We start from the raw sequence: 287,677 nt of genomic DNA, 5'->3' as shown, positions 1-287,677 counted from the left end.
AGTTTCCTACATTCGTGCGTCCACAAGAAATTGACGGTGAGAATCGAGGTTTCTTTTCATCCAGCCCGGACGATTTAATTGTTCTTATGAGCCAGTTCTTTAGTGAATCTAAAATATTCAGTGCGATTCACAAACGAATGACTCTTGTGAATCGGTTCTATAGGGAATTCAAAACTCAAAAGGACCATAGAAAAAAAAAAACTAATATTGAGTCAATACATATAAAAACACAAACCACCATATTCTCACATGTGAAAGGTCATCCCATTTCTTTGTGAATTTGATTTTCTGCGGTTTAACAAACATTTAACACTCATCAAGAATCATTATTCTTAATTTGAGCGACGACACGCTGACCGTTCCAAGATGGCGGGACAAATGACTCTTACGACTCGGTTCTTTAAACCTATCACTGACTGCTCATGTATGTTCATATGATAACGTGCATTTAAAGAAACGTATTTTGTATAAATACTGTGATAATAACTACTAATAATAGATAAACAAATAACAAAAAATACACATTCCCATTGATACTGCTAAAACGCATTTCTTTTTCATGTGTGTGCAGCCCGCTCAGTTTTGATAAGTTTACGTCAGACATTTATTTTGAAAAGCAACCGAATGCTTTTCAGAACTTTTATTTTGTCATTTTACATCATCACTTCCTTGTGTCGCGGCAGCCATATTGGCATGGGGGATAGATGACAATTTCACCTTAGCCGAAGAGCTACATTTTTGTTATTTTTGAAAGTTTACCAAGTGCGTATTCACTCTGAACTAAAGGGATATCAATATATCACCACAATTTGACCCTGGTCGATCCCGTGGAGGGCGTTGAAAGAGGTGAGACGAAACCGTTAAAAATCCCCTTACAGTGTCTAAGGCTGTGTTTTTAAAACTAGCGAACTACCTAACGTTACTTCTCTATTTACATCTGTCTGTCACTTTTATAGTCTTATGTTGTCTACATATGCTGACAATGAAGGTGTTAACCGCTCTATAAACATACGCTACCACGTTGTTCTAAAAAGCTCAACAGTTCTGTCATTTTTTTTTGCTTAACGTTATGTCTGTGGTTGTGTAGCTAACGTTATTTAGGCTAATTTTGTTAAGTTTAGTGTTTTGAGAAGACGATATAAGATAGTCCTTTCCGTGTGTGTCAAACTGCTTCCTTATTGACAATCGTAACATCATGGTTGCAGTTAATGTCAACAAATATGATCTGAATAGAATAGCGTTGATGCATTTCTGGCTTCATGGATTATTTCCAATATTAGTGTCTTTTTATAAAGAATGGGAAGTGTTCATTGTGTAACTGAGAGTACCATGTGATTTCCCAGATGAGCAACAACTTAAACAAGAGGGCCCCAACAACAGCAACACAGCGGTTAAAACAGGACTACCTCCGCATCAAGAAAGATCCAGTTCCGTATATCTGTGCTGAACCTCTGCCCTCCAACATCTTGGAATGGTACATTTGGTTTCATTTAAAACATTTAGATTAATAAACAACATACTTCCTGTTTTTTATTGCCTAGTGATTTTAGTCTGGAACTGTCAAGTTTGACTCTTAATTCTTAAAGTCCCCCCCCTTTTACACTTTTATAGCTGTTTGTGAATGTTGCAGACCTTTAAAGTTTGTGATAAATAAAGTTATTGTCTCCTAAAAGAAAGATCTGATTCTGAACTGCCTGAAACGAGTTGTCAGTAATTAGTCAAACCCGACCAATTATCCTGACTAATCACGGATTGGAAGGGTGTTAAGAGAAACTGAATCCTTTCTCGAACCGTGTCAGACATGAGATGCTGCAATGTATTATAAGAAAATTAAAGTGTTTTTTGGCCATGGATGCATGTAAACCTGTTGTATAAGACCTGAATGCAAAATTAGGAACCCTTAAAATAGCATAATTGGGACAACTTCCTTAAAACCAGTTTTATAATTTCGATTGTATTGAGCAGACGATTAAATTGAATGAAGATGGGTGCTTATGAGTAAAAAAACACCATGAAAAGTGGTCTATATGAATCTAAACAATACATTCCAGGTCTTATGAAGCGCCATGATAGCTTTATGTGAAATTTGAGTGCACTACCTATACTGGCTATTTTTATGGTGCTTATTTGTCCCTTTTGAAGCTTGACCGCTGAATATCTGTCACTGTGCTTTTGCTGCAAGTAAAAGAAAGCAATTGACTTATTCTAATCCATTATTTTGTCCCAAGATGCACATCAGTAATGTTTTTGTTTTATAAAAACTACTTAAATGGCCTAGCCTGTGAAATCAGGCCTTAATGTTTTAATGGTTGTAATCATATTACTCTAGATACTATCATGTTTCCTTCTCTTTCAGGCATTATCTAGTACGTGGCCCTGAGAAAACTCCATATGAAGGTGATTCCCTCTTTAAATTTCACATTAGTGCTTCCCTTTTAAACTTCCTTGTGCAATATGAGCTTCATTTTGACTTGTCTTTTGTTTTTCGTAGGTGGTTACTATCATGGCAAACTGATTTTCCCAAGGGAATTTCCCTTCAAACCACCTAGTATATACATGATCACACCCAACGGCAGATTTAAATGTAATACAAGGTAAAGAAAATGTTATTTTCTTTTCCTAAATGAAGGCCCTTACTAAGGGCATTACACAATCCTGAGTGCCTTATTGTTGCTATGAAATGTTTACAATATATATATATTTAAAAAAAAAAAAAGTATTTGAGCAAACTCTTGAGTTTATTTTAAATAGTGTTCATGTAGACCATTTTGCAAGATGTAAACAACACTGGTCCAGAAACACTTCCTGTTTCAGTTTGTAATTGTTTTCTTTATTTCACATGTAAAGAAAACATCTTAAAGATGTTTGTTTAACTTTTTGATTCAGTTTTAAATGTTCTGTTGGTTGTATTTTATCCCAGCTTTTATGTAGTGTTAAAAAACTGAAACAGGAAGTGCTTCTGGACCAGTGTTGTTTACATCTTGCAAAATGGTCTATAGGTAGTATGAATGAAATTTGGACGCACTACATCTGTCACGTGACCTACCAGTGTCAGTTGCATCGCTTCATTAATACATTTATTAATGCATCGCTTCCATTAATAAATCCTCTCCTGTGGCCTCATGGGATTGTAAAGTGTCAAGCGAATGTGCGCTTCAGAATTTCCCCAGAAGTTGTAGGTCATCCGAGCACCATCTAGTTGGAAAGTAAATGATTTCGGACACAGCGACGGATTTTATAAGTCTTTCTTGTACTCTCGAATCAGAAGAACAATACAATAACTGCATAATGACTAGCTTTCGCTTTCTCTTCCAGGTTGTGTCTTTCCATCACAGATTTTCACCCTGACACGTGGAACCCTGCGTGGTCTGTATCCACCATCTTAACTGGCCTCCTGAGCTTCATGGTTGAAAAAGGCCCGACTCTCGGCAGTATCGAAACCTCTGATTTCACAGTGAGTGTTACGCTGATTTAAAATCACAGTGAAATGCTTTAAAGGGTTAGTTCACCCAAAAATGAAAATTCTGTCAGTATTTACTCACCCTCATGTTGTTCCAAACCTCTGTGTTTATTTGTTCTGCTGAGCACAAAGGAAGATATTTGGAAGAATGTTTTAATCAAACAGATCTCATTGCATTTGTATGCATTTTTTCCTACTATGGTAGTCAATGGAGAATGAGATCTTTTTAGGAAACAAATTGTACCTTCTGCTGTCTCTGTGAATGGAAGTTTTTCCTTTGTGTTTTTTGTGTACATACAGACGACAATATTGTCAAAATGATCCCCTTTGGATCCGCAAAAACGACTAAATATGCTGTATTATGCTGCCAGGCCAGTAGTTGGCAATGTCACTTGGCTATGTAAAGAAACACTATGCGCTTAGACTAAACATGTATTATATAAATGCACATGACATCTCAAAAACTGAAAACTTTATATGGCATTTCGGGGGCCTGAAAAAATCTACTAGTCGTGTAAATGAACATTTTTAGTTGAGAGCAGTGTTGTTTAAACGGCCCCTTAATGTGAAAATCAGTCAAATCCCGTAACATGGCATTTGTTAAATGATATTAAAATCGTAAAAGAGGTCTTGCCGTTCCCTGGATGGCCACTTTAAGTGGGATTTTTGTAGGGCTGGAGTTGACAGAAATTGTTTGGATATACAAAATTGGGCATTGAATTCAGAATTTGTGAAATAATTCAAAATAGAGAGTTTGTAATTATATTTTACTTAGAAAATGTTCTTGAAATGTGCATGAACATAAGTTGGCAAGATCAGTTTTAATGGCGTGTTTGTTTGAATGTGTTCCCTGCAGAAAAGACAGTTGGCGTCCCAGAGTCTTGCATTCAACATCAAGGACAAAGTCTTCTGTGAGCTGTTTCCAGATGTTGTTGAAGTAAGTGCCAGACTTCCTCACTGATGTATGCATGAGCAATAAGCACGTTATTTCAACAAATGTGTTCATACTTGATCCCGTTCGTCCCCCATGAAACAGGAAATCAAGCAGAAGCAGCGAATGCAGGAAGAGCTCCGGTCTCGCTCACAGGCGCTGCCCCTCCCTGACGTGGTGCCGGATGGCGAAGCCCATCACGCTCAAAACGGCCACCTGCCCCTGAACGGGCACCTGCCCCCGGGTGCGGCACACCCGCCCGACCTCCAGCAGGTCAACCGTAACCATGGACTCCTGGGTGGAGCGCTCGCGAATTTGTTCGTCATTGTAGGCTTCGCCGCTTTCGCCTACACGGTCAAGTATGTTCTGCGGAGCATCGCGCAGGAATGAATCGCCCAATGAGAACCATCGATAGGACAGAGGAAAGGCTGGTGCTGTTCTCACGACCAAATAAAACGAAGCAGTGTCCTGTTAATAAAATTGAGAGCTTGGTGATTTCCTCCATAGTGGTGACGACCAGATCTCGTGTAACACGGCCACTTAAAGGTCAAGGTCACATGAACGGATGGCTTTATTGATATGTGAGGAAATAAAATAAAAAAAGTAAATTTTCTACCTTACAGTTCCCAAATGAAGCCAACTTCATGTGACCATGAAATTAACCAGAGTGGGCTTTTTTTAAGGCCTGAATCAGCATTTGTTGTTTTACATGTTTCTCATTGATCTGTAAGATTTTAAAATCTGCGCATTTAGTATGCTGGGTTTTTATGTGGAAGATTAAACGAGAAAAAAAAGTCAGAACATTCCTCAAAAACGAAAGGAAAAAAGCGTTCTGAAGCGTGTCGCACCACTTATTGCTGTGACGCAAATCCCAGAGTATTTTATGTAATGGAAATGGCTCGACTGTAAACACGCTTTACCGATGGAATCTTGTTCTTAAACGCATTTGTGCTCGCTTACGCTACGCCAACCGTAACAACAAGCCGGGAAAGAAGCGGTGTGAAATGAATTATTTGTCTTCTGTTTGTCTGTGATGCGGCGCTCCAAGTGTAAATTAACTTTCTTTCAGAGGGGAGTCACTGTCGGCTGAGAGAAAAGTATATGAATTCATTTTTTTTTTAGGCCGTGCAACACTATAAATTGTTTTTGTGCAATATGTAGGATTGTCAGCACTACTTGGCTTTCACGATACACAGCACTTCTTTTGTTTCCAAGGGTTGTGATTTTATGCAATAATTCTTAATAAATTGAAAAATCCATTTAATTCTTGTTATAAACATAGGTGAATATGCATTCAATTCTTACATTTCCTGTTATACTGTAAGATCTTTGGTGGTTTTTATTAGGAAAAGTACCTCGGGTTGCAGAAGTCATTCACAGTGGAGACTTGCTAGTCAAAGTCTAGATTGCGGAGACTTAGCTGCATGGCAAAACATCTCTTTCTGGGTCAGAACGGTCGTGTCGCTGCTCATTCTGATTCGGGAGGGAATTACTACTCATTATTGTACCAGTATGTTCTGGTCTCCCCTAATTCAAGTGTTCTGATGTCCCGATAGTAGCAGTAATACGTTTTTCAGCGCCTCCATGGACACTGTTGATCAATATCCTTTCCTTTAGAGGGGCGTGTAATCAGAGATAGTCATGTTGTGTTTACATTTTGAATAAATAATATTCTATTAAAGAAGGCAGTCGGACATTTGTGATTCAACAGTTCTTGCATTTGTCAAAATTTTGAAAACATAACTATTTTTTAATGTTTTATTGTCTCATCCAGCCTGTATTTATTTGATCAAAAATACTGAAAAAAAACCTAATGTGATATATTATTACAATTTAAAATAATAATGGTTTTCTTTTTTATTAAAATATAATCATTCCTGTGATCAAAGCTGAATTTTCATCATAATTTATTGATAAATCATTATAATATGCTGGTTTGCTGCTCTCTCGTTGTTACTTTCAATGTTGGAAACAGTTACGCTGTTTCTAAATGCTAAATCATTACTATTACTTTTTATCAATTTAACACATTCTTGCTGAATAAACGTTTTTTTAAAGATCTATCTATCTATTTATATCAAAAGATAACAGTTTAAATGCTTTTTGTTGTTGTTACGGGTGAGTTACAACGATTAGAGCTGAGTTACCGCAGCTCTGCGACTCAAAACAAGTCTGACCCACTGATTTACACATCACGTGACCCGCGTCCGGCCAATCAGTGCTCGAGTTCACATCCCGGAAATGGTGCCCGTTTGATGTCATACATACAGTCCTCTCCAGGTCTCAATCATATTTCTGTTCGCTGTCCTTGTGGAATATTAATGTGTAACGATGGTGTCGACGGTGCGTCGGACTGTGTGTAATGTTATTAGACACCTGGAAGATCGTCGGCTCTAATAAAGCGATGTTTTTACGGAGGAACTAATTGATAAGAAAAGAAAAAACAATGAGGCCTAATGGGAAAGATGAAGAACAAGTGTCAAGCTGAGGAATTCAACACACAACAAGTGAGCTGCAAAGATTCACGAAGACAGTAAATGTGAGGTTTTATGAATGCATGCAACACGTCAGGTTGTATTTACGCAGCCAGTGAAATCTTTGACACCGTCACGTTGGCTGGGAACTGTAGACATGTTTGACTCTCACAATGAAAGTTGAATAGTTTGTTTGTGCTACATTTGTCGCTACCACACCTCTTTTTTTTCTTTCTTTTTTCTTTTTATCAAACAGTTGCAACCATATCCATTACAACCCCTCCCTGGCCACAGCCGTTTCTATAGCAACCACCCTGGATCACCTAGCTAGAGCGGTTGCTATGGCAACGGACGTTGGAATTGTACTTGTTTTATCTGTGTAGTCAGACATACCTTAAAACTGCAGTCATACAGACAATGACTTGAAATCATCTCTTAAAGTGAAAAATTTAGGTGGCATGAATCACGTAACTGAAAATTGTAAATAAAAAGTTGAAATTCTTGGAAAAAGTTCTGACAAATGACATTTGGCATAATATTATTATTATTTTGTTATTTCTTAAGTGAAGCACTTATGTTTTAAAATAATAATAGATTAAAAACTTTAAACAACTAACTTGTTTTCAGTAAAATCGTTCAACTTTTTTTAAACTCAACGTTTTGTTCAAGTCAAATGGAGTCACCTTATGAAAACCTATTTAAATTTGTTAAAAAAGAATTTTTTTTCCATAAACTTCATAAATATTAAAATAACAAAATAATTATACAAATATAAGTGCATTTTAATTATTTTATGTAATTAAAAACTGAAGTTATTTAAAAAAAAGAAATTGCTACCATACAGAAAATTGGATTTTTCTTTATTTTTGAACATTTTGATATTTTGTGAAGAAATAAAGTGAAAAATATTTAGGAGGTATAAATGTCACTGAAAAAAAATCTCATTAATAAGAAGTTTAGCAGGGGAGCAGTTTTGTTTTAAATACTAATATTTAAAATCAATCACATCATTATCATAGCATAACCAACATACATAAGCCTTATTGTCGTTTTATTCGCATCAAATTAAGTAACCCTAAGAAAACATCTTTATATTTCTTTCTCAAACATTCATAATTTTAAAAGTTTTTGAAAATAATTAGGTTTTGCATGGTGCAAGGAAATTATTTTATAAACGTTCTTTTCTCTTAACTTTTCTAGGCATGTCCTCACAAATGCAAGCGTTTTCCTCTCCCTCCGTGTCCTCCAGTGGCCTGTCCCGCTCCAAAAAACTGAAGGTGGAAAACCATGTATGGAACGTGAGCAGCCAATCAGGCGAGAGCAGCTACTACCAGAACAGCCCGAACCAGACGAATGGCTCTTCCCCCTCCACGTCTGGATTCAACCCCAATTACAACTCCTCCAGCCTGGTGTTTCCTCCTGGAGGCTCGCGGGAACAGACAGTGGTACGTGCCGCGGATAGCACCGGCAGCGTCCCGGAGCCTTCATCCTCCTCATCATCATCGTCCACATCCAGTCAGCGTGGAAAAGAGGAGGGCTCCACCTCTCTGACAGGCGAGGGCTATCAGAAAGCAGGCAGTCGGAAGCGGAAGAGCGAGGAGGTGGACAGCAGCGACAGCGTGCAGATTTTGGAGGAGCTCTCGGCTCCTGTGCTCCCCAACCGCGTGGCCGGAGGTGGAGGCAACGCCACGGCCCAGTCCATCGCTCATTCCACGTCCACCACCAAGAGCAGCAACTCCCACAGTGAGGGCGACTACCAACTGGTTCAACACGAGATCCTCTGCTCCGTCTCCAACAGCTACGAGGTTCTGGAGTTCCTCGGCCGGGGGACATTCGGACAGGTGGCAAAATGCTGGAAGCGTGGAACCAATGAGATCATGGCCATTAAGATTCTCAAGAATCATCCGTCATATGCCCGCCAGGGTCAAATTGAGGTGAGCGGCTAACCGGAATTAAAACTTTTCCCAAATTATTGTATATTAGTGAGTAAAATGAAGTTCCTTTGTTCCTCTGAGTAAAAGTGAAAAGTCTCAACAAGAAATAAATAACCTGTCGCAATTGAGGGAGATATAAAGAAGAAAAGGTTCTATTTAGAACCTTAAAAGGTTCTATTAGCGCTACGTATTTGGAACCCCTAAAAGGTTCCTCTGGGTTCTATATAGAACCCTGGGGTTCCATACTTGGCCAATAGAACCTTTTACCAAAAAAATGGTACTATATAGAACCACTTTGGAGTTTGGAGTTATGTTCCATAATGGAACCATTTCTGGTTCTAAATAGAAGCATTTCTTCTAAGAGTGAATTGCAATATAAAGTGGAGAAATTCTTCTAATCGTGAGATATACAGTCGGAATATTAAGAAATAGTTGCAATCGTGAGATATACAGTCAAAATATCATGAAATAGTCAAAATTGTATAAGATATAAGGGGGAGTACGAGAAATAGTAGCAGTTTGAACAGACTTCCATGACAAAATCTGTCATATCTCTCAATCATGTGCTTGATGTTGATTTGCTTAAAGGGATCATCGAATGCCCATTTTCCACAAGTTGTTATGATTCTTAAGGGTCTTCTTGTAAAGTTTGTAACATACTTTATGTACTATTCCTCAACAGTTGTGTAAAACACCCTTTTTACCTCTTCAAAAACAGCGACTTGTTTTGGTGCATGTCTCTTTAAATGATAATGATTTAAAAATAAGTTTAATTTGAACTCAATCCTGTCTTTTTAAAGGTGAGCATCCTCAGCCGTCTTAGCACAGAGAACGCAGACGAGTTCAACTTTGTGCGCTCTTACGAGTGCTTCCAGCACAAGAACCACACGTGTCTGGTGTTTGAGATGCTGGAGCAGAACCTCTATGACTTCCTCAAGCACAGCAAGTTCAGCCCGCTGCTCCTCAAATGCATCCGGCCGGTCCTGCAGCAGGTTTCCACGGCTCTGATGAAGCTGAAGAGTTTGGGTCTCATCCACGCTGATCTGAAGCCTGAGAACATCATGCTTGTGGACCCCATTAGACAGCCCTACAGAGTCAAAGTCATCGACTTCGGTTCAGCCAGTCACGTCTCGAAGGCCGTGTGCTCAACCTACCTGCAGTCTAGATACTACCGGTGAGGGATACTTGATGTCAAAATTAACTGACAGTTGAAGTACATTTACATTTGTGCATTTAGAAGACGCCAGGAGTCCAGGTTGTGTGCAGTACATGTAAATTGTGACCAATAAAACATAATTATTTTAATGTTACAGACTACATAAAATTGCTAACGTTATAAATACTGTTCAAAAAATACAAATAAAATAAATAAAAAAATATTCATAAACCAAAATCTATTCGGCAGAAACTATTTTTCTGGTTTTATACGGTTTTACAAGCTTCCAAAGCCAGTCATTATTAATAATTTTAAGATATCATAATTTATTATGCATAAATAGCTGTTAATTTCTCATATTGTTGGCTACCGATATTGAACTCTATACGTCTATTGTTCCCAATAATTTGTAATGGTCAGCTGATATACATTTTTTCTGATGGCATTAATTCTAATATATGATATACAGTATAACAAGATATTTAGATAACATAGCTCAAATTAAATATACTAATATAATATATGAATAATTAATTTGAAATTCACTCAAATATTCACTGAAAAATCTCTTTGTGTAAATTACACAAATTGAACATTTGGAGGATAATCATAAAATGGCTAAACAGCAAGAAAATGTCAATATCAAAGATCGATATTATAATCTGTCAACCACCTTCCCTGTCATTCTCCCAATTGATTCATTAGTTTATTATAATTTAATGTTAGTTTCTCTGTTGTGCTGCAGAGCTCCTGAGATCATTCTGGGACTTCCCTTCTGTGAGGCCATTGACATGTGGTCACTGGGTTGTGTCATCGCTGAGCTGTTTCTGGGCTGGCCTTTGTATCCGGGAGCTTCAGAATATGATCAGGTCAGTAATAAGGTTTTGTTGCTTTGATTTAATCAGTTCTGTGCAAAATCAATTCGTTTTGTGCAAAATTGAAATGAGAAAGCTATCAGTAGATTTAGGAAGTGATACAAGGGGGCTCTAACACTTCTACTAAGGAGTCTCACAACGGTCATTACTGGCAGATATATCAGGCTACGATCAGACTGCAGGTAAATGTGTCCCAAATCCGATTTTTTGCTCATATGTGACTCAGATCTGTTTGTGTCATGACAGTGTAAACATCACAAACCACATGGAATCTGATCGTTCTGTTGTGGTCCTAAATCCGACACAGGTCTGATGTTTTGCTACGCGACCTCAGTCTGAACAGTCATATCAGAATTCATGCAAGTTTTACATCATCACTCTAGAGCAACATTCGTCACAATTCTGCACTCATGGGAAGTGGAATCTGATATTGGCCACATTTAAAACAACAATGTGAACAGATGTACAAAAAACCCCCGGATGAGCAATAAATCAGAATTGAGCATTAATAGTTGTGGGCCTTAAGCACAATTTTCCTATTAAAGTGCGCAATTTCCTATAAAATTTTAAGCGCAAAATCCTATAAAAGTGCCAAATTTGGCACAGATGTAGCTCACATCATACTGAAATGATTTAGCTAGGGCGCCGGAGCCAGTGACCCTCAGGGCCAAGATGGTGGCCAAATCCAATATGGCCGCTGCCCAGAAAAGGGTTCCTGCTATAACTTTTGAACCATATGAGTTATAAATACAAACTTGATATGTTTTTCAGTTTAATTGAGCATGGGAAACACATAGGAATGTTTATATTTATGACCCTGTATATCTGGACCCTTTGATCCTCCAATTCCAAGATGGCTGCTCCCCAAAAAAGCATTTTGAGCTGTAGTATGGGGCCTTACACCCCATTGTTGGGGTAATTGGAGGATCAAGGGGTCCAGATATACTGGGGTATAAGCTACATGTTATATATATATGCCTGGTTGTTTTTTCTACAGTTTCGGTACATTTCCCAGACTCACTTGTCATGGCACAAATAACAATTATGGACTAGTTATCTGTCACTGGATACACTACTTAGCTACAACAAACTGTTTACAGTGTGTCCATCTGTGAGGAATGGGTGTATAACTTACATGTAATATATATGCCTGGTGTTTTTTTTCTACAGATTCGGTACATTTCCCAGACTCAAGGTTTGCCAGCTGAGTATCTCCTGAGCGCTGGCACTAAAACCAGCCGTTTCTTCCACAGGGGTCCAGACTCCAGCTACCCTCTCTGGAGACTCAAGGCATGTCCCCCTTAAAGCACTGCTGTTTATCTTACTTTCTAAGACATCAGAGGTCAATAGATGATTAAACGCTTTCCTGAAGGATATGTTTCTGTTTTTAGACTACCGCAGAGCACGAGACAGAGTTTGGGATAAAGTCCAAAGAGGCTCGGAAATACATTTTTAACTGCCTTGATGACATGATGCAGGTAGTGCTGTGTCTACAGTAATGTGTGGAATAATCAGATACAAAGGTCTGATTATTATAAAGGGTCGGAGCCGATAGCCTTGTATACGACACTCCGACATTACAGTAATATTTCACATTATTGGGCATATTTTAGATCAGATAAATGCATCCTTTGTAAATACTTCCTTATGACACATAGTCCCTTGACTCCAGGTCAACATGACTAACCTGGAAGGCACGGACATTTTAGCGGAGAAGGCTGATCGGAGGGAGTTCATTGACCTGCTAAAGAAAATGCTAACACTAGACGCAGACAAGAGGATCACGCCCACGAAGACCCTCAACCACCCGTTTGTGACTATGGCTCACCTACTTCACTTCCCACACAGCTCTCAGTAAGCCCTGCTGATGAGTTGATTATCTACAAATAATGTATATAGAATAGCCACATCTTTGTCTGTACTCCGCTGAGGACACTAACCTCAGTGCCGCCCTCTCTTGTGCAGTGTGAAGTCCTGCTTCCAAAACATGGAGATCTGCAAGCGCAGGTGTACAGCTTTCGACAATAACAAGAACCTGTTCGCCAGCCACAACACACCCAGCGCGGCCGCCAACCTCACGGTCACCTTCAGCAGTCAACTCAATCAGCACAGTCAGGTGTGTGCTACTGCACGGATGCATTACATCACATTTCATTCGTTTGCAATGCATTTGGATTCAGTATGTTGTTTGTAGTGTAATAAGCTAAGAATATAGTAATCCATGTGTGTGTTAAAGCCATAGTTCACCTAAAAAGGACAGTTCTGTCATCACCCTCATGACGTTCCAAACCCGTACGCCGTTTTATTCTGTGAAAGACAATGATTTTTGATGGAGCTCTTTTCCATACAATGTCAGTTTATATTGGCCATGTCTGTTAAATCTCCAAAAATGACCAAAATGACCTCGCGCAAGTCTTCTGAAATGATATGACTGCTGACCATTTGTGAACCACTGCAACCGAATCAGTGAGTTGAGAATCTTTGAACCGATTGAAGCGAATATTGAATTGAACAAAAGCGTCCTTCACAAATCAGACTGATCTGGACCTCAAGTTCAACTCAATGACATTCAGTTCTCGAGTTAGCAGGTCAAAGGAGGGAAAGATTACTGGTGAATTAGAATAAAACTTTGCTCTGTTCCTCACACAAAGTTATCGTATTACTTCAGAAGACTTGAGATATAGCAGTGTTATTTTAGTATTTTTTATATACTATTGGATTAATATTTTGAATGAGCTTTTATTTGTAATATTTTCACTTTTCTGAGATTTCTGTTCTGTGCTTTAGTAATTTTTCTTATATTATTATCTTTAAAATCTTAGTTTTCTCTCTTTTTTATAAGTAATTCAACTTAAAAGGTGAAACTAATATATTATATAGACTCATTACATGCAAAGTGAGATATTTCAAGCTTTTATTTGTTATAATTTCGATGATTATGGCTTACAGCTTATGAAAACCCCAAATTCAAAATTAGAATATTATATCAAATAGAATATCAAAATTATAACAAAAAAAGGCTTGAAATATCTCACTTTGCATGTAATGAGTCTATATAATATATTAGTTTCACCTTTCAAGTTGAATTACTGAAATAAATGAACTTTTACACGATATTCTAATTTTTCAAATTTCACCTGTAGTGCACAAGTCATATGAAGTGATTTATATGTGGTTGATTTGGTCATTTTTGAAGTTTGGCAGACATGGTCACTATGAATTGTCTGAATAAAGAGGTTTGGATCAACGTGAGGGTGAGTGTATATTATAAGTGTAGTATGCATGCTATATTAAGGTCTTCAGTGCTATTTCTGTGCTTAGTCAGTGGTGTTAAGAATCTCCCTCTCTCTCTCCGTAACTGGCAGATGGCCTCCACGGGGGGCCAGTCCCTGTCTCTTAGCAGCAACGTTCCTTTACTCAACTACCAGCCTGGTCTGTACCAGCAGGCCACTATAAATATACCAGGCTTGGCTCAGCAGAGTGTGCCGTTGCAGGCTCGCCCTACTCAGCTGTGTGCCCAGACAGAGCCCTTCCAGCAAACCCTCATTGTGTGCCCTCCCACCATCCAGGGTGAGCCTGTACCCTACCCCGTTCACCCAATCCAGCTACAGCTTTGTCCAAACCCGCTTCTCCCTACATCCTACCCTCCATTCCTTTAGACTCATGCTGCTTCCAAATGCATTTGAACTGAATCACTCGTGTTTAATCCACCAGGACTGCAGACCTCCAATAAACACGCTGGATATCCAGTGAGAATGGACAACTCGGTACCCATAGTGCCCCAGAACCAATCCACCCAGCCCCTACACATTCAGCCCAGCATGCTCACGCAGGTAAGCACCGTGTTTGTGTGTCCACGAGCGAATAGTGCGTCACTATTCTTGTGATTCCCTCCCTTTTAATACGTTGGTTTATAGGATTAAGTGTTTTGGTTTTACTAAATCATTATATTCCTCTTTAATTTGAAGAATAACAGTGAAGACTAAAAACAAAAGGGACTGTTGTTTTGGGTCCTTTTCAGCATCTCAAACCATGTGTCCCGTGGACTGTAAACACAGTCTTTCCATAAAAATATGATCATCAGCTGGGATTTACATAAAATTTGATCAAACCAGGATCATCTCATATGAACGATGCATTTTTTCCATTTCAAATATTCTAGGGATGCACGAAATATCGGCCACCATATCGGTATTTAATGTTATCGTTATCGGCCCGATAAGAAAATGTGGTCGATATATTAAAGCCAATAATTAATGGATAATTTCCTTCAGCTGAGACACTCAAGATATGCACCGTTTGCCATGATGGATTTTAATTGCTTGAAATATGATTGGAATCACTTGCAAGAATGAAAATACAGTTAAGAGGCAAGGCAAGGCACGTTTATTTATATAGCACATTTCATACACAATGGCAATTCAAAGTGCTTTACATAGAAGAAATTAAAATAATCAAAAGAAATCAGAATAATTAAAACAGTTTAGAATAAAAAATAAGAAATAGTGAAAAATAAAAATTATGATAAAAATAAAATACAGTAAATTAAGCCCTTCCAGCAAGAGCAGCACATGGGCTACATAAACTGATAATGAGAACATTGTAATTGTGTGTTTGGGACATGGCTTTTAATGGTGAAACCTTTGTTTTAGTAATCAGGCTCTCAAAAATTATATGAAAATTTTGATTTAGATTTATCGGCCAAATGTAGCGGTTATCGACTTTCAAACATAAAGAATTATCGGTATCGGCCAAAATTTTCACATCGATGCATCCCTAAAATTGATCTGTTGTAGTTACAGTTTCTGTTCATATGCAGATTTTCTGCTCAAGAAACGTTCCTTATTATCATCAATATTGAAATCAGTTGTCCTGCTTAATATTTTTGTGGAAACCATCCTTAAAAAAATAGGGATTTTTTTTTAATGAAAACTCAGGCCAAAACAACATAATTTGTATGAAATTTTTGTAACATTACAAATGCTTTGTAAAAATAACACTATATTACACCAGAAATGTGTCTGTATTGATATATTAGTAGTTAAACTAATTTCAATACTGACTAAAACGTCTTGTGTATTTTAAACTTGCGGTTACCCTGTTGAAGTTAGTTGAATGTGCCCCAGCCTGTTTAACTGTCATTTTTGATCAATTTAATATGTCCTTGCTCAATATGAGTATCCATTTCTACTGCAGGGTTCCTCAAACACAACCCAGCCACAACATTTTAACGCTAGTGTATTTTCAGTGAGTTTGAAAGATCTCTGAATGGAAATGGAAAGGGTGGGACTTCTGCGACTAGTGATTTGCTGGCTTTACTGATCTGTTTTGTACTTGTTGTCAATATTTTCTTCATTTGGTGGAAAGTCTTTGGGCGAGTTAATTTCTCCCTCCGCTCAGCCGGCATGTTGTAACCGTTCCACCCTTTCCTCCATCCTCAGTTCCTCCACACATCCCTCTATCCCTTCCCCAACCAGAGCAGCAGCAACACCCCGCTGGCGCTGGCCTCCCTGCGCCTTCCAGTGGCGGGAATGACGCCGCTGGGCTCCCGGCGTCTGGAGCAGAGTGCCACCATGCTGGTAAACCTGCGCCCTGCCATGAGACACGCCTAGTTCCTCTTCTTTCTCACTATTTTTCTCTTACATTCTTTGCATTTTTAGGCTAAACTTGGGTTGCACACAAAAATATGTGACCACCAATCAGCAATCAACATGACTTTTATGAAGTGGTTCATCTAAAAGAACGGTAACCAGTTTGAATCAGCTGATTGAAATCTTCACTGAATCAGACAAAGAGGCTCCTGAATCATCTAACTCACTCAATTGAAAGTTATCATTACTTTTCAGTGATGTCTAAATTTAATTCAGTGTCAGTATTGACTAGTTGCTCTTGTAGATGCAGATTTGCAAGTTATTTTTTAATAAATGCTATTTTAATGACCCTGTGTGACCACAAAAGCAGTCTTGAAATTGAGATTCAGAATCACCTTTAAAGTTGTCCATTTATGTTTGCGTTTGTGCTGCATTCACTCACTAAAATAAATGTTTTATATATTTACGGTTGGAAATTTACAAAATATCTTCATGGAACATGATCTTTAACTAATATCCTAATGATTTTTGGCATAAAAGAAAAATCCTATTGCTATATTGCCACAAATATACCTATGACCTAAAGTGTCATAGGTATCTATTGACGTTATGAAAGGAAAATACTAAAAGAATTGATGTGATTTGCTATTTTGAGGTTTTTTTTGGGTGGAAAGTGGCTGTTTTAGTTTCGTTCTCTTCTTTCTTCACCTATCAATCATGATTTAACAAGGCGGCTTTTCTTTTGGACTGGAGCTGCATCTCTTGTGGGCCCCAGGGCTCTATCCAGTGAAGCATGGCTGCTTGACTCTGTGCAATCCGAATGATTTCTCTTTCCACAGACCCACTCCTGTGGCAACAAATGTCTCCCCATTGTCTCATTCTCCTTTTTCTTCCTCTGCTAACCAGTCACTTCCTTTCTATGCAGATAAATGGACTGGCAACCGTAACTCGTCACTTGTTTTGCTTTGGTGATCACTCGAGTTAAATTCCCTGCTCAATTGTTATAGTTTTCTTTCGTATCTTTCTGATCTGTTCAAATCATGATTTTTCTTTTTGACTCCCATGAAGGATTCACAATTATTCAAGCTACATAATTGAAACTGACTTTATTACTCTTTTGTTTTTTTTGTTTTGTGTTTTTAATGAAGTTCTTCTGCATGATTTTAAGAGCTTGCAGGACAAGATCCTTTTTTTTCACGTATGACAGGAAGAGATCGAACAAAGACAGACTGAGTGACGCCACGGTGCTCATTATTCATCTGTCAATCAAAGTGCATCAACATCTTAAGCCCTGTTTGCACAAAGAGTAAACAGTAAACAACACTTGCATAAAAGAGTAATATGAAAAGCAATTGTTGATGAAATAGGAATTATGTAATGCATATGTATACTATACCCACCAATCATCATTCTATTACAAAAGCCTTGCTATTATTGATAAAAGGCCACCTCTGTTGTAAATTCAGTTTATTGAATCACAGTTTGCATTAAAGGGATACTCCACCATTTTTTCATATAAAAATATGTTATTCCCTTAACTAAGACGAGTTGACACCTGGTCTCTCGTCTCTGTGCGAGCACTCAATCTGTTCGAACTCGTCCATAAAAATGAACAAATCTTTTTCCGAGTCATTTGGTTCATTTAAGAACGGAAACGAACGAATTGACTCGGAAAAAGATTAGTTCATTTTGATGAACGAGTTCGTAAAGGAGAGTCACGAACGTGCATCATAGAACAGAGCAAGGCGAGCATTTGTGCTTATAAAACGTAAACTTTTTTTTTTATATGAGCGATCGTTTCGCTTGATAAGACCCTTATTCATCGTCTGGAATTGTTTAAAGGTCTTTGAACAGTTTGCATTTTGTACTGAAAGTGTCTTTTGGACCTTGAACCGTTTGGTTCCCACTGAAGTGCATTATATTGAGAAAAATCCTGGAATGTTTTCATCAACAATAACATAATTTAATATGAAAAAATCGTGGAGTATACCTTTAAAGCTTTTGACAGGAGTGTTTTTGGAGCGTGAACAGGCCTTGTTGCTCCAAATGAATAGTTACTAAAAAGGTTGTTTTTGGATTTGTGACCCTGTGTGTGTGTGTTTGTTTAGCAGGGCTGGCCAGCAGGCACACAGCAGATCCTCATTCCCTCTTCATGGCAGCAGATGTCAGGCATGGCCATGCACAATTCCAGCCAGACTGTGCTGTCCGATTCCCCCATGGGCTCTCTGTTCTCAGACAACACCACCCAACAGAACAGTAGCTGGAGGTCAGAACTGCCCACACAGCTGTTTACACTCGCAGTTTTACATTCCAGGTTTTGTTGCAAGCCTGGATTCAATCAACCATCGAGTTTGATTTGTGTGAAAGACTTGCTATAGTGTTGCAGTCTAGTCTGAATGCATCTGGGGTTTGCTTTACAGGTGTTTCTAACAAAGCCTGTCAAAATATGTCTGTCAGATTTCCCCTGGGGTTATTATTTAGTGCGGTCAAATCGATTAATCGCAGCACTATTATTATAACTGAAACTAAAACTAAAACCTTAAGCTAAAGCTTAAGGTTTATTTTAATATTTTATTTTATTTCAGCCAGCAACATTACCCATTTTCCCATTTAGTTTTAACTTGATGTACTAAAAAAACTGAAACCAAAACTGAAATAAATATAAATAATAACTAAATAGACATAAAAAAACTAGGGCTGTGCAAAAGTTAATTGTGATTAATCGCATCCAAAATAAAAGTCTGTGTTTACATAATATATTTGTGTGTGCTGTATATAATTATTTTGTATATATAAATACACACACATGCATGTATATGTTTAAGAAAATGTGTTATTCCTATATAAAATATTTATATTTATATAATATAGATTATGTATTTATATATATATACAGAATTCAAGCGCAAATAATTCTTAAATATGTACATGCATGCATAGGTATTTATATATACAAAATAATTATATACAGCACACACAAATATATTATGTAAAACAGACTTTTATTTTGGATGCGATTAATCGCAATTAACTTTTGCACAGCCCTAAAAAAAAACGTAAAAAAATACTAAAACTTTGAAATTAACATGAATACAGAAAACATAAAAATGTATTATAACTGTAATATTATCTCAATGATACTAAAATAACACTGATTTCACTTCAAAATCAAAAGAAAATTATTATTAATAAAAATATACATCAATAATATATAGCAAGAAAAAAATATATAATTTATTATTTAATTGTTTTTGTTTGAGTTTTGAAGATTGTTTTACATTATTTGATAAGCACATTTCCCCAAATAATTTTCATAATGAAAAAAAAATCTCATTCTTATTACTGTAAATATAAAAATGAAGACCTATTATACAAGTTTATTTTTAATTTATAAATATTTAAATAAATAAAAAAATCTATTATTTAGTGCTTATCACGATTAATCTAATCAAACATAAAACTTTGTGTGTGTATGTGTATATAGATATATACAGTGTATATATAACAAACTTTATGGTAAAGAATTCAACAATTCATTTGAGGTGAAATATGACCTGGACATATTCTTGGCATTTTTTAATTGATTCACATGTGTGTTATTGCCTGATTACAGTGACAGCCCTTCCAGTGGTGCTCAGGATGGTGACAAAAAAAGCATTTTGCAAAAGTACTAGGTGTAAAAAAAAATGAACTGGAATAATACACCAAGCTGTTACCTGTGTTTCCAAATGTATTTCTTGTTACCCAAATGTGATTTTTGTTGCTGCTGATTGTAATGTAGAACAACATGCCTCTGCCGTGAAAACTGAATTCTATGAATCGCTAATAGCTAACACAACCAATTATAATCATTCTCAAAACGGCATGCATTTAACACACTCTGCCAGGGGTCGACATGGAGGTCAGTGTGATGGGATGCAGCAGGGGCGTAACGTGAGCGCTCAGCCCTCCCACGTGGGAGCAGCCGGCAGTCGTACACAGCAGAGCGGAGTCAAGAGGTCAAAGGGTCGACGTGCTGAGAGCAGAGCCAGGTAACGCTCTTAATGAGTCTCAATATGTGCAGCCATCTCTGAATAATGTTAAATAGATGGGAGGTGGGGGCGGAAAGTTTCTTATGCTAACATATTAAAAAATCTGCTGTTAATTTCAAGTCATTTTATGTCTTATTCAACATGACATCATGACTTTTGCGTAAACATACACTTTCAAGTCATACGCATTTTGAGCTATCCGCCTGTATGCTTGTATGTCTACGCTGTTAAATGTCCGAGTGATTCCACGTGTATGTTCACGCCGTTAAATGTCCGAGCAAAACGAAACAAAATGTAGCTCTACATCTGGGGGGGGGGGCGATATTTTTTTTCCTAGGATGGTAGGGGAAGACTCATAAATGCCATTAACCCCAGTGACGGGTAGGTTTAGGGATGGGGTTGGGGTACGTCATAAATTTATATATACAGTAATGTAACGTTCATAAACACGCTGAAAAGCGATTATGCGTGATGATACCACGCCAAAAATGGAAATACGAATTGGCGTGTCATACATACGGCATTTCATGAGATCCGTCTGTCTTATTTACCTCGCAGACCCACGTCCTCCCAGCAGCCGGCCTCTTTGGGAACGCACAACTGTGGTGAAGCGTCCCAGCCCATCGTCATCTCCGACACCCCCAGCCCTGCTGTCAGCATCATCACCATCCACAGCGACACTGAGGACGACGACGACAGGAAGTTTCCTCCTGAAAGGTGAGATCACTTTTACATCCCAACTAAAACTCTGTATTGTAGTTTGATATATATTATACTGGTATATGTGTCTCATGTATTTTTTTTCTTTGTAATGTCTACAGTTCACACACCTTAATATCTAAATTTGCAAAGAAAAGGTATGATAATCTTAATGTTGAAAAAAAAAAATTTAAATTTCTGTATCAAAAATGTACTATAATTTACAACAAAACAGATACAAAAATAAAAAATCACTCATCCCATCATAATCTCCTAATGCTGATTAAAACAATTCTCGCCGAACGGCTCTAAGAACAGCAAGGAACGATTATTTCAGTTATATTTCCTCTTGAGTTTAGATTCTGAACGACACTTGGCTGCTTAAACACAAGTTAATAAAATTAAAAGCATTATCGTATCATCCTCCATAATGCAGGCGCTATTTGCATCTTATACCATTGCGTTACCATTTTTGTTGCATTTTAAAGAGCTTCGTTATCAACCCCTCAGTGGAAAATTAAACCGCACGGAATGGAGCGATTAAGAAACGGGAATAGTTCGGCTTTGTCCCGACTGTGGAAAAGCGACTATACACTAGAATTTAAAGCTTTAAATTTAAAGGAATTTAAAGGGTCAGTAAGATTTTGGTCAGTAAAAAGAAAATGTATACTTTTATTCAGCAAGGGCGCATTCAATTGATCAAAAGTGACAGCAAATGCATTTATAATGTTACAGAAGATTTGTATTTCAAATAGATGATGTTCTTTCAAATTTAATATTCATCCAAAAACCGTTTCCACAAAAATATTAAGGAGCACAATGTTTTCAACATTCGCAATATTTCTTAAACACCAAATCAGCATATGGTTTTAGGATGATTTCTGAAGGATCATGTGACACTGAAGATTGTTCTTACATTAATAAATAAAAATTGTAAATATAAACGAATAGAACATTAAGTTATTTAAAATAGTAGTAATGATTCACAATAACATCTTTTAATGGACAAATGCAGCATTGGAGATCATAAAAGACTTCTTTCTTCTCTTGTGTGGCAGCTGTAGTGTGAACCAGCGTGCAAACGTCATCAGCTGTGTGACTCTCCATGACTCCCAGGACTCTGACTCCTCCACCAGCACCCCTCTCAGTCCCAAACGCCTTCCCAAGTCTCTAGCCATGGTCACACCCGCAGTGAAAACACAGCTCTGGGATGGAGCGTCAGGAGGTCTGAATATTAGGTTTTGATTCATTAACGGGGCCTTAATTCATTTCCCTTCTGTCCATTCATGATATGAGTGCTTCTTACACCAAAACCAATCATAATCAGTTTTAAATCTCCATTTTAGATTTAAACAGGCTTTTGTTATACTGTACCTTTTTATAAGTCAATGTGAAATGTGCATGTGATTAAGAACAAGTTGTCGAATATTGGATAGACATGGATATGCCGGTCATATGATAATGTTGTCATGCTTGTGACATCATAGCTGTGTAGATTTGATCCTTAAATATTATTTTCTTTGCTTCCAGAGAACAATGCTAATAGTTCTGGAAAATTAAAGAAAGGATCGGCCTCACAGTCCAGCGACCGGCATCAGAGAGCGGCATCAAACAGATCTCAGCCTCTCAACCTGAGCCAGGTACATCTGTACAGGTGCACTGCAAGACCACGTGACATGAGAATGGACGTTTTGTGGCTTCAAGTCTATATCTGTTAGCTTTGGTTTACTTTATCTACTACCAGTCAAACGCTTGGGGTCAGTAAGAAATCAAAACTTTTATTCAGGAAGGATGCATCAAATTGATGAAGTGACAGTAAAAGACATTTTTTAATGTTACACAAGATTACAATTTTAAATAAACATTCTGTTCATTAAAGAATCCTGAGAAAAATATAGCATGGTTTCCACAAAAATATTAAGCAGCACAGCAGTTTTCAATATTGATAATAACTAATACATGTTTCTTGTGCAGCAAATCAACATATTAGAATGATTTCTGAAGCATCATGTGACACCGAAGACTGGAGTAATGATGCTGAAAATTCGACTTTGCGTCTCAGGAATAAATTCCAAATTGTAATAATTATAAACTCACAATATTACTCTTTTTACTGTATTTCTGAAATGCAGCCTTGAGCAGAAGAAACTTGTTTCAAAAACGTAAAAAATATCGTACTGACCCCAAAATTTTGAATGGTGTTATAAATGAGAGCATACAGATAAATGCATGAAATGTGAAATATATTTGCCCCAACTTCCTGTTTTAATAGGAAACACACAAACACAAGACGAGAAACCAGGGTTTATTTGTAAGATCTATCATTAGGTTGTTTTTCCGCTTTTAATTCATTCAACAGGTGCAGCAATCAATGATGTCATCCCACGATCGTGCAGGGGGCGGATCCCTGAGACGCCAACCCACCTACCCTCCTACAGGCCCCTCCCACTCCTACAGGCTTCATGAAGCGTCACTCTTCGGCTCCGCCTCCAGCCTGTACGCGTACCCGGCATCTGCGGCCCTGGCCTCTGTGTCGCAGGCGGTGGACCAGATGCACAATTCAGCCGGTTCCTCCTGCTCCTCTTCCTCCGGGCGACACACACGCACCGCCGGGCCGTACTCGGCCTCTCTGAGCCTTCTGCAGAAGAACAGTGCCATGGGCGTCATGTGTCAGGCTTCGGCTCCGTACCAGCGGCCTGCGGCGTTTCCCCTCAGCCAGAGGAAACTCCACCAGTACCCGTACCTGTGAGGAGGACCATCTCAACGTGAGCTTTGATATGTGCTGGGGGGAAATGTCAGGATGGTGTCATGGATGTTCAAGTGGAAATGCCATTTTAAATTATTTTACTCATTTTAGTGTTTTTTTATACAGCATTTTTTGGTCGATTGGATCACAAGTAGACAAGGGAGACACATTCCTGTTTACACCTGGTGTTTTAATCCGTCTCTTTTGTCCACTTTCAACCACTTCTGTCTTGATTTCTTCAAGAGGAGGGTCTATGGGCAGGGAAAGATCTTTTGATCTAATGGACAAAATAAGCTCAGCAATTTACATATGAACGCGCCTGGAGACGACAGAAAAATATACAGACACCAGAATGAACGAGTTCACAGTAACGTTCATCAGGCAGTAATACAGTACGTTCAGTTCACGTTCGCCCAAAATATGAACAATGAACGCGTTCAGGCACAACACTGGTTACATAGTATATCTAATATATGTTGTTAGTGGTGAGAACTTTCACGTGTTTAAATACATCCGGCTATCATCCCCATGAACTTTAATGGTCCAGTGGCAGAACTTTTGCCAAGCGTGTCGGAGGTTCTGGGTTCTAATCCGTACTAGTTGTATAGTTTATTTTCCTCATCAAAACCGATTGTTTATTAGTGGTTGTATATCAACCACTTTCTCCGCAATGGATTGAAGCGCACGTCCGTGTGAAGAGCATTTTATCCGCGCCATTGAACGTTGGCAATGAGCACTTTAGTCACTTGATTTAAAAACAACACATTTCAGATCGCCACCATTCAACCCGAAAGCCGATAACCGTTTCAATAACTCAGAAGCTTTTCAGTTAAGCTAAAAAAACTGCATGTCCCTTTAAATCCTGTCTGACTAGCGCACTTCCTATAATGTTCACACATTAGACCAGTAGGCAGAGAGTTGGCGTCTTTAGTGGCTGTTCGAACACATTCATCCACATGAACATTTACACTACGAAAGCAATACTGTCGAATGTGTTTTTGACTACCGGAAGTGGTCAAAAGTGGACAACATCAAACCGGTTTAGACCCCGTTTACCTGTATTTAGCGTCATCCACTTAATACCAGGTGTAAACAAGGCCAAAATCTCCTCATGGCTGTGTTTGGAAGATCACGCTAGCACACTACTCGTGTGTACAGTGAGGAAATGACCTGCTAGATTTTATCCAAAGTGACTTATTTAATTGGACTGGCAAAAAGACAGTTTTAAAAATGCAATTTTCTTAGTGAAAAGATTAATATATGAATTGTATGTGATGAAAATATCACATTTCCCAACCTAATTCTTAATACCATGAAAATTTTGTTTTGCATACTATTAAAAGCGCAGTAGGCGGAATGCAGTAAGCTGTCCATATATAAAACTGTCTGAAAAAATGGTTATGATGTTTAAAAATAGGCAACATTTTTCAAAATAATGGAAATTTAGTTTATACTGTGATTCAGAGATTTATGTTTCTTAACAGTCTTTGGGACGTGTGTGTCAGCAGAAGCGACGTCTCCTAGAAAGATATTTATAAGGTTTCATTGACGTCTGCCCAATTATAATGTGTTGAAATGATACATGATAGTGATGTCACTCTGACAACACTAAAGCATTCTGTTGGCAGACCCAAATATTATATTTGGGATGGTTTCGTTTGCAACATATTTTTAAGTTGCAACAAGGCACAGGATGTCATCCTCACTGCTGTTTATTGGTGACGGGAACCTGAGTGTTAACCTGAACGGGACAAAACACCTGGAGAAATTTTATATATCTGAAATATATTCCTAGTTGAGGCTTGAAATAACCATAAGAACATGATTTAGTTTTTCTGCTTTCATATAATGTTTTTAACAAGTGAGATTTATTGCCATATCAAGTTGGTGACATGACCGCAGAGAGCTTTTAGTTACACACTACATAGTCAAGTTTTCAATGTAACTGTTGTCGTGCTTAATTTATTTATTCAATATGCGTGGATTATTAATGGATCTGTTTATATTTAACCTAATAATGATGCTCTTTCTTTTAAATCCTTGTAATTCTCTTCAACTTTGTATAATATAATGTATAATTTGTTGATTTTGAAAGTATCCTCTTAATCTACTAGCACTTATTTGATTCGTATTTTAAGTGTTTTATCCATAACATAAGACGACGTGAATTGTGACGACAGTTACTTGTTATTTGTTCTGTAATGTCTAAAAGATGAGGTTTGGGTGGAGTGTTGTCGTGTGGGAACTTGCCCTCGGCACACAGTGAAATAAGAGCGAGACCTCTCACAGATAACACTATTGAGATAGCGCTTAGACCGATGGGTAACATGTTAGCTGTTCATCTCAGTTGATCTTAGAGCACTTGATGTGTTGTGCTGAGCTCGTCTCGTGAATGTCGCCGGGGTTCTTGGCTTTGGTGCAATGATGGCTGTTTGTACTGTTTAATCACCATGTGAAGTGAAGTGCAGAGTAGATGAAATCACAATAAACTTTGATCCAGAATACAGCGTGGACCTGATGAATCTGAGGTACAGTGTGTGGGAGCGATGAATGAACCGCTCGAGCTGCTTACTACACTCATAGCTGCGGGTGTATTTTTATAATCTCTCTAAGGGGAATTTATTCTGGTGATGATCCATTGTCACTGCCATTTTTAGAGGCAGTTTAGCTTTTTGTCCCTCTGGCACTTTAGGAAATTATGCTTTACCGACAGGTTGGGACTTGGTCTGTCCTGTGTGAATAAAATAGCGTGTATACGTATATGCCTAATGTGTCTATATATGTATGTCAATATTTGTAGTTATTGGATACATTTTTTAAATCATTCAAATTCCTCGAATTTATTCTTTTAGACCAATTTGTGAATCAGTTTGGCCAATTTATCAACAACCAGCTATTTGCTGAATAAAACGTTTTAGTCTATTTAAGGCCAATATTTAGCCAATCATTACTTAAAAAATAAATATATTTACTGTATGTATTTTACGGAAGCGTATTGCATTCACTTGAGGAAACAAAATCTACTGTTTTTCTGAATTAATGAGTTAATTGTCTCAGAATTACGAGAATTTTTCATGGAAAAAAGTTTTTGCTCTGTTTTTCTGAATTAACAAGTTAATTATCTCAGAATTACGAGATAATTTTTCATGTAAAAAAAATGTTTGCTCTGTTTTTCTGAATTTACGATTTAATTATCTCAGAATTACAAGATAATTTTTCATGGAAATAAAGTTTTTGCTCTGTTTTTCTGAATTAACAAGTTAATTATCTCAGAATTACGAGATAATTTTTCATGTAAAAATTTTTTTGCTCTGTTTTTCTGAATTAACGATTTAATTATCTAAGAATTACTAGATAATTTTTCATGGAAAAAAGTTTTTGCTCTGTTTTTCTGAATTAACGAGTTAATTATCTCAGAATTACGAGATAATTTTTCATTCAGAAAAACTTTTTTCCATGAAAAACTATCTTGTAATTCTGAGATAATTAACTCGTTAATTCAGAAAAACAAGAGCAAAAACTTTTTTCCCAAACTCTTTAGACACTGGTGCTGCTGTCTTTGGATGTTTCAGTGGTGTGACATTGTGAGAGGACTCGCAGTGGGTTTCTGGCGTTGACACACATGTGCCAGGTGAACGCATGTAACAGATGCCCTCCCTGAAGCGCTGTGACCTCTGCAAGGGCCGCCCAATGATAGTGGCACCCAGGAGACCTCATGCTTGGAGCCTGGAGTGATAATCTATGAAGCACTAAAGCAAAGATGCGTCAGATCAAGGTCAAGACACAGTATGAGATTTGTTTGTTGGCTTCACAAGTGTTTTTACCCGAGAGGGTTGAAACTGCTAAACAGCTCAATATTGAGCCATGATCCATGAAAATATGTATAATAACAGAAAAATTGCACCTGTTGTACAACACTACCAGTGTTTGTTAGGTAAAGTTGGGCAGGTCATTCCACCAGTCAAGGTGAAGCTCAGTGAAAGTGATTTTATGCCTTTTTGGGATGGCACCACAAGGCAGGACCAGGCAGTTCTAGCAATGTGGTCTGAAGTTAAATCACAACTCCAATGTTTCTGGTTTTCCTGGATGGAGTTATGGTTGACCAGCCTAGATGAATAAAGAAGTTGTGAGGAAGTGTTGAGTTGGCTGAGACCACAAGTAGTTTTGTCTTTGCGAGGTTGAGTTAAAGATGGCAGTCCTTCATCCAGCAAGAAATGTCTGTCGGGCAGGCTGAGATGTGAACAGCTACCGACGAAACCTCTAGTTGGAATGAGAGGTAGAGTTGTGTGTTATCAGTATAGCAGTGGTAGGAAAAACCATGTTTCTGAATGACAGATCCTAGTGATGACATAGATGGAGAAGAGAAGTGGTCCAAGCACTGAGCCACCCCAATAGCTAGATGTTGCGACTTATGGCGCTTTTCCACTACACAGTACCAGTTTGACTCAGCTCGGCTCGCCTTTGTTTGGTTTTCCACAGTGTTGGGTAAGTTACTCTAAAAAGTAATTAATTTCTAGTTACTAATTACCTCTTCAACAATGTAATTACATTACTGTACTAATTACTCTCTTTAAAAAGTATTTACATACATTTAATTACTAATAACTTTCAAAATCCCATATCAATCTCAACCAGGCCAATAATACAAGGATAGACATGAATCTGTTAAAATTCATTTAAATAAATTCTATAAAATTGCATGAATTATCCTTAAACTGACCAAGGTGGCGAAGGTTACATTATAAAAACACTTTTTTAACATCAGACAATACATTGTGATGTTAAACCCACTATTGTTTTATGTCTGATCTCAAGACATTTCACACTTTTTTTTCATACATATTTTACAATAATTTATACGAATTTGTACGAGTGCGGTCGTACAATTTAGACACCTCATGAAATGCATACGAATCGCTGTGAGATCGGATTGATTTATTTACCTCAATTACATCAGAAGTAACTGTAATTAAATAACAGATAAATGAAGAGTAATCCCTTACTTTACATTTTCAAGGGAAAAGTAATTAAATTACAGTAACTAATTTACTTAGTAATTATTAGTTACACCCAACACTGGTTTTCCACTGTGTAAAAGTTTCGCTGACGAGGTTCTGAGCGAAACTAAAATGTCACGTGAAAACAATGCCGCCTGCTGATTGGTCAGAGAGAATCGTCACCATTCACTGCGTCCTCATTACACGAGCCAGATGGAGTATCCAGAATAACCCCGCTATTTTCAAATAGTTTGACCAGAGATAGTTACTAAACTAACTACTGCTATTATTATGGCAACTTGGAAGAATACGCCGGGGTCAAACGAGGAGGTGCAGACTTTCCTTTGTTTGGTGGCCGAAGAGAGGATCCAGCGAGAGCTTGATAGGGCAACGAGGAACGAAAGGCGTCGCTATGACAACTAGATATCTATGATGACAACCTATTTGTGGCGGTACTCTCTGCAATGGATGGAAAACTGAACAAAAAGCGAGCTGAGTCAAGCCGAGGCGAGTCGAGCTGGTACTGGTAATGGAAAAGCGCCATTAGACACCTCACCCTTCCACGGCACTCTGAAGGACCTACCTAAGAGGTAAGACTTCAACCACTGGAGTTGCTTTTTTCAGTCTCAGAGCTTCAATAACCGAGAGCAGGGTAGTCCCAGTTGAGTGGCGGCTTTTCAAACCAGACTGGTTGTTCTCCAGGTGGTTGTTTTGTGTAAGAAAGGAAGACGCTTGGTTGGTTGTGTGGATTCCTATTGAAATGACTTGATTTTACTTGAAAAATTCACAGAACAGTGTAAATGTGACCACCTTTACACTGAAAAAACAAAATTCCTTGTTAAAGGAAACTTCCGGGTTCAATATGTTAAGTCTATTTAATTGACGCAATGTTCTGCATAATGTTGATTTTTTGAAGATTTTTGTGGTAATCAACATAATGCAACACTTTAAAGTCAGCATGAAATAGGCTAGAAGTTGTGTTTTCTTCCCTATTATAATATTGTATATCCCAGTGAAAAGGCTTCTCTGAGCTTGATTTTGTCCATGGGGAATTGATTGGATGGTTGTGGTTTGCTATTGGTGGAACTCATGTGAGTGACAGGTTGCCCCGCCCTCACCCCAGTAAAGATTATGTGGGCACATTCATTTTTTTTAAATAATACAATAATCAACATTACGAAACACATTTTGTCTCCTGGAATTTCTTTTAAGAGGTAAGTTTTGAGTTTCTAACCGCGTTTTTAAATAAATCACACAATTATATTCTTTTGAATCCTCCAAAAAAGGTCTGCATTTACCTCCATTGTTGCTGTTTGTTATTCAGAAGTGGTAATTAACATGACAAATTGTGTTCGTGCTCAACTCATTGCATTTTGAAAACTAAGGCTAATCAAACGTCCTTTCAAATCAAAGTGCATTTAGCAGTGTTACTTGTGCGTTATGATAAAAATGATTGTAATTCACTGGTGTTCATATTCAAATGAAAGCTCTGTATGTGAACCTTGCAAACAAAAAAGTAGTGTACTGTAGGTGTGTGTCTGTAAGAGGAACCCACTTAAACAAACAAAAGCCTTTGTGTGATGATGCATTTCACAAACAGCAGATGAATAGTAGTGTTTATTCAAACGAGCACCATTCTGAATAAAACAAATTCATCATGTCCATGTGTCGAGGAGGCATAAAACTCTACCCTCATGCAAAGGTCACTGTAAAATGTACAGGTATCTTTATTGCAGAGAAGATCAAATTCTTTTAAATGTTTACGTCTTTTTATTCTCTGTATAATCTTATTATGTCTTATTGCACCCTCCCCTTTGATATATTTTAGTATGTAACAATTCGTATATCTCGTTTCCCTGGTTATTGTGTCGTGATCGTTTGGTTATGGTTGGCTTTCTTGCTGCGTCAGAAGCATCCGTAAACATCATTTACAATAGGTCCATATGAGTCGCCATATACATCACATGTCGGTGTCACTTCATGTACCATTCTCCCTTTAGAAAATCAAAAAGTTTTAAAAACCGCATCGGTAAAAAAACAACACCAGCGAGGAAATCGAACTAAAAATGCAGTAGTGTGCTAGATCATGAGAGTCTCGCCAATAGAAACTCCAGGAATTAATGGCGCCAATGTCTTACGCATTGTTCGTCGCGCTCCTGTCCGTTTAAAAAGTCGAAGTGAGGCGTAATGCAAGGAGAAATCCTGGCATCGCGAAACTGTCTTTTCCAGGAAAAGGCGCTTGGAGCCTGAAACGCGGTGGCATCTTTTTTTTTTCCGACCTCATACGGTCGTGACCCGCATGACCACCTCGCGGTTGGTGGCGGTGCCGAGCCGCGGGTCGCTGGGCCGCAGTTGACTGAGGATGTGGAGGATGGTGTATCCGCAGTGGTGGTTGAGGATAGTCCTTAACCTGCGCACTCGCTGGCCCCCCCTGCTGCCGCTGGCCAGGCCGTGCGTGTTGCTGCGGGAGCCGCGGTTGCCTGCCTTACTGCTGGAGCTCAGCGGGTCTCCCAAGTCCTTCGCCTTCTCATAGTTCAATACTTTCCACTGCTGGTTTACAGCTTGCCATCGCTTGAAGATTCTGTACACGGATGAGCCCTCGTGGATTATAAGGCCTGTTGGGAATTATAGATCAGGGGATGTTACTTATTGATTCACCAACACTTTTACAAAAAGGTTCAACTGTTTTGGCTACATGAGAAGATGCACTAGGTACCATGAACTAACAAAGAACAGGATTTCTAACAACATTTATTCATCTAGGACTAGGTTCATATTATTATTATTATTATATTATGTGTCACATAAATTAACCTGACTTATTGATAATATATTAATATTATTGTGGTATATATAAATTATAAAATAAAAAATTTTAATATTAAAAATACAAATTCAATTTATTTTATATGCATTGTATTTTACATAGTAACATTACATAACATAAATTATTTAAAAAAAATATTATTAAAATTATGTTTATAGAAATTAAAGATATATTACAATAATCTGTAAATTATCATTTATATTATTTATTTTGAAAATATTTAATTTAATTGTTTTCTATTGTTATTTAATTTAATTGTTTTGTGTTCATTCACAATATACTCAAACTTATTATTTTGTAATATTAACATATTAAAATGTAGCTATTAGTGTAAGTAGAAATTAGCACCAATCCAAGATGAATAAATGCTTAAAAGTTCAAGAACCTAATGCTTTGCTATATTAAAATTATAATAAATGATAAATACATATATAATTGTGCATATAAAATTATATGAACATAATCTTAAATAATATAAAAACAATTTTACATAATATATTGCATAAATTAACATAGGTATCATCAGTTCATGTATTGTTTATACAATATTATATTTATACTATTTATTGTTTACAAAATACATATTGTTTCATTGTAATGTTAAAATATACCAACATGTAGAAATTAACATAACCATCTAAACATGGTAACCAACTATCATTCATTTTTAGTATAAGATACCTAATGCATTAACTACTGTTAGCAAGCCTTATCGTAAAGAGTTCCCATAATTTTCCCAAAACAAATTTAGATTTAAACATATCCAATCATACGCATATGCAAATGTGTGTATATCAGTCTATAGTTAGTCTATATATAGCAAGTCAAAGAGAGGCCCTAAACGTTATAAAAACTAAAGTGTGTTTGCACTGATTTCTCCATGTGGTTGTATTCCTCACCTATGCACACGATGTCCATGAAGCCGTACATGCCGTAGCAGATCTGGAAGAGCAGGTCCTGGCGCTGCCACTTGGCGGACGGGCTGAGAGAAGACCACACCAGCCACGAGATACTGGCGATGAGGAAGAGTGAGCCCAGGATAATGGCGGCAATCTGCACCTTCTCGATCACCGTCAGGGAAATCGCCTGCCACTGAAACACACAACATAAAAAAAACCTCTATAAGATGGCATTTGCTTGCTTTGCTTGTAGAAGCCTATAAATAGAGGTGCTAGCCGGTGCTTAGCCCTGACCCAGATACGTCACAAACTTTACCTGCAGCGGGTTCTTGGTGCTGATGGCCAGGACTTGGTACTTGAAGTAGCAGAGCTCACAGCTCCAGGATCCTCTCTCACTGATCCAGCGGATGAGGCAGGGCTGGTGTGTGCAGCGCACGGAGCCGTCGCAGCGGCATGGGCTCAACAGCTCCCCCTGCAGGCACGAGAGAACACAGTCAAAACATGCTACTCTCTAGCCTGGGTGTCCCCATACTACTTTGCCGCAGCACGATTTTATTCACGCTGCTAGGTAGTCTGGCGACCCCATTGATTTGAAGCCCGTTTAAAGCTGATAGCCAGGCGTACACGTGAGCAACCTGTATGTCTTCTAGTAGTTGTGCCGAGTGAAATCTGAATAATTCCCGTCTGAATCTCACAGAGACGGAGAGAGTGAGTATTAGCTGTCCATGAGCTAGCAGCAGGATCGACTCTCTATGGGCTTCTCCCTCGACTTTATCGGACTTTATGCCTCCACGTCCCCCCGATTGCTCGCAAGCTTCTCCTCCTGTCTATACGGTAATTTCTCTATTGTGAGACAGAGAGTTGATTTGTTATGAAACCATCTTAAGCCTAATTATACATTAGCCTTTTATACACTTTCGTGTTTCTTTAGAAATAAATAATGTACAAATGGAGTCTTTGGACCCCTCAGATGTAAAGTTATTTGCTGTCAAAGTGACGCCAAAATGAATGGGAGTCAATGGGATGCTAACAGCTACAATGGCGGCTCCCGCGAGGCTTCAACATCCGGCTGATGGATTACCCCCTTGGTCTGGATACCATGGACCAAATTTTTGCCTCAGTGAGGGGACCAATCACAGAACGGGGAGGGAGCAGCAAGACCATGATGACGTCTATGTGACACACTGAAGCAGTTTGTTTATAGCTATGGATCAAACATGGCAGCAGATTGAAGTTACCTTTCAATGCAGCCTTAGTAGTTTAGAACTCAAATAAATCTCTGAACCATAGTCTTCTTCCTCGCCTAATTTCTTTCACTCTACATGTGCTATCTGGTATAATTGAAACGATTGGCTATGAGCTACGTACAGGCGCATTTGATAGACATTCGTAGCACCCGGGCATTCGTAAACACATCTGAAAGCCTCTATGAGTTTTACAGTCCTGACATCTGTTGCCTCCTAAAGCCGCAGAACCAACAATCCTCATGACTGGACTGCCCTCCAGGACAGTGCTGTGGTCCGGTTGATTTACGTAAATGAGATATTACTCATGAACCTGTCCGCCGTTACAAATGATAGATCGATCCCGGACACAGTGTGCATGCGGCTGCTGACGTGAGCTTTGGACTGCAGACTTATGAGCGTGTGGAGGATCTGAAGAGTGTGCAGTTAAAAGACGGGTGAGTTATTCTCTCCTCTACTGATCCAGACACTCAATCAATACACACCTCTGAAAGTCCTGCAGCTCCGGGATTGTCGGGGAAAAGCTTTTGAGAAATTTCATTGGGAAAGCTGCAGCTTTTGGAGACTGTCACTCTGGTGCATTCTGTGGTTGCTATGCGGTTGCTAGGCTGTTGTCAACAAAGGAAAAACTTGAAGCTTTCCCTGCAGTTTTCCGCCAATATAAAAGCTTGATGGTTTGAAAATGTATCAAATCCGCTATAAAAATGTTGTTATTATTAGTATTGTGTTTTCATTTGTATAATAAAAATTATTATTGTAATATTTCACTGTAAAATAAAATGGTGTATTTAGAGGGATAGTTCACCCTAAAACAAAAATTCTGTCATTAATTACTCGCCCTCATGTTGTTCCAACCCCATAAGACTTTTGTTCATCTTTAAATTAAGATCTTTTTGGTTAAATCTGAGAGCTGGATCACTTCTCCATAGGTTTCTTAAAGCAACACTAAGTACGATTTTTTTACCTTTCAAAATCGTTGCAGTGGTTCACCAAGTCGTGACATGGTGAAATGCACTTATGCCACCGCTTTGCTGTCCTTTATCTGATATATCCTCGCTACGTAAGATTGCCAGATCGGGTCACGTTTCTGTAGTCCGAATGAGACATAAGAAAACTACAAATTTGACTTGGTTTACGGCAAGCGTTACAATTGCCGATAGGTTGAGCGTACTCGACAGAAGACTACAACTACATGCAAGATAACTAGCAGCCGGGTAGCTTTTGAATTGACATCATGATTCCAAAGCCGGTGCTGGATAAACAGAGAGCATGTGCGTCCGTGCGCGTGCAACAGTAGGATGCGGCCGGTAGGCAAAATTATTTACGTCAGCGGTAATGGACAATTCCGCTTCCAACCTGTAGGGCGACCGCAGAGGAAAAGTTACTTGGTGTTGCTTGTTTAAGGGATCAAAACTGGCCAGCTCAGAAAAGTTAAAGACATCGTTAAAATAGTCCGAGTGACTACAGTGGCTCTATCTTAAGTTTATCAAGCCATGAGAATACTTTTTGTGTGCAAAAAACAAAATAAAGCGACTTTATTTAACTGTTCATTTACTTCTCTGTGGGCCTCGAGATTTCATGTAGAGTAACTGTGCAATATTAATAATTATATAATAATATATATAACTGCAATATAATAATAATTAATATTATTGTATTTTCATATTGATATATAATCACTTTTTTGGGGGGGGGGGGGGGGGGGGGGGGGGGGGGGGGGCACAGCAAACAAGCACAGCAAACCTGTAGCTTTTTAATTACATTTGTAATTTTTTTTTATCAGAAAAACTTTTTTTTACCCATACTTTGCAGCCCTAATGTGCAATTTGCAATGTTTTCTAGAATAATGATATCTAAGATTAGGGGTTTGTTCAAATCCTCAACCCAAAGTACGAGCAAGAACCACTAATAATACAGCATCCAGACTCTGTCAGGTATGTTTAGCAAGAAGAAACCACTACATTACAGATGTAAGAGCAGCATTAAGAGATCTGCCAAGAGAACATTCAATAGATCCAATGTGAATAACAAGTGGAGGATGAAGAACAGGATGTCCAACTGTGGGCCAGAGATAAAGGAGAATAAGAATGATATAATTTTTAGAGAAAGACTGAATGGCTTCTGAAGTACTCAGGTACTGCGGCATAAAAGAAGAAAAAGGGGGAAAGCAATCTGTGGTCATTAATTGCATCGATTCTTTGACTGTGGTACCAGCGTGTCTAAATGCAATTTTGAGGTGTGACTAGAATGAGAACCACTTCAAGCTTGATAATCACTATTGATTCTGAGAAGAAACACAGATTTATAATGTGTTCATCTCAATTTGTCTGATAAACACAGAAGCGGGCCAGTAAAGAGATCAGGCTTTTACTCGGCACTGTTGAGTTCAGTCCCGTACGTGAAAAACAAACCGTTGGATTTACTGTGTCCACAACCAAAATCTGTAAAAAATATATATTTCATTAAAAGTTTATTATTATGAGTCAATTAAAATGTGTGTGTAGATATATTTAAATTTCATTAATTTTATTGTGGAAATAAATATTACGTTTGAACATTTTAAAGTTCACATAAAATGAATGCGAAATATTTAATTTATTGGTTCTCTTGCTTCCATTAAAGGTAGATTGTTTCGCCACCAGGGGTCGCTAACAATAACAAAGGCATATTGATGACGTGTGTTCCGCATTAAGCGGAATTATGGATCTTGTCGTCAAGCTGATGGATCTTTTATGGATGAGTGATGTTTTTAGCATGACTGTAGTATGAAGCAGGGCGCGATAGCTTGACGTATACCAGCTCCACACGTAACGCGAGTCCCGCGAATATAAAAGAATAAGGACATTTAATTCTACCGAACTACATGCTGAATTACTCGCACAGGTCAGTTTATTAGAGGAATTAAACTTGAGGTAACGCAGCGCTGCTTCATTTGCTCTAACAGTTTCACTATCACACTAAACGGCATTTGTGTGTTGAATGTTGTTAGTTAGGTTGTTTGTTGGCTCTATGAGACTAAGCTAGATTAACATGCAGATCATATTTTAACTTTTCATCATGTTGAACTACATAACATTGATTAGTTTTATATACATTGATTTGCTCACCTGTTTGCTCTAGTAACATGCAACACTCGCGTCTCTGTCAAGTCGAAGTTAGTCACGGACGTGGAGCTCTCGGCATCTTGAAAGATGTTCTTCGCTTTAGTCCTCTTTTTGTCTCAAAGTCTGCTTGCCATGGTCCATAATGTTGAACAAAACCCTGCTAGGGACACTCACGCTGTTGAGCACGCATAACGGGCATAACCGACCCAGTTGTCCACGTCTGTCGCCATGGTTAATATTGCAGTACGATGTCAAACCTGGCGGAAACCGGGGGTAACGCGGATATGACGTCATTGACTGGCGACTCCTTGGTTAAAAATCGCAATTTTCTCACGATTTACAAATAGTTGGAACCATTTGGGATATTGTAAGTAATCAACTAAACAAAATATATAACATTGGCCTAGTGGTTTTTGGATATTTTACTGCAAAAATCCTGCATATTGTACCTTTAAGGCACAATCATGCTGGAGAAAATGTTTGGATTAACTTTGGCAATTCATATATTATTTTCTCAACCTTTCACTTATATTCGAATTCAAAATCTCCAGTTTTGCATCTAATTAAAGAATGCAAAAAGCATTTTCACCTACAGTATCTAGCAGTATCCCTCCTGCACATTTCCCGTCAAGTTCTCCAGTATGTCGCCATCACGAGTCTGTCCAGTCTGATCAATGTGAGCGTTGCGATAAATGGACCTAGTCCTAGATGAGTCATTCTGCTTTATAGTACAGCCTGTCCTCTTGTTGGTTCAGTGTGTATCTAGCTGTTATCAGAGATCCCAGGCCAGATTTGGTTCAGCCAAAATCAAGCAGAAGCTCTCAGAACAACCAGCCTAACGTCTCTACATCTGTAAGCAGATTCTCTCCACATAGTAATCGTGAACAAAAAGCTTTGTTTCATGTGTGAAAAGAGACGGCAGCATCACGATCAGTGAGATATTATTCAAAATCCCTCTCAGCTTCATCTGATTAGAGCTGGTATCAAGCACAAACACATCAAAACAAATCATTTTACATGTTCCAGAAGCTCTTAGTAATGAGGACTGATATCATACATCCCCCTTTCACGTTTAAAGTAAGGAGGTCTATCATTCCTGGAGCTGTATGTTTGCATTATCATCCATCTATATAGCAGTGTGGCCATTCGAAACGTGACATCATTATGCAGTCGGGTCGTGAGCCAATCACCTTAGCCGTAAATGCTGACTAATCACTAAATAGAGATGTGACTTCAAAGGAGCAAACAAGAAAAAAATATTGTCAAATTTTAGATATATACGAGTTCATTTAAAGGTTGTAAGAACCTCCGAAATAGATTTAGGCACTGGTAAAATATCTACAATAATATAATGAAGCATTTTCATTTTGTGCAATGTAAAATAATATTCAGTATTTAACATGATTATTATGATATTGTTGTCATATGGATATATAATCACACATTTTTGGCCAAATTGTGCAGCCCTATGAACAAGCACAGCAAACCGGGAGCTTTTTAGTGCAGCTTTAATCACAATTTTATCTGAAAAATTGCAATTACATTTTTCCCCTTGAATCTTAAAGCCCTTAAAAGCACGGGTAATTTTCTAGAAAATTATCTTGGGCTGTGATGTCAAAGGAAAAATATTATATAAATATTGTTTATAAATTCTTTAATAGTTCATTTAATTTGTTAAGAATCTCCAAAAACAGAATTAGGCATATCTACAATAATATAGTGAAATATTTTAACACAATTAAAAATTCTGAAAAAATACACAGCTAATTTTGACTGGAGACTAATGCAGAATTATACTTTTAATTGTTTTAAATTTATTTTTTAATGTTTTGGTTTTTTTTGCAATGGACGTCAATGGGGTCCAATGTTGTTTTAGAGTACAATGTTCCCTAAAAATATTTTCTTTTTTTGTCTTGCACAAAGTCAAGTAGGTTTGGAACGACGTAAGTGTAAGTAAAGTACAGAATTGCCATTTTTGGTTGAACTTTCGCTTTAATTCTGCCAAATGGTGCAGTTATGACCATCTAAACAACAACACTGAATGGCAGACTCAAACAGACCCTGAAATCCTGACAGCGAACTCATTATGTCTTTATTCTAGTGGCTGTTTTTCTTCTGTCTGTCCGGCACTCTTAACAGCTCACTAAACAATCTACCTGAGAGGCAGGCTCACACTCAAATGCATCTCGCATTGAAAACAGACACCGAGGCTGACATAATCAGATGGACTGCCAGATGGATTGTGTTGGTACATCACCAGCATCTCTCCATATTAGCTGATGTCTACGGCTAACTTGCGGCAGACGAGCTTTACAGGTTTCGCACATCTGTTGTTTCGCAGCTTGGCTGCTGACCAAACATCCATCCCGTGTTCCGCCTATACGATCCAAATACAAACGCACGCTGATTTATCCATGAGAATCTGATTACAGTCATACACACGTTCATCTCGTCGGATGACAAATCAAGCAGGGCATCCATCATGCGATATAAAACAGCGCTCATATAGGACCAACAGCTATTTTACTCCTAAACAACAAAAAAAAAAAAAGATTTTAAGATGTAATTATTATTGTTTTTCCAAACATTTCAGGCTTTCAGACCATGTGAATCATGTGAACAACTGTCTTTGCATTGCAAATGAATCAGCCTCAGGCATTAACATCCACACCAGGATCTATATTTCCACAAAGAGACGTCTATTGCTCATAAAAAAGCAATAGAGAGGTTAATTGTGTGGACATATTGAACCTGTAAATCGACACGCTCCAATGGTACCTGTATCCCTTCAAAAGAGAAATGCATTATTAGGTCACGTGTTTCGCCGGTGGTCTTTGTTCCGTGAGCTAAACATGTTGCCGATACTTCACCAACAATTTCTTGCAACTTTATATATGTTTGTATATTGTAAGCAAGCAATACTACAGAACAATAGTAAAATACACAATATTATGCATGATTTGTATTAATAAATGCATATTTGCATATATAGTTAAGCTGTGTTCCAGTTAAAGTTGTCTTGATAAAACTAATTATTTTTCAGTGTAGAATATTTTTTTTTTTAATTATTATTATTGTAACCAATCATATTAAAGTGTTATGTCACACTTCATTTTAAGGTGTCTTTGATAATTATACATTCAAGTACTGAGTAATATTAAGTAAAACGTACTTAATATAGGGTTTGGTTTGGTTTAGTTGCATGTAATTATGCATAATTTACAGATTTTACTATTGCAACTGCATATAACGAACAATGGCACTGTAAAATAAAGTGTTACCAAGTGTATTTACATTTAAAAAACTATATATTTTGGACAAGTGCATAATGCAAGGAGATATTTTAGAGTGCATACTTTGTTCTATTATAATAAAAATGAGGGTAACACTTAATTTTACAGTTGTTACACGCGTTACATGTAGTAAATACATGCAACTAACCCTAAACCAAATCCTAATCATGACCCTATATTAATGTAGTTATTTATTATCACACAGGAATGCACATGGACACCTTAATATGTATCCATGTTACATAAATCATGTATAATTTACATGCAACAAAAACAAAACAAAATCTTAATCCTATAGTAAGTACGCATATTTACTTATTATCAGACAGTGCTTAAATGCATAATTTCACTGTAATAAGGACGCCATCAAATAAAGTGTAACCACAATGAGCAATGCTGATGAACAACAACATACACTTGGATATGTGATATAGGCTAATTCAGAGTAACAATAACAAGCAGCATGTGCAATATGGTGTAGCAACCACACACATTTACATTTAAAATATCAAATATGGCCATTATAAACTAAAGCCCTTGTTATTGTGGGAATAAAGGTACCTGCTCGGGCCCTTGGAAGCAGATTCGACACTGGGGTGTCCTCATGCCGCTGGCCGTGCTGCTGGTGAGGCTGACCGCGTCCAGGCCCGCCTGCAGTTTCGGGTCTTTCTCCTCGAACGCCAGGCTCCTGGGCCTGGGGTCGCTCCCGTAGTATTCTTCCTCATCGTCGCGGCTGGAGCAGTCGACGAAGGGCGGCCATCCGCAGCCGCCCATCCCGAGCCCCCTCATTCTGTCCGAGCGTCTGTTCGGCTCTGCGTCACTGTCGGAGCGTCGAGAAGAACCGGATCGCATGAAAACCAGCACCTTCAGTTCGTTAAAAAACATGCGGATCCGGTTCTTGAACATGTTTGACTACATGTGTGTGTGTTATATGGCTGGAACGAAATGGTTTAATTGTTAACAGAAAAATAGTATTATATTATTGTTGTGTTCGTTATTTTTTATATATTGTTATTATTGTGCATTATTGTTTTTTATTAGTATTGTTGATGTTATTGATTCGTGTAGGCCGATTATTAATATTTTATTCGGCAGAAATGCAGTTGCTACCCTAAAGCCTCAGAGGAAAGTGTCCAAACCACAGGTAATTGGTCAGAAAAATCTCTGGGCTTGTTGTTTTCCGTCTGATGGCATGTATGTGCTTGTTGGGGCTTTTCTAAATGCCGTTACAATCATCACAGGTCGACAATAATAAGCCTATGGTATTGCCAGCAATGCATTGTTTCAGCTCTAGAGAGATGTAATTCTCATAAACTCCCAGCAACCCAAAGCCTGAATGCACGGATGAGAGACGAGGAAGATGCAAAATGGCATTTCAGAGCATCACTGCCACATACAGTCATCGTCGCGGATCTTTCAGCATAAAAGCATAATCCAAAAGAGCTGGAAGTTGGATTCATGTGCAATCCTACAGTTTTGTTTATTGTTCATCATGACGAAGCTTTCACATCATTTCCTTGTGCATCTCCCCATTGACATATTCCAACGCCTCCTGCTATCCCAAACACAGAGCTCAGAAGAATCCATTAGGTTGGTGTTTTAAAAAGAACTCTCATAATAATGGGAGTTTGGGCTGAGGAGCAGTGGGGAAATGCCAGCATCTCGTCTCCATTTGAAGTTCATCACCATCCCCCTCCTGGCCCGATGTGGTTCCTCGCCACGTCCACGTTCAAAGGAAGATGGAGCTTCCAGAAAGGGAAAAATAAAAGGCACCGTGCGCAGATTCGCCTATTTTCCTTCTTCGCAGGGTGTGATAGTCGCAGGTGGATCGTTATGTGATGGGGATGCTGATGCTGCTCCCCTCTGATTCATCCTCGAAATGGACGTTCTGCCGTGCGCATCAACACACGGCCCTTGTTTCCAAGGCGCGCTCTCGCCCAATCAAAATGATTCATTTACAAGCGTCTCGCTGCCGTGCGCGCTCCTGCTCGAGTCTCCCGTGGGAGAATCCAAGTGTGCTGATTTTTGACGGGCGCCGCTGTCCAAGGTCCTGATATCTAGCCGTGACGTTTCTCCTACGTGTCAAAGAGACGCGGGAACTATAATGAGCTTAGGCCTAATGGGTCATTCAATCCTGCTATGCAACACAAAGTGGAAGAATTTTTATTAGGATTAAACCATAATTGCTCCTATGTGCAACTTTATGGGAGATAAAAAAACTAACAAATATGACTTTTTTTATATATGAAAGGGTCATTAAAAATGCAGGATTGACCCATGACATAAAAATATGCTTTAGCTGAAGGGTCAGCACTCTAATGCAGTTTATTGATTGAGATTCTTGTCAATTTTTGCCTTACCAGGGCAGCCCTAAAAATTGATCTATCACACTCAGCCATTATATCTATTGCATACTGTGTTAAGCTATGACCTAGAAGAATGAAATGGCAATTGTTTCATTCATTACTGCTTACTTGATGTACTGATACAGATTTACAACTACTGTAATTCGTAAAGGGACATTTACAAATATCAAAATTAGTCCTCTAACATAAATGTTTGTTTAATACATGTTAGTGGTGTCGAATCGATTAATCGTGATAAATCGCATCTAACATGAACGTTTGCTTATATAATAGATTTATAATATGTGTGTGTGTTTATGTCTACACTCACCATCTAAAGAATTATTAGGAACACCATACTAATACTGGTTTTGACCTCCTTTCGGCTTCAGAACTGCCTTAATTGTATGTGGCATTGATTCAACAAGGTGCTGAAAGCATTCTTTAGAAATGTTGGCCCATATTGATAGGATAGCGTCTTGCAGTTGATGGAGATTTGTGGGATGCACATCCAGGGGACGAAACTCCCGTTCCACCACATCCCAAAGATGCTCTATTGAGTTGAGATCTGGTGACTGTGGGGGCCATTTTAGTACAGTCAACTCATTGTCATGTTCAAGAAACCAATTTGAAATGATTTGAGCTTTGTGATGTGGTGCATTATCTTGATGGAAGTAGCCATCAGAGGATGGGTACATGGTGGTCATAAAGGGATGGACATGGTCAGAAACAATGCTCAGGTAGGCCGTGGCATTTAAACGATGCCCAATTGGCACTAAGGGGCCTAAAGTGTGCCAAGAAAACATCCCCCATGCCATTACACCACCACCACCAGCCTGCACAGTGGTAACAAGGCATGATGGATCCATGTTCTCATTCTGTTTACACCAAATTCTGACTCTACCATCTGAATGTCTCAACAGAAATCAAGTCTCAAAATTGCTTAAATCACCTTTCTTTCTCATTCTGACATTCAATTTGGAGTTCAGGAGATTGTCTAGTCCAGGACCACACCCCTAAATGCATTGAAGCAACTGCTATGTGATTGGTTGATTAGATAATTGCATTAATGGGAAATTGAACAGGTGTTCCTAATTATCCTTTAGTTGAGTGTTTATACAAGAGATTGGTTTTATATATATTATATAGAACAAACTTTTATGTTAGACAGCCCTATCAAAATGTATTAAACTTTATTAAACAGCTAAATATCAAACCAAGTTGCATTTATTTTTAAAGACAATGTTAAAGCACATGAACACTTAAACTTTATAATTAGTTTTTTTAAATTCTTAAAAAGTTTAAAATAAAAGGTTTAACTATGGAACATTTGATAAAAAAAGAAACTGACTTTATCTACTAAAAACTTGTCATCATTTACTCACCTTCATGTCGTTCCAAATCTATATGACTTTCTTTTTTTTTCTTTGAAACATAAAATACTTGTGGGGCTATACTGTACATAAACATTACATAACTTTGATTAATCCTCAGTTATAATGGACAGTGAGTCAGACTGAGCTGTCAAAGCTGTCCTCTCTGGCAGTGCAGATCAATCTCAAACAAATCAGCACAGGCATTTTGTTGATTTATTGTTATGGCATGACTATGCTGCACAGAGGCATATAGGGTGTCCGTTTTGCACATCAATAATTTAACTGGAACCAAGTGAGTGTACACACACACACATTTTAAAACAGACAGACACGTCCTGGGAAATATTTATATGATAAAGTTTTAATACCCTGTTCTCACTCACCGGTGGAGACAAGAGACATTAAAGATGCAATGTGCAACTGATGGGCTTTCACAACTGAAATCATTTTATTTATATATATATATATATATGAATAGTTCAGATGCAAAAGCCTCTAAGTGCCATTTGAAATTTTCTTCTAGAATGATCATTTTTATCAAGCTTGTATATTTAAGTTCAGTAATTTCACTTTAATGGCAATGATGATTACCTATTAATTGTTATTTAAGTGAAATTACTGAACTTAAATATACAAGTTTGATAAAAATCATCATTCAAGAAGAAAATTTCAAATGGCATTTAGAGGCTTTTGCATCTGAACTCTTCATATATATATATGATTACTTTTGCCTAGTGATGGCAAAATGAGGCTTCCTGAACCACTGAGACCTCGCAGCCCAAAGGTTCATTACGCGAAGCTTCATTCAGCATTGCTCACTAGTGACACCTTGCTAGTGTACAAAGAAGTACACTAGCTCTGCAAAGGTGGTCAGACTGACAGGTGGTCAGACTGGTTTGTGCATATGGACACTCATGGAAAGGTGGGAGCACTGGCACTTGTCCCAACCTAGAGCCTGAGTGTGCTGACAAGATAGGGGTTCGCTTTGCTGAGCATGACCTAAGGCCTTTTGACCGGAACTCAAGGAAACCAGACACCTTACAGTGCACATTTGACTAACATAAGCACCCAGCAGCACAGAATGACCAAAAAATAAGCAGTTACATTACCATAAAATATCAGATCAGCTGCATAAATTGTACATTTTTGCATATAATTCGAACACAAAACTCCAACTCTAAAAAATGCCCCGTTCTTCCATTTTAAATCCAGCTGACGTGCTTATGGTTTCAGCTGTGAAGCGTTCGATCTGTTTGTTGTGGCCACTGGCAACAATTATTGATGTGCTAGATCTCATTAGTGCATATGAGGTGATAACTTGCAAATGATAAGATTCAAAGATTGAACAAGTACAGGAAGGCTTTGCATAGATGATACTGGAGACATTTATTTGACCTTTGTTTCTTCCCCCACCAGCGTTTTTGAAAGATTTTACATATTAGAGCAGTCTTTGCTTTTTTGATCATAATATATAAAGGGTGTGCTGCTTTAGCTTTATGTTCCAGTGGGCACCACATGAGGGCAGTGCATTTTAAGATACAAAGACTTATAAACAGCCTTATAATGACTTCACCCATGATGTAAAAACAGAGCATGGACACAATATAAATCAGCTGACACACAGCAGGACGTTTGTTGTTGACGCTGAGAGTTGAAGTGGAGTATTACACAAAGAAATCGTTTGTCTCCGAGAGATGTTGCAACAAGCAAATACCTTTACAGCAAACTAACAGTGTTTTGTCTCTCACCAGGGGAACATTTTGTAAGATAACAACATGAAATATTTTTTCAGGCCCTGTATGAATCATTTTACACACTCGTCCTACTCAAGTTGCATAATCTATATATAACAGCTTAGTGTAAGTTGTTTGCAATAAAATAAGCAGCTTAACATTGAAAACAAGTGAATGATCTCACAGACTGAGCTGGAGAAGAAAAAAAAAAGTATTTTTTTTGTCATAACGGATTATTAGTTGAGGAAATACAATGCTATAACTCTAATGCATATATGAACTTGATATGAACTGTAAACACCTGCTGTTTTTTCCCGCTCAAGTAAATGACAACAAATGGCAGTTTGCTTTGATATTCTAATCCAGTGGTTGTCAACTGATAGGTTGCAACCCATTTTTTGTTGGGGGGAGATAATACAAAATAATAACAAATAATTACAAATAATAAAATGTCACAATGCACATTAATCTTGTACAATTCAAATAAATGCAAAAGCATATCAATTTTTCAAATGGAGAAGAAACACGTCCCACGTTTTTTTGCAGTTGACATTAAAGGATGTGTCCCATCAAACTCAAATTCACTTTGTAGAAGACAAAAATACTTAAATTTCAGTCTTTAAACCATTATTAAAGAAAATCTATGAGTCAAACTGTAAAAAAATAATCCTGTAAAACAAAAACGGTAAACTACTGGCAGCTGTGGTTGATTCAACGCTTTAATATACTCACGGCAAAACTATTTTTCGCTTACAAGTAAAGGTTTGGTATTATGTTGGGTTGCCAATTGGTCAATGTAAAATCACGGATTTGGAAGCAAAACTAGTTGAGAAACAACTCATGATGAATGCATGAGAAAAAAAACAACTGCACAAGTTTTGATCTTAGAATATTTAATTGGAAAAGTCAGTTTCAAAAATACAAGGCAAATCCAGGGAAAAGGGTGCTTACAGCTCACTGAGTCGGGTACTGTGGCCTTCTCACAATGGCAATAAATAACTATTATAGCACAGACATTGATTTCACCTCTTCGAAATCCATCAGTGAAACACTCATAATACCATGACCAAGTGAAGCAGAACACATTTGAGCTGTACCGAGTGATGGTTCAGTGTTCCCATTTCTCGATCATGCGGGGTGGAAACCAAAGTGGTTAAGAGCATTAGCCAATATGTTCCTCTATTAATATGAGTAAGCAAATCAACACAAGAACATATTGGACATATGGAATTAACATATGCATGTGCGCATAAGCTATTACAAATGATCTATTTACTACAATAACAATGTTCAACATTGCAAAAAAACGCACACAGTGAATGGCAACTTAACACTTAGAGCTCAAAACAAGAAAAAATTAGAAACGCAACATAAACCGAGAGAGAGATTTGGCAAAACACAAAATAAGAAGGATTTGAATTGAAATGGCACATTATTCAGTGCTAAAATTACGGACCTAGTGCTGTTAGTACGTTTTTTAAAAATTGCAGAAAAGAAGCGATACATGATTGCAAATAAATGGCACGCTGAGTTTTCAACACAAACATCCACAAAACAATGCATTCGATTTTAAAACATTATATCCTTGAGTAATACTAAGCTTCAAAGGAAATGGAGAACTTAAAAAGTCCAGTGAGAATAGCAAGACCCGGCTGAGGCGGTAGGGTCTCTGTGTTTTAAATAAGGATGGAAAAGAAGCGGTAAATCGGTCGACCCTGTCACTATAAAGACTATGTACAACAGGAAGGCTGCAGTCCGTCGGCAGGGTAAATCCTCCTATTCGCATGGCTCAGTTACACAAGTTTTCATTTTTTTAAATATTCACGTTCTACGTCTAATTCCTAAACTAACACCCCATAGGCTGGACAGGTCACCTCACTGAGAAACATTGCACAAAACACCGGTGTTTATCAGGTCTGCACTCATTCAAGGCTGACCTGGATGTTGTTTTCCTGGGAGATACGCGACAGAATTTCACCCTAACTGAAACTAAACATTAATATAGTTTAAGGGATAACTTTCTGACACTATTTCAGCACTACACACCTGGTTATGTGTCCATAATTGAGCTGACCATGTCACAGGAAACGATTCTGAGGCTATGAACATGCAGACATCGATGGCTTTTACATTGCATACACAGAACAGGAAGAGCTTCTCACATCAAGGATGGAGGGAGTGCCAGAACGAGCATCCTATCATACATGATCCCTCCTCCTGCTGGTTTAAATTAGCCCTCTGCAGACCTTGTGTGGAAAATGGGTCAGACCTATCATCAAAATGGATGTGTTTGTATGTGGAGTGTGGTGCGTTATCGCGTGTGTCGGGGATCTGCGGTTGTGTTCTGTGTTTAATGCTTGAAATATCTCTTGGTGCGCTCCACTCTACCTGTGCAAACGGGAACTGGAATAGCTGGACTACACTAAACGTAGTTTAGGACAGACGGTCTGAGAGACTATAAGAAAGCACTGGGGTTCGCTCTCGGGTCCTTTTGGTTCCTGTAGCGCATGGCCAGCCAAACTCCTAAGATCTGAGAAAAAAAGGGGGAAAAAATATTATAAATGCAGTACTGGAGTATAATATATAGCTATTTATGAGAAAAGGTCAATGTGATAAAGTTATTTTATCATTACAGACAAATTAACACTAATGCATGACTGGAAGTGACTTACTTATAGGCTATATCAGAAACATTTTAAAGGAGATCAATGTTCAATAAATATACTGTATATATTTTCAGTAATAATATATATATTCTAACATTATTTAAATGTGTATATATACACACATACATACAGTAACATATTGTGTGTATGTTTGTGTCTTAGTATTGTTAACTTAAAACTTAAAGAAACAACTGTTAATTGTTTGTTAACTGTATAAAAATAAATATAAAGATAAAAAATAATATTTAATAATATTTTAGTTAAAATAAAGCTGAAATAAAAAAAATCTGATGAATATGAACTTAAACAAAACCTTGGCAACTTACTGAAATAAAGTTGAGATACAATTAAAATACTAGAAAAATTGCTAAAACTGAAATAAAAATAGAAAATAAACTAAAATGAAGAATGAAGGATGTGTAACTGATACTTTTAAATGTAGTTTACCCTTCTAATTCAGATGTAGTTTGTAAGTGTACAACTTATTTATGATCAATAACTATTTATTTTAAGGTTTATTCTCGAACTAACATGCCCAGACCTCGGAAAGACAGGACAAAAAGAAGTCCAGATCTCCAGCTTCCGACTTTTTTGTGGCATTCACATGCGGCCCACACAGCCTGTGATCTGAACTGACCTCTGTGAAGCTGAAAAAGAGGCCGACTCCTCCCAGAATCTTCAGCGCTTCTGATGAATGTTGGAGCATCTTTTCACCGCATGTGAGGCAGGATTTCTTTCCTACACACGGCTGCGGGAAAAGAAAGCAGGGTGTTACTCTCTCCTTTTTCACATTTGGTTAGCTCAACATCCGACATCCAGGCTACAGGTCCATTCACTGTTCATCTTAGAACAAATAAACAGTAGTTGGAGCCTTTACCTTATGGCTGTCTAATAGACACCAAAAGAGTCGACGCATGATAAAGAAAAGAAAGAAGCATGAAAGAAGGTATTCTTACAGATTCACAGAGGTTTAAGTCAGACACAAAATCTGTCTGGGGATGAGTGTTGTTGAACAGGCCACAGCAGTCCAGTTTTTTCTCAAGACTTATTCTTGTATCGTTACTCATTATTCTCCAGGACGAGGTCAGCAGCTTCTCCTGTTTTGGTAATGGGACATGACAAAAAACAGGAACAGGCACTCAGTTTCTCAACAAACAATTGTGCAACAACAACAAGTGTGCTTTAAAATGAATTCGGCCTACCTGCTGACCCTGGTTCATGGCCAGGCAAGAACAGGAAACTCCAAACTGGAAGAGGAAGACGATGAAGAGAATAACCATGTACTGTAAAAAAGCATTTGTTGTCAAGGACTTAACTTTCGGATGGGACAACTATTAAAATATTTACAATTATAACACCATTTTTTATGGGCATAAAACTGCAAAAGACACGCAGTACAAGGCTGTTAAAGGATACAAAGAAAAGCATGACTTGGTGATGGTGGACGGCTCCAATGAGCCCCACAATGGAGATCAGAAGCAGAAAGAAGCCCACGGCAATCACGCCGCCAATGATGTGGATGCTGGAGACGATGCCAAAGCCTTTCCCCCATGCTGCTACTACAATCAACAGAAGACCCACCAGCTGAGGATGAAACAAGAGACCAATCAGAAACATGTCACAACAGTACGAACCATTTACATCATGTCTAAAATAACACTATATTGCGCTTAAAGTCAACATGAAATGGCATTCACAACCCATTTTACTTCCATAATGTGACATGTTATCAAATTGAGGACTTATTTTCATCCATTAAGTTGATTAAAAAATAATAAAACAAATAGTACAATGGCAAGATATCTGAAACAAAGTCTGTTACAATTAACTTTTATTTTTTTTTTTTTAAATTGTATACATTTTTAATTTAACTTACAATTGTAGGTTAAAAGTTAAAAATAGTACACTGGCAAGACATCTAAAAGAAAATAGAATTACACCAGAACTGATGGCATCTTATGAATGGTCATAAATGGAAAATATGCTTTTTGTCCACAGATAGTGTACCAGTAGGGACTAACCATTATTATCATGTTAACCAAAAGCTATCTGGGTGTGGTCTCCATATGACAGGTAGTTGGAGAGAAGGATTAAAAAAAAAAAAAAAATGTTTCCTCTGTAATGCTCCGATAATGCTTTCACAATAAGACCAGTAAATATGGTCAAAGTTGATTTAATGTTGACTTGAAGCGATGTCTACAGTTGTTAAAAAAATATATATCAAGATGACTACTTAATATTGTGTTTCAATTCATTACAACTACTACGACAGCAACACGAAACAAGTCACGTCTACTTCACTTCCTTTCAATAACCTAAACTGTGACTAGTGTCAATCTGCAGTTCAAGGGTTTGTCTGGAATCTATATTACCCAAAGCAAAGGGCAGCAGGATAAAGATTGCAGGTATAGAGAGCAATATATTTACCAAACAGCAGCACATGGGCAGCATATCACGGGCCAAACCCAAAGCCGAACAATGTACACAGTGTACACACACAGTCCCTCCTTAAATGCCAGCACGAGGGGTACAATTATGACATTATGAAGAACATTGTAAACCAAAACAAGTCAAATCCACCATAAAATGGTCTGAGTGATGGATTCTGTGCAAACTACATATTTAATTTATGATTTAATGGTTTTACAGTGATTTAGTCAGTGACCCTTATTCATCGTCTGAAATCATTTAAAGCCCTTTGAACAGTTTGCACTGAAACTGTCTTTTGGACCTTGAACCGTTTGGTTCCCATTGAAGTCCATTATATGGAGAAAAATCCTGGGATGTTTTCATCAAAAACCTTAATTTCTTTTCGACTGAAGAAAGAATGACATGGATATGAAAAGTTTTCTTAAAAGTGAACTACTCCTTTAATCAGCACGATTTACTGCAATGCTTTTTCCCCCCTTAGTTGGCCAGAACAAAAGTCAATGTTACTTACTTGTTCAGATTATATTTTCCCGTGAAAATTTTTATGTTGTTCATACTTCCAAAAAGTAGAATCTGTGATAGTGAATACCAGTGGCCGGTGAATGATTGACAGCCACATGTTCTCCTCAAAACATTAGATTCATCCGCGCTGTGCTGTGTCGTGCCGAGGCACAACTCGCGTAAAGTTGATAATTCCGCGAATGTCTGCAATTGCAGATTTCAAACAGAGATGGCGACAAAGAGGAAAACGGACTGCAGCTTTAAAGAAAGAAATCTAAATGATCAAAAAGTACAGTACTATAGTGAATAGAAAAACAATGTGATAATAATACTTGTTACAAATAATATTTTACATATATTTATAATTTATAGTTTATATTTTTTCACAGTATAAATTGGTTGTTAATACGTGAAAATATATAGCTGTCTTTTAAAATTTAGAATGGGGGTCCCTAGCACAAGGATATCTAAAAGCCTAAAAACCCTGTGGAGTAACCTGCGGTTAAGTGTCTTTACCTTGAAGGGTTTTAACCTTTGGGTTACTAGCACATATCTTGAACCACTACACTACCCCACCCAGAGTCTTTTAGCACTTATCATTTACAGCTCTGACTGAATGCAAACTAAGTCCTTTATTTTTGGATGAGTGTGAGTGTGACTGTGATCTTAACCCAGTATTGTCATCACATGTGAGTCAGAGGCATTATAGATACGTGATGATCAGTGACTCAGTACGGTGTGCATCATATTCACAAAGCATGTTAGCTCGGCAACATCTGAAATCACATTTGAGTTTTGACAGATAACATTACATGCATGAAGCTGCCAGACCAAAGTCTTTCAGAGCAATCAGGCTAATCGGTCGTGAAATAGGCATAAATACACAAATATTTCAAATAACTTAAAATACACTTTATCCATAAAGTAAACAAAACTAGTTAATGAAAAACAGATTACACAAACATACATAAGGACGATTATGCAACACTGCATGGCGAAACATCATTAAGGAGATACTACGAAAAAGCAAACTACGAAAACATTCTTATTAACACATAAAACCGATGTTTTCTATAAATAAAACAGCAAAACAAGATTGTATTTAACTAGTACAGCCAATGACGATAAGTGACGTTAGCTAGCTGATTCATCTAACGTACTGTTAGCAATAAACAAAAGACCTCACCAACGACCAAGCAATAGAGACCAAGAGAGTAAATATTAAGGAAAAAACTCCATAACACGCCTTATATCCAGAATAAATGTAGAACTTAATGTTAAGTATTTTTTTTTACAGGATTAGCCGTTGCTAACAGGCTAGCTGAGCTATATTCATGTGTATGCGACTCACCATATAAACTACATTTAGGGAACAGAGGGCGTTTTTCGAGCACGTAAATCCTCCGCAAACCATGTTGAATCTTCAGGCATTTACCGTTGAGATGAAATGATGTGCTTCTGATGTTGTTTTCGCTGATGTGAGTATGCTATAAAACTGCTCTTCTTCTCTTGTGGTGAGCACTAGCGATGTCCGATTCGTTCATTTCAGTCTAATGTTTTTGATGAATCAATTAAACCGGTTCACAAGACCGACTGAACTGAATCATTCGGGGTAACGTTAACGTTACCAAACGCGAGTCAGCGGCTGAATGAATCTTGTTTAATGCCAATGCAAATTATTTTTTGGTTATAATAAATATCTTTATTTCTTGAGATGAATCACGGCTGCAACAAAATGAACTAATACACACGAATTCACAATAAATTGCATTGTTAATGAACCTCAAATAAAATTTTGAATGAATGTCTCTGACGTGATGATGACGAATTTGGGTCATGAAATACATGAATCACTGAATCGTTTTAATTGATTCTTTGAAATGACTTGTCAAAAGATCTGATTCGCGGAAATCGGTTCCTTTGGGCTGAGCTAGCCGGTGACGTCAACCGGAGCCGCAGACCCTCTAGCGGCAGAACTTTCACTCATGTGCTAGCTTTGTTTGTAGAAATTTCCTAAGGATACAATTAAAAATTTTTTTTTACTGAAATAAAACCCGCTATATTAATATTTTTACAAACAACAGCCAGAATGTAAAAAAACCTCAAAATCTTTCTTCCCTTTCTAATCTTAACATCGTTTTAAATCAAAGAAGTATCTAAAATGTCATTGTCAACAATGCAATAGCTATAGCAATAGCAAATAGCAATGTTTTATATCACAGATATTAATTAAAATATTAATTAAGTTATTATTTTAAAATTTTTAAGCACGAAATTATCATCCCACTAAATTATCATATTGATAGCAAATATCACGTGCATGTTTTCATACTGTAGTTCCAAGTTAATTAACCTAGAGGGGCCAACATACTCATTAAAATACATTTAATTGAAAACCTTGATATGATCAGGGACGATTTTTATACTACATTGCTCTCCTATCTATGCGTGCTTCATGAAAGGCAAGTATTTTCATGTATTTATACACAAAGTTATCATTTTCATGTTTAACGTTAATTTGTTGTTAACGCTTCTGAATATTACTGTTTCTGATGTAACAATTAGAGGGCGCTGATTTAATGATTATTATAGTAGGCCAAATACAGAACCTTGTGGACTGATATTTAAACCAGCGCTGTAGCGTCACGTGTGTGCTGCTTGAGCGTCATTGGCTGAGAAGAGTAGCAACAAACAACGTCACATTTCGCCCCGCCCTCTATCGTCACGGGCGTTCGAGACACAGGATGCTGCATTGAGGACTGATGATAAAGACAGGCCCTTTCTACATCAGACACTAAGAACTTGAAGGCCTGAAGACACTACGACATTTATGTTTATGTATGTATTCTCACCTCGAGCATCAAATTCCCGTAAATGCCAAATATCTTCATATTTTATGGAACTGTAATATCGGAAAGGCTGAGACTAATTGTCACACTTTTCAACTCAGCAAATATCTCTCAGGATAGGTTTATTTTTGAATGTCAATTTATGTTTGGCACATACATTAAATAATTTGTTGACACTTAATGAGAACCTTACATTAAAAAGCCTAATACGATAAAAAAAAAAATCTAAGCATTATTTGGATAACAACATTTATTCTATTTAGGCCTAATTAATTGTATGAAATTACCTTTTTATATATATAAAGAAACCTGTAAACACTTGCCCCCAGTATTAATGTCATAAAATGTGACATTTATGAAAAATTCACTTGTCTGTAAAACAGCATGTGACAACTAGCCCCAATTTCCTCATACTGTATTTATTTCTCATTATCAGTGCTGAGGTTTTACCATTCCAGCTCTAAATCTGATAATACATTTGAGGCTGCCTTTCTGAAACCCTATTTTTTTTAAATGGTTGTCTTGAATTTACCACAAAATCCTGTTTGTGAGAGAGCAGCCTATGAGATGGTGACACTTTTTAAAATCAGGAAGTGAATTGAACAGAGAGAGAGAGAGAGAGAGAGAGAGACAGAGGAAATTCATGCAAGCAGATCTACTTCTGCTCTGAGTTGCATGCTTTACAGTTTGAACAACTTTTTGCTGCTGTACGTGACATTGACATAAAAGAACGAGCAGGAAATGCTGATGGGTTACAGGAGAAACTCAATGCGTTCTAAGCAGTCACGTTGGTCTAAATATGAATAGCACAAATAAAGTTGTTAACTCGACTGCAATTAAAGCTGAGGTGAGAAGACATGAAAGCTTGCAGAAAACTCTAAACAAATTTCTCAAACAGCTGGAGAGGGTTGAGGACCAGCAGCTCAGGACAGGACTAAAGGTTTTCCTTCACAGCATACAAGGTGAGCCTGAGTTAATTGGAAAAGTCTCATAAATATCACGAGATTGTTTATTTTGTCCGCTAGAAAGCTTGCTGATAAGTTCCCGTATCATTTTGCAAAGTGTGATGTTTACTTCAGGTCCTTAGGGGTCCTTTCACTTACGGAGGAGACTGACTTGCACGTAAACAGCATGTTGTTAGAGTTGAAAATCTATGATAGAAAGGTATATCTAAATATTTCTCAGAAGAGAACAAGCTCACTAATCATTCTAGAAATGAGTTAATCAGGGCTTTTTTACATGTTTTTTTAAATGCATTATCTTGAGCTTTAAAATAATATCAAACTCTAAAATGTCCCAACTGTATATTTTAGAGAAGGCAGACATATAAAAAGGAATATAAATGCTTTAACTCGTGTTAAATTGAATTACATATCCAGCAGACGTCTGCAAATGCACATGCTCCACCATTAGACTGTGATGATGAACTGTTACTACAGTCCGGATGTTGAATCAGAATGGTGGATGTTAGTTTAAAGCGGCCCAGGTTGAAACATTAGCACCATCTTAGAGACGTCGTCAGGGTGGCAGGCTTCTGAACACGCGAAGTGCTGGTCCATTTCCTGTCTGACGCTCTCTTGCTGCCCACGGAAGCCACATCCTCTTCATGTCAGTCACTACCTGTCTACAGCGCTACTCTTAATCTCCATATGCGACACCATTATTTTTACTTTTCCATAAGATTCCAGTTTACTTTGTTTGACTTTAAATAATCTGGCAAGCTCCAAATGAGCCGGCTGTAAAGTTTAAGCATTTATTTTAAGATGCAACATTTATAAATCGTGTTAGTAAACATCCACGCAGTGCATATTTTTAGGTTTAAACTTATGTTAAGATAAACGAATGCATCTTTAATATAGTGTTTGTCGATGCTCTTCCTCCTCACACTTCCTCTTGAGCGTTAATGCATCTGTCACTCTAGATTTCAACTCAAAATGAAGACGCTCTCAGTCAGCATAATCTGACATTTTGTCTCTTTAAACCAAAATCTAAATTAAACAACATTTTTATGGTACCTACCCATGCAAAACTTGGCATAATGATGCTTGGGTTTTCTGGATGATTGCTTTGGCATTCTGGATGCTTATTATATGGATTTCTTGTTTCTATGATACTGCAGTCCTTAGATATTGCTCAGATTTTTTTTTTTTTACCCATTTGATCATTTTCCAGGAGAAAGTTGTTCACTTGCATTAACCTAATGATGTTCTATTAACAAAGTTGCATAACAGACAAGATGAAATAGTATGGATGATCTTTGAATATATTAATTTAGCCCACATAGTCATATGATGATTCAAATTATGCTTGATGGGAATAAAATAAAAGTGAAGGAAACTGTAAAGGGGAAGTCATTGCGGTTGGCTTCTGAGCATTGGGATTTGCGAATAGGACACATTTAAATGTTGATGACTGCAGGGAGCCAAGAGAGTGGGAGACAGGAGGAGTTACAGCGATTTAGGGAGAGAGAGAGAGAGAAAGGGGAAAATATATTTATGAGTGGGAGTTCTCCAAGAAAGAGTCCAAGGAATGTCTACCATGAAATTTTAGAATATATACTATATAAATAAACTAAAGCTTTGCATTTTCTGATAAAAATATGCGTGGAGCTTTGGTTGCCAAGGTGTTGCTATGTGGTTGCTAGGGTAATTTCTGTCATCATTTACTCATGCCATTCCAAACCTGTATGAATTTTGTTCTTCTGTGGAACACAAAATAACTATAATAGTGCCGTTTTTTTTTTTACATAAATGTTTGTGTGTGTACTGTGTATAATTATTTTGTATATATAAATACACACACATGCATGGATATATTTAAGAAAAATGTGTTATTTATATATAAAATATTCATTTGTGTATATATAATATAAATTATGTATAAATATTAGGGCTGTCAAATGATTAATCATGATTAATCGCATCCAAAATAAAAGTTTTTGTTTACATAATATATGTGGGTGCACTGTGTATAATTATTTTAAATACACACACATGCTTGTATATATTTAAGAAACATTTCATGTATATACTGTATATATATTTATATAATTTATAATATATATAAATATAAGTATTTTATATATAAATAATATTTTTTTCTTAAATATGCATGTGTGTGTATTTATATATATACAAAATAATTATACACAGTGCACCCACATATATCATGTAAACAAAAACTTTTATTTTGGATGCGATTAATCACGATTAATTATTGACAGCCCTAATAAATATATATTCAGTTCAGTATAATAAACAAGCTAATATTTCTGAAATATTTAGGCCTACGTGCATTTGTGTGTATTAATAAATATACAAAATAATACACAGTACACACACATATATTATGTAAACACAAACTTTTATTTTGAATGCGATTAATCTCGATTAATTGTTGCCCAGGCCAGCACTAATGCTGAAAGGGGTTCTATGTTAATGGTTCCAAATGTTCTTCAAAATGTATAATTTTGTGTTCCACAGAAGAAAGTAATGTTTGGAAGGACATGAAGGTGAGTAAATGATGACGGAATTAAAGATGTCTCTTGAACTTATCAATGAGCAATAGCCACTAAATTCTTCTTTATATGTAATAAAGTAGCAAATTAATAAAAAGAAGAACAAATGAGAGGCATTCACATACAAGTATTGAATTGTTGCTGTCTTCACGATTGATGGCAATCAACTTAACATATTATTGATTTGTGAGCTAATTAACATTTTAAAAATTAAACTCATCCCTTAACAAGATTTTTTTTTGTTAAAATACAAATATATATCTTGTGTTTTGTGTAGGAGACATTGATTTTTTTACTCTCATCCCAGTTATTGAATGAATTCGAGTGTAGTATTGACTCTAATCAAGCGCATTTGAACAGATCAATCAATAAATTGTCAATAATATTGCATGCATTCACTCAACCACCTACTCATTCATACACACCTTTGCAAGGACAGTTTGCGCACATAGCAGGGGGTTCGATATGGAGATAGCGAACGGGAGGCTAGATGGAATCAGTGCATGAAGGAGGAGGAGTTTAGCCTCGGAATACCTTGGTAACAAGCAAGCTCAGTGTCTAGGACAGGAAAGGTGGGGGGACACGGCGGCTCTTGAATCACTGTACTGACTGTGATATGTGGCACAACACTGGATCGAGTGCAAAATTTGCCTCATTGACGTGTCAGTCTTGATTAGCTTTGCACGTAACCACTCATATTTGTGTATTTCTTGTGCTGCGCTGGCCTCTTTTCCTTGTCAGAGCCTTGCTAGCTTTACAGTCTCTCTTTATTCCTCAACACATCACTGATTCTCGCTTTTTAAGCAGGAGAGAGCGTGCGAGCGAGAGAAAAGAGAGGGAGGGAGGGAGAACGAGAGGAGGGGGTAGTAGGCTGTGGAAAGCAGGGGCTGGGAGCTGTCTGGCTGGTGACAAGGGCAGAGAGAGAGAGAGAGAGAGAGAGAGAGAGAGAGAGAAGCAGGAGATGGAGAGAGAAGCAGGGTATTCCTGCACGGTGTCGTTCTGCGTGGGTTTGAAGAAGACCTTCCACTGGAGAGATCTTAGAGACCCTTGTTCATGATGCGTGACTCGTCGAAAGCTTTAGCGTGAGATGCGCCTTCTTCTCTAGAATGAAGCATGATTGTCTCACGCGTTTGCATTATTGACATCCCCGACTGCTTGACGCACCGATCACCGGAGGCATGATGGATAGACTCTGTTTGGGGACACTAGGATCTCTCTCTGTGGACTTGCTGTAAACGTTTCCACCGATCCATGTGGCATGTAGACTGACTCCTCAGTTCGACTCTTCAGTCTGTCAGCGTCTCCTGCACACACTGTGGAGCAGGTTGGTGAAACGATGTGCCTTGATCTGAGGTTAACAGCTCTGCGTGTCTCACAGATGTAATTTTACTCTTTGTCGTCCTTGAAGGAATTTTCGATCCCGTTTCCATCTTGTGCATTGTCATTTTTGCCTTTGCATCTGCCTCTTGTTGAATGTAGTCGGGAGAATGCTTTTCATGCAGGTGTGGAGAGCTGGGCACATGTTTGCATGCTTAAAATAGGTGTGAGAGGACCAGAGAACAGCAATACGAAGTCTGGGAAGAAACATGAAGGTGTGAAAGAGCACAAAGGACATTAGCTCATCTTTTTCCCCACTTTAGGGAACAAGGTCACGGTTTACTTCTTTTTGACACTCTCGTTTTTCTCTATGAATTCCGTGATATTTTTTTTTTCATGCTGTGTGGACGCCATTGAACAAGTCAATAACAAGATTATTTGATTCATTTTCTGTCCTTGATCTGCTGAGAAATTCTGGACCACATGAACCGAAGCGGGACATCACAGTCAAAAACCACCTACCTGATCTCCCTCACCTTGGTGAAGGTAGAAACCACTGAGGAAAATGAGTTGGACAAGTCCAGGCCAGCTGTGGAGGGAGCGGTGTACGACGCTGATGGAGCGAAACATCTCAAGCACCCTGGATCCAATAATGAAGGCCAGGGATGCCAGAAAATGGGTGAGGCTGTGGAGCTGGAAGCTGGAGAATCCGTCAAATTCTCAGTGGAAAAGGAAATACTCCAAAGCCCAGGGGACGACAAGGCACTTTTTGCTGATGGTGTTCACCCTGGTGATAGACAAAAATCAATGATCTCGCCCACTACAGAGAATGGAAGAGCCAGAGAATCCACCGGGATGTCCCAAACCTCGTTTCCCCGAGATATGGCCAGACATCTGGGTGACATACCTGTCCGTGCGACCCAGCGTCCCGTGTCTCTCCTTAAAGCTCATGGCGGTGGTCGTGAATTTAAGGAGTCTAGAGAGAGCATCCATGCCTCCTCCAAGAGCCTTGACCGTAAGGACAGTCGGACCAGGATTCAGTCCCCAACCAGCCCGAATCCTGGATCTTTCCGGGCATCGTGGGCTGTAAGCGAGGTGAAAACTTGCGATGAAGACCTCAAAGGGGGTATTGGGATGAAGAGGCCCACTGAAGGGGACATCATAGCCATGCGAACCCAAAGCCCTCGAGCCGAAAGATTAAAGGCAGGATCTACATCTCTTCCGACCCCTATCGCCTTGATTACCAAGCCTCAACGCAAAGGAAAGAGTCGCACCCTAGACAACAGCGACTTGAATTGTCTGTCTGAGGACCTCCTTAAGTGCAAAGGTGGTCAAATGGTATCTGACTTTAGAACAGCTCAGTCCCAGGGGGCTTCAGCACGTGACCGCAAGATGCTAAGATTTATTAGTGGCATTTTTACCAAGAGCACTCCAGTTGCAACCAGTGCAACCATTGTGACCCCTGTCTATAGCACCATTCAGAGGGAATCCAGTGAAGAGGAAGGTAGGAGTACATGGCTTACTCACCCATGCATACACAACTCTAACTCTTAGATAAGTAGAAGCAGGGTTGTTTCTGAAAATGGGAGGGGGACACACTGATAAAATGAAGGATTCTTTGCATAAATAATGTTTTCTAAATGTTAAGGATTGTTCCCCCTTCATGTAATTCCAAACCTGAATGACTTACGTTCTTCTTTTGAAAAATGTTTTAACCATCTTTTTTTGTCTAGGCAATGAAAGTCATCAGCGCACAAAACAACATTGGTCCCATTGACTTTTCTTGTCTGGACAATAAAAAAAAAGACATTTTTAAAAGCATATTTGTGTTCCACAGAAGATTGAAAGACATACATGTTTGGAACGAAATGAGTCTATTTGGTGAACAATCCTTTTAAAGTCAAGTATCTTGATGGTTTAGTTAAAATATTGACATGATGAAATCTGTGCACACATTTAAGGAATTCTGGTAATTAATTCTAATGCCTAGGGTTAGAGTTGGTCTTTTATTTACAACCACCCCCTACTGTTTCTGTTTCTGCAATGGAAAATTTGGAATGGTAAAATAAATTTGATAATACCCATGCCACAGGCAGCATAATTTTGCCCAACATCCTAATCCCATCTTTGATGTTCCGCCCACTTCCTGTATTCTGGTCTCATTCTTTCAGTCCTTTCATCAGCAGTCTCTTCATTTAAAGCCATATCCAGCACTCTAAACTGAAGGGAAAGCACTGATTTCTGTAGTGAAGAAGCATTTAAAATGACACAAAGCAGTATCTGAATCAACAGGCAATTGGATGGATGAGCTTAAAATGTGCCACATGCGTTTTAAATCCAACCCAAGCAAAGTCCTGTTTTTCTTCAAATGATCTATGATCTTGCAGAGATGCCTTCAAGTTTAACTCATTTACATGCAGAGCTTGTTTTCAAACGTCTGTACAATATAGATTTGATAATTAGGTTTCCTATTTTGTCGGATGCGATTAATAATTGCCCAAGTGGAACTCGATATAGGTGTGTGTGTGTGTGTGTGGTCAGTATGCTACGAGCAAAAGGTCTGATGTGTCTGCGCACACGACGCATGCGCACACACAAAATATTTACGTATGTGTTCTCCGAGTGAACAGAAGCAGCGGCTGGAGGTGGGGTTGTCATGGCAACAGGGAGGGCTGAGAGAGTTGCCTGTTGTGTGGCTGTGTTAGCCACACATGAAATGAATGGGAGTGAGGGTATGCGAGGAGGGGTCCTTTTGAAAAAAAAAGAGAGACCAGAATGTGTCACATAGAGCGTCCGTTTAGATGGAGGGGGTATATGCCACATAAGGATCACACTGTCTACCCGCACTGGCTCGACTCCTGATGTGCCCCGCCGTACAATGACCTCATAGAATTGCGCTGAATTCGGAGGGGGTTAAACCTCTTCCGTTTGTGTCGTGGGTGGCGTGTGAGAGAGGAAACTGCAAACGGCATGAGTGCCAACTCAGATCGTACGCCGATCTCTTGCGTCGTGAGCTGATTTAATCAGTCCACGCCGGTCACAAGGGTGTATCTCACCGATCCTCCCCCCTTAACAAAAGTATCTTTTGCCTCTCATCCGCCGCTTGATGCCCCCACAGCTGTGCAGCCACACAAAAAACAAGGTGGCATGTCCGTCTATCACTGGGTGCCGGCTCTGAGCCGCTGGTGAAAACGAGTGAGAGTGTGTGTTAAGACTTCCAATGTAAAGCGGAGAGGGGTGTGGGTGCTCCATGCTCTCTGCTGCTCGGATACACCTGCAGTCCTTCACGCCCTGTGAATTACCAGAGATTTATAACACCTCCAGATGAACTGTCATCTGAGGCGAAGGTGCAATCTAATTTCACTTCGATGCAGAATATAAATCTGTGTTTAAATGCTCACAGATTGGCGTTGGAAACCAACAGTATCATTGCGACTTAAAGGTTCTCTGAGCGATCCTGGGTGTTGTTGACGTTCGGAATATTTTCAAACAAATCGGAGGCTAGCTAGACCCTCCCTCCGCCGCATCTCATCTCCACCCCCTCCCTTCCGTCCTTCCTGAAATAATTGTGAACGTGCATAGTTCTAGCTAATTATATCCTTGTGCGGGTTTGGCGAACATAAAGCGTCAATTTAGAAGAAAACACAACAATTTAACGTTACCCACCTGTCCAGCAAAAACAGAGCAACCTGACGTCGGACTGGAAGCCCTTCTGCCGCCGGAGTTCTCGACATCGTTCAAAAGCTTTGCTACCGATGTAAATTCGGAACTTCGCACGTTCTTTATCCGACTCCTTCTTCTTTTTAATTTGTTCTTCAGAACGACGTCTATTTGGTCGTGTGTCGGCCATTTTTCAAACTTCCCTCTGATGCTTCTATCTCCTTCACACACACACACACCCTTCATGTGCACGCGCACTAACCCCCCAGACCCACCCTCAAATACTTCTTGCCAGTGATTGGCTGGAACACTGTTTGTTAGGTTTCGTGGTCCGGGTGAGACATGATTGTTTTTGTTGCCGTTTGTGGAGCCTGTGGTGTCTACAGAGACCGCGTTTTTTTTACAGTGTGTTTAGGGGACAGGCAGCTAGCCGATAGTGAGGAGACGTTTGATATATGTGACAAAAAATGTTTTGGCCCCACATCGCTTAGAGAACCTTTAAGATTACTGTATATGGCTTGATGTGAAGGGAGGTGATAATGTTATTAACTCTGCTGCTCAGTGCTTGGAGGTTCTGAATGGAGGTGTGATCACCGAATGATCATTCAGTCGTGTCAAACTGGCTCTTCCTGTAAGTGAGTCACGTCACTGCCATCAAGGGTCAGCACGAGAGGATTTAAGCTGTAGATCAATGTGAGAGGTCTTTTTTTAGCTGGCCCACCCCATTGTGAAAAAATAAATATACCACAATGTATTTGAAATGCATTTATTTTATGCTAAGTATACTGCAAATACATTCACACATGCATGTACTTATCGATATCCTGCAATTGTCTACTTAAAGTCAAGTCAAGTCACATTTATTTATATAGCGCTTTTCACAATATAGATTGTATCAAAGCAGCTTCACAGTGGGTTAAAGTCAACTAATTTTGTCCTTAATGCACTTTAGTTATCCAGAAATAGTGCAACTTGAGATATACTTCAGTATATTTGATTGTGCTAAAGTGGAACTATTGCAAGTATACTTTATGTAATATCTTGCATTTAAAGACTGATATTATAGAGAGATCGTACTATCCTTACTAATAGTGATATTAAAACTCATTTTTGGCTTAATATTAGGAAATGTGCATTGTTCAATAAAGTAGTACTCCATGTAAATTTTCAATATATTATTTATATTACTAAGTCTCAGTAAATATGTTAATGGATTTGTAGTGTACTTAGTATGAATAAATATATTTTAAATACATTTTTGCATACGTTTTTTTTGTCCCACTAGGATACCTAGACATAATATTAATAAATCAACACATATTCCATCTAATTTTTTTTTTGTTATATGATTTATTAATCTATTTTTCTGTTGTACTTTTATTAGTGGTGCTTGCTAAGATCAATGTGCCTCAATGTGATCTAAATTAGACAGTGATATAATAGAGATATAATACACTTCCTGTTTCCCTTTTTCTTCATTCATTTAATCCCACACCATGCATGGCAACTCTGTTTGAGGAAATATGTTTGTAATTCAGCATCTTTAATGTCATGTCTTGGCCTAATGTTGACAAAGTTTGATAATGATCACATGAATCCCCTTGGAGAAGTGTTAAAAAAAATCTCAATCCAAAAATATAGCTGCAAGCAGCCATTACCGGGGCCAAGCGCAATAAGTGGCAACATATGCCAAAATGGCAAGGAGTGGCAGACCAACTGCAGCAAGGAGCAATTAAGGGCATTTTGAGAGAACTTTGGGCAAATGGCTAAGAAAATCACATAAACATTAACTTATAAGATGATTTAATGGGTTATCACTTTCGAACAATAGGTGGCGCAGTTACGAAATAGATGTGATGTGGTCAGAGTGAGGTGACAATGACACATGCACAGTTTGGTGTCAAAATGTGAAGGCATTGCAGAGATAAAGCCTAAATAGTAATTTTGGCAGCATGCCTAAACTTTGATGTTGTGTTATACGAAAACGGTTTCGTCTATCATCGTGCAATTCATAACTTTTAGTCGGCACGGTCTGGAGATGATACCATTCAATTTTCGTGAAAATCGGACAAACGGTCTAGGAGGAGTTAGAAAAAGAAGGTTTTTCAAAGAAATAAAGATGGCGGACAGGAAATTTTGCTGATTATGCAAAACCTGATATCTATGTTTTCAGCATAACCCAAGGAATCTATTAAGATCAGTTTCATTGCAATAGGCAAATTTATTCAAAAGTTATTAGCGTTCTCAGAAATTAATTATAACTTTTGACCAACAGGTGGCGCTGTCTCAAAATCTTTTGAGTACCTTCAGGGCATGCTGCTTATGGCACACACTGAGTTTCGTAATGTTAGACCAAAGCATTTATTTAGAATAGCATTGTATTTCACAAAACTGTATTGAAGTCAATAGGAATTTCACGTTTTGTTCTATTATAGCGCCACCAAGAGGCTCAGTCCCACAATTTTTTGTATGTGTCCTCAGAGTGACCCCATACATATGTGTGTCAATTTTGGTGCAAATATCTCAATTTACTTCCGAGTTATAAACATTTATATGAAAAAACACGTAAAAAATGACTGACACATGACTTTGTTTGAATTTTACTACCCCTTACTATCAATATTTTCGCATTTGGGCATTAGCGTATAGTTAACAAGCTATGATTCCGTGTTTCTGACGGTGGTTTCGTCTCGATCGGAACAGCGGTTTTGAAGATATCGCCAAGTGTTTTTTTCGCGCTAAATCGCTACGCTACGCCATCCGTGAGACGAAACCCGACATATTTGGTATCGTTGGACTCGGCAACGATTCAGGACCTCAAAAATATAACTCCCGTGAAAATAAGTGTACCACACCCAAAGTTATAAGCGTTTGAATAAAACAATTCACCACTAGGTGGCGCTGTTTCGAAACTTCTCAGTCTCCTTCAGGGCATCGTACTGATGACCCATACCGAGTTTCGTAACAATTCGTTCATGCGTTCAAAAAATACAGCATTTTAGCACATAATTCAAAATGGCCGACAGCCAAAATGGCCGATCTGGGAAAATTGGATATCGGTCGACTCGGCATGACGCCCTGAATCTAACGAGACCAAGTTTTTGATTTTTGGAGAAACCGTTCAGAAGTTACGAGCAAAAATAGCCATTTTTCATATCTCCGGACCACTAGGTGGCGCTGCGCCGAAACGCAGCATGTAGCCTCAGGTCATGCTTGTGATGACACGTACCAAGTTTGGTCTGAAAACGAGTAAGCGTTGCGGAGATACCGCCTCACGTCTGTTTTCGCAAGCGCTACGTAAAATTTGTTTGCGCGTTTATCGAAAACGGTTATTCGAATCATCTTGAATTCCATAACTTTTTGTCAGCACTGGCTGGAGATGATCCGGTGCGATTTTGGTGAAAATCGGACAAACCGTCTAGGACGAGTTCGCAAAAGTAGGTTTTTTAGAAAATTCAAAATGGCGGCCGTTTTTTTATGACGGAAAATGACGTCATAGGGTGCGATCGAATCGCCATGAGCTCAGGAACAAGAGGAAAAAAGAATTTTGTTGATAGGCCTTACGGTTCAAAAGTTATTAGCATAATAAAAGTGAAACTTTGGACAGTTGGTGGCGCTAGAGGGAATGAGTTAGAGACACCAAAATTGGTGTATTTAAAGTTGGGACTGTCCTCTATCAGAATGTCAAACCAAAACAACTTTCCCGCAAACCGGTCTATGGGCTGCCATAGACGCCCAGTCGGAAGAAGAATAATAATAATAATAATAATTAAAGCTGCAAGCAGCATTTAGCGGGGTTCAAGCAGTTTAGGCCTTTAAGGCCTTTAAGCACAAAAGCATCAAAAGACATTAAGTTTTAAGTTTCAATAATGGCAATTTATTATAGGGTATACATTGTTTTTAACATTTTTAACAATTATAGCGCCACCTATAGTCCGATCTCCATGAAACTTTGCATGCTTGTTGAATACGTTATGACACATGTGCTCATCAATTTTTGTGAAGTTCTGACTTTTCCTTTAGGATTTATAGGCTTTTGGGTGCATTTTGTCATGCCCCCTTTTTTAAATGACCCTGTTATAGCAAAACAAATGACAAAGTTCAACTTTTTTTGATAATTATTGATCTAGAGAGTCCAAAGAATTGTCCCAGACTGGTCTGGTTCCGATCGGGCAAAAAACCAGGGACTAGTTTGCAAAAGTAGGTTTTTAACATATTCGTGAATATTTAACGAACGATTTGATTGACAGCAATGTTTCTTGAGGCAAAGTTGTTCAGCATGAGGAGATCTATCAATTGATATACATATTGTGGGGGTGTGTGCAACACCACGTGATAACAGAGCCATAAAACTCGTTAGCGCCAACTAGTGGCCGATTTCTTTCAAAATTCTTACAGACCTCTAGGGCCATGAGTCAAACATGCCCAACGAGTTTCGTTCCGATCGGCCTTCGTTAACCTTGTTTTATAGGTGCTCAAACTTCATTGGCCGATGGCGGCCATGTTTTTTGAGATACACCAATGTCCTCATACACATACATGGGGCCTTGGACAAAGACACTGCATACCAATTTTCAAGTCAATCGGACTAACGGTCAGCTGGTCAGAGCCCTTTTTTAGTTTTATTCGTTTTATAGCGCCACCTAGTGTTCCATCGTGGGGATTTTTTTACTGTGACCTCAAATTGAGCTTATACATATGTGTACCGAGTTTGTTGAGGATATCTCATTTACTTCTCGAGTTATAGCCATTTTAGTAAAATAGGCTCCTCCCACAACATTTATTTTGCGCCCCCTAGCGACCGCAAAGAGACTTTTTCAACATTTTTTTGATAATTATTGATCTTCAGACTCCAGAGAACATTCCTGCACTGGTTTGGTTCCGATCGGGCAAAAAACCAGGGACTAGTTCGCAAAAGTAGTTTTTCGACAAAATTCAAAATGGCGGAAAAATTTCCATACCGGAAATGAAATCGGAGATATACGTTTTTTTCGTCAGGTGACCAGCTTTCCAATGATATAAGACACTTGAGTGTACGACTTACGGTCTAGGAGTTATGAGCCGTTTCGCGCAATTGGTCGCTATAGCGCCACCTATGGGCCAATCGGGCTCATAATTTGATAACCTCTCCTCGATTTTTGTACTACCATCTGACAAAGTTTCAGAGCTCTAGCACTTACGGTTTGGGCTGCACGATGCGTTTTAGGGGAGAATAATAATAATAATAATAATAAAAATCAATACAATTACAATAGGGTTTCAGCACTTCGTGCTTGAACCCCTAATAATAATAAGAACCGGCACAGATACAATAGGTGCCTCCGCACCTTCGGTGCTTGGCCCCTAATAATTGACCTCCTGTTGGGCGGGAGCTAATGAATATAATTTTTAAAGTTTGTTGAGATCAGTATATGTACTAAATTTGGTAACACTAACCCCACCACTTCAGTCAAAGGGGGGAATCGTTTTTAATATAGAATATCGAAATTGTGGACGGGCTCTTTTAACTAGGGCAGCCACTTAAAAGACCCTAGCAACTGCATAGCAACACATCAAAAGCCATTCAAAACACCCTTCCAACTGGATAGCTAACTCATTAGCCACTCTAAACATATTGGCTACTGCATAGAAATGCTCTGGAAACCTACAAGGCAATAGAACACATAGGATGGCTTGTTTTATGCAAAAAATGTCTGCATTGTTTTGAAGTTAAGACTTAACTTTGACTTTTCTGTTTTCAGCATCATGTGCCAATAGCCAGGAATGGACCTTAACTCGCGCTATTCCAGAACTGCGATTGGTGAGAACACCTTAACAGTTTTTTTTTTATTCCTTAAGCATATGAGCAAAATATTTTAGGCATACATCTATAAAAACAGTATTTCATTTGGTTCAGTTTACTAAAAAGAATACGGTTGCACTTTATTTTAAGGTGTCCCTGTGACAGTGTAAATATACATTTAAGTACTGAGTAATATTAATATTAATGTATTTATATTAATTACATTACTATAGGGTTAGGATTAGGTTTGGTTTAGGGTTTGTTGCATGCAATTATGCATAATTTATAGTAATAACTACACTTTAAAAAAATTGTTGGTTTAACTTAAATAAGTAAAAAATAAGTAACCTTAAAATTTTAAGTTCTTGAAATGGAAAAAAATAGTTAATGGAATGAAGGAGATTAATTTAATCATCAGAAACTCAAAATATTATGTTATCTGAACTACATAAATTAAAGAAAAAATGTTGTGATTACAAATCATGAAAATATTTTTTTACAGTGCTAACTACATGTAACGTGTAACAACAAGGACACTGTAAAATAAAATGTTTTTTAAGAAGATTTTATTTTGCATTTTTGTCCAAAAAGGATACATATTTGACTGTAGGAAGAAAAAAAAGAAGAACATATCAGAATATCAACATTACCAAAATTAAAAGAGCACACATTTTGCTTAAATTTCGATTAGGTCTCAGATATGTCTCCTCAGGAGTTTGATGAGATCTCAACAATGTCAGATCATGATTAAAAGTGATGATTAAAAATATTATTCTTTCTGCCGTTTGCAGGGGGTTCTGGGTAGCCTTCGCAGTGGAAAATCAGCTCTGGTAAACAGATTCATCACAGGAAGTTACCTTCCACTTGAATCGCATGAGGGTGAGAACTTTGTTCTTTCTCGTCTTCTTTTCGAAGACTGTCATTTTAACCGTTTAGAGGTATTGTAATAGTTCTCTTATCTTTTGACTTTGTCCTCTTTTTCTTCTCTGGAAGGGGGAAGATATAAAAAAGAAGTGTTGGTGGAAGGTCAAAGTCAGTTATTGCTGATTCGAGAGGAATCTGGTCCACCGAGTGCACAGGTGTGTGAATGTTTCCCAATGAAATGTTTCCTGCTTTTATACTTAACATTAGTGTGGCAGTATTAAAACCTACAGCAAGTTGTCCATGCCATTAAACCGAGCTGTGTTTAATTTCGTTTTTAGACTTGTGAACTACCCAAACCATTTCCCCTTTAGGGGAATCCCCGCCTCTATTTTAAAGTGCGTCCGTTTTCGTCGAAAGTCGGGGGAAGTTTATTTGGACAAGACCCTCGACCCCTTTGCTTTTGACCGAGAAAGCGAGTCTACTCAATATGTACACTTCAGGCAGATCCATAGACCAAAATGCAAAATGATTGTGACGCCAAAGCAGATCACACTTAATAGTTTACCCCAAAATGAAAATTCTGTCATCATTTACTCACTCTCAAGTTGTTCGAAAAAACCCACAAGACAGTAAGTTCATCTTCTGAACATAAATAAAGGTCTTTTTGATGAAATCTCAGAGCTCTCTCCCTCCATTGATAGAGGTGCTTTAAAAACCGCTTTAAAAACTTCATAAAGAGATTGTACTAATCTATATGAATTGAGCGGTTTAGTCTGAAATTTGATGAACAGATTGAATTTAGGCACTTTTTCTCACATATAAACATGAAGGGAGCACGTTCAAGCATGTTCGCTTGACCTGCGAGAACCATAAAGGTTTATTCTGTTGTTACGCTACTGTTGTTTGTTTTCACATAGTTGATCATCTGTTTATGTTCACTGATCAATGTTTATATGTGAATAAAAGCCTAAATTAAATCTGTTCATCATATAAGGCGATCGAGTCTCTTCAGAAAATGTTAACTAAATCGCTCAACACATAGGGATTATTAGTTTTATGAACTTTTTGAAGCGTCAAAGTGTCATTTGCATAGCTGTCAATGAAGGGACCGAAAGCTCTCAGATTTCATCAAGAAGCTTTTACATGATTGGGATGACATGAGGGTGAGTAAATCATGACACAATTTTTTATACACAGTTATAGTTTATTGTATTGTTAGTATTTTCATTGTGTCATTTTTTTATATTTTCTCCAACAGCCCATTGGAGATAGCATACATACATACATACAGAGCTGGTCAGAATTATTTGCCCCCTTGATTAATATGATCAACGATGGCTGTAAAAAATAAATCTGCATTGTTTATCTTAGTGCTTATGGAAAAACAAATCAGCTTCATAGCGGATGCTAAGTGATCATGGCGCTCCATTTAAACACATTGCAAGGGTTCTGCCAGTAGTGGGCACTTGTGCAAGGAAGCAATGACGTACGCCCAAGTGAACGAGACAGTTAGTGAGGGAAGGGCATAAGAAATGGATTTAAATGCAACCACAGATGTCGTTAAGTAACTTTAACTAGAAACTGAAGAAGAAGACAGTTCATGCAATTACGCTATAGTGCCCCTTGTGGAAAGAGTGAGAATGCTACTTTCTCATGTTGTGTTATGAATTGCTTCTTACACATTTTGTAGTGATGTGTGAAATTGAGCTTGTGTTACAGGGAGCATACTTGTGTAGAGCACTGCCATTCAAATTGAAAGCAGCCATCAAGGCTGCATTCATGTGCTCAAAAATACAGTAAAAACAATAATACAATGAAATCTGATTAAAATCTAAGAGAACTGTTTGAATATATTTTAAAATGTCATTTATTCCTCCGATCAAAGCTGAATTTTCAGCATCAGTGTCACATGATCTTTCAGAAATCATTCTAATATGTAGATTTGCTATTACCAAAGTTGAAAAAAGTTAATATTTTTTGTAGAAATCATGGCTTCTTTGATTAATAGAATGTTCACAAGAACTACATTTATTTGAAATATTTTTTTGTGTTGTTGTAACATCATAAATATCTTTACTTTCACATTTGATCAATTCCAAAAGTATTAGTTTCTTTAAAAAAAAAAACCCTTCGAACACTAGTGTATTCTACATTATACCCTTCCGCCATGTTTTTCAATCCTAAATCTGTGATTGTAGATCTGCAACTGGCTCGATGGTGTCATCCTGGTTTTTAGTCTGGAAAACGAAGCAAGTTTCCAGGATGTGTACAAGAACTACAGTGAGCTAAGCGCAAATCGTAACATAGCAGAAATCCCCATTATAGCGGTCGGAACGCAAGGTAAGAGATACACTCTTCTTGGTTTCAGGGATGTTTAATTGAGCTATATGGTGTCGCGTACCAACTCTGAGTGTTTTTCTTCCTGCAGATAAGATCAGTAGCACTAACGCCCGTGTGATTGAGGACAAGAGGGTCCAGCAGCTGTGTATAGATGTGCGTCGCTGCACTTACTATGAGACCTGTGCCACCTATGGACTTAATGTGGACAGAGTGTTCAATGAAAGTGAGTTTCATCTCAAAATAGGGGCTAAAATATCATGTGACTTCCATACAGGATGACAGTTGTGATTGGACAAACTTGTTTCCCTCTTAGTGACTCACAAGATTGTTGCTGCCAAGAAGCAAGCCGCCCTTCTGGCATCCTGTAAATCTCTCCCAAACTCCCCGAGTCACTCAGGGGCCTCGACTCCTCTGTCAGGGCCCGGACAGGTATCTCAATGCTTATGAGATGCTTTCTCGTGAAAGCTGTCAAGACATGTCTGGGTCAATTCTGGGTCAAAGAAAATAAATTTTTCGTTACTATAATGCAAAAAAGTGCATTTGTGAAGTGCAGTTTTTTAAATATGTAAAGTATTTAAATATCTATAACACTTCACAATAAGAATCACATCACAAAATCAGTATTTCAATATTATTTACAACTGTAATCATTATAATAATACAATTAATAAAAGTTTATATTTATTTGTAGATGAATTATAAATGATACAATTCCATTTCAATACATGCATTTTAATTGTAGATTGATGCATTACACATTTGTATACCCCTGTTGTTGAGTATTTGACTGTTTTAGATGATTGTGAACTTCATCAATCTGTCTGCACCATTCACCATTCCACCAACCTCTGTGTCAGTCTTCTTAATGTCCCATCATCCTCTCTTAGGCCAGTAATGGGGGTCAAAGTAGTGATTACCCCTCCTCTTTGCCTTCTACCCCTGTGATAAGTCACAAAGACATACGGGGTGGGGCAAGTGGAGACGGGGGCTCGCAACGAAATCCGCCCCGACGACGGACCTCTTTATTTGCGGTTAGTTCTTTGAGCTCATTACTAAGAGTGTCAAATCTTGCCAGTTACATTATAGTGAAACTGGCTGTGGAAAATGTTGTATTAAAGTATAGTTGGCCTTATATCTACATGATTATAGTAATCCAAGGTGATGTGTGTAATGTTTTTACAGTAAAATAATTTCTTCCATTCAAATTTGAATATGTGAAGATAACTAATAATGGAGTAGTTCACTTTTGAGAAAACTTTTGCGGATAATTTACTCACCCTCATGTCATCCAAGATGTCCATGTCATTCTTTCTTCAGTCGAAAAGAAATTAAGGTTTTTGATGAAAACAGTCCAGGATTTTTCTCCATATAATGGACTTCAATGGGAACCAAACGGTTCAAGGTCCAAAAGACACTTTCAGTGCAAACCGCAAACTGTTCAAAGGGCTTTAAATGATTCCAGACGATGAATAAGGGTCTTGTTAAGTGAAACGATCGCTCATTTAATAAATAAATAACCAAGTTGAAGTTTTATAAGCTCAATGCTCACCTTGCTCTGTTCTGTGATGCACGTTTGTGGCTCTCCTGTTCAAACTCGTTCGTCAAAATGAACGAATCTTTTTCCGAGTCATTTGGTTCATTCAACGAACGAAACGAACGAAGTGACTCGGAAAAAGATTTGTTCATTTTGATGAATGATTTCGAACAGGAGAGTCACGAACACACAGAACAGAGCAAGGCGAGCATTTGAGCTTATAAAACTTAAACTTTGTTATTTATTTATTAAATGAGCGATCGTTTCGCTTGATAAGACCCTTATTCATCGTCTGGAATCGTTGCAGTTTGCACTGAAACTCTCAGTTGGACCTTGAACAGTTTGGTTCCCATTGAAGTCCATTATATGGCGAAAAATGCTGGAATGTTTTCATCAAAAACCTTAATTTCTTTTCGATTAAAGAAAGAAAGACGTGGACATCTTGGATGACATGGGGGTGAGGAAATTATCAGCAAAAGTTTTTTTTTCAAAAGTGAACTACTCCTTTAATTGTGGCAGATGGGGAAACCTTTTCGAAAAGGTTTTGGTGATACTAGTGAAATTACATATGTCACCTTCAAATGTTGTTACAAAAAGTATGACAGCATCTCCAGTCTGAGATTCTGTCTGTGAACTTTCTGTCACTCTTTAACACTCACTTCATCTCATGAGTCACATCTGTCTTCCTTCCTTTACGTGTTTTGCCTGTACTTTATCTAACATGTCTGTTATTTCAGAACCGTCGTGGGAGTGACTCTGAGAAAAGAGCTTCAGACAGTAGAAGTGACATGAGCAGTCGGTCGGTTCCTATCAAACAGGTGTGTGTGTGAGATCTCAGCTTTGCTGGTGTGTCTTGGGGCTTCTGTGAAATGCAGTGTTTGGACAGTTTTGGACATATAAAAGCTGCTGGAAAAATGCATGAATCTCATTGCATTAGAAGAATAATTAAATAAATCGCGATGTTGTTTTTCTTTGTTAGGGAACTTTGTGGAAACGGAGTGAACGCTCTTTAAATAAGGAGTGGAAGAAGAAGTATGTGACGCTGTCAAACAACGGGATGCTGATGTATCATTCAAATTTAAACGTGAGTAATGCTCTCTTGCAATCCGCTCTGTTTTCATCAGAGCACTAGTGGTTTTACACATCCTTCATGTACAAATACTTCCTGTATGCTTCTGTTCTGTATAATCACATTTTGTGTTTTGAATTCCTTTTTGAATACTGCTGTTCATCAGTGCCTTTTTTTGACTTAGTATTTTTAGATGTATTAGTTTATTATAAAATAGTGTGTTAACGTGTGATGCTGTAACTATATTTAATAATATTGCCTTTTTCCAGGAAAAAAAAAAAATTATTTTCTTACTCAGTATTTTCATCTTGCTTTCCAGCATATAAACATTCTTAAATCAAGATATATTTAGTTGAGAAGCAAAATGACTTCAGGTATTAAGTCTTGTTTAAAGAAAAATGGACCAAAGTTAAGAGAGTTTATGCTTTACACAAGAAAAATATCTGTCAGTCAAGTAAGATAAATAATCTTGTTTTCCTTTGAATTAGGTTTATTTTTCTGACCCCACTGGCAGATTTTTTTAAAGCATATACTCACTTAATTTTGAAGATTAAAAAAACAAAAACAAGACTTCATATCTTAAGTGATTTAGCCGCTCAAGAAAATGTATCTTGATTTAATAATTTTAGATATTTGTAAAGAAAATATTTTCTGCAGTGAATAATTATAATATATATATATATATATATATATATATTATTTATTTATATTATTATTATATTATATTTATTATATATTGTGTGTGTGTGTGTATTATATATATTATATATATATATATATATATATGATATACATATATATAATATAATACACACACACACACACACAGAATATAATAAATATAATCCATGTAATAAATATAATAATGTATACACACACACACATATTATATAAACAACAACTTTTATGTTAGATGCGATTAATCCATTTTAGTGCACTAATGAAATATTTAAATATCATATTATATAATGAAATTATAATTACCCAATATATTAAACCAGTCAATTTTAATTGTCAATATTATTATATTATGTAGTACTCAATATGATTATATTTTTTACAAATTAATACAAAATGATATTTTATTTTGTTTGTGGATTTACAGCTAATCTGTGTTGTAATGATTAAAATCCAGTGGAGAACATGTTTTGTTAGATATAAAAAAAAATCAATGATATACTTTGATGAAATTGCCTCATAAATTTACAAAACCTAAAAGCTGGAATGTTTTGCTATTTTTGGCTGTAGAAGAGAAATGGCGTATTTGTCAGTTTGGTCCATGGATTGTATTACTCATAATATAGTGTTGACAACATACTCTATAATGAGCAATGCAATCCATGGACCTAACTCGCAAATACACCAGTATTATGCATATATTTATGATTTTAGGAGTTTATGCAGAATGCTCAAGGGAAAGAGATGGATTTATTGCGGGTAACAGTAAAGGTGCCAGGAAAGCGTCTTCATCGCGCTGTCACTCCCGGTGGGCCGTCCCCTGGCCCGGCTCTTGTCCCTGTGCCAGGTGTAAATGGACTAAGTAAAGACAAGCAGTCATCTGAAGGGGGCGCTACATGTATGTGAAATCTATTAAAATGTCCTCACAAATGAAATAAAATAATTTGAATGATTTCTCACGGTCATGGTTTCTCTCTTTCCAGCAAATCTTCTGACTGTAGAAGAGGCATCCAGCACTGGCTTGTCTTTTCATAATGATCAAAGAGTGAAACGTTGCCCGTCATCTGTGTCTAATAAAGGCTTCAGTGTGGGTGCGTCAATATTTAGTTTACACAGTTTTAACAGTTATAACAGTTTTGGAGATTAATAAATTAAAAGTAGCAATGCTACCAACATGGAAATGAAGGTAGCTCAGCATTGTTGTGAAGTGTAGCGATTAATTTAAGTTCATATGCACAACTGATCATTTTAATAGTTCATTTTAAAGATTTATATCACTAAGTGGTACTACCTTTTCTATTTACTTTTTCGTTTTTGCATGGAATATTTAGTTAAATAAATACACCAGTTAATGACTGTTTCGATTCAGTATTTTTCGACTTGATTCAGTATTTTTTGTTTTATTATTTACATTTAGTGTTAATTTGTGTGTTTAATGCTGTAACTGTAATTGAGATGTATTCTTTTTTGTTGTTGTTGTTGTTGCTGCAGGAAAATACGTAATATAATGATATTATATAATTATATTTAAAAAATATTTTTACTATTTTACTATACTATTTTATATACAGTAGTATATTATTATAGTATAATATGTAGCAATGTGTTATATATATATATCACTGCTAAATGAGTAAATGTAATGTAAAAATATCAATATACTCAATATATTTAATTCATATATCATTATTTCAAATTTTGGCTTTGGATTTATCTTCAGAAGTTTACAAATCTTTTTCAGGAAATGTTTTGACACAATTCTGTCCTCTTTTTATATGATCTTAATAGAGTCTAGCATTGAGGGGGCTACAAGTCCTCCCTTAGGAAAAGAACACATCCCGTCCTCTCCGATGACTGACAGGAAGAAGAAAAAACGAAACAGAAGTATTAACCTGAAAGGAGACGCAGCGGCTGGACAGGCTGAGGGTGAGAGATCACATTTATGAAAGATTGACAGACGTCACATTAATACGGTGGCTGAGAGAGCTCAACTCGCTGCAACTGAAGAAAACACATGCGAATACAAAAACATCTTTATCAATTTCACAACACACGTGTGCTCCAAATACTCACAACCGAATACAGAAACACACTGCAAATAGCACAGACCACAACAGAAATGTTTCCAGGGGACCCCAATAAGTGACGAACCCGGCTTTTCCTAGTGTCCTCCTACCGCGTTTTCCATCGTCGAGTATCACGTCTGAAATGCGCGCAAGTGTCTTCAAATGTTGTTGTTGGTGTGTGTGACGTCATTGCCGTAAAGCGATTCTCGCGAGATTTGTCGGGGGCGCTCCTCTCAAACTTGCTTTCCGGGTTTTTCCAGGTTGACTCGCCCTACTATGAGTTTGTTTACCGCCGAAATGACTTTAAAGCTGTTATATTAAGGTACAATTCTTACATAGTGTGCCTTTTAATTTTCCGGTGTTTTTCCATTTGCACGTGTTCTCTTCAGTTGCTGCGCGTTGCGCTCTCTCAGCCACCGTACATTGATCCAATTTCACAGCTAAAGCGATCAGATGTATTATTGCGAAGAGTTTGCAAATTTTCTTTCTTCCCTCTTCCTTTATGAATCCAGTATATGGACCGGATTAATTGCTTTCTGTAAGGTCACTTCTTACTTTCTTCTTTCCTTTCTTCTTCTTATCCTCTGCTGCCCTGGACTAATTTCTTGCACCGCAAGCCAAGCGCAAAATGTGGAAATTAAAAAGCTTTGGTAGCTTGAGAAACATTAACAAAACAGGTAACCTGAATGAGTGAAATGTGTGAGTGGCTGAGCTGACTCCATCTTGCTGTTTTTTCTGCTGTATGTGTCTCTATGTCCATCTCTTGTCACATCATTCGATTACAGCAAATGGATCTGAGTCTTTCTGTCTGTGTTCCTGTCTCCTGAAACACATAATTATACTGAGACGATACATTAGACTGAGGACACAATGGGTGTTTTTATTGATCCCTTCCTCTTGTGTAAATAACTGTTGCTCTCGCCCAAACAGAAGAAGAGAGCACGGACTTCATCATCATATCGAGCACAGGACAGAGCTGGCATTTTGAAGCCCAAAGTCAAGAGGACAGGGACGCCTGGGTTCAGGCCATCGAAAGCCAGATCCTTGCAAGTCTACAGAGCTGTGAGAGCAGAAATAAGGTAAAGAGGGCGATACATTTTTATCTAAGAAGCTCTAATCTGATCTCTATCAAATTTGCATAATGGTCTTGGTCTTCATTGTGTATCATATCACTGTGCATCAAGTGCTGAGGAACATCCTGAGATGAAATTCAGATATGGGAATGGGAGTTTTGTTTCCGACAAGTGCAATCACAACAGACTGGGTCATCCGACCAATCAGAGCAGAGTAGACTCTTGAAAAGGAGGAGTTTAGAGAAACTGTATGTTATGAGAAATTGAAAGTGTTTTTTTATTACATTGGATGCATGCAAATCTATTGTAGGAAACCTCAAAGCAAAACAAGGAACCTTTAAAATAGCAAAATAGGGTCACTTTAACTTTTCCATATATCCCTAAAATCTAAAATCGAAGAGCAATAATTGGTTAATAGAATCAATACAGGACTCTGATTCCTTTTATATACGTAAATCATGTTAAGAAACGATATACTATACATATTAACAGTTTGCTCTATAATATCTCAAAATAATGGACTTCATTTTTAACTCTCAGGCTCGAAGGAACAGCCAAAGTGAAGCTGTTGCCTTGCAGGCCATTCGAAACGCCAAAGGCAACGACCTCTGTGTGGACTGTGCAGCACCAAGTAAGTGTTATTCTGCCTTGTTGTGAAAATATAAAACACAAAATGTCAATGTTGAGATCTGTTATTCAGTATATGAGAACATTACGCTCTCCTTGCAGATCCAACATGGGCGAGTCTTAATCTTGGTGCTCTGATCTGCATCGAGTGTTCGGGGATACACCGGAACCTGGGGACGCACCTGTCCCGTGTGCGCTCGCTAGACCTGGACGACTGGCCCAGTGAACTCACAAAAGTGCTTTCGGCTATAGGCAATCACATGGCCAACAGCATTTGGGAGACCTGTACCCAAGGGTGCCAGAAGTTGACACCTGAGGCAACAAGGTGAGCTGACTTTGACCGTGAATGTCATTGTGGACAATGTTTCAGAGAATGATTTGGCCTTTGCTTGGTGTTTGTCTCAGAGAGCAGAGGGAGTCGTGGATCCGTGCCAAATACGAACAGCGGGCATTTGTGTCGCCCTTGCCCGCTCAGTGTTCAGAGGACACAATGTCGACTTGGTTGCTTAGAGCAGTAATCGACAGAGACCTTCCCAGACTTCTGCTGCTCCTCGCGCACAGCACCAAGGACCTGATCAACATCGCGCCTGAAGGAGCTGGGCAGCAGCATCACAGCGCATTACATGCGTCCTGCCAGCTGGGCGACGTGGTCATGACACAGCTGCTGGTCTGGGTGAGTTATTGAGCCTGACGTGTGATATAAAAAGCCCAAAACATTTTTCCGAATTAGACATTTTTTGATAGATAACATATTTTTAATCCTCTTCTCGCATTATATAACAAATCCTTCCCTCGTAGGTCAAAATTACCCGAAGCCCTAGAATTATACTTTTATTTTTGCTCAGAAAGCTTGTATCCTAATATTTTTTCTATTTTTAATGCAATTTTTTGGAGATTTTTTATTATTGCATGTGCCCTTTAAATTACTAGATTTCAACATTAATTCAACTCTCCAATACATGCATGCATAACCAGCTCAAATCAGCTCACAATATATCACATTGGGTCAATTTGGGTGTCTCTACCGACCTCTTGTGGGAAAAGACATATAACATGATGTTCATGACTCTTGCCACTAGATGGCCTTATAGCGTAATATGGGGCAAATGAACTGTTCCCCTGGGTCCTAAAGCCTGAACTGTAGTGTATCTCTCATCTCTCTTTTTGTATATTCTGGTTCAGCAAGAGTCCAAAGACTACCTCGATGAACATTTCATTAACATATATATATATATATATATATATATATATATATTAGTTTCGGGTCAAAATGACCCGAGGGAAGGATGTTTTGTTCACTATCATATTTGATACATCAGGCTTTTATAGCTCAGATATGATATAGGAGAATATGGAGCTCATAATCAGATACAAAACATCTAAATTTTATTCAGAGCCCCAAACTCAGCAAAAATGGTGCAGATACTGACATTTATATGGCCAAAAACTTAGACAAAATTCTGATAGCTTCTATTGTAGATAAATGAAATTGTAATTACAGCATAGCAAACTACTAGCATAAAATGCATATAAATATCAGTTGTCACTCTATATCTCTCAAAATGCATATAAATATCAGTTGTCGCTCTATATCTCTCAATAATGTCTTATTAAGATAATATTTAAATTAGTTTTATAATAAAAACTCTGTAGTTTATATTGCAAAACTACATTTAAAACATATGCAAAACATATAATGCAATGTAATGATTGAGAGAAATAAATGTTCCTCAAAATCCTGATGGATGTTATTTGAGACTCACACACTGTATTAACGTGATTTTTTCGGAAAAATTACGTTTGGGTAATCAAGCAAACCTTAGTTGCTTCAGTCCAGTAAATGTTATTCTTACGTTTACTTTACAAAAATCATTCAATTTCACAGCAGAAAGTCACATGTACCGTGACCTGAAGGTGGACATTTTTACAATTACATTAAAAGGCCTTTTACTTGCTAAAAAATAGAATTTATCAATCAGACGACAGTTTTTTTTAGCAAAGGTATAATCATGTTGATAATTAGAAATGTGCATATCAAAAATGATATACTTTAGGCTTAAAGTGTTAAATGACAAGTTTTTGTAGAATTTTCTTTAGAATTTAGAATTTTCTCTAGCTTTTGCACTTTTAGTTGCATTTATAACAGGTACTTTTTTTGTTTTTGCTTAATTGTGCTCTACAGTACGGCAGTGATGTGAAGTCAAAGGATCCACAAGGTCGAACCGCACTGACGTTGGCGCGCCAAGCCGGGAGCAAAGAGTGTGCTGAGATTCTTGTCCAGCACGGCTGTCCCAGTGAGACGTCACCCACCTCCCCGACTCCTGTCCTCTCCCGCAAAAGTAGCATCACGAGTGTCGGACGTGTCAATTCCAGGAGGAGGGTCTCGTAACCCATGAACGTTCATGATCACATAAACATTTTCATCAGGGCCATTTTTATTTCTTCATACAGAGTTGTGTGTTCTGTGCGTCTGTGAATCCCCCCCTGAATGTCGGCAACAACGCTGTATTTATATACGTATATCCTTGCGGATTCCTCAGAAAAGGGAAAAAGAAAAAAAGAAACTCATAATTGTCCTTATTAGAAGGCTTAGAATGACAGCTACAAAATTTCAACATGCCTTTTGAAAGGAAACGGAAGCTGTTTTACCAACTAAAAAGCAATATTATTATTTATAATATGCTGATTAATATGTATTATTGATGCATTACATGGAAAAATGTAGCTTGAGAGTTTCCCAAAGCAATCTGAGGGAATGTATTTACCATTATGACTGTCATTACCATTGTTCTTTAAAATAGAAATCATGGCTGAGGGTAATGTAATGTAAGAACATGTTTATATCCAGACTCCAGAAGAAATAGTATTTGTCATTGTGCATCATTTCTAAATAATATAGACAATAAACTCTGATCTTCAACCTCTCTTTGGTACTGCTTGTTAAGTTTCCATCTTTTTATCGAAAAGCTAATGTTTCCACATTATAATGCCTCAAAACTTCACTGTCATTGAAGGCCTGTTTGATTTCAGAGAAATCCACTACAAAGCACTACAGCCTTTGGAACGGGAAAAAATACTTTAGGGGAATTACACTATTTTTTTTCTTGAACTTATTAGTTTATTGTACATATGAAGAGTTCAGATGCAAAAGCCTCTAAGTGCCATTTGAAATTTTCTTCTAAAATGATCATTTTTATCAAGCTTGTATATTTAAGTTCAGTGATTTCACTTAAATGGCAATGATAATTACCTATTAATTGTTATTTAAGTGAAATTACTGAACTTAAATATACAAGTTTGATAAAAAATCATCATTAAAGAAGAAAATTTCAAATGGCATTTAGAGGTTTTTGCATCTGAACTCTTCATATACAGTAAAGGCGTTATTGTCAAAATTCCAGCTATAGTAGTAAGTCAGTCTGGTCATTAGGAACATACTACAACTTTTGGAACATGAAAAAATCTCTTTGGTGAATTGCACTAAAGTTTTAAAACATTTTTGCGTACTGTATGTACAATTGCCTATAAAGACACTAAAGCAGTCGTGATCTACGTGAATACTCAGCATCAAACCTGAAACAATTTTCACCCTGGTGGATTTTTGACTATGATGACTATAATGTTCATGGTGCTGTCCACGTAGCCTATTATGTGGTCCAGAAGGTCCTAAATGATTAGTCTGCAATTTGGGTACTGCTTTTTATTTTCGCTTTGCATATTTGCGGATTTCCGCGTTCAATATCTCGTGAGGTGAATATTGTTACTAAACAAATAACATTGTTTTAATATTTGAATCTCCTCAAAACGAGACCAAAAATGTCCCCCAAGGACAAGGATTTAAAATATTGCTATCTTTGTCACGATATTACAAAAATATCGTAAAACCAACTAGTTTTAATTACTGCTAAACGCAATTTCGAACACAAATAAACATGTTTGCTGAGGGAACGTGTGGACGTGTTTTACAGTAGCAAACCAGATTACATTGATTTCCATGGGAGGCGCTCCTTTTCAGTGTTCGGTGTTGAATTTGTCAGTCCTTTATGGCACAATGGCCGTGTATTAAAAATATAGTGAGCTCTTTACCTTGGACAGTAGTTTTGGGCATCTCAGATACGTTCTGACAGACACAACCGAGTGATCTAGGTAGGCAGCTTACTAGGCTTTGAAACACCGCCTTGTCTATGCGGGGACGACTGTCTGGGCTAACAGGATCCGAGTTGGATTATTTATCTATCGCAACCTAGCAGCACTCTCTGGGTAAGCAAACATTTGATTTATTATATGGTTTCTGAGTACTAGTTAGTGGCATATCGGTCTGTTTTATTTCCACTGCGAGAGATGATGGTTACGTGCTACTTAGCCACACATGCTAACGGACTCCAACGGTAACCGGTTAGCTACAGCTAAACGAATGGTGTATTAAATAAAGATGCATTGAGGAGTTTTATTGTACCCTAGATTGTATTCTGCACATATTTAAATATACATTTTTGTTACGGAGGGGTGGCAAATGTTGTGTTAACCTCTAAAGCACAAATTCTATTTGTGTGTGGACTGTCTTTGTTAGGACACCAGTTGTTGAATTGTATCATTCATGAGCGAATTTATTTTTACATTTGTGTAAATTTATGAAATGTGTTTGTATATATATATATTTTTAGAGCACATATAGAGAAAACATATCTAAAGCTATCCAGACTTTCTGTGTTGAAACGAGTTGGTGATAAATGTAAACATAAGTTAACGTTAAGTGTGTAATTTCATGTGTAGTGGAAATATATATTTCATTTAGTTAGTTTTTAGGGGGATATTGGGCATGTTTTATAAGACGTGCACTTTTGTCTTCATATTCTTTTATCACATTAATTCTGAAATAATTAAATCAGTAATGACTGACTCTGCTCTGAAACGACATTTCCATTTGGCTGACGTCACCAAGCCCTCTTATTTTTCAAGCACTTGTCAAATGATCTTAAAAAGCCTGCTTTGTTACCAATTTAATTTATTTTATTGGGAAATTCTATATCCATAAATGTAAATTCTCCAACAATAAACCAATCTTTATAGTTTTTTTTTTCTGAAAGAGTTTGAAATGTACCTTAACACCATCTCATCCTCAGTAAATAAGAAAGCAATAAAAAAACTTTTATTTTGTAATGACTTTAATTTGGTTAGACCTACTCTAAATTTTGTATAGAATATCTTGCCCTCTTGACCCTCATTTTATTTATTTTATTTATTTATTTATTTATTTATTTATTTATTTATTTTTCCTCTTTCTTTCCTGTTCTTTTTTTGTTTTAGATAGTCATACTTGTGTTAAGATGACTCTGTACATATTGTTGTCATATTTTGTACAGATATGTTTGCAATTTTGTAACAGATTTGTATGCTATTTAGTATTTTGTAACAGATTTGTATGCTATGTGAGAGAAAAAAAACTTGTCAAATGATCTTAATACAATAGGCCTACTACTTTACTAATTATGTGCAGTATATACTAATAATACTATAATGTTAAAAAATAAATAAATAAAATAGTATCCATTATTCTACGCTAACTTAAATGTTAGCGTGTTAACAAAAACCGGACGGGCAGAGTGATTAGTGATATTTCCCTCTTAAAATACTGAATATAAGTGCATCTTGCTATTCAATTTCATCTGAATCTTATGTCATAACCCTTTTTGGTTCACTTCTCTTTGTTTCAGTCCAAATCCTGGCTTTGGTCACTATTGCCAGGCATGCGGATCAGGCTGCAGGGCTCTGGCCACGCGGCCCGTCTCCTCTCCGAGCTCAACCGCTACCGCCTGTCTCGCCTCCTGTGTGACGTCATCCTCCAGGTCGGGGGCCGTTCCTTCCCGGCTCATCGTGTGGTACTGGCGTGCTCTTGCACGCACTTTAACAGCCTCTTCTCCAGAGGTTCCCTCAACCAAGATGGCGTTCTCACCACCTTCTCTCTGGACTTTGTCTCTGCCGCCAATCTCGAGAAGGTGTTGACTTTCATCTACACGGGTGAGATTTTCACGGATTTGATCAACGTGGGTGTGCTGTATGAGTTGGCGGAAAGGCTCGGCGTGAGGGAGTTGGTGAACGCTTGCCATGCCACCTTTCCTGACCTGCAGAGCTCCAGCTCTAGAGACCCGGTGGCCGATGGGGATACGGAAAGTGATATGGTGTCCGCCAACGCCGTGGCTGTGTCCGTTTGCTCATCCTCCGCAACATCCTGCTCCTCGCTCTCTTCTTCAGCCGCTCCCACACCTGTAACTCCATCTCCGGTTTCTCAAGGCAAGAACGGCAGGTTGAATCGCTCCCACTTGGCCACCCAGTCACCTAAAAACGACTTGCAGGTGCATTTGGGTTTCAACCAGCAAGTGACCAACAAGCTGAGTCCTTCGGACAGCAACCATTCTGCAGATGTTCTTCCTTGTCTTGCTTTGCAGCTCAAGACTGAGCAGGAGGATGAAGAAGAAAATGGAGGAAGCAACTCAGTGGACCAGCTTGTTGTTAATGGTAGCAAGTCAGCGTTTGGGTCTCAGGAACCATGTTCCATTCCTGATTCTTCAGCCCAGCTTGGCGGTGAAACCTGCGCCCCTTCATCGTCCTCCGGTGACCCCTTGGACAGTTTGCAGCTTGGGGCTGTTACAGGAGCAATCAAAGATTCTGATTTGTTTGAGGAAGATGATGCTAGAAAGAGGCACCGCCTAGAGGAAGAGCATACGGAAAGTGGTGATCAGTGGCGAGCACTTTCAGAGGACATTATTGAACTGAGCGACGAGGAGGAGCACTTCATCGTGGAGGAAGAGGACGACGAGGACTTGATGTGCATTGAGAACGGTGAAAACGGGGTATCTCTTGGCCAGCTGGCGTCCTCGCAGCCATGCAAATCGTGCGGGATGCTGCTTCCGGTGGAAAACGACATCATACGAACTCACGCTGAGACACACCTCTCGGAATCGGGTTCGTGTCTAGTTTGTGGCGCCTCCTTCTCGGATCGTTCTGCTGGTGTCGCTCACGCCCTCACACACGTGGGCATCTTGCTCTTCTCCTGCGACGTTTGTGAGCACCAATTCCGGACCGAGTCCGCATTGATTCTCCATAGACGTCAGTCAGCAGCCAAATGTGTCCCTCAAAATCCCGACCAACTGAACGGGGCCTCCCAAGGGCAAGGAGGGGAACTGCAGTGCACCATTTGTGCTAAAACCATGGCGAATGATTTCAAAGTTAGTGAAACATACTTTTTTGTTGTTGTTTATAAGCCTTATACCGTGTCATAATCAGGTGCAACGTGACAACTTTGAATCATAATGCTTGTGCCTTAATCATTAATTGAAATAAATCTGAAATTTAATTATATACAATTTATATTAGGGCTGTCAAATGATTAATCGTGATTAATCACATCCAAAATAAAAGTTTTTGTTTACATGATATATGTGGGTGCACTGTGTATAATTATTTTTTATATATAAATACACACTCATGCTTGTATATATTTGAGAAATATTTTCATGTATATATACTGTATATAGATTTATATATAAATAATTTTTTTTCTTAAATATCCATGCATGTGTGTGTATTTATATACATACAAAATAATTATACACAGTGCACCCACATATATCATGTAAACAAAAACTTTTATTTTGGATGTGATTAATCGTGATTAATCATTTGACAGCCCTAATTTATATATATTAATATATATATATATATATATATATATATATATGTAACTTATATACTAAATTAACTAAAACTAGATTAAATAAATTACAGCTAAATAAAAATATAAAAACTTATACAAATGACAAAAGCACCCAAGAAAATAATTAAAACACACTAAAATGAAAATATAATATAAAATCAAAATATTGATAAATACTCAAATAGTATATAAATAATATTAAAGTAACATGTTTTAAAAAGCTACATTTTATAATTATTAATAAATTAAACCTGATATTTATGTTTATATACATATGAAATATAAGCATTATTATATTATTAATATGAAATATATAAACAATATTAAAAAGACATTGCTTCACCGTTTTTTAGCTACTCAAGTAGACAGTAAACAGATAAAACAGACAGTAAATATTACAGCAACAAAATTATTTATTTTTAGTTAATATTATTTCATATAGCATATGAGCTACCACTCTGTTGGTTACATACTTCTAACTAACTTGTATTTTGTACATTTTTTGTAGACTAGAAAAATTGTATTGTTCAGAGTTTTACTTCATAATTCAGTTTCTTTAACTTGATTTGTCTATATTAATGATGGATTTGTTGACTTTCTTCAGGCGGTGAGGGACCACGTTCAGAGCCACGCATGCTTGAGGACGTTACGCTGTGGAGTATGCCAGCTGTCTCAGGCCTCTCGATGCGCCCTCCTGTGGCACACACTAACACACCTTTTTCCAATTTACACTTGTCCACAATGCGCTAACCCCTTCCTGGAGAGTGCACTGCTTGAGAGACACCTGTCTGTACACGCAGAGGAAGGAGCGTCAGTGAAACGGGGCGACGGCAGTCCCGCAACCAGCGGAGAAGGCCAGGCCGAGCTGCGCTGCTTCCTGTGTCCCCAGACCTTCCCCTCCGAAACCGCGTTTCATTACCATCTCAGCGTGCATTCCAACGAGCTCCAGGGCAGCCAGGTTTGGCCGGCCAAGCGCAAGGCAGACCAGCTCATCGAATACTCCTCCTCCTCCTCCTCGCCTTTGGAGGCGAGCGGCTCGGGTAAAGCAGGTTTCAACGTGAGCATGGGCTTCAACCTGCAGGACAAAATGGCTCACGAAGGCGCCCCGTTTCCAGCCGGAATCGTACTGAACGGCAAATCCGGTGCTGGCACGGGGCTTAGGGAAAAAGTGTATCGCTGCCGGTACTGCGGCAAGCATTTTGCACATTCGGGCGAGTTCACCTACCACCTCCGCATCCACACGGGTGAGAAGCCCTACCAGTGCAAAGTGTGCCTGCGCTTTTTCCGTGGCCGATCCACCATGATCTGCCACCTAAAGACGCACTCGGGCGCCCTCATGTACCGCTGCACCGTCTGCGGATTGTTTTTCTCCACGCTTAAAATGGTTTCCACGCACATGGAGGTCCATGAAGACCAGCTGCCGCCCGATTTTAACATCGAGGAGACCTTCATGTATAACGACCACTCTAAAGAGCCCGTCCCAAACCTGGACACCTGAACAACGTTGCCCTCCGAACTCTCCGTCACACTGTGTGTCCACGTTTACTTACTCAGTAAGTTGTCGAGGACAAGTGACCGTAGACCTAGAATGTAATGAAGTGTTTAAAGGGATAGTTCACTTTGAAATTAATTTTTGATATGTTTTAGCTTACCTCAAGGGCATCCGAGATGTAGGTGACATCTTTGTTTCCACAGTATTTTCAATTTTGACATTTTTCGGTCAAACCGGTGTTGTCTGTCAGTCTTATAATGAAGTTTTAGGGGGTCCATCTCAAAGAGCATGCACAAAATTAAACATGATTGAATGACTCGTGAAAGTAAGTACACACGAAACGAGCGGTTTGTGTGAGAAAACGAACAGTAACTATTTATATAGTTTTTACCTCTTGTTAAAGAGCCCCTATCATGGATTTTTTGAAAATGACTGTTCATGTGGTGTGGAATATAGCTCTAAGGGAATGAGAACATCCTGCAAAGATTTAGATCTGAAAGTCCACCGTATATAAAGGTATTGTCTTTTAAAAGTGAGAGTCGACTCTGAGTCTATGAAATGAATTGTTTTTGAAACGAGTCATTAGCTGTTACATTGTAGTGACGTAGATACGAAACATAAGCATATTGGCCACGCCCAGTTACTGCGCGCAGACGGAAGTATAAACTTGAAGTCTAGAATTTTTTTTGCATTTTTTTTTTATATCAACAATTGGTTTTGAATGGCAGTCTATGGTGACATTTCACTAGTGAAAATACAATTGTTGATATCAAGACTGTAATTGTTGTTGTTGATATCAACAATTAAATCAACAATTGAATTCTTGATATCAAGAATTCATATCCTGGAAATGAATAAAAGCTAAAACGGCTTGCCATAGCCTATGGTGACATTTCACAAGTGAAAATACAATTACAGATATCAGCAATTCAATTGTTGATAACAACAATTCAATTGTTGACATCAACGATGCCATTTTTTGATATCAAGAATTCAATTGTTGATATCAAAAAATGGCATTGTTGATATCAATAATTCATATCCTGGAAATGAATAAAAGCTAAAACGGCTTGCCATAGTATGGAGCGTCTTGTACTGCAGTGCTTTATTAATACAGTATGTTTATGCGTTGGGCTAACAAACAATAACTGACAGGGTCATCTGACCAATCACCGCCGATAAGCCTCACGCAAAGGAGTGGTTTGGAAAAAATGAGTCGTTGTATGAATCATTTGGGAGTCGATGAGCAAATCAGGTAAAAATAAATGCATATCATAAGACAACAAAAGTATTATTTGTCATTGCATTCATGTAAAACTGTTGTTGGGAACTCCCAGAACAATATTAGGAACATTTTAAATGCCATAATAGGTGCCCTTTAACAGCCGTCGAACTGATCTGAATCATGTGCAACTGAACCGTCTCCTGACGTTACGGCGGAAGTGATCTCTCGCGCGTCTACGTCGCGCATTGTTTACACGGAGATTTCGGAAGTTTTACCTTTCACTAAACATATTTAGATATTCGGGAAATCGCAATGGAAGACGATTTCGATATATCTAAATATGTTTAGTTTCTAGCCGGAATGTTTAGTAGCCGGAAGCGAGAGATCACTTCCGGCGTAAGGTCTGGAGAGACGGTTCAGTTGGACATCTGATTCAAATCAGTTCGACGGCTGTTAATAAGAGGTAAAAACGATATAAATACTGTTCGTTTTCTCACACAAACCGCTCATTTCGTGTCCTAGGTAATCAGTGTGTACTTACATTCACGTGTCATTAAATCATGTTTAATTTTGACTTCTCTGTGCATGCTCTTTGAGGAGACCCCCTAAAACTGCATTAGGACCAACAAACAACAACGTTTTGACCAAAAAAATGTCAAAATTGAAAATGCTGTGGAAACAAAGACACCTACATCTTGGATGCTCTTGAGGTAAGCTAAAACATATCCAAAATTAATTTCAAATTGAACCATCCCTTTAATGTGATCGTCTTTGTGTTGTTGTATACAGATTGAGAGTGATTCTTGTTTTTTTAAAGACTAAATTAAGGGTAAAACTTCATTTTAAAAATGTAGTGCTGATTCTTGACCACTTGATGGCAAGAGAGACTGAGCAAAGTTAAACGTTTGGACACACCTATTGATTACTTCCATAACATAGAATTTAACTTAATAATAAAGTCTTTAAAGCTATGGAATAAAAAAAACCCCAAACATATCTAACGATCTTATATTGTAGCTTCTTCAAACGTTTGCCAAGAACGTCAGTGTTTGAACACTGTTGAAGGAGTTTACATGTGTGCTGAGCACTGTTTGGCACTTTTCTTCAACTTTTTACCAAATTACCAAAAAAAGCAGTTTTGAAGAACCATGTATAAACACATTATTTCTTTCAGTCATTTAAAGGGATAGTTCACCCAAAAATGAAAATGTTGTCATCATTTACTTTCCCTTAAGTTTTTCCAAACCTGTATGAGTGTATTTCTGCAGTTGAACACAAAAATATTTGAAAGTATGATGATATTCATACAGGTGGCTTCCATAGTAGTAAAAAACAAACAAACTGATTTGTAGTTTTAATAACAAAGTCATTTTTAACTGGAAGTGCTTGATGTGTGATTACCTCTATTATACTCTTCCGGCAACTCTATCACAATAAGCTAAATGTCTCTGGTTATTCTAGAAAAGCACAAAGTATCCTTTGTTCTATCACGAAGTTGAGAATAAACCAAGACTTTGTTTCTACGTTTTCTGATAAATAAAGCAGTCCTCTCAAGGATATAAATAAAAAGGTCATTTAAAAAAAATAAAATAAATAAAGGTACTTTTCTTTTACAGAATAGTTGTTATTTTTATAGTTGTGCAGTGCATCACTTGACGTTGACTAAATTAGAAATAGTTATGAGATGCAGTATCATAGTTTGTATGTTGTGAAAAACACTTAAAACGTTCATTTCATTCGTAAAATTATGAAAAGAGAAGTGAGTCCGACTGAGGTGCTAATATATCAGTCGGTTCACCTTCTTCACTCGGCACATATCAGTATTTTGTGCAAATGGTATTGTCATGAATAAAAGCAATTACCGGCATTGTTCTGTATCGTTTTCCCAGCAGTTATATGCCTTTTTGTTTAGTACACTTCTTTCTTAAATGGGACACTTTTACATAGTTCGTTTAAATAATTATTTGATTCATTTGGCACACCGGTCCATTGATAATTGATGTTATTGGTCAAACCACAAAGTATGTATTCAAAGCTGCTGGGATGTTGTGTTTGTTATAGCCTTATTTGCAATGTACCACAGAAAAATAATGGCTGAAGTGAATGGCCTTCCTAGTTTTATCAACTACTTCACCCTTATCAATCTGTTTTTTTTTTTTAGAAGAATTATCAGTGCTTTCTTTGCTACTCTCTTTGATGTTGAACGTGTGATAGGAATGTCATGTTCATGCTACATTTTATTTTCATCATGAAACAATTGCCTTATATAACTTCAGTGTTATTTATATAATTTATATATGTTCAGTGTCATGATCAGAAATCTGTTATCTTTTACTACAGCTGTTCTTGTCTTCTGAATAAAAAACGGTACTTACAAAACTAGTGAGGGAGGCTTGTTCAAGTTTTGATCATGTTCGCAGCATTTGAACACAAAACCACAGATTATCAATGTTAAAAGTGTATTTATATTCAACAAACATTACTATGATGGATAATAATTTTCCAGACATCAGTGCAGGACATGCTAAAAAACAAAATGACATTAGCCTCCACGATTTGCTCCCCCTTTCACCCAAACATGAATTTTAAAATAAATTGTGACATCACATCCATTACAATATGTACAAACAAGTTGCTGAGCTCAAAAAAAAAGCCATTTAATCATCACTATATAGGTGTTGTGATTGAGAGTATGGACAAAGTGAAAGTTTCTGTTGAGTGGAACAATTAAAACGATCTTTGTACAAACACCGGCGTGTGGTTAGGGTTTTTATTACTGAGTTCCTAGATCTGACAAAAGGAAATAAAGGTTTCGAAAGGTTGACAATATTTCCTTCCTTGCACTGTTAACAATACTGAGGTGGAAAAAAAACAGGAGGCATTATGGCTAGTTACCAAGCAAATGACCAAAAACATCTGCCTCATCAAGGCCATTTCATGTGCTTTGTTTCACAAAATCGTCATCGAGTTTCCCTCTTCACGCGCCAATGTCGGATTGGCTCGTGCTGGTGTTGCTGAGCTTCCGCTCTTTCACCGTGGCCGTCCCTGTGTTGTCGGCTACCGCATTGGCTGGCGTGCTGGCCGGCGGTGAAGAGATGCGGCTGATCACTGTATTTATTAGATTGTTGCGGAAGCTCTTGCTGAGAAAGTTGTAGAGGATTGGGTTGGCGATGCAGTGAAATAGCGACAAGCATTGCACAAGGCTAAACGAGAAGTAGAGCACGCCGACCGTGTTGCAGGAGAACAGGTGCGGATCCAGGTCGTCGATTGTCAACAAGAACAACACCAAATGGTACGGTAGCCAGCAGGCCATATAGACCAGCGAGTACACATGCACCAACCACACGTCCCCGCGATTCTGGATGTCCGGGGACGAGCGGATGGCTCGGGCGATCAAGATGTTGCAGGTCACGATGACGGATGCCGGGCCCAGGAACTGGAATATCAGGCAAAGGAAGGAAACTGAGACGAACCACTCCGTGTAGTACTGCTCGGGAACCATATAGCAGCCCGGTTCATCCCACTCCAGCAGGTCAACGTGGACGTTCTCCAGCAAGGTCAGCACAAGCGACAAGAGCCAGATCCCGGCGCAGAGAAACCAGCGGCGTTTTTGGTTTGGGGGAAAGCAGGCGGGCGAGTTAGGACGTGCCAGGGACAGGTATCTCTCGAGGGTCATGAAGGCCAGGAAAAGGGAGCTGCTGTAGAAATTAATGACGTACACGAGGTGCGTGACCTTGCACAGGAAGCGGCCCCACAGCCAAACCTTGTTCATGGTCACCTCCAGCATGAAGAAGGGCATGGTGAAGATCACCATTAAGTCGGACAAGCTCACGTTGATGATGCAGAACAGCACGCCATTCGCCGAATGCCGCCTACGCCAGTTCACCCACACCACCACAGTGTTCTCGGCCAACCCTACCATGAACAGCATCAGGTAAAGGAGGAAAAGCGCGATCCGTCGGCCATCCTCGTCTAGGTGGATGGTGCACTCGTGGACGAACCAGAGCGTGCCGTTGTAGAAGTCGTACGACGAGTTGTGTGGATCAAAGCTCATGTTCTGCAGACAGAAACAGACAGTTGTTCACTTGACCTATTGTACGGGTAAAAATTACTACGCTGGGAAAGGGCAAGAGGGACTGATTTTAGTGGAAAATTGTCACACAATAGTCTAAAAGCAACTTTGGCCCACAAGATATGCGGTCCGTCAGAGTTTAGCTCTGAACATTGTCGATTTTTCCCTTAAAGGGATAGTTCACTTTGAAATTCATTTTTGATATGTTTTAGCTTACATCAAGGGCATCCAAGATGTAGGTGTCCACAGCATTTTCAATTTTGACATTTTTTGGTCAAACTGTTGTTGTCCGTCAGTCCTATAATGCAGTTTTAGGGGGTCCACGTCAAAAAGCATGCACAGAGAAGTCAAAATTAAACATGAATTAATGACTCGTGAATGTAAGTACACATTGATGGCCTAAGACACGAAACGAGCGGTTTGTGTGAGAAAACAAACAGTATTTATATCGTTTTTACCTCTTGTTAACAGCCGTCAAACTGATCTGAATCAGATGTCCAACTGAACTGTCTCCAGACGTTACGGCGGAAGTGATCTCTCGCGTGTTGTCACTACGTCACGCATTGTTTACACGGAGATTTCGGAAGATTTACCTTTCACTAAACATATTTAGATATACGGGAAAATATATTTAGTGAAAGGTAAAACTTCCAAAATCTCTGTGTAAACAATGCGTGACGTAGACGCGCGAGAGATCACTTCCGCCGTAACGTCTGGAGACGGTTCAGTTGGACATCTGATTCAGATCAGTTCGACGGCTGTTAACAAGAGGTAAAAACGATATAAATACTGTTCGTTTTCTCACACAAACCGCTCGTTTCGTGTCTTAGGCCATCAGTGTGTACTTACATTCACCAGTCATTAAATCATGTTTAATTTTGACTTCTCTGTGCATGCTCTTTGAGGTGGACCCCCTTAGCCTCCAGTGTATGACTGATAGACAACAACGGTTTGACCAAAAAATGTCAAAATTGAAAATGCTGTGGAAAAAAAGACACCTACATCTGGGATGCCCTTGATGTAAGCTAAAACATATCAAAAATTAATTTCAAAGTGAACCATCCCTTTAACCTAACTACGTACCTAAGTCTACCTGGGTCGCCTCCACTCGACGGTCCCTGGGTTGTCTTCAGTCGACTTTAACTCTAACTCTCTAGTTAGTTCCCTAACTCAGAAATGTCTTTAAATGTTTTAATCACGGCCGGGAGATCTTCCCGAGCAGTTCTCAGAGAATCTTCCCCTTGAAGCAAGGCCAGAGGATCTCTCCGAAATTTCTGAGAATCCCAGCACGAATACAACGGTTTTATAGAATAGAGACAGACACAATAAATAAGATCATCATGACTAACATGTTGTCACCTTCTATCAATATGATTGGTTTAATTTGTAACGCAAGCCCCCACCTTTTTTACCTGTTACTGGCATAAGCAAAACTATCTCGAATCATTAAAAAGAAGTGGAAAGCTTTAAGAGTTCAGTTGATTAATCAGTATATCATGACACAATAAAGACAGTATATTTGTGATGTGTCATGATTAGCACTTTAGAATGTTCCATTACACAAATAGAATAAACAGAACGTTTCGTACATTGTTTATCATAGTGATAGAATGTTTAGGTGTTCGAACTCAAGTTTAGATGTTAGAATCATAGTAAATTTATTTCAAGTAATTTTCAAGCAATCCTAAATACTCTGGCTAGATTTTTGGTTTGGAGCTAAAAACCTAAATTGGACCTCGAGTTGTCTGGAGAATTGTGTCTCAGATATTTTTTTCCCGAAAATCTGTCCCTTTTGCCCTTTCCCAGCTCAGCGAGTTTTTTTTAACGAGTTTGGACCTCAAGGCCCAGAGCTGCCCACCCCTGTTCTAAAAGTATTTTGGCACCAAATGTGTCCAAGATTACTTAAGTTTTTGTTCCCCAATTAGAACATTAAAGCCAACCTATCCCGAGCGACTACATCGGGGATCAATGCTAAACAAATTATTATAGTTTCCTAAATGACAGGCCTAGGTGACCTACCTTGCTGTGTAGTTGCTGCTGATGAGGCTCTCAGGTTAGAAGCGGTCTTGGAGAAATATCACTGGAGGCTTTGCTTGACTGGAATGTTGTGTGGGATGTAGCCATACATTGCCTTGTGGGGCAAAATAAGCTCTTCCCTCTCCCTCTCCCGCACCTGGTTGCTCCACCGTCACACTGACAGGACATCCTCACAGGACGGGAGGGGGTTGAATCTGACACGATGGACTCAGAGAATCTCTTGATAGCCGATAGTATCATCCACATAACCGGATAGAATGTTTGTTTTTCTGCGAGTATTGGTCAAAACAACCAGTGGAGCCAAGATGGAATTAAAGTGGTTGCAGGAGGGAGTGGCGCAACAATAAAATAAGGATTATGCACAAGCCCCAGGGTGTACCCTAAGCACATCAAATCTGTACTAATGAGCAGGCACATGATACCCGTATTGGTAGCTAAACACATTATGAATTCTGCCGCTAATGTGTTTGGAGCGAGAGTCACTGTTTTAAACAATTGCAGTACATCTCTTTCTCAATAACCAAAATTTTGCACATTTCATTAAGTAGTATTTTTTTACAAAGTGGATACTGTATATATTTGAAATAAGCTTTCACATGCTAATTAGCATATCAATGAGATCTACATGCAATTTAGCAATTAGCAATAATTTTTTTGAACATAATTTTGGAACATAATTAACAACCCTTGATAAGTTGCATGATTTTTGTAGCAGAAATCGGTTGTTCCGAGTGTCTAAATGAGCTCGGTCCAATTTTATTAACAAAAAAGTGCTTTTTATGATTATGAATTTAGGTGCTTGCTGCAGGGTGTTTCTACACAAATTAATTAAATCCAAAGAAATGTACTGTGTGTCCAATTGCTGCACGCCACAGTTCAACTGTGAATTATTTAGATGTGCGTGGATTGACTACTTTGTTCTTATCTGAACACCAGTTAAATCTGTTGGGGCCTCTGGGAGATTTCCAGATTATCTTTTCACAGTTCTGAAAGTCTAAAAGGAAAAATAAATATTAGCTGGTTAGTGCCTGATATGCTGAATAAACACAGCCCCCAGCAGGACAATAGCAGGAAATGCTTTGGTGGTCGAGGGGCAGTAAGTGGCAGGCAGAGCAAGAGAGAGAGAGTTAGGAAGCCGGCCGTACATCAAACCCCCTCACAACACCCCCGGCGTCCCACACTGACCATTTCAGCAACTGCTACTGAGGCTGAGAACACTACAAAATGATCACTTATCTAATCTGACTTAAAAGGAGCTCAACCAAAAATGAAAATCTTGTCATTTACTCAACCAATGTTGTTCCAAACATGTTAACACAAAAGATTTTTTTTTAAAGTAAAGTTGGGAACCAGACAGTTGACTTCCATAGTATTTTTTTTCCCTACTATGGAAGTCAATGGCTACCAACAACTGATTGATTACTCACATTCTTCACTTCATCATCTTTTGTGTTCAACAGAAGAAAGAAACTCATACAGGTTTGGAACAACTTGAGGGTGAGTAAATGAAGACAGATTTTTCATTTTTGGGTGAACTGTCCCTTAAAAGACACCCATTTCTGCCTAACAGTGTATGACTTCAAAGAACTGTTTGAAATTTTGAGTTTTAGACATTTCTGTTTAAACAGTAGTTTGAAAATGATCATTTATAGCAAGTCCATGCTCTTCAATTTAAGCTATCCCCCTGTATGCGTGCATGTCTACGCCGTTAAATGTCCGAGTGATTCCGCGTGTATGTTCATGCCGTTAAATATCCGAGCGAAACGAAGCAAAATGTAGATCTACATCTGGCAATATTTTTTTTCCTAGGATGATAGGGGAAGACTCATAAATGGTATTAACCCCAGTGACGGGTAGGTTTAGGGACGGGGTCGGGGTAGGTCATATATTTATATATACAGTAATGTAACATTAAGCCAACGGCGTTCATAAACACGCTGAAAAGCGATTATGCGTGTTGATAGCACGCCAAAAATATAGCACGCCAAAAAAGAAAAAAGAAAAAGAAAAATTGAAATATATCTATGCGGTCAAAATTTCAACTGGCTCCAAATGAGGCCTATTAGTGCTTTTCATACTTAAATATGAACCCTCAGTTTTACTTGTATATTTACTTTATGATTGCCTTTTACAGGGCTTTATCCTTAATCTGTATGAGCTTCTTTCTTATGCAGAACACAAAAGAAGATATTTTGAAGAATGTTGGTAACCAGACAGACGGTAGCCATTGACTTCCATTCTATGCAAAAAGTAAAAATAAAAAAATATTATTAAAGTCACTGTCTACCGTCTGTCTGGTTACCAACGTTCTTCAAAATATCTTCTTTTGTGTTCAACAGAACAAAGAAATTCATAAAGGTTTATAATAACATGAGGGTGAGTAAATGACAAAATTTTATTTTTTGGGAGAACTATTCTTTTAAACGAGGGTTAAAAATTGTGCTCAACCCAGCACAGTATGAAAATCCTTAAGGAGAATAATGTGACGCTCTGAACTCCGTGTTCCAGCGACTCCTACGATCACAAGAATCCGTCAGCAGTTTGTTAGACGATTGGCTTTCCCCCCTGCATGCTCCCCATTGTTTAGAGTACATATTTTTGTCAGTGAGACAGGAAAGAATTTGTCAGCAAAATCTCAGCTCCTGGAAAGGCCTAGGTGGATCCTGTCCTTGACCCCTCTTCATGCGGGTCCAGACATCACGGAGGCCCCGGTTAAACTACGACCTGATTTTAGTTATTATTTTTACCTTTATATATAAATAAACTACTTTTATATATACATCTTATTTTTATATATAAATAAATCAGAAAGAGTAAATACTTCCATTTGTTATATACTATAATTTCAAAATGTAGAAAATAGAAATAACTAATGAATAGGCAGTCTAAATGGTTGACTAAAACCGTACACAACCAATTTAGTATTTCTGTTTCATCCAATATATAGCAAAAAAAAAGTTTTATTGTACTTAAGAATGCACATTTTACAGTCGTTACGTGCATTATGTGAGCACTATGTAACATCATTTTAAGGTGTTAAAACAGCTCTAAAAATCCAGTTTAAATTACAACTGTTATGGATATAATTGTGCCATACAACCCTAAAATGAATAAATAACAGAAACCATGTTTTTGGAAATCTCTGAAAAATATATTTGGTCCAAACACTGATTTGCAAAATAAATAAAATGCAACAATAAGGCATTTTTTTATACTAAATCAGCTCTGTGTTGCTAAAGTATTTCTACTACAAACTACAAAATTCCTCTTTTCAGCATTAAGGCTAACTGCATAAAATAGCTCAAATAATAGTGTGTGCTCCATCCGTTCATACAAACAGTCAGTATTCAATTCATAATATTACTTTAATCTAGACCCTTGCTGTACACTTAGGGTCCTCAGCTGGTCTTTTTTCTTTCTTTCTTTATTTTTATTTTACAAAGTATCTTGTTTCCCTCCTCACAACATTCTAGTGCTGCATATCAAGTGAAGCTAGCATGCACTTAAAGCATCAGACAACATGAGTTTCTGCTACTCCTCCAGAATCGGATCAGCAAATGGTTAAGGCGGTGGATTCTCTCTCTGCCAATCCAAAGTCCAAAGAGAGAGAGAGAGAGAGCACACCAAGAACAAGTTATGTCACTGCTACAGGTTTGGAGTCATATCTCCTTAAAAGATTAGGCAATATTCCCATGTTTGTGGGTTGTGTCACATGGGTTGTGATTCGTGTGAATCTAGTTCTATTCATTTGTGAAGATGCACTTGATGAAAGTCGATGTAGTGTGGATGAGAATGTGAAGTTCCCGTCAACATGTCATGCTTAAATATCGTGTTATGAAACTATGAAGCACAGCCAACAGGCGCTAAAAGATATCAACTAATCAATATGACGACGGTAGATAGAAACTGCAGAAACGCGTGAATCTGACAAAGCCTGTGAAGAACATGTCCGGTGCATATTTCATCCTAAAATTCAAAAGAAAGAAATGAGATATTATATTTTGCTTAAAAATGAAGCCTGTTTCATTTATTTTTTTTGTATTCACAAATTATTTTCATTACAATTAAGCACATTTCCCCTCCAACTTCTCAATATAATTAAAAAAAATAAATAAATTGTATATCTAAATAAATAAAATTATTATTTGCACTGTATGACTGTAATGTGTATGTGTATTATTTATATATATATATATATATATATATATATATATATATATAAATATATAACAGTATTTTAAAAAAAAGAAAAAAAGAAATCTGCTCATAATGAAAATTTTGGGGAGGGGGGGGGCAAATGTCATTTATTGTCATAAAAATAATCTCCCAATGAAATATAACTCGATGGATCTAAAAAATAGGCCTAATTTCAGCAATGCAAAATATAATTCCATTTTTTTCTTCGGGATTTTGGGATAAAATGTGACCTTGTGATAAGTGTGGATAAGGACACCCTGAAGTGGTTACGCAAAAATGTTGGAGATGAATTCCCGGAATCGTTTGGCATACTGCTCTGGGTGAACAGTAGATATTTCAGCACCAGCCTGAAAGGAAGGAAAAGAATGAGTCATGTTATTATAACCTCCCATATCTCAGAATTATATTGGATGAGTCCGCATTAAAAGTGTTTTTCCACTTACGCCATGTTTAACAGTCTTTGCCGCATGGGCAGCTTTCTTCTTAGTGTCGTACTGAGTCAACACGTCAATGAGGCCCATGAAATACACCTCCCTGTGTGGCGCTCCTGGAATCCAACACAAGCACACATGTAACATCCTTTCCCATTTCCCTCTTTCATACGTGCTTGACACAGGATGGGTTTCAGAGGGTTTCACAGGCCAGAACTTACCTGTTGCGCTTTTCACAGCGTATACATCAACGTAAGGGTCAAATTCTCCGGGGCCCAGGGGTTTGAAGGAGTTCATGTAACCGGCGATGCCCTCTGGCGACGTGCCGTAAGAGCCGACCTGTGCAGCCGGAGCGAGGCCGTTCTCGGGATCAGCATCATCTTCACAGCAGGGCTCCTCGGCATCCTCATCGTCCCGCTCGCCACGGGCCACGTCGTGGATACCCAGCAACAGGCTGTAGTCCATTATCTTCAGCTTCACCAAGAACTATCATCATAGAAAGATTCATGGCAATATCAATATCACCATTTCATAGCCTCTTGCGGTTCATCGTGCAGTTCAGGTAACACTTTAGTTTAGGGTACAATTCTCACGATAAACCAGTTGCTTACTTAATATTAAAAAATAATATTAATGCCTTATTCTGCAAGATCATATTCTACATCCCTTAATCCCACCAATACCTAAATATAACAACTTAATAAGCAATAAATAGTTATTTGATGGTGAGAATTGGACCCTAATCTAAAGTGGTTTTACATGAACATCAATTGTAATGAAACCATTTTTTGGGTTCATTAAAAGTCAAAATTTTCATTGTGCATTTCTTTACCTCTACATCTCGGTTTAGCTTCTCCATAATCTTCTCTTTCTGTTCCTCTGTCACGTACACCTTCTGCATGTTATTTCTGAAATCCACATCTTTAAAAGTGGGCAGCTCTTTTACCTGCATTAGAAGAAGCAAGAATGTCAAGACCGAAAACTTTGTGTCTGATGTTGTATCAGGTAACTTTAACTGGACTGATGTCCTACCTTTTCTTTGTCACTAGCCTCACGATCTACCAGGGATCCCTGAAGAACACACAAAGTAAGACACGTCAAGACAGTGTGTCAAGACTGTCCTGTCACACTAACTATATATATATATATATATATATATATATATATATATATATATAGTTAGTGTGTATTTTTTTTTTGTTGAATTTCCTGTTTTTTTTTTTTTTTTTTCAATTTATAGCTTTGACAGTGAAACCCAGCACTCAGTTTCTCAAAAACAGGTACATCTGAGATACTATTTATGAACTAATCATCAATCATGTCCACCTAAATGTCTTAAACCAGGTCTAAGGGGATGTGACGCATGATTTAAGTGCTGTTTTCTTATTGCTCGAGAAGTTAATGATGTGCAACGACAAATATCAGTCATGCTATGTCCCACAGCACCAGCCAGAAACATCCCGATGAATCAGCAACATCTCAGCTGCGAGGATCTACCTTCAGATCGTATTTCCTGTGGACAACGAGTCTGTGGCTGAACATGTTCCTCATGACGATCAGGTACGTGTCCTCACTCTCCACCGTAACGCGGTACATGCCCAGAAACTGAGGGAGAAGTGTACTGCCATGACACTTCACTATATGCTGTGAGAAACAACACAAAGAATTACATTTCGTGAGCTTTAGCCATAAAGTGTACGGTTAAAATGTTCATGCAATGGCACATAGTTCATAAACAATGAACTTTGGGTAGCATATGGTTTCCAGTACTCAAACAAGCCCACAGGCATCATACATTAGTGTTTTTCTGTCTGCATCACTGACCAACTAGACTAACTTGACTAAAGCTGCACGTAATATGAAGGAAAAAGCATGTCAATAACACTAAAAAGCAAATATAAGCTTATAATTTAATAGCAATTTTGTTTAAACTCATTCCTGAATGAGTATGCAGTGCACCCTCAGGACATGTCGTGAATATAAAGGCAGCGCAAATGCAAAAGCAGTCTAGATTAAAATCTACTCATTCAGCTACAATGGAAACTGTTAAACAAGTTCACACGCACACTTTTCTCATGGCTGTCACGGCACTGTAAACAAGCCAGAAGCAAACACACGCTAAACTAACCTATAATTTACATGAACGGCCAGGTTGAGGATGATTGACGTCTTAAAGAGCTCTTAAAACTTTTTAAAAAAAAAATAATGTCCCCTTATTTTTATCTTTAAGACAATTCATGACAAACACACGTAATTATACAATGATAACCCAGAACTTTATCATGATGCCATTTGCATGCAAATATGTGTCATTATACACACCGCTGTATCCACTATAAACATAACATACGGCACCTACACATTTAAATCAGCACCCAGAACAACAAAGCTCATTGTCAATCATAAAAAGAGAAATTTACCTATTTCAAGGAAGTGCGATGGAACATGAAAATGATTTCAGTGACTGAACAAGTTTGGATGACAATGTAAAGAGGAAATGAACGACAGGGCGTGTGGATCCCAACTGGGAAAAACAAAACATAAAAATAGCTGGAGTCTGAATTCTTTGATGGATTATTTCTCCAACACAAGCAAAATTGTGTAATACGTAAACTGCACTGCCTGGCCAAAAAAAAAAAAAAAAAAGTCACTGTTTGGATTGAAATAAGCACACGCTTAAGTCATTAATATTGCATTGATAATTATGTTTCTAGCATGCTATATGTTTGGCAACACTTTTTCTAACCCTACTTGGAGTGTGTAGTTTTTCATTTCGTAGACAACCATGTAGGAAGACACATCATGGCCATATTCCAGGTTGACAATGTCAAGAATGGTTGGGAGGGAGCATGAAGAATCATTTTCACTCATTAATTATCACCATTGAGTCCAGAAGTCTTTAGGAGGTTTATCTTTACCAAAAAAAAAAAAAAAAAACATGCACCTCTTGATGGAAATAGGCTTCTTTCCATCAAAAGATGCATCAGTTTTTGGTCAACATCTTGTATTGCCAATGCAAGAGTCCAGCGCTCTGTAAAGTCTCCTCCAGCACATCCCAAAGGTCTGGACTCAATGTGATAATTCATGAGTGAAAATGATTCTTCATGCTCCCTCCCAAACATTCTTTCACAGCTTAAGCCTGATGTATCCTGGCTTTGGCTCAATCCCAATTCACCCCTTGGCCCTACCCCTTGTTTTCAAGTGTACCCCTTGGCCCTTAAGACAGAGTTATAAGGGCCAAGGGATTGAAATATTCCCCTATGAAATGGACAAGCCTTCATGAACCCGATACGCCATCAGTCGTCGGCCGTTGCTCTTAACTTTGAGGAAACATGATGATTATAACATTCCTTCCTCGAAATGTATGTCTTTTCTGATTCGGAAAGAAAACAATTTCTTAATTTAAATGACTATAGTATTATAAGGGTAAATAAAGTGCATGGTGGAGTCGTCTGGCGCTAAATTGAAATGTTTAACTGTTTGCGAAGCCATCTCGCCGTAATTCGTAAAGCCTTGTTCACACTACATGATTTTAAAATGTCAGGCTGAACTGTGCAGTTCACACTACATGACTTGCTCTCAGTGAAATCATGAGTGTTCAAGTTGTTTAGCTGTTCACACCACACAACACAACGTGATTGATCCACAACAGGAGGTGACTCACTACACGAGTTAACAACGCACTACATAGAGATACAACCACGATCGGATGATAAGAGCATATCATTTGTGACTCAATGAGAGCTGTTTCAGTACTATAGTACGGTCTAAATCCTGAAAATAATCAAACAAATAACGAGTTGACAACAACACGATTCTATCTGGTCTAGAAACCATGTTTTGTCACGAAAAACCACGCAATAAAACGAACCAGAAATGACGCGAAACTGCAGAGAAGAACACAACACGCGAATATGGACGTCAGACAGAAACTAGTGCTGCACACTGTTTGCTCGACGATCTGCTCTGAGAAAAAAAATGCAAAAAAGAAAAAGTAAGATTTACCTGGTGTCCTCAACCCATGCGTTGCTATGATTGGCTGTACTCATGACATCACTGAGATTGAGTCGCGCGACTGCTCGAGATATCTAGCAGGCTAGATATTTTTCTGAGCTCGGTGACCTGTCTGCGAGCTGTCTGCGAGCTGTCTTTGATGCGTTGTTGGCTCTTTCACACTAACGGATTGGCGAGCGTTAATCGTCCGCTAATCGCCCGCGATTTGCACGCGATAACACCCTGACTTGTCGGCGACTCAACGATTTGCAAATCGGGCTTAAAATCACGTAGTGTGAACTAGGCTTAATTTGCGATGCATTTTGTGAACTTCCTCATAGCCCTCCGATTGAAGTGTGCTCTGAAAAATGTCTGTTTCGAGGGATATGTAGCCCTACCCCTCGATCTTAACAAGAATTGGGACACCCTAGCCCTAGACATGAACGCGCAAAACGGAGGGGTAGGGCCAAGGGGTGAATTGGGATTGAGCCTTTGTCATCCTGGAATATGGCCACACACTACACACTACATCAATTAGGGTTAGAAGAATTGCTGACAAACATAACGTGCTAGAAACTTAATAATCACTGAGATAACAATCCAGTCATAGACTCTTAAGCATTTGTCTATTTAAATCCTTTTTTTTTTTTTTTTTTTTTTGGCTGGGCAGTGTATAATGACATACAAATAAGTATAGACCATTTCACAAGATGTAAACAACACTGGTCTAGAAGCACTTCCTGTTTCAGTTTTTTAACACTACATAAAAGCTGGGATAAAGTACAACCAACAGAACATTTAAAACTGAATCAAAAAGTTAAACAAACATCTTTAAGATGTTTTCTTTACATGTGAAATAAAGAAAACAGTTACAAACTGAAACAGGAAGTGCTTCTGGACCAGTGTTGTTTACATCTTGTGAAATGGTCTATAAGAAAGTAGACAGCAAAAAAGCTCAAAGTATAACACAAATGCAAAACAATGTGTCTATTTTTCACAACCAGCTTTTAATTTTTGAAGCTAAAGCTTGATAAATAAGACCTAACAGTTTTGTTGGCATACTAGCTTTTGGTGGAAAAGTTATAAATATCATTTGAACAGATGATTGGACTGCAGCGGTCTCACCTGACCTGATCTGATTCCAATGTGTTTAATACACTCACCTATCTAGATACAGCAGTTGAGCAGATATTAATGATCTGCATATGTTTGAATAATGATTCATGGTTTGACTTAAGCATGAACGTCCTGACCAGAACATTGTGAGATACCTGGTGATACTCGGACAGAATGTTGTGCATGTCGGCTACTTCTTCACTGGAGATGTGCTTGACTATCAGCGTACGGTCATAGGACGTGAAGAGAAGACCTTCTCCCTGTCCATCGCCTTTCATGGGCGCACTGCGGGCCAGGGACACCTGATGGAAAACATCCAGAAAACTTCAGACCAAATTTAGCAGTAATATTATATTATATGCAAGAAAATTAAGTAAGTGACAACTGCTCGTGTATGTATATTTAAGAGGTTTAAAATTAGTGTTGAGCGGTATACCGTTTCATACCAAAAACCGGTGTATATTTTTGTTATGATATTCATTTTTAATTTACCGCCATACCGATGTATTTCATTCGCTGTGCCGCACGACACTGTTTCAGCCGGACCCTTTACAATGTTGCACTTCTAGGCAGCGGCTATGATGCTGCAGAACTATGGCGTTATTTTCCTGTCAAATGTCGAGAGCGCACAATTGTACAGCGAAAGTACATTAATATAATGCGCGAGTGCGAACCTCTCTGCTCGCGCGTGGAATATAATGTGCCCCGAGCGCTCTCAGATACACGCTTTCTCTGGGGTCGCTCATAAAACGTGATCAGTGCAATCGCGAATCTCTCCTCTTCCCCAGATAACAATTTTAGGTTATAAGAACGTTTTCATAACGTCACCATTAAGTTATAAAAACGTTATTTCTGAATGTTCTAGGAACATTCAAAACGTCCAGTTTTTTAGACGTTGAATTAACGTTATTTCTTGGTTTTGAGAACGTTATAAGAACGTTCAGTTGTAAAAAACAGTTCACAAGTGGAAAATATCATATTTTCAATTGCACGCAAACGCAGCATTAGACCCAACTCTGAAGTAGGAACTAAATTCATTTCTACAAAAGGAGTTCCTAAAACTAAAATCATTCCTTGTTCCTGCGGTGTGAACTTGCCAAAAAAAAAAAAAACGGGTACTATTGCCAATAATTCTAGGAACTATGAAAAGGTTCCTCTGGTGTGAAAGCCCCTAATGGCTGCATCATAGTTTGTATCAAGTTTCACCCATTATGCTTTTTCGGATATTACCTTTCATGTAATGTGTAATATAGCTGGTCTGCAAAGTTTCAATGTGATAATGGAAGTTTTGTGTCAGACGCGCTGTAAATGGCAGACCAAACACAACAGACTGGGTCATCTGACCAATCAGAGGAGAGTAGACTCTCAGAAAGGAGGAGTTTAGAGAAACCTCACTGTGAGAAAATAGGTGATGCTGCAATGTATGTTATGAGAATATTTAAGTGTTTTTTTTTTTGGTTGCATGTTATGTAGGAGACCTCCAAAATAAAACTAGAAACCTTTAAAATAGCATACTTGGGCACTTTATTAAATAAAGGAAAAAAGGTCACCTGGTAGTCAAGATCTTCAATTCCAAATCGCTCCCTGAGGTTCCTGAAGACTTGTGGACAGTACTCCTTAAATTTAAAATGGCCTGGAAGATTCTCCCTGTAAGGCACATAATGGTCATTTTACATTTACATTGAAAGCCTTTTCAGTATACTGCCTTTCACACTGTGCATTTCCCATCATCTGAAGGCTAAAACCCAATTACCACCTTTCACTGTCATTACATCGAAATCAAGGTAAACATGTTCCTACTGCAGCTGTAGGCACGGCACTCACTGTGCAATGAAAATGTGTGTAAAATAAGGATGTGCTTTTGATAAATACTTGTTGAAGAGATGGTTGTTCACTTTAATTTTGGTGTTGGCTTTGAAGTCGTCAGGGAGCAGCATGACGGGCACAGGAACTTGATTTAAATCATTTATCTGGAAAAAAGAGTGGGTAGAAATAAAACAAATAAAAAAGTTTGTTTTTTTTAAATGTTGCATCTGAAATGAACTTTGCACGGGCAGATTTGAGATCCATATCCCAACACTGAATGATTCATTTATTTGCCTTTTTGCATGTGCCTTCTTCTGACAAGTCACTGCATGAAGATTTCTCAGTCTTCTAATTATGCAACAACCGAATGCTTCATATAACACAAACTTTTTACCTATAGGCAATTACTTCCCAACCCCTCAAAAGTCTTGAAGCAATGTGTAGGATTCCTGTTGAATTTCAATCATAATTTGTACTGCATTTATATCATTTGGATCGACTGCAAGATTAGTGTATTTTGACTAAATTGTTTCATATAAATAGGGGAAAATATTATATGGTTAGAGACAAATTTAAGATTATAAACTTTCTCTGAAACAGTTAGTGATGGGAAATCGGAGTCTTGTCAAACGGTTCTTTCGAACAGTGACAATGAACCGTTCAAAGCAACGATTCAGTGATTCGTTTACCTCATGACGTTATTACATTACGTGGTCCCTGTCATTCCAGACAGAGTGGAATATTACATGCTCTAAACGTTTCAATAAAGTAATATATAGGCACATACGTTTAATACGTTTAGTAATATATGGCTGATTTTTGGAATGAGGCTACATGTGTGCCATTTCAATGAAGCCGCGATTCAGATCACACAGAAAAAAAAAACTTTAAAATCGAATTGTAATTTTTAATCCAAATAGACTACACTAAAATTAACAATACGAGTCAGAAAGGTCTTAAACAGCGGACTAGAATCGGTTAAACTTTTTCAGACTGTGATATGTTTAGGAATCGGCGAGACTGTTAGCTGATCCTTTCAAAGAATCGACTCAAAAGACCAATTCCTTCACAAATCGGACATCACTCACTAGCAACAGTTGCTAATCCGCCGCGTGCATTGAAACAATGTATATCCGGTTTGCGCGTGACCTCATATGTCAATACCATATCAATAACAGTGCACACTAATCATTCATTTAATTGATTTTACTTTATACAATGCTTTACATATCTCAAATCCCCCCAATATACGTGCTTGCAGCTAACTGTTAGCTCATAAAATGGCAGTTGTAGGATGTAAAGTGAATCAAAAACCACCTTACCGAATGATTAACGCCCCACATGAACACGCTGAGCATCGGGTCGCTCGCGCGGAACACTTTCACCTTCTGCTGCACGAAATGTTTCTTTTTGGTCTTGGTTTTGGGGGCGAGCATGACCATCGGGCTGGAGGCGCTGCCGGTGTTACCGAGAGACGCCATCATCACTGTCGGTCACTCCCCTGTAACGCAGCAGCAGCGGTCTGTTTTCTTCTCGGATCTCTCTCTGTTCCTGCTCCGGTTCCTTTAACTGACAATCAACGATCGGACAGCACAAGCGCTAAGCTAAGCCGCGGGGGCCGGTTTTCCGCGGTGTTTTACAGGCCCAGATGGACCGATTCTCCATGGAAGTGAACAACACTAGGTTGCTGAAGTGTGGCAGTGATCCAGATGCTCCTCCCACAAGTTCAGAGGAACAGATCTTGATGTATTGTGACAGCAGGAATGTGTGTGTCAGGCAGGATCTCACCTGAGTGTTGCCTACGTCATGTGGTTTTACAGGTGAGATGAGAAAAAATATAAGTATGTATGTATCCAACCATACCTATTAAACTCGTTCTTGCTAGTGACATGAATGACATATGTAAACAAACCGTTCATTTTGAACAGGATCTTTTCAATGATTCAGTTGAACCGATTCACAATATCGGTTCGTTCACGAATAGGACTGGATTGGACCTTATTTAAAAAAAGTGACTCATGTGTCTTTCTTGATTTTTGGTTTCTATTGTCATTCTGAACTTTTGAACTTTTTTTTTTAAAAAATGGCTTCCCTAACAAAACATAAAAGTTTAGGAATATTCTGGAAAATAAAATGCTATAGCCTACATTGCATTATACATTTCCATTAAGAAAGCTAGTGCTTATACTTTTCAATATAATGCAATATATGCATGAACCATGTATGGCTACACACACACACACACACACACACACACACACACACACACACACACACACATATATATATATATATATATATATATATGGAGACAAAAACTGTACTAGAATTTTAAATTAATGAATCTTTCATGACTTAACGCATAAAGCTAAACAGCCTATTCATACACTTTTTTATCTCACTTTATTGTTTGCAAGGCTATAGTTACACATTTCATGTCATATTTTCAAAAGTGCCAATTCTTTATGTACTATTAAATGTATTGTAATTATTAATACAATATATTATTCTAAATATTCATTAGGCCTATGTTGTGAATTAATCAGAATAGAAATGTGAATTTGTTATCTTTAATAATAACGGAAACAGTTTGACATTAATGGGGGTGTTCAGCTTTAAGAGAATTCTACCAATAATGCATCAGTGTATGTAAGGAAAAAAAAGAGAAAGAGATTGTTTTCATGTGCGAGCGCTGTATCTAATGATTCAAGTTCAGAAACTTCAGTAAACAGTTCAGTTTATTCAATTCAAGTCGTCAGTGGTCATTATTGCTGGTCAAGGAAGAAAATACACGACAATCTTTGGTGCCGAAAACCCGGGATAACTTGCAAGCAACATCCGAAATGGCGGAGCGACTTGAAAGACTACACAGAAAACGGAGAGCTGTGCGCGGTTCCACGACGAGACTTTTGCAAGACATAGAAACGGAGGTTAGCAAGGAAGATCCAGTCGTTGACAGATTATGTGAACTGTTAGCCATGTTATCTGCAAAAGAGGAAACGCTGCTGGAGTTAGATCACGAAATAGAGGAGCATACAGATGTGGAGGATCTTGAAAATGAAGTTGTCGACGCTGAGGAGTATGGCCAGCGAGTCATCAGCGCGAAAGCCCGCGTGCGGCGCGTGATGCAGAGAGTTCGGGAAAACACTGATAGCAGGCCGCGTGATGCAGTACCAGCGCAGCGCGGACAAACAGTTAAGTTACCCAAGTTAATCATCAACAAGTTCAGCGGTGACATTAGCTTGTGGCAGGACTTTTGGAATCAGTTTGAAACGGCCATTCACAGAAATGACGCGCTAAGCAAAACAGAGAAGTTTAATTACTTAAAGACATATGTAGCCGGCGCTGCTTCAAAGGCTATAGCGGGACTGATGTTGACCGACAGCAATTACGATCACGCGATCGATCTGCTTCAGAACCGGTTCGGAAGAAAAGATCTGCTCATTAATGCGCACATGACCAAGTTGTTGAATCTCTGCCCAGTGAAGAAATCCTACGACGTGAGTGCTTTGAGACAACTTTATGATGAATGTGAAGTACAGATTCGTAGCTTAGAATCGCTGGGTGTTGCATCAGAAGCATATGGCAGCTTGTTATGCCCTGTTCTGCTACAAATGATTCCGGAAGACATTGCACTTCAGTACAGTCGACAAAGAGGATCCAGTGATGAATGGAAAGTCTCAGAAGTTATGGAATTTCTGCAGAACGAGATTTTGAGCAGAGAAAGAACAATGCAACTGATTAAGTCAGGTAATTCCAAAGACAGCCAGCGCTATCACAAACCATTTAAAAGACCAGAGACATTAATTGAAATGAAGCAGAAAAAACATAACATGCCATCAGCTGCAGTGCTGCAAACCTCTAGTCAAAAAATACCAAACTGTCTTTTCTGTGATAGCGCAGCGCACAAAACAGAACTGTGTACAGTAACTGAAATTGCTGCACGAAAAGCAAAATTGATGAAACTGGGACGATGCTTTGTTTGTCTTGGACAGAAGCATATAGCAAGATTCTGCAAAGCCAAAGTGTCCTGTACTGTGTGTGGTGGCAGGCATCATAGCACTGTGTGTGAGAAAGGAGAAACAACCACTTCAGACATCGACGATAAAGATGATGTAGTTTCTTCATTTGCTTCCCATTCTGTTAAAATGCAGTCCGATAAGCAGAACACGGTGCTCCTTCAGACTGTAAGAGCGTGGGCAGAAGGACCTGGTGGACGTAAAAGCATTCGCTGCTTACTGGACGGTGGCAGCCAGAGAAGTTTCATCAGCGAGAACACAGTGAGAGCTTTAAAATTACCTGTGATGAAGCAAGAAACGTTCACTCTTCATACCTTCGGATCCACAGCACCAGCAACATCCAGGCGCAACACAGTGAAGGTAACTCTGCAAAGCATCTGGAACAAAGATCAGAAAGTGGAAGTGGAAGCTCTCGAAACTCCACAAGTGTGCACTGCTGTGATGAAGATTCCAGGTGAGCACATCCAAGCAGAAATGAAACGAAAAGGCTTGCAGCTGGCAGACTATCAAGACCCAGGCACTTGTGATACAGAGTTGTCTCTCCTGATTGGTGCAGATTATTATTGGCATGTGGTGTCCGGCCAAGTGGAAAGAATCACAGATGCACTGGTGGCCGTTGAGAGTATTTTTGGATGGTCAGTGCAGGGACCAGTCACAATGTCCAGTGTTTCCGACGCAGCATGCATGCACATCCATATCAATGAAGACACACTGGTTTCAGAACGCTTGAAGGCCTTCTGGGAGACCGAATCCCTTGGCATTACCATGCAGCAGTCCAACAGCCCTGACGAAGAGGATGCTCTTCGCATGTTTGAAAAAACTACTCAGTATAAGAACGGGCGATATGAAGTTGAGCTGCCATGGCGACCTGACAAACCAGAGCTCCCAGATAACTACAGAATCGCAAAGAAAAGATTTGAAGGACTGAAAAGGAGGTTGCGGTCAGATGTGGTAATGTATCACAGATATAATGAAGTGGTGAATGATTACCTTCAGCAGGGCATTGTCGAAGATGTTGTGGAGAATGGATCATCTTCAAACGCTGTAAAGTATTACATGCCTCATCATGCTGTTCTTCGAGAGGACAAGGTAACCACAAAGCTCAGAGTAGTATTTGATGCTTCATCACATGAAGTTGGGGTTCCATCATTAAATGACTGTCTACTTACTGGTCCTAACCTGAATCCAGATCTGCTTGGCATACTGATCAAATTCAGACTGAATGAGATTGCTTTTACTGCAGACATTGAAAAGGCTTTCTTGCAGATTTCTCTTGCTGAGACGGATAGAGATGCAGTGAGATTCCTATGGTTCACTGCACTGCCTCATGAAGACGCAGGTGAAAGGCTACGTGTACTGCGGATGACAAGAGTGGTGTTTGGAGTTTCCCCGAGCCCATTCCTCCTAGCGGCTACAGTAAGAAGGCATCTGAAGGAATATGAACACCAATTTCCTGAAGTAGTAAGGATCATCAGAGAATCACTTTATGTTGACGACTTAATCTCGAGTGCAAGTGATGTTGAGAATGCTTTCCACATAACTACTTGTGCAAAGGAGATTATGTCTGCAGCTGGAATGAATCTTTGCAAATGGACAACCAACTGTGCTGCATTGAAGGAAAAATGGAAGGAGACAATGAGTGAACCTGCTGAGGAGACAGAAACGCATGGATCAGTGCTGAAGGTACTAGGCTTGGTATGGAGAACTCAAACAGATGAATTTGTTTTTGACCTGACTGCACTGTTGGACGCTGTAGCGAAGAGAGAGAATACTAAAAGAAGTGTTCTAAAGCTATCTGCTCGCATATTCGACCCAATAGGGTTTCTGACTCCATTTACTGTGCGAGTAAAATGTCTTTTCCAAGAGCTGTGGATACGAGGACTTGGCTGGGATGAGGAGCTGCCCTCGGATCTTGCACAAGAATGGCAAGGATGGTGTGCAGAGCTACCACAGATCCATCACATACACATTCCTCGTTGGTATGGATCAAAATGCATGCATAGACACAACGCACATCAACTCCATGTGTTCTGTGACGCAAGCGAGAAAGCTTATAGCACTGTTGCTTACCTGCTTCGAGTAGCTGATGATGGAACAAAAACAACATGCCTCGTTGCTTCAAAGTCCAGGGTAGCCCCATTGAAGAAGATCTCACTGCCCCGTCTTGAGCTGATGGGAGCAGTAATTGGAGCGAGACTCGGAAACAGTCTGTTAAAGCCTCTGAATATGGAGCTTCATCAAGTTCATATGTGGACGGATTCGATGATTGTGCTGCAGTGGATTCGCAGTCCAGCTCACAAATGGAAACAGTTTGTGGCAAACAGAGTGTCAGAAATTCAGCTTTTAACCAATCCTGAAATGTGGTCTCACTGTAGGAGCAAGTTAAATCCTGCAGACCTTCCCACCAGAGGTCTGACTGTAGCTAACCTGAAGGAAAGTGAGATTTGGTGGAACGGACCTTCATTTCTGACTACACTGAATCCGTTGGAAGAAAGTGAAGAAGAGACAAGTGACGAAATTGTGGTTAGTGAGTTAACACAAGATCAGCAGATTGTGGTGCAACTCAGCAGTGGTGAAAAACGAGAAAAGGAACCTGTTGTGGACTTAATGAAGTACAGTAAGCTAAAGCGAGTTCTGCGAGTTACTGCTTGGATTAAGCGGTTTGTGCATAATGCCAGTTCAAGCTCCAAGATGCGTGGTGAGTTGACTGCAGATGAAATGTTTGAAGCTGAAAAGTATTGGATAAAGTTGACACAAGAAAGAAGCTTCAGTCCTGAAATCAGTTCGCTGAAAGCTGGAAAGACATTGAACGCAGACTCAAAAATCAGAGATTTAAGACCTTTTCTGGACGAGGACGAATTGCTCTGTGTTGGAGGCAGACTCCAACAGTCAGACTTCAGCTACAGAGAGAAACATCCATGGATTTTGCCCAACAAAGACAGATATTGTGAGTTGCTGGTCCAGTACAACCATGAATTCATCATGCATTCTGGTTTGAGAGACACACTAGTGCAAACAAGAAGTAGATACTGGGTTTTGAGAGCCAGACAAATCGTTAAAGGTGTTTTGTCAAAATGTACTGTGTGTAAGAGATTCAAAGTCAAGCCCGCACAGCAGGACACGGCTCCATTGCCAAGGGACAGAGTATCTGAGAAACCACCATTTGAAGTGACTGGCATAGACTTTGCAGGACCGCTGTATGTGAAGGGTGATCGTGCATTATGCAAGGCTTATGTTGCTCTGTTTACATGTGCTGTCACGAGAGCGGTGCATTTAGAACTGGTTTCAAGTCAGTCGACAGAGAGTTTCTTGTTAGCACTCAAGCGATTTATTTCCAGAAGAGGGTTGTGTAAAGTCATCTATTCGGACAACGCCAAAACCTTTAAAAGAGCAAACCAAGACCTTAGTGAGCTGTGGAAAGCCATCAAAGATCCACAAATCCTGGAATACTTCTCAGGAAAAGGAATAACTTGGCGTTTCATTGTAGAACGAGCTGCCTGGTGGGGTGGATTTTGGGAAAGACTTGTAAGGTCTGTGAAAATGAGCATGAGGAAGGTGCTAGGAAAGGCATCGCTCACATTTGAAGAAATGTCTACGCTTCTTGCAGAAGTAGAAGCCATACTGAATTCCAGACCTCTCACTTTTGTTCACAATGAGCTTGATGAGCCGCAGCCACTAACGCCAGCACATTTCTTAGTTGGTGAACGACTCACTTCACTACCTCCAAAACCATTTCCAGCCGACTATGATCATCCCACTGTGAGTAAGGGTGATATGACAAGAAGGTGGAGATACAGAAACCGACTCATGACCAACCTGTGGAATCGTTGGAGGAGGGATTATCTACTGGATCTGAAATCTGCACATTCCTGCAACACGCAGAAACCTACTCAGTTGAAAATGGGTGACGTTGTGCTCATAGGAGATGTCAATATGCCGAGACAAACCTGGAAATTGGGAAAGATTGAAGAGCTGTTTCCAGGCAGAGATGGCAAAGTTAGATCCTGTGCTTTGCGTACATCCACAGGGACTGTGTTGAAGAGACCCGTTCAATTGCTTTATGCATTAGAGATTTAAGTTGATGAACATTTGTTCATGGGGGGGAGGATGTTGTGAATTAATCAGAATAGAAATGTGAATTTGTTATCTTTAATAATAACGGAAACAGTTTGACATTAATGGGGGTGTTCAGCTTTAAGAGAATTCTACCAATAATGCATCAGTGTATGTAAGGAAAAAAAAGAGAAAGAGATTGTTTTCATGTGCGAGCGCTGTATCTAATGATTCAAGTTCAGAAACTTCAGTAAACAGTTCAGTTTATTCAATTCAAGTCGTCAGTGGTCATTATTGCTGGTCAAGGAAGAAAATACACGACAGCCTATTAGTCTATTAAAAATAAAATTGGCTATTGGTTGTCAGGAAATTAAATATATTTTTGAATATATTTCCATTTCTCACATTAGTTTCCAAGACAAAAACATTGTTTGATAAAATAAATAATAGGCTACTGTTGCAATTAATGTTTAGATAATATACACCAATATGTCAAGTGCTTCGTAATGACGTCAAGAATCGACGATTCGTTCGAAACGATTCGCCGAATTGAGTCGGACTTTCAGTCACAGGAATGAAAACTCAATTCGAAGGACGATTTGTCATGATTGAAGGAGCATCTCGAGGCGTTTGGAGATCAGAATAGGGACTTAGGGGTGGTCTTTTTTACTCGGGCCTGTAAGCAATACTCAAAACCTGCATAAAAATGCCCGAAATGTCACTGAGAGGACTGTTTGAATATCGTAGCAACGGCCTGGCAACCACCCATGCCGTCTTTAATGCATCTTTTGCACAGGTAGGCATTATTCACCGTTTCGTAAAAGGTGTCGAAATCAGATACAATCATTTTTTGTCATTCAAATACACTCAAAGTGTATTTCCCGCAATAACAGACAGTTGGAGTTGTCTTTTGAACAGTCATTATCCCGTTTGACGCCTGTAGTGGCGCAGGAACCTTACATTTTAAGAATTTAAGGAACTTTTGTTTTTTTGAGTTACTGACTTTATCAAATGTGAATATGGGTGGGTAAAAATTTCATTCAGGCCTTTATTTTCGCCCATATCACCCTTGCCTCAAATAATACATGCATACAAAAATGTTGCCTACTCTCCAAGTCACAGTGATAGAAAGTAGGACATATGCTATAATCTGCTATAGGCTATGTTGTTACCTTGGAAACAAGCATATGGATTGCTGTGTGAGTATACATGTGCATGAATCTGTCTTGGCACAAAGGCTCCAGCATTCAAAACATTTAGTCTTTCATTTGTATGATATAAACTGTATAAATAAATAACATTATATGTATCTACTTGGCTGATATAACAAGATATTATATCCTGATACAGCATACAGCCATTGTTAGTAAGCAAAATCTGCTCTAGGCTCACAGAAATGCACAGTCATAGCTCTATTTGAATGATGACAATTTTATGACCATATGGCTGTGTTTTTGCTGCCAACTGCAGCATCTGCTCTTTCTTGTTGCTTTTGCTAATTCATCGCTTTCTATCATCTATTTTAGTAGTGCATGTATTTGGTTTGAAAGTACTAATTTCATGCATGTGAGTTTCTAAATGAGATTCTGCAAAGAGTCCGTTTTTATATTAACATATGCTTTTATTTTTCTCTGTATCCGTTTGTTTGTTTTTTTGTGTGTTTTTTTTTGTCATAATTCTTGCACACATTATAATTTTTGCAATGGGCTCCTTTTCAAGGGCCCACAACTACTGGCACATATATCGATACACCAAAATCATTGTGAGGTACATTGATCAGACATTATTTTGTGCACTTTTTTTTTTCTCAATGCATTGTGGAAATGAGAAAACACAGCGTTCTGAACAAATTACCCAGAATACAATCTGAAATATTGAAAATTAAGCGATATAGTAACACTTTCCAATACTGAAGGATCAACATAAATAATGAAACAACTGACAAGAAATAATAATAATAATATAAAAAACACATGTACAGCAGTAAATGCTCTCTAAAGGGTGTTTCAATTGTTTTTGTTTTTAATCCCTTTGTATGGTGTCACCAACATATGGCACTCTTTCACTTAGCGAATAAAATAAGCTCTGTTTTGACAATGAAAAACTGCTGACAATATAAAAATACATGGCATCGTAGTTCATTAAATAAATCCACAATTTATATATATTTATATATATATATATATAAAATAGCATATTGAAATATATAAAAATATGCCTAACAACTTCTCGAAAAAGGTAACAGGCATCAGCATTCAAGAATATTCCACCTCATGACACAACCAACCACAATAAACTCACTTATGTACAAATAATCCACGATGTGTGTTTGCAGTCAGTGTCGTATGAATGAAAAAGGAGTACTTTCCCAATGTGCACATTATGATAGTATTTAGATGTCGATTACAATGATGGCAATGTGTACAGGTCCTTAAGGAAAGCATTCAAGGATATTTAGCAATGCTCCAGAATAAATTAGACGAGAAGGTATAGTCCGTTTTCTTAAGTATAGTTTAGTCAGTGTATCGTTGGAGAAGGGGAGAGGGGATGGTTTTAACAGTATAACAGCCCATTGAGAAACAAACATAGCTATCACACACACACACACACACACAAAGTTCTACTGTAGGGCAAGGAATTAAAGATCTCTCTGTAAGAGCTGACCTATCTCGACTTAAGCTCATGTGGTGTAGTGGTCATTATTTCTGTGTTCTGATGCTGATGCTCATGATGGTCGAGTTTATGGCAGTGAACGTGCTCTGGACGTTCTGAGTTAGGGCCCGTTCCCATGTGAAGTGGTTTATCCCTGGTGTGTCCTGGTCAGGCAGTGTCTTGCACCGAGCTGAAGTCATCCCCTCTCCCTGTACCCCTCCTCTTCCTCCAGGCTCAGAGCTGTGGGTCCGTCGCTCCCCTCACTCTCCATCACATGGTAAAATGCCATCCTCCCCGGCACGTGACGGCACGGTGTTGCCCTGCTCGTCCACGCACCAGCAGTGCCCGCGCTGCATGCCCTTAGAGGACCGACACTGCAAAACCACAGGAGATTGTTCTGTTCTGATATGTCATTTTTTCCCCCCTTTGCTTTACTACCCTTTTATCAGCCTCGAATTTTGTCACACTGACATTCGCGATACAAAGCGTCTCATAACAGTGACCTTCAGATATCCAAAAATCACAAAGAAGGAAAAAAAGTAATACTAATAATGATAATCATGGTTGAAGATTTATACAAAATAGTATATTAACATTAAAAAAAATAGTTATGGTTAAACTTTATTCAAAATTATATATGAAAACTATAACAATAGTTATAGTTAAACTTTATACAAAATTACATATGACCAGTAGTAAATAAAAAACATGTTATGCTTAAACTTTAAACAAAATTATATATAACCACTAGTGAAAAAAATGTTTTTACTAAATTAAATATGATCACTAATGAATGAAAATATTTCATAATTACATAGTTAATCTCAACAAACATATAGGAAAAATTACAAAATTCATATAATAAATACATTTACCTTCACAAAAGTCTATTTGATACCCTTCAGATATCAAAAACCTTCTCCTCAGTTCATTTATTAAAACTAAAGCGGTTAAACCAGCTTCCGCAAGGTCAAACAATGCCTGCCTAATTTATTCAACCAATACCTGCTTTTTCCTGTAGAACCCACGCGTGTCACAGTTCGGGATGTAGATGTCGCGATCAGACTGGAAAATGGTGAGCTCAAGACCTCGCAAGACACTGTTGAGCATCTTACGACATGGAGCCTGGTGAGGAAATGTTGAAAACTGCATATTGGAAAACTGCATATCATAACTTTGAATTTGTATTATGGATTTTTTTTCATAACACAACCCAGAGGTACACAAAAGAGTTAAATAATAAAATAAGATTAGGGGATTAAAGAATGTAAAAACCATTTAATTTCCACTTAAATTATACAGCCACAGTCTGACCTGTCTTGCACATTTATAATTGTTTAGAATAAATGATTAAATGTTTTTCATCAGAATCTTTTGAGCATAATTCATATAAAACACTATAATTAACCCTATTCCAGAATGTTTTTTTTTGTTGTTGTTGGTCTTTTCATGCTCAATTAAGATAGTAAGCATGAATTATAGAAGGATAGACTCACCTTTTCTATTTCACCACCACTGTGTGAAGGATGTGACCCTGTGAGAAAAAGGGACATCAATACTGAAAATGACTGCATTTTTGAGAGAAAGACTGAATTCATATATTTGGCTGTACTTTTTAGAGTATATGTTGCTTGATTCAGGTTACTTGAACTGTAAACCCCCAACATTTTTAGGGAATAGATCCTTAAATCATTCTCATGAATGGACAATATAAGCTCTCTCAAATTGTAATGACCCAAAGTAAACAGTAGATGGAGACATAAAGTGACACTGTCAGAATGTGGGTGACACTCACATATCCTCAAGATCACACACACACACACACACACACTACTCTCGCTCTTTATCTCCTCTGTTGCTCTTCTCAATAGTTCCGATGCCCATATGCATGACATACGTGCACAATTGCAAATACACACACACACAGACACACACATCTTGCACATTCATACCCATGACCATTATTACAAGTGATCTTCGTCGTGCGCATTTATGATGTGTGAAAGCCTCAAATCACAGAAATGCCTTTACACCCTTCAGGAATTTACAGCCATCACACGCAAACCAGCAGCTATTCCCAGCACTTTATGCACATGTCCTTGGTTCAGTTACAGTTTTGTCATCCTACCAAGCCTCTGACATGGACACTGCAGCACAGCGGCTTGCAGCACATCCTTGGAACCTGAAATGCATCCTCGAGCTATCTTGCTTTGGCACTTAAAGCAGATCACCGTTCACCGCATGCGGCACGGCGCTGAAAAAGAGCACGCCGGGAGCGCGGAGGAAGGAACCGCAAAAAGGCATCCGTTGGCTGAAAGTCTTACCTGTGGGGCGGGGCTTCTCGGTGGGACTCGTCCTGCTCTGTTTGGCGCAGGAGCCTCTGCCCTGCAGCAGAGCCTGAAGGGGGCTGTGCTCACGCGGAGGGGGCACGCAGCGGAGACCCCTGGCGCAGCTCAGGGTGTACACCCCACAGGGCTCCCCCGACGCCAACGCGGTCGTGCTGGCCGCCCCGGCCGGGTCCCTGGAGGCCCGGCCCGCGCCCGAGGTGTGCCCGTCTTTGCAGGTCATGCAGTTTTTGTGGGGGCCCAAGCGACCCGCCAGGGACCAGGATCCACAGTGGACGATCAGCAACAGGACAACGGGTGTCAAGTTGGAAAGGAAAGACATCTTGCGTCTGGGTCTCAGGTTCTCCATGCTCGGTTCTGTCGTACGTGGCTGATGCTATTTCTGGAAGTCTGTTTCTTTTTCTTCCCCTCTTCTTCTCAGCTTTGCTTGGTGAGGCTGCAAGCCGGGAGTCCCCTGCAGTGCCAGAGGATACAAACCGAGAACGAGTGAGAAACGGCAAGCAGCGGCTTTTAAAGATCTGAAAGGCGGTGATAGAGAGCGAGAGGGAGAGAGCACAGTTATGACACCTTCAGGGGCTGGGACTGAGAGAGAGGGAGAGAGAGAGAGAGAGAGAGAGAGAGAATGTGTAAGGGGGGGTGGAAAAAAAGAGAGAGAGAGAGATTATTTTTCCTTTTAGAAATCATCAAGCTCTGATCCAGCTTTCCCTCACCCATTATTGTATCTGGAAACATTCCTTCGCCCAGGATACTCACTCTGGCTATGATGGTTACTTTTTCTGCATCATCTGTGAAAATCTTAGCGCATTCTAGTAATCTTTTCCATGGTAACAATGAAGATTCCATTTTTCTGGTGATTACACGCGACTACGGTCATTTGCTTGAGGGAGAGTCGCTCCATTAACCCAGTTGCTTCTAAGAATGCTAAAAAGCTCAGCCACTTCTTAGAAGTCAAGCTTTTTAACGTAGCATCGTTGTATTAGTAACTTTTTTTAATGGTTTTATGATATTTCAGATGTAGAAAATCATGATTGAACTGTTTTAGCAACAGGTCTTTTCTTCCATATTGCGGCACATTATCGTAATGAAGGGCGTGGACTTGGTTCAATGAATGGGTTTTTGGCTTGTGATGAATGTGATCTTGCTGGGGCGGGTTTTATTTGGAGTAAATTATTGGCATACGTCACCAGAGATAAATACTGGATGGTTATAACATTTTGATTAAACATTACATTTTACATTTTCATGGATCAAACGTTCACAATCTTTTTTTAAGTCTGACACCGTTTCCAGGTCCAAACTCTCTATCAGGTGCCAAAAGTGTAAAACAAACAGAACTTACTACTATAAAACGTACTGAAAAATCATCACATGTCACATGTCCTTAGTACACTCTGAGTTTTTCAAACTTGTGATATGAATAAATAGTGAATAAACGGCTTTTGAGATTGTATTCTTAACTGAAACGAGTACAGGCTTGGACCTGGAAACGGTATTTCTTACATCATGACTTAAAAAGGGGATAAAATCAATAACATGCATTTAAAAAATATATAGAATTGAAATTTTACGTGGCTTTAAGTGAATGCGAACTCTTGCGTTGACCTAATTGAATGAGCACCTGCATTGCATTTCGAGAACGTCGCCTTATGATGGAGCGATTCAACCGAGGGAGATTCTGCCACTTAATAGTTTATTTTGGAGAGGGGACCATCTGGATAATTGGGGCAGTGTTTTCACTGGAATGTACAAAAGACGGTAAATGCCAGCAACTAATAATGCAATCCATAAGATAAATCTGATCTCTTTGGAGTTGTCCTTTGGCCCAGATACTGTTAATCGAGAGTTTATGCGTTGTCTTTTAGTGCAAAGATGTGACAGAGTGCTTTTGTAGAAGATGATAAAAATTCCATACAGTTGCCAAGGGGCTTTATATACTAACTATTTATACCATCAGGATGCACCCAACAGATGTCTCTGATGGGGTCTCTACATGCAAACGGATGCTTTTAGGTCACACCCAGCTGCAGGGGTCCCATGAGGACAGAGCTGTGTTTATTCGTTGTTGTCATGAAGCATGATGGAAGTTAAGATGTCAAAGATGGGCTGGTATGAGTGCAGAAGGCAAACAGGATTTAGATGATTATCTTATGGTATTGACATGTGTGGTCATAGTTCTTTGTAAAACAAACATGTTTGCCTTTAGAGTCTCTGTTTGCGCCATGGAATAGTTCTCTTCATCGGTTACTAAAAGCATTGCACGGTCCCGATATGATAGGCCTATAGTTATTCAACTTCTGCAAACCACAGAAGGTTGGAGCATTCCTTGATTGGGTTGATGTCTGCTGACTGATGTTCTCTTATTAGAGTTGATTAGTCTTGGCAATGAATGCAAAAATCACCTGCCGTCTGGCATTCCCATCCGCACCACAGCACGGCCTGTTCTTTGTTTCCACATGTTCTGGCTGGAGAATGTTCCAAGATGCGTGCCAAACCGATGGGGTCTCTCCATTTCCAGATTCACCAAATTCACACGGTTTTCCTCCTCATCTCTGTCTACAAGTCAGACTTAGCCACAGATGCTTCCAACGCAGTGTTTCTTTTCAAACCTTGCTGCATCCGTTTGTCAGCATTTTCTCAATGTAACATATACCAAAAATAAGATGCATGCATCATCCTGTCTTGCTAGTGTTATGCTCCATACGCTTACAGCAGTCATTATAAATCATTATTAAGGGGCCCTTAGATTGTACCAAATGTTCTGTAACCCACTTTTCAACTATTTGAGGTGATGGAATGCCAGACCGTTACAGAGGACTGGAAGCAGGTATTTATAGTGAATAGAAAATGGAAATAGTTGTGTCACACTTCATAATGCTACATCACTACGCTGTTCTCTGGAATACTTGATTCTGATTGGTCAATCACTGTATTCGATGGTCAAATATCTAAGAATAATGACAGTATAACTGGATGGATGTCTCTCTGATGTCTCTATAAGTGAAATAAATTCAACTCAAATCAGTGTTTTCTGTCTATTTATTTTGTTAATTGTCTGTGAAATTATGTACAGTCTGGTTTTAAATTAACAAATGTGATTGTGGCAGATGTATTTTAAACCCTGATTATTTGACCGGTTGGTTGCATATTTTCCCTTAAATATTGCCACAATCACAGTCTTTTAAAACCGCATGATTCTGTGATGATACGTGTATGTAAGTTGTGCTGTGCTCATTTCTCAGCATTTCTTGAAGCCACTCCTACACGCTACGAAGTTTCTCATTGGCTAAGCGCCTGTCAATCAACTCTGTGACGCATTTCATTGGTGCGCTGCATTCATTCCTCCACTGACGCCAACCAGGAAGAATCGCTCTCACTTCTGCGAAGTTTGTCAGGTAACGTTAGCTTAGCTAATGGAGGCGATAGCTAAAAGTAAACACAAGTGGGCTTAGGATGTTATAACGTCTTACCTACTGATGTATATAAGGTACGTATGTGATGTCATCATATTTAGATACGTTACTCTTTAGAAACTGGACGTGTAGCGGTTGTGTTATTATTGTATTTTATTTCGAGAAGGCCTCAAAGTAGCCAATTATTTGTTAGCAATGGAAGGTAACTTAATTACTTAGCAGTGATTTAAACTATCCCTTCTACAGCTAGTGTGAGCTATTGCATCTCTTACTTAGTAATTATTTCGTTTCTGAATTTTCTTTACACATACAAATGTCATTTTAATAGTATGCGGTTATAATAGAAGTTACATATAATATTTCATTTCATCATTTATGTAACGTTAGTCAGTCTTTTGCGTTTAAATACTTTGCATTTGGTATTTTCCCTGTAGTTTTCTGTGTATCTTGACTGTAAACTGATTTATTAAAAACTAATATCTGTGATCTGTTGCTAAATGAATCGACATTTAACGACAATCTAGGATGGATGCATGCATGAATGACAGCTGACACGTTAAATTATCTATTGAGGCCTTTGAGACTCAGATAACTTCTCTGACAAGGCATTTATTGCATGCTCGTAAAGCCCACATATGAAATTGAGGATCAAATCTTTTAAAACCATTGCATTCTCTAGGGTAGGCATTCCCAAACTTTATTTTTTATTTTATTTTTGTCAGCCCAGGGGCGCAAAAGTTCCTTGAGGGCCACCGTACTGTAGAGTTTAGCTATTGGAAATGATGTGACTGAATAAAGTGAACCTAATGTACATTGTGTTCCCAAATGCCCATTTAACACATACAGGGAACCAGCATTTAGTGTGAACCCATTTGATGATAACAATTTCACTTATTTTCATTTGATTGTACAACCCTATTCTATATTCGATTGAATTAGTTTATATTTTTATATTTAATAACAATTTAAATGGTTTCGTCACAAACCCAAGTTTAGGAAACCTTGCTCTAAAGGTTAAAAAACTAAAAATGAAAACAACCATGTGCAGGCCAGGGGTTGAAAAAGGAAAGAACAGCAAGTCCATTATTACTTATTTTTCTCATGTCTTGAATGATTTGCATATCTCCGATTCTCAATCTAAAACCTTTAAACTTTGCGCCATCTGTTTTCTGCTCCACAGGCCTCTGAGATGGATGACATCAATTTACACTACAGATTTCTGAACTGGCGGCGTAGGATCAGAGAAATCAGAGAAGTCCGCGCTGTTCGTTATCAAGAGCGATCCAAACGAATGTTGAAGAATGGAGACACGCTAAGGTAGGTTTGCCCAGCGCTTGACCCTTTCTCTGTTCTTTTTTCTACTTTGTTTGGAAATCAGCTCCCGGCCTGGAATTCATGTGTTGACCCCTCCTAGTTTGTATGGAAAATTTCTGCATTGCTTTTCATTTATCCTTATTCATTTGTATATTTTGAATTGCACAACCATCCACCCTCATCGCTATCAGTGAGCTGTGCTTGCGAGCGTAAAGCGCTGTAAGTGCGTGTATTTGTGCCATAAGTCTGTACTAAATACGTAATCAGCCTTGACCTCACTTACTGAAACAATTATAATTTCTGAGGAAGTCAGTGGCTACTTGTTTTTATTTGACCACAAAAAAGATGAAAAGCAAACTCGATCCATCGGAAAATTAAATAGTTCTCCCACATGTGATGTTTTAACTCCTTTTTTTAGATTGGAAGTCTCCAGCTTCTTCAGAATCAATTCGTATCACTATGTTTGTCCAGTTTGCACAAGGCTGCATTTATTTGATCAGAAATACACTAAAAGAAGCAATTTTGTGAAATATTTTTACAATTTAAAATAACTGTTTTATTTTAAAAATAAAAAATGTAATTTTTCTAGTGATTAATTTTTAGCATCATTACTCAAAGATTCTTTATTATTATCAATGTTCAGTGATCAATTCTGCTGCGTAATATTTTTTTTAAAAACATAATAGACTTCTTGATCAATCAAAAATTCAAAAGAACAGCATTTAATTGAAATATAATGATATTTTGAGTGACCACCTGGTTATTGCTCTGTTGCAGGATGTATATGTGATTTTGCGAGATGCGTGAGAGAGATACATTTGCTAAAATTATACTATGGAAATATTGATTTACATTCTTTGGAAAGCCTATATGCAATTTTCAAGTGAAATATGAAAGGTGAATATATGGATTATTGAATTTTTAATAATGAAAATTTGTTTGAATTTCAGCCCATAAAAATGCGAGCACTAAAAATATAATGCATTAAAATGCAAGCATGGTTAATGCAATGCCTATTTTTTAAGTAGTGCAATTCAACAGCCTTTTTTTCCATAATTAGGCTTCTTTCTCAACTGTGTACGTTCACTTAAGACAAAATCGACTGTTTACGTTAATACTCTCAAAAATGGTATTTTGACATTTTTGTGTGTACGCGTTTAGGCTCGTATCCGAAGCCCATTTGATGTTCCTCGTTCGACTCCGACTCTGACTCGGAGCACGCACACAGAAAGCCGCCTGGTTAATAACACTGTTTAATATCAAACGTACTGGAGTTTAGAAAAGTAGACTGAATTTTACAGCACTCACTTATTTGACTGATTGAATGTTTAGTTTGGGCTTTAAGGAAGAAAATGTGGAATTCGGCAGTGGCACAATAATCTTTTTACCTTGATTATCTTGTTTTCACAATCGTTGGAAGCCAAAAATCAGTTACGATTAATCACACAGCCCTAAAATATAATTTACTCTCCAGGAGCTATTCAGTCTGCTAAATATAATAAACTGAGTAACAGTCAAGTCGGTAAAAATCACATTTTATACTAAAATAAATTTCTAAATAAATAAGTAGTGACTGGTTTATTATCCTTTATAATTTGATTAAATGCATTTTGCCAGATTCAGTGCATCCTGAACTTGAGTTCTTTGTTGAATCTGGCATGTTTGATCAGGATGTTCTTATCCAGTGTGTGTCTGGATGAAATCGTGGCTGTATTTAACAACTGATTGAACTAACTTATTTCTTTGCTCCGTCCATGTAGTCGTCACGTCATCAGCGAAAAAAATACCGATATTAGGGGAAAAAAATCACATTTCTTATTGTGGTATTGTAACAATACAAACATAATTGAAATGCTTACATTATCCCACTGCTTATGTCTATGTTCACCAAAGGGACAGGTGGTAAACTTAATATTATTTAGATTTAAATTAAGATGTGCAAGAGTTTATAGCCGTCTCCAAAAGAAGCTAGTCTCATCCATATCAGTGTGAAACATGTAGAAACACAACTGAACCTGATTTCAGCAGCTGGTCCACTAATCACTGGCCATTTTAATAATGTACCTATAGCAACAGTGCTCTGGTTATTAAAGATTAAGCTTTTATTACTTTCCTGCTGTAGTTACCAAGGGAACTCTGATGAAGTTGGCTGCTACGTGGCTCCACGCCCCTTATCAAAAGGAAACTGTTACTTCGAGGTAAGTAGCACACCTATGTTATCGGGTTGCCAAAAAACATTAGAATCATTTCAACACCCTTTCTGTTGCCTTTAAAGGAACACTCCGACTTTTTGGGACTTTAGCCTATTCACCTTACCCCCCAGAGTTAGATAAGTCCATACATACCTTTTTCATCTCCGTGCGTGCTATAAGTCTGTTTGACGCACCCACCGCTAGCCTAGCTTAGCACAAAGACTGGATGTGAATGGTTGCAGCTTTCATACTAATCCAAATGAGTGACAAAATAACGCAAACGTTTTCCTATTTACATGTTGTGGTTTGTATAGTCACAGAATGTACAAATAACAAAGTCAAATGAGACACAGACATCTTTTAACCGTATAAAACCTGGGAACTATTCTCTGAAGGCGAAGCACTGCTACTTTGACGGAGTGATAACCGCATCACTGGAGACACGCCGTGGTGAGGAGCGGAGAGTTCGCTCAGTGTTTGGGTAACAGAGTCAGCAATTTATAAATAGTAAAAGCGTAGTTTACAGTCATGGGTTTTCGCTCTATTGTAAATAGCTGCGACAGTAAACAGGGGAGGTAATACCATGTTTCACAGAATTCCAACTAAAAACGCTGACTGGATGAAGACATGGCTAACTTACTCTGGATATTGATCCAAACACACCTAAATAGATTATCAAGGGACATTATGTTTGCTCGGTACATTTCAATGGACGACTATTTTGAAAAAATGGAATTTGCCACACGGACCATAATGTGCTGAAGGATACGGCCATCCCATCGATAGCACAGACAGGACAAGTGGATCACCTGCGGCTGAGGTAAGTGTTATGTTTTTAGATGACCTACTGTAACAGTGCCTTTAGCCAGATCTAATGTAACGTTAGTGACACTATTATATGATTAGGGTATGAATATGTTTTTATCTTGATGCGGTGCGGACGCGCTTGGAAAAAAAACGAGCGCGTTCACCGCGTTAAACTTGCACCCTGCGCGCGGCGCGCCTAGTAGCCTAAATTTGAAATAACCATGGAAATAACGAACTTGAGCGTGCAAAAGGGTACGATAGGCTGTGAGTTCATTGTGCAAAAACAATTTGTGCTATTACTTTCCCCTTATTCTATCCTATAGTAATGCAATTATACTGTATATTATATACTGTTTGGTTCAGCTAATAAATTGCATTTTAAATATATTGATTCCTGTAATAATAATTATTTATTCATGTGATATTTATAAATCTGGGTGCGTTTTTGGTTGGAAATCAAAGAAACATGGTACCTGGTCTCCCCCGTTTATTGTCACAGCTCATACAGTAAAGCAAACACCCGTGATAAACTATGCTTTTCTATCTAACGTTAGTAATTGCTGACTCTGTTACCCAAACACTGAGCGAAGTCTCTGCTCCTCGTCACGGTGCGTTTTAGGTGATGGTTATCACTCTGCCCAAGTAGCACTGCTTCGCCTTCAGAATTATTTATACGGTTAAAAGATGTCTGTGTCTCATATGGCCTTTGATATTTGCACACTCTGTGACTATACAAACCACAACATGTAAATAGGAAAACGTTTGCGTTATTTTGTCACTCATTTGGATTAGTATGAAAGCTGCAACCATTCACATCCAGTCTTTGTGCTAAGCTAGGCTAGCGGTGGGTGCGTCAAACAGACTTATAGCACGCACGGAGATGAAAAAGGTATGTATGGACTTATCTAACTCTGGGGGGTAAGGTGAATAGGCTAAAGTCCCAAAAAGTCGGAGTGTTCCTTTAAGAAAAACAGTGACCTACGTACTTATAACTTTTTTGTAACTGTATGCTCGGAGATGTCAACGTTTTTAAGCCAGTGTTTTCAATTTCATTATGATTTTGTGGATGTCTTATGCTGTAGCCAAATGTTTGTCTTGCATGTAGTCTTTAATCATCTGCCTTTTCACACGCTATTTTTCATACAGTTTTTGCAAAGAAAATAAGCTTTCTAAAGTGAATGCTTAATTTAATTTAATTTTTTCTCAGAATTTTTGTTACTGTCTATGTAAATCACTTCGGACAGGATTAGTTTTCTAAATGACATTTGAGTTTTTACGTTGGATGATTTCATTATCTGATTTGGACAGGATTTAAAGGTGGGAGTGAAGCAAGGTTGTGTGTGCTTGAATAAGTTAAAAATCACTTCCAAATTCATAGTTGTCAACAACAAATTTCTAGTCGTTTAGACAGCTCGCAGACTAGTCTGTTTTTAAAATGTGTAATGTTTCCTGTGTCCCTCCACGTCAAAATAGACACTGCCCTTTGAGTTGATGTACTCCGATATTACTGCTACCTCTCTAGCAACTTTGCTATAAAATACAGTTTGAAAAAGAAGCTCCCAGGTGATTTAGTACCGGAAAACTTGCAGGGATTGGGCTATAAATTAGTCTCTGGGAGAGGGCAAGCGTGATTTAATTTATGGAGCTCAGTAGAAGCCGTCTGGTTGTGTATCTGAGGAGGGAGACAGCTCTGATGGGTTTTCTGCTGCTGGCAGATTGAGCTGGTGTGATGAACTTCCTCTCTGGGGGATTGGAGCGGGAAAGTAACACCCTGTACGTTACCCTGATGAGTCCTTCATACAGCCAGTGTCATAGTTTGAATTTTGTAAATATTTTGTCATGTCATATTGATTCATTTTTGCCCTTTTTAGGCCATTTAAAATGCATGGAATTCTAATGGCTGAAAATAATAAATTACTATGTATTAATTTAAACCTGTACTAAACATATTTTTATGAACATAAACAAGGATTAGCTACTTTTTTAATTTTCGGTGTTTTAGAGACCTTTTTTGGATATCGTATTGTATTTATCATGCAATGTTGTGGGAGTGACTCCACAACGAGAGGTGTGCATTTAGACTCTCTCATTTAGAAATTCTGTCATAATTTTCACATGCCTGGCACAGAAATCTCTGATTTCTTCAAAAATTACTTCATTTGTGTTCCGAAGATGAGCGAAAGTCTTGCGGGTTTGGAACGACAGAAGGGTTAGTAATCAATGACAGAATTTTCATTTTTATGTGAACTAACCCATTTAGTCGAATTAATTTCGTTACACTTTAAAATTTATTTTATCACAATGCTTTTTTTTTGCCTCATCTTCTTTATCAAAGATAATCGGAGAGCTAATTTTCATTAGTTAAATACAGTCCATCCATGACTGGTTGATTTTGAAAATATGTATTTTTGCACATCCCTCTGGTTGTGTTTAGTTTGGTTCTGCCCAGTTTTGAAGGATTTTTTGAGACTGTAACATTTATTCTAATTTAATAATCAACGTTGGCTCGTAAAAAAAGGCTATTTCTTAAAGCGGATGTCTCAAAGTAAACTATTGCAATCTTATTGACCAAAAGCGTCACTCCATGCGTGAGAGTGTGCACCCTGGGAATATCTACAGCCAGTGGAAATGAATGTGACATCTGCAGCAGTGAGCTATGAGTAATCAATAAAGACCTCGCTCTTGCTTTATACGCTCTACATCACCTGATTGTGACGCAGAATCATTCAGATTTGCAAAGTCTGGGAACTTTTTTCTTCTGCTTCGTAAAGGTCATCTGCCAGTCGGGATATGCGTCAGCGTCGTCCTCATGTTTCCTTATTACTCTTTCACAGGGGTTTCATTTTAGCCCTTGTGGGCAGGGAAGCCAACGCTCCATCACAATTGAACTGTGTTGCTGCACCTTCACCGCCTATTTCATCATTGAAGTGCCATAGAGTGATTAACCCCTGCTCTGTTTTCTCAGTGTGCACACATGTGCATGTGCAAATCAATTTTGTCCTTAGTCAAGTGGAAATATCTCTATTAGTGTAATTGATTATTTTGCCTGGAGCTTCGACGTGGAATTTTGTAGCCACAAGGTTCATGGCACGGTTCTTTGTTGAAGTTGCGGTGATATAATTGAGTGCCCTTAAATTAATCATTGTGCAGCTTTGAATTTACAGCAGGAAAGGCTTGGCAGCAGTAGCAAGCATTCGCATATAGGCTTATCAGGATTTACGCTAGCCATATAAAGCTTGGAAAGAAAATCCTCGAAAGTAACGACAAGGAAGATGAGGAAACTTGGACTTAAACCTTTTGGAAGTGGTGCCGTCGCTTTCTAAGTCCGTTTGTGGTTTTGGATGAGTGTGCAGAGTTAAGTTTAGTTTGTGGTGCAGTAACTGGATTCATTTGTCTATGCTTGCTCCTTCCAAGGGTACGGCTACAACAGTTGCGTCGTGTGGCAGGAATAATCCGTCTTTTTTGCAAGATAGTCCCTCAAATTCAACAAATCCTATTCCACGTTGAACTTTCAATAAAACAAATCGCTTGGTCTGCCTGAAAACTTGATTAATGAGCATGAGAAAATTAACAAATGGGCTTTGGCAGTTATTTCTACATTTCATAGCTTTATGTTCTTGCCGAGGAGAGGGTGTGGAAGTTGTTCGGAGATGCTTTGCATACAAGGGAGAGATAAGTAGTAGCCGAGACGTTAAAATTCTTAATAACAGGTTACCTGACATTTCCATCCTGTGACTCAGCCGAACGCTCCTTGTTAACTCTTGATTCCTACACCGTCTGTTATTTTGGAATCAGTGCGGCTCGTGACGCACATAACCGTTGGCATTTGCTTAGAAGTCCCTGAAAGACATCTTTTGCCCTTTAGTCATTTAAAAATAAACTGTCATAAAAAACTGAATTGCTCAGCTGTACTGCACATATACTGAAGCTTGTGTGTTTTTAATGGTTTTTTATGATATTTCAAGGTGACCATTATGGATACTGGAGTGAGAGGGACGATTGCTGTCGGGCTGGTTCCTCAATATTATAAACTTGACCATCAGCCTGGCTGGCTTCCGCACTCAATCGCTTACCATGCTGATGATGGGAAGTAAGTTCACATTAAGAGTTGGTACTTACTTTTTTTTTTCAAATAAAATGTCTACTTTTGCTCTTTTATTTTCTAAACCCTTGGGTTTAAATATTTATTTTGATATATTTACTGATTTTTATTCTGATATATTAAAGTCGGCGTGAAACGGAAGTTGAGATTGTCCTTTTTTCCATGTCGTGACGTATATCCGAGTGAAACGGCTTCTGAAATTAGAAAAAAATGTAGGGCAGGGCTTGATTTTGTCCTTCAAAAATTGATTGGATCATTGGAGGTTGGGCGTTGCAAACAAAATGGAGACAGATTTAAATGCAATCCTCTTAGAGGCGGTGTACCGATTAGCTGCACCCTCATCGGGTCTGGCCGCACCCTTTCGCCATTGCACGTGACCAAAATAGAAGAGAGGTCGTTTTGATGGGGGAGGGAACGGTAATGTATTTGATTAAATATTATAAGGGTACATTATTATTATTTTTTTAAGTAATGAAGTGCACAGATAAATCATTTATAATAAACTCTACAATATTACATATAAAAAGAAGATTTGTCAAATTTGATTTCATGCCGACTTTAAAATATTTCAATATTTAATACATTTGTCTTTAACCAAAATGCTTTAGTTTGTAAACTTTGTTTTGTTGTTTACCTTGTGGAATTTTTTTTTTAAAGATCACTTCCTCCTTTCTATGAACCTTTCCTGTTATAAGTCATAAGTGACAGTGTCTCTCCTTTTCACAGGCTGTACAACGGCAACCCTGTCGGTCAGCAGTTCGGACCTAAATGTAACCGGGGGGACCGAATCGGTTGCGGAATCTATGCAGACTCTTTTGATGCTGGACTCATCACTGTGTTCTTCACAAAGAATGGCAAGGAGGTGAGTCTCCATGCCTTGGTACTGAAGTCACAGAACTGTAATGTTGTCAAAAATACAAGTGTCCACTATGTAAATATAATCAGAGACCATACATTTATGCATTCTTTCACTAATTACATAACACCTACCTCAAACTACGAATTCTATGGATCATTGTGTGTAATGGTTTTGTTTATTACTCCATTATAGTGGTTACAAGAATCGGTAGAGCTAAAGTCTTTGAACACACAATAGTCTAGTCTTCTAATTGAGGGTTGTTTTCCGATGACTGGTTTTCCTGCAGGCCAGATAGAAGGACCAGGGGGTGATACAGACATCATTTCAATGAGCAGTCTTTATTCTCAGTTATAATGTGCTGTAAAATAGTGGTTAACTTTATGAAATGCTTTAACAGAGCTCTCTTTATGTGTATGTGTGAATGGAAGGTGGGGTCAGTGGTGGTGCCGGTGGCTCCAGATGGGCTTTTCCCTGCCATTGGCATGCACTCCCTCGGCGAAGAGGTACGGTTGGACCTGCAGGCGGAATGGGGTTCAGAGGAGGAGGACAGCGTCATGATGGTGGACAGCCATGAGGATGAATGGGCACGCCTGTATGATGTCAGAGTCAGCGGCACGGTGAGTGGGTGGGTGGGGGTGGGGGGACAGCCCTGTCTGTTAAACCAGGCCTTAATGTTTTTATCTCTTTTTGTCTCTTATGCTCACCAACGCTGAATTTATTTGATGAACGTTATGAAATGTTGTTTCAAATAACTTTTCTATTTTAATGTATTTTAAAAACTCTTCAGTGTCATGTGATCCTTTAGAAAACGTCTTAATATCAATTTTGAAAACAGCTTTTGACAGAGCTGCTTAATATTTTTGAGGAAACTATGAAAATAGAAATCTTTTAAAACATTATAAATGTCTTCACTCTCGCTTTTTTATTGATTTTAATTTATCTTTGTGAAAGAAGGCATCCATTTCTTTAAAATATAAAATCGTACTCAGACTTTGGAATGATAGAGTTATTGTGATAAATAAGGTCTGTGCTCTTTTAGTGTTACTTTTATGCAATCCTTGCTTGAAGTATTTTGAATCATCATACTTCACAGGTTTGCCCCAATAAATTCTGACATGAATGATGTGAATCCAAAAACCACACATTACTTTACTTCCTGTCAGCCATTTTTTAAGTTGACATTATCATTCTTAGAAAAAAAAAAAAACACCTGGAGGAACACAGTGATAGAAGTGGCTGCCGAACTCAAGCGTGTGTGGCGTTGTGACTGAGTGTAGGGAATTGCTTGCTGGAGGCAACAATTTTTTTCACCCATAATTCCTCAGAGTAGTGTTAAGATAAAGTTGAAAGGAACAAGCAGTCTTGTGTTTGGGTTGGTTATGGAGCAAAGACCTCCCAATAGAGTGAGACTCTGGATCCAAGAGACCAAAAAGTGCAGGGTACAGATGTTCTTCTAGGAAAGGATTGTGTGCCCATCATGCTCACCTTCCCATCTGATGCTCTGGACCTTCAGAGGCCTATTAATGCTCTACTGAGGTCATGAAAGCATGCAGCATAAAGTGCCGCACTGTCGTTATGCTTTACTGAGCTGATGGCACGAACCGGGCAGCGCAGGCCAGAGCTGGCACTAGACCAGCTTGTAAAAACTCAATAAGAGGACTTACGGGGTGCCAAGGAATCTTTTTGCCTGTTTAAAATGTGGTTGAAGGTTTTCTCAGCTGTGTGCCTTCTCTGTGAGTCCTGTTGGCTTGGCGAGAAGGTGTCCCAAGACTTATAGACTCTGCTGATAAGGGCATGTTTTGACAAGATGGAACCAAGTCCCAATGCCCCATCGTTTAGTTTCCACATTAGTCAGCATCAAGTAAGTTTCTTTGAGATTGGTGATCTCCTCACTTTAGAGAGATTTTGTGCAAAGCACTCCTCGCCATCAGAGGTATGCTAATAGTAAAATGTAGGTTTGATAGCCGAAGTTCGTCAGGCAGCTTTTGACGATACTCATCTCCTAGTCTTAAGGCACGATCTAATGTAAACCAAAACTTAAAGTGTTCTTTACTTAGCAATCTGTCACAAGAGTCCATTTTGTGGTCCGTCTCTGACGGATCCAACATACTGTCTGCGTTTTCCAGAACTCCTCCAGTCATTCCCTCCATATATGGAGCCGTTCTTGTCTTTCGGTGTTGGTGATAGTTTCTAATAGGAACACATTCTCTTTGGTAAAATTAATTAGAAATGTCTGTCTTTCAGTAAGCCCTTGGAAAAACAAGTATATCAGTATAGATATCAACATCAGTATCTTTGTTAAACCATCTTTGTTTATTTATCAAACAACGCCGGCTGAGTTTTACAAATCTTATACGTGATGTCACCATAGAACTATGCAGTGAATTTATTACAGGGACAAACCTTAAACGACCTGGGTAAAGGTAAAGGAGAAATTCACCCAATGATGGAAGCTCTGTCGTCATTGGAATACAAAATGAGACATTAGCACATTTGCTCATTTATACTTGGTGTGTCATCCTGGGATTGACGTCAATGGCACCAAACCCTATTGGTTCTATTGGTGATTGTGACATGGCAAACATGCATAACTGGAAATTAGCATTTTAGGACATCACCTTAAAAAAAAAAAAGTCATACAGGTTTTGGTATAACACAAGGGTGAGTAAATGATGACAGAGTTTTCATTTATAGGGTGTATTAATAGCACTAATTTGCTTTGTTTTTCTACTCTTCATGTTTACTTTCATTACAATCACATGGCCACCCCTGTTTAGATGAGAAAATATCACATTCTGACACGCTGTTAACTGTTAATTTTTTTGACTGTCTATGGTTTGTCATCCGTCTTCAGCAATGTGTAACATGGAAATATTTTGATGCAAAGTAGTGTGATTCACTCCTATAATAGATTGTGCGAGATATAACAGCTCATCATGGCCTTTCCTTCTTCTGAGCACCCACATAGCTACAATAAAACCTGCATTTGATGAAAATATAATGCAATCCACTTACTGCCTCAAGATGTGGCCTTTCTAATGATGGAAGGGTCAAAAACCTTCGTAAACTGATAGTAATATGATCACACATGAAAATGTCTAAAACCACAATATCAACTTGGGCAACACAGGCATTTTTCATAAAGCATTTTTCCATATCCTGAAAAGTTGCATTTTTGGATATATACAAGGTTTCTGTAGTGACAATATATGAAAGGTGTTCCTAGAACTAAAATCGTTCCCGGTTCCTGCACAGAACGCGCCAAAAAGCAGATATTTCCGCGATTAGTTTTAGTGCGAATTCGTGCGAAATCCCCTTTTGTGAGCATAAGAGACTTCTTTCAAAAACATTATTGTTTTTTTTCTTTGCACAATCTGGGCTATCACACAGATCAGTGCTGTCCAGATGAGATTATTGTTTTCGGTGGAAGATCCCTTTCACAGATGAACTGTGGGAAACTGAAGATTTGCTGACTCCTCCACTTCTCTTTCCAGTTAGCCTGTGTAAAGCCACTAATTAGCCCATTCCCATCTCATTTAAGTGGTCTTTCTGGGTTATTCTGGAAATTCTGGGTTAAATATAGCATTAGTTTTACTGGATCTGGCAACTTTAAACAGCACTATGTCTGCTGCCGTTTCTGGTTACAATTAATGCATGAAAACAATCACATCATCAGAAAGAGATAATTGCATTCAAATGATATGGAAAATGGTGGATTAGCATGATCTACTCAGACCCATAAATCTTCACACTAGCCCTGATACTGTATGTGTAGCCAACATCTACAGCATACAATCTCACATCGAGCAAAATTGAGCAATGAATTGTCACACATAGGTCACCCCTGCCTTTGTATGTGTGTTTGTGTTATGAGGAGGCGTTTGGCTGGCGCCGCTGTGTACGTGCGGTTCTATGCGAACGCATGGCAGAGATCAGTTTAGCTGTTACTACAGCAGAGCCTCTGCCCACCGACTAATCTCCCTACGGCTCTGTGGCCGCCAGACTGGAGTACTGCTCGCTTTACCCGGCATACACATCCACACCAATGCTAGCTTACACATACTCACTTCCAAGGCCTTACATACTGTTTTATACTCATGCATGCACATACACTGACTCGCACGCATGCTTATGAGCTGGTTGGGAGTGATAACGTCTGAGAATGCTGGCTTCAGAGCAAAGATTTATGGTCATAGCCTCTTTGGCCCATATCTTTTTTTTTTTTTTTTTTAAATACTTCAGCTCTGAGTGTTTGTGGTTTCATCAGGCCTGGCAATGTTGCTGAGTGTCTGAAACTGAAGGGGTGACTCAAAGGGTTCAACCCATTACTGTACATTCCCCCATCCCTGTCAGAGAAATTATTGAACCTTAACGTCGTACAAAAGAATGAATGACAGTCCTCAAATCTTCTGGCGCTGTAGATGTGACCGCGGCCTGGTTAATTCTGGTTAGACTTTTGGAGCTGCACTCGTTCAATTAAGTCTGGACGGGAATGCATTATTCATTGTCGTTATGGCTTTAACTGTATTACTGTAACACTAACCACTGTCAGATGTGTTTTATAGTTTCATCTTGAATAAGCTACCAGGGAAATCTGTTTTCTTACACAACATCCCTACAGGGCAGTTGGATGCAGTTTTGTGTATTTCCATTTGGTTTTGAGTTCATCTGATGAACTTTTAGTGTCCATATCAATGGACAGTCTTTTTGGTTAGCCTGAGTTCATCTGTTTCCCACAACAGGACGGTTTCAATTGAACTCAGTGTGTGAGAACACTGGAAAATCACTTCAACCCTTAAACGGAACTTGTGAGAAAAAAGGAAATAATGACTTATCTGTAGCAGGGAGAGGCTGTTAACCTGCTTTAACATGTAATTTCCGTTGGGTTTGCATCCTTTTTTGATCAAAAACAAGATATGACTGTCAAATGACATGTTAGGCAAAAGGAAATAGGCTAGCTGGCTGCGTAATATGGCATCAAAAGTAGTTTTAGAATGATTTGAGCCAAAGAATCGCAATTTATGGGACCATTGTTGTTTTATTGGTCATTTGATTTCATGTTATTGAACCATAGCAGTTTTGGAGATTTCTAATTAGATCAGAGCTGCTTGTATGTGTATGGAGTGAACTGACCTGGTAATGCAAACATCACTTAACAGACGCTTTGCATGATTTGCGTCAAGTAAAGTCTGTGGAGTGAAGTGTTGAGCTGCAGCGTCATCCCTGGTGCTGTTTTGCGTGAATGTCAAGTCTTCAGCTTAAAGTTCAAACTGAGCTTTTTTAGAGTCCCTCGATTGGTTCTGCGTGTTCTTGAAACTTAGCAGGTGGAAATGTAACTGTTAGCCTGCAGCTGTTGGCAGTTATGGTCCTGCAACCAAATTCAGAAATGTTTAGCATTCGGAGATAGTAACCAAAGGCTTCTGGTTCAATCCCCATAAGATCCATCACCATTGTGTTTTTGAGCAAGGCGTTTAACCCCAGGGTAACCCAAAGTTCTCAGCGCCATTCTGTTGTGAAATCGCATTAAAATTGCAAAAATAAATTCCAGACCATGTCAGGAACCGAACAGTGATCCTCATTGCGGCAGATCTTTGGGAAAGGAAATATTTTTGACTAATGTCTTTATGGGTGGTTTTGTTTCTAACTTCTGTTAACTTCACAACAAGGTCTGATTCTTATAGCCAACATACATAAAATATATTTTTTTTTACAAAAATGCAATTAATCTTTGAAATGTTAGTTAATTAAAATAGTTCACATGTCAGTTCATACTTCACAGTACATTAACTAATGTTAACAGATGCAACTTTTGATTTTCAAAATGTACTAGTAACTTTTGAAATTTATATTAAATAAAAACTAATAAATGCATCAGATGATGATGTTACAAGTTGTCTGTCGGCTAGCAGTTACTAACAGTCAGTCTAAACACAATTTATCCTTACTTCTTGATTGTGTTAAGCTAAACTTGGCTTTTTTTAAGCTGAATTTTTGTATTTTTTTCTTCAGTGAGCCATTGCAGTTTTGGGTATTGACAGAAAAGTCAAATATGTAGCAGTCTGGACTCCAGACTGTGACCAAAAGCATTTTGTTACAGTTTTTCCTGCTTGTGCGACTACTTTTGTTAGAGGTCGCACTGGTGCCACCACCACATTGTCCAACTGATAAGAGCTGCCTTTTCTGTTGCATATGAGAAACATCAAAAGGAAAATGAACTGAAATAGAGGAACGAAGCGCTACGCATTTGAGCTGCGCATCACAGACCATTTATCATTTCGGAGCAATAATATTGCAGCACTAGCTCAGAACAGGTTTTACCCGCGGACCGATCTCGGATCACGTGACACTGTTACTACTGCTGTGCTGTAAGATCCTGTGAGAAAGCTTTTGAATTCGCGGCAATGCTGCTAGATCAAGTGGGAATCATGGTCTATAACACTGATGTGTTTTACCGAACAGGTGTTAGCACCACCATCTGTAGAACTTAGTGGCACCGGTGCTACTGCTCTCATATCTCAGTCTGGGGCCCTGGTAGAAGTTTATTTTTGACTCCTCCGTCGTTTCAGCATGAACTAATCAAAAAGGAAACCAAAAGAATTTTGTGGTTGATAGAGTTTTTTTTTTTTGTTGTTGTTTTTTTTGTGGAGATTTGCAGAGCCATCTAAGTATGTAAATGTCTTTTATCACGCTATGTCCAACAGCATCAGTTGCAGCTGTACTTCGGCAGGAGTGAATGATTATGGTTGGGCAACATATTCCCTGCTGCAATAACTGGTAGTGATATTTGGATCTATTAAAAGGTGGTGAAAGACACCACAGACCAGGCCACCGTTGAGATTTCCAGCTAAACACTAGTAGATTTATTTTGAAGAAATGCATGAGGCTCAGAGTTATTTTTTTATAATCTGAAAAAAAAAAATTGTAATTGAGGAATACTGAATCTGTTTTTGTGAAGTGAGATGAGTTCAAGCATGCTCACATTTAGTCTAAAACTACAATAACCGTCATGTTTACTTTACATAGCGCACACAATATCTCTGCCCTTACTCCCGATTTTCTTAACATGGGAACAGGAGAGCTGTTAGTCAATAAATAAGAAAACAAAATAACTTGCAACAAGATATTTTGTTGTAATGCATGAAAAAAGGAATCTAGTTTTATAACTCACATTTCTTTTAATCCTTGTAACGAATAAATCTCTATCAATTTAAACGTGTGGCTTTGGTGCTGCTCAAACACCCATTGTTATGATTGGCTAATATCTTTGCATAGGAAATGAAGTATGCTGACAACATTTAAAATGATCCAGTCAAACGGTGAAGGGTTTATAAATCTATATGTTGCTGTTTTTATAGCCCAGGTAGTTTTACTGCACCCTAAGCCATAAATAATTACATATCCATCCAGATGCTTTACATTACATTATGGCTTGGCTGCTGGCAAAGTCCTTTTTAAGGAAAGTCGATTCACTCTGTGGCCATATTTGCAACACCATCCAAGGACCAAGTCCTATCCACTTGAATGGGGGAATCCTGAAATCACATGAATCTCCTTCGGAAAGTCATGCTGGTTTCCACAGTCAGCAGTGGCACATTTATCTTAATCTTTTTAATTTGTCTTGGCGTCTTAAAAACGTGCTAGCGAGGCACACAGTAATGGTCAAAGGCCAAAGTCAAGAGCATATTATTTATGTAGAAAAATAATTAAAAACAGTGCAGACTGACATGTTTTTGCTTTCTCGCAGCTAGACACAGCAGAGTGGACGTGACATGCTGAACTTCTTTTAACTTAAAAACTTGTGTCTCATCTGATGGCCCTCTAACTGTAACTTTTTGTGTGTAGGAACAGTGGCTGTTCTACGGCTCCTTTATTATTTGACCTGCTGAGTACCAGTGAGCAGGTCATGGAGATGATGATGTGAAAGTAGACATAAAATGTGTCCTTTATCTTTTATCTAAGAATAAATGAATGGATGGGGATATTCCTGCCACAACTTGTCCTAAAAACATTTAAGAATTGTACTGAGATAGCATTATGTAAACATACCAAATACTTTTCTATAATACATCATATGAAATCATTTTGTTTTGCTTTTAGGACCGTCTTTGGAAAGTGACAGGAATTCCCAGCACTCCACAAAAAGGAGTCTGCATGTTGAGGCTTTTAATATATTGTTGTGTCAATTAGACAAGCAGCTGAATGCCAAGTTCAGCTTAACACTATCAAGAAGTAAGGATAAATTGTGTTTAGACTGACTGTTAGTCGACAGACAACTTGTAGCAACATCATCTGATGATGTCAAAACATAGATCTTATTTTAAAGGCTGAAGACAAGTGATGAACTAGACAAATATCTCAGTGGCTCCAATTGTAGGCGTCTCCCTCTTTGTGTCCTCCACCTTTTCCACATTCTCCGTACCCTGACAGGAAGTTGTGGGGCTTGCTCGCAATGTTGCACCTGTTGCCGGGGCAGCGGGTCAACAAAACAAGCTGCCGCCTCCACGCAGGTCTGGGGATGGTAACGTTCGAGAGCATATCAGATCTGTCAGCACTGTCATTCAAGCATGCTGTGAGCTGTTTAGAGCCGTTAGGAGTGGTATAAAGGTAGACAACCTCCCCATTACTCAGCATCAAGGAGGCAGGAATGTGTGACTAGGTGCAATTTTGCCTCCATCCTCAACTGAGCAGGCAACTGTCCTGGCACGTAAACTTGAAGATGTTGATGTTGAAAAGAAGAGTCGGGTGTAGGCAGAAAAAAAGCACTACTTTGCGTCTATAAAAAGCAACACCCGATTAAAACTGATTAATGGATTTTTCAGCCCTTCGGTGGGTGCATTCTCCAGTGAGCATCAGGAGATAACTTCTGTTTGAGGAACACACGTTCTTCCATATTGAACACTGATCAGTTTAGTTGGAAAGATCAAGCCTGCTTTTGATCAAAGTGATGCCTGATTGTTAGCAGGATTGTGCGTCTGTCTTTCTGTAGTTCATCAGTGTTTTTGATTTCAGTTTGGGATATTCTTGGACATCTCGGAGCAATCTGTTTAATGGCTGCGTTTGCCTTTTGCACGCACTTTTCTGTGTTTTATAAAACATGTGGCCATAACCGGCATGTTGCTGTACGAGGCCCTTTGTTAGAGTCTCCTTCTGACCGGCATTCATTTACCGGCGTAAACAATAATAGCTAAGATTGTTGTAGATGGCATCAGAGAAATCTTTCCATTGCACCAACAAAGTGCTGATTCTGCCATTGCAAACGGAAATTTTTAAGTAATTAATGACAACCAGTTGCAATCTGAAAGTAATCATGATGCTGTGTTGTGAGTTTAGAAGCTGTGTGGCCAGAAACGGAACCTGAAAGAAAGGCAGTAGCATTTTTAGGCCTCAAATGGCGCTTTTCCACTGCATGGTACGGTACGGTTCGGCATGCTTTGGCGCTTTTCCACTGCATGGTACGGTACGGTTTGGTTCAGCACGCTTTGGCGCATTTCCAATGCATGGTACGGTACGGTTTAGTTCGGCACACTTTGGCGCATTTTCACTGCATGGTACGGTACGGTTTGGTTCAGCACGCTTTGGCGCATTTCCACTGCATGGTACGGTACGGTTTGGTTCAGCACGCTTTGGCGCATTTCCACTGCATGGTACGGTACGGTTTGGTTCGGCCCGCTTTGGCGCATTTCCACTGCATGGTACGGTTTGGTTCAGCACGCTTTAGCGCATTTCCACTGCATGGTACGGTACGGTTCGACACGCTTTGGCGCATTTACACTGCATGGCACGGTATGGTTTGGTTCAGCACGCTTTGGCGTATTTCCTCTACATGGTACGGTACAGTTTGGTTTGGCACGCTTTGGCGCATTTCCACTGCATGGTACGGTACGGTTTGGTTTGGCACGCTTTGGCGCATTTCCACTGCATGGTACGGTTTGGTTCAGCACGCTTTGGCGCATTTCCACTGCATGGTACGGTTTGGTTCAGCACGCTTTAGCGCATTTCCACTGCATGGTACGGTACGGTTCGACACGCTTTGGCGCATTTACACTGCATGGCACGGTATGGTTTGGTTCAGCACGCTTTGGCGCATTTCCTCTACATGGTACGGTACGGTTTGGTTCGCCACGCTTTGGCGCGTTTCCACTGCATGGTACGGTACGGTAAGATTCAGCTCAGCTCACTTATGGCGCATTTCCACTGCACGGTACGATACGGTTCAGCTCAGCTCACTTATGGCGCATTTCCACTCTCCAGAGTGACAGAGAGTCAGGTCCTCGGTTAAACGTCTCATCCGAAGGACTACTCGCAGCCAAACTGACCTTTTTTATAGATTCATTTGGTTTATGCTAAGTTACACTTTAAACTAACCATATAATCCATCCAACAAGATCCTGTTTTCTTCTATTTGAGCAAACAGTTGAAATCTCGAGATTACAACATTTGTAATGATGTCTAATACACTATAATGTATCTAAATGAAGTCTGATTAAGACTATGATATGTTCTACCACAGCTTCTGGAATATGTTGGGAAAGGGAAGAGCATCATGGACGTGGGTCTGGCTCAGGCCCGGCAGCCCCTCACAACACGAAGTCACTACTTTGAAGTGGAGATTGTGGATTCTGGAGAGAAGTGCTACATCGCCCTGGGCCTGGCAAGAAGAGTAAGTCAATTGTGTAATTATTCCTCATTTAAAAGTTTCTTCTGATAAAAGTGTTTGCAAAATGGATCAATGTAGGGAGTGCATGCACACATGCATGACATTTCCCATCCTTCGATATATTCTCCTAAATGCTCTGTAATACTTGTCACATTTCATCATGCATTGCAAATGCCATTTCATTTTTTGGTTTGTTTTTAAGGTATTTTTGGCAATAGTAAAGTTTTTTGAAGTATTTTGAATTCCCTGTGGTTTTGGCCAGAACAAGAATGGATATGTACAGTAAGCTCTGGATATCAACCAAAATTGCAAATGCGGCTCCACAACATTGCGACCTCATAACGGTTACAGTTTGACAGGCCCTGAGGCACAGTGTGCAAATAAAACCTGTGGTTTGAGAGAATCACCTTGCTGTCAAGCTCAAATGAATAACTCACTCCTCTGTCATCATTTACTCATCCTCTAGTTTTTCTCATTACTTGTTTTCTGTCATAACTTTTCCATAACTTTGTTTCTTCCGGCAAAATGAGGGGCTTTAGCAGAGGAGAAACTTTTCAAAGTTCCTATAACTATGACTCTACAAACTTACTCCACAAACACGACTCTTTTCTCAACATTGATGATGTGAATCACTGCAAGTTGTCATAGCAGATTTCGTCTCTTGAGGCCCTTTTACAGTGAGCGAGATTAGGCAATGCAAATGTACGTCACTATGACGTAGTGAGAAGAGAGACTGGGATGAATGTTATCATTGCTGTTTGAGAACAGATTTATTCTTGCATGTTCTTTATACAGATTATAATTTCTATCAATTTTTTCACTGAATTATGTCATTTGAAGAGCTTGATACTAGAGTTGTTCCGATTCCGATGCTAGTTTTGGAAATGACGCCGATACCAATAAAAATTCTGCCATCGGTATGGGCGAGTACTTCTACTCACTAATGTTGCACAGTGCACCGATACTTCAAAAGTATTGTGATACTCGGAAATTAAAAACCTCACGATACCAAAATTTATTACTTCCTGTCCCTCCCTGTGTTTTTTCATGTAGTGACCATACAGGGTTGGAACAGGAACATTGCACTGTGTTCTTTGCTCTTCCTGACGTGAAGGGTAATTAGTCTCATTCAGGTTGGGAAATGCAGACAGTAGACAAGTCTGCTGTGTGGAATCGTGGGAAGGCCATTGGTTGCTCAGATAAACGAAGAGATTTCCAATTTTGACCTTTTCTGGAACTTTGCATCTGTGTTTCGTTACATATCAAATATCAGGTACAGCATAGCTGCCTAATTACTGTTTACTCTCATTAGATGTGTACTCTGTGTTCCCTGCATCCTGTGTCTGGAGAGGTCTTTGCAAACAATGTGGTTGTTAATTTTTTGAACATCAAGTGCGCAAGTATCACCTCTGACGTTTGAGGAACAACAACAAAATGGTGACCAACCTCGTTAATGACTTGATCTCTACTGCAGTGGGAACATCAGTTGTGCCGAATTATAAGCTAGTCTGCTCTCTGATAGTCCCGGTTTCAGCCTGAGGATGATTGCGGATGTGAAGAGGAAGAGCCGAGCTCTTATCTGCAATCAGTGAACCCTGACCCCCTGTGAACGGGGACTGGACCTGGCCGTACAAGCTTGTACGCATGCATCCGGAATATACACTGGGTTGCTAGGATGCAAGACAAAGATTTTCTGGGTTCTAACAAGGGGCGGAGGTGCGTACCGGAGTCTCGGCAGTCATGTCTACGTGAATGGGTCCAACCCTTATCACCTCCTGACCTTCCCTTCTTTCACCAGCCCTTTCCTCTGCTCTGCTCTCATCCGGCACCGCAGGCTTCGGTTTCAGTGAGCTCTCTAGCACTTCCCATGGAGCAATTGAGGGAGTTTGTGTTCCTGACCCTGGTGTCCTCATTTATTTTGGAAACATTCACAAGTGTAGATGAACTCTTGAAGTGTTCGGCAAGGAACGCAATCTGTCACCAATCACCAATCTGACCTATTCCAGTGCTCCATTTTACAGTCTGTTTGGGTGTTTACTTTAAAGCACTTAAATACATCAGCCTATCAGATACAAGGACCTGAACTAAATGTTGTATATTTCTATATATATTATATATCTTTCACTTTTGATCAATTTAATGCATCCTTGTAGAATGAAACTGCGAAAACTGAGCAGAATTTTATTGGGGATTATCATGCTGACATGTAGTACTTCAGCATTCAGTGATCTTTGCACACTGCCACTTCCGTTGAATTGCCGATCACTCTCTGGCGAACTGAGGACGGACTACACTAGGTTTATTTAAATGGCATCCCTGGTAAATTAGGCTGATTCACTAAAGTGCCGGTGTCGTGCCGAAAATTGATGCACAGCATGTTAAAGATGTATCGCCCATTCTCTTTACGAATGCAGTTGCTTTTATGTGGATCAAACAGACATAACGTGCAAATAAAAATCACTCACCCAGTACTTTTTACCTATTAAAATACCTGTAAAGGGCCAATACAACCACTATAATGCATGTATTTCACCTGCTAAAATGTGATTAAAGGCTCTACTTATTAATTAAAAGGTTATTTCTGCCCTGAAGTTAGTTGATATTATTCATGAGGGTTAAATCTGACTGATTATAACTCACCTACTACTTTTTACTTATTAAAATACCTGTAAAGGGCCAATACAACCATTATAATGCAGTATTTCACCTGAACAAACAAACGCACGCTACCTTGTTTTATTGTAAAGTTTGGACTTTTATCCCGGCGAACCGCTTTAATCCACTTCTTCCTTATACTTAAATCAGTCGGGAATCCATGAAAACTTACGTAGGGTTGGTGTTGTTGGTTACATTTACAAAGTGGAACAGAGCAGTGACATCTAGCCTTCGTTTCGGCCATTGTTGAACTGCGTCGGAAGTGGACATGCTCAAAGTTGAGACATCCCGCCCGGAATTGTCATTTCCGGCCAATCTGTAATTTTGTAAAATTTTAGAGAGTAATTTTACTCCTTAAAAATGTAAAATGTCATTTCCACTACCATCATTTTCCATCACAGAATATTGAAACGCAAGACATGTTAAAGTTAAAGTGTGGTGGAAATGACAATTCTCCTGTGATGGATGAATATACACTGTCAGAGGTCAAATTATAAGTGTTTTAAGAGTTCATTTTCTAAAAGTGCTCATAGTTCATTGTTTCGTGATGACAGGAGCTTGCACGGATGCCATTCCCAGCGCCCGTATTGTGGTGTTTGGGAGCAGGTACCCACTTGACCTAATCTCTGCTCTGTATGTCATGTGCAGATGTGCATCTGCCTCCACCGGCAGCCTCTCTGCTACTTGTTGTCTTTGCCACAGTGTGGAAATGCTGGCAGCTCAAGTATCGCACATAAAAGCCCTGGGTGGATCTGATATGGCTCTGCCACGGACACATATGCTACTGTTTGTGTTTCTTGGAAGCTCGATGCTTCTCTCTAATGGCTTTTGCAGTGTCCTCAGGGGGCCAAAACACTATATGCATGAATAGCTCCTCTCCTCAAACAGGAGTATGTGGTATATAATTTCATTTGACAGATTTAAAAAAAAAACTGTTATGTGGGTCGCAGGGGCGAGCGAGGTGATTGATGGCTTGTGTGCTTTTGCGCGGCATGCTGAAGTGTCTGTTTGCTTGTGTGTTTGTACATGGCACTTGATATAGAGCACAGATGTAATCGTACGAATACACGGAATGCACTATCATTTTTCACCTTGTCAGGGAGCAGATGTAAACTCAATTGAAATTAAGTAATGTTTGCAAACAGTTTACTTTCTCATGTGTTGTTCCAGAGAGCGCCACTCGATTGTCTCTACATGTTTAGATCTGTTTGTCAGATTCGCCTAAGGTATCATCATCATCCTCGTGCGCTCTGTTGCACAACTTCGATGTAGCGCTTCACAACACTAGTGGGGTGGAAAGCGACCAAGGGTTGTTAAACGCGTCACCTTACTGTGGCTCTCATTTAAATCATCTGTATGTGTCCGAGCTTAGATCGTGAATAAATCAGTTTTAAGTCCCCCTGGTCCGTGTTTACTCCTCTTCCTTATTAGATAAACAGATTAAAAGAGCTTGACTTGAACCATAACACAACCCTCTATCAGCCTTAACCAAAACAGAGAGAGATGCCCATGTAATCCTTTGTAATCCCCCCCCCCCCCCCAAAAAAAAAAAAAAATCTTTAAAAATCTTACTGACCTTTGAACTGTGAATGAATTATCTAATGTTACATAATATGTATTACATAATATCTTATTATATAATTTTTTTTAGTCGTATTTCTCAGTTAAGAATTGATGGCAAATGTTTCAGCAACACTTTAAAAGACTTTACAAAACTTTAAGGTTCAGTTCATTCAATTATGCATTAGGTATGAACTAGCAATTAAAAATACTGTATAATATTGTGTACAATATATGAATATTGGTTCATGTTAATTACTACATATGCATTTTTAACCCTTGAAGTTGTAAATTAATTTAAATTATTAATTATAAAAAGGTATTATAATCAAACATGAATTAACATTAGCATAGGTGGATTAATTCTGTAAAATATTGTTTATTCATGATACAAGTCGGCATGAATTGGAAGTTTTTTTTTCTTACTGTGACGTTTTTTTGTGTGAAATGGCTTCTCAAACAAGAAAAAAAATGCCTTTTTCCGTCGGGAATTGAAAATTGATGGTTGTGATTTTGCTATTGCTGGATCTCAGTGAATCGTTCTTTTAATTAAAGATTACAAGGTCACATGAATTTTAAAAAATTAAATAATGATAAGCACAGATAAATCATTTATAATGAATACGGCAATATTACATTTAAAAAAATAACAATTGTCAATTTTAATTTCATTTTAACTAATAATTCGGATTTTTTGTAGATTTTAAGGAGTGTTATGAATCCATTAAAATGGGCTTTAATAGTCTCTTCAAATGACAACCGAGAAATACCAAAAATATCTTTGAATGTTAATTGCATCTCAGATCTTATCAAAATATTGGCTTCTCCTCGTGTTTTTGCTGGCATGGTCTATCTGTATATAAAAAAGCATAACCTTTGCTGCTATATGACTGCAATCCTAAAATTAAACAATGAGCTGTGATGCTGTAATCGTTTTCTGGTTATAGAACTCAATTATCTCTCCACCACATTAATATGAAAGTGTTGAGTGAGATTGTTGAAAGTGAAAGCATCGCAAGTTCGTGTTTGCATTAAATCCATCATTGTATCTATAAATCCAGACTGTTGTTTAATTATTCGAATTTGTGTCTTATTCATTCTCCCTCTCTTTTGTCAGGATTACCCAAAGAACAGGCATCCGGGCTGGAGTCGAGGTTCTGTTGCATATCACGCCGGTGAGTTGTTGGTCATTTTTGAAGATCTTGTCGTTACAACAGTCAGTATGTTTACATGCACAGTTATTTTCAAGCTGCAGTATTTTTTGTGTGTAGCCAAGCTAGTCTTCATCTGTCTAAATACATAACACAAGTCACATATGCACTATTGGTGTGTTCAAGACCTTGAAGTTTCGGATTTGTGAGTTAGGAAGTCGCAATTACGACATCAGATTCACTTGGTTTGAGGAAGATGGCAATTTAATTGAACCTTTTCTACAAAAAATTTAGCGTGATTTTTAACTCTACAAAATTATGAATAAAGAATGCGCATAAGCAGTGTTTTTAATTAATGTTTTACTAATTTATGAAAGTGCTGTAAATTTATCACAGCATCATAATTGTACAGTACTTTTGTATTTTTACATGAAACTTAGCTAGCTTTATTAATTCAATTAATTTCAACAAATTTACAATCAATACAGATGCTGCATCTGTTAGGGAACATGGGGACATGGCAGTTCCTTTCAGTTTTTTCTCCTCCGATTGGCCTAAAGCATTGTTCATAGTCATCCAGATAGAAATGTTGACTACAAACACAGGTTTTTCATATCAGTGTTATTTACGATAAGAATTTACTGCAAAGAGTTACTACTCTTTGCAGCCTTTTGCCACTGCCTGTAACGTTCTGGATCCTTCGCTAAACGTTTAATCTTTGAATTCTTGCACCTGTGAACGATTGACACGATTATGAAAAAGTTTACTAGGCGATCTTTGACTATGGTAAGTGTATCCATAGCAGACTGGTGGAAGTGGCCTTGGACGGCAACATAACCAGTGCATTATGGGTGTTTGGAAGTTTTCCTTCCTATTTGGCCGGGTAGCACAGATTTTTTTTTAAATCTGCTTTTCTTAGGCAGCCAAGTTTACTTGAAAACCAATTTTCCCAGTGAAGTGCCCATTTAATGAAAGTTCCACTCTCCAAAGTTGTGGCGTTATAAATACAATCTGACTGTCACGACTTGAAGGCATCATAAGCCCAGGCAAATTGTAGCCTTATGAACATGAACACATGCTGGACACCCTGATCTTAAAACATGTGTGTTCACCAATGAATAAAAGTACAATTAGTAGAGCAGTTTTTTTTCCAGGTGCTTGCACATTAAATAATGTATTCAAACCATCTGAATGTTGCTATTATTGCTCATTTGCCAGATTATAATAACATTCTGTTGCCCGACATTGCATAAAAAATATATATATACATATATCTGTTTTAGTCTGAAATCTAAAATTAAAAGTACTAAGAAGTCCCACATAAAGTTATTTTTATAAGTCCACACATCCAGATCCTGTTTACATAAAGTTTTTGTTTTCTCCTTTTGTTTTGTCATCTCTGGTTGTATTCCTATCACAGGTTACGCATGGATTACCCAGAATTCCTGCAGGTGGTGATTTTTTTTTTTTTTTAAGCTTTATTATTTGGCTCCTCTTCTCTTTTCAAGCCTTACACATCTATGGGCACCATCTCTGCAGTGTGTGGTGGTCCTGGATGATGATAAGAGGAGTGTAGAGATGAGATCAGTGTGTTGATTAGAAGAAAATCCTCTTGAAAATGGCATGAGGATAAATAGCCCTATCTCACTCCACAGGTCCCATCTTTCAAAACAGCTCAAAGGAAGTCGATATCGGATAAGATTGCCTCTCAATGTAAAGATGGCAATCTTTATACTCAACCCCTTCATGCCTTCATGCCACATAACAGATTAGTCACTGAGTATCATCCTGAATGAAACTGTGCTTCTGTGGTGACTCAGAGCCTATTGTTTAAGGGTGAGGGAGTTTGCCCGTAAGCCAGATAAACAGTGACGGTTCAGATTTTTTGATATGTATATGTAATGTGGCAACGTTACTTCCTTTAGTGTATTATTTGGGTTGTAGCTGCAACAATAGAAATGCTATAAAAATGCATTCTTTAATCTTTTTTGATAGACTGGACATTGATAGATCTGTTTTCCACTACACTACTACCAAACCAGTGTAAATCACTGCGCAACAACTCTGAATTTGACATTGACATACCGTTGGATATACTTAGTGAAGTTTTTGTATGTATATTTTTATTTATTTATTTATAAGAACCGATATTCAATGTTTAATTGTGCATTACCATTCCCTATATTTTTACACTTGCCACTAGGGATGTGCCCGAAGCCGAATACTGTGTTTGGGAAGTCTACGGACCCCCTAAAGGAACAGGGTGAAAGAAAAAAATATGAGATGGGAAGAAAAATTATATATAAATGCTTTTGCATTTTTTCGCAATTATTTAGTTTGGTTTATTGTATATAATTTGCGGGTATCAATGCACTCTTGCTTTTTTTACTTTCACTTTCAAGATAAGATATTTCTCAATGACGCTCAGGATCTGCTGTACATTAAATCCTCTGACAGCGTCCTGTCAGTTATCTCTCCTTACTATCTTCACGTGATAAGTGAAATCTGATGTACTGTAATGTAACTGACTACCGTAGCAAGCCTAACCATGTCCCTTTAGGGCCTCCGAAGTGTGCGCTACTCATTTTCTGTGCCTTTCCGAATTCGCAATTAGGCTTAGAACATATTCCTATTTGCCATCTTCTAATGCTTACTTAATCTTTAATAACTTTAATAATATAAAAACGTTGTTAAACATAATTTTTAGCAAATCTCAAAATATATATCCAGTTTCATAGCACATTGGAATGTCATAATGCCCAATTCATTCAATTCATATAGTTTAAAATTTGTATGCGTGTGTGTGTGTGTGTGTGTGTGTGTGTGTGTGTGTGTGTGTGTGTGTATATATATATATATATATATATGTGTGTGTGTGTGTGTGTGTGTGTATATAGATATGCATACATTTATAGCTATGTGTGCTTTTTGACAAATTGTTAAATTAAAAAAATATATAATTTTTTTATATATACAGTATATATATTATACATTAATTTTATAGATCTTAAAATATAAATTCATATATGTTTGTGATAGATAGATGATAGATAGATAGATAGATAGATAGATAGATAGATAGATAGATAGATAGATAGATAGATAGATAGATAGATAGATAGATAGATAGATAGATAGATAGATAGATATGTAAATATGTATGTGTATTAATAAATGTATGTGTATTTTTCTTAGCATTAGTACCCTCTATTTATTGGTGGATCATAACATATCAATCCAAATTTTCATAACGGTGCATCCATAGTGATGGAAGTTTGTTTATTTCCTAGTGAATTCACATTAGGCCCTGTGTTCTTCTCGACTGTGAAGAATTCAGCCATATCATCACTCGCATCAGGGCGATGCAGTTTGTCAAGCCCTCTTGTCAGCTTTTGCGGAGCTGCATTTATGGGGCATATCTTTTCTGCGCCTCATTGCGGCACCCGCTGATGGAGGTCTGGCACTGCCACAAAAGCGGGTCAGATTAGGGGGGCATGAGTCATTGTCCTGCCCTGATCTATAAGAGGCCCACATCTATGACTCATAATCCAGTTAGTCATCACGTAGAGATGTGTTACGGCCACTGATATGTCGCTCTGAGGGTCAGTGTCCTCACGCGCATCATAGCCGAGGCCAAACGGGGCTATTATAATCTCATTTGGATTGAGAAATGAAGTCGGAAGTCGTGTGATACGTTTTTTTTGTTGTTGTTTTTTTAGTTTGGAAACACGGATTTTAATGCCGCATTCGATCCCCATTCCTGTTTTAAATCATCTGTTGACCATGCCAAGTGTGTCAAAATAGTTGGCAGAGTCACTTTACCCCAAATCACTGTTTTTAGGTTAGTTGAGTTCACGTTTGGTAATACAATAAGGGTACGTGACCTTTCCCCGTTTAGATTAATTAAAAATGTTGACGATACGAACAAGCAAATAGTTTTTCCTTTCTCAGCCCCCATGCTCATAAAACTGCCTTCTTGTTTGCGGAAGCAAGTCTACATTCCCGGTCTTTTCCAGAGAACAGCTCTGACATTCGAGGAAAGCCCTCTCTGCACTCCGGTGTAGCGTTTCCTGCCAGAGAGCCTGAAAGCTCAGGCTTGGTGAGAGCGCGTGTCCAAGCCCCGTCTATTTTTAGTCGCCTTCTTCTCCCACAGTGGTCGTGGTGTTTGCGGAGTGTGGTGTTGGGACCGAGGCCCACATGGGAATCATAATGATGCAGTGTTTTCAATCTCCCTCCGCGTGTTCAGATACGGATTGTTTAAACAGCATCCTGAGCTGGGAACGGGTCCCATGACAACTCTACAAATATTTACCAGCCACACACTGCAATAAGGTTTTTTTTTTTTTTTTTTTTTGTGTCTGCAGGCTACCTTTCTGTGTTTTTCTTTCACTTGCTCTTGATTGTTGTTGTCTCTTTGTTTTGTTATCTTCTTATATAAGGAGAACTTTGACTAATCGTACAGAGGCATGAAAGCACATCTCCTTTCATCCTGTCAGTTTCTGGATGAAGAGTATAAGTCTTCTCTGGATCATTAAGAGCCAATGTGTGAGGAATGCAGCATTAGTGCTTGCGTATTCAGATTCCCACAGTGCTCTGATGCCAAGCACTAACTTTAGCATTGCTTCTTTATGTCCTAAAATTCATTCAGATGATGAGTTGTTACCCCTGTCATTGACTGTAAAAGAATCGCCCAAAAAAGAGGCTTTAAAAAGATAATCAGATGAGATACAGAAACAAATATTATGAAATATGAGCTCAAGCACTCATTTTCCCTACAGTGATACTGTCCAACAGCGACACCAGCAGATGATGTTTCTGGTGGAGGTGGGACTCAAATTAATAAAGCACCTTTGGACCTGTGACTCATGATTTTACCATGGATTTGTTGATTTAATGGTCTGAAAAGATTTATATTTATATGTATACACATGCATACTACTATTCATACACCGTTCAAATGTTTGAGGTCGGTATGATTTTTTTGTTCTTGAAAGAATTTCTTACGCTCACCAAAACAGTAACAACTGTATTATTGTGAAATATTATTACAATATACACTCTAAACAATGCTGGGTTGTTTGAACTCAAATTTGGGTAAAATATGGGCAAACCCAAATGTTCGGGTTAAAATTTGAACCCAACTTCAACTTTCACTCTCAATTGTACATTTTTAACCCAACATTTGGGTTTTTCATATTTGACCCAATTTTGGGTTGAAACAACCCAGCATTTTTTATAACTACTTTCTATTTGGATATATTTTAAAATCAAATTTATTCCTGTGATCAAAGCTGAATTTTCAGCATCATTACTTCAGTCTTCAGTGTCACATGATCCTTTAGAAATCATTCTGATATGCTGATTTGCTTGAAACATCTCTTATTATTATCAGTTGAAAACAGTTTGCTGTGTAGTACTTTTGTGGAAACGATGAAATATTTGTCTCAGGATTCATTGAAAAATAAGAAGTTCAAAAGAACAGCATTTGTGTGACAAATAGAAATTTTGTGTAACATTATAAATGTCTAGTATGACTTAGGAACACTATGACCTTACTGAACACAAACTTTTGAACAGTAGTGTAAAGATCCACAATATAATATAAATATATAGTCCAGTTTCTGTACTTTAGAGTTTTTTTCTCCAAATTTCCCAGGATATTTCGAGTTGATTTGCATATCAGATTAGATGCAAGGTTATGGTTTACTAATGAAAGGAGCCATCTTATCTGCTCCGTAGATGATGGGAAGATCTTCCATGGAAGTGGAGTAGGTGACCAGTTTGGCCCTCGCTGTTTCGAAGGGGACATCATGGGCTGTGGAATTATGTTTCCTCGCGACTACGTGCTGGACTATGAAGGTGAGAATACACATGTGGTGCTCAATAAAGGAGATGAGAAGAAATTTTCTATTTTGCTCATACTACTGCCAATACTTACTTTGATCCATTTAGCATGCTTGTCAAGACTGTACTCCAAGGTTTTTAGATGTCCATCCAGTTCAACGTGTTTCTCTGTTAGATGAAATTGACGACTGGGATGCTGCTGATGTACGACCAAAGCAGGGCCGTGTCGAAAACTTACTTTATTTGAATGATGAAGATGAGGAAGAGGGAGATGACCCAGAACAAGAACATGAGGGCCGGAAGGTTATGGTGAGTATTTTTATATATATTTTATACAGGGCTTGACATTAAAGGGCACCTATTATCCCACTTTTTACAAGATGTAATATTGGTCCCGGTTGTCCCCAGAATGTATTTGTGAAGTTTCAGCACAAAATACCCCACAGTTAATTTATTATAACCATTTGAAAATATCATTTTTGGGGCCTGTTTTAAAAAGAGCTGTTTTGGTGTGTACCACCTTAAATGCAAATGAGCTGCATATCCCCGCCCTGCCTTTGGATGAGGGCGTAACTTGCATACCTATGGCAGTCGGTCTAAGCAGAAAGCTGAGAGTGAGAGACCCGCTGTTTTGGATGTCATTCAGCCGTACATGTTTGAATCGGAATATATAAATAGTCTCTGATCAGACCCAGATGAAGAAGAGACTCCGGCAGAATAAACACAAATGAGAATGGACCAGGACGTCTCGGTATGGTTATTTGATAAATTTATGTACTTATAGAGTTGTAATCGCGTCCCCTTTGAAATTATGGATGTGCAACACACACACACACACAAACACTAACGTTGGCGCAATTTTTTGAAACTACATACACATACTGTGATAAAGTTTGCTACGTACAAGTTGCTCGTCTACTTGTGATCCGATCGACCAAAACACATCTTAATACCAGGTGTAAACAGGGCTAAGGTCTCCCAGTGGGACATTACACGATCAAGACGCTAGGTGAAAAATATTGCACTGCATGACTCTGTAATCTCCCAGTGTCTGGCCGTCATCTGCTCAGTTATCACCCCATTGTGGATGACCTCGCTGTCAAGCTCTCTCATGAGAGCCTTGTTTTGAGGGTACAGGAAATCCCAGATGTGGTCAAGATGAATTAGCTCGCAGATATCACTCGCCTGGAAAAGGCTTATTGGAAATAAAAGAACACTGTATACCCTCGGTGCTAAAAAAAACCCCAGATGTTTGCAAAGTGTTTTCTCATCTTGTGTCCCGAAGTAGTAGTAGAGTTTTGGCACTAGTGTGTACCAGGACTGTCTGATACCCTGTACCAATGGAAATGCTGACTCACTGTCTTCCCTCTCTAGCTGTGGAAATGCTGACTCACTGTCGCCCCTCTGTGCTCATCTAGGTGTTCTTCACCCGGAACGGCAAGATAATCGGCAGGAGGGAGGTGGTGGTCCCGGTCGGAGGGTTCTACCCCACTATCGGGATGCTCAGCAGCGGGGAAAAGGTGAAGGTGGACCTCCATCCACTCAGCGGATAATAAACCAGGAACTGTGCACATCAGCCAGACTCACCCACAAAAGAGCTAGAAACTTATGCTGAGATTTCTGTTATTTCTTTATCTCTGAAGGCACTTCCGAAAAGTTTAACCTGTCTAACACGTTCACTCCAGTGCATGTCTCACGGTAGAGCATATCTACAGCGTTCACCTCGGCTTAAAAACGGTTTACTGTGAAGCCACAAATGTCTAATATTAGGCCTCAAAAGAACTGTTGTACGAAGATACATTTAGTTTATTAAAAATGCATAGAAAATATTGAATTATATATTTTTAATGTACTTGTACATATGTAAATGTATGTATTGGCTGCTACACAAAACATTTATTTTGCTAAATCAATCATGAATATTAATAAACAGACGGACACCCTAGAGAAAGTTAAAGATTAGGCATGAGGGGGTTAATAATTATGAATTATTATAATATTGTCCAAACAACGTCACAGTTTTCCACAAGCACTCCCTCTCACAAATGACTTGTGAAGGTGATTGAAGCATATTATGGTTGTGATTTGTCTGAATGACATGTTTAATCAAGTGCCATTTTTTGCTGTAATTTCTGTCTAAAAATGAATGGTTGAGGGGGTTGTGCTTGCCTGTGAATGGCATGAATTAATTGCTAATTGCGATGTCATCTGATCTGAGGCAAGTTGTATTGTCTCCGGTTGTATATCTCACACCGCCATCAGGAAACGCCATACAGAAGCTCCAGACCAGAGATCGGCTACTTTTTGTTCATTCGTCTATGAATGCATCTTTACAAATCGATTGAAGTTCATTTCTTTAAATGTAGAATTTTACTTTAGTCTGTGGACGGTTTATCAGATATTTCAGGGCAGACGCCACTTTGGAGTCAGGTTTAAAACAATGGAGCTGTTTATTCAGGCATTGTCCACTGTAATGTGAACTGATCCGGTTCACAAATGCCACAAGCACTTTAAAGATGCCTCAACTTAAGCTGGTAGTCGGATGGGCGAGCGGCCATGATTCTGCCCATTTTGCACACCTCGCTGTTGCAATTATGCGCTTTCTCTTCTCTTCTGTTACATATCACTTATGGAACAAAAAGCTTTCACATTGCATACGTTGCCAAAATGTAATATGGGTATGGGTTTTCCTTCTTGTTTTATGTAAATGGCATCATTCAGTGATGTTAAACTTTTCTCTATATTGCCCTAATTTAGGTGCCTCGGTTGCATCCTACAGTTTACTAGCCAGGACATTGGTTATGTTTTCTTACTGCAGTGTATACTGTTTATAATTAAGTGATGAAAATGGAAAGTCGAGGTGTGCGCATTGCATTATGGGACACGTGTGCACGTTTTGCCATTTTAAGGGGTGTTGCCGGTGTTTTATGCATAAATGTTAATGCTATGCACAGTATACAATATACTGCAGAAATGGAAATAGTCTGCTATTCTGAATATAGCCATAATCATATTTGTCACATTGGTCTTCAAAGGGCATCGGTTTATTCATTTGAAAGAATATCAGTGGTTTATTATCCTGCATGGTTTATTCTGCAACATATATTCTGTGAGAATCATGAGGTTGTTAATGAAAAAAATGAATCTCTTTAGAGAGAGGAATGGAAATCACAGTCGACTAAAGCTCTTCCATTTAGTGGTGAAATGAATATTCCAGATCAGATCATTTAACATAAAGAATTGCTTGTGTTCCAGACATAAATTGACAGCGCAGGGAAGCCAAAACCAAATACCTCTATCAGTTAAGCTTATTCAAAAAGCCAAGTGGTTGTCCTCTCCAAGATCATCTGAATTCTTCGACTGGAATGTGGTTGCTTGGCGCATAAATGGGCGATGATCGTTTTGGGTTCTCACAGTCTTACTAAATGGAGATTTGCGTTGAAGATGTTATGTTGTTTTATTTGTAGCATGCACTCTTTTGCTAATGTGTATATAATAAAAGAGTTATTTCCACACAAACTGTACTTGGGTTGCAGTAAAATTCCTTTTTATACATTTTCACGAAGGCATCTGTCAAATAAACTTTAACCCATTTGATCCAACCAGATACATTTGATGTATTGTGTACATGTATATGCACACATATACATAGTTTTATTATCATGCAATTTTATGAGACCGATTTCACTGTAGTTTTAAACTAATTTCATTTGTTTCATTAAGCTATCTGGGGTGCAAATATACATATGCTCACTTTGCTGGGAAATTAATTGTGGGGTCATTGTAAGAAAAAAAGCTCACTTGCTCAAGATTTTGTAATAGTATATTTATTTATTTGAAAACAAAAGTATTTCAGGATATTTGGTCCCATGATAAAAAAAAGTGACGTAAAATAGTTAAATACAATTTTGCAATAAAACATTCAAAGGTTGCCAATTGAAATCAAATGTGGTACAGCCAGGGCATGTGTAACATATAAAGTACATCCAAGTGCATTACAGTAGTGATAAAACAAAATATGGGTGCTTCAACTAAACGTACTAAGATTGCCCTTAAAATCTAATTCAAACTCTTAAAGCAATATCAAATAGAAAACTTTTTTCAATTGTTTCGAAATGCTAATATTTTGAAATTGAACAGCATCAGAATAAAATATTCTAGTCTATTAAAATATAAAATATAGAAAAAGTACCAAACAAATTAAAATGTCATAAACCTAGGCTTGAAATGACCTAGCTCTAGTGTATCGTCTAGACTAGAGAAGCCTTGTGAATAATCTGACAACTACTTGGTTTTTAGTTCATTTACATTTATAGGCACATGTAAAAGCTGAAGACATGAAAAATTGCACAATAGACAGGCGGAGACCCACAACGCAGACTACATGAAAATATGCTGGTGCTTCTGGGAAATTAAAGTCCACGGACATCTAATCTATCGCTTGGTCACACCACATCATCCTCGTCCTCATCGTCGTAATGCCGGTTCCTCTTAATGAGGTCCTCCACAGATACATCAGCTTTATCTTCCTCAGCTTCCTCTCCATCCCAGAAGCCCACATCTTGTGAGGCCTTGTTCTCCTCGGGATTCAACCCAGACTCGCTCTCGGGCGACGATGGAGAACTGATCTCTGTTGAGCTGCACTTCAGAGAGGAAAGTTCTTCTTCCTGGACATCCACCTTCTCCTGTTCCATCCTTTCCTCATTGGTCCCACCCTGTTCCTCCTCTTCTGATTGGTTGTGTTCAGTCATGTCCTCGGAAGAGATCAGCGTGTCTGTGGTGGAAGAGACGGGTGACATTTCCTCAGAGGAGTCTGGCTTCTCATTTGAAGGAGATCTTTGGCATGTCTTGTTGGGTTGAGTGACCGGCGGAGAGCTGAAGATGGAAAACGGTTTGCTTCTCTCCTTGAGAGAGACGCTCCTGCGAAGCTTTGGAAAATCAGATTGGTCTGAGTTGCTTGATACAGAGTCGCCCTCTGGAGGCCATTTCGGGCGGATGGGTTTGATGCCGCTGCCGTCAGTGGCTCCAAACACATGGGTCGCGCTCTCGTCCCCTTCTGACTGTGGAGGCCAGGATATCTTGAGTCGCCCCGTCTCCAGTGGCTTCTCCACCCTCTCAGAGACGACCTGTTTTCGGGTCTCTAAAGTGGCCGCAAGCACATTAACCTTTACCAGTGGAGACTCCTCTACTGTAGGGCTGGGGGTTGTTTCTTGAGGTGAAAGCTTCACTTGCTCCTCGGCTTCTTCTCCTCCTCGAGTCTCCCAAAGCTCCTTATGTGGTCGGTGGCCGAAGCCCTCGTCGTAGTTGCCCTTGGCTTTAAACAGCTGGCAGTAGTGTGGCTTGCAGTAAACGTTGTTGTGCAAAGAAGCATAGTTCACCAAACTGTCCAAAAGAGGGCGGCAAAACAGAGTGAGAGATTAGAAACAAACCAAGCTGAGGATCAATCCTGTCCTAAATGCCACAAAAAAATTCCTAAATTAAACCATCTTAGTGCTGCAGGGATGACATATTTTTGTAGGCCAAAGCCAGGAAATGAGTTAGCATTTTAGCACTTCTGGTTCCATTTTAATGATGTGAATATTTTCAAGAAATAAAAATTCCAGATACAGCATATTCATTTTGCACCAGACAACACAACAAGATAACATTTAATATTAGTAACAATAATTTAAGCTACAAATAAGTTTGTATTGGCCGCCTCCAGTTTTCACTTTGTTTTGCCTCCAGCTAGCGCCGTGACGTAACTGTGACGTCGGCGCAAAAGGGGTAAAGGCGGAAAACAGACGGAACAAGAGTATTTAATTGCTCTAGTCTAGAAAGAAACGATGGTGTCATCATTAAGGAATTATACGGTCATTATAATTTAAATTAACCGACAGTAGTTTGTGTTTTATTTTTTATTCCTGACTGGAGAACAAACTTGTTTTGAGTCGCGCGCAGACTCAAAAAGTGGCGCGAGCAGCTCGCGGAAAGGTGAAGCCGTGTTTATGTGGACGACGACAATTACTGAATATGAAGCCTTCAAATGATGATAAACAGCTCATATCTCCATCTCGGTAAGTTACTGAACACATATAGGCCTTCTAGAAGTGTTTCTCTCGTAGTTACATGCGACTAAGTTGTGTCTAGTACGGTTCTATTCACACGTCACGGGTTTGCTGAAAACTGACGGTTGCGAGTTTGGTTGCAGAACACGATTATGTCGACTCAATTTCGTAAATAATTGTACGTCATGTATATTATAACTCTAACTTCATGTCAACGTATTAACCAATAAAATACATAAATGACAATTATTTTGATGTTATGAACGGATCCAGACAATTGCTTCAAATTATATACTATTTAGCTAGCATAGGCTAGCTAGCATGTTAATTAGTCTAATTAACTACACGGCAATAATCAGATATTCAACAAACAACTGTCTGCACAAAATGTCAATGCACAAGACAAGTGATTTTTTTTTAAATGCCATAGGGCCTCCTTTGAAATCTTCATGCTTTAAGTTGTGCAAGTTACTCAATGTTAGCTATTTAATAAGAAAGTGTTTTATAACAACAGTTTTTACATGTTTATTATATAAAATGCTTGAAATTTTTATTTAATTCTGCATCTTAGCAACTAAAATGTTACTTATGTGCAGGAAAATTTGATACCATTTAAAAGAAGACTAAAATAAATTATGATGAAACCAACTAAATTTCTGCTGTAGAAAAAAAAAAAAAAACTCATGAGCTCCTCAAAAATTGACAAATCAGAGACCCAACAGTCTTGTGTACTGCTAGTCCACATCAAGTGTGGATCAGAGCCATGTCTCTTGCCCTCACCTGAGTTTAGTGTTGCAGTAGGCACAGCGGAAGCAGGTGTTGTGGAAAATCTGCTGATTCGCTACAAGTTTCTCTAGCGGGTACACAGTCTTAAGGCACGTCACACAGGTTTCACGGACAGGCAAACGAAACTTCTACAAGTGCACAAAAATGTTTTAGCCAAAATGACAACCCATATCTGTATTTTTCAATGACACTTCACAAAATGCAAAAACAAAGATAAAAATATAGGGTAAATAAAGAAATATATATTTATTTAATAACTGAATTCTCACCCTAACAGCTTTAGACTGGTTTTGTTCCGGACTTATAACAGAGCCTGTAAATGGAGAGACAGTGATTTTTGACAGTGCAACAAAATAACCTCTAGAGAGCGCTGTGATTCAAAGTAACTATAACTGTACAAACTGTGTCAAATACTTAAAATGATACTTCACCCCAAAAGGAAAATTCTGTCATTAATTACTCGTCCTCCTTATGTTGTTCCAAAGACTGTCATTCAATATCAAAAACATCTTCATTTGTGTTCCGAGATGAACAAAAGTCTTGCGTGTTTGGAACGACTTGAGGTTAATTAATGACAGAATTTTCATTTTTTGGGTAAAAAGTACAGATTTTTCACTCATGATTTGTACAGTGTTTCATTATGGGTGCAAGAGACCACAAGCAGAAACTCACCATTCTTGTCTGTAGTGGGACTTTTCATAGTGTTGGATTCAGAGCCCTGCAGATACAAAGAGTAGTAAGTTAAGTGCCAGTTTTTAACTACTAAAAAAACTGCATACAATCTGTTATTGTGTTAAAATGAAACTGCATTTAAACCCTTTTTGCTTCCATAATGTGGCATACCAAAGTGAAACCGGATATTAAAAATTAAAAGAATGAGAATTGATTTTGTCGACAGAAAAATTGATTGAATCATGAAAAGTGAGTGTAATGTAGTTTTCCACTGCATGGTACGGTACGGCTTTAAGTGGTGCCTGGTCTTTTAAGGTTCCAAGTGTACCGTACCGGTACTAAATGTGACGAGAAACACTGCAGATCACTGATTGGTCAGACAGAATCAGTACCAGCGTCATTGTATTTGCGACCAGTCGACATCGACACGAGCAACCAAACCCGCTAGATTTAAAAAGCCAGTAACAGCCACCGCTGTTATCGATCAGTTTATAATCCCACCCACTTTAAAGCGGTACTAACTGCAGTGGAAAAGCAACCGAGCTAAAGCGAACCGAGCCATGCCGTGTCGAGCCGAGTCGTACCACGCAGTGGAAAAGCGAAGCGAGCCGAACCGTACTGAGCCATACCAGCTGTGGAAAAGCGCCGTAAGATTCAGGTTGAAAAATAAAAGGCAGGTACTCTGACCTACCATCAAACACTGTTGTTGTAGCTAAGTAGAAATTGTAACAAACAGCCTATGGTCTTCATTGGCTGCCCGTGAGCAAACTTACGTAGATGTTACGAAAGTGAGACTGGAATTACTAATCGATTCTTTATTTGTTGTGCAATTTGTAGACCTTGAAAAAGCATAGTAAGGGCACTTTAAAAATGTAAATCTATTGTGAATTCATTCGCAGGATTTCACGTTACAAAGAGCCGAACAGTTCTCACCACATCAGCACACACTGGTGGCACATTTTCCTTTTGCTTCCCACTGTGACTCCGGACTTCATTGTCTGCTGGTTCACTCTACCAGGAACACAAAAAGGTAAAAAGTTATCAGTGAGCATGTGCACCCTTAAAGGAACAGTTCACCCAAGAATTAACATTCTGTCATAATTTACACATCCCCAAGCCATTCCAAGCCCATGACTTGCTCCTCATGCAACATGACATTTTTTAATAATGAGGGCTAAAGACTTCAAACTTCAGAAAAGTATGCAAAATTATTACTATTAAAATATAGAAATGGGTTGAAATTAACGTCATTAGTCTCTGATGATCATAACATCCTCCCCTCCCTCTCCCAAACCAGATCACCCCAATTCATATTCAGATGGGATTTGTGAACATTAATTGATTCATTCTTTTCAGTTGAATTTTTTTCATTTACATATTTGATGACCCTAATTGTATCACAGCTCCAAAAGAAGAACAAAGAACTTTCACAGAGATTTTTAGCGACTTAAAAGTAGTCCGACTCCGTACGACTTGTGTATGAAAAGCTTCAGTAACTGTTCATTTTAAATCGCATGAAAAATAGTTTTCCACTGAATTAAGCAATAGTCAAATTGGTTTGGAACTAAATCAGAGCGAGTAAATGACATCCGTTTCATGTTTTCGGCGATCTATGCCTTTAAACAAGAAACAAAGAGTGTCAGGTCAGCAGACATACTGCATCTGATGAAATCATAAGAAGTGACAGTAATTGAGGGAGTGTTTTATTGTGAAAGGGGTGGGGGTGAAACTCACGGTGGGGGAGGAAGGGAAATCGTGCTTAGTCACAGCTGCCTGGTACATGGCCATTCTGTCCCTGAGAGGGGTTGACTCCACCATTTTGACTCCAGAGTCAAGACTTTCTGTGAATTAAGAAAAAAAGAGTGAGTCAGTGGGGTCTCTGATAACTGATAGAATTTTTAAAAAAAAGCATATGCGCAAGAGAAAATGAGAGCCACAAGGTCAAAGTGGGAATGGGAAACAGCAATTTCCACAGAACTGCCATCAGCACTTTCCAGAAAGCTCATTCTTACAGTGTTGCAAAAAGGAAGCAGGATGTTCAAGATGTGAAATCATTTAACTGAAAACATATTGCACAAACTATTAGACTGGCGTGTTTGTGTTTAGTGTTTGATTCTGTACCTTTGTCTCCTGGTTCCATGATCTCAGATCCACTGTCTCCCGTTTCCCCTGGTTCTCTGGACACCTAAACAGACAAAGAAACGTGTGTTAATGAGGAGTTAAGCACTGAGCAAAGAGCATTAAAAAGTCCTTAAAGTCAACATGAATGGCCATTTACCAACTATTTTACTACGAGGCATTTCAGAATAAAACAGGATATTCACACTGAGAAACAGAACTGATTTAATTCAGAGCCAATGAAGATTTGACCCCATTCCCCCTCTCTCGCCCCAACAATTTCCTGTTTCTCTATACCGACTAATAATTAACTTTATTAAAATTAGTGATGCACTGATATGAAATTTTTTGCCCAATGCGATTAATGATATTTTTTTTATATTTGAAAGCTGATAACCAACATATTGGCCGATAAATTGAAATCCACATTTTGAGAGCCTGGTTACAAAAACAAAGGTCTTACCATAAAATGCCATGTCCCAAACACACAATTATAATGTTCTCATTATCATTTTATGTAGCCTACAGAGACATGTTGCACTTAACTATATTTTCCTTTTTTTCCAAGCAATTTCAAGCAAACAGTGCACATCTGAAGGAAACAATCCATTATTTATCGGCTTTAATATATCGGTCAAATTTTCTTATCAGGCCGATAATGATGACATTAAAGACGAAGATATCTGCCGATACCGATATGGTGGCCGATACATTGTGCATCCCAAATTAAAATATAACATTTATTAAATATTTGAAATGATTATTCATAGCGAATTGTCTCATGCGTCCATCTTCAAATGTATATAAACAATTATTAAACGTTGCTTACAAAAGTCAAAACATATTATTGATGTCATTTTATTGCCCGTCATACCAAAAAAATTTTTTTAAATTGTACATCCCACTTCGTTATTCTGCCTTATTCTATCTATTGTTATTAAGTGTGGGATGAGTTAAGCTCCAGAGTTTAATAGCCTGAGACGGGTAAGGGGTTTGTTCAAATCCCCCAACCCTAAGTATGAGCTAAAGTAATAATAATGATGCTTACTTTAGCAAACAGCACTAATTAGTAAGGTGAGAGACATTTAAAGCCATGACAGCAGTGTTTAAACATGTCTCCTGCCCTGGCTGATCAGTTCCTCCACTGGCATCAGTAATCCTCTAATGAGCTCTGAGAGAGCCGTGGACAGACACCAGCGTCTGGCTTTACTGCCACAACAACTCCAGCACAACAGCTCTCATGCAATTCAATACACCCGGTGGACAGACACATAAGAACAAACCAGTGGACAACACCACCGTTACTACACTAACATTAACCCAACAATTTAGTGCCCTGTTGATACAGCCGAATTGTATTATCTGTAATTAAACAAATAATAATTAAATAAAAAGCTGCTTTTGTCACAATGTCTGGATCATAAACTTTTCTATAAGATGACTACCAGGAAACATGTTAAAGTTCTTGCACCATTTTGCATTTTTAATTGTAATGGTATTACTTACTTCTCTGCTTTCGTTTCAGAAAATAGCAAAAACAAAAGATCTACTTTTCAAGAAGTGCCTAGCACATATTGTCCAACAACACTGCAATCAATCCCAGCACAAACACATCCTCCAAAAAGTCTGCTGTATCCATTGCCATTGTTCTCAGGAAGGCAGTACAACAGGAACTAAAACTGACATCATCCCACCGAACAGAGAGTTTCCACATGTAACAATATCAGTATCGATCTGAAAGCCATGCGTCTTACCGATTTAAAATCAGACAGGCAGCAACGGGCGGTCCGCAGTGATTCCTGGAGATTTACAGAGCCGAGTCTGTCTGACTAAAGGCCGGCAGTACTCTGAGAGCAGATTAAAGACGGTGAGCATGCCAGTGTTTTGCTGGCAGCCGCGGGAGAGATGGAGAGGGGGAGGGCTGAGAGGGTGGGGTGGGGTAGGCAGCTGGCTGAACCTCCAAAATCCAAACAGGGCGCTGAAACCAGCCCACCCCCCAGTCATGGATTAGCCATCAGCGGCGGGGCTGTAAGGGGATCCAGCCGGCCAGGCATCAGTGCAACGTCTCCAGGCTGGTGTGTGGACACCAGGGGAGCGCGAAATAAACACAGCACAAAAGGCAAAGGCAGCGAAGCCACAGGGGCATTAGCCCAGACAAAAGACCCTTTATTAATCCAAAACACACAAAAGATGGGAACATCTGAGACACGGCCTGCCAAAAATGAGGAGCGTCCTTTCCTTATGTTATCAGAGAATAAAATATGTCACAAAAGATGAAATGTACAATATCTTTCAGGGACGCACGATATATCGGTCGATAAATGTTCATTTTTAATATTATCGGTCCGATAAGAGAATTTGCCCGATACTTTAAAGCCGATAAATAATGCACTATTTCCTTCAGCGGAGACATGTCTTTTAATAGTGAAACTTTTGTAATCAAGCACTCAAAAATGATATAAACATTTAGATTTATCAGCCGATATATCGGTTATCAGCTTTCAAATATAAAGAATTATCGGTTACTGATGTCGACCAAAGTTTTCATGCATCATGCATCACTAATATCCGTCAAATTTATATATAATCTTTGTCTTCATAATTTTGTTTCAGTATGCTTTCATTTTATTTTATCCTTGAAATAATAATAATTAGTAGGATTAGCATTTTCATAATGACACAAAATTGCTAATAAATGTATAACATACATAATATTACAGTCTGATTATTCATTCTGCCGCTTCTTTCTACAACTAATGACGTATCCCGGATGGCAAAACATTTACGAAGGTCTAGTGTCATGCGAAATGTGTCCTCCCTACAGACACTGCACATCCTCACGTCTGATCATATCTAGAACTTCTCTTTATTAACTGCTTTTTACAGTCAGTTCAACTCTCTAAGCACCCCAGATTCAATATCCACCAACATTTATAAAACAAATCTCTGCAGGAGATGTTTTTTTTTTAAAAATGCTGGAGGAGGTAGATGATGAGTTCACTTAATTTCAGTCTCTTTCTCTCTCTCCCTCATGACTATCCCCCAGGTTAAAGGAGAGAAGTTTGGCTTTGATGAGAGCAGAGAGCTCGAACCCTGTAGCGATCATGTGGATGTTCATCTCATGACATCAGCCCCCCAGTGAGAACAGCAGACTTTACATGAGAGCGACCTCATCCCAGTCTAGTGATGGAAATGTCTTTTGAGAGGTAGAGGAGTTTGGGTTTAACCCAAACATGAACTATGTGGCTTTGCATGAGGGAAAAAATAATAAGTCAATTAATTTGAGAACTGCTGCAACCAGATCATTGAGTCTTTTAACACATTTATTTTCCATGAACTGGCTGATCGGACTAAACAATTCAATGAGTCACAAGCAGTGTTGGGTAATGCATTACTAGGTCATTAATTACTGTAATTTAATTAGGGATTACTCTTAATTTTACTGTAATTTAATTTACTTCTGATGTAATTGCATTAAATACTGTATCGGCTATAGAGAATCATTCTAAATAAACCATTTTAACATCTAATGTATGTTTTTAATGTAACCTTCTCCCTTTAAATACTTTGGTTAGTTCAAGAATAATTTATGACATTTATGTTATTTATTTGAATGCATTAAAAGGGCAGTTTCATGTCCATCTTGCGTTATTCAAATAGTTGATAGGATCTAGAAAGTAATTACTAATAAGTAATTCAACACTTTCTAGAGAGAGTAATTAGTACAGTAATCTGATTGCACTGTTGAATATATAATTAGTAGCTAGTAATTAATTACTTTTTTAGAGGAACTTACCTAATCACAAGTTCTAATCACTGATTCAGTCATTAAAAATCACAGCAGCTGAAAGTATAATGCTTTGGATTGTGGAAGTGAAAAGCCCCTAGTATGAGCAATAATGATGTTTGTCTTTAGAGGAAGCATAACTATGGTGTGGATCAAAACATTGTTCATTGCATGCTGGGACGTTTTGAAGTTGAACCCCTGGTGAAAGTAAAATGCATTCAGTTTCAGTCTCTCTCAGTTTCCTCTCCTCCACCCACGCTCCTTAAGCTTACTTTTTTCCAGATAAAATGTTGGGAATGATTCTCTTTCCAGTCCGCGAAACAAGAGAAAACATTGTGTATGGTGAAGTCCCGGTTTATTTTAAACGCATAACCTTTGACTGTTCCAAAAAAGAATTTGATTAAATAAAAACAATTTCAGATGAAGATGAGGTGTGACTAAAAAGACACCACAAGAATGTTAATTTTATCTATAACCTCACAGACTAATATAGAGCAATGGTTCAGAGATTCAGAAGTTCAGAACAGTGAAGTACAATGGATCTTGTTTAAAAATAAGTTTTGAAAGAACTGGATTTTTACATTTTCTGACAGAAATGTGAGTGCTTATTGGCAATTTGGCAATGCTAGGGAGTTGTGGGTGTTGCTATGTGGTAGCTACCGTAATGTATTCTGACTCTTGTCTTGAGTGACTTTTAGTTGCACTGGTATTGCCTACAGCCTTAAGTCAAAAGAAGCCACTCTCATTTCTCTATGCACATTAAAAAATATATACTTGATCAAGAAGTTATGACAACATGTTTTAACATTGCTTTAACTCATCAAAATAAATTAAGAAATGATTTGCTTTTATTAATTATTAATGCTTTTTTTATTCAAGTTATACAAGATTCAACTCATTATTTGAAATCAGTTTAGTGTAACTTAAGTTGCAATGACTTAAATGAAGTACAACCAACTTGAATGTTTAAGGCAGCAACTTTTTTTACAGTGATGTTCTATTCACTAGACCGTTTTTAGCCATTTTACGGTCTGTCAGGCAAGTCTAATCACTTAGAAAAGTACTGCAATATTACCGTTTACATGGTTTAATACTCAGAGATAGCTGTTTAAACAAAGCACTAACTCAAAGTAACATTTTGTACAAAGTTAGAGAGCACAAACTGACAATAGTTGAACCTGCAGGCTGTTTAGAAGAGCAGTGAACCTAATGAAACCCCAGAACCCAGAGTGAGAAGCACACTAGTGTCTTCATGACCACAGACCATGTGACTCACAGCATGACCAGTCTCATGAACATTTTGAAAACGAGCAGATATCCAGCAAGCAGAACAGACAGATACTGTCTTGATGACTGTGATTAATCAAACTCTCACATGCATACTGAATGCTTTAAGAGACATATGAAAAAAAGAACTTCAATCTTTTACTATTAAAAAAAAATAGATATATAAATAATAATTTGTAGTGCCAAGCATCCTTCCCAGTCCATCTACAGTCAAACCAAAATCTATTCAAACACCTTCAACAATACTCACATTGTCACTGTTTATTTGTTATAGTTTAGAAAATGGTAATCAAATATGACAAGAACTCGGTTATCAAATCAGTTGATATTTTACTGGTTTTGGCCATCCTTCTGTTAGATAATACCAATTTAGATCAACAAATTACCAAGCTTAATTTTGTTCAGTCTATGGTGTAAAAAAAGATCGCATTAGCAATTAAAGGAAACATGGTCAGGTCAAAGTGTCTGAATAATTGTTGGTCCCAATTTTTATAAATTTTACTGGTAGTCCACAGTGTGAAGAATTTTTTGGTATAATATGTCACAGTTTACTTTATTTTGCTATACATAAATGAACTGTAGTGTCCTGCACCCACTAGTGAAAAAAAATTATATATGATGTCTGAATAATTTTTGGAATATTTATGAATGTGCACTAAGCAAAAACATGCCGTTCAGAAGTTTAAGGTTGGAATGACTTTTGCTCAACAAGGCTGATGTGAAAAAAAATACAGTAAAAACAGGATCAATGTGAAAAATTATTAATTTTAAATAACTTTTCCATTTGAATATATTTTGACATTTAATATGTCGCTGTGGTTTCAAAGCTGAATTTTTAGCATCATTGCTCCAGTCTATAGTGTCACAAGATCCTTCAAGAAATATTTATCATTATTATTAATGTTGCAAACAGTTTTGCTACTTAATATTTTTCTAGAAACGGTGTACAGGATTCTTTGATGAATAGAAAGTTCAAAAGGACAGCATTTATTTGGAATAGAAATCTGCAACGTTATAAATATCGGTCAATTTTGATCAGTTTAATGCATCCCTGCAAAAATAAAAATATTATTTTTTTAAATAATAATACCGACCCAAAACTTTTGAACAGTATTGTCTATACAAAACCATCAGTTCATTAACATATGACCACAATCATTTACATATCAACACCTCCGTGTTTGCAAAGATTAGCCAACCATAACAGATGTCATTTACATAGAAGTCCTAAAACTACAGTAGTCAAAATGGGTTTTAATTCTGAGGGTCAGAAAACAGGTAAATCTGGTCATGAAAAACTAGATTTTCACTGTTTTGTTCCAAGAGCCCTCAATGAACCTTTTGTATAAGAGGAAACGATATGAAAAGTAGGAACAATCATGCAAAATGTGAAAATCATGGCCTTTTTGCAATTTAAATTTCTGCATACACAAAAAAGACGAGTTGGTGAACGTGATTTCACCAAGTGCAACATGTTCCTGGAACAACATCTTTGTTGTTCCTGGAACAACATTTCAATCATCCAATCAGATTTGAGAGACAGGTTTACAGCTTATGTCAAGTATAGGCTTACAACCAGGTTTAGGTGCTTCTACATCAGTGTCATTCACCTTTTAGGGGTAAGTTATAGGTAGGATTAGCTTTAGGACAACATTTTTGGAAAGGAACAAAATATGTTGATCCGGGAACATGTCTAACTTGGTAAAATCACGGTGACCAAGAGGTGTCATCTACTAAACCAACAAAACACCTTAAGATAATATATACCATTTTAGATAACTAGTGGTACTTACATTGTTGTGAATGACCTCTCCTTTCTCAAACATCATCTTCAGGCTGTTGAGAGGCACAGTGGGAGTCTCCACATCTCTTGGCGTCCACTTCTCCATCGCCTGGTCACTGTCGCTCAACAGCTGGACGTCTGTGGATTCCAGTGGAGTGTCAACACTGGGATTTGAAGACTGCTGCTGATGGTTCTTCGTCTGTCGTGAGTACGTTTTGTGTTTTGGAGAGCTAAGTGTCTCGGCTTGTTGTTCCCAGATATCCTTTATGATAGTCAGATAGCCGTCGCGCTTGGAAGGAGTCGGTTTCTCCAGAGACTGTATTAAGACAAAGAGAATTTCAGAAGGGTGTTCACTCCTTGGGTTTCTCAACTTCTTATCTTTAACAAGACGAGACAATCAAGACAGTGGACTCTCACTGTATTGATCTATTCCTAAAATCTAAAACGCATACAGATTTAGCCATTTCATTGTTGAGTTTTGAATAAAACATAGCTTTAAACTTAAATCCTGATTAAAATTACTAATAAAAATATTCATGATTAAAATTACATTACTCACTGATCAAGTCTCTGAGGCCTTCAGAAAAGCAGTAAACAGAATGAAATGATTGAGTATCTTGTCATTAGTTGGTAGATTAGTAGTTGTTTGTTAGAAAAGGTTGACTACAAAAGCTTCAGAAACCTGGAAAATGGAAGGAGTGGCTCCCTCAGTCTGTTCTGGTGGAAATGAGGGGAAGAAAAAAAAGCAGCACCAGATGCTAGTCTTTTGAAACTATCTGCATGTGGGAATTAGGCCAACCTCCTTTACAACGGCACAGGCAAACCAGGAAGAACATAAAAGAGGAAGCAGTGACAGGAAACGGGGAAAGGGAAAGTTTTTGAAGGACATGACATGCATAGTCACATGTCCAGGTTGTGTGAAACAATTAACATTTAAGCTTTTTATTTCAAAAGTTTTTTTTTTAATAAAAGTTAATCGTTGATGAAATATTAACTGACAACAACATATTATAAAATTAGTGTTAAAGTATTTCAAATTATAAACACAGGTATAAATTACTTTTAAAACAAGTCATTGGTAGCTTAATTTCAGAATACTAATGACTGGAAATGAGTATGTGATGTTAACTTAATTTTTTTATGTAGTGCACACTGGCACAATATGACAATGTACACTACACTATTATATTTAACAGTTATTTGTCAACATATTCATGGGTATGCATTTATCACTTTTCATGCGTAAATGCCAACTACACAAAATACAAATCAAGAAAGTTTCAATAAAAATTAAGTTTCTAGAAAAGAAAAAAAAACTATCAGCTAGGGATTTGAAAGAAAAAAAAAAAGCCATCTGTCAAGCCCTAAATATAATCAATATTTATTGTGTGCTCACATACTAAAGCATGCTATTTTGACCCTAGTTTTGACCCTGCATGCTACAACAGCTCAAATACATCTGGCTCAAATTCCAGGCTTGACACAAACACTCTGAACTGTCTGCCAAAACATAATGCAAGACCCTCACAATGGGGCAGAAATCAAAGCCTTTCATTTAATAAGTTTAATAAAACTACAATGCAAAAACTAAACATGAACCAGCTGTCTTTCAAATCCAGTCAGATATCTCATACCTACATCCTTCATCCAGCACATCGTCATTTCTGCAACTCCATCCTGACAAACACTGAAGTTTCCTCTCAGTATTTATGAAGACACGCACACTCTACACATTCAGGAGGGCACAGATTGACTGAACCAGTTATGTAAACAGCGCATAGGAATTACCTGCAGATTAAGACTTCTAAATAAGGATTAAAATGACTGGACACTGAATGTGTGCGTCTAAACAGCAGCAGCAGCAGCTCAAGAGTATTACAGACGGACAGATAGATAGAGAGACAGATGATGCGTCATTATAGCAATGGAATGAATAACAAGATGGTGAGAACTCACTTTTTTCTTGTCTGAACTTGTTTCTTCTACTGCTTTCTGGTACCTGAAAAGAAATAGTGGAAAAATTGTTCACCCAACTGTTTTCTGGTAATCAATGAAGATTAGCTAGTTTCTTTGCATTTTAAAACACCATAATGTCAATCTGGCCAATCGACAGATGGTGTTTTTATTGTTTGGCTCATGCTAGTCTACATCTTATCTGCCTAAAAACTAAAATATCACTTTTGATCATTGGGGGCCTCTACTGGTCATAGGTGGCAGTGCAAACAACTGAATGGTCTTGATTTTAATTCGTTTTAATTTTATGATCTAAAAGTCAAAAAATTAAAGCTGAGGGCTTTCCACAATTACTGATTTTCTTCAAGACGACACTCAACCATTCAGTAAATGCTGTGCGCACTTGTGTTTAAATGACAGGAGAACATTCATCACACTCAGGTCTCACATCAACACTTCAGCATGCATAGACAAGTCTCCCAGAAGTTTTCCTCAACTCACAAAAAGCAATGTTTACCCCGTCAATAAATACTGTTCCGAGTTTAAAGGCTGTATCTACTTTTATCTGCCTAAATAAAAACTAAAAGATCACTTTTGATCATCGGTGGCCTCTAGTGGTCATATATAGTAGTGCAAACAACTGGACTGTCTTGATTTCACTTCTAGTTTTATTTTTATGACATGTTAACAAGGAAACTTATAAGCTAGCCTGAAGGGCTTCCAGATACACCAACCATCTGTTCCCAAACACTGAAAGCAGGAAGTTTAATCTGATTTTCAAAGGAAATCTACGGCATAACGATTCTGGCTCTGAATGACGGTTAGCTGGAAAGATACACAGCTAAAGACAATAATCATAGCCTACTGCAAAATAACAGTTGAACCGTTTAAAACAGCCAAATGCTAAACACACGATTTAGATTTGCCCACATCTATCAAAGGTCATCAGATTGTAACCATTTACTCTTTCACTTTGATGCCAACTAATTCAGCTGGAAAATCCACAGTTTTGAGGATGTGGAAGTCATTGATGTATGTGTATAGAGGAAGCCAGAGGCAGAACCCTGGAAAAGACATCAGAAAATCTGACAGGAGATACACTGGAAAAACTCCAGATGCTTGGAGAAATTCCTTTGCACAGGAAACACTGACTGAGAGCCAACAAAGATGCGACTAATGAGTCGGGCAGCAGACATTCAGCTGTAAATCAAACATGTTTCAATGTCTGAAATAATTCTATATGGAACTTGCATTTGGATTCAGAAAATTTTGAGTCACTATTTTTAAATGCAGTACATTTGTGCAACTGAGCTGAAATTTGATGCTGATAATATAATTTGTACTTTTGCAAAAATACAAAATGGATACATTTTTATCAGTGGTCTCAAACTTCTGGACCTCACTGTACCTCTGTGTCTGGCTTTGAACTCCATTTAAAGATTTGACGCACGTTTCATGGTGAACAAAAGAATGAAGAGAAAGGGAAAACCTCCCAATGATGTTGGACCAGAGTTTTGAACATCATAAACCAATTTAGAACAAAACGGCAGCATTTAAAACAGAAGTGTTTTGTTAAATAAGTTGTGAAACACTGTTTAAAGAGCACTAAGAGGGGTGCTAAAGTGAAAGCAAATAGGAAAGGTTAAATGACTTGTGAGATCAGCTTAAGATATGCAAATCGTGTAATTTGCTTACTTGTAAAATCGCTCAGCAATGGCCGTGCTTTTGCCTCGCACACCAACAATGGAGAGCTCCTTTGCTGTAACTCTCAAGGACTGGGAAGCCCATTGCCCACGGTGAAATGAACTGGCTGCCATCTTGGTGTCTTGACGTCTTTAGTAGGATTTCTGTTAAGACAGAGGCATTTTGAATATGAAAATTAAGACAAAACAGCTTGCTTCGTTGTTGTTGATTAAACCAAACTAGGGGGTTTCAACCTTTACAGCATGGGTCACCAATCTCGGTCCTGGAGGGCCGGTGTCCTGCAGAGTTTAGCTCCAACCCCAATTAAACACACCTAAACCAGCTAATCGAGGTCTCACTAGGCATAATAGAAACTTTCAGGCAGGTGTGTTGGACCTGGTTGGAGCTAAACTCTGCAGGACATCGGCCCTCCAGGACCGAGATTGGTGACCACTGCTTTACAGAATCAGTGAATCACGATTAATCACATCCAAAATAAAATTTTGTGTTTACATAATATATGTGGATGCACGGTGTGTATAATTTTTATATATGTATATATATATATATATATATATATGATACACACACACACACACATGCTTGTATATATGTAAGAAATATTTTCATGTATATACTGTATATAGATTTATATATATATATATATATATATATATACAAAATAAATATACACAGTGCACCCACATATATTATGTAAACACAAACTTTTATTTTGGATGCGATTTATCACGATTAATCGTTTGACAGCCCTACTGCAACTATGGAAAACGTTATTTTTTTCAGTACCCATGTATTTTTTTTTTTTATATTCCATCACAATATACACATCCGAAATTCCATTAGATGCAAATAAAAACCTGGAACCAGACTTTAAAATGTACAATAATCGGACTGCACTAATTGTATAACAATTATCCAATTATACTGAAGGCATCTGTGGGATTGCACAAATCAATTGCGTCATGAAACCCCCAAAACACCTGTGGAACATCCGAAACAGGAAGAAAACGTTTTCCCATATTACTCCTGAAATGAATGAGTCATCCGGCGCCAGTGCACAACACCTGAAGGCGCTCACCTGATCATTCAGACATGCTGTGACTTATGCCTGATATGACAGGAAACCGTGGAGCAATATTCTTATCTCACATGGTCTTATCCCTGTTACAGTTCTCGCAAAATTCATAGGAATCTGATCATTTGGGGGAAAACCATAGACGGAAATGTTCTGATTAGATTTCAGTGGTAAAACTACTTCCAATTAACCAGCATTTTATCTTCTCAAGCATGTTCTCCCACCCTTTACAGGTGAGCCAGGCTTTGTTTTGGGTGATGCAAGGAAAAAGCATCAGCTGAAGCGTCAGTGAACCTGCTGAGACAGTAACCGAGTCATGATTACCTCAGATTACACATGAATCACGCTTTACAGCTTTAAAACCTTGAACACAACTTGTTGCTTGCTATATAGTCTGGGAAAGAGTCATGTCAAAGTGTTACCAAATCATGGCTATTTGGTAAAGTTGTATTAATCGAAGAGATCTCAAGGGTCTGATATAGAGACATTAGGATGTGACTCAGCAGATGATGCACACTTTCTCATCCAGAAACTTCCTAAATGTGAACAAATTAAAGTTGAGGGCTGATTTGCATTCAACAAATGCTGCGCACTTGTGTTTAAATGACAGGAGAACATTCAGAGGGTCAATGAAGCAGAAACATCACTCATGTCACATCAACACTGCAGCATGTAGACAAGTCTCACAAAAAAAAAAAAAAATAACTCAAAATACTTTTCACTGTAGAAATGGCCTACTTTAAAATTTCAATGACAGTGGCAGTAATACATGTGCTCTTAAAACTCTGATATATTATATTATCACTGATCAGCATATTTAGTATTAAGCTACATATTAAAGCGCTCAAGTTTTTTTTTACACATTTTCAAAAAAACAATTTCTAAAATCAACATCTTGATGTATTCCAGAAAGAAAGACAGCCATTTTAAGTTTTTTTTTCTTTCTTCATTTCATGGTAGTCAAAAGAAAGCTCCCTTTAATAAATGAAAAATCTAATCCAGAGTCTCATTCAGAAACATATGGCTGGTGAGACCATTGAAAAGAGTGAAAAGTGGGAAGCAGCTCAAACAAACAAAAACCACAGAGCATGCACTGAAAATGCAAAACGACAAGCCCTATGAAGGCATTAGCTAATACAAAGGACCGTGAAACTCAATCAAAACATACATACTCTTAAGTTTGCAGTCTTTCAAGCCTTGGGATCTTTCAGTGGATGTGCCAAAGAGGTTTGTAGCTGGCCTCTCAGTCCTCTCAATGCTCTGAACACTCTGCTCTGCTGCTCACTCTCACATTGTTAGTGAGTGAGGAAATATACTGCCTCCTCTCAGCCAATGGGAAGAGAGCTGCTTTGCACCTAGCAGGTAATGCCCCTCCCACTTCAGGGCTCAGCAATTCATCATCAAACTCTCACTACAACAGACAAAGTGAGTCAACAAGGCTTCTACTCAGTCTGGGTGGGAATCCCATAGGATTCCTGGAAGTGAGCAAAAGTCCCCTCCTTCATGCCTAGCTCGTATTTCATCCGAAAATCAAAAGGCTAAAATAAAAGCCATTAGAACAATAAAGATTGTAAAAAATAAATAATGATAATGTGTAATTAATATTTTTTACATTTTAATGTAATGTTCTTCCTCATTATATTGTGTATTTATCATGGACCAAAAACTGTGGGAACATAAAGCAGTGGCGTCTCACAGAGGAGCCTCTTCAGGAGTCTTCAGGCTCTCTGGATCACTTTCATTAATCCCTGTCACATGGAGGTCTTGCTGGAGAATAGGCACAACATTCCAGTGTTAGATTACGCATTTCTGCACATTGCTAAATATTATTTAATCATATTGTATAAGCTGTATATGTGTGTGTGTGTGTGTGTGTGTGTGTTCATATATATATATATATATATATTTGAATATTAATATATATTTATTATTATTAATAATATATATATATATATATATTTGAATTATAATATATATATTCAAATATATGTATATGTATTATATATTTAAATATATGTATTGCGCGCGTGTGTGTATATATATATTCTGTATATATACTGTATATACTCTGTGTGTATATATAGGCCTATGTATGTCCTCCTCCAAAGAAAGCAGGTTATATAGAGCCAGGCAAAAGATGGTTATCATCTCTTTTTATTTCCTCTGCTAGTGCTATTTCAGGTAATAAATGTCAAATACTGAATATACTTATTACTTTCTAATAGGTAAAACATCTCTGACACAGAGAGTAGTGATACAGTATTTGCAATCACCACTGGAGAAGTTGGAGAACAAATTTCTTCATAATTTACCAGTTCATTATTTCTGTCTCAGCAGTTTATTATGTTCACTTCCCTTAGGCTATTAGACTAGAGTGAAGAGATTTCATCACACTCCCATTCATGACTCATTTTAAAGTGGGTGAATCACAAATTCAGGGAAACTTTAAGTTCACTATGTCAAGTCTGTAGAATAGGATTAATTAAAATAAAAAAGAAGGGACACTTGAGTTGTTAATTGTGAAAGTTTGCATACAGAAATAGCATTAGCTGTAGGTAAATGAATAACAATGCCTGTCCAGAAGGCGGCGTCATCAGCAGATGTTTTATCAATATCATATTACATGCGGATGAAGTGTGGATGAGACGTTTCTCCGTCAAACTGAGGTAAACAAAACTGACTTCCGTGCTTGCTTACTGATTTTCGAAATGTTATTTCATTAATGTGTGTAGAGTACCCTTCGGTGATTTCCATTTCTCTGTGTAGATGAAAAAGGCGCAGAATTTCAAACTTTCAGTTTCTATGCAACTGCAACAATAAAAGATAACCTGAAAACAACGTGACCGCGCGCAAAAATTGCAACCCGCAACAATAACCATGACAATAACGCTGTTTTATTTTTAAACGGAAGTAGATCGGAACTGAACGCGCGTGCTGCATCATTTGATGAAATGAGTATCTCTTTGTTCTTTTTCCGTTTTTCGCGCTTCTTTTTTGCTTCTCTAATGATGCGAGTGTTTGCAAGGTGTTTGTAATCGATATGCACGTGTTAATGAGACAGTTTAGGCTATTTTATTGTTCCCGAGGAAACAAAAGCTCTATCAATTTAATAAAACGTGCGCCATCGTCGTATATATTGAAAGTAAACAAAGATGACGCAGCTGTGATGGTGAAGCACAAAACTGGAAGTCCCCTACAGATCATGCAAAGAGAAATGCGCCATTCACACTTATACACCAACAATGAAAGAAAATTGCAGCATCATTCGATTAATGTGTGTGTGTAATCATCAAGTGCATTTTGCATTGAAATATATTAACTATATGTTCTTCATAATCTGGAAGTGATAACTGTGCGGTAAAAACAACTTGTCAATGGGAGGAGGGACTCATGATGAAGATACACACACTTCCTTCAGCTCCGCCAATGATGCTTCAGCACAGATCATCCGTTAATATATATCTACTTCTTGCCACAGCACCAAGTATTTTATTATACAATATATGCTATGTTTTATTTGTTTCATATTTCACTATATTATTTTATTTTATTATTAGTTATTCTAATTTTCTTTATTTGTCTATTAGTGCAATATCTCAATTTTCCCTAAGGGGATTAATAAAATATCCTCCTATCTATCAAATCCTTTAGTTCAGAATTTTATAGTGTTTCATATAGGTAAAAATGAGCTAAGAATCTTCTGGGAAATAAATTATTTATTTTTAAAATAAATGTATGAACAGTTCAGTGTTGGGTGTAGTGCGTTACAAGTTGTGTAATCAGATTATTTTTTCAAGTAACAGTTGCTTTTTCAAGTAACACAAGTTACTTTTGTGAACGGGATAGTTATTGTAATTCTAGACTAAATGTTAACATGCATTCACTCATCGCACTTGCTCAAAAATAGATTCAGTGTCCCTCAAAATTAATAAAAATGGCAATGCAATCTCAGAATTTTACGCAAACCTGCAATGACTAAGTATGGTATTTAATAAAAAAAATATACTTTATGTATTTAATCTCACCTTATTAAACAACGTATTTGCTGCTGACCTTTTATGATCCAATTCAACCATACTAATAATAAAAAATACTTTAGATAAACATCACATTGTGTTTTATTTTCTTTGTTATTATATATATTTAGTAAGAGTGTTCCCTGCGTGTTTTTCGCATACCGTTGTCACCATTGTCAAAGCAATCCATTGTATTATTCATGCAAGGCCAGTAGTTGGCGATGTGACTTTGTAAAGAAACATGTAATACAAATGCGCATGACTTCACTGTTTTCACAAATTCGCGTTTTTGTAGTTTACACAGAGACGATAACAGTATTGTTTTCAAAAACTTCCACTTTGAAACCCGTAAAAAGTTTTTCGTTGAAAACTCCCTTTTAGTTACTTACTTTTTAAGAGAGTAACAATATTGTAATGAATTACTTTTAAAAGTAACAGTTATCATAACTGAGTTGTTTAAAGAAAAAAATATATATATTTATTTTGCTGATCCCATTTATTGCATTTGTTACAGATATTGATTAACCAGTATTTGTTAAAATGTTAAAAGGATATGAAATCATTTTCTTTAAGTGTTGTGGTTATTCATTTTGATGTACGTTTGTTTTAATTTAATTTCTGTTTTTGTTACAGCCTTAATCTTCGTTTTCAAAACCAGTGTCAAACCCGGGTTTTTAGGTCATTGACCAAACACAAGAGGCAATGGATGGACCAGTAGATGGCACCAAGCTCATTCTGAAACACAAGCTGATTCTCCTGCAGGCCCTGATGGGAGATACAGACTTCCTGCTTCAGCATTGCCATGCCAGAGGCATTCTGTCCAATAATGAGTACAACAACATCAAAGACATTGACACTCGTTCAAAGCAGGTACGGGACATCCTGGATTATGTGATGCACAAAGACAACAAGTGTGCTCTGAGTTTCCTCAAATTGCTGAGAAGACAAGATATGCAAGAGACATTTCCTAAACTGCAATTCCTTAAAAAATTGCACATCAACAAACGCAAGACAACAAATAACACAGGTATGATCTTATAAACCAAGACATTAAGACTTATTGTAACGTGTCAAGTAATTAAAACAAAATATATTTAGAATTTCAGCAGAAGATAATTTGTAACTACACTTTTTTTAAAATTAAAACTTAAAAAGTAAAAAACAAAAAACAAAGATTCACTTAAAAGTAATAATAATTGAACAGAAAGACAAATAAATATATAGAATATATATGAAATAAATAGACAGAGAGAGAAAATCAAGGTTACTTCAGGTTGTTTTCATTTTTAATGTTTTTCATTCATTTTTTTCTGTGATATAGTAGAAAATACAGTCTTGCAATGATTTTTGAAAATTGCATTTAATTAAATAAATGCTATCATAATATATAAATACTCTTGAGGAGAAAGATAATATATATTTTTATGTTACAGTTATGAGATTTAAACTTTGCAAAACTTTGCATTACACTAATGAACACTGGGGGTTAAAATGAGCTTAATTGTCATGAACATAATGTCACAATGCAAGTAATTATTAAGGCCCATTCACACCAACGACGATAACTATATCGATAAACATATAGTTCTAAAAATCGTTCTAAATGTAAACGAATAGCATTACAACTATAATGATAACAGAAATAATATATTTGGAATCACTTTCAAAACCATATTTTCCAGCTGATGAAAGATAAAAACATTGACAGCCAATCAGAATCCATCCTGCTGTAAGGAGCTCGAAGGATTTAAAGTGGCAGACAACAAAACTGCAATGCCTGTTTAGAATAAACAGAACGGTATTGTGCGTTGGTGTGGACGCTAATATAGTCATCGTTCTTGGTGTGAACAAGCCTTAAGGGTCCCATTAGAACTCTTTTATTATTACTGTATTTATACAAAATATATATGTACAAAATGGCGTTCAGCGTTCACCCTATTGCCCTCATGCATAATCTATTTGTAATTTGAAAATGATGTTGGTTTATCAGAGACGGCAGCCAAACGAAGGCATGAGGTGTTGGAAAACGATGTCCTACAGGAGAAGCCGTCTATAATCAGTGAGTCACGTCTGCTTTGCATCTTCTGTTCAGCTTCATGTTCGCACGGCTGCATTACATAACTTTGTTTTTCCTCAGAGTCCAGGATGGTGAGTGAGAAGGAGATGATGAAGGTGGCCGGCTACATTGGGAACAGCTGGAGGCAGGTGGGCATAATGGCACTAGGTATGAACACCACCACTCTTCAGCAGATAGAGGAGGATAACAAACTACACCAAGAGCGGGTTTTCGCCATGCTGCGCAAATGGAGCATCCGTGAGAGGGACCAAGCCACAGCAGCTCGTCTCTATTCCCTCCTAACCCAAGAGGACAACGGTGTAGACCCACGAAATATCAACTTCCTGATGGAAAACAACTGAGTCCACAGAGAGGACTGCATTTATGTTGCACTTTGCATATGTAGACATGCAAGCATACCACTAGAGGGAGCTATAACTGCTATTCAGTTATATTGAAGAATGTTTACTTGAAGGTGCTCTAAGCGATTGTTGACGTTCGGAGTATTGTCAAACAAAACGGAGGCTAGCTCGACCCTCCCTCCTCCTCGTCCCACCCCCTCCCCTCCATTGCACGCGCACTAACCCCCCAACCCCCACCCCAAAATCATTCTTGTTGGTTATTGGCTGGAACACTGTTATCTTTCGTGGTGCGGGTTGGCCCAGTTTGTCTTTGTTGCCGTTTGTGGAGCCTTACAGTGTGTTCAGGGGAGAGGCAGCTAGCGGATAGTGAGGAGATGTTTTGCTGTATCATGTGACAAAATAATGATTCAGCCTAAAAAACGTGCGACATCGCTTAGAGCAGCTTTAATTCACTGTTCATTTTTGTTTATTTGTGTTTGAGGTCAGCTAAAAGCTTGAAATAATTGGGAAAACGTCTGAACGCAACAAGCTAAAATGCGAATATTTCAGATATTTTTCTTAAAGCTACACTGTGTGATTTTTACCCCCATCTAGTGGTGAAAAGGTATATGACCATCCAGAGAACATTAGTTTCTGTTCCTCTCAATTCCGACTCCTACGGTGGCCAATGTAGTCCAAGATTAACATTGCTTCCAGTTCGACCTCGTCCATGAGTGTTAACTCAAACGTAAAAAGCGAAGCTTGAATTAACGGGAATGTCCCTCTTTGGCTAATGCACTTTCAAGATGGAGGGGCGACATTAGAACCCCTTACCCGTATGTATTTTCAATGGCATATTACACACTCACGTGAATACTTTATTACTTGAACGAAGTAAATATACATTAATGAGCACGTATATTTTTGAAAGAACTTAGTGTTTTTAGCTAAGAATAAACTAAAAGAGTTACACAATGTAGCTTTAAGCCTTTTTTTACGTTATTTGAAAATATGCTTACATTTTTAAAAAAATGTAATGCATACGTGATTTTTTTTTAAAAGGGCAGGGCTGAATTAAATGTTAGACTTTTGAGTGTGGAATTTTGTTTGTTTTATTTTTTTTATGGCATTTTTATTACTTATTTGTTTTTCTGTTAATCTTATTTTTATGTGATCATGTTCCATTCCTACCTTATAAATTGCACATCACAGTGTGTGTGTGTGTGTGTGCTTTCTGGAATATAAAAATATGTACCTAGCAATATCAGATGAGCCTGATTTGTACCGTAGCAATTATACTTTTTTTTTTTTTTTTTTGTAAATGAATGTGAAAGCTTTTATCTAAGTCTTAAAACTTGAACCGATTCCATGAACAGATAAGGAAGACTCATGTTTATGATGGAAATTTACAAAGATTTATGTTCCAATAGAGGCCGCTATCTGGCAACCTAACAGTGACCTTCGCTCTCTCGGCAAGTATCACGTTATTTCACCCTGATGCATTTTCACCCTGGTGTTTCACCCTTGTTCACCCTTGTTTTGCATGCCAAGCAGGTGATAGGATTGGAGGCGGAGCTTTGTACAATTCCATTGCACAGGCCAGTCATTAAACAGCATCTAGTCCAGTCCTGCCTGGCTTCAGGGAATCTTTTTTTTTATTTGATAGATTGCAGCCTAATGTGGGAACATTAGTTTCAAATTCTATCATGCTTGCTTAAATTGGACTATTTCATGTTATTTTCCCCTGTGATTGTAATTTTATATTGATACTCATTTCCATTTTGTATATAATTGAACATGCTTCTGGTGTTGGGTTAGTTTCAAGTAAATATAAATAAAGGGAACAAATGATTCATTATAATGAAAGAGTTTGAGGTTCTTTTTTTGTTGTTGTTTTATAGCCTGTTTTATTGCGCAATTAAGATATTTGTCGGATTTACGGTATTGCGTTTATTGTTTTATAAGCTATAAAACCCGGCTCCTGGAGAGTATATATTTTTTTATGAATCTCCATCTCACCTGTTCCTCAGACTATTGTATCTCATTTACCTCTTTAATTTCATATTGATTCGGCTTTGATCGTACAAGTTTTAGTTAACCTTGGATCGTGTAAGGTTTTTTTTGTACGGACAAGACATTAAAAACTAGATGGAATTGTAATAAACTTTTTTTATGAGGTTGATTTAAATTAAATTAAATTTCAATTCTGATGACACAGAAGTAAATTGTGCATACAACTATTCACAAATACTCCATAGGAAACACTTTTTCTATAAGATAACAGATGTCTTTTTTTGAACCCAGTGACATTCCATTCCTCTCTTGTGAGTGAGTGTGTGTGGGATCATTGTGCAATCTGACAAACATACGTGGAGGGATATATCTTTCTTTCATCAGCAAACTCAGTCTTATTTGAACTTAGAACAACACCCAGAGTTTGGAAGATGTTGAACGTTGTACCCCTGTTTTTCCAGCATACATTACCCAAATGAATGTGTGTCATTATATAACATGTAACGCTGTTGTACTGGTCATTCTTATTGGTTGCTTGTGTACGGTTTTAGCACAGTAAATATATCTGGCCCCCCTAACAACTAAGATGCAGGACCCTGCCAATAAAACCGACCAATGGTTTTGCAGAAGGTAAGAATGGAGATATCTGAAGAAATGAAACAAGCCATGAATAATAATGTTACTCAAATAAAAGCATGCAACTGATAGCCTATCATACCTGGGTCTTTTGAAAACGATTTGTTCTTTTTAAGTTAAAGATTGATTTTTTCTTTGTTGACACCCATATCATTCTAATCCAATTATAGGATGTCACTTGAATGACGAATCGGGCGTGTGCATCACGTATATGAAGGGTCTCGAGGCATCCATACGACATCAGACACAGTCTACAGGAGAATTTCAAGTGCTAAGTGCAGAAAGGACACGATAGATCACAATGAGTTCATCTAAAGGTAAGGCTGTTTTGGATGCATGCATAAAGCTTTGTTTTAAATTCACCAATTTCTTAGTTTTGCTGAATCGTGCCTATGATGTAACTGTCTACGTGCAGACGTTTCATTATAATCAGAAGCAGGGGGAAAAAGTTGCAGCTAACTTTATGGGTTATTATGGTGAGCAGTCATTATGAATGATGCATTGTTTAGAAACTATTGCATAAGTTGCAGGAATTGCAACGTGTCGCCCCTCAAAGCACTTTGGGATAACTCCAGAACTTTCTAAAAAGGAAAAAGGCTGCAGAAAATATTGCATTCCGCAAGTTTATTTCTTAACAAAGATGGGGGGAGTTGCATATTACAGTTAGATCTTTCAGTCTTTGAATCTTTTTACAGCCGTTTTGTTATTTGGTGTCATATTTCCAAAAATAAGAAAAAAAGAATTGGGTCGTTTTCCAATTCGACGTTTTCCTCGTGAAATATCGCGATTGCAACATGGGAATTGATGTTGCCTTCACGCGCTATCGTAATTATCGTAAATACTAGTTTCCTAGTTAAAAAATGGACATGAACGCCCTCTCAAGACAAAAGTTGAATCCAAATAAACTCGTAATCACGACTTCAGAAGTCGGAAGCTGGAAATTTCCGATAACACGTGAAGGCAGAATTTTAACGCATTGTAAAATTGACTATTTCCTGACTGGATGTGCAAATCATTAGACATTAATCACAGTGGAGGAATTGGCTGGTCGAAGCGGTGTATCGATTCTTCCGGTTTTATGCCGAGTCTAGTAAGCCTATGCGCAGAGTCGCGGCGCTGCTTAGCAACCGCAAATAGCCAATAAAAGTTCATCTAAAGTGGGACTTGAGGTGTAAAAGGACAGACGCGTTTCATGTTCGAGCAGAGACATTAACTTAATTAAACTTTTTTTTAAAAGCAATTTTCCTCCATAAAAATTAGCATGTTTAACTCAATTTTCCTCCATAAAAATTAGCATGTTTAACTAACAACTTGAAATACTACAAAAAAAAAAAAAAACTTTTTAAAGAGCAAAATCCTTCTATAAAGAAATAACAAAATTATATACAAAAAATAATATAATTTATAATAAAAATATAAAAAAAAAACTTTTAAAAACGATTTCGTTGCTTTTATAGAACACTTTTTTGTTAATTTTAATTGAAGAAAAATGCTTTTAAAATGTTTTTCATTGTATTTAAATATATTTTGTCACTTTTTATAGAATGCAAGAAAATTGTTTTACTACTATTTTTTGTAGTATTTAAGCATATTTGCTTTAATTGTAAAATTGTTGTGCCACAACAAATGTAAAAAATAATTTTGTTCAAAATACACTATGAAATTACATTTATATATATATATATATAGACCATTTCACAAGATGTAAACAACACTGGTCCAGAAGCACTTCCTGTTTCAGTTTTTTAACACTACATAAGAGCTGGGATAAAATACAACCAACAGAACATATAAAACTGAATCAGAAAGTTAAACAAACATCTTTAAGATGTTTTCTTTACATGTGAAATAAAGAAAACAGTTACAAACTGAAACAGGAAGTGTTTCTGGACCAGTGTTGTTTACATCTTGTGAAATGGTCTATAAATGTTAGGGTTTGCAAAACACCCATATATAATATTTGATTAAAGCATAAATTGATTTATTCTGTGATGGATGTACCTATAAATGTATTTCACAGCATATACGAATGGCCATGCCCCCCTGGAAGAATCAGACATGTCCGAGTCGGATGGGAAGCTGTTCCTTACTGAGGCTTTCAAAGTGATTATGGAGGAGATACTTAACAAAGGAACTGACTTGAAGGAGAAGGTTGTCTTTTAAGAGTTTATCATTTCATTTTAACAACCTCTGGGTTTTCCCTATCTTATTTTGTTTCTTATGAGATGTAGTAATAGACTTAGTAATAGTAATAATGTAATGTAATAGTCTTAAAGGGATAGTTCATCCAAAAATGACAAACATGTCATCACTTACTCGCCCTCATGTTGTTCCTGAACACAAAATAAGATATTTTGAAGAATATGTGTAACCAAACAGTCGATGACTACATAGTATGAAAAAAAAAATACTATGGAAGTCAGTGGGGTTCAAGAAAGAAATTCATACAGGTTTGGAACGACTTGAGGGTGAGTAAATGATGACAGAATTGTCTTTTTTGAGTGAACTATCCCTTTAAGAACTGTGTGTATTCACAGGTGTGTGAGTGGAAAGATCCAGATCAACTGAGAGCTCTTCTGGACCTCGAACTCAGAGAAAATGGAGAATCTCACAAGCAGTTATTACATAGGGTCCGAGATGTGGCGAGATACAGCGTTAAAACCTGTAGGTTGCATATGTTGTGATCGCATTCCCCCTATTTATTCATATTAGCTGTCGTCCTGCATGGGTTTTTCACTGGTTTATTCTGAAATGTTTACATTTATTCCTCCCAAATCTTGAATATGTGGTAACATACATCCTGATCCAAAGCCTTTTCCCCTTCACAGGTCATCCACTGTTCTTCAATCAGCTGTTTGCCGGGGTGGACTACCATGCATTGACAGGACGACTCCTCACTGAAACCCTCAACACCAGCCAGTACGTGTTCATGTTAATATGTTACAGTGAAAGTGCCATCGTAGGATCTCTGAGTTGTAAATGAGTCTATATGGCGTTATATTAACTGAGGAGCGCATCAGTGTTAAACTTCCAGTAAACTGTTACATTGTTGCTGAAGTGTTCCATTAAACCCTGTTGTAATAAGTAACTTATCAGAGCGCTTGAAGTTATCAGATGACACAATCTGACAACAGCATGAAGCCACATAATCATATAGACTGATCTAAAACGTGTATTGATAAGAGATTGATGTAATTAGGGTCTGGAATTTTGAGATAATGCAAACAGTGTTGTTATCATTAACTAAAACTATTTATCAGTGCTGTCAAATCGATTAATCTACACGCATATAATAGGACATGTATGTATATAAAATATTTTTTATACTCTGCTAAATGTAATTGTGATGGACAAAATTATATGTCAATGCTTTTGCATTCTCTAGCAAATTCTGAAAAAAATTGTGTTTGCAAGCGGACACAAAAGATTTGCATGGGAATGCAAAGTTTCTTAAGGGAACATAAAACTTTGAGCGGTGGTGCAGGGATGATGTAAATTTGTAGCCAATCAGCAGTTAGCATCTCACTGGTTCCCTCGACAAAAACCCAATAGGTTTTTTAATAGGTTTTTGGATTATCGCAAAAAATAAGCTCTGCAATCAACAAATGTACTGTATATGATACTTGCAGATCATTTTCAGCAATAACCAACAGCAGCAGATCTATTCAAATTCTTAATTGACCGTATATTAATGATAGTAAAATAATACTAATACAAATGCATGTGCATGTCATGGCTGACCAATACACAACATACTCAGTGTGAAGTTGTTACAGATACACCTATGAAGTGGCTCCGGTGTTCGTCTTGATGGAGGAGGAAGTGCTCTGTAAGCTCCGCTCTCTGATTGGCTGGTCGGAAGGAGATGGGATATTTTGTCCCGGAGGTTCCATTTCTAACATGTATGCCATGAACGTGGCACGGTACAGGGCCTTCCCTCAAGTGAAGACGAAAGGCTTGTGGGCCACACCACGGATGGCTGTATTTACATCACGACAGGTACAAAGACAAGAATTACTTATTCTAATCTTAGAATTCATATAAAGCAGTATTGTGTAATATATTTTGTTTTTCTTCTTTTTGTTTTAGAGTCATTACTCAATGAAAAAAGCTGCTGCTTTTCTTGGTATCGGAACGGAAAATGTTTTCATTGTACAAGTGGACGAGAGGTAGGGATTCTTATCTCTGGCATATTTGGGAAAACCAGTGGTTCTCTTTAAATTGTTAAAGGGATAGTTCACTTTGAAATTAATTTTTGGTATGTTTTAGCTTACCTCAAGGGCATCCAAGATGTAGGTGTCTTTGTTTCCGCAGTATTTTCAATTTTGATATGTTTAAGAGAAGTCCAAATGAAACATGATTTAATGACTCGTAAATGTAAGTACACATTGATGGCCTAAGACACGGAACGAGTGGTTTGTGTAAGAAAACGAACAGTATTTATATCGTTTTTACCTTTAGTAAGAAAACGAACCTTTGTGAGAGAACCTTTTACCTTTGTGAGAAAACGAACAGTATTTATTACCTTTGGAAAAAAACGATATAAATACTGTTTGTTTTCTCACACAAACCGCTCGTTTCGTGTCTTAGGCCATCAATGTGTACTTACATTTACGAGTCATTAAATCATGTTTAATTTGGACTTCTCTGTGCATGCTCTTTGAGGTGGTGACCATAGACCTGCATTATATGACTGATAGATACGAATGATTTAACCTAAAAATGTCAAAATTGAAAATAATGTGGAAACAAAGACGCCTACATCTTGGGTGCCCTTGAGGTAAGCTAAAACATAGCAAAAATTTATTTCAAAGTGAACTATCCCTTTAAGAAAGTTTCTTTGTTTCACCACAGTGGCAGCATGATACCAGAGGACCTGGAGGCTAAAATCCTGCAGGCAAAATCACAAGTAAATATTTAAATTTATATGGTAAATTACTACATTTAATATACAGAACCATTTCAAAGTTTGGGGTCAGTAAGCTGCTTTTATATGATAAAAGAGGACAGAAATGTTATTACAATTTACTTCAAATAAACACTTTCTATTTTAATATATTTTAAAATGTTATTTATTCCTGTGATGCAAAGCTCAATTTTCAGCATCATTACTGCAGTCTTCAGTGTCACATGATCCTTCAGAAATCATTCTAATATTCTTAGTGCATTTCTAATTAAAACAGTATTAAAATACTTTTAAAATCTCCAAACGGTTGTGTATATTATACTAAAATGAACTATTATGGTTAACTGAAATATTGTGTATGATTGAGAACATGGTTCTCTATATTATTATCTCTATCTCATTCCTTCTACCTTCCGTGAAATTAAAAAAGGAAGTGTTTTGCTGAACGTCCAAGTTGTTCTTTTGCATGAATTGAAAGCAGACAGTGACCATAAAGTCTTCTGAAGACTCTTTTGAGGAAGATCCCTAAATACATTTCTGCTTTCTTTATAAATGACAAACACAGCGTGAACTTTACGCAAAACAGTTCTGTGGAAGAAAAAAAGTCATACAGGCTTGGAACGACATTAGAGTGAAGACATGCCAAGAGACTTTCTTTTTAAATGTTTGCATGAGCTATCACTTTAAATATCCAAGAGTCAAAGGTTAACGGTGTTTGTGTCTAATGTGTTTCCTTCAGGATGCTGTTCCATTTTTTGTTAATGCCACAGCGGGTACCACAGTGCAGGGCGCCTTTGATCCTCTGAACCACATTGCTGACATAAGTGAAAGAAACGGCATGTGGATGCACGTCGACGTAAGTTAGCTTATGCAACGTCATTGTGCAACACATCTATATGCTTGTGGTATCCAGTCGTTTGCCCTTGAAATATTCACATAGCATTTCTCCCAACTGTTACAATCTATATTTCTGTCCTTTACAGGCCGCTTGGGGAGGAAGCGTGTTGTTTTCCAAAAAACACAGACATCTGGTTGCAGGACTAGAAAGGTTTGAACTCTGCACACTCTGAGCTGATGGAAAAAAATGTGCTTTGAATAGAGAAATAGCCTGAATGAATCATTTAATATTTCTTTTTTTTTAACACTCAGAGCAAATTCCGTGACTTGGAACCCTCACAAAATGCTTTTAACGGGTTTGCAGTGCTCTGCGGTTTTGTTCAGAGATACCACGGTATGAAAGCTTGTGAAATGTAGCAAGCACATTTTTTACTTTTAAGCACATGCAAGTCAATTCATGCAATGTTTATTAGTCAAAAATGAAAGAATTATATTCATTACTGAACCCACAAACGCATGTTTAAAAGTGCAGTGCACTCATTTTATCCACTGCGTCTCAATCTGTAGGATTTACTAATGCACTGTCACAGTGCAAAAGCAACCTACTTGTTCCAGCAAGACAAGTTCTACGATTCAAGTTTAGACACCGGAGACAAATCCATCCAGTGTGGCCGAAAGGTGGATTGTTTGAAGCTCTGGTTGATGTGGAAGGCAATAGGAACGCACGGTCTTTCAGAGCGAGTGGATAAGGCCTTTGCCCTTGCAAGGTATTTGATGCATCGGTTGGATGTTGTTGTTGTTGTTGTTAAATAATACATCATCTTTTTTTTATGTTGTATATTGTGGAACACTATTGACAGTGTTGACTCATATTATTAAATGCATTTCAATATATTATTAATAAATGCAATACCATTATATAGCTTAGGGTTGGTAAGATTTGCAATTTTTTTTTTAAAGCATTTTGAAAGAAGACTCACAAAAATGCTCCCGAAAATACAGTACAAACCGTTATATTTTGAAGTATTATTATGTTTTAAAAAAATATATATTTTCAAAAATGCCATTTATTCCTGTATTTAAGCTGAATTTTCAGCATCATCCCTCCAGTCTTCAGTGTCACATGATCTTTCAGAAATCATTCTGATATTCTGATTTGCTGCACAATTTTTTTTAATTATTATTATCAATGTAGAAAACAGTTGTGCTGCTTAGCATTTTTTCAAAGTAAAAAAAAAAATCTGTTTTTTTAATGAATATGTTCAAAAGAACAACATTTATTTGAATTGGAAACTTTTGAATAAAATAAAATAAAAGTATATTTTAAAAAATAAAATAAAAAGTACTGACACTGAACCTTTTTTATAAAACTGTAAAAATGTAATATATTTGTACAATATTTTAAAAAATAAAATAAAAAGAACGGACACTGAACCTTTTAATAAAACTGTAAAAATGTAATATATTTTTACATTATTTTAAAAAATAAAATAAAAGGGAAATGACACTGAACCTTTTAATAAATCTGTAAAAAGTATTATATTTGTACAAGATTTTAAAAAATAAAATAAAAGGGAACTGACACTGCAACTTTTAATAAAACTGTAAAAATGTAATATATTTTTACAATATTAAAAAAATAAAATAAATAAAAAGTACTAATACTGAACCTTTTAGTAAAACTGTAAAAATGTCATATATTTTTACGATATTTAAAAAAATAAAAAGTACTGACACTGAACCTTTTAATAAAACTGTAAAAGTGTAATATATTTTTATGTATTTATTTTAATATATTATTTATATTTCCACCAGTTATTTAGTTGAAGAAATGGAGAAAAGGGCCAATTTCCAGCTGGTCTGTAAGGTAAAGTGTTGCACTGCATACAAACCTAAAACAGTATTCTTATGCTTATGTAAATATAATTCATGTTTATACATTTCTCAATGGTGTGTTTTTTCCCAATAGCGGCATTTTGTGAACGTTTGCTTTTGGTTCATTCCACCCAGTCTGAGAGGGAAGGAGAACAGTGCGGATTACCAGGAAAGGCTATCAAAGGTCAGCTTCGCTTGATTGTTGATGTAGCACAGAATTGAATTATTACACATTGAATTATTGCATGTCATTTTCAATGTACACCATCAGGTGGCGCCAGTCATCAAAGAGAGAATGATGAAGCGTGGAACAATGATGGTGGGATACCAGCCCTTGGACGAACATGTCAACTTCTTCCGTATGGTTGTTCTTTCACCTCAGCTGACCACCAAGGACATGGATTTCTTTCTCGATGAGATGGAGAACCTAGGGAAGGACCTGTAATTAGTTTGAATATGAATGGTCTACCATTACCCCATCTCATCTGTCACTTTTCAATTTACGATTATCTAATGGTTGCAAAAACTCATTTTGACTTATAGGCAGAGCATAATACTGACTTAATTGACGAGGATTGCAAAAAAGTTTGCATCTACAGAGGTCATAACGTGAATGAATCTCATAGATTCTGGTCCACATACGGTCCACATAACACTACACTAAGTTTGGAATAATAGTTCTAATTAATACATTTTTAAAAAAATATTTTTTTAAACAAAATCATTATGCTCACCATGGCTCCATTTGTTTGATCAAAATGCTGTAAAAACTAATATTTTTAAATATTATTACAATTTTTAAATTATATTATATATATACTTTCTATTTTAATGTATTTTAAAATTTCTGTGATTTAAACAGAATTTTCAGCATTATTACTCCAGTCTTCAGTGTCACATGATCCTGCAGAAATCATTCAAATATGCTGATTTGCTGCTTAAGAAACATTTTTTATTTATTTATTTTATTATCAATGTTGATAATGGTTTTTACTGCTTATTATTTTTGTGAAACGTGATACACTTCCATTAAAAAAAAAAAAATCTATTCAGCAAGGACACATTTCATTTATCAAACTTGACAGTAAAGACAATTATAATGTTACAAAATTTCTTTTTTAAATCAATGCTGTTCTTTTGAATTTTTTTATTCACTAAAGCAGTTTTCAAAAAACAGTTTTCAACATTAATAATAATAAAAAAATGTTTCTTGAGCAGCAAATCACCATATTAGAATGATTTCTGATGATCATGTGACACTGAAGACTGGAGTAATGATGCTATTTTAATTTGTAATAATATTTTACAATATTACTGTTTTTGTTTATTTTGGACAAATAAATGCTGCCTTGGTGAGCATAAGAGACTTATTTCAAAAACATGAACAACTGAATTATTCCGAACTTTTGAATGGTAGTGTAAAATGATTTACTGGCGGAAAGCATTTCTGATTGGCTAAAGCTTGGGCCGGTCCCCTCTTCAGAGCCTAGGGCTGTCACAGAGACAGGTGTGATTTGTTAGGACACTCACTTCAGTGATGTCTGTCAGATAATAGGGTGATTTTTTTTATGTGTGCTGTTCCAAAAAGTAGATTTACATTAAGTTATGCAAAAGATTTTTATTTTAGTGATTTAATTTGATGTGTTTTGCTGTCCAGAATTTACTAAGGATATTTTAAAATTCAGATGATTATATAATATAGTGACTAATAATAATTTGTGACTGTCATTTTGTTTAGCACAATATATGGGTATATAGGTCATATATAGGTCAAAATGTGATAGGCTGAATATTTTCCTTAAAGCTTTCCTTTTGTTTTATTTTGCTTTGTGATTTGTACATTAAAACACCAATATTTGTCACAAGAACGTTTGTTTTATAAAGAATACAAAATATGTTTTCCCGTTTACAAAGTAATTTCGCAAGTAGCTCAACATTTAACATAGTAATATTAATAAAATACATTTCTTCATAACACTCGTGGACTTTATTTACACCGGAAGCTTGTAATCGTTTGCCAGTGTGGTGATCACGTGACACACGCTCTCCCCAGAGAGCACTTCCGGTAACGTTTCCTGTGTTTGTAAACTGAAAAAAAAAAACTGTTCGACAAGAAAATATTGGGCTACGGTAACAGAAGAAGAGTAAGGTAAAACAAATACGTGTAGGCTGCAATACTACGCTTATTAAACATAGAACAGCATTTAAGAAAAGACTTAATCGCTCTGAAATGTGAAGTTAAATAGACGGTGAACTCACGCCCTGTTGTGATGTAGGATGAATGGAGTTCACATCAGTAACAGTTAACGTGTTAACAGTTCAGACTGAAGAAGAGTGAATTTCACTTATTATTAAGATATTAAGATTATTATTATCTGAATTCACGCCCTTTGTTGCTTTTAACCCGTAAACACCTGAATTCTGTTCCACAGACACAGAGAACAAACATAACGCATTATCTATACTTTATATTCAGACATGCTGTGAAATGTATTATTATACATTATTTTTTATGATTCAGATTAATGTAATAGTTATTTCTGGTGTCCATTACAATGAACAGTAGCAACGTCCAGATAACTGTACACATGGGTTTGATAAGTTAATAAAGGAAACTTTAAATACATTTGTTACAATGGTTACAATTTAAAAAAAGGGTTCATTTGCTAACATTAGAAAACTACATTAGTTATCATGAACTATCAAATGAACAATATTTTGTAAAGCATTTATTAATCTGAGCTGGTTAATCTCAGCATTTACTAATACGTGATTAAAATCCAAAGTGTATCTGTTAACATTAGAGAGACATGAACTAACAATATACAGTCGTATTTTTTACTAATTAGCCTAATGTTAACACAGATTAATAAGTACTGCCAATTGTTAGGTAAAATTAACCTTAGCTAGTGGAACCTTATTGTAAAGTGTGTTACCGATACGTAAAAAAAAACAAAAGTAAAGTTAACGCTAAATTATTGTACTTTTCATGTTTTAATTGTTTTTCTAAAGGGAAATTGGCAACATTTTTGACAATAAGGTCCCATTAGTTAATGCGTGTTTCACTAACAATGAGCAATACATTTGTTACAGTATTTATTGATCGTTGTTACCATTAGTTTATAAATATACAATGGTTCGATGTAGCTCAAGTCCATTAAATAGAGTTAACAGACACCACTTTAGTTTTAATAATTTATTAGTAGGCTTAATGTTGAAATTACAATTTAGTAAGCCTAATAAATGCTTTAGAAGTAATTTACATTGTTTATGTTAACTAATGGAGTTTGAACAAATGAAATTTGAAATGTTTTCTTTGGCTTGGTTTGCTTTAGATTGCTTTCTGTTTGCCATGTGATAAGACTGACGTAATTTTATTTTCTATGTCCTGAAATGAATTTAACCTCCAGGACCCTGTTGGTTGCCAAATCAATAATGCTATGGGACATCACAATATACAATATTCACCCACTCACCTTGATCTATATGTCTTTTGATTTATTGCAATCATACTACGTTAATTTTGTGCAGTGCGCTATCCATCCATGGCTTCCATGCCTCATTGTATTCATTCATGTATATTTGTGTTCATCTGGATCTTTGAGGGCGAGTTAGTCAGACTAATGCACGGGAATTAGCAGTGGAAGGGAAGATGGTGGTTGAAAGAAATCTGTTTATAATTCCAGTGAATCCCAGAATCCGACCAACCAAATCCAAAATCAACATGGCATAGACGCTCGGATGTATTCCTAGGATTTCGGTTTGAAAGAACCAATGAGAATCCACTCCACTCGGTTTCAGTTTTGAGCTGGTTCGTTTCCAGATGTCATTTAGGGACTCTTGACGCCTGGAAATGTGACTAGCTGAAGCCAAACTCTTACGGCTTTAAAAACACAGCCCTATAAGCCTGTACAAACAAAAGCTTGGCAATACAGACATGGAAAATGTCTGATTCTAGCGAATAAAATCCGTGATTTGTCCACGGTTGACAACTTCTGTTAGTGGTGGGCTGGATGTGTGGCAACATCATAGACAGAGATGGATATTACCCTGGCTTTATATCCCCCCCTTCTGTTTCTAGGCTTGGGCCCCTGATGATTGGGGCTTGTGTGGTCTCTAAACATTCTCGCTGCCCAGAGCGAAGCTCTCTGTACCCCAACACACACACACACACACACACACTCTCACCACAGCGATGTCACACCTTTCCAACAGCTCAGTGCGAGATCACATGAAGTGGGTCAGTGTTTTTTTTTTCTCTTCTTCATTTGCATTTTCTGCATTTGTCCACATTTGATTTTAAATGATATCCTTCATTTTCCTTTGATTGACTTTTCTGTGTTTTAACATTTTGTAATTCACTTCCACAGCCTGACTCTTGTCTGTGACACCAGACTTTTACACAGATTGTTTAAGTGTAATGGGATAGATCTCACAGAAACTGTCAAGAATGTGTGTCAGTTACAAATCATATTTTGCATGAGGAAAATTAAGCATTTTTTAAGACCATTTAAGTTTTTAATGATTATTTTCATGATAATTAAGCACACATTTATACATTATACTAGTATTTATTCATCATATTTGTATTAATTCAGTACACTGAAAAATGTAACTATTGCTATAATGGGAATCATCTTTTTAAATCATGTAAATTAGATTTACACTGGACTGAGAATTTTTTAATTTGCTCAGTCATGAAAATGTCATAATGCAAAAATCTTAATAATCCTAAAATTATTATTTATGTAAATAATGTATTTTAGGATCATTAGAACAACAATTTTAATAAATGTTTATTATATATGTATATTATTATTGCTAATGATTACATGAAACATAATATATAATGCATAAATCTTAATAATCCTGAAATACTTTTAATTTTATTTCTGTAAAAAAAATATTATTATTACAGTTCTTTTTATTATTCAGTTATTTTACAAATATATCATGTATTTATGTAAAATATGTAGTGATTTATGTAAATCACTACATATACATGACACATAATTTATGTAAATAATAAAAAATCATTAAAAATTGTACAAATAAAATTAAAATTAAGATTTTTTGTATGATAATATTTTTGTTGCAAAACCAAAAATAATAACAACAAATCATAATAAATTATTAATTATTATTATTACTAAATTGTGTGGTATAATTTTCCTTGTGCATGTTCTTGACATAATCACACTGTGACCTCTGAATTAACTTGACAAATCTTGACTGAAAAGTATTAGTAATGTCTTAAACTGTGTTACATTTGTTCCAGATTTCAAGCCAAATTTCCAACCCATCAGATTAGTGACTTTGAGAATCATTTTTAAAAGTTTAATGTTTGTGTTTCTCACAGGCTGGGTTGCTGGGCTGTGAAGCGGTGCTGTCCAGCATGGCACTCATGCAGGCTGGCTCCATGTCCAGTCATAAGAAGATGGGCTCTCATCTGGGCCAGGGACAGAGAGAAAACCATCACAGCCACAATCACAGCCAGAACCACAACCAGGACACACACAGCCAACACGGCCACATGGTGCTGCCCTCTGGAGTCAGCTGCCCACCACTTGTAAGAGAAAAAAAGACACGGATCACATTGTAAAAGAAAGTCATATGGGTCTGGATAGGTTTTTAATTTGTTTGGTAAACTATTCATTTAAATGTCAAAAAAGTCTGGGGCTGATGCTAAAGGGTCATGGGCTCAGTTCCCGGGAAAATCTCACATTGCCAAAAGGCATTTCATCATTATATAAAAGATTCAGAAGAGTAAGATTTATTTTCTTTTTTTTACTTTTAAATACTTTAATACTTTAATTCAGCAAGGATCCATTAAATTGATTGAAAGTGGCAGTAAAGACACTTATACTGTTATGAAGAATTTGCTTTTTAAAAATAATTTCAAGCATAGGCTTTATATATATATATATATATATATATATATATATATATATATTCATTATAGAATTCTGGAAAAAAAATGTATCATGGTTTCCACCAAAAAAAATGTAAGCAGCACGATTGTTTTCAAAATTGATATTAATAATAATAAATGTTTCTTGATCAGCATATTAGAAGGGATCACTCTGAAGACTGGAAATTCAGCTCTAATTGTAATTTAAAAATATATTAACATAGAATAAATATAAAACAAATAGAAATTATTTTACACGATTACTGTTTTTACTGTATTTGTGGTTTGTGTATTTAAATTCTAGATGCTGGATATATTTTGTTATAAGAACTTCTGAAACAACTGATTTAATGTGTATGTTAACATCGAATAGCTTGAATGTTATTTTTCATTCAATCCGGTGACCTACCTATATTCTCTGTTGTTGGGGCAGCTCATCCGCAAGGATGGAGAGTTTCACTCATCCAGGCTCTTGGATGAAAAAAACATGCAAGCCAGACAGAACGTGCAGCCAAAGAAGAAGAACAGGAAGTCTGGACTTCCTACCAAATTGAGAGAAAAGCCCCAGGCATGTGTTCAAATCTATCTTCAGGATTGCCCTGCTGCAAGGGTGCCTGTTTATCACATTTACACACTTCTGCTTGCATTCGTATCCTGACTGACTGCTCTTTTCTTCTATATGTGACGTGAAGGTGGAGATTCCTGAGGTTAATGACGATAACTCACTCAGCTCTCAAGTGCAGAAGAACTTCATATGTGAGCACTGCTACAGTGCTTTCCGCAGTAGTTACCATCTCAAACGCCACATTCTCACCCACACGGGTATGCCTCTAGCCTTTCCGCTCTCACATCATCTTACGTTTCATGTAAAGAGATGCATTGAGTGAACGTGTGTACATCTGTGTGTGTTCTAGGGGAAAAGCCATTTGGATGTGATATGTGTGACATGAGGTTTATTCAGCGCTACCACCTGGAGAGGCATAAGCGTGTTCACAGCGGTGAGAAGCCTTATCAGTGTGACCGCTGCCAACAGGTGAGACGTGACAAACACAGGCAGTTGTATTCACAGAGAGCGTGCTATTTGCTTATTACATACATAAATGTATGTTTTTATGATGACGGGCATCATAATGCGAGCTTGTCGTTATGCAGGCTCCAGCAAATGACATTCACAAACCATTTTGGATTCATAATATGGCACATTTCTCAGTGAAACACAATATTATCCATCAGGAATCGATTTGATCATGAAAATTGTTTATGTTGCCAGAATGGATAGAGGTGGCTGAAGGGGAGGAGCTTAAAAATAAGATAACTTGGTGATGCTGGCTAAAAAAAAGAAAAGTTGTTTAAGAGTAAAAGCAAGATGTTACATTTAGAAGAACAAATTAGTAATTTTTTATCTGGAATGAAAAAAAAAATGTGCACAATAAGACCAGAAACATCAGTGAATTGAAAGTAAATATGGTCAGTTTTCATTTCATGTTAATTTTACCTTTATCTTGTTGCTGCTGTCACTTTGACAGCAGATTATTAACAAATTCATCTTAATGCATGAACTTTTATTAGTGACTTTGATTGATTTATGCCTTGCTGGCTTAATTTATGATTTAAATTTATGATTTATTCAGCCTGATTATGAGTGAACTGTGAAACGGTACTTTCTACTTTTTTATTCGTATGGTTTCTCAAAGCGTTTAAGATTAAGGATTAAGTTGAAGATTACGTGATTGCAAGCCGTTAAACGGACTGGACTGATGAAACCTGCGATGATTGGTCTGCTATTAAAGCATGAATTTGATGTAATCAATAGATGTACATAATATTCACATATGCAGTTTATAGGGGACATGTATTACAGCATGAAATGATATTTAAACCTATAACATTTTGCATAGCTAACTTTTATACCTATTACATTTTTATCTCACAATTTTTCTTATCTCACAATTCTTTTTATCTCCCTTTAGTTTGTATCTCCCAATTCAGACTTTATAACTCATAATTGCGAGTTTATATCACAGTTATTAAGTCAGAATTGCAGGATTTATCGCAATTCGGAGGAAAAAAGACATAATAAGAATTTATCTCGCAATTCAGAAACTGGACACACACACCACCATTCAAAAGTTTGGGGTCAGTAAAATTTTTTTACTTTCACTTACCAAGGATGCATTAAATTTACCAAAACTGACAGTAAAGACATGTTAAAATGTAAATAAAGATTTCTGTTTCAAATAAATGCTGTTATTTTCAACTGTTCATCGAAGCATGCTGGGGAAAAAAAATGTCACGGTTTCCACAAAAATAATAAGCAGAAACCTTTTAACATTGATAATAATATTAAATGTTTCTTGAGCAGCAAAGAAGGATAATGTGACACTGAAGATTGGAGTAATTCAGATTTACATTTTACAATATATTTGTACAGAAAACATTGAAATAATATTACTGTATTTTTGCTTAAAAATAATAATTTTGTTAAGTATAAATGTCAAAAACATATACATTAAAAATATAACTGACCCCAAACTTTTGAACGGTAATGTGCATTTATATTAAATGCACTTTAAAGCCTGGTTCAGATTACACAATTTTAGCCTGATTTTGGCACGTTTGACGTAGGGTGTTCATAAACGACAACGGGCGTCAGGACGCAAGATTCAATCGTATTCATCTTGTATAGTGTGTCATAGTGGGCGACAACCTACGTCGCGTCTGCGATGCTTCACGACAAAAAAGACTAGCATGTTTAATTTTTTTAACGGGCGTCCACGACGGTTCCGTCACATGTATGAGGTTGACCAATAGAAGCACAGAAGTGAAAAATGGCGAAACGAAAGAGAGACGATGGTGCTAACGTTAAAACTAAAAGTAAAAATATATAAGAAAACAATATTTTACGTCTCAAGTTCTCTTTGGAGAATTGACGGCCCATACTGTCCTCTTCGAGCAATCCAGGAACGTGTCCATTTTCGGGTTTTCTTTCTTTTTTTACTTTTTTCTGAAAACAGGACAACCAATACAACACTCACCGCTTCATCCATTGTTTGTTTACGTTCGTTTCCGGAAGTCGCTCTCTTCAAACTCAAATCAAAATTGTGTAATCTGACACAGTGACCATCGTAACAGACTAAAAAAAAAAATCGTGTATTCTGAACCAGGCATAATTCATATAATTGAATACAACCAAATAATTACCGTATTTACAACACAAGAACACCCTAAATGGCATGCGGGAGCTTTTGACTCGTAGAATCAGTGAATCAGTTCATTAAAAGCACATCCAAAAGAACCAGTTCATTAAACCACCTGTCTTCTCTCTTCAAAAATGGGACTAACTCCGAACCCCTTCTATCACACAGAACTTTTCCAGAACCGACCGGTTACTACGGCATCGACGTTTGTGTGCCGTGGGCATCCCTAAAGAGGAGAACCAGCCGTGCTGTGAGGGACGGCCATATTCTCAGGACCCCTCCCAGCACACGGCGTCCTGGAGCCCACTGCAGACAAACAACAGCAGGCTGGCGGTGTGACCGCTTTCCGATCGCTCGTACAAACCTCTTCCCAGCAAACACCACCTGAACGGGGGGTTTGAACCTGTAAACTGTTTAAAGACTCTGTCCAGCTCTGATCGTGCGGCTCAACCCCAGTGGACTCTGGGAAATAGCATATTTTGTATTTTAGATGGTACTGTGATCAGCAGGCGGGTTAGTTGTGCATTCAGTCCAGGCAATAATGACGTCCGGTAGTTTAGAATCACTTCCTTTTGTAGTTCCCTTTGGAGCGCTGTAGATCTCAGTGCTACAATATTAACCTGTGAACATCTTGAGCCGTAGCACGTGGCCTTTTCGATCAGAGAAGTTAGCCGTAGTGACAGTAGACGCATTCTGGTAGGATACGTTTTCTCAGTGTGCGCATCAATTAATCATTTCCTATTCTCATTAAATACTGTGACCATTGACCGTTTTACACGGGCTTGTTACGGTTATAGCAGAAACATCTGGAACATCATCCATCCTACATCCACAGGAGAGCTCATTTTTTGTGAGCTACATTATGGTGTCAAGCTTTTGAAGTTGGCCTTTAGGTCAACATGAACACTGACTTTTCTTTGGGTATTAGAGAATGGATGACAAATTTCGTCACAGTATGATGTGACTCATGCGGGAAGTCTGCTAGCATCTCAGTTTCTCTTCTAAAAGTCACTGGATCGACAAAGCCGAGCCAAGAATAACAAAGCAAACCTTTTAACAGGTTGTACAGTTCATAGAGAGACAGATGTTTATATAAAAACCGCTAGTTTATCGCAGAGGTCTCGTTATATGTTTCATATTCCGTCAACCTCGGCCCCTGAACACGGACTTCTGACGCAGTTGAGCTTGAGTTAATATATTTTTTCAGCGTTTTAAATAATTTAATTAGAAACCGTAGTAGTATTAGACGGCAGTTTCACTGTATTTTTTTACATGTACATTTTGCATGATCCCTTTCATTAAGTGCGTACCGTAAAAGGTTCTTGTATTGTGATTGTTTAAAATACACTTGTTTTTGTAAGAACATTATTTTGATCCATTTGTTTGGTATTTTTTTTTACCAATCTCTAACACGAAGTTTATTCTTATCCTGTTAGACACCTTTTAGTGAGGAGCTAAAATTGACAATAAATTTTCTTTTCTAAAAAAAAAAAAGAGATGCAGCTTCTGTTTTACTCCACACAAGCTTATTTGTAATTTTTATGTGCTTGTTTTTTTTTTTATATGAACTTTTTGAGCATGGTGCTCTTTGTTAGCACAAAGACTATGAATTTTTATTCAAAAAAAGCCACCACAGGGAGTAAATTGATCAAATGTATACATTGAATGCACTGCGAGTTACTTTGGATAAAAGCATCTGCTAGGTAAAAAGTCGGTAAAAAGTATTTTATTCTCACCAAGGCTGCATTTATTTGATGAAAAACAATAAAAATGGTAATATTGTGAAATATTACGGAAGAGTATTGAATTCACTTGAGGAAAAAAATCTACTCTGTTTTTCTGAATCAACGAGTTAATTATCTCAGAATTACGAGATTTGTTTTACTCTGTTTTTCTGAATTAATGAGTTACTCATAATTTTTGAGAAAATTAAGTCATTAATTCAGAAAAACAGCAAAAAGTTTTTTCCATGAAAAATTATCTCGTAGTTATGAGATAATTCACTCGTTAATTCAGAAAAACAGAGCAAAAACTTTTTTCCACTAAAAATTCTCATAGTTATGAGATAATTAACTCGTTAATTCAGAAAAACAGAGCAAAAACTTTTTTACCATGAAACATTATCTCGTAAATCTGAGATAATTAACTTGTTAATTCAGAAAAACAGAGTATATTTTTTTTCTCAAGTGAATGCAATACGCTTCCGTAAAATATTACTACAATTTGAAGTTTTAATTTCAATATATATTAAACTATATATTTATATAGTTTAACTATATATAAATATATAAACTATATATAAATATATTTTAAACTGTAAGTTAGTCTTGTGAGGGCAAAGCTGAATTTTCAGCAGCCATTAGTCCAGTCTTCAGTGTCACGTGATCTTTTAGGAATCTATTAGCAGTGATGAAAACTGTTTTGCTGCTTAATATTTTTGTGGGAACTAAACTTTTTTTCAGGATTTCTTGATGTTTAGAAAGTCCCAATACGGCCCTGTATAAATGTCTTTACTGCCACTTTTAATCAATTTGATGCATCCTTGCTGGGTAAAAAATAAATCTTTCAAGCCACCAACTATGGGCTATATGCACGCATAAGTTCCGTATTTGACGTAAGGATGCTCGTCCATTTCCGGTTGTGTAGATTAAAGCGGAGGAAACCCGGAGAAAACGGGATTATGGCAGAGTCTTCAATATTTACTGTCCTCCCGTCTTTGAAACGAAACGTACATACGTTTAGATGTAATTTTATATAAAGTTATATTTATTTAATATAATTTTAAAAAGAAGCATAAACACAACGAGGGGTGTCTGTTTTATCTGTTTTTGTGACTAACGTTTCATTAGTATAACCATGGAGTATAAAATTCAATATAAATTCTCAGTATTGCATTGGACTCTATGATCGGCGGAAGTTATCGAGCATCCTTAAACCTTCACCGGAAATACCGCCGTGCATAGAGCCCATTGAAAGCTAGGGTGCATGCTTACCAGCAGGTGGTGTAATCCACCAACTTTCATTTTGTGCCAAGTCATATAAATCCTAAAAGTCCTTAAAATGATTTACCAAAGTTTTTTGGTATTTTATTTCCGCCGTCATCATTCACTACCTACATTACTAGCATATATGTGCCTAGATGTACATATGTGGTCTACATGCTATATAAATTACACTGCAGTTTCTCTACGATCCAGTAGAGGGCGCTGTGTTCCTTGGCATGTAAATATTACTAATGTCAAAATAATTGGGACTAGTGTAGTAGTTATACTCGTTTAGCTGTATTTTGACTGCAGACAGCAACTAACTCTATGAAATATGACTTTATAATGCATTTACTAATGTATTTACTAACCCACTATATAAGCAACTTTCATTGTAGTTTGGGAATATGATGGAATTACTTGCATTGGGAAAAAGAGCGTAATGCTGGCAAGACGAACTTATATTTCCAGTAGAAATGTAATGGAGTGAAACGTTCAAGACAGAGCTCAAGCCGCATTGCCAGCAAGGGAGACAGAGTTAGACAAAGAGTCTGGCTCTGTGTTGCTTCAGAGAGGCCGTAGTCCTCTCCTCTCTAGCCTGACTGCTGATCCTGATTTATAACACCCGTGGGCTGAGAGCACTTAACACACTCGCTCTCAAAGCCAAGGCGGACGAGAAGAGAATTTAGACATGGCAGTGCTACGTTCATACAATTCGAACGGTTAAGAGAGACCCTCAAGACATTGTCGAAGGTTGGCTATGTAGCACACAAATGTTGCATGTGCAACCATACCGGCGACACATTATTATTTGATGTTCAAATTAGGCCTACCTAATTTCACTACCTTATTTGCAACCCTCCTCAAAACCCGTATCGCTCACGTCAAATCGCGTGTAGAGCACTATTTAAAGTTTAATTCATAGATTAATCAACCTTCTAGACGCCGCTGCAGCCATGTGTCCTTTACATGTTAATTAACAGTGATATTTAACCAAGCAAAGGTCACCGAGGTTGCCATCTTTATTAAAATTTCAGTCGTCTCAGATAAAGCAATCATGAGGTACGGATTAATACAGTGGGTCCAAAATGATGGAAGGAAGTGTTGCTCTTTCTTTTGGAGTGGTGTTAAACATATGGGCTGTTTAACGTAAATTTAAACCGTCAATCTACAATAGATTTTGAACTATTATCATTGTGATCTTGAGATGTTTCAGGGTCTGAGTGTGTAATAAGTTTAAGGCCTTATAGCCGCCGGACATTCAGGGGCTTCCTTCCAATTTTCAGATAGTGGATTATCAATACCAGTATGGTTTTTTCTGTCACCAAAATTACCTTTGGTTTCCCTCTAATTTTGAATATTGGTTATTTTTCATATATTTTGAATATACTTCATCCCTGTAATGCAAAGCTGAATATTCAGCATCATTACTCCAGTCTTCAGTCTTTTTGTGAAAACCGTGGTGCGTTTTTTTCAGGATGCTTTGATTAATAGAAAGGTCAAAAAGAAATAGAACTATATATATATATATATATATATATATATATGAAGAGTTCAGATGCAAAAGCCTCTAAATGCCATTTGAAATTTTCTTCTAAAATGACCATTTTTATCAAGCTTGCATATTTAAGTTCAGTAATTTCACTTAAATGACAATTAATAGGTAATCTTCATTGCCATTTAAGTGAAATTACTGAACTTAAATATACAAGCTTGATAAAAATGAGTATTTTAGAAGAAAATTTCAAATGGCACTTAGAGGCTTTTGCATCTGAACTCTTCATATATATATTATAAATTATTATAAATGTTTTGCTGTCATTTGATCAATTTAATGTGTTGATCAAAATATTAATTTAATAAAAGCATATATTTTAATCATGGTCCTCGTGGCTGAGGATATGTGTCGCTACAGAATTCATTGTTTCTCTGTATAAATATATATATATATATACATTGCAGATTTTTGTTAGTAGTTTTTTTTAAATGGAGGATAAAGAAACAAGTGTGAGGGAACAAAACGGCCTTGGAGCTGATGAAGATTAATTAACCAGCTGTTTTTTTTTTTTTTTTTTTGCCATGTGTTCTCAAAAGAATCACTGTCACGACTGCTGATGGCAAACCGGGGAATTCAGAACACACTCTTTGACCTACTTTTCTGTCCAAATAATTCATGAATATTCATTTGAAAATTTCACTTTTTGTGCAATGGCACAATTAGTTTCCTTTCTGCACTTTTGCAACCCTCACACAGAGCAAACAGGAAATGATAAATGACAGCCTCACATTATTCTGACTGCTGTTGTGTTTAATGAAGAGAAAGAAATAACAGTGTTTTCTGCTGTATCGAAATCAGGATCAGCATTTGATTAACCCAGCTTTAATTAATAAAAGCTGCCATGACGGGCAACATATTGGCACTAAGTTTTAACTAGGTTACACCACAGTTTGCAACTATATATATATATTCAAAAAACAAAAATAACTGTGTGTGTGTGTACACTAACATTCAAAAGTTTGGAGTCAGTAAGAATTTTCTTTCATTTAATACTTTTATTTTTTCAGCAAGGATGCATTAAATTGATCCAAAATAACAAAATATTTTTTTTTATTTGAAATAAATACTGTTCTTTTGAACTTTCTATTCATCAAAGAATCCAATACTAATAATAATAAGAAATTATTAAAAATCAGCATTTCATAATGATTTCTGAAGAATCATGTGACTGAAGACTAGAGTAATGATGCTAAACATTCAGTTTTGCATCACATGATTAAATTACTTTTTAAATATATATATAAATATGAAGTGATATTTTAAATTGTAATAATAGTTCACAATATTACTGTTTTATGGTATTTTGATCAAATAAATGCAGCCTTGGTGAGCTGACTATATTTGAATGGTATATTTAATGACACACATGGTTGTCTAATACCTTGTTATATGGTATATTGCAATGAATTGCTAATTTGCTATTATTTTGACTAGATAAACTAAATCATTGATTGTGACAATATACAGCACTTATTATGAAAAATGCATCATCATCATGACCATTTTACATATTTAAAAACAACAGCAAAAAAAAAAAGCAATGTCAGTACCATACAACAGCTTTCATTTCCTCTTGCCCTTGCTGTTATGTTTGAAGATTCCTTCGTCGAACTCCTTAAACTCTGTTTTACGAGGGAAACCCAAAGTGCCGGGACCGGCTCAGTTGACCAGCGCCTCATTGTCAAGATTTATCTTGCTCGAGAGTCATCCACATTCCTGATGACAGGACGAATGCCTCGGCGTCCTGCCGAGAGCGTTAAAATCACTCTCATGCTGAAGCACATTTTGCCTCGACAGATACATTAACATACAGTGGCCCCGCGCCACCCCATCAATCTGTAGCTTGTTGGGTCCCACCATGGCTTCTTTGGGCCTCCCTGTAGAAGTCCATAGGTTTGACTTGGGCAGTGGTGGCCCTCTTTGAGTCAAGTGTCCACAGATGATACGGTCCAGGTCACTGAAACCTTCCGGAGGCCAAACTCAAACTCAGTCTGGATGCAACTAGCGTGTAGACTCTTAAAAATAAAGGTTCTTTATTGGAATCAATGGTTCCATGAAGTGTCCATGAAATCTTTTAATTGCTCAAAGTGTTCTTCAGATTATTAAATCTTTTTTATACTAAGAAAAAAGGGTTTACCTGAAACCTTTACCTGAGTGTAGATGTCGAGTTTGAGTTTATTAGCTGTGTATTTTAATATTTCTGTGCTCTTTATATTGCCAAGATCCTTAAAGGAGTAATTTACTTTTGAAAAAACTTTTGCTGACCATGTCGTCCAAGATGTCCATGTCTTTCTTTCTTCAGTCGAAAAGAAATTAAGTTTTTTGATGAAAACATTCCAGCATTTTTCTCCATATAATGGACTTCAATGGGGACCAAACGGTTCAAGGTCCAAAAAAAAAAACATTCAGTGCAAACTGTTCAAAGGGCTTTAAACGATTCCAGACGATGAATAAGGGTCTTATCAAGCGAAACGATCGCTCATTTAAAAAATAAATAAAAAAATTTACGTTTTATAAGCTGAAATGCTCGCCTTGCTCTGTTCTGTGATGCACGTTCGTGACTCTCCTGTTCGAACTCGTTCATCAAAACGAACAAATCTTTTTCCGAGTCAATCCGTTTGTTTCGTTCGTTGAATGAACCATGACATGACTCAGAAAAAGATTTGTTAATTTTGATGAACGAGTTCGAAAAGGAGAGTCACGAACGTGCATCACAGAACAGGGCAAGGTGAGCATTTTAGCTTATAAAACTTAAACTTGGTTATTTATTTATTAAATGAGCCATCGTTTCACTTGATAAGACCCTTATTCATCGTCTGGAATCGTTTAAAGCCCTTTGAACAGTTTGCAGTTTGCACTGAATGTTTTTTTTGGACCTTGAACCGTTTGGTCCCCATTGAAGTCCATTATATGGAGAAAAATCCTGGAATGTTTTCATCAAAAACCTAAATTTCTTTTCGACTGAAGAAAGAATGAGATGGACATCTTGGATGACATGGGGGTGAGTAAATTATCCGCAAAAGTTTTTTCAAAAGTGAACTACTCAAGACTACTGCTAAAGCTGCTGTTTTTTGCCATCCGTATCTGGCCTCTGTGAACATGATACATCTTAGACGGCTACTTTTTCCCTGCGTGAAGTCCTGCTTAATGGGAATTCTTTAACTTATCACCATGTTCTTTTGCAGTAGATCAAGCGTCTTTATGAGTTTCGGCAGTTTTGCTTCAATATTGAACTAATAAACTTGGCAGACGAAGTTGGGGTTTTTTCTCGAGGATTAAACGACGTTAAATGTTTGCCCTATCCACTGCTGATTCTAGTTTTTATTTTTGCATGGGTGTGATTTCTTCTCCCAGTTGTGATTTGTTTATGGACTGTATAGAAAAATTGATTAAACTAATAAAGGTTTGAACATTCGCACCTCCCTGACCTTCCATAAACAGCTTGTGTCATTGTTTCCGCCACTGAGATGTTTATGAGTCCTGTTTGCTCGGAGAGAAACATAACGCGGAGTGCGCAGGTATGCAATATGCCTCCAGCAGAGACCGGACGAGTTCACACTGCGATTCGCATGCGGGCGTGCATTTTAAAGAACCTTAATGCGTCTCTTTAGATGTTATGCAATTACATGCGAGCATGGGAAGGCCTTTGTGCACCTCCATTTCGTCCCACTGCAATTTTCCACCTGAACAGACAAGGTGAGGTGGAGGTGCACGTCTTATGAATCCTTGGGCTTTTGACAGACGGCAGCGGCCTTGCTATTTACCCTTAGAAATTTTCACGGGTCACGGCTGTTACAGGGGGTTCACGCACGCCAGCGTTGATCTCCTCGTGCGACTGATGCACAGATAAAGGGGATAGATGGACGAGGGGAAAGCGTTTCGGGAGATGGGAGTACGGATAGACAGTAGGCCAAAGTGACTTTGGCAGTGGGCTGCTATTGATCAGCTTTATGATTCATTGATTTATACCAGACAGTTTCAAGTGCTTTGAAGAGATATGAGTCATATACATCCACACTAATCTCAGGGGTTGCAGGAGGGGACTATGCTTAAAAACGGTTTCTGACATCCTTATGATGTCTCAAGACTGAAGCCGCACGGTCGTGCGATGCAAATATCTGTAAGGAATAAAGGTGTGTGCATGGGAAATAAATGCCCGGAGAGCTGCTTTTGATCATTTTAGGGAAATTATAAGGGATAGCATGATATGTTCTCATCTTTCAAAGGAATATGGGTTTGGGGGTAAGGCGATCGCAAGACGACACGCCCTCGCACAAATACGCCGACACACGGATAAAGAGATCGAGTGAAGATTTATGTGACAGTGAGCTAATTGCATGCTGCCATTTGTCTTCAAGAAGTGACATCCGATCCTTTTTCATGGTTTTTAACAATTATAACAGAAGAAATATACTTTCTGCACACTGGAATTATAAGCTGAAGTGCAACAAAAGGCATTAGTTAGGCTGGAATTCCAATCGGTTTGGACAATATGTTGGAAGTTTTGTGGTTAGTAATTGCGCTAAAGAGACATTTTAATAGAACTGCACTTCATGTGGTAACATCTAAATTGACTGATTTTATTCACTGCAAATATATTGTTTAATGTGACATTAGGAAGTGGATGAGGGAACAACGCATTTTCAACGCACTTCGTTTCCTGTTTACACTTCTGGGCTTCGGGGTCTATACGACCCCAACAATTGATTGAGTAATTGTACAAAAAATATACATTTTTAATCATACAAATAATATATCATTTCTTTTGTTTACTTCTCATCTATTCATTAATGCTGTGTTTTTGGAGATATAAAGTACTTTTGAATCCATATACCACACAATTCCTCAACTACACCATTAGCTTGCTTATGAAATATTATTTTTTTTTATGATACATTGCATTTATGCTCTAGTACTAGGCCTTCATTTCTGTGTAAAAATTTTCAGATTTATGCCGGATTTTTTTTTTTTTTTTTGACACATGTAGATTATATATTATATTTTTTTTTATTTCCCTTTCTTTTCAATGTGGGGTCATATTGACCCCGAAGACCAGAAGTGTAAACAATTTTTTTAAATACCTTCAGAACAACCGAATCAAGCCCAGTTTTTTTTTTTTTTTGGTGTGTGTGTGTGTGTGTATAGATAGATAATGTATGAAGAGTCACAAAATCTTATTCGACTGAGATGAAGGGAACCTTTTTTTTTTATTAAGTAAAAGTCGATTGGGGTTGTATAAACCCCATGACCCGATTGAGAGCTACAGGAAGAGTTCACACTAAAATTAAAATTCTGTCATCATTTACTCAGCCTTCATGTCACTCCAAACCTGTGACTGTTGAACACAAAAGAAGATATTTCCAAGAAAATTGCATGCGGTTCAAACAACACTGGTGCCCATTGACTTCCATTGCATGAATCTAGTGAACAATCCCTGCTATTTACTGCACATGTTAATTTTTATGGTGTACTTGAGTGAATTATCTGGTGATTGTTGTTTCAGAAGAGGCAGAGGAAGTTGAAGCATGTCGAGAGGTCTTTCATTGCCAGCGTCAATTGTAAAACAATCTTTCCGCATGGAAGCAATATGTTGCGATGTAAAAGCCAATTTAAACACATAGGATACCGTGTAGTGCGTGTTATTTCAACATAGCATCGTATTAAACTGTAGAATCGCATCAGTAGTGTTTGACAAAGCAAACATCTCCATTCAGTGTTGTAGTACTCGAGACTCGGACTCGGTCTCGAGACCATATTTTAATGGTCTTGGTCTTGTCATGGACTCGTGTGCATTTGGACTCGGAATTGACTCGTACTCGAACATTTTTTTTAGGACTCTGAATTATTCCAGAGTCCACTCGAGTTCAATTCAAAATATTTTTCATGATTATTAATGTATGTTAATAAAATATTTCTTTAAATTGATTGACACGCCCAGTGATTGGCGATTTTCTATTGCGCAACTGCGCATGACAAATTGTAATAAAATTACTTTTAACACCACCTACTATGTGGCCTTTTTACCCTAAACTGATCATATTTTTTAAACTCTAAGTAAATTCAGTTAAAAAAAAAAAGGATTTCTCTAAGTAAATAAAAGTAAATTAGGTAATCAACCCTCACTGGTCTCGGTCTCGACTCGGACTCGACCGTCTCTGGTCTCGGACTCGACTCTCTATGGACTCGGTCTTGACTCGGACTCGACTCTCTCTGGTCTCAGTGTCGACTCGGACTCGAGTGAGGTGGTCTCGACTACAACACTGTCTCCATTACTATTTCTCTAACTTGCATGTTGTACTTCAGTGTGCAGTTCATCCAACACTTACATTTTACATTTATGAATTTTCCAGACACTTTTATCCAAGGTGAGTTCAGCTGCATTCAAGCTCTCAAGCATTCCCTGGAAATTGAACCCAAAACCTTGGCATTGCTAACACCATGCTGTTTGAGCTACAGAGAGGCATTATTTGTGACACCTCAAATCACGTGGCTTGTTGAGGAGAGGTGTGCGTTTTATGTTTCTAATGGCCCAGACATAAAATAGTCGGAAAATCACCTAGAACAATTTAGAAACCCACTTATCAAGACGTTAAGAACCCACTAAAAGGGATAGCTCGCCTGAAAATGATCATTCGTTCATCATTTACGCGCCTGCATGACTGACTTTATTCTGTGGAACACAAAAGAAGATATTTCAAAGAATGTTTCAACTGTCCATCCAGTCAAAGTCAATGGGGTTCGAAACATCTTTGGACCCCAATGACTTTCATTGTATGGACTATAAAACAGACATTTTTCGTTTTTTACACAGAATGAAGAAAATGATGACTGAGTGTTCATTGTCGGGTCAACTATCACTTTCTTTAAACACTATATTCTTCAAAAAAATCATTAATTTATGCAAATTGGGGATAACTGAGAATGCAACCTTTGCCTAAATGCCTCATTAATCAGCAAATCACACTGTGATGATTTAATCATGAGAATTATAACATAGGCTAAATGTGGTTGGTTATCAATGGCAGGCCACAAATTTATCAAAAGCAAACATCAACCCCAGTAATGGGATACGGCGATGACAGTCATGTTTGCATTGCTGGTGTGCGTTGATTGAGACGAATCGTCTGGTCGGATCGTCCGCATTTTTGCGTCGCATAAGAGATGTTTTCTTTGAGTGTCGGGTGTTGAAACAGGATATTATTTTGGAGTTGGAGAGTTAGATGTGAACGCATTCCACAAAGAAACTGCAGCAGGCCTGTGTGAGTGAAAATGACTGCAGCTACAAATCATTCCCTCTCTCTCTCTCTCTTTCTCTCCTCCTCCTCCTCTCGCTCTCATGACGTCAGGAATGTCGAGCACTCCCTGCTCCTTCCCTTGGGGAGAGGGTTTTACGATTGAAACCTGACACCGTTTCTGTGTCCCATAAGCAACAGAGCGGTAACTCACATCAAAGACAGCCAGCGTCGAATCACAGCACGGCCATAAATTAGCTTGTCGTTGCCGGACCAATCAGAAACGAGCATTAAATCAACTCTGTCATGCTGGCAGCCAATGGTGGGACTGCGGCGGTAAATCTGTCAAGCGAGCGTCTGTTAACGGGCGCTGTGGTGCAGATGGGGAATCCACTGGGGGGGTGGGGGAGGGGGGGTGTATATATGAGAGAACGAGAGAGAGAGAGAGAGATGGAAAGATGGAAGGAGGGAGGGGAAAAGCTGAGCACTTAGAGCTAAAGCGTGCAAAAATCTTGCCTTGGTTACCCAAAGATTCATCTCCGAAAGCCATAACGGCCGAAAATCAAAGCGTTTTGCAAGTGGTGAGCCGTGAAAACTCGAGTGGAACAAGACCAAACACGACCGCATTAGAGAGCGAACACCCATCCCAAAGAAAACCGTCATAAAGCTTAATTGCTACCACTGCTGTGTGACATTGAGTGTCTACAACAAAAGTGAAATACGGCCTCGTCTCACTCTACAATTACATCACTGTCTTAATCACCGACTCTTGTCACGATTATATCAGTTCACGACACTCATTATACACATTCGGCCCATTTGAAATGCGCAAGAGCTTGTCAAACGCAAACCTCAAACACTTCTTTATATGATATGACATAAAAAAGGAGACTGAAGCATGTCGGAGTTTGTGAAACGATGACCTGTTGGCCCTCTCACGTCGCTGCAAGGGTGCAGACCAGATGTTCTCACACGTATGGATGTGCACGGCTAAAAGAGACTGTGAATGCATGTGCGTGTGCAGATGTAACGCAGCGGGACGGACTCTTCTGGGATTTGAGTCTCGTTCTAAATCACGGGGAAGGGAAAGAAGGGCCTCGTCTCTTAAAATGTCAACAGGCTGCAGCTTATACTCCGCAAACATCTCCAGCTCGGATCGACGCGGCCCCCGTTTTCAACGGCGGACCGCGGCCAAATTCGGTGACTAATGGCGCAGGCGAATCGAAAATAGAAATGTCTAAACAGGCTTGTGGACATATCCAAATGCCTGGCTGATAAATGTAGCGTGCCTTCGCTTGAATTTATGTGTTTTTAAACTCTCCGTCATGTGATATGAAAATAAGGTGTACTCTTACCAGCCTTTCCAGCCAGTGGAATAACATCTCAGCCTTTCTGAATGGCACGTTTGAAACGCTTAATGTGCTGTTGAATAAATATTGTGCAATTATGGATTTAATGCAATACTTATATGGGAGTTGAGAAGTTGGGGGGGGGGGGGGGGGGGGGGGTCAATATATCACATTTATCACATTTATGTTGTGGACCTGCAACAATTGACAGCTTCTGATGATTTCAAGAGACAAATAACTGAAGTAAAATACTGCAAAGAAGATGTTATTATTGTTATTATTATTTTTGCAAAAGCAAAAGCTGTGGCATTGCTGTTGATTTTGGCTGCCTCTGCCTCCAAGGTGAAATGATTTTCTATTCGACGGGAATCCATAAACAGGCCCTGTGAGGGCAAGAGGCGCCATAAAATACATCAGGCCCGTATGGAGGCGTTTCCGTTTGCAACCAGGCGAACCTGGGGACGGGGGCGATGGCAAGCAGAGCTCTTATCTCGGCCTGGCGGTGACCGAATCCATTCATGCATTACCCTTCCTCTATTCGGAGGCATTTTCTATGGTCTTTTGATGAATTTGGCCTGTCTAAATTCGCCTGTTCCGAGAGCATGCCGTAATTTACCTACATTTATCGCAGGCGCGCTGTTTGCTCAGCTTCGGCCCTCGGATGCATGCATGATTAATGTGAAACACTGACGCTTCTGTGTCGCCCTCCCCCTCACCTGAGAATAGAAAATGACTCTGATTGCAATAAGCGTGCAGATTTTTGTGAAAAAGGCCAGTCGATGTGTGTGTGCATGTGAATCTGGAATACTCATTTGGTGACGTACAGACTGTAAGCTTGCAGATGATGATAATTTATTGAGTGCTGCACACATTCACTACGCACACACACACACACACACATGCAAGCAGCATCTATCAATTACTGGCCTCTAGTCCACACGCCTCTGACAATTTTACTGCGCGTTTTGTACGGCGTGTCAAGCCGCGCTGTTTCAGTCTATTATACTCATTCCTCTATAATTAATATAAATTACCTTTTTGCCTTTTTACTGCCTTGCCACTGTAATTAGTCGATGAAAGGCATTCATCGGCTGCCCGTAGGCGCTGCTGAAATATCCAGATGAAAGGCCGCAGGAGCATCAGGCATGTTAGCGGGCTGTAATAATTCGTTAAATTGCGTTTTTCTACTCAAAACGCTTTATGTATGGAAGGTGGAATGTCCTCAACAACCACCAATGTGTAGTATCCACCTGGATAGATGAAAAACAGGGGTTAAATAACCTCATTTCGGCCCTTCTGGAGTTATAATAGATATAAATAGAAAAGATAAATAGTTAAATAGAAAAGCTGATCTCAACATCTGCCCTTTTGCTATTAACACAGATACATATTCGTTTGACACCGCCCCATACCTCTCATACCACATAAAGGGTTAAGAACATGATATTCAAATTAGCTGCACCAATATAGTGATTGCTTCAGGTAATAAACACGACCATCTGAGGGAATGTACTGTATTGTTCCTGAGGGCAATACACTTTTGTCAGGTGTATTAGCATATGTGTATATGTGGCATGTGTAATTTTTGACTCTTTCAAACAGGTCTCTTATTGCTAAGAGAATCGGGGGCCTCGAAGTGTATTTTTAAATGGTTTTAACTAAAATGTGGCATCTGCAAACTAATGAAAAGTACAGTATAGCCTAATTAGAGGATGTATGAAGTCTGTTCAAAAAGGTGTGCTATATGGGTTAATGTGATGAATGTTTAGTTCTTTAACAATATACTTTTGTCTTATTAACTTATTTTACATTTAGTTTATATTGAAAAGACGTACGGGTTGATTAGCCTATGCTGTTAGCAGCACAGTCCGTAGGCTACGGCTTTGCATTTTTGTCCGATTTTCAAATACTTTTTTGCTTCAAAACAAAGTTTGTAATGTTATGATTCACCTCGGGTCATGGCTTTAACAAATACTTTCTAAAAATCCCTAATGGAGAAATGAATGGGGGAAAAAATACTTCCGGAATCAACGTCGCTGAGGGGGAGTCAACAATAGAGTCAAGCAGTGTAGTCCGACTCCTAAATGAATGAATCTTATATGCCGATTCTTTTCAGTTTAGCAAAAACATACAGCACGAGTCTGATTGCCGATCGATTGACTCTTTTGTGCCGTATCTTTTAGTGAATTAAAAACATAACGTGCAACCTTCTTTTACCGTCTATGCGTGCAACCAGTGTAGTCCGATTGCCAAGTGAATGATTCTTATGAGCCGTTTGCTTTGTTGAATCAGAAACATATACAGTGCTACGCTACCACTGAAATTATAGAACGGATCACTCTTATGAGCCGGATATTTTTTGTGATCCATTAGACTTGTATCAGTGTGTGATCACTGACTAGTTTTTCATATGATCTATGGTTAAAGATACACATAGTTTTTGTCAAAATTCTTTGCAAGAATTGCTTTATTCATCATTGAACTTATCTGCAAAATGGAATTTCAGTTGCCATTGAAATGCACACATGCTAACAGAAAACTTTGGAGGCTTTCTTCAGCTTAAACAAACAGAGCAGTGTTTTTATAGCCTCACAGAGTTGCAGCATTTCCACTTTTCAGGATAATCAATGGCTTACTTATAGTTGTCTCGGCATAATTACCTCAAAATGGCACACTTTACCTTTAAAGTTATATAAAGGACATATCCTTACTGACTCTTGACCGTTACCCCTTTATTGCAGATGATATCTTTTTTTTTTAACTTGTTCCACGGTCCCACAGCAGTTTGCTTTATTCAATGGGAGCATAGCCATGCTGTAGCCTACAGTTCATAACACACAGATGAGCGAGACGTCTTGAGGTTTTATCTGTGACTCTCACCCATCCACAAATGAATCATAATGAATGACCTCATAATGAAAGAGCTACTTAGCTCAATTGGTCAAATAAATTTCGAGCTGAAGGCTCTCATGCTTTGGAGATAAGACGCCACCGCTCGCGCGCCTCTCTGAAACAGGGTTAGGGAACTCCCTCTGGGAGGGTGAGGCGCTCAGGGGCCAACGTCATGTTTCACGCTTTAGGATATCAGCCGAGACAAAGGAACTTTCCCAGATACTTTCATATGGATGCCAAAGCATCATTAAAGAGGAAGATAGAGAGGAATAGAAGGTTGTAGAGGTGTGCTGAACCAGTGCCAAGAAAGTTCTCTCTCTGAAGCTGTGTTACAGACCCAAACTGGCCTAAACAAGCCCTGTCCTAAACCTCTCTCATTACAACTGCATATCCCACATGCCGGTGAACTTTTGTTACCTGCAGTCGACTCAAAGCCGCTGAAGATCGGTTTCCATTCCAGCTTCTGCAGCACAAATCAGGAGAATGGATGTTAGTCAGGATAGATGCCATATTTAATTTTTCGTGAATGAAAAGTAGGGTGTGAGGAAGAATATCACATTCAAACTTTCCAATAATGGAAAAAATTGTTCTTTTTAAAATCCTTACAACATAAAGTTAAAGTATATTTATGGACACATTCATTGATTTTAAGTGTTTTTTTTTTTTTTTAGCTTATGATAACATTTATATAGCAAAATATTAGTAAAGTATTTCATTGATAATCTCTAAACCTCACTTGAAATTGTTGGTGGAAAAATATATTGGGTCTGTAATTAAGTATAAAGCAGGGTTATTATTTTGTACTAAAATTAAAACCATTTCCACAATTTCACATTAACTGAGTTTAAATAGAATATAAACATTTTTTACATTTTATTTCAGCTACTAGCCAAATAATTATTTCACATTTTCACCTAATTTAAGTTGAAGTACTAAATAAAATAAAAATAAAATAAAAACTAAATATACATTAAAAAACTGAAAACTAATAAAAAAGACAAAAATAGGCTACAACAAAACTGCAGAAACTTTCATGAAAATATAAAAATACAATTTAATTAAAAATATTACAATAACAAGTATATCAATGACACTAAAATAACACAGTCATTCATTACGAATGTCTTTTTTTTCCAACTTATGATTCAATTTCTACAGGGAAACAGGCAGTGAAGTCATTAAATATTTACTTGGTGATATTAAATTTGCTCTGTATGGTTTGGTCGTTGATGGAAAGAATAAAAATGGCATCTAATAAAGCAGAAAGAAGTAAATTCACTCTAAAAATGTGGCTTGGTTATGTCTGGTTACGTGTAAAGCTCCCTTTAATTTGCTGTAGATCATTAGACGAGCCATTATGTTGCTGAATACAGTAACTGGTACAAAATAAAAACATGCTTTCTGAGTCATTAACTGACTGGGCAGCTCCTTTCGGTTTCAGACAGCCATGGGCTCTTTTCATGTACCCTGATAAAATCTTAGTGAACTCTTTCAAAGCATTGGTCACAGTGACCTCTGATATTGCAGATGTCTGGTCTCCGCCCCCAGTGCGATAACAGTGTCCTATAGGTATGATTCTCAGGCATGAACGTGATATACTACTATTTTTACAACCATTTCTCCAGGGGGAACCTTTCATTTGCATTAAAATGAGAGACGGGAGGAATCCACCAGAGAAAAAGCAGGCATGCAAAGCTGTCAAACCTCCTCGCAACATTTTACCTCACACACACACACACACATACACAGGTTGTGTTTGTTCATGTTTGATGGGGACTTTCCATAAATAAGTCCATATGAAGAGTTCAGATGCAAAAGCCTCTAAATGCCGTTTGAAATTTTCTTCTAAAATTACCATTTTTATCAAGCTTGTATATTTAAGTTCAGTAATTTCACTTAAATGACAATTAATAGGTAATCTTCATTGCCATTTAAGTGAAATTGCTGAACTTAAATAAACAAGCTTGATAAAAATGATCATTTTAGAAGAAAATTTCAAATGGCACTTAGAGGCTTTTGCATCTGAACTCTTCATATATCCCATCCCCTTACGCTAACCAAACCTATCTCAGAAAACTGCATTTTTACATTCTCAAAACACATCACTTAGTATGATTTATAAGTCGTGTTTCTCATACGGACCAAAAACTGTCCCCACAAGGTCAAGGATTATGGATAGTGTCCTCTTTGTGGGGACATTTTGTGTTTGTGGGACATTATGGTTTACCTAAACCACACACACACAGGCATGGCTGTTTAGCGACAACCAGTTTTTATTCCAGAGTATTTAGTGGAATAAACACTTTCCTCGTGCAGTCTATGAGGGCTTGTGGCCAAAACAGCTTTTCTGGGTTTTTAAATAACAGCCTGTTTTAGGACCTCTTAAAAATGTACCATTTGCTGCACATAATTTACAACCAATTCAAAATTGACCATAAATTTAGAGGGGGAAAAATTGATGTATTGTATTGTTGATGTATTAAAAACACTTGTAATTTTACGCGCATGATGTAGTGCCTAGCAAGCATGAAAGGGCAACAAAAACAAAGTTAAAATGGTGTAGTAAATGTTAAGTGCAGTTCAACCTCAGGATTGCGTTTCATTTACAACCAGGAGAGGGCGCTATTGTATTGACTTTGAGTCATTGCCGCAGACAGTAGCGAGCGAAACATGCACTTCCGTTGGAGGGTATATACAGTAATATCAATCTATTTTAAAAGAGGTCTAAATTATGAGTATAATAAATGTTGTAGCATCTAATGTTCTCAAAAGTCATAACAGTACCTATTATTTTTTTTTTATAAATCTGTTTAGTAACTCAAACGCTATTTTAAACGTCTGTTTTGTTGCTGGAGAGGTAAACAGTTACTAGCCGCTAATCCTACCTATGAGCAGTAGTAATAATGATGATTGACTTACAACTCACAAAACCGTAAACGAAATGACCTCAAAATATTTCCAAGGAAAATAAAAAGTCACAAACCGCCCCTGTAAACCCAATAGTGCCCAAAACGAGGAGAAAACACACCGCAGCAGAACGAGGGTGAAACGGTTTGTTTACTTCAATCAAAACAAGGGTCAGAGGGAAGAACAGTGAACAAGATCAACCACTGGAATGTACATGAATCGTAATGAAAATCTCACAATACAACAGTGATATCATTCACAAAACCAGCCATATATTCAAGCGCTTACTGGAATGGGATGAAAAAAATAAAACACGCCCTGGTACTTTTCCCTAAAAAGAAAGTCCCGCCATGACATTATTCCAGATTCTTCCTCCTGCCATGACTTTAGAAATGTCAAGTTCTCGGTCTTATATTTGAGAGAGAGAGAGAGAAACACTAGTGGATTTCAGTGGATGTGCACTTTAACAGTCAAGAAAATACTTGAGGAACAAGCCAGATAGGACAGTAGTGATGAAAAGTGATTGAGTCTCGTTCATTCCCCTCATCTCAGTTCAGGAACGGGACCAAAAGCATCCTATCGGAGTAGAGACCATTTGATCTGTTCCTTAGCTGACTGAAGCACCTAGAAATAACAACAAAAAAAACATCCAGTAAAGTGATATAATATTACAATATAATGTAAAACATGAGTATATTACTTAAAACATTTTATATATTTTTTAAATTCACCAAAAATTATTAAATGAAAATATATATTACAAAAAATATGATGTATTAATATATCATCATAATTTGATTCCACAATCAATCTGATAATATGAGGGTTACGGAGATAAAGTGAGACGTTTTTTAGATGTCAAACTTTAAATGAAAGAAACATAACCTGGTGCTCCACTTATAATGGTTGTTATAATTAATCTGATGTGTCATTAGGAGCTCATGAAAGAATATATGAAAGCCAATTTATTATAACCTGAAGTTTTAAATTAGGCAATGCAAAGTAATTAGTTACATTTAATTAGAATGAATTACCATCTTCAGAATCATTTATTTGAAATATTTTGTGTTCCTCTTCAGTAAATCCAATCACTCAGTGAGGACGGATAGACCAAACCACTCCCCAAAAAGCTCACTTGTCTCCAAAGCTACAAAAGGTAATTGAATTTGAATGTGTGTGTGTGTTCTTGACTTATTAATGCCATCATTTTTCTTAAAAGGCACACACACATCCATCAAAACGCAAAATATTAGCTCCTCCTCCTTAAGGCACAGTGATGTCCAAAAGCCTGAAATTATGGGAGAAATTACTAGATTTTCCTAATTTATACCCACAATTTTAAAAAATCCTTAACTAAGGGGGGTAAAAATCCAAAAGTTTAGAGTCATAAGAATTTGCTAACCAAGGCTACATTTATTTGAATAAAAATACTAAAACAGTAATATTGTGAAATATATTCAAATAGAAAACGGTTATATTGCAATAACATATTAAAATTTAAGTCGTCAGTGTCACATGATCCGTCAGAAATCATTCTAATATGCTCAATAATAGTCAATCAATGTACCATCATGATACATTTTTTCAGGTTTTGTAGACAAATATTTTTTGCAATATGTCTTTACTGTCACATTTGATCAATTTAATGCACCCTCACTAAATTAATTTCATTAATTCTTTAATAAACAAAAACTTACTGACCCCAAACTTCTGAACAATAGTGCATCTAAAATGAAAAAGAGCAATAGCAAAACTTTTACATGTAAAGGTGCGAACGTAGAGGGGAACCTTTTAATCGAGTAATGCAGGCGCGGCAAAACATCCAGGAATTAATTCATCATCTTAATTTGCACAAGACGAGGCAAAGCATAACCGTACAGCAGGGAAGACGAGGAGACAGCCATTAATCACCGACACCAAAGGGATACAGGCAGCCTGTCGCAGGCCCTCTTAAACGAGAACATTAATCAGTCCGCACTCACGACTACGCCAGCCGCGGGGAGCCATCGCTGGCAGACAGCCGCCAATAATTAGCCATCATGTTTACATGCGCCAGACACACACCGGAACCCGGCCTAGCGAGTGAAAAGTTCTTAATGTGGGACCGCAGCAGACTCGTTTTCCAAATGAATCGTGGGTAAACGGCAGAGCCGCTATTAAACATAAGAGCCGTGTTCGCGACAGGTGCCGCTGAAGGAAGGGCGTGGACTTCTCTCACCTGAGTGACTGTCTGTTCTGTCAGAGGCACGTCATCGCCCTGGAACGAGATGAGAGAGGGAGATGCTGATGACTTTAGGACTGCTGGCTTGCTTGCTTCCTGTCTCGTACATGCAAGATTATTGGAAATCAAACTTAATAGCTGCCTAGCAAGTACCATAATGCTCATCAGTGGCGTCAGAGCACGAGAGATGAAGCAGAGGCAACAAATACTAATCAGATTAACATTCACATCAGCGTAATGGAAGTCAATAGAGGAGAACAAGAAGTAGTTACCCTCAAAGCAACACGGTGAACCACTTGCTGTGGGTCGCTCTCCAGGATCACACTGCAAAACAGACGATTAATCAGTGCTGCGACCAAAACAATGCGATTTTTAGGCTACGATTGGTTTAAAAAATGCATGCTTCCTTTTTTTGGCCCTCCTTCATAGACAAAACAGGAAAGGATGTGGACAGGATCAGGAAATAACACTCGCCAGAATCAATCTTACGTCGCCCGCATGAGCTCTGCTGGTGTTTTCAGTGGCCGATGTCTACACCCAGAAGGAATCTATAGACTTTTTCTGCATTTTCTCCAATGATTTTTTTTGTTTTATTCTAATCAAGGTATCTGTTTTATTAGTTTATGCATTCCCTGGGAAACGTACCTAAAATCTGGGCGTTGCACTATTTGTTTGAGCTACAGGATTGATATTTATTCATAGTTAAAACTGTTAAACAGAGCTGAAAATGTATGACAGTCTTAGTAGCTGAAAGGAAAATATAATCATAACAGCCAGAATATACAATTAATGTAAAGAGTACCTGATTTATAGTATTTTATGAATGATTTGCCGTTGATTCTGTGTGAGCCTGTGTTATTATTTTTTTAAACACAGTATAAATATAATTATATTAATATTAATGACACAAATTGATTGATTAGAATACTTAAAATATTAATTGTAATAAATGACAATGTAATAAAATCCATAAAATTTCTGTAGGTCAACTAGTAGAGCACAGTAGGTCTGACTCCCAGAGAATGCACATACTGCTTTGGATAAGACCATCTGACAAATATATGAATGTAATTATAAGATACACCAAGGTTTATAGGTTTGGGTTCGAGAAGATTTTTTTTTTTAACTTAACCTTCTAGGCGCCACGGTTGAGTTTACTCGACAAGTGAATAAAATGCCTGATTTTGTCAAATTGGGTGTCAAATATCGTTCGACATCCTCTCCACTGGATGGCAGACATGTCCTACTTCATCCCCGACTCAAAAAACGTCATGTTTCCATACAAAATGCTCAAGTTAGAGCATATTAAATCAGTGCGATCAAAAGCGGAGCTAGTGTGAGAGTGAGCCACTTTATTGTTGTTCAAATTGATTTACAGTTTGTTTACTACTTACTATATAGCTGAGCATTCAGTATTGTGCAATATAGCATACAGAAGGTGATGGATATTTTGTGGGGAAAGAAAGAAGTGCTGCATTTTATCATTTAAACGTGACTTTTCATGAAAATTCTATAATCCAAGATTGCCGCCACCATATGACGTCATGATACACAAATTAGATGGGATAATGTAATCCCTACATAAACTTTGGATCATCCTTAATATTTCTCAAATTTACATAAAGTCTCTATCTTTTATCACTTTTAAGATATAGCCTTTTAAAATAAAGATGTCAAAATCGAATGTTTTATTAGCCTAAAGGGTTAATACTTTTATTCTGATGCATCAAATTGATCAAAAGGGACAGTAAAGACATTTATAATGTCAGAGAAGATTTCTATTTCAAATAAATTGCTGTTCTTTTCAACTTTATACTCAAAGAATCGCTCAATTGAGAACGATACACTTTTTATCAGATAAGACGACGTGCGCATAAACTATGATGGAAACTCGTTTACTGAATAAATCCCTCGATGGCCAACAAAAGAACTCACGTAACTTTGCCTCAACAGTGGATGTGATTGGATAACTGATTGGATGACTATAAAATGCCTGAGCCAAATTGATTTGGTTTAATTCCCTGCCAGAAGCATCTCACATGATTGTGTTCCCAACACCAGGCATCTGAACGCAAGATAACATGACAGCGTTTATTGCATTTTGTCTTTGTCATTTATGATGTAGGACAGAAGAGCCACAGGGGCTTTACCGATTGCAGCAACTTCTAATTTTATTACAGATATTTAGTGCCAATTTCCCAGGAAGTGTCGATTTTGTTCTCTTGAACACATGGGATGGAAATGGTGCTTTATTCGCAAACGTTTTATGCAATATTCCTATTTTATCTTTATACCAGCATTCCTCTCTAGCATTTTGAGCAGATTCTTAAACACCTCTGATTGGCTATTGCACTCACACGCTCAAAATGCTATTGGGAAATATTGGTATAATCACATTTTTTAAATTTCACAACACTAATGACTTAAAAAATAAATGCAGAATTGGTGAGACGCATTTCAAAAACATTCGAAAATCTTACCGACCCCAAACTTTTGAACGATAGTGTACGTACAGCAAGATCTCTATGGAACAATATAGTTTGCTTCTGTTTGACTCTCTTTTTTTTTCTTTTTCTTTAACTGTAATAAGTTTGAATACATTCATTATGGCTTACCCTCCATCAACAATCTCATCAACGGCCAGGAACAGACCCTCCATATTTTCAAGCAGGGCTCGCTTTTCCACATTTTTCCTAAAAAGAGGAAGAAAACAATCAAAGTCAAACTTTTTTGGGGGGAGGGTTCCTGAGAGAGACCATATAACTCCTAATGGGAAAAATCTTTCCAACAGTACCTCAACATTTGGCTCAGGGAATCAAAGAGACAATTCAACACTGACATAAGCATCAGCTGTGTAAAGAAAGACAATGACACTTATGAGATTCACACGGTTATGATAAGACAATACTGGATGAAGTATAAAGCATTACCTCATTTTCATGGGAGCTGCCGATTACGTAGAAATACAGATCAATATTGCTCTTGTACACAACCGTTAGACCCTCCAGCAATGCTATTTCACCTGTGTGGAAGAGAGGAAGAATGACTCCCAGATTTGACTTTATGTTGGCCAACACAAGACTGACAGTAACATTATCACTTACTGTCTGTCCTGTGTGTCTTGTTGAAGATGTTCTTCTCAAAGGCTTTCTGCTCTTTCACTGTGGGGTACGTGTCATCATAATACTGAAACAAACACACCTCAATATATGAAGCTTATAATAAAGACAGAGCACTTCTATATAACTGAAATGCTAATAAACACTCTTTCATACACCTTATGCAAACAAAAAGCTTATGTTTCTAAAGGGTGCGAGTTTGAAAATGACAGACTGTTATATGGTTTTGAATAACATGAGGGCGAGTAAATGATGATGATGATGACAGAATCCTAAAACATGATCACAACTTTACTGAACACACAATCTTCTACACGGCGTCTGACTGATAGTTCATACTTTTTAGCAAGTGAACAGCCTTTTAGTGTAATCCTAAAAATGTCCCTCTTGGGGTGTTTTTTTTAATGACATGAGGATTAATGAAAGAATTTTCATTTGTGGGTGAACTATCCCTTTAAATAATCCCTGTATATCAACTCAGATCTGATCATCATCCTGATGTTCATCATCTGATGATCTCACCTTAGCATAAAGTCTCTCTCCGTCATTGTCCATGATCAGAACAGCTTTTACAGTGTACAGAGAGGGCTCCTGTCAAAGCACAGACACAAACATGACAGATGACCAATGAGTTACAGTCAAATGAATCAGCTGATCAGGATAAAGGTTGAATAGACGTATAACTGTAGCTCAGATGCCCATCAGCAACTGCTGAGGCTGTAAAGTCAATATTATAATGTAATATTTTAATATAATCTTTAACCTTTAAAAATAATAATTATCCTATACACGCTGTTGCTAAACTCGTATGATTGATTAGTGATTTATAATTTGGCGGATGTAGCGTACGGGCTATTTAACGGGCAACAGAGTAGATTTAAGTGCTAACGGATGATTTACACTTATATATATATTGATATATATATATTGGTATATAGAGATAAAATCTTATTACCAGTATTAGCGTATCCATTTTGTACTGTGCAGAAGTCGCTTAGCTCCGTGTATTGAGTTCCTGCGTATGTGTACTTCCGCTTACGACATGAGGTAAAAGGGCAAAACTAAGCGGAAGTATTTTGTAGCGTTATTGATTATTGCGGGAAAATATTACAGGAAATAAATTAATCCGTATATTTTGAATTGGTCTACCCAAAGCGGTTATTATTATATTATCTTTATTATTATTTTTAAAATAAAACAATAAAAAACATTAAAACAATAACGTAAACATTACAATACAATCTTCTAAACACTACAATACACAGTCTAGAAGCACGCAAATCATAAGTATCCAGCTGTCTAAAATATTTGTGTCTATGGCCTGTTTGGCTACTTGTCAAAATGTCGGAAAATGTCCTAACAAATTACATGAAATTTTCTATTTAATCTATAAATGCAACTATTTATAATTCTATTGTATTTAATCTGTAAATGCAAATGAACCCTTATTCATCGTGTGGTGTCGTTGAAAGCCCTTTGAAGCTGCACTGAAACTGCCATTTGGACCTTGAACCGTTTGGTTCCCAATGAAGTCCATTATATTGAGAAAATCCTGGAATGTTTTCATCAAAAACCTTAATTTCTTTTCAACTGAAGAAAGAATGACATGGACATCTTGGATGACAGGGGGGTGAGTAAATTATCAGCAAAAGTTTTTTTTTTAAAGTGAACCACTCCTTTAATGGCAACGTTAGCAAAAAGTTCTTAGAACTTACTTTTGTTTGGGAACCAATCATGATCACAGAAAACTCTTAAACAACTAAATCAGTTTGATTACCAACTAAACTAACTAATTAATAGCTACTAATTAGGCCTGTTCACTTTAAAAGTTTTAGATTAAACAAATCTAATCCAATTGATAAAAGGGAGATGTCGAGAGTAAAAAAAAAAATGGTAGGCCTACAAATGAAAGTAAAATTCCGATTTACAAACTTTTCATACTTCAATATGCATGTGTCCTATTAGTCATGTGTGTGTTAAAGGATAATATCAACCTCAAAAAACATTTTTATTTCAGAATTTCAAAACAAAACTTGCTCCTATTTACATAGTGTTTTACAGACGTATTCCTAAAGGTGATTCACAGTCTACCTGGGTACGATGACTTCATCATGCTTCCAGAAATTAAAAAAAAAGCAGACCAGTAGTTCTAAAACTCTGGCTCTCAGGACCAGACGCTTAGTCAAAGACAAGTGATTCGGATCCTGATTATGAAAAACTGATTGGGTTTGGAATCTGTTTGCTCTCCGTGAATGACACACTGGCCTCAATGACACAAGTCCTCCTCAAAATTGCATATGCTTCCAGCCTGTCCTGTTTTTTCAGAGATAATTTAAGAGATCCTCCTACAACTGGGGATCATAATTACACTGGTCACTTTTTCTGGGAAGCACCACTGTGAAAACGAATCCGTACAGGGGTTTTCCCTGCGCGGCTCACGGCTCTTTACTACAGCGGCTACGCTGACATCAGAGGTCACTTGTTTTGTTCTCAGACTTAGAAAACCGTTTAATCTGGAGATCTGTGGTGGGATAACCTGTAAGTAAAGCTCACAATACTATTCTGAACGTGTTGGATACTTGAGTCTTGAAGCACAAAATACAAAAAGTGTCTATTCTTAATAGAGATGTTCCATATTGTTCAGTAAGGTGGCTCACCAGCGAGTTTCGCAATGAAACACTGGGTTTTCACAACTTTACCACGAAGAACATTTCGAAATTACCCTATTATATCAGAGAGGATACAGTATGTGTTTCCTTGGTGTCTTTTTTTTCTTTAGGTATTCTTATGTCACACTGAGAGTCAGCTTCACAGTGCTGTTCACAGATCAAGAATCTTTTTTTTTTTTCAGTTTTCATGCATATATATATTATATTATATTATATTATATTATTTGCCATGTTCATTATATAGGCTACTGCTTTTTAAAAGTGTGGGGTCAGTTTGATTATTTATTTATTTCATGAAAGACTTAAATTAAGCTATACTTAATTAAGATACTTACTCTTATTCAGTGACAGTAAAGACAAGTGCTGTTCTTTGTTCTTTATTCACCAAAGAAAACATTTTATTGTGTTTTACACAAAAATAAAAGTTAATTTAAGCAATGTTTTAAACATTGATAATAATACAAAATGTTTATTGAGCAGGAAATCAGCATTATAATGATTTATGAAGGATCATGTGACACTGAAGACTGAAGTAATGATGCTGACAATTCAGCTTTGCATCATAATATTTTTATATCTAAAAATATATTTTAAAATATATATCCATAAAGCTATTTTAATTGGTAATATTTTGCAATATTACATATTTTTATATTTGAAAAAAAAAAAATCTGTAATATTGCAATACATATATAATGCATTTTTGATCATACCATGGTGCTGTTCCCAAAACAATATATATTTTTATTTTCAGCCTATATTCAGTGTAGCATTTGTGGAGGTCAATTGGATTTTTTAAAAAACATATTAAAACGTATAGCAAACATTTTGGTGTGTTTATAGTAAATCTGTGAGTGTTTATAGTTGCAACCATTTAGAGCTTGTTGTACTTGTTGCAATCCATGTGTTACGTTCATAAGGCCTACAATGATCGGCAGTTGATTATTATCGAATCATTTCTAAATCACTACTTAAGTCTTTTACATAAAGACTTAAGTAGTGATACATAAAGTCTTTGACTCCTTAAATAGCACTGCTCTAATGGTTCATCTCATGTAAAAAAAAAATATTTTCATGATTTGTAATCGCAACATTTTTTTCTTTTGTCAAATCAACTTAGATAATTTATGTAGTTCAGATAACATAATATTTTGAGTTTCTGGTGATTAAATTAATCTCCTTCATTGTATTAACTCAATTTTTCCATTTCAATGAACTTAAAATTGTAAGGCAGCTAGGTTACTTATTTTTTAAACCAAGTTAAACCATAAATATTTTTTTTACAGTAGTCAAATGTATAGTGGAAATATTTTCAAGAGAGATGATCTTAGAATCCTATTTGTCACCAAACAATCGTTACACCTGACAGACTCCAAATGAGGAACCTGCGCCCACAGTATCATTGCGCATAACTGTGTCCCAATAGTGCTTGAGATAAAACTCTTCAGATAATCGGACGTCTTTCACAATAAGATCTTTATCTGTGCGGTCACGGCATGGTACGTGTCCGCTCATCTTTTCCACACCGTATCAGAAGGGCATTGTTGAACTTCTCATCATCATCATACTGGCCTGTGATGAGTGTCTGACATGACGGTGGCTCTGTATCCCACCGGTTCCCAGTGTGTGCTTGGGTGTGGTGAGAGTTGTGGTTGCAGAAGGAGAGGAGAGCAGGGGGAAAGGGGATGTTGGGTGGCGGAAGCTCTGCTGAGCGCTGATAAAGGCTTGTCTAGGTGCTTATGCTAACTGTTGTGGTTTCTGGCATGAGACGGGGGTAGAGGGGAGCTGCTTACATGATCGTGGCATTCTTTAATTCACCCGGCCAGCTCTATTGCACAATGAAGCATGGGGTTCAAAAATGCATCTAGCAGGAGTTCACATGGTGAATGTCCCAAATTTGTCTTATTTGATGTGCATAAATGACCTATAGCGTGGATTCTTAAATATTTCTGCAGGTGACATTATAGCTTTTCTTGGCCTTAAATATTTCAATATTTCTGCTTATTTGCAGTTTTAAATGATAAAATCCTTTAGTAACATATGTTTTGATCCTGACTATTTGCAGGCATGCATATGGATCTGTGTATAGTAAACTAGTCCGCACTGGACTGTGAGTTGAATTAAAAACATATACTTTATTTGAGGTTTAAGGGAATGCTATTTATTTAGAGCTGTTGCAGTATATATATTTTGCATTGGATGAAATTACGTTACTCTTGATTACTCATACACATATTTTCCACTTTTCCCAGCAGCAGAATGAATTTTCCCAATGGACCACAAACCAAAGACATGAATGCTCTCATCATAAGTAGCTCGGGAAGATTTTCCATGTAATTGAAAACGTGTTCTCATGTTTACTTGTGGCTAATGACAATCGGATAGTAATGTTGTGTTTTTGGACAGGAAAAATTAGTTCAAAATTTATTTTTAATGTTTTCGAAAGACTCCAATTATGTGATTAAAAATACAGTAAAAGCTATAATATTGTGAAATATTATTACTAATGAACATACCTGTTTTCTATGTTAATATATTTTGAAATGTTTTTTATCTTTATATTTGAAATATAAAGCTTTTCTAACATTATGAATGTCTTTACTGACACGTATGATCAACTTAATGTCCTCGCTAAATAAAAGTTTTCTTTTTTTAAAAATTAAATCTAAATCTTGAGCTTTTGCACAGTAGTTCAAATTTAAATAAATAAATATAAATTAATATATAGATACACTAAATATTATTATATTACATAAAAAATATAAAGGTTGAAAAAAGAAAATTATCACAGGCCTATATTTTATTAGTGCTATCAGTTCGATCAAATCATGATTAATCCCATCTAACATAAAAGTTATATATATATATATATATATATATACCCAATTATATATATATATATTTGATAGATTCAATTAATCACAATAAAATAATTTAAAAGTGCTATATGTATATATATATATATATATATATATATATATATATATATATATATATGAAGAGTTCAGATGCAAAAGCCTCTAAGTGCCATTTGAAATTTTTTTCTAGAATGATCATTTTTATCAAGCTTGTATATTTAAGTTCAGAAATTTCACTTAAATGGCAATTCATAGGTAATCATCATTGTCATTTAAGTGAAATTACTGAACTTAAATATATAATCTAAAATGATCATTTTAGAAGAAAATTTCAAATGGCACTTAGAGGCTTTTGCATCTGAACTCTTCATATATATATATGTGTATATATATATATATAATTTATTTATTTTTACTTGTATAGAATGTCTTACTCTTACTCTTAGAAACTCCAGTTTTTATCAACTTTCTTCTTTTTTTAAGGAAAAAATATAATCCGAAACTTTAAAATAAAACAAAAAAAATCCAATGAGTTTCCTCTTACCTATATAGGAAGCAGGAAGAATAGAAATAGTTGGATGGGTCAGGATGGTGTCATGGGGCTGTTTCACTTCCTGTGGTCAAACCATAGAGGGTCAAGAGCATCACGAGGCCACAACGTGACAGAGGGTCAAATGAATACAGAAATACATTAAAACACATTAAAATATACAATGAACAGCAAGAATAAATAGATGAAAAGGACAAGGTCACACAGCAGTGAGATATTGAACTGTGCGAGCGACTCGATGACCTGAACTATGTGTGGAGAGAGACAGAACGGCTGTTTAGGTTGGAACACGCCAAATCCCAAACCACTGTGGTGGATGTAATAGCAGGCTGTTTTCATGTGTGTGTTTGTAGGTGGTGGAGTCGGGTGGGTGGGTGGGTGCTAGGAATCAAGGCTTGGGAAGTCCCGTCTCTCTGGTTCCTGGCATGCGCCCACCTCTTTGGACGATGTCAGCCACCTACGTCCATCATTATGGTGCATTTACATACAAACATATTAATGCGTGGGAATGAAAACACCGCATTGTAAACGACGAGCTTGAACAAGTATCATGAAACCACGGGCACAACGCTCTAACAAGCCTTGATAAGCAGTTTTTAGTCATAGCTTTCTTGTTCATAGTAGGCTACTCAACCACGCTTTCGAGCTTCTAATATGTTGACATTTTTTATTGGAAATTCTCTTCATGGCTGTCTTTGGTTTCTAATGATTGTGGAGCGCATCACCGGAATGATCGTGTAATATTGAGAACTTTAAGAACCAAGCACACATTAAATGTTTGCTTCAGAAGCTCAACGCATAAATTTGTCTTTACATTATAAATATATTCTATGCAATTTGACAGATATTACATGTTTTGCTTTATCATATGTTGATGGGGTTATTTTATTGAGATAATGTAATTTAAAAATCTTTGTTTTTCAGTAGACGCTTTTTTGATTATCACAAAACTTGCAATGCATAGTTTAGAGTAATATTTAAAGGAGTAGTTCACTTTTAAAAAAAACTTTTGCTGATAATTTCCTCACCCCCATGTCATCCAAGATGTCCATGTCTTTCTTTCTTCAGTCGAAAAGATTTGAAGGTTTTTGATGAAAACATTCCAGGATTTTCTCCATATAATGGACTTCAATGGGGACCAAACGGTTCAAGGTCCAAAAGACAGTTTCAGTGCAGCTTCAAAGGGCTTTAAACGATTCCAGACGATGAATAAGAGTCTTATCTAGCGAAACGATCACTCATTTCAAAAATAAAAAAAGTTTTAAGTTTTATAAGCACAAATGCTCGCCTTGCTCTGCTCTGTTCGGCTTTTGTTCGAACTCGTTCATCAAAATGAAAAAATCTTTTTTCGAGTCATGACTCAAAGGGTCCTAGATAAGACCCTAATTCATCGTCTGGTGTCTTTTAAAGCCCTTTGAAGCTGCACTGAAACTCTCATTTGGAACTTGAACCGTTTGGTTCCCATTGAAGTCCATTATATGGAGAAAAATCCTGGAATGTTTTCATCAAAAACCTGAATTTCTTTTCGACTGAAGAAAGAAAGACCTGGACATCTTGGATGACATGGGGGTGAGTAAATTATCAGCAAACGTTTTTTAAAAGTGAATTACTTCTTTAAATAAGAGAGAGAGAGAGACAAATGTATTCAATAAAAGTAATATTGTTTATTTATATGTTTCTCGACCAGAAGTGCAACCGCAAGCACTCCAATGGCAGTCCTTAATGACCGTGGACCATCATGCACCTGAATGCTCTTAAAGGGGTGTATTATCGAGGGTGGGTGTAACCTGATAAGGCATCGGTCAAATAAAATTAAGCACTTCAAATGAACAAGGAAAACACAGCTTTTCACCTCGCCTGACGATTGTGCCTGAACAATCCTACCGATTGTCCCGTGTGTGTGATTTCGGAAGGACTTCATCAAGGACTCGAATGGTCACTTGCAATGTAAGACACGCTCTTCCACCCTCCCGTCCCCCCCGCTTTCACTGGCTGTTTGTGGTTGTGCGGCAGATACAGGAACAATGTGGCCTTTCTTACCTGTTGAAGGTGTACATTCCATCCCTACTAAAGCAAGTCAGAAAACAGCCCCTCCTCCGCACAGCAATCCCAGATTTAACTCCAGGTGCGCCTGTTCATAGTGTCTGTGTTCAAACCATATCCCTCACATGGGTGTGCATGCTCACCTAAGGTCATTTTTGCACCCCATGAAACACATGGTTCTTGTACTGAGGAAGTGATAGACTTTAGGACACGTACACACCTAAGCTGTGGATGGGAATCCGTTGTCCATAAACCACAATCTGAAGGGTCTAAATGTATATTTGGTCTGGGAAGTCCACAAGTGAGAGCTTATATATATATATCCGTGGCTTAACCGCTTTTTGTTGTTTTTAGTTGTTGTGGGTACTGTATTTTAAACATATTAAAGTGCAAGTGTTGCATTTAGGAGGACAAAAAGTGTGGGTGCTTTACAGGAAACCTGCTTGCATCGCCCATAGACCCATCCCATTTGTGTGAGTGACAGCCAAAAGCAGACAGGGTGAGTGGGAGAAAGAGTGAATGAGAGAGAAAGACAGGTTGAGCGCATGCACACTTGTAGTTCAAAACTAAGAGCATGCGGCGGACTCTTTCACTCTGCTGTTTAACACAGGGGTCACTGGTTTCTGCTCACAGGATAATATGATGTTGTGAAGACGTTTTCATCTGAGCTCAGTGCTTAAGGAAATGCTAATAAGGTACAGTTTGTTATTTCATCTTTTTTGAGGGCTTTATTGGGAAGTTTTTCTAGTAAATATGGCAGTTGTTGACAGATATTGAGCAATTCTGGTTTACTTTCAAATTCTAAATGACATTTTTTGAGTCATAATTGTTGTCATAAGAGTGTTAACTTTCTTGCTTAAAAAGTAGAATAGTGTTTACTTTTTTGCGACTTGAAATTGTCTTGATTATTATGTCTTGATTAAAGTGTCAAAGAAATTATGTGTGTGTGTGTGTGTGTGTGTGTATATATATATATATATATATATATATATATATATATATATATATATGTATGCCTATGAGATCATTTTACATTGAAGTATTAACTTTTGAAAAGTTTATTTTGAAAAAAAGTGCTTCATAGAAGACTTTAAAATATATGTGCATGGTTATTTCTTTCTCTAAACTCTTTTCAATCTTCATTTGACGTGAACCACTCCAGTCACTTTTTGATGATCACAAATGTTGTAATGTGTAGTTTAGAGTAATGTTACAAAAATGAGAGAGAAAATTGTATTAAATTAAGGAAAATATTGTTTTTCATCTTTCTTGCTTACTATTAGCTCATGTACACTGCTAGTGGTTAGTTAGTACCACAGCTGATGTTGAAACTTGGGAGGCCTGTCCCACAGCCCTGTCCCCTACTAGTCAAAGGAAATAAGCTAGACACCGCGGTAAAGGCAGGATATATGTCTTTTACCCTCAAAATGTCAAAAGGAAAGAAGTGTTTTGTTAAATATCTCACCACACATGAAATACAAAACCATTAGATTATTGCCGTCACCTCCTGTCAAACTTGTACCTGACCTTGTACCTTTCAAAATTGATTAAAATTGGTATTGTTTCTGGCAAAAAATAACCAGCATTCATACAAAATGTTCACTCTTGTAAAATTGTTCAATTGAATAGAAACATAACAGTTTTTCTCATTGCTACAGTTAAAACGTATGTGCGATACATAGCAGAATGACATCTGAATGCAAAGTTGCATTGTTTTTATCGCACCAGATTATATGCCCAATTTAACAGAAACCCGCCATAAACATTTCAAGCAGTTGTTTTGTATAAAAAGGCTTCACCAATAAAAGACAACCACCAGATAATGAGGCATCTGTTTCACACAACCATACAAACAGGATAAGAACACAGTGGTAACCGGAATGAATGCTAATGCACATTAAATATCACTATACATCAGCTCATTTATTATCAACATGAAGTAGCGTACTGAGAAAGTCTTCCTGACATTCTGATGTCTGTGGTTAGGCCCCTGCCTTCGTTTACTGGAGAACAGGCTGGCTCCCGAAAGATTGTCTTATCAAGGGTTGACATTACTGTTCGAAAAGCCAGCTGATAGGACAAATCCAGCACCACGAAACTTCATGTCCATGACACAACATGACATTTGGGGGACATGGGAAGGGAAACAGTTTAATATATATATATATATAAGGTTCATTTTTGAAGTTCAGAGTGACATCATCCTCGGTTTACGGGTGTTTAGATGGATGGAAATGTACTCAAGTGAGTTTCAGTTCTTAAGATTGTTGACATGTGGTCACAACTGACCTATATTACCCGTTACTAGCGTGTGTCTATTCTCTTTCATGTTCGACAAATACAAAAAAAAAATGTTCAAAATGATTTCTTTTAATGTTTTAGATTGATTCACGGCATCAGGGGTCTGTCCTGAATGTGTTCAGCAATCAACGGTGTATTTCCCCTGAGGATCAGCTGTGAGGTGAGTATCTATATGAGGAAAATTATACTATAAATCAGCTGTTTTCCCAACTAGAAAAAGCGGGAATAATTAAAAAAATAATCTGCTTATACATTGCTAAAAATGACTTTAGTCGTTTCAGTTAAGAAACATTATTCAAAATAAAACTCATGAGAATTTAATCTATTTTACAAGTGTATTTTCTCTTACTGCAGTAGAATATTTTTACTTCAAACTCAACAAAAAAAAGTTAACAAAAAAAGTCAAAATACAGACATAAAATGTAATTTTGAATAATGTAAAAAAGTACTATTGAAAAATTAATTCAAAAGAATAGTGTTGCTTCGTTGAAGACATTGAAATATGCATATGGTTATTTATTGGTCTACACTTTTACACAAAAATTACAATGCATGGCTTAGCCTTAGAGTGATTTTAGAGTTCAAGTTTAAAAAATAAGAGAGAAAAATTAATCAAAGTAAATATTGCTTATCTTTCTTGTTTACCATTGACTCGTTTACACATATTGTGTGCATGTAAATGCATGTGCTGAAAAAGTTGTCTTGTGCAGTCTAAATTGATCTTGTTCCAAGGATTTTTACATATTTTAAGTGAGAAATACATATTTAAATGTCAAAAATACAAGTTTAATTTTATTTATTTATTTTGCATGGTGCAACAGTCCATGTCAAGTTTTCCAAAAAAACTGCATTTAATTTCAAGGGACTGGCAAACCCAGGAAGACTGCATGGGGAGGTGTCGATGTCCACCAATGTCACTGGATTCCGGGCACATCGTTCCCCCCAGCATTTGGAGATGGACTTGGCCTGGCAGGAACTGATGGCCATCACAGATCTTCAGGTCGGTACACTGGAACACCCCACCAGGTTCCTCTTTTACATGCACAAACACCACAACTCAAGAAAATATCGGATTATTTTGAGGTAGGCTACAGCCAATCATTTTAGAGTTAGTGCAAGCTGCCGTAGTGAAACGATGGCCTTATTGCATTTTTCTAATGCTGAATCCTCTATAAACACACATTGAGTTTAGCTGCAACAATGGGCCAATTGAGTGATGCGAGGATAAAGGCAGACAGAGAAAGAGGGTGACTGCTGTATATTGCCGACAGCCCCCTGCATAGCACAATGACCATCTGTTTCGACATGAAACCCGAGCACTCCTAAGTAAGACCTGCATAAGCTACGGGTGGCACATTCACCCAGGTGGGCCGGTCCTGTAGAGAGCAGCTGACTGAATGCAACCCTCCTCTGCAGCACAAATCAACTGTTACTGAGATCAGACCTTCGCTTTACTGGGTTCCCAGAGTGTTTTCTGAAATCTAGAGTTTGATTTGAATCACCAACTGGAAGTTCTTGTTATTAAAACATTATTTTTGTCACAGGAGTTTGAGGTACCCAATGAGAATCCCTTTGAAGCAATCCCATACCTCTCAATGGAGCCCATGGTTTCTCAAGGGGGGTTCGGGATGAGTCAAGCTCAGCCGGAAACCATTCCAGCTGCTTGTGACGCCCATCATGATGGTGTTTATGAAAACGCATACCCAGAAATTATGCCACCCTATCAGCGTTTGAACCCACACATGGATATGCACTACAGCCACGGTTCCCCCAGAACGCTTGCGAATACGCAAGCTCTTCATCCACCACTCATGAGTCTCTTGGAGCACATGAACATGGCAACACGCAATCATGGGCTTGCGAAAGACGGCGTTATCAACCTTCATGGCACAGGACAAATCAAACAAGTTTGCACGGATGATCTGGAGTCAGATTCCGGTTTGTCGCTTGGTTCAAGCCCGCCGCTCGCTTCTCCTGAGAATGGGGTGCATGGAGTACCTACGTACTTACCTGCAGATGGTACGATGGGCTATGCTGAAGGTCAGTTCGAAAGCATTGGGGAACAGTGTCGCATGCGGCCTACTCTGCTCGGGTCTGCTGACTACCAGCAGCCCTACAGCTCATACCCTGGAGCATCTTTTCCCACAGCTGCAAATATGCAAGCTATCAACCAGCAGACTTACCAACCACTGGCAGTTTTACCCACAGCACTGCATGATCAGCTAAATAGCTCAGGTTTAACCAGGTTAGGTTCATATCAGGCTCCGTACCCAAAGCCAAAATCAAACTGTGTTTCTGTACCCCTGAGCAGAGATGAGCGGCGAGCCCTCGCTCTAAAAATCCCATTCCCCCTGGAGAAGATTGTGAACCTACCCGTGGATGACTTCAACGAGCTTTTGACCCAATTCACACTGAGCGACAATCAGATGGCACTCGTGAAGGACATTCGCAGACGAGGCAAGAACAAAGTAGCAGCTCAGAACTGCCGCAAACGGAAGTTGGAGAATATTGTGCATTTAGAACACGAGTTGGGACAACTTAGAGCTCAAAGAGAACATTTAACCAGAGAAAGACTGGAGTTTCAGCAAAACCTAGCCATTATCAAATGTCGGCTCTCAGATCTTTACACCCAAGTGTTTTCACAGCTACGTGACGAAGAGGGACACCCATATTCAATTGATGAGTACTCACTACAACAAACTAATGACGGCAACATTTACTTGGTGCAACGGAATACAGTACTGGAGGGTGAATGATTTTGAAGGGTTTAAGGCCGGGGACACTGGCTGTGTGGCGTAAGCGTCTCAGCTGCGTGGTGTGTCCGTTTTTATTTCGGCTCCATTGTTAAAGGGATAGTTCACTTTGAAATTAATTTTTTATATGTTTTAGCTTATCTCAAGGGCATCCAAGATGTAGGTGTTTTGTGTCCACAGTATTTTCAATTGTGACAAAATTCTATCAGTCATATAATGCAGGTATGGGGGTCCACGTCAAAGAGCATGCACAGAGAAGTCCAAATTAAACATGATTTAATGACTCGTGAATGTAAGTACACATTGATGGTCTAAGACACGAAACGAACGGTTTGTGTGACAAAACGAACAGTATTTATATTGTTTTTACCTCTTGTTAACAGACATGTCGAACTGATCTGACTCAGATGTCCAACTGAACCGAACTGAACCGTGTCCAACGTCACGGAAGTGATCTCTTGTGCGTCTACGTCACGCATTGTTTACACCAGAGCCCGTCTAACGGAGAGCCTTGGCACTTCCTATTAGCCCTATTGTGTATCATCTTGGTTGCAGTTCCATTAGAATTCCACTGGAGGTGATCGCGGGCGAGCGCAGAATGAATGGGAGTCTATGGGGCTAAACGGCTAAATGTGTCTCTTTCACCTGCTATTCGTTAAATCAACATATATTTTATTGTTGATTCCGCAAGTTCAATATAGATTATAGGCCAAAAGTCGAATGAACGAGTACTTATGTCCTTTTGATTTCTTACAGGTTAGGCCGTTGTTGGCCGGAACACGCTAGCATTCTGCTATTGTGTGACGTCATCACATTTTTGAACGGATTTTTAGAACAGATAAGTGAACTTAAAAATGCAATTTTCAGCTGAGTGTATTATCTTAGCCCTCCCTTTTGAATGCAACTTTTAAATTACTTGACAAAAAATTACATTCTGAGAAAAGTGGATTTCTGGGGGTGAAACCCCATTGACTCCCATTTATTCTTCACTCGACCGTGAGCGCCCCCGCATGGACTGAGACTTGTTACTGCAGCCAGTCCAGAAACCGGAAGTAATCAGCCAGTGGCAGTTCTCTTCAATTAGACATTCTCTGTTTACACGGAGATTTAGGAAGTTTTACCTTTCACTAAACATATTTAGATATACAGGAAATCGCAATGGAAGACGATTTCGATATATCTAAATATGTTTAGTGAAAGGTAAAACGAAATCTCCGTGTAAACAATGCGTGATGTAGACGCGCGAAATATCACTTCCGGCGTAATGTTGGACACGGTTCAGTTGGACATCTGATTCAGATCACTTCACGTCTGTTAAGAGGTAAAAACTATATAAATACTGTTCGTTTTCTCACACAAACCGCTCGTTTCGTTCTTAGGGCATCAATGTTTACTTACATTCACGAATCATTAAATCATGTTTAATTTTGACTTCTCTGTGCATGCTCTTTGACGTAGACCCCATACCTGCTTGACAGACAACAACGGTTTTGACCGAAAAATGTCAAAATTGAAACTACTGTGGAAGCAAAGACACCTACATCGTGGATGCCCTTGAGGTAAGCTAAAACACAACAAAAATTAATTTCAAAGTGAACCACCCTTTAACAGATTAGAGCTTGCACACACTGCCTGCATGAGCCGCGCGGAAAACGCGTGCATGATAGAAGTAGAACCCGTAGAACCGAAGACGCCTAATGCTGCGTTCATGTGCTATGGTAATTATGGCAAATACCAAAAGCCGACGTGGAAAATGCACATGAACACCCCCTCATGTGGTATTTTCCACTGGGCAACTCGTAGAATATTTTGATGGATGAGTTGCTGAGATGAGATAACCTTTGAACTTTTCAAAATAACCTTTTAACTTTTCAAAAAGGCGGAGAGCACCGCAAGAGTCGTGAATGGTAAAAAATATATATACTATTAATGATCTAGAAAATATATAGCATATTATTTACCTTTTGAGTTTTGATAAATAATTTTCTTGCTGTTGCAATCTAAAATAGTTTTAGCTAAATAACAGGTCTGGATCTCCATCTTTTTACCACATTACGACAACAAAAGCACTTGAACGCAACCAGTGTTGGGTAAGTTACTCTAAAAAAGTAATTAATTACTAGTTACTAATTACCTCTTTAACAGTGTAATTAGATTACTGTACTAATTACTCTCTCTAAAAAGTATTTAATTACTAATTACTTTCAAAATCCCATATCAATCAATTCTTTCAAATAAATACTATAAAATTGCATGAATTATCCTTAAACTGACCACGGTGGAGAAGGTTACATTATAAAAACATACTTTTTAACATCAGACAATACATTTTGATGTTAAACCCACTATTGTGTTATGTCTGATCTCATGACATTTCACACTTTTTTCATACATATTTTACAATAATTCATACAAATTTGTACAAGTGTGGTCATCATATTTAGACACCTCATAAAATGCATACGAATCGCTGTGAGATCGGATTGATGTATACACAGTATTTACCTCAATTACATCAGAACTGTAATTAAATTACAGATAAATTAAGAGTAATCCCTTACTTTACATTTTCAAGGGAAAAGTAATTAAATTACAGTAACCAATTACTTAGTAATTAGTTACACCCAACACTGAACACAACACACTGGTAAATACCAGTTCACAAGTGAAAAATATCCTATTTTCCATAGCACGTGAATGCAGCACAAGTTTCCAGGCAAAAAAAACAAAACAATGTTTTTATGTCTTTTAGTACACGAACACATATAAATTACAATCTGATGTTTGAAAGTCTAGGGTGACAAATTCAGATATCAATATAATTAAAACAAATAATAATAAAGATCAATTTTTAAATATTGCCGTTATTTTTGCCTATAATTTCATGTCATTTTTATTTGATAAACAATCGAGTCCTGGTATCCACTACAGAGGTCATAGCATAACATGAATATATTTTTTATTTGTTTCCTATGCTTTTAACAATGTGATTACATGAAGAAAACTTTTGAAAAAAAAAAAAAAAAGTCCTGGGGATATAAAGATAGGATAGGCTACATTAACAACAAAGTTCCTTCTGAGTGACGGTCCACCATCAGGCTAAAATATCGGCTCTTTAACACAACACAAAATTTGTAAACGTTTTTGAAATAGACAGCCCATTTCCCTATTTTTTGGAAGATGTGTGATAAGTTGAAATTGTTGTCGTAAGGGTAAGAGTTGCACACTGCTAATTCAAATGTAGTCTCTCTATCTGTCATTTTACAGCAGCGCCAGACATGTTTCTGGTGTGCAAAAACACAACGCAGTAAACGCCACACAGCCACTGTCTCCAGCCTAAATCAGCACTTGGCTAGACAAACCTAAAATGTATGGCCAATGAATTTAAATTACTTCAAATCACTTGTGATGAATGGAAATGTATTAAATAGAAATCCCATTGTCATATAGAGCAGATGATAACTACTCAATGTACATTCATTTCTACAGAATTTCAAAGAGAATATAAGATTTTTATTTTAAGGACTACTTTTACTTGGTATACTCTAAACCACACTGCAATAATTTTGGTAAAAACACTTGGACAATACAACATTAGTCAAACTTTGAAGAATCAGTATTACATGTCCAAAATATAAAATTATTAAATAGAGTCAAGACGAACAAGTCACAATTGTTGCATTAAAAGTTTTATTTGTAAAAAGTATAAAAACCACAGGTATAAAAATAAAACTATGCAGCTGCATCTTTGTCCTAGAAAGAGAGAAAAGAGTGAGTTTCAGAGAGACTGTAAACATGAAAATTACATTACAAAAGCAACTACCTTTTATTATAGCACCAGTTTAAAAGGACAAACATGTCTTCATTTCAAGAGATGATTCATTCAGATCCTGAAAAAGCAAAAATATCATGGTTAGCAAGTTAAATATGGAACATGTGGAAAAATAACTAGTCATGCATTAAATGTTTCAATTTTATTAAAGTGTCACCAAACTATGCTGACTGCAGTAACTTCCTCTGTAATACACAACACTGAATGGGAAGTTCACATTAACTGTACAGCTTCATCTAATAAAATTCTTAGTTACCAGCGGTAGTGGAGAAGTCTGTTCTTACCTACAGGAGTTTTAAAAGCGCTGCCTGCTAGTCTTTGAGTAGCGCCCTGTACTCCCTGCTCTCTGCTTCTTCACAGGGCGATGATCTTGCTACTCCTTTCTCAGCTTGCTCCCATGGCTAGACTGATATGCAACCAAATGTACACTACTCTAAGCATTTGCATTTAACAGCCAATGCTTTTTGAATCAGTTTACAATTTAACAAGAACGAATTTCTATTTTAAGAGCCAGAAGGTTCTTTAAAATTGAATTACTACTAAAAAGGCTCTTAGAAACTCACATATTAAATTCAAGATTACTACACTAAAACCCCCAGAAACCAAAAATGACTAACACAGCACATCTTTTAAAAAAAACAAAAATTATGTTTTATTTCACCTTGATTGGTTACATAAAATAAAAACCATAACGACTGAAAGTAATTCTACATAAAACCTCATTGGAATGCTTTTTCCTCAATAGACAATATAAAATAAGTTTGCATGATGACAAATTCATGATGTCCCACACACGATAGCACTACTGTACACTTCTTCTGGTGGCAGCTGTAAATCTGCCAAACCTGTTTGGCTGAGCAGATCTAGGGATGTAAACCTGCATCTGCCCTGTCACTTCTCTTGCTGTCCTCTCCTAAAGCACTCAGTCCTGTTGAACAATATGAACAACAATTGTTAAGCTGCACACTAACTGAGGGTTGTTTCTACACCAGATGTACAGCAAGGTTACAGTTTAATGAAGAGCATTCAGTCCAAGACTAACATATAGGCATTATTACCCTGTACATAAAGTAAGTCCATTTAAGGTAGACAGCAGAACTTGAAACTAACCTTTTCTGAGTTTAAAACCGTCTACCCCCAGAGCCACCACCATATCCACCACCACCACCACCAGATCCACCTCCATAGCCACCTGGAACAGACATAATGCATTTTAGGATTAAGTTGTTTATATAAGGAGATTTGAACCTAAATGTGTAGAAGGCCATTATAAAGAGCTCACCACCATATGGGCCACTGTTCCTCCCTCCTCCGCTGCTACCACCACCTCCAAAGTTCCCTTTCATGGGACCATAATTGGACTGCTGGTTGTTATAGCTGCCGAAGTCACTGTAGTTACCGCCTCCACTGCCGCCGCCGCCACCACCACCGCCGCCACCAAAGTTGCCTATGAACATACAAGTCGTACACTGTTAATGGACAATTCAGGCATTTGCAAGTAGGTTTATATTGAACATTTATATGTACTCACCACCTCCAAAGTTTCCATTGCCATTGTTGTAATTGTCATTATATCCACCACCACTGTTTCCACCGCCACCATAACCTCCGCCGCCCTGGTTGCCATAACCTTGTCCTCCTCCACCTCCTCCATATCCACGATTTCCACCATAGTTACCAGGTCCGCTGCCGCCGCCACCTCCACCACCTCCATAACCACCTGCAGGAAGTCACAGGAATTGCTAAATTTATTCCAGTGTACTTTAAATTTTAAACCATTCAATCTTGCACAAAGTTCTCACAACCAAAGCAGTCTTCACATACACACTCTGGGGACAGAGACTTCTTACATCTCATGAAAAGTGCATTACACCTCCCCCTTTAAAACTGTTCTATCTATCTGTTGCATTTGTGCCATTGCCAATTTGTTTGTGTTCAGTTACGAAGTGGTCTCTGGTCTTTAATGCTGGAAGTGTAGCTAGTCGTTTTTTGCTCCGATGTTTGTTAAAACCATTGGCAAAATGTCCTTGTTCTTTAGTCTGCTGATTTGTTTGTGGTATTCAGATGCAACACATTTTTGCAAAAATTATTTGAATAAATGAGAATAAGTTAACATTTACAATCAGTTAAATAATAAAAAAAAATGCATACCATCTCCACCAAAGCCATTGTTGTAGCAGTCCCCTCCATAACCACCACCTCCACCATTACCCCCTCGACCTCCTGCAACAGGATTGTGAAAAGGGCTGTTAGGTCACTATAAAATTCAAATAAATGATTAAGAACACTTTAAAATGTCCTCTTTGACACGTACCTCTTCCGAAGTATCCATCGCGGTTGCCACCGCCCCCACCACCGCCTCCAAAGTCATTGTTGTAGCCACCATTATTGCCATATCTGTTGAAGTTTCCACCTCCATTGTTGCCGCCGCCGCCACCGCCGCCACCACCACCTCGGCCTAAAGATTTATTTAAAATAAATGAATATAGCCAAGTGTATTAAGAGATCTAGGAGACAACCCTGAACAAACTTACCTCTCATGTTCATGCCAGTGTTCGCCATTTCTTGTTTAGAAAGAGCTTTTCTGACTTCACAGTTGTGGCCATTCACAGTGTGGTATTTTTGAACTAATGGGGGAAACATTCCAGGGTTATTTTTTTTTTTAACAATCCAATATTAAGAAGTTAAAGTTGACACCGAAATTAAAGCACTTACTGACAATACGATCAACAGCATCATGGTCATCAAACGTAACGAAGGCAAAGCCCCTTTTGTTTCCGGTCTTGTGGTCAACCATTATCTCAACGACTTCAATCTTTCCAAACACATCGAAATAGTCACGAAGATGGTTCTCCTCGGTGTCATCCTTAATCCCACCCACAAAAATCTTTTTCACAGTTGTGTGAGCAAATGGCTTGTTGGAGTCCTGAAACAAATATGCATTTAGGCATTTGCATCCTTACATCTCTTTAGGAAAGCTTTTACATTACTCAAGTTCTCACCTCACGAGACACAGCCCGTTTGGGCTCTACGAGCCGACCATCGACCTTGTGGGGGCGTGCATCCATAGCAGCATCGACTTCAGTTACACTAGAATAGGTGACAAACCCAAAGCCTCTGGATCGTTTGGTGTTTGGATCTTTCATCACCTAAGAAAAACATATAGTTCAAAAGCTTGCCCTTTTTCATACCCTTAAATAAGAAAAATGTATTAAATAGATAGGGACTTACCACACAATCTGTTAGGGTTCCCCATTGTTCAAAATGTGCCCGCAAACTATCATCTGTGGTTTCAAAGCTGAGCCCTCCAATGAACAGCTTCCGCAGCTGCTCTGGCTCACGTGGTTGGCCCTGAAAGGACAAATCCATGCAATAGCCAAGTAAGTACACACTAAGGCTGTCCACCAAGTCCATTTTCTGCACCAGATATCAGACTATTAATACTTTCGAGCGCGAAGCGTCGTGACTCATGAGACCTTGAGGTAATGCTAACATAAAAGCGAGGTGAACGAAGACCTCCGCCATGTTGGTGCCGGACCATGCGGCCTATTTGTAGCAGTCTCTCGATTTCAGCCAAACAGTGGTGGTAATAAATAAATGTTGATCATTATAGATACGGCGAATGAAGTTAAAAAACAAAGAAATAATTATTTTCGGGAACACAACCTACGATGCAATCATGCGGCCTTATGTCTGCATTCTACAAGAGTTAAAATGGCGGCTCGAACACGCTCTTTGCAAATAACAAAGAACAACGAATAAAGTCAAAGTTAAATTCGACAAAACGCAGACAAAAAAAAACATGCATTGCTTATAACAGGCAATAGGCTCCTAAAATATAATAAAGTCAACATACCTCTTTAGACATCCTACCGACTGTTTGTGCTGCGCCACACGCCTGTCGGTGAGACACACACTGAGAAATGGGGGAGAAACCATAAATAGCTTGGGTGAAAACAGTCTCCTCCTACTTTAGACGATGATTGGTTTACTGTTCCCGCTAATGCTTTTCTTTTGCCTTTTGGGGACGTCTGATTGGCTGAGACTCAAGTCAATCCCGAGAGCAGAGGTAAGTGCGTCTGATGGTCATCTTTCTAAAAATTCGAAAAACAAATCCTGTACGCTTTTTATTATAATTAAACTTATTATTGAATATAAGAGGGGCTTAATAATTGTATTAATTAATAAGTTATAATTTTATTAATATAGCTTCAATATCACTTATTATGTAAACTAAGACACTCCTGCCTCTCATTGAAAATATGTATTTTTTCTAAAACAAAATAATTAAATATAATTTTAAAAGATCAGAAATATTAACCAAAACCTGTGGTTTTAATAGTTATGTGGCGCGTGCGCATCCCATTGTATAAGCGCGAGGCTGTTTTTGGCGCGAGAGCGACTCGCTCAGGCGCATGCTGATTGGCTAGACTCGCCACTGGACGGATGCATGCGCGAAAGGCAGCAAACTCCTGTGTGCAGGGAAGAAGCCGCCGCCGCCTCAGCCTCATTATCCAAAACGAATAGAGAAACGTCGAAAAATACCTCAGTAAGTATCAAATAATTATCTCCATTAACGGCATTATATGTCATTGTAGCTTCTCCTCGCACTGTAAAAGATTTGCGCCGCCGTTGTTTCGTTTAAACATGATAAGATCAGGTGAAATCTCTTCAGCTCGGCCCGCGCTGTTGCTAAGCAAAGGATCACGCCGTGTAGCGCGCACGACGGTAACATTCAAATAAATGCGAAAAAGCGCGTGAATGCTTTGCTTACATCGGTAAGACGACGAGAGTCAAATAAAGAATAAGAGCCTGTATGCTAATTGAGCTAAATTAGCCTGCTAGTGCTATCATGTGCGCATATGGGTTTCGGTGAACCTTGTTTTTTGTTATGGCAGGCATTGGCTCGTTGAACTAACGTTAGCTTATAGTTGTTTGTACGTTACACAAACACAACACCACGGAATTATTTAGCAAGCATATTGTATTATCTGTTTGTTTTGTTGCTCTTGTAAAATTAGCTTATAGTGAGGCAAACTATAGTCATTTAGACTTCTGTAGCCAAACGTTAGCAATGCAGCTAGCACTAACGTTACATTTAAACCCGATGTTGTTTATGTGTTTAGGAATAAATGCATAGGAAATTAGCATACGACGATATGTGAACGTATGAAAACGTGAAAGCTGTGTAGGGTTGCTCAGTATTTCACATAGTTTGGCCTTGCTCGCTAAGATCCTTCATAACATTGAGATAAGAACACCTGGCTGGTTTATCACAATTTTATTGCAAGGTTGGTTAAACATGTGTCTTGGTAAATGAATATGGGAACATATGCATCCCAATCCACCTATATAAATGCTTAGTCTAATATAGAGTGTTCGGACATTATGCACCAATATTTTTTGCCTTTTAATTGATTAATCATTGTTTGCTAAACATCTTTTGCAGTTTATTTATTTGACTATGCATTTAAGCCTGAAATTATTTTGTAGCTCCTCAAATAAAAAGCTTTTGTATATTTCTAAAATGGTCTGTAGAAGGTTTTTGTTAAAAGAGCAGTGGGTGTGTTTCACTTTAAGATTTAAAGTTTCTTAATGTCTTTATATACATTTTTTTTAATATTTAAATGCAAATATGTTTCAATTAACTTTATTTGCTCAAGGGATCCCTGGATGCTGTGATCAAGAATCATCTCTGCATTTTAAGAGGTCACGCCTTACAATAGAGGACTGTAGGTGAGTGCAGAAAAACAGATACTGATATTGCTGTCAAGTTATCGAAAGTTTAACCTTAACTCTTAAGATTTTGAGAATTCTGCCGCTCTCTATTATCATTTTATGAGTAATTTTAGATTCTTTAGATTCTAAATTTTTACTTGTATTTTTTAGAGCACAGTTTGCTATGCCATTTTAGACTTTAATGCAATGTAGTATCTGACCTTTTGTTCGCAATGTACCTCACTACACTGTCAAATTTAAAACATCAACAACATAAAGTGCTTATAATATAATAACTTATATCTTTAGTCATTTGGAAACGTTCTCTTTTGTAACTGCAGTTTGTCTCTTGTGTAACTGCATTCAAGTTCATCAAACAAACAGTTATTGGTTTAACAGATAAATCTATGTTTTTGTGGTGCCCGTGTAGATGCCCTGCCAGGTTACTTGTGCTGCCAGTGGAAGAATATGGTACAGGCACATAGCAGAGCTTGCAAACTGTGGCTTTTTTGAAATGTGAACTTTGTCAACATAACTCACTGGAAATCCAAAATACTTAAACACCGATGACTTCAATGAAAGAGTTGACAGTTCAAGTCTATCAGTTCAATCTGCAGTTGCCATGCTATTTTTTGACTGGCTGTAGCTAATTTAGAGGGGGTTGACCTGCAGCACTTCAACACGTGGTTTTTTCTGCTTGGCACGCCAGCATTGACGATTAGTTCATTCGATTTCAATTTAAAATAAAAAACGTGACACCCTTAATAGTCGGTACTTACTTGCACCTATGAAATCTTATGATTCTCAATACCTCAGCAGAAACTATTCTGCTAACTGATTTCTTAAGTAAACATTTTTCTGTGTTCTTTGGCAATTTTTAAAATAAACTAATAAAATATAAATTGCAAATGACAAGCAAGAGTACAATTAAAGATAACAAAACAAAGGTGCAATAGAAATAAACTTTTCTAGAGCCTTGATGGCACTATCAAGTGTTTGTTTTGATCAAAATCTGCGGTGGATATGCACCTTAATGGTCAAAAATGAGCACCCTGCAGAGTTTTATTCTGTGTAATTTTATATGGTAAATAGCATTTACATGCTAATGTTTGTTTCTTTTTCAGTTGACCATTTTCCTCCCCAGACCAGGGAGCCACAGAGGTCACATTAGCTCAGAGGAAGACAGAATCAGCCATGGGAAAGAAGAACCAGAACCGTGAAGATGATGAGGCTGCTTCCTCAGATGAGGAAGAGTACATGGTGGAGAAGGTGTTGGACAGGAGAGTTGTGAAGGGCCGTGTAGAATATTTTCTCAAGTGGAAAGGCTTTACGGAGTAAGTCAGCATTGCCCTTTACAATAATCTAAAGGCCCTGATGCACTCGCTGTGAAGTTATTTTTTTATTATTAATCTTCACCTATGGGTTTGAAGTATGTGATATACTGTTAGTGAGCATCCTGACGCCCACACTGTTGAGAATGCCATTTAGATGAATATGTAAATATGTGCATTGTAGAATAGAATATGCATTTTAGGAACATGTAGGGTGTTGCTGCATGTAAAAGTCTTCAAATGCATGAAATGACAATGAAACACATAAGCAATTTTTACACTGAGATGCAATGGGCCTGTCTAAATTCTAAACCAAGCCATTTAAGAAATTACTTTGAAGATCACTCAATTCTTGGCGATTTTAATAGTGTGCAAACTTCCTGTTAGTATATCTCGTGCACAAATAATATGAGGAAATACAATGTTCTTGATTCATCATTGATCATGCATTGTCTTGCAGCAAACACAACACGTGGGAACCAGAGAAGAATCTGGATTGTCCAGAGCTAATCTCAGAGTTCATGAAAACCTATAAAAAGGGAAGCAGTGGAAGCCCACCCAGCAGCAAGCCCTCCAGCACAGGCTCTTCTTCGGCCCGTCCCAAAGACAGTAGCGGCAGCAGCAGCACAAGCAAGAGGAAAAACTCGGAGGAAGAGAACGGGAGTGGCAGTAAACCCAAAAAGAAAAAGGAGGTACAGGCTTATCAAAAGTTCAGCCCTTACTCAAACTTCATTTGCATGTAATTACCATGCAATATCCATCTTAATGATGCAAATATATCCAAATTAATTCTAAAATATATTTCTTAAATCATGTCTTACTTAAGTGGCATTGTTGTGGTGGGCAGTGTATTTAATGTGGTGGTGGTGTTAATGATATTTCTGTTTTGGATTTTGATCTTAGTCTTTGTTCTTCTTAGGATGAGATTCTTGTAGCAAGAGGATTTGAGCGAGGCCTGGAGCCTGAGAAGATTATTGGAGCAACAGACTCTTGTGGAGACCTTATGTTCCTTATGAAGTGGTGAGCAATTTATTTCAGTGAAAAAATCTGACCATATTCTGTCAAAAAAAAAAAGGATTCTGACTAATCTGATTGGCCATAACTTTCACATGCTCGACAGATAAGTCTGTGATTGGTTGCATCTCAATGCTGCCAGAACACATTTTAAAGCAGTCGGCTATCAGCGGGTACCGGTACTGCAGAAAGCCAGGTATCTTCATATTAAAAGATAAAAATAAATTAAACAAGGATTCATTAGGCAGCCACCAAATATTTTCAACACAGGAAAACCCCAGTTAAAATTTAGAACTGCTATGTATTTGTCATTTAAATTTGATTTAAGTCTAATCACAAGTGATCCCGATATGTATGTTAATGACAGGGATGTCTCTCGACTGACCAATTGTGATTGGATTACCCGAGATGGATGTTAGGACAATAGTTTCAATGGCCTCATTTACACCTGGGATTATGTCTGATTTCATGCAACTGCCCCGTTATCGTTTCTTTGTCTGAACTTTGCTCGCATTCACACTCCTGGCCTGTGTGAGACTGAAGAACCGATTTTCTTTTGTCTGAATTTTACACTCATTTACACCTGTGCGTTTGAAACCGATCATTGTAGTCTCCACTCAGCATTGATTTATTTTTGACTTGTGAGTCCCTGACTGGTACACTTAACTGTAAAGGCTATATTAAACTTGCCATACATGACAAATGATCACATTTTAACGGACTACAGAAGTTACACAAACAATAGCCAAAGCACGTCCCACGTTTTATATTCTCACGCATGTGTGTTTCTTTGTCAGGCGCTGCGCATATATATTTTACTGTTCTGTTTCCGCTGTTTAGTGCATGTAAACAGTGGAAGTAGACTCTGCACACACATCCTGACTCCTGCTGTCACACAGTAAGGCAGATTAAGAAATACTGCTCTTATTATTTAGAGTGCTGTCACTTTTAAAGTACCGGTGCTAATAAAAGTTCATATCGTACCCTTATTAATAGCAAGGTATCACAATACCTTTGTAGAACCGGTATATCGTGCAAGTGCAACACTATGATGCATAGCTTCATATATAACCCTGAATATATTTTCAGGGTTTCTGTAGGTCCTTAAAAAGTCTAAATTCAGTTTGATTGAATTTAAGGCCATAAAATGTCTTAATTATCTTAAGTGGGTTAAAGGGAGTCTTACAATTTGGGACAGAAACTGGAATTGTGATGCAGACTAATGTGATTATTAAACTTCAAACAAGCTAGGGTTTTAATAAACATCTATGCCAATCAAACTCTTATGAACCACTGTTGATGAATTGATAATATCTTTACTGTAGTGCGTTAGTATCGTAATGTATTGAAGATATGAAATGAAAACAAAATAACTATCTGCTCTAGTATCTGGATGTCATAAATGGGTGTTTAATTATGTTTAAGCTCTCCTAAATGGACTTGGTGCAAGAAGCTTTATCAAACAAGTGTATTTCTTTTTTTATTAGAATTAGAGTGTATTCAGTGCAGGATGATGTATATCCTTGTGCAATTGTCCAATTAATGCAAGTTCCACTAATTTCCCACCACAGGAAGGACTCTGATGAGGCAGACCTTGTGCTTGCAAAGGAAGCCAATCACAAGTGCCCACAGATCGTCATTGCCTTCTATGAGGAGCGTCTGACTTGGCACGAAGATGGCGATAAGAAGGAAAAGAGTGCCACGGCTGTTTAAATGGCATAAGGCGGAGGAAAGACACAGTCCTCCAAACCTTGTGCTCTTTGTCGCACTGGTGACACTCTCATAGCCAACTTTTAACGGACCATTTAGAAAACGAAACAGCCAGCGAGTAATGGAGGTTACTGCCCACCTTCAAAACCTCTGCCCACCCTTCATGAAACCGCATCACTCACCACCAGACAAACCGAAAGGCCATGGTGAACTGTGGCTGCAACGGAGAGCCGTGGAATGTGATCTCTTTTCTCTTACTCTCTATGATCTTCCTTCTTTTTTTGTCATTATTTGTGTATTTGTGCCCCTACAACTATGTTCTTATGATGTATTGTGTGCTAGTGTAGATGTGAAACCATGAAAACCCTTACATGCCAACCTATATTCTCAGTTGATTTCGTAGTATTGCTGACATGACTGAAAAAAAAAAAAAAAGCGGTTGAGATTCAGCATTCATCTATAACGCTGGATAAAGGGTTTTTCCAATCAGGTAGAATGAATTTTGCTGTATCACAGTTTTAACTGAATTGAACTGATTGACTTTGTTTTTGTTTTGTTTTTGCTTCTAATTGTCAGTAAAGCCACACAACAGAACTTTACCGTATGATAACTCCCTGATTCAAATTATGAAAATTATTGGCATCCATTTTTTTTTTTTAACTATCCCTCTAAAAATGAATAACTTTTCTAGCGTCAAATTGGCCCTTTTTAACCATTCTTAATCTTTAAACCATCACTCTTGCTTGTAGGAGGGCAGACAATCGTCATCACCTGAGTGTGAAATTGGACATTTTTTAATTGGTTTCCACAATTTTTCCTTGATATTCATTCAAAAGTCGAACTGACATACTCCCTCTTGTGGCTGATTTTGGTGAACACATTCCCTGTTTGACCTCAAGAACTCAGAGCTGTCCTCTTTCACGTGGTAGTTTAAGCATATGTCTGGTTCTTATTACTTTTTTAACCTAGAGTTGACTCAATAAAATTGTTTATCAAGGTCACGTGACTACACTGGCGTTGTGTGCTCTGTAGTGCTTTTTTATTTTCACAGAGCATAGTTGAACAAAGCTACTTTTCATTTACAACAGGAAAAGTCTTGTTGGAAACCCAAGGACATAGTCCACTGGCAGTAGAAGAGTGGGAAAGGTTTAGTTACAATTTAAAAAACGTTTTTGTTGTGTTGCAAAAGGATTATTTCCACAGATGACTCAGTTTTAGCAGTTGATTTTAAAATGTCCAGTAATAGATGTCTTGCTATGTTATGTGGACAGCCTTTTTTTTTAATGTCCTGTACCAAATTGTAGTGAATCAAATATTTAACACTAACAGTTTAATGTTTTTGGAAACCCTCAACCCTGGCTTTTTTTGACTCCAGCCATGCTAAATAAAGTTTGCCAGTTTCGCTCTATACAATCTTAGGAAAAACACATTTAAAAACAATCTTTAAATTGAGATGTGCAAAATCCCATTTAGTACAGTTGCAATTGCAGTGCAGTGATAAGTTTGACCCGAAAAGCAGTGCTGATGTGTACCAGCAGATGTCATAATGGAGCAACTATTGCCTGTTTGTTTCTTTCTCTATGGTTTCTACTAATAGAATACTTCACAGCAAGCAATGTAAAAGAAATATATACTGCTCAAAAAATAAAGGGAACACTAAAATAACACATCATAGATCTGAATGAATGAAATAATCTTATTAAATACTTTTTTCTTTACATTGTTGTTTAAGTGTTCCCTTTATTTTTTTGATCAGAGTACATTTTATCATTTGCTATTTAAAAAAAATCTTAATTCAAAGTAAAATATTTGGCTTATAAATGTATATTCATATATAACTCACAATGCATTGCTCACTGATTTGAGAGCTCCTATATCTACTTTTCTCTATTTTGATCTAGTCTTGAAGCAGTTTAATGCGGATTTCATTAATATTCACTGTTAAATAGAACTTCCCCGTGTTTGAATGCCTTAGTCTACAGTTTTCCATATCTCTCAGATGACTGTGTGCTGTTGCACAGGCCACTGCCCTGCAGATTTCACCCACAACATACTTCCACTTCAGCCTTTACCTTATGTATTCCGTCTTTGAGACATTTGGATTATTGTGAATGTGACTTGTAGCTCCTTCATGGCCTCAGCTCCACACAGTTCAGCGTCTGAGCCGGAACCCCTCCCTTTAATGCCGCTTTCTCGACTACCTCAGTGGCAGTGGAATTTTCCAAAGGGGAAAAGGGGAAGCGGTTCAGCTCTGAAAAGGAATGCAGAGGTCACTAGTAAATTTTCAGCCCCGGGGAGCAGAAGTCTCATCAGATAACTGAGAGGTTGCATATATGCTTTATGGAGCACTGGAGAGCTGAGCCTGTCACACTCGCACTGCTCCACCAGGACTCAAGGAATGTCGATCAGGAAAGGAGAAGTTTAGAATAAAGTCACATTTACAAAATACACTTAAAAGGACGATAACTACAACGACATATATATTATCGTCCACACCAACGCACGATAAAGTCATATTTATTACAAGCGCGTGCGTGCTGCACTTTCGTGATCTGTTGCTTTAAGAGCTCGAGCTCTTTACAGCAGAATGGATTCTGATTGGCTGCCTGTCAATATTTTTATCGTTCATCATCAGCGGGGAAAAATCGTTCTGAAAGTGATTATAACGATATCGTTCATCATTATATTTGTTATGTAGGTCATTATATCGTATAATAGTTGTGATGTTGACTGACTTTATATTCTTTTAAATTTAAAATTTAAAGTTTTTTTTTTTACGTCATCGTCATACGTCAGTAGCCTCCTGTGAACAGGCCTCGATGCTGGAACAAAATACGGAAATAGAACATTTTTTGAGTGAGTTTAAATGGATAGTTCACCAAAAATAACAACAGAAAACAAAACCAAAAGAACAACAACGAAAAAAATGTTGTAAAATGGAAAATTTCCATTGATTTTAAAGGTTCTTAATGGAACCATATGCCTTGCCATAAAGAGCCATATGGCCTAGTGTAATCAAACCTCTTGTGAAACAAAGCTATTTTTGAAGAAAGTAAGTCATACATGACTTTGGAACAACATGAGGGTGAGTAAATTGTCAAATTCTTCATTTTTGGTAAACTAACCCAACGTGCAGGACGTTGAGGCTTGCATGAGCGCCATTTTTACCCATAAGGAAAGAGTGCACGCTTTGAAGCAAAAAAAAGTCTGTAAGCAGCGAATAGAGTCTGTGTGCAAGATTTCTGGGATGCATGTGGTCCGATGGGTTTTCGCTGCACATAAGCTCAAATAGATGGCTGTCAAGGGGACCACTGAACAGCTGTGCCCGAGGCCTGGAGTTTGGGAGGGGAAGTCCGCAGCATCCAAAACGCCTAAACGCACACACAAAGTGCACTCGAGCGCCGTCGCTCGGTGAGCAGAGTCCTGTAGGCCTCAGAAGTACGATATCAGACCTTTTTCGAATCCCTTTCAAAACCTAAATGCACACAAAAGCGCCATTACACCGTGATTCTGCTGAATTGTAGTGCAGTATTATGTGCGGCATCATTAAGAAGAACGCAAGGTCACGCCATTAGCCGTGACCTTTCGAGACACTTATCGCCCCTCTGTTGGGTTGTTGTTCGAGCGGTGCATCTCGATGGCCGCAGCGATGCTCTTTGGGCCTTAGTTGCGCTTTAAGCGCAGCAAAGCTTGGAGAAACAAAGCCCAGCCTCTCCCCAGCAGCCCCCACCCTGGAGCGAGCAGTCCTCCTCCACCCCCATCTCTTCCCCGAGCCGGGGGAGTGAGAGAATTATGGCCGCCATAAAAGGCAGATAATGCATTGTTAACTAATTCTGTCTGCTCAGAGCTGATGTATCCACTGCTCTAAATCTCCATGCCTCCAATAAAATGCAAATGCTAATGCTCGCCCTCCACGAGCTGATATCATTTTTAACAGGCCGGAGGTAAAAGCTGAGATAGGGTGGGGCAGGGGACGACATAGACAGTGTGAGGTTTGCTATCCGGTTGGAAGAAGAAGATACAGCGTGGCGAGAAAGCCTATTAGAGCTGCGTTTAATAGCAAAGCTCTCCATGAACGCCCGATTCTGGCGTTCTAGCTTTTGGAGGCAGGGAGCTGAATGAGCCCAGAGTAAATGTCAGTGTGTATTGCTCTATGAACTGATTCATGGGCTTTTTTTAAATTAGCTTTGAGCAAATCATTACATTACTTTGTATGTATTATTTACAGGGCACTGCACGACGAGGTTCGGTAATGAAATATTACATCCCTTAAGGACATTCTAATTATAAAAATCTGGGCATCTAAATCATAAATATTCACTTGAATGCTTTCATTAAGATTTGTGGTACATTTGGCTATGATCTGGTTGTGACCAATCTTTGATATTTTCTAAATTGCATTATATCAACTATTGGCTATATGCACAATGAAATCATGCGTTTTTTTAATTTCTTTGAGATAATGTTCTGTATAATTAACAAAGAAGATCCCAGTACTCGCTCTTTAACCTGCTGGGACTTCTAAATATTGATTCAGATCTATACTTAAATTACAAAATGGCAGTTTTCTGTCATTTGTTAATGACGGCTGATTTGTGTCCCTTCTACGCTTGCCGTGTTCTGTAATTAGACTGTAAATTAATTTTCACTGGGGACGTTAAAGATGAGAGAGAAAGAATGGAAGAGATAACGTCAAGCCGTTATTAGCTGGAAATGTTTATTTCAAGCTTTTAAACATCATGGAATTATTCTTACACCAGAATTAAACCAGCCCTGCAATTACACATCCACATTTATATGATTTATGTAACGTCCATCTGCAAATGTGTTGCGGCTGACCTCCTCTGGCATAAAAATTGACCACTCGGCTGATATAGCCTCATCATAGCAGGCCAAATTCACTTCGATATGTTGGTTTCAATTGCTTTTCGTTTAGTAGTATTGCCCTGGTTTTCTCTGATGACTGTTATTTAATGCTTATAAGCCTAAACGGATCTCAGTGCACTTGGAACTAACGGCACAGTTAATCTCAGTAACCGTCTCAGTTCTGCTCTGAAATTACACACTTGTGTGTATTCATCGTGTTGGAGGGAAGCAATTAAACACCTTTGAGTTCGGCACACTGCTATCTGAATCGATTCTGAGCATGTAGATCAGTGTAACTATACAAGTTACTATCAACATTTGATTTAAAAATGATATTTTTTATATAGGCTACTAGATTTTTTAATGTTTTTTGAAAGAAGTGTCTAAGCTGTCTTTATTTTATCAAAATACTGAAATGTTATTAGATTTAAAAAAAATATAATATATATATATATAGACTATTATAAAATATATTTTATCCTTGTGATACTCGTCTTCAGTGTCACATTATCCTTCATAAATCATTCTAATATGCCGATTTGATACTCAAGAAACATTTATTTATTATGATCAATGCTGAGAACAGTTGTGTTGCAACAGAAGTTTAAAATGTAAGAAAAGATTTCTATTTCTAATTAATTCTGTTCATTAATTCTGTTCATCCTAAATAAACGTGTCCACAACAATATTAGGCAGCCCAAACTGTTTTAAACAATAATAAATAATAAAGTGAACCATTATTACTAATTGAGCAGCACACCAGCATATTACAATGATTTATGAAGGATCATGTGACACTGAAGACTGGAATATTGATGCTGAAAATTCAGCTTTGCATCACAGGAATAAACTAATAATATTTCACAATATTACTCTTTTTTTTTCTCTTTTTTATAAAATAAATGCAGCACTGGAGAGCAAGACACTTCTTTCACAAGCAAAAAACAAAACAAAATTGTTTTTTTCACAAACCACAAAATGTTCTAGTGTGTATTCATTTTTTTTTTGTGTGTGACAGCCACATTCTTCACTTGAGAGGACACTTTACAGAATGAAAGGTCAGCCAAAAGTGCCCACCTGCTGGCCTCTCTAACATCCCATCATGCCCCTGGGCTAGGGAAGAACACGATGCATTACTTGGGTTGTTTTTGGTCAGCATGTGTTCGCTAATTTATGATGGCGACTTATCGGCGCCTATTTTGCTTTAAAAGTCTTCTTGAGTTTCCTGGCTGAGCTGGATGTGTGGAGAGTGCTAATCCACGCACATTCAGGACAGACACGTTCAGACGCTGGCCCGCGGCCACTCGTTTTAACTGACAGGGCGCTGTTCTGCACAGACTGGAGCACAGGCGGCTTGACATGGCACAATGGAGCCTCTAGAGTTACGGCATCCCCGGAGGACCCTGTGTTATCTGGTGGCGCTGGAACACAGAGGGCCCTGTGATCTAACAGCGAGCACGACCCGGCCATGTGCAGGACGACCCAGCTGGGGCTGCGGCGGGCACATCTGTCTGATGGAAAAGCCGGCTCATCACATGCATCTCAATCGTAAAGTGTCAGAGGATGACTGAAAGGAATGACCTTTGAGACAGGGATTCCTCTATTGAATCTCTGTGAAATCCCCTGGCTTTCATGCAATACAGGCATTCATGCACTCAAACTCAAAATAATTTCATAAAAAATGATCTGGTTTAACACATAAATCTGATGGAGGAAGTTAGAGCAAAAAAATGTAAAAAGGTAAATGATCCAATTTGGCCTTTGATTTAACGGAATTTCAAAATTGAGGTCAGTGGCAACCAAAGGAATAATTTTTTTTTTTTTTTTATCAAAGCCACCTTAGATTGATCAAAAGTGATGGTAAAGATATGTTTTAACAAAAGATTTTTGTTTCAAATAAATGCTGTTCTTTTGAACTTTCTATTCATCAAAGAATCCTGAAACAAATGAGGTCATGGATTCAACAATATTATGAAGCTGTTTGGAACTTTAAAAATAGAGCGATTAAATGGAGACTTTTTTTTTAATGCACGATATATTAAGAAACAAGGGGATACAAACATTTGTTGATAATTTGTATGTGTGTATATATTTAGATATCTATCTAGGCCTATAGCCTATATATTTAAGCAAGCAATAAGGTACGAGAGGCTGTGCCTAAAAGCCTCCCTTCCGCTAGAAAATAAAAATAGTCCCTGACCATGAACAGGTCAGCAACAGAGTTCCTTGTGGGGTTGTTTTTCAGGGGTTGGGCTTGGCCCCTTGGTTCCAGTGAAAGGAACTCCTAATTTTTCAGCATACCAAGACATGTTGGACAATTTCATGCTCCCAACTTTGTGGGAACAATTTGGGGATGTTCCTATTCCAAAGCAAGGTCCATAAAGACATGATGAGCTGGTTTGGTGTGGAGGAACTTGACTGGCCTGCACTGACCTTGACCTGATAGAACGACTTTGGGATGAATTAGAGAGGAGGCTGTGAGCCAGGCCTTCTCACCCAACATCAGTGCCTGACCTCACAAATGCGCTTCAAGAAGAATGGTCAAAAATTCCCATAAACACACTCCTAAACTCCAGAAGAGTTGAAGCTGAGAGTTGTAAAGGGTGGGCCAACTCCATATTGAACCCTACGGATTAAAGAATGGGATGTCATTAAAGTTAATGTACATGTAAAGGCAGACGTCCCAAAACTTTTGTATGTATTTTTAAAAAATATATTTTTTATATCTTATATAAATTAGGAGATGAAAGGGGCGTATGTATTCAATTATACAGTATATAAAAAAAACATTCTGAATTGTTTTATAAATAGTAAACCTTCATCAGACCTGTCTTTCCCATTTGTTCTGCAATACAACCACAACGGCCTTGCAGAAATCCAGGAATTATGAGAGGATTGAGCAAATGGTCTCTCCGCCAGATGACATCTCTGTCTGGCTCTTCCTCAAATCACACTCTTACTCCTGTCTTGTCTGTCTTGACAGCTAGAGCTTTTCCACAAAGGATTTATCTTCCACAATGGTTTCTATTTGTTTGTTGGGAGCATTGCTGGTTCTTCGAAGTGTTATGGACCAGTTCAACATGCTGCATTTGATTAGCAGTCCTTAGAAGACTGTATCCTGAGTAAACACAGTGCATAAAAATTTGTGTTGCATGTTTCCACTCCTGACCTTTCGAGTTCAGCTTGTCCGCACCTGGTTTCTTTTAGCCTTCTCATCACATGGAGAGGGAACAGGGTCCAAATGTTTAACAAACACATGGAGAAAGAAACAGGCCGAATGAAATCTGTTCCTCTGATGAGGATTCTGTCTGTAACATTGACATTTAGCTTCTCAAGGAAAGGAAAATGTCTTTGTTAAAGAGCCATTCTATGTGTGTGAGAAAGAGCCATACTCAATTATACTCATACTCATTTCTATGCTCTGTGGGTTTTATTAAATTACATATTTTTATTCAATGTTAATTTACAATAAAAATGTTGTGTACACAAACATTGAGTCTCCCCATAAACAACTCAAAATGAACTCCAAAAGATGCTTTTAAATGGAATGCCAAACTAGGTGAAAATGCATGGCAGATGTGTTACCTAGGCAACATCCAGGTCACCAGAAGCTTGTCTTTCCAGTGCTGGCAAGTGAAGAGCAGAGAAACAACAGTGGCACTGGGTTCACTTACTGCCCTGCTGGAGCCCCCGACGGCCACTAGACTACTGCTTCTGAAGCCTCCTGCTGGTTTGGGTTCCTCATCATAAATCCAGGTAAGGAGTTTGAGTCCTTGTGTGCAAGACAAGGCATAGGCTTATATAATATTTTGTCTTTGAGAGGAAAAAAAAACACAACTTAAACCTGGAAAAAACAGAAATAAGGATTTTACACTCCAAATATTCCAGTCATTTTATGAGAAAAGGTTGAAAAAAATTGCAACAGAAGCAAACTCAACTGATTTTGTATCCTCAATATGTCCTGAGTAAGGGAAAAAAAGCCCCAAAGAATCCCATAGGGAAAATTTTTGAAAAAGACCCATTCATTCGCCTATTCATTCTTTTTCTCACGTGGATAGGGTAAAAAATGTAACCTTATATAATCATGAAAATTACTGAGCTGATTACTTACATCAAGACAAACAAAAAATGTATTAAAGGTTTTTTTTTTTTTTTTTTTTTTTTTGTTAAAATGTGAAAACGGTGCATAATCAAATTACGTATGTGCTATTTGCATAATACCACAACTCAGGACATATTGAGGATACAACATCAGTTGAGTTTGCTTCTGTTGCAATTTGTTCAAGGTTGACACCCATTTTGGCCTAAAATGAAGGGACTAAAAATAAACAATTTCATCCAAAAGTTTAAACTCGTCAAGAGTAGTATTTTCACGTCAGGGTGGGGCAAGTTGGCACAGGCGTTTACACATGGGTTTCAAATAGCACATTAGACTATAATGCATAATAGCCTAGACCTACTTATCACCAAGACTTTAAGTTATGTGTCTTTATAAACTAAAAAATATATTTATTTAAAATAAACACACCCTGAAAAAATGTTGTAGCCTATGCAGTATGCACGCATATTTTAACAAATGCCATTAAGACTCGTTTCGATCGACTCTGTCTTATAACGACTCGCTTGAGTAAATTACTCAATGACTCACTTATAACACAAAAAAAGGATTTCGCTTGTCGGCACCCAATGGCGGTGTAACCGCTTTATTTTATTTACTTATGCGTGTAACATAAGTAGCCTACGGAGCCACTGAAAAAATCCGTAAACGAAGAAAAAAAAATTGTTTTAAGCAATCAGATTCAAAAAGTCGAGTCACTGAAATGAATCCAAAGCCCCGCGCTAGCGCGCTAGAAGTGTTTAGTTTTCACCTGATCATGTGACTCAACATGGCGGATCATAGATATTATTGGATCATGCAGGATGAGTCTACGTGGATTTTTGTGAGTGAGCATCATTTGAAACATTTCTTAAACTTATTTTATGGTGGGAAAAAATTTACTTGAGCAGTTGTGCAATTGTTCGGTTTGTACAGGGGTCCAAGAAGTTTGCGAAGTTTTTTGTTTGACATATGCCCCCCATAATGCGACGATCCTTTTTTCTAATATGATATTATTATTAAGATGTAGGCCTATAAAGACCGACTTCTACCGTACAAGTACAACAGCAAGGGTAATAATTTAAGGACGAGTTGTTTTAACTCTCAGCGCTATGGGCTCTATGCACGGCGGTATTTCCCGTGAAAACTTCCGCCGATCGTAGAGTCCAATGCAATACCCAGAATTTATATTGAATTTAATATTCCATGGTTATACTAAAGAAACGTTAGTCACAAAAACAGATAAAACAGACACCCCTCGTTGTGTTTATGCTTCTTTTTAAAATTATATTAAATAAACATAACTATATATAAAATTAAATCTAAACGAATGTACGGGCGGACAGTAAATTTTTAAGACTCTGCCATAATCCCCTTTTCCTCGGTTTTCCTCCGCTTAAATCTCCACAACTGGAAATGGATGGAATGAGGAAATGAGGAAGTCAAATAATTTAAAGGAAAACATGCTTTTTGCTGATTTCTTTTTCCTTACTTTTACAAAAAACACGTCTGTCGGTAGCCTCTATGGCTAGGCCTAATTAAAAGGTTAGTTCACCCACATTTTCTGAGGTGACTTTATCGCTTTATATGATTAACTGATTTAATTGAAGCTTTTATTCACATATAAATATTGAATAACGCACATTATCAGTTATAGTAAAAGCTCAAGCATGTTTGCTCAGGTTCATTGTCATGCAGGTTTGAGCTTTGCAAGAACCAATGAGGTTCATTCCCGTGTTACGCAGCACGTTTGAGCTTTGCAAGAACCAATGAGGTTAATTCCCCTGTTACAGGTTTGAGCTTCAGCAAGAACCAATGAGGTTCATTCCCGTGTTACAGGTTTGAGCTTCAGCAAGAACCAATGAGGTTCATTCCTGTGTTACGCAGCACGTTTGAGCTTCAGCAAGAACCAATGAGGTTCGTTCTTGCGTGTCAAGCAGGTTCGGTTGAGCTTCTTTTAATGTTCACTGATCAATGTTTAGGCTATATGTGAATAAAAGCCTCTATTCATCACAAAGCGATCAAGTCTCTTAAGAAAATTTTGATTAAACTGCTTCTATTCGTTAGATTAGTTTTATGATCTCATTATGAACTGTTTGAGTGGCAAAGTTGCAGTTGCATAGCTGTCAATGGAGGGACAGCGAGCTCTCAGATTTCATCAAAAAGATCTTTATTTGTGTTCTGAAGATGAACGCAAGTTTTACGGTTTTGGATTGACAAGTGAGAGTGTGTAAATGAAGGCAGAATTTTCATTTTTGGGTGAACTAGATCCCTTTTGTGATCAGTGATGATTCTTGTAATTTATGACCAAAACAAACATTAATAATGCTAAATTTTATATTCTTTATTTAGAATATATTCTACTTGATTTGTAACTTGATAGTTTTCCATGACTTTCATAAATGTTTATGTGTGCATTAAGTGTCTAAAGGGCCACTGAATGTTTTTTCAACCCACCTGAAATCTCCAAAACCTTCTTGTTCCTGGTGTGTCTGCTGCCCTCTGGCCTTCTGAGCAGGACTTGCATTCAAGATTATGTCTAATGGCAGATTAAACTTGTAGAAGAGCGGTTTCAACAAACTGTTAAAATGTTATGTGAAATACTAGTCCGATTTTTTTCTTCTCTGGCAGTGTGCTCTGACAAACGTCTGTTACTATATCAGAGTTGGCACCGGTGGGACAGAGGCCAAACGGCGCTCTATACAGAGTTATGAGCTTGTGAATGAAGACAGATTGGGTACTTAAGGGCATGTTCACTCCTGTAAATAGCCACAGTGGATGTAATGTGCCCTTATTTTCATTTGATGTTAGTAATTCTGGCATCCATTCAACATTTATTCACAATAACTCAAGTATTTATTTGAGTCTATAATGTAAGTAAAATAATCATTGACTTGTCATGTAATACAATTAGGCCTTTATAAAAATCCATTTATTAAATGGTTAAGAATTCATATTCATAAAATAGAATTTCTAAAAGTTAAAATTAAATTAACAATGAGTGCCTATTTTACAAATAAAAGATAATTTTATTATCATTAAATAGGCTATACAATTAAAACTTATATAATATATTTTACCCTCCATTTGTTCCATTCGTAAAGTGCATCTGTGATCAGGTTTTGTTTCAGTTAAAAGAAAAATATTTTTTGAGTACAGGAGAAAAATGACATGGATTAGATCATCCACCATGACGGCCACTAGAAGGCGCTCTCAAGCTTATTTAAAAATAAAATAAAACTTGTATCTTTTGCATTTGCCTTGGTTTAATGAATGAAAAAATCACCAGGACCAGCTGTGTATGCCAGTATTATATATATATATATATATATATATATATATAGAATATTTTTAATGTCAACAGCTTGGTGTATTCAAATAATAACAGACATTCATTAAGTCTTTCTTAAAAATTTGATAATGCTAACAAAGTAAGAATAGTTTCCAACAAAGTAGCCAGATGTTCTGGCCACAAAATTTGATTGATGGATTAGTTTTGCCTTATAAACAAAATTATAATGGACATTGTATGTGTTATTTTTGCAAAATGTCTCTTTAGCAGTTACCATAACTGTAGGAATGAAGCGTATGCATTTTTGAAATAGTAAATAATATAATAATAATAAATAATATAATCTATAATAGAGAAAAGTGTAAACGTGTCAGAAAACAGAGGACATTTCTTGCTTCGATCTTTCAACAAATCTCTCTTTAATGGCAGTTCAGTGCAGATCATTATTGCAGCATTTCCATGGAAAATATATATATATATATATATTGTTAAGCTTTTGTAAATTGTCTCAGCAAAAAAAAAAAAAAAAAAAGATGTCCGTTGTTCTGTTGCGGTTGAAACGGCCAGCAGAGGGCACTTTATGATCAGTGTGAAGCGCATCTGAAGCTGATTAAAAGGTGCAAAATTATCATTCCGATTAACTTTGATTATACCAACCCCAAAATAAATAAATGCAAATAAAAAGGACAAAAAACCCAACAAAATTACTAAAACTTAAAAGGAAACCAGAAATCTAAAACATAAACTTAAAATATTAATAAACCCTAATATAGTATTTCAATTATACTAAAATTTTTGCAAAAGGCAATGACTTGCCATTTAGTATGTGGGTTAACTCCTGTTTTCAAAAGTTAAAATTCAAAGATTTCCATTAATATATTTCAACTATCATAGTTAAATTTTTTTTTACTCATTCCAGATAAAAGGTGCAGAACATCAAAATTAATTTCAGGCAATATTAATATAAGCCTACTAAGTGAAAAAAATGTGATCCTTTCATTTTCTAGAACAAATAATTATTTGACCTTTGTCTGGCCGGAACAATATTCAGTGACATAACCAGTCATTTTAATCTCTTACTTCCATATCTCTTTCCTACTGGAGTGTATGGGATCAAAATACCATTCCTCTTAAAATGTGCAGAGGCTTAGGTGAGTAATTAATCACGGATTTTGAAGCCGAACAGCAAAGTCATCATTTTCTTTGGCTGTGCGTCTGTGTTTTCAGCACTCGTGTGTTTTTCAATGTCCCATAGTTAAAAAAAACAAAAAAACGTCTCTTTCTGTTCCAACCAAGTAGCTCACCTACTCTCGAAATGCTGCAAGCCACGGGTTTGTTTGGCTTTGTGAGGAAGATGCTGAACATTTTCCCCAGAGGTTGATGCTGGATTGAAGGTTCGCAGTCAGCCAGATGCTCTGTCTGGGAATTACGTGCGCTGTCTTGGCATCCCGAGATAATGACTTTAATCATATACATGATAACACTGGCAAAGTAGGAACCAATTTGTGATTTTTGAATCTCATTCAAACCCGAATTTTAGGCCCTGTTTTCGATGGACCCTCTCCAAATGTTCTCACTCTTAACTTGCTGACATCCAGCTGTTACAGATGGTGGACATTCTGGATCGAACTGGACAATATGAGGTCCAAGTGTCTGCTTCTCAGAACTGAGACCCCAGTGATCAGGCCTGTTGTTTTCCTTTGTGCCGCAGAGTGTTTTCCTGTAGACATTCAAGATGGTCTTGTGGTCTGAGCTTGCTGGAGTCTATCCAGTCCTGGTGTTTCTCATCTTCTCTCTCTCTTTTTTTTTTTTTGTGAGTAGGGGGAATAGAGGAAGTGGTATGTGTTGTAATGAGAAACTGGAGCTTAAAGTGGTTTATTTACAGGAGAATAAGGTGTGATTTGGTACATTTAGTAAACAGGCTGTCCCATAACAATCATCCAAAAAAAAAATTGCATCATAAATTGATAATATTGACATATATTTGGAGGAAGATCCCATATTAACTATTTTTTTCTTCAGTAATTACCCCCAAAAAATAAAACATATATAAAAAAATCTTGCATTTCTGCCAAAAAAGGTAAAGAATTTAAATAAATACATAAATTACACACACACACACACACACACACATATATATATATAAATATATATATATATAAATTCTTGCATTTCTGCCAAAAAAGGTAAAGAAAATTTAAATATAGATAGATAGATAGATAGATAGATAGATAGATAGATAGATAGATAGATAGATAGATAGATAGATAGATAGATAGATAGATAGATAGATAGATAGATAGATAGATAGATTATTTATTTATTTATTTTTCTTTACTTTTTTTTGCAGAAATGCAATAAATGTTTTTTTTCCTCCAGTGAATAGCATAATCGTCATAACTATAAAACTATGGCAGGTAGTATAATGTATTATATGCACAAGTTGTCCCACAATAGTAGTCAAATAAAAATTGACAAAGCTTCTTAAACTTTGAAGGACATCCCATATTATTATTATTATTATTAATATTATTTATTTTCTTAAGTAATTACCATTGCTGTCAAATATGCAATATTTTGCCAGATATGTTGGTATTGTAAGTTATTGGTGTATTACATTTTTATACACACACACACAGATTGTCCCACAATCCTTAACACAAAAAGATGTAAATAATTATAATATTGCTACAATGCTACTATGATATTTGGTCAGAGACTCTTTTATAATTTGTTGTAAATATATGCACATTTTTTTATTTTTATTTTTTTATTTTTTATAAATTGACTTAAATTTAAACACTTCTTATACTTTTTAGAAGATCCCATTTTTATATTTACATTTTTGAAAACAGTTACTAGGTATTTCTGGTGTATTTAGTTCATGTATGTACATGTTACCCCTGCAATTACCTGTTTATAATGCAGTTTTCACTTTGACATTTTCCCAAACCAGGCCGGTCGTACCAGTCTTCTTCATATGGTAGATTTCCGACAGATATATGCAGAATGTCTACAGACCGGTCTGGATTTCATTGCTTCATACATGAACAGCTGCATCAAACCCCACCTGATATACACAGACTGTAAGTAACAGAAAATTTATAGCTAAACATTAATTACCAGGTAATCTCTCGCTTCGTATTGAATGAATAATTTACTGTTCAGAATGTGTGCTTGGTTACCTGGCAACCACCGCCATTCATTTACATTTTCAGCACTGGCATTTGTGCTTATTTTTCATGGTGCTAAAATCCCAATTGGCAATAAAACACTGCAAATTAACATCCTCCATGCAAATCATAGGTGTGTGTAGGGCCGTCGTGCTGCTTCAGGCTCTGGCGAGCTTGGATGTGACCATCAGAGCATGATATGAGGATCTGAGATTTGTCTGGGCTAGAAAACACCAGCTTACTCTGAAAAATAAATAATAATGCAAGGTGTTATTTGACAGTGTAACAGTCCCACAGCCGAGGGAAATATAATGTTGTATAGCCTATAAAAATGTTTCAAAGTCTCTCGGGTCCCCTCCTCTTGAGGTGTTTCCACAGAAAATATTTGGTCCAGAAACAATTAAGGACAATCAACTTGGTTGTTTAAGTCATTTCATTGAACTGACTTTAAAAATGTATCTGAATCTTCCATAACTTATGAAAAAAATAACTTATTTTGATGAGTTAAAGCAATGTAAAAACATGTTATAACCTATTTATTGTCTAATTTTTACATTGAAATTGCTAGTAAATGTCAATTAATTACAAAGAGACGGCAAGCAACGCATTGAATTAAACCTAAAACCATATTCTGGACAAATGTGGGCAAAATAGTTTTGATTTATTTAAAAAAAAAAACACTTCCTTGATTTGAGCGTAAAAGCATAATTTACGTAGAAAATATGGTACTTTTTGAAGTAAATAAATTCAAAAATACCCCCAAAATAAAAAAAACACCATAAATGGATAGATAAAACTTTATTGAAGACAGTGATATAACATTTATAATAAATAAAAATGAGGAGGATCACACCTGAGTCCTCTGTGCCCACATTTGTCCACAATTACAGGATTAAGGGCTATAAAGTGAATACGGTTTGAGGGTCAAACGTCATTTTGAAGTAGACTGAAAGCGTCCTTGTAAAACACTACAGTAATCAAAATAAAAATCAGTGTACCGCAGTTTTAAACTTGGCCTGTAGGTGGCACAAGTGTCAATTTAAGCAGGATCACTTCATTTTTATTACAGTCAACTTCCTTTTTATTACAGTCAGTGGTAGTTTGTCACACGCTGTGCAGTTGTTTTGAAATTCATGTTTTTATATTCTGAGAGATGGATCGTATGAATTATATCATAACTAGGTTTGCTTGTAGAAATTGCACGCAGGCTTCGCCGTGTCAAGGCGGGATTTGGGGGTTTCTGGTTTTCTCCCCTTCCTCTTGTACGCAGAGCCCCGACTGGTGCAACTTATAGATTTCTCCTGAATAAATCATCCTTATGGGACAAAGATGCATCTCACCGCATGAGAGAAGAAGAATGAGGGCAGGAGGATTTATGATGGGAGAGGTGAGGCCTTGATGTTACTGTCAGACGTTATTGCGGCTGCGCCTCAGGCCTGGAGCGCTTTCACAGGAGCCCGAACGCAGCCAGCATGGCCTCCACACACCCCAAAACAGATCCGCTGTCGGCTTTTGAAGTTCACTCGCCCCAACCCCTCGCAACTGCACACTTGTGTTCCCTCTCTCTCTCTTAATGCCCATCCAACTCATTCATCTTTCCCAGGCGGGTTCTCAGCCTGTGGTGCTGAAATATGGCAGATGAACCTGTTACATGTTAGTTTAAGAGATAGTGTAGGTGTAAATTACACAGGAGGCTCTGGCTAACCTTATTTATGAGAGGGCTGTCAGGTGTTTAGGTGTTAGAGCGAGACGTGCTGCTTAAATCGTTTACTCCGCTGTAAATCAGAGCGTGCGTGCCACATTTGTGCACGGCGCTTTGCACACGTGTTTACATGTGCGCACCTCTCTGTATTTGTGTACCGAAGGTTCTGGTAAACTCCCGAATAGCTAGTGGAGACTCAGACGGGGGGCCACCAGCATGGACGGAGCTTGCTGTTATTTCTTTTATGAGTTTAATATCGTTCTATTGAAATATGCTGCTCATAAACCCTCTCGGAGTAACGGTTACCTCTGTTTTATTCCAAGCGAGCTGAAACGGATTGGATCTGTCATCAATTTTTGTTCTTCAAGCAGTTTGGTTTTTATTCTCAGTGCTGTTGTACAACATGTACCTTGATATTTTTTTTTTCTTCTGTTTTATACACTATTATTCAAAATGTTGTGGTCGGTGAAAATGGAATAATTTAATAGTTTTGCTCAACATGATGCATTCAATTGACAAAAAGTGGCAGTAAAGACATTTATAATTTTTCAAATTTCTAATAAAATCTGTTCTTTTGAACTTTCTGTCCATCAAAGAATCCTGAGAAAAATGCATCAGTGTTTCCACAAAAATATTAAGCTGCATAACTGTTGAAAGAGACTTTCAAAAGCATTAAAAAAAATCTTACCCACTTCAATAATTGTTATGGTAGTGTAAGTTATTGCACTGATTCTAGAATGCTAGAAACGAAAAGGATAGAACTAACAACAAGTAATTATTTTTATCGATTTATCTGTTATCAGCTGAAATGTAAGATTAAAAAAATTTAATTTAACTATTTAATTGTGGGTGCTCATTTCCCGTATTTTTATGTTTAGATGACCTTTGCCATCATCTGGCGCTCACTTAAAGGCACAGTATGTAAGTTTCACCACTAGAGGGCGCTTATTCAAAACAATAACAAAGGCGTATCTTGAAGCCTTCACCTCCACTGCGGATGGAACGCAATCTCAGGCAGAAATCATGTTCACAGGTGAGCTAATGGTTTTCATGTTTATTAACGTCACTGTGAAGCAGAGCGAAACGAGGGCGGTGGAGTGAGACTGTCGGCCACTACCACTCCTTTAGTTTCGTTGTTTGTTTATTTCACAATCAACATTAAGTTAAACATTTACCGGTATACCTGCCTCCTCCTTCCCTGAGCTTGAACTTTGTTTGTTATGTTTGATCGCTTAAATTTACATTATTTTATTTAATTCTATTGAAACAGCCACAAGTGCTGAATAACTACTCATACTGCCACTTTATTAATTAAAATTGTGAGGTAACGCAGAACTGTTTTACTTGGTCAAAAACAGTCAAACTTAAAATACATTTGAGTGTTGAAAGTTATGTTATAATGTTACTCTTGTTGCACCTTGCAGTAAGCTAGATTGATAATATAATATAATACTAATAAAAGCTTGAGGACTTGTTTTGCTAAATGCCATGCAGTTAATTTTAAAACATGTATGGTGGAACAAATGCTGTATTAATAAAGTTGTTTTTGATTACAGTTAGCCACTTGACAAAATAGTGTTGTCTCTGAGGTATGGTACAAACATATTTTCATGGTAAATTAAGAAAACAAGAGCTTCTTCAAACAATAAAAATAAGCGTGTAGAGCTATATAACAATTAGTTTTCTGTTTTCTGTCACCTGTCTAAAAAAACACATAAAGCGTTTTTTTGTTTTGTTTTTTTGGTGTTTCCGTGGCTTTCACGGATACGACGTCACTGTCAGGTGACCGCAATGATGTTGGACGTTTCTCTGGTTAAAATTGCGGATTTCTCTGGATTTAAGCTTTGTTGGAAACATTTGGAATAATGTAACAAACCATATGACGTTGTTCTTGTAGTTTTGGGATACATAACTTACATAATGTGCCTTTAAAGTGACTTATTTTTTGAACAAATTATTTAATAATCCTGTTAAATGTTATCTTTAGCAAATCATATATCCAAAATCAATTTCATAATGTACAGTTAGTTTACACTATAAATTGATGCTAACTTCACTTGACGCATTTAAAATGCCCGATTCTATTTGAAGAGTTCAGATGCAAAAGCCTCTAAATGCCATTTGAAATTTTCTTCTTTAATGATGATTTTTATCAAACTTGTATATTTAAGTTCAGTAATTTCACTTAAATAACAATTAATAGGTAATTATCATTTAATTATCATTTAATTATCATTTGATATCATATCAAATATCAAGTGAAATTACTGAACTTAAATATACAAGCTTGATAAAAATTATCATTCTAGAAGAAAATTTCAAATGGCACTTAGAGGCTTTTGCATCTGAACTCTTCATTTATTTTTCTAATTTAATTAGCCAAAATAGTCATTTGGTTATCGGTCATATCGTGAAAATAAGGATCTGCCAGAATTGTAATATTAGTGCATCGCATCCTTACTTTTAAAGTTGTTTAAATTCATGCTATATATAAAAATGCTGGGTTATTTCAACCCAAATTTGGGTCAAATATGGACAAACTCAAATGTTGGGTTAAAAATGTAATTAAAAAATGTATAGTTGAAAGTGAAAGTTGAAGTTGGGTTAAAATTTTAAATTAAATTTTGTTATCTTTATTTGTTATCTTTATTGTTGGGTTAAAAATTTAATTTTTAATTAAAAAAAAAAAAATGTTTTAAATTTTTTTCAACATTTGGGTTTGTCTATATTTTACCCAATTAGACTGTAGATTTGAATTCATATAAAGTTTTGCATTTGCCATCCTAACAAGCTTCACTCATCAATTAATGTTGCTATTTTTGAAACTAATGGCGGGTCGAGTTGTGGCCATGTTTTATCTGATGTCACGAGAGTGAATACTATCCACAGTCTCAATAGAAGCGCACCTGCATTTGACCCACTGAATGGAGCCGAGGTGATGAATCGGTCTGCGATACCGAAGAGGACGTTCGAACACATTGAGAATGAGTCATTGAAACACTAAACCAACTCGGAGCACTTAAGAGAGTCTGGATGTGTGAGCGCTGCTGGGAGAAGTGTTGATTTTATACCTGTGGGCGTTTACGATCCACCCTCCATTCATTCTTTGAGTAGCGCAGAAGTGGGACAAGCATGTTAGTGAGAAGCAATCTTTCACCATGTGCTAACACGAGATGTTCTAGCGATGTCCTTCTCATAAGAGAACGTAGTATTCGGGGTAACCGTATTTATTACCATTGTTAGCGTGAGCCTAATGCTTTGCAATGGGAGTCATTGTGGGTTGCTTGTCTTTGTCACCGTCCTGCCTGGAGGTACGGCCAGTCTCGTGTGTCAGGGACAGCTCAGAGGAATTGTCCCGTAAGTGGTTAAGTGTCCGGCTCTTTGGAGGGCGAGGGAGGAGACAGGCGGGGTGAGGAACATCTGGACCCAGTCTAAACATGGAACAGGTCATGTGTCTCTGCCGATCTCACACCCTCAGGTTTATGATTCACAATGTGTGTTTTCATTTCATAAAATCATATATACACATACGCTTGGAGGCAGTTTTTGTCTGAAACGAGAGACACACAGAGCTCATGATTTTTTTTCTGCAATGCCTTGCCAATGTTTTCACCGGACCCAACACAAAATGATTAAAGACGTACATTTCTAATTTTAGACTTTCAAAAGTTTGGGGTCTGTAACATTTTTAATGTATTTTTTTTAACTCTTGCTCACCAAGGCTGCGTTTATTTAATAAAAAATACAGTAAATTGTGTATTATTATTAATACAATTTTAAATAACTGTTTCTATTTCAGTATTTAGCCAGTACTCCTGTCTTCAGGGTCACTTGATCCTTCAGAAATCATTGATTTGGTTCTTAATGAATCCCTTAAAAATAAATGATCATGGTTTGATGAATGTATAATTCAAAAGAACAGCATTAACTTGAAATTAAATAATAAATAATCTTACATGATAAATGTCTTTTACTGTTACTTTTGATTTATCTATCCTTCCTGCATTTCTTAAAGACATTTGAAAAGTAGTGTATGCATAATTGCATATTTTTACATTTGTTTACATGTATAATTTTACTTTTTATTTTATTTTTACAATTCTCATGTGTTTCAAATTTATTTAATTTATTTAAAAAGGAGAATGTAGGAAACTGATCAGTTCTTTGCCACCATTGACCTCCAAAGTATTTTCTTTCCTACTATGGAAGTCAATGTTGCCCCAAAGTAGCCTGGTTTCCAACTTTCTTCAAAATATCTTCCTTTGTGTTTAGCAGAACAAAGACATTTATACAAGTTTAGGAAATGATGACAGAATAAAAATTTTAGGGTGAACTATCCCTTTAACCAAATGTCCCAGAAAACCTTTTTTTTATATTTCACAAGGCATAAAAAATGTATGTAAATTGCATGTTCAGCACTGGCTAATTCACCCGAAACAAGTCAATGTGATTGACTTTACTCAATAATGAGTTAATTACTCACCACATTCATTTCTAAAGAAATTGTGTTATTTATTCTATAGTATTTAATGGTCTGAAAAGGATTAAGTATTAATAATATCCTAAACAACAGTTGGTAGCAATAAATAGAAGCTACATTTAATATTTGATCTTATTGTAGTTAAGCAATGTAAAATAAATAAATAAAACCCCGATAAGACATAGTGACATTGTTTTGATTAATAGTATGTTAATATATTCTCACACTTGCTTTTTCCTTCTCTGTTTCAGTAGCTCATCCTCATGCCTCCCTTTGTCTTATTTGGCGTGGGGCTATAAAGCACTCTTTTTTTTAGGGTAAGGGACATAAATAACAGCTCACTCTCCTTTTGGAGGCGTTTTCCTGAGGCCCAAACCTCTATGGGCCCGCTAGAGAGAGACGTGTGAGAGGCCGTATTGGACTATAAAGTTTATGTGCAATGTGAGCAAGCGTGTGTGTGTGGAAAACGTAGATCTGTGCTCTTCTTAGCCACTCCTGTGAAAACAAACAGCAAACCTCCAAAGGCTGCGAGTGTGAGACTTTTGCTCTGAGGTTTGTGTGAATGTGTGTGGCATTCTCTCCTCACTGTTTGGGTGAAAAAACCCGAGGGCAGTGACCCGCTCCCCCTTCTTTCCCCCTAAATGGTCGTCCAGACGGACTAGCTCTCTTTAGTTTCCTCGTTCTGCTCCTCTCCCCCTCCTCTTCCAGTCTGCTTTATTGCACTTGATTCGGAGCGTGGTCATTCCTGAGATGGTGCAGATAGCAGCTGCTGCTGAATTGCCCACCATAAAGCATCTGCAAACCCGCCGGAGCGCTGGCAGTGGGGGCTGGGACACTCCGTACATTCATTTCTCTGCAAATATTTACACTTAAAATTTAATGGTCGTAATCTCTTGGAGTTGGAACTTGCTTTCGAATTAGATTGGATTTGCGGAAGATGGTTGCGATGGCGTGGAAGACTTTAAGATTAATGTTCTGATATATTGGATCAGATGTAGCTGTGGCATTGTAAGGCAAAGAATTGCAAAAGCAGCAGCTAATATTGGTTGTGGCTGGAGATATGCGAGAGCTGTCAGTTCACCTGCAGGGGGCGATATATAGTTACAAGACTAATTGCCTGAAACTGTGTGTGTGTGACTGTTCAGAATGGAATATTAGCTTAGTTATTGAATACTGTACAGAATACATTGTATATAGTGTACTAATTAAAATATGAAGTGAATCAAGTGGCAAATAATTAGGGCTGTCAAACGATTAATCGCATCCAAAATAAAAGTTTGTTTTCATAATATATGTGGGTGCACTTTGTATAATTATATATATATATATATATATATATATATATATATAGGTAAATACACACACATGCATGTATATTTAAGAAAAAAATATTATTTATATATATAACATTTATATTTATATGTAATATAAATTATATATTTGTAAATCTATATACAGTATATACATAAAATATTTCTTAAATATATACAGGCATGTGTGTGTATTTATATATATATATATATAATTATACACTATGCATGCACCCACATATATTATGTAAACACAAACTTTTATTTTGGATGTAATTAAACGTTTGACAGCCCTACAAATAATATAAAAGTTATAAATGTTTTAAACAACAGTAATTATAACATGATCACACTATTTATCACATGACCAACACATTGCATATTTAATTGAATTTGATTATTTAATTTAGCTTATTATTCTGGAAATATTTTTATTTATTTGAATATGTATTTATTCACAATCGATGTTTAGTTCTATTGGTTTATTTCAGTTTATTCTGTCTTATTTAATTCAGTTTGGCTATTTAGTTTATTTGAGTTTTATTTATTTTGGAAATAAGATGAATGAACTTACATTTGCATCTCTTAAATCATTTTGATCGTAATTCCTAGAGTTTTACACCAAAAAAATTCTGGCTTGTTTTAACCCAATTTTGGGTCAGAAATGGACAAACTCAAACGTTGGGTTAAAAAATGTTAACCCAATGACATTATCTTCCCCAAATTTGGGTTAAAACAACCCAGCATTTTTTTGGAGTGATGGAATATTTAAGTTTAGAGAAGTACTGCACATCACACAGTGAACACTGCATGTATTCTCACTGTCTTTCAAGGCCAACGCTGACGTTTCTGCACGTTTGTTGCAACTCGCACGTTGACCTCACACATAGCTGAGAAATGCCTGATAAATAGTTTCTGCGGCTTCTCCCCGCTTCATCACGGCCCCGTGACTATAATGACTCAAAATCACAGGGAGCAGGTGAGCAAGACCGGGCGGCTTCATCTGGCAGCCGTTCCCGTGTGATCCCTCAGCAGGAGGAGGAGCGCGCAGTCCCTCGCAGGTACGGACACCTCCCAGACAGATGAGCCTGGTGACAGCGGGACGCAACAACCTGCAATTCTGCTGTCTGACATGATCCATCAATGTCCCCGCGCTCACGCAAACACAACTCCCCTGTACAAGCACGCAGAGATTGTTTTCTAAAAGTAGGCCTACAGGAATTATCCGTAATGAGCACGTTCACTCACACCTGTGATGGCAGGCACAAATGAAAACAAACAGTTTCCTTCATTCGCACTCGCTGATGGCATGCACTGAGAATAGATTCAAGAAATGGAAGGGTTGCATTTGCAACAAAGGGCCTTGTTTTTAGATTCGTCTTCAGGGCTTATCTGGTTCGTGCGATTTTGACTCTTGATAAAACGAATCTGTTTGTTTTATCTATTTCCCGAGGGGTTCTTAAACTGCAGACAATGACAGGCTGTCTTGTGCTCGCTGCGGTCCAGACGCCGACTGGCCACAAGGTGGCACTCACCCTCAGCAAGCAACTACCAAGTTCACAAGACACCCCCCCCCCCCCCCCACCTCCACACTGCTGTGAGCATGCTGATGTATCATGGTGCAATGAAAAGGAGGAAATGATGCATAAATGTGTTTGGTGCATGCAAGGACTAATGGAGTCTACCTTTGCCAGTACATTAGGAACAAAACAAGAGAGGTGAGAGGGGGAACGCCACCCGTCCGAGACAGAGCGGTCGTGCCCTAATGGAGAAGGGAAATAGAAGTTGGTGTCGGTGAAATGCCAGGCCTCTGGGTGTGTTGTGGATGCATTTGTTTCCTGTTAGTCCACTTATTTATGGTCAATGGTTTCTTCATTGTCACATAGTGATTCATTACGTGCAAGAATGAGGTCAGGAGAAAGGTTGTGGCAATTAGTTACATTTAAGGGGCATTTTATGCCCTCAAACTGATGTGGTCACGTTCTGCTTCAGCTTTGAAAATGTGCCACTTTTTTTTAGGGCTTACAATAAGGATGATGGCCTGTAGGTCCAGGGCTAGTCTGAGGGGTTTCTGGACAGTGCTGGGTTCTCAATACGTGTTTTTTTTTGTTCTATACAAAACATTTTAAATATGTAGATCTTGTGTAACCTCACCACCAGTTATCATCTTGGAAATAAAAACAGGTAATTCTCATTTTTAGTCCAATTTTTTCAATGTCTTCATTTCTGATCAAATGATTTAAAAAAGAATGTCATCCATCCATCCCCATATTCATCCATCCATCCATCCATCCCTGTATTCATCCATTTGTCCATCCATCCCCGTATGCATGCATCCATCCATCCATCCATCCATCCCTCCCTCCCTGTATGCATCTATCCATCCATCCATCCCCATATCCATCAATCCATCCATCCCTCCCCGTATGCATCCATCCATCCCCATATGCATCCCCGTATCCATCCATCCATCCACCCCTGTATGCATCCATCCATCCATCCATCCCCATATCCATCAATCCATCCCTCCCTCCCTGTATGCATCTATCCATCCATCCATCCATCCCCATATCCATCAATCCATCCATCCCTCCCCGTATGCATCCATCCATCCCCATATGCATCCCCATATCCATCAATCCATCCCTCCCTCCCTGTATGCATCTATCCATCCATCCATCCATCCCCATATCCATCAATCCATCCATCCCTCCCCGTATGCATCCATCCATCCCCATATGCATCCCCGTATCCATCCATCCATCCACCCCTGTATGCATCCATCCATCCATCCATCCATCCCCGTATGCATCCATCCATCCATCCGAAATTTCTGTATCCATCCATCCATCCATCCCCGTATGCATCCATCCATCCATCCATTCATCCCCGTATGCATCCATCAATCCATCCATCCATCCATCCGAAATTTCTGTATCCATCCATCCATCCATCCATCCCCATATGCATCCATCCATCCATCCTCGTATGCATCCATCCATCCATCCGAAATTTCTGTATCCATCCATCCGCCCGTCCGTCTGTCCATCCGTCCATCTGAAATTTTTGTATTCATAGGAATACCAGATGACCTACTACATTTGCCTTGACATGACCTTCTATTTCCAGTGTGATGAATGAACAGCAATTAACATCAATTTTTTTCTTTTTCTTGACTCATTTGTTCATAATGTCAGTAGTTACAAGTTTTTTCACAAGACTGGATTAAAAGGGCAAATATATTTTGGTATTGGATGCTCCTCACTGCATTACAAATGAAAGTTAATAATTTTGTTGCAAATTCTGCTGATTTAAATGGTGCAGAGATCACGTTATTTACAGGTCTGCCAGATTGATTGATAGTCTTGGAAACCTCTTTAAGAATGGGTTGAAAGTATACTAACCAATCAGTGATTTTTGTTTTTCTTTTCTTTGCACCATATGCCATCATTTTCCAGCAATAGTGTGTTTATGAATGTAGCTGTCAGAGCAGTATAATTTCCAGCTGTTATTTCGAATTAAATCTGTTTAATAATATAAATACTTATATTATTATAAATTTAGATATTGTAAAATAATAAAATTGGGTTGTGTCCAATCCATATATCTAAATATCTACTGGTCCAACCAGTCCTGCAGAAAGAAAATCCTTACTGTTGACCCCTCGTATCCAGCCTGCATTACTGATTGATCATTTCAATGCGAATTAAAATGATGATCATCATTGCATGTGTTTTGCAAGTGCCAGCAATCCAGCCATGTGACTTCTCCCCCTGTTCTGCATTTTATACTGTAGGCCAAAAGTGAACTGATTTATGATTTCCTTATGTGCTGAATGCACATGTGGACACAAACTTGCACCTTTTCTTCCGTATACCGGCGCACGGATAAGAAAGGACTAGTCATGTAATTACGCATCCATTTGCATACGACATGTAAATCACATACTGGGCCTAAGGAGATTTGCGACCTTTCGTATTCCCCTGCGCCTGGTAAAAACACACATTCATGAGTGAATCTGTGCGTAGAAACACGCAAGTGTGTGTGTGTGCATTAGTGCACAGCCAGGAGTGCAGTTTGTTGTTTCCGTGTCTCTCTGCTGTGGCTTGCGGGGCTGATCGATGCTACTTTACTGCTTCCCTCGGATTCAGTCGAGTTCAACGGGAGGGGAAGGTGATTCATCAGTGGGGAAAGAGAAGGTGGAAGAGAGAGGAAGAGATAGAGTGAGGGAATTAGAAATGGAGACGGAGAGCATGTTGGAGAGAGAGCCACAAACACATTAAGAATGAGTGGGAGGCAAGAGATGCGATACACAGATTCAGCGCAGGGGGAAGTGAAGCGTTATATCACAGTGATAAAGAGATGAAGAGGTGCTGAAAACTGAGGTAGTGGCAGGGCAATCCAAGTATGACCCAAACTATTCCCACATGCCATGCATACCGAAGATTGCAGGATGTTTCCCATCTCTGCTGTGCTGCATGAATCATGGGTAAGAGTCGAGGGAGTGGAGAGAACACACCTGTTTTAACTTGGTGCCATCCATCAATAGCCCTTACCCGCTGCCCGCCAGACGAGACTGCTGTCCTTCAGGTCCTCTCCTGGTCTGTGCGTCTGCTTTGCAACAGGTGTTGACTCAAACACGACCTGTGAGTGAAACCACCAGCCTAGATGGCAGAGCTGAGGACAGTTCAGAGTTGAGGAGTTTGCTCACTTCAGGCTCATGAGTGTGAATTGGACTTGAGTTGGCCAAACCCCACAGGAAGCTGAATTGTAATAACGTCTGTCTATCTGTCTGTCAATTTATCTATCTACAGTATCTATCTCTATCTATGTGTCCGTCTGTCATTTATCCATCATCTATCTGTCTGTCTGTCTATTATCTGTCTGTCTGTCTGTCTGTCAATCGGTCTGTCTGTCTATCTGTCATATCGGTCTGTCTGTCCATCTTATCATCTGTCTGTCTGTCGTCTGTCTGTCATTTATCTATATCATCTATCTGTCTATCTATCATCTGTCTGTCAGTCGTCTTGCCTGTCTGTCATCTGTCTGTTGTGTGTCTGTCATCTATCTATCTGTCTGTCATCTGTCTGTCATCTATCTGTCTGTCTGTCATCTGTCTGTCATCTGTCTGTCTGTCTTCTGTCTGCCATCTATCTATCTGTCTGTCGTCTGTCTGTCATCTATCTGTCATCTATCTGTCTGTCGTCTGTCTGTCATCTATCTGTCTGACGTCTGTCTGTCATCTATCTGTCTGTCTGTCTGTTGTCTGTCTGTCATCTATCTGTCTGTCTGTCTGTCGTCTGTCTGTCTGTCTGTCTTCTGTCTGCCATCTATCTATCTGTCTGTCGTCTGTCTGTCATCTATCTGTCTGTCTGTCGTCTGTCTGTCATATATATATCTGTCTGTCGTCTGTCTGTCATCTATCTGTCTGTCTGTCGTCTGTCTGTCATCTATCTGTCTGTCTGTCTGTCGTCTGTCTGTCATCTATCTGTCTGTCTGTCTGTTGTCTGTCTGTCATCTGTCTGTCTGTCTTCTGTCTGCCATCTATCTATCTGTCTGTCGTCTGTCTGTCATCTATCTGTCTGTCTGTCATCTGTCTGTCGTCTGTCTGCCATCTATCTATCTGTCTGTCATCTGTCTGTCATCTATCTAACTGTCTGTTGTCTGTCTGCCATCTATCTATCTATCTATCTATCTATCTATCTATCTATCTATCTATCTATCTATCTATCTATCTATCTATCTATCTATCTATCTATCTATCTATCTATCTATCTATCTATCTATCTGTCATCTATCTGTCTGTCTGACATCTATCAATCAATGTCTGTTTGTCGTCTGTCTGTCCATCCGTCCATCTGTCCGTCCGTCCATCTCTCTGTCTCTCTGTCATCTATCTATCTGTCTGTCTGCCTGTCATCTGTCTGTCTGTTTGTCTATCATCTGTCTGTCTGGCCTATAAACCTTTAAACTTAAACTGCCTTGCCAAAATTGCAGACTGTTAGTTTCCTTAATGGGCTCTATGCACGGCGGTATTTCCGGTGAAGGTCTAAGGATGCTGGATCACTTCCTCCGATCGTAGAGTCCAATGCTATACTGAGAATTTATATCGGCTTTTATACTCTATGGCTATACTAAAGAAACATTAGTCACAAAAACAGGCAAAACAGACACCCCTCATTTTGTTAATGCTTCTTTGTTTATTATATTAAATGAACATAACTATATATATAAAATGACATCTATCTAAACGTATTAAAGTTTCGTTTCAAAGACGGGAGGACAGTACATTTTGAAGACTCTGCCATAATCCTGTTTTCCTCGGTTTTCCTGCGCTTTAAATCTCCCCATCCGGAAACTGAAGAGCAGCCTTGCGTCAAATGCGGAACTTATGCGTGCATATAGCCTATTCAAATGCAATTCAAATCCATGAGCTGATTAGGAGTTTAAAGGGACATTTTCAGTTCATTCATGAATGGGGCACAACCCTGATAGATGGCTCATTTCTTCCAGTTTTTCTCAATCACTTTGACACAGTCTTAACGTTCTCTAAACTGTAAGCACAACTGTTACGACTGTTTGCTGGAACTTCAGAGCTCTACGGCATGTCTGCAAACGTAACTCACCCAAAACATTTAATTCATGCTTTACAACCTAGTATTGTTTCAATGAATTGGACCAAAATAAGAAGCGTTTTTGTTAGCGGGTTCAGCCACACTGGTCAAAATGATTTGTTTTTTTCACCATGGAAATATTTGTCCCTACTTTTTTGTAGACTAACTGCTTTCCATACTGTCAGTTTTGTCTGTGTAAATACAGATTCAGCGAGTAGGTAAACATTAGCTGTAAAAAAGGTCAACACTGTAGTATACAAAAAGAAAGCAAACAATTGTATTTACACAGTACACTTAGTTTTTCAGCAATGTGTTACATGTAAATGAAAATTTCTTGTTCATATACTGTATGTCTTTCTTTAACACATACAGTATCTTCTATTGCACTTCCATAACGATAATGTTTAGTTAACATGTAACATTTCTAGAAAAAATTCCTGTTAAAATACAAATGTGTTTTTTTTCAGATCTGTGATGGTCCTCCATGTTCAAAAATGGTGGCGATTGTGCTGTCAGCAACACACACACATACACTAAATGTGTGTATTTATAACTGTGAAAGGTTTTGATTTTCTTCAAATGCTGACTACTGTATAAATACACACGATGAATGAATGTTTAGAAGTTGTGAAGAGTTTGACAATTTCCCTGAGAATCAACTAGTTTTGATGTGCATTTAGTCATTGTGCAAATTGTAGACAATGGCATACTCTTTTGCACACGTGCCAAAGCATGCAATGCAATTTGCTTAAATCAATACAAAATTCAAATCTGATGTGAACAGGAAACTAATTGTTCAGAGATCTGAACTTATTGTCTCATTTGAGATTTGAGCCAAAGCGTTTGAGAAAAAAACGTAATATGTCTGCATGTCTTGACATATCAAAAACAATAGAGTTATTGGTTGTGATTGTTGGCCCAGAGTTCCTTGCTTTGAATGCGTTCATTGTCTATTATGTTTTAGAACTTAGAATGCTTTAGTTGAGTCAGACCGTCGATGATGTCACTACATCGCAGCACAGATGTTGCCATAACAACAGTCTCACAGCAGGTCTGCATTGTAATTTAACCCTGGTTTATTGGCTATAGGAATAATGCAAAGAGACGAGGTCTAGACATGTTAGACTCGTTGTGCTAATAATCTCTGGTTTAGCTGAAATCCCTCCGATTATCTTTCTCTTTCACTTCCTCTCTTGCTTTCTCTCTCTCTCTCTTGCCCCCGCCTTTCCTTCCTTCCCAGCTCTCTCTCTCTTTTGATGGATGGATCGCTCTTGTACTTCCAATCTGCTATCTCGGGCTGATGCGGTTAGGGCCTGTGACGCTGCTGCTGCAGGCAGGAGAGAGAGAGAGAGAGAGAGAGAGAGAGAGAGAGGGAGGGGTAGCCGAGCAGGACGAGGACGGGGTGATGTGGAGGACACGACATCTGGAAAACAAGCAAATGAAAACGAATGCTCGGGCACCACGCTACAGCAGACGGCACGTGCCACAGAAACAAACAATCTCGGCTCGCTTAGCATCAGCCACTGCGTTAAAGACACTTGGCTACGTCTGTGCAAGCCTTTAGTTTTGTGTTTCAAAAAAGATCTTGTTTTGATGAGGATGAAACAGCATTGAGGCATTGAAATCAAGATCACTCTCTCTCTCTCTCTCAGGTTGTCAGTGTTCAAGGTGAAGTGCAAGTAAATGTCCAGCAGAGGGAGCTGTGTGCCTCAGTCAGGCGCTCTAGGGCTGTCCTGTACCTGAATGCTAATGAGCTCGGGATAATTGAATAATCTGCAGATGCAAGTTTATAATTCAAATTAATAGATGCAATAAATGATCATATCCAGACAAGTGTGTCATTAATGCACACAATGTGGTGATTTTTCAGGAAATGATCAGTCTGGTTGTACTCCACCTGCACACTGAGGTATTGAGCTTTTTTGCTTTTGTTTTATTGTAGTTTCTGGAAACCTTAGTTAAATGGCAATTTGATGGAAAATGATGGTCAATTAGTTGTATTTTTGAAAGAGATGCTAAGAATGAGATGCCAAATTTACTCTGACTCTTTTGGCAAAATTGGATTTCTCACACAATATAATAAAAATAAGGGTTGCACTTTATTTTACAGTCTGTGCATTTACATGTACCATATTTGCCTAAGGTTAATATAAAGTGACCCTGGGATTAGGGGAAGGTTCAGGGTTAGTACTAGTTATTACCCAGTTATTGTAATTACTGTAATGTGTGTAAAGTATGTTTATACTTTAAAGGGAACAGTACTGTAAAATAAAATAACACCATAATAAGACTATTCATTAATTCATTAAGCAATCTTTAGCTACCTATTTGACATATTAAACAAGTCAATATTAGCAGTGATAATCTTCTTCTTAATTTAACATCTATTGCAACACTCTTTCACGACCAATTCGTACAAATTCGACGCATGATTAAAAAGTGGCTAATTCGTACGACCTCACTCGTACTAATTCGTACGATTTGTCTAAACCCACGTGATGGTTAGGTTTAGGGGCGGGGTAAGGGGTAGGTCATTCGTACGAATTCATACGAATTGGCCAATTCGTAAAATATGTACGATTTAGCAAAATCGTATTAATTCGTACGAGTGAGGTCGTATGAATTGTTACGAATTAGCCACTTTTTAATCATTCGTCGAATTCGTACGACTTGGTCGTGAGATCGGGTTGTCTATTCTTAAAAAAAAATAGTAACTTTTCAACTTTAAATTGAAATGTTGTTATCATTAATCTTGGGGATGTCGCTGAAGCCAGTTCAGGGGAAAGTGTGGGGTCTTCAGCTTTCACTTTCAACTGTAAATTTTTAATAGCATTTTTAATCCAACATTTGGGTTTACCCATATTTGACCCAAATTTGGGTTGAAACAACCCAGTATTTCTTAGAGTGTAGTTATGTATAATATATATATATATATATATATATATATATATATATATATATATATATATATACACACACACACATGCATGTGAATATTAAAATTGTAAAATTATGAAAACATTAAATAGTATAAATATTGAAAATATTTAAATGATAAAAATGTAAAAATATCAAATATTTGAAAACATTCAATTAAAAAATAAAACAATATTATTTTCAACTTAATATAATTTAAATAAAATCTGAAAATATCAAAATATTGAAAAAAATAATACAAAATATATATATATAAAATAATGGATCCATGCGTCATCAGACTTTGTTAATTGGTCTAATTGAACAGAACGGTACTTCTATACATCCTTGTCAAATTTCACATTTGTGTTCAATTAAATATATGATGTCTGGTCCATCAATTCAAAGCTATAAACAATCTATTTCGGTTTTGCAGTTTTATTAGTCCCGTTTTATGTAGCGTGCATTTTATTTCACCGTTCCTTCTTCATTTTATGTTTCTCGTTGCCTTTGTTGCAAATCACTCAGACTGCGAATAATTAACATGTTAACCCAATTTAAATTCTGTTTCTGGACAGGTTTGTCTTGTATATTTTGGCACATTAGTAATGAATCTGTCAATGCCAATGTTCTCAGATGTTTCTTTGATTTTCCAGGTGAGAAGAACATGTAATGCTATATGTGGGACACTGACCTAAACTGCTTGACCTCTGGCAAGACCGGTCAAAGGTCAACTCACTTGACATCACTGGCCATATCTTACTGATGAACACGCTCCGTCCGAGTCAGACGCACATCTGTGCTTGTGAGACAAACAGTATCAAGTGTGGGCGAAAAATGACACATGGAAGTAATCTGTTCATCTCTGCTCTGGGCAAGAGGCATTTTTAATTTCACTGGAGGATAAAAAGCCAGCGGCAGAGAACTCCATCCATTTTGTATGGTGCCTTAATTTCACACAGCCCACAGAAAAATTGGCAGTCGATTTGTTTTTTGAAGATCCCTCCATTGATAGTAATTAAATTTGCTCTTGTCTCTGTTTTTTTCTCTTTTCTCCATATCTCCTCCTCTCTTCCCCATCTGTATGCCTGTACTCCCTCTTCTCATTCTCATTGGCTGTCATCCCTCACTGTCATTCGGCCGCTCCGAGCCATCGACCTCTGCTCTCAGCCCGGTTCAACAGCGGGTCACCAGAGGGAGGGGGGCGCGTGTTATTGGGGGGTGCCAGCTTCCTTCCCTCGCCACGGTTACAGCTGCTGCTGCCATGGCAACTGGATAGCAGGGCGGACCTGCGTGCAGATACTTGCACGGAATCACACTCTAATGGTGTGTTACCAGGCCCTGATGTGCTTTAAAACAGGTTTAGCTGCATAAGTGAAAATGACTTGGGGGGGAAAACCTGAAATTTTGACTTTCATGTTTTGTTTGGTGCTCAGTACAATCTATTCAAGTATCCAATGGTTTTTTTTAGGGGGTTGGAACTTTACTTCACATTTACAGAAACTGGGTTGGGCTGGTAATTGTTGTTGACCAGGAGCATGTCCTTTGACTTCATTATGTCATGTGATTTTTGCTTTGAATTTATGGATATTTAAATTCTGGCCTATATCAAAGCTGATAATTATTTTTTTCATTATGTTGATAACTGGTAAATGACTAATAGTAAAATATTATTTATGTATGTGTATATATATATATATATATATATATATTAAAATGATGCAATTATTAAAATATTATTTTTTTACTTTTTATTATTTTTTAAATATTTAAATAACAAAAATATGAACATAACATAATTAAATTATAAAAGTTGTACAATTATCATTAAATATTACAAATATTGAAAATATTTAAATTATAAAACAATATTTAAAAATATAAAAATGATTTTCAGAAGATTGTTTAACCTGATATTTAAATAACATTCAAATTAGTAACATAGTAAAGTAACATTATCAAAACATTAAATGTTTCAAACATTGAATATTAAAATTATTTTAAAAATATAAAAATATTACAAATATGAAATTAATTATTAAAAATAAAATGATAATATTTTCTGCTTAATTTTATTAATAGCATATTAAAATAATACAATTATTAAATATTGAAATAAAAAGTAACAATAAAAACATGAAAAATTACAAATATTAAAATGATAGAAATGTAAAAAAATCGAAATATTAAAAAATATACAAAATTTAACGATATTACATTAATTAAACATTTTAAATATTATAAAAAATTATATTATCAAAAAATAATAAATATTAAAATGTAAACATTTTAAAGTATTAAAAAACAAAATTGGACATGACCTTAAAATGCATATTAATTTGCTCAAGATTATATTTAACACTGTCAATTATTTGTGTTTTTAAAGAATAACTTGGGTAAGGTAATCAAAATGTATAAATAAGGCAAATAAACATAATATTGGTCAATACATATCCAATATGGACTGATCAAATCATGTTGTCCATCCCCATTTAAATTGTCAAAAGGGATTGGTTATAGAAACTGGCTTTCCTCTGCTGAGATTTGGCTCCACACACATTGTTTTCCTCCTTCTGTTATCATTTCAGGGAGTCTTTTTGTCACCCTTGTCTTGCACATTGTGGCTAGTGATCTCTTTGAAGCTACTTTTGAACGACATGAGATTGACATTACCGAAGTATAATTTTTGATTCAAGCATCATGCTTGTCGCATGTTGCCAAACGTAGTAATGAGGAGCAGCGCTGCATGTGCGTAACAGACAGCACTCGTATGCTTTAGCTCATCACGCCTGCAGT

At 37.7% G+C, this 287,677-nt stretch overlaps 18 protein-coding genes and 1 long non-coding RNA gene across 36 annotated transcripts; 11 read left to right on the top strand and 8 right to left on the bottom strand.

The window, feature by feature from the left end:
- Positions 1–660: 660 nt before the first annotated feature.
- ube2j2 (ubiquitin-conjugating enzyme E2, J2 (UBC6 homolog, yeast)) lies at positions 661–4,871 on the top strand. Its single transcript, XM_039652751.2, has 7 exons — positions 661–846; positions 1,344–1,474; positions 2,357–2,397; positions 2,492–2,594; positions 3,316–3,454; positions 4,317–4,397; positions 4,497–4,871. Exons 2-7 carry the CDS (start codon positions 1,344–1,346, stop codon positions 4,779–4,781), a joined length of 780 nt encoding a protein of 259 aa, XP_039508685.1. The 5' UTR covers positions 661–846; the 3' UTR covers positions 4,782–4,871.
- Positions 4,872–6,631: 1,760 nt separating this feature from the next.
- On the top strand, positions 6,632–30,044 carry hipk1a (homeodomain interacting protein kinase 1a). 5 transcript variants are annotated; one of them, XM_089124323.1, is made up of 17 exons: positions 6,632–6,898; positions 8,066–8,799; positions 9,600–9,973; positions 10,701–10,824; positions 12,001–12,120; positions 12,222–12,308; positions 12,503–12,684; positions 12,796–12,946; positions 14,196–14,400; positions 14,545–14,663; positions 16,272–16,409; positions 18,533–18,687; positions 20,309–20,452; positions 21,011–21,169; positions 22,210–22,376; positions 22,682–22,791; positions 23,511–30,044. In XM_089124323.1, the coding sequence occupies exons 2-17, from the start codon at positions 8,068–8,070 to the stop codon at positions 23,898–23,900; spliced, it is 3,357 nt and encodes a 1,118-aa protein (XP_088980449.1). In that variant the 5' UTR covers positions 6,632–6,898; positions 8,066–8,067; the 3' UTR covers positions 23,901–30,044. The 5 variants fall into 5 exon arrangements, with proteins under 5 accessions (XP_088980449.1, XP_088980448.1, XP_039508380.2 ...); XM_089124322.1 differs by having other exon boundaries at positions 18,530–18,687; XM_039652446.2 differs by having other exon boundaries at positions 6,632–6,930; positions 18,530–18,687.
- Positions 30,045–30,496: 452 nt separating this feature from the next.
- marchf9 (membrane-associated ring finger (C3HC4) 9) lies at positions 30,497–42,275 on the bottom strand. Its single transcript, XM_039652216.2, has 4 exons — positions 40,823–42,275; positions 32,937–33,092; positions 32,621–32,813; positions 30,497–31,509 (listed from the first exon to the last, which is right to left on the bottom strand). The coding sequence occupies exons 1-4, from the start codon at positions 41,165–41,167 to the stop codon at positions 31,175–31,177; spliced, it is 1,029 nt and encodes a 342-aa protein (XP_039508150.1). The 5' UTR covers positions 41,168–42,275; the 3' UTR covers positions 30,497–31,174.
- Positions 42,276–48,008: 5,733 nt separating this feature from the next.
- tspan31 (tetraspanin 31) lies at positions 48,009–52,856 on the bottom strand. The gene is made up of 6 exons (XM_039652217.2): positions 52,664–52,856; positions 49,798–49,965; positions 49,584–49,664; positions 49,338–49,478; positions 49,019–49,129; positions 48,009–48,245 (listed from the first exon to the last, which is right to left on the bottom strand). Exons 1-6 carry the CDS (start codon positions 52,724–52,726, stop codon positions 48,171–48,173), a joined length of 639 nt encoding a protein of 212 aa, XP_039508151.1. The 5' UTR covers positions 52,727–52,856; the 3' UTR covers positions 48,009–48,170.
- Positions 52,857–54,805: 1,949 nt separating this feature from the next.
- On the top strand, positions 54,806–81,612 carry agap2 (ArfGAP with GTPase domain, ankyrin repeat and PH domain 2). 5 transcript variants are annotated; one of them, XM_089124318.1, is made up of 19 exons: positions 58,588–60,499; positions 68,397–68,455; positions 69,229–69,316; positions 69,431–69,516; positions 71,500–71,641; positions 71,730–71,864; positions 71,955–72,070; positions 72,529–72,672; positions 73,913–73,993; positions 74,155–74,259; positions 75,649–75,820; positions 75,906–76,013; positions 76,711–76,848; positions 77,606–77,665; positions 77,919–78,067; positions 78,602–78,692; positions 78,791–79,013; positions 79,094–79,361; positions 80,871–81,612. In XM_089124318.1, the coding sequence occupies exons 1-19, from the start codon at positions 59,479–59,481 to the stop codon at positions 81,075–81,077; spliced, it is 3,393 nt and encodes a 1,130-aa protein (XP_088980444.1). In that variant the 5' UTR covers positions 58,588–59,478; the 3' UTR covers positions 81,078–81,612. The 5 variants fall into 5 exon arrangements, with proteins under 5 accessions (XP_088980447.1, XP_088980444.1, XP_088980443.1 ...); XM_089124317.1 differs by having other exon boundaries at positions 58,589–60,499; positions 75,637–75,820; XM_089124321.1 differs by lacking the exons at positions 58,588–60,499; positions 77,606–77,665 and adding an exon at positions 54,806–55,123 and having other exon boundaries at positions 75,637–75,820.
- A 943-nt stretch (positions 81,613–82,555) lies between these two features.
- zbtb39 (zinc finger and BTB domain containing 39) lies at positions 82,556–91,752 on the top strand. The gene is made up of 3 exons (XM_039652909.2): positions 82,556–82,948; positions 84,403–85,914; positions 87,007–91,752. The coding sequence occupies exons 2-3, from the start codon at positions 84,436–84,438 to the stop codon at positions 87,898–87,900; spliced, it is 2,373 nt and encodes a 790-aa protein (XP_039508843.2). The 5' UTR covers positions 82,556–82,948; positions 84,403–84,435; the 3' UTR covers positions 87,901–91,752.
- Positions 91,753–91,875: 123 nt separating this feature from the next.
- On the bottom strand, positions 91,876–95,554 carry ackr5 (atypical chemokine receptor 5). Its single transcript, XM_039652911.2, has 2 exons — positions 95,211–95,554; positions 91,876–93,176 (listed from the first exon to the last, which is right to left on the bottom strand). Exon 2 carries the CDS (start codon positions 93,171–93,173, stop codon positions 92,097–92,099), a length of 1,077 nt encoding a protein of 358 aa, XP_039508845.2. The 5' UTR covers positions 93,174–93,176; positions 95,211–95,554; the 3' UTR covers positions 91,876–92,096.
- Positions 95,555–99,233: 3,679 nt separating this feature from the next.
- pip4k2ca (phosphatidylinositol-5-phosphate 4-kinase, type II, gamma a) lies at positions 99,234–108,469 on the bottom strand. Its single transcript, XM_039652910.2, has 10 exons — positions 108,094–108,469; positions 106,838–106,935; positions 106,516–106,612; positions 105,121–105,267; positions 101,354–101,500; positions 100,889–100,927; positions 100,689–100,802; positions 100,078–100,342; positions 99,869–99,972; positions 99,234–99,772 (listed from the first exon to the last, which is right to left on the bottom strand). The coding sequence occupies exons 1-10, from the start codon at positions 108,253–108,255 to the stop codon at positions 99,692–99,694; spliced, it is 1,254 nt and encodes a 417-aa protein (XP_039508844.1). The 5' UTR covers positions 108,256–108,469; the 3' UTR covers positions 99,234–99,691.
- Positions 108,470–116,537: 8,068 nt separating this feature from the next.
- igfbp6b (insulin-like growth factor binding protein 6b) lies at positions 116,538–120,421 on the bottom strand. The gene is made up of 4 exons (XM_039651819.2): positions 119,820–120,421; positions 118,992–119,029; positions 118,501–118,620; positions 116,538–117,869 (listed from the first exon to the last, which is right to left on the bottom strand). The coding sequence occupies exons 1-4, from the start codon at positions 120,187–120,189 to the stop codon at positions 117,756–117,758; spliced, it is 642 nt and encodes a 213-aa protein (XP_039507753.1). The 5' UTR covers positions 120,190–120,421; the 3' UTR covers positions 116,538–117,755.
- A 2,744-nt stretch (positions 120,422–123,165) lies between these two features.
- On the top strand, positions 123,166–157,915 carry spryd3 (SPRY domain containing 3). 2 transcript variants are annotated; one of them, XM_039651820.2, is made up of 11 exons: positions 123,166–123,324; positions 124,431–124,567; positions 126,687–126,762; positions 131,529–131,653; positions 132,392–132,527; positions 132,953–133,141; positions 143,035–143,184; positions 148,514–148,571; positions 154,287–154,406; positions 154,567–154,700; positions 155,810–157,915. In XM_039651820.2, the coding sequence occupies exons 2-11, from the start codon at positions 124,440–124,442 to the stop codon at positions 155,942–155,944; spliced, it is 1,251 nt and encodes a 416-aa protein (XP_039507754.1). In that variant the 5' UTR covers positions 123,166–123,324; positions 124,431–124,439; the 3' UTR covers positions 155,945–157,915. The 2 variants fall into 2 exon arrangements, with proteins under 2 accessions (XP_039507754.1, XP_088980817.1); XM_089124691.1 differs by having other exon boundaries at positions 123,209–123,232.
- Positions 157,916–158,202: 287 nt separating this feature from the next.
- Positions 158,203–176,913, bottom strand: lima1a (LIM domain and actin binding 1a). 2 transcript variants are annotated; one of them, XM_039651582.2, is made up of 11 exons: positions 176,776–176,913; positions 174,520–174,671; positions 172,828–172,870; positions 170,882–171,187; positions 164,018–164,081; positions 163,631–163,737; positions 162,830–162,907; positions 161,897–161,942; positions 161,494–161,537; positions 161,219–161,352; positions 158,203–159,773 (listed from the first exon to the last, which is right to left on the bottom strand). In XM_039651582.2, exons 2-11 carry the CDS (start codon positions 174,639–174,641, stop codon positions 158,837–158,839), a joined length of 1,881 nt encoding a protein of 626 aa, XP_039507516.2. In that variant the 5' UTR covers positions 174,642–174,671; positions 176,776–176,913; the 3' UTR covers positions 158,203–158,836. The 2 variants fall into 2 exon arrangements, with proteins under 2 accessions (XP_039507516.2, XP_039507518.1); XM_039651584.2 differs by lacking the exons at positions 172,828–172,870; positions 174,520–174,671; positions 176,776–176,913 and adding an exon at positions 171,431–171,637.
- On the top strand, positions 160,164–167,544 carry LOC120462881 (uncharacterized). The gene is made up of 3 exons (XR_005618434.2): positions 160,164–160,447; positions 162,796–162,926; positions 167,061–167,544. It is a non-coding gene; the product is annotated as an uncharacterized LOC120462881 (long non-coding RNA).
- Positions 176,914–177,909: 996 nt separating the features above from the next.
- On the top strand, positions 177,910–183,882 carry LOC120462883 (uncharacterized). Its single transcript, XM_039651586.2, has 4 exons — positions 177,910–178,269; positions 180,253–180,646; positions 181,610–181,678; positions 181,757–183,882. The coding sequence occupies exons 2-4, from the start codon at positions 180,322–180,324 to the stop codon at positions 182,035–182,037; spliced, it is 675 nt and encodes a 224-aa protein (XP_039507520.2). The 5' UTR covers positions 177,910–178,269; positions 180,253–180,321; the 3' UTR covers positions 182,038–183,882.
- A 549-nt stretch (positions 183,883–184,431) lies between these two features.
- On the top strand, positions 184,432–193,856 carry csad (cysteine sulfinic acid decarboxylase). Of its 2 annotated transcripts, XM_039651585.2 has the most exons (15): positions 184,432–184,659; positions 184,836–184,982; positions 186,686–186,816; positions 187,203–187,329; positions 187,494–187,584; positions 188,442–188,664; positions 188,755–188,834; positions 189,520–189,574; positions 190,311–190,427; positions 190,555–190,619; positions 190,721–190,802; positions 190,976–191,175; positions 192,224–192,275; positions 192,378–192,467; positions 192,555–193,856. In XM_039651585.2, exons 2-15 carry the CDS (start codon positions 184,967–184,969, stop codon positions 192,726–192,728), a joined length of 1,503 nt encoding a protein of 500 aa, XP_039507519.2. In that variant the 5' UTR covers positions 184,432–184,659; positions 184,836–184,966; the 3' UTR covers positions 192,729–193,856. The 2 variants fall into 2 exon arrangements, with proteins under 2 accessions (XP_039507519.2, XP_088980746.1); XM_089124620.1 differs by lacking the exon at positions 184,432–184,659 and having other exon boundaries at positions 184,822–184,982.
- A 438-nt stretch (positions 193,857–194,294) lies between these two features.
- znf740b (zinc finger protein 740b) lies at positions 194,295–202,759 on the top strand. Of its 2 annotated transcripts, XM_039652714.2 has the most exons (7): positions 194,295–194,432; positions 196,365–196,523; positions 197,643–197,852; positions 198,628–198,762; positions 198,887–199,016; positions 199,109–199,227; positions 201,560–202,759. In XM_039652714.2, exons 2-7 carry the CDS (start codon positions 196,479–196,481, stop codon positions 201,728–201,730), a joined length of 810 nt encoding a protein of 269 aa, XP_039508648.1. In that variant the 5' UTR covers positions 194,295–194,432; positions 196,365–196,478; the 3' UTR covers positions 201,731–202,759. The 2 variants fall into 2 exon arrangements, with proteins under 2 accessions (XP_039508648.1, XP_039508649.1); XM_039652715.2 differs by lacking the exon at positions 196,365–196,523 and having other exon boundaries at positions 194,301–194,432.
- Positions 199,120–245,530, top strand: nfe2 (nuclear factor, erythroid 2). Of its 3 annotated transcripts, none has more exons than XM_089124621.1 (4): positions 199,120–199,227; positions 236,156–236,234; positions 236,937–237,074; positions 237,619–245,530. In XM_089124621.1, the coding sequence occupies exons 2-4, from the start codon at positions 236,187–236,189 to the stop codon at positions 238,828–238,830; spliced, it is 1,398 nt and encodes a 465-aa protein (XP_088980747.1). In that variant the 5' UTR covers positions 199,120–199,227; positions 236,156–236,186; the 3' UTR covers positions 238,831–245,530. The 3 variants fall into 3 exon arrangements, with proteins under 3 accessions (XP_088980747.1, XP_088980748.1, XP_039507419.1); XM_089124622.1 differs by lacking the exon at positions 199,120–199,227 and adding an exon at positions 226,913–227,283; XM_039651485.2 differs by lacking the exon at positions 199,120–199,227 and adding an exon at positions 234,013–234,468.
- On the bottom strand, positions 220,446–226,716 carry copz1 (coat protein complex I subunit zeta 1). Of its 2 annotated transcripts, none has more exons than XM_039652885.2 (9): positions 226,609–226,716; positions 226,176–226,244; positions 225,639–225,720; positions 225,465–225,556; positions 225,329–225,384; positions 225,150–225,227; positions 222,807–222,858; positions 222,532–222,630; positions 220,446–220,937 (listed from the first exon to the last, which is right to left on the bottom strand). In XM_039652885.2, exons 1-9 carry the CDS (start codon positions 226,624–226,626, stop codon positions 220,890–220,892), a joined length of 594 nt encoding a protein of 197 aa, XP_039508819.1. In that variant the 5' UTR covers positions 226,627–226,716; the 3' UTR covers positions 220,446–220,889. The 2 variants fall into 2 exon arrangements, with proteins under 2 accessions (XP_039508819.1, XP_039508820.1); XM_039652886.2 differs by having other exon boundaries at positions 222,532–222,570.
- Positions 242,501–246,669, bottom strand: hnrnpa1b (heterogeneous nuclear ribonucleoprotein A1b). Of its 3 annotated transcripts, XR_005618417.2 has the most exons (12): positions 246,516–246,669; positions 245,891–246,010; positions 245,662–245,808; positions 245,375–245,585; positions 245,194–245,286; positions 244,974–245,117; positions 244,811–244,882; positions 244,191–244,379; positions 243,942–244,106; positions 243,770–243,851; positions 242,651–242,717; positions 242,501–242,580 (listed from the first exon to the last, which is right to left on the bottom strand). XR_005618417.2 is itself a non-coding variant. In XM_039651488.2 (11 exons), the coding sequence occupies exons 1-10, from the start codon at positions 246,525–246,527 to the stop codon at positions 243,781–243,783; spliced, it is 1,224 nt and encodes a 407-aa protein (XP_039507422.2). In that variant the 5' UTR covers positions 246,528–246,669; the 3' UTR covers positions 242,501–242,717; positions 243,770–243,780. The 3 variants fall into 3 exon arrangements, 2 of the variants coding, with proteins under 2 accessions (XP_039507422.2, XP_039507423.2); XM_039651488.2 differs by having other exon boundaries at positions 242,501–242,717; XM_039651489.2 differs by lacking the exons at positions 242,501–242,580; positions 242,651–242,717 and adding an exon at positions 243,285–243,587.
- Positions 246,670–248,322: 1,653 nt separating this feature from the next.
- Positions 248,323–253,443, top strand: cbx5 (chromobox 5). The gene is made up of 5 exons (XM_039651491.2): positions 248,323–248,395; positions 249,502–249,711; positions 250,169–250,400; positions 250,628–250,728; positions 252,294–253,443. Exons 2-5 carry the CDS (start codon positions 249,572–249,574, stop codon positions 252,433–252,435), a joined length of 615 nt encoding a protein of 204 aa, XP_039507425.1. The 5' UTR covers positions 248,323–248,395; positions 249,502–249,571; the 3' UTR covers positions 252,436–253,443.
- The last annotated feature ends 34,234 nt before the right edge of the window (positions 253,444–287,677 follow it).

Source organism: Pimephales promelas, chromosome 20 (assembly GCF_988280905.1).
Source record: "Pimephales promelas chromosome 20, fPimPro1.hap1.1, whole genome shotgun sequence".
NCBI lineage: Eukaryota > Metazoa > Chordata > Actinopteri > Cypriniformes > Leuciscidae > Pimephales > Pimephales promelas.
Note: the sequence above shows the minus strand (reverse complement) of the source record. Positions and strands in the feature narration are given on the sequence as shown.

What these genes read in the sequence shown, in the direction of transcription:
- ackr5 (XM_039652911.2), bottom strand. Translation starts at nt 93,173, where the DNA reads ATGAGCTTTGATCCACACAACTCGTCGTACGACTTCTACAACGGCACG.
- tspan31 (XM_039652217.2), bottom strand. Translation starts at nt 52,726, where the DNA reads ATGGTTTGCGGAGGATTTACGTGCTCGAAAAACGCCCTCTGTTCCCTA. An exon ending in CCCTAAATGTAGTTTATATG is followed by an intron (nt 49,966 to 52,663) that starts GTGAGTCGCATA and finishes TTTCATCCTCAG; the next exon opens with CTGGTGGGTCTTCTGTTGAT. An exon ending in ACCAAGTCATGCTTTTCTTT is followed by an intron (nt 49,665 to 49,797) that starts GTATCCTTTAAC and finishes GCTTTTTTACAG; the next exon opens with TACATGGTTATTCTCTTCAT.
- zbtb39 (XM_039652909.2), top strand. Translation starts at nt 84,436, where the DNA reads ATGCGGATCAGGCTGCAGGGCTCTGGCCACGCGGCCCGTCTCCTCTCC. An exon ending in CCATGGCGAATGATTTCAAA is followed by an intron (nt 85,915 to 87,006) that starts GTTAGTGAAACA and finishes GACTTTCTTCAG; the next exon opens with GCGGTGAGGGACCACGTTCA.
- LOC120462883 (XM_039651586.2), top strand. Translation starts at nt 180,322, where the DNA reads ATGGATGGACCAGTAGATGGCACCAAGCTCATTCTGAAACACAAGCTG. An exon ending in CAAGACAACAAATAACACAG is followed by an intron (nt 180,647 to 181,609) that starts GTATGATCTTAT and finishes TTGGTTTATCAG; the next exon opens with AGACGGCAGCCAAACGAAGG. An exon ending in GGAGAAGCCGTCTATAATCA is followed by an intron (nt 181,679 to 181,756) that starts GTGAGTCACGTC and finishes GTTTTTCCTCAG; the next exon opens with AGTCCAGGATGGTGAGTGAG.
- znf740b (XM_039652714.2), top strand. Translation starts at nt 196,479, where the DNA reads ATGTCACACCTTTCCAACAGCTCAGTGCGAGATCACATGAAGTGG. An exon ending in GAGTCAGCTGCCCACCACTT is followed by an intron (nt 197,853 to 198,627) that starts GTAAGAGAAAAA and finishes TTGTTGGGGCAG; the next exon opens with CTCATCCGCAAGGATGGAGA. An exon ending in AATTGAGAGAAAAGCCCCAG is followed by an intron (nt 198,763 to 198,886) that starts GCATGTGTTCAA and finishes TGTGACGTGAAG; the next exon opens with GTGGAGATTCCTGAGGTTAA.
- ube2j2 (XM_039652751.2), top strand. Translation starts at nt 1,344, where the DNA reads ATGAGCAACAACTTAAACAAGAGGGCCCCAACAACAGCAACACAGCGG. An exon ending in CCCTCCAACATCTTGGAATG is followed by an intron (nt 1,475 to 2,356) that starts GTACATTTGGTT and finishes CTTCTCTTTCAG; the next exon opens with GCATTATCTAGTACGTGGCC. An exon ending in TGAGAAAACTCCATATGAAG is followed by an intron (nt 2,398 to 2,491) that starts GTGATTCCCTCT and finishes TGTTTTTCGTAG; the next exon opens with GTGGTTACTATCATGGCAAA.
- pip4k2ca (XM_039652910.2), bottom strand. Translation starts at nt 108,255, where the DNA reads ATGATGGCGTCTCTCGGTAACACCGGCAGCGCCTCCAGCCCGATGGTC. An exon ending in AGGCTAGTGACAAAGAAAAG is followed by an intron (nt 100,803 to 100,888) that starts GTAGGACATCAG and finishes CTTCTAATGCAG; the next exon opens with GTAAAAGAGCTGCCCACTTT. An exon ending in AGCTAAACCGAGATGTAGAG is followed by an intron (nt 100,343 to 100,688) that starts GTAAAGAAATGC and finishes CTATGATGATAG; the next exon opens with TTCTTGGTGAAGCTGAAGAT.
- spryd3 (XM_039651820.2), top strand. Translation starts at nt 124,440, where the DNA reads ATGGATGACATCAATTTACACTACAGATTTCTGAACTGGCGGCGTAGG. An exon ending in AAGGAAACTGTTACTTCGAG is followed by an intron (nt 126,763 to 131,528) that starts GTAAGTAGCACA and finishes TGATATTTCAAG; the next exon opens with GTGACCATTATGGATACTGG. An exon ending in CTACGTGCTGGACTATGAAG is followed by an intron (nt 154,407 to 154,566) that starts GTGAGAATACAC and finishes TTTCTCTGTTAG; the next exon opens with ATGAAATTGACGACTGGGAT.
- hnrnpa1b (XM_039651488.2), bottom strand. An exon ending in CGATGGATACTTCGGAAGAG is followed by an intron (nt 244,883 to 244,973) that starts GTACGTGTCAAA and finishes ATCCTGTTGCAG; the next exon opens with GAGGTCGAGGGGGTAATGGT. An exon ending in CAATGGAAACTTTGGAGGTG is followed by an intron (nt 244,107 to 244,190) that starts GTGAGTACATAT and finishes GTATGTTCATAG; the next exon opens with GCAACTTTGGTGGCGGCGGT.
- igfbp6b (XM_039651819.2), bottom strand. Translation starts at nt 120,189, where the DNA reads ATGGAGAACCTGAGACCCAGACGCAAGATGTCTTTCCTTTCCAACTTG. An exon ending in GTGGTGGTGAAATAGAAAAG is followed by an intron (nt 118,621 to 118,991) that starts GTGAGTCTATCC and finishes TTTCCTCACCAG; the next exon opens with GCTCCATGTCGTAAGATGCT. An exon ending in GGTTCTACAGGAAAAAGCAG is followed by an intron (nt 117,870 to 118,500) that starts GTATTGGTTGAA and finishes GTGGTTTTGCAG; the next exon opens with TGTCGGTCCTCTAAGGGCAT.
- cbx5 (XM_039651491.2), top strand. Translation starts at nt 249,572, where the DNA reads ATGGGAAAGAAGAACCAGAACCGTGAAGATGATGAGGCTGCTTCCTCA. An exon ending in AAGTGGAAAGGCTTTACGGA is followed by an intron (nt 249,712 to 250,168) that starts GTAAGTCAGCAT and finishes ATTGTCTTGCAG; the next exon opens with CAAACACAACACGTGGGAAC. An exon ending in AACCCAAAAAGAAAAAGGAG is followed by an intron (nt 250,401 to 250,627) that starts GTACAGGCTTAT and finishes TGTTCTTCTTAG; the next exon opens with GATGAGATTCTTGTAGCAAG.
- lima1a (XM_039651582.2), bottom strand. Translation starts at nt 174,641, where the DNA reads ATGGCAGCCAGTTCATTTCACCGTGGGCAATGGGCTTCCCAGTCCTTG. An exon ending in CACCAGTGTGTGCTGATGTG is followed by an intron (nt 161,943 to 162,829) that starts GTGAGAACTGTT and finishes TTGTATCTGCAG; the next exon opens with GGCTCTGAATCCAACACTAT. An exon ending in TACTGCAACACTAAACTCAG is followed by an intron (nt 159,774 to 161,218) that starts GTGAGGGCAAGA and finishes TCTTTTGGACAG; the next exon opens with TTTGGTGAACTATGCTTCTT.
- copz1 (XM_039652885.2), bottom strand. An exon ending in TTCACCGTGTTGCTTTGAGG is followed by an intron (nt 222,631 to 222,806) that starts GTAACTACTTCT and finishes TGTACGAGACAG; the next exon opens with GAAGCAAGCAAGCCAGCAGT. An exon ending in CAGAACAGACAGTCACTCAG is followed by an intron (nt 220,938 to 222,531) that starts GTGAGAGAAGTC and finishes TGTTATTTCTAG; the next exon opens with GTGCTTCAGTCAGCTAAGGA.
- csad (XM_039651585.2), top strand. An exon ending in ATTGTACAAGTGGACGAGAG is followed by an intron (nt 188,835 to 189,519) that starts GTAGGGATTCTT and finishes GTTTCACCACAG; the next exon opens with TGGCAGCATGATACCAGAGG. An exon ending in TTTTGTTCAGAGATACCACG is followed by an intron (nt 190,803 to 190,975) that starts GTATGAAAGCTT and finishes CTCAATCTGTAG; the next exon opens with GATTTACTAATGCACTGTCA.
- nfe2 (XM_089124621.1), top strand. Translation starts at nt 236,187, where the DNA reads ATGTGTTCAGCAATCAACGGTGTATTTCCCCTGAGGATCAGCTGTGAG. An exon ending in CCCTGAGGATCAGCTGTGAG is followed by an intron (nt 236,235 to 236,936) that starts GTGAGTATCTAT and finishes TTTAATTTCAAG; the next exon opens with GGACTGGCAAACCCAGGAAG. An exon ending in TGGCCATCACAGATCTTCAG is followed by an intron (nt 237,075 to 237,618) that starts GTCGGTACACTG and finishes TTTTTGTCACAG; the next exon opens with GAGTTTGAGGTACCCAATGA.
- marchf9 (XM_039652216.2), bottom strand. Translation starts at nt 41,167, where the DNA reads ATGTTCAAGAACCGGATCCGCATGTTTTTTAACGAACTGAAGGTGCTG. An exon ending in GCTTCCAAGGGCCCGAGCAG is followed by an intron (nt 33,093 to 40,822) that starts GTACCTTTATTC and finishes TCGTGCCTGCAG; the next exon opens with GGGGAGCTGTTGAGCCCATG. An exon ending in CATGGACATCGTGTGCATAG is followed by an intron (nt 31,510 to 32,620) that starts GTGAGGAATACA and finishes AATTCCCAACAG; the next exon opens with GCCTTATAATCCACGAGGGC.
- hipk1a (XM_089124322.1), top strand. Translation starts at nt 8,068, where the DNA reads ATGTCCTCACAAATGCAAGCGTTTTCCTCTCCCTCCGTGTCCTCCAGT. An exon ending in ACCCTCTCTGGAGACTCAAG is followed by an intron (nt 12,121 to 12,221) that starts GCATGTCCCCCT and finishes TTCTGTTTTTAG; the next exon opens with ACTACCGCAGAGCACGAGAC. An exon ending in AGCCCAGCATGCTCACGCAG is followed by an intron (nt 14,664 to 16,271) that starts GTAAGCACCGTG and finishes CTCCATCCTCAG; the next exon opens with TTCCTCCACACATCCCTCTA.
- agap2 (XM_089124317.1), top strand. Translation starts at nt 59,479, where the DNA reads ATGAACCGAAGCGGGACATCACAGTCAAAAACCACCTACCTGATCTCC. An exon ending in TCCACTTGAATCGCATGAGG is followed by an intron (nt 69,317 to 69,430) that starts GTGAGAACTTTG and finishes CTTCTCTGGAAG; the next exon opens with GGGGAAGATATAAAAAAGAA. An exon ending in TGTGGACTGTGCAGCACCAA is followed by an intron (nt 78,693 to 78,790) that starts GTAAGTGTTATT and finishes CTCTCCTTGCAG; the next exon opens with ATCCAACATGGGCGAGTCTT.